This window comes from Danio rerio, chromosome 2 (assembly GCF_049306965.1).
Source record: "Danio rerio strain Tuebingen ecotype United States chromosome 2, GRCz12tu, whole genome shotgun sequence".
Taxonomy (NCBI): Eukaryota; Metazoa; Chordata; class Actinopteri; order Cypriniformes; family Danionidae; genus Danio; species Danio rerio.
The window spans coordinates 51,519,075-51,807,432 of record NC_133177.1 but is presented as its reverse complement, the minus strand read 5'-3'; the positions used below and the strand labels follow the sequence as shown (position 1 = coordinate 51,807,432).

The window sequence follows — 288,358 nt, the reverse complement described above, 5'->3', positions numbered from 1 at the left end:
AACTAGGCAAGTCTTATTGTTCTGTAGACTCGAGAAAAAAAAGGTTAGCTAAAATGGGCTAATAATTTTGTCCTTAAAATTTTTTTAGAAACCTAAAAACGTCTTTTATTCTAGCTGAAATAAAACATATAAGACTTTATCCAGAAGAAAAAATATTATCAGACATACTGTGAAAATTTCCTTGCTCTGTTAAACATCATTTGGGAAATATTTAAAAAAAAAAAAAAAAAAAAATTAAAGGGGGGCTAATAATTCTGACTTCAACTGTTTACTGTATTGTGATCAGATCGAATAAAACACATCTCAACAAGGTCCTCATTCATAAAACGGCGTAGAAATCCAAATAGCAGAAAATGGCATATGCAAACAAAAATTGAGATTTATAAAACCTTGCATATGCACATCTGCACACATTTTCAGCTTTATAAATCAGTCTACCTGAGAAAGCCTTAAATAGAATATCTCCCTTTACAATTTTTTACTCCAATTTTAGCCATGTTTAGTCAGTGCAAATCATCTCATAACCTGCCATGCACATTAAACTAAGCCACAGATTCTTCTGTGATATTGAGAAAACAAAATCGAGGCCTAAAATGAGGTGCAGATTCAGTTTAAAAATTCAGATAATGGGTTTTTTAATCAGCAAATAATATAAATATTGCCAATGTAAATTTAAAGTAGCAGAATGCATTATAACCCTGAGTCCTATTACTGTCTGCACCAGACGCAGCAGATGAGTAGCATTTAAATACAGTCATTCAAAAGCACAGAATGATCCCTATACTATATCTATATGCAATATTTTGTGTGTCAGAGAGAGTTCTGCATTCTTCGAAGTGAATTATTCTGCAGTTTAACTGGAATTTATAAGATTTTGAAGAGATGAATTAATGCTTTTATTTCTTAACAGAAGACTCTACATACTACATGATGCAAAGTGCTCATGCTTGGACAGAGTCTCAGAGTTACTGCAGACAGTGTTACACAGACCTGCCCACCATCCCTCTGGGAGCCTTAGGAGTGGTCTGATCAGTGGGATCTCCAATTCAGATACTGGGCATTAAGCCAACCTAACCAGAGAGTAGGACCTGACTGTGTCAGCATGTCAACAACTTCTGGGAAATGGAGTCGGGAAAGCTGTGATTACCTGCATCCATTATGTGCTATGCAGGTAAGTTTAACCAGTTAACAAAATCAAATGATCACTCTTGAAACGGACTCTGTTTATTGGATTACTGTTACGGATTACCCTCTACGATACTGTTTTGCTTCTGTTTTGACCCTTGCCTGTTGAAGCTCCATTATAATAACACTGCATTTGGAGCATAACCTCTGTTGCCATCACCATTACACCCATCTAGCAGCACTCATATCATCACCTTCACCTCTGCAGTGCTGCTTTTGCCCTCATTCTGGGCTAAAAATAAAGCCTGTATTTTAAATTGGTCTTTTTCTGCTTGTTTTCCAGTTCACTGACAAATTAAAAAGCATGGGACTGGAAAGTGACAGCAAAACCAACTGGAGAAATGGGGACGGTGGAGAGGTATTTCATCTGGAGAATAATAGAGAGTTCAGATGAATGTCAAAAGTATCCTTAACGCTCCGTAAAAATTTCAATGATATGAAGTAATAATACCTTATTGCTTTGAGGAACAGGAAAATATTATTAGTCCTAGTACTTTGTAAAATATGTACTACATTAAGTACATGACGCAAACGCATTAAGGTTGTGTTTCAATCCACTTTTACTCTTTTAAGAATGGAATAGTATGGTCTGTGGTTTTTAAAATACAAAGTGTGGCTATGGTTTGTAAAATACATGCTGATGTTTATGGGGATGACATGCTAATCCTTTTACACCTAATTTGATCATGTCTGTTATTCACTACAAATACACTAAGAAACTATAAAGAATTAAAATCTAGTTGAGAAACTAGAGTGTTTACTTCATTTTTCAAGTGAAACAGCCACTCTTACACAAGTCTATGAGTTTGCATGTTGTAAATCCAGCTCTCTCCCTGCAGTGCAGATTAACTTGGTGACACATTCGTTGTAGTTGAAAAAAAAGGAATCTCTCCCTTTTCATTTGGAACTTTGTATGCTTTTATAACCAACCACGCAACTATACACACTGAGCACAATTTTAAAAAGGGAAAACACATAATAGGCATCCCTGACAAAACTTCCATTTCTCACAGGAGTCTTACGAATTTCAGACATATCTCCCGGTTTGTCAGTTCTCCCGTAAAACTATAGAATTTCAACCCCTTGCTCTGTTCCTCAGCTTTTTGGTACAATCCCGGATCGCTGACCATTTCGATGGCAATGGCTGTTACCCATTGCATAGGACAGGTCAGGCACCCCTTCAGACCGCTTCCTACAGTTGGCAGGTATGATAATAGGACCCTTTTAACAATACCCTGTAATTGTAGTACCTCAATGCAATAAAATAAATGATAAATCAACTAGTTCAAGAAATTTTGCAATGTTTAGTAAAAAAAAAAAAAACATTTCTAAGCATGCGTATAGTACAGTGTTAATGTGCATTTACCACTCAATACATCAATTGGTTTAAGTTCTGCTTAGTTTCCAACATACACTCCATCAGCCATTCACTTGGACTACAACTCCCAACATCTATTGCCACTAATCACTCCACAGCTGTTGCACATTTTTCTGATTCTGTTACACATGTTTGTGTTCATCTGGACTATTTAAGCACAACTTTAATGCACATTTTCTGCTCAGTCTTGTTTCATGTTCAACATCTGTTCACATTAACATCTGACTTTTTAAAAAATGGTTATGTGCCTTTTTATTCAGTGTATGTAAACTTCTGGTTTCATCTGTACTTATTGAAATGCTTGCAAATATGAATGGTGGATTATATGTAGATGGTAGTGATAAGGATAAAGGACTGAAGGCCTGAAGGTAGGTTGGTTCTTAACAGATTGAATATAGTGTATGGTTCCTATTTGATTATTTAATTTGTAACCAATTCCTAATGCATTCACTTATATGACTTACAGTATTACTTTAGTTGGTCATGATAATAGGAAAGACTATATGTGATTTACTGATAGTGCTCTCTGCTGGTAAAAATCATCACTACATGACTGCACTAGTAACCACCATGTTTTTGTGGTTAATTTGTGAGGTAAATGTGTTGCAAATCAATAAGATATTTGGGAAGAGGCCAGTCAGTAACTGGTAACCAAAAACCATGATAAGTTAAGATTTACAAATTGCCAGCGTTTAACCAGTTAACATTAATATGATTCAAATGAATGAATTCCAGTTATTTGCATTTTGCCTCTCAGAGCAAGCTGACAAAACAGTAAACATGGTCATGTGACTCAGGAAGGTAATTAAAGATAATTATTTTGATGACAGACTTTTTAATCAACTTTTAAGGTTTTGGGTGATGAGACTGGTTGCTGTAGTGCTTTTATTTAGTTACTTTTGTTGAATTGTCCATGCATTTTTTAGATAGATTAGATTCAACTTTATTGTCATTACACATGTACAACTACAATGCAATGAAATGCAGTTTAGGTCTAACCAGCAGTGGAAAAGCAGCAAGTGCAGGATACAGGTATCAGTTATAAAGTGCAGTTATAGAAAAACTATGGTGATATTTACAGATGGATGTACTATGAACATTATATACAGGTTGAATTAGCTATGAAAAGAGGTTTACAATGAATATATGTACATATTGACTATTAATAATCAGAAGTGTGCAGATAAATAAACATGATTACAAATGTACATGTACAGTGGGTGTGTACATAATTACAAAAGACCTTGTGCAAAGAGTAAATAAGTGAATTAGTGCAATTTAGTACAATGAATATGTGCAAATTTTAAATGCGCAAATGTTAAACAGTGAAGTGGTTGCCTCATACCAAACATTTTGATAACATACTGCTGCACAAAACATATGCAATGACACTGAACACAAGCAAATGTCCACACACATATTAAATATTAAATTAGCACTCATGCAGCAACTTCCAAATGTATAAGTGATATTTTCCAGAAAGTTCCTTGTTTGCTCTTTTTTTTTTTATTGAAATCACCTGGTGGAAACATGCCTATTTGGGAATGCATTACACGCTTTATTATAATTTGCAATGGTTGATTTACCTGAAGAATGATTTTTAAATGGATTCATAGTTTATTGTTTGTATATTAAGCTGTAGATGTTTTATACAATATATTATAATAGTGTTTTGAGAGTTAAAGCATCTTCCACATGATCCATTAGATTAGATGTTCTGACCAGCAACAACATGCAAACGTCTTTAATGAAAATGAGGGCTTTGAATGTCAAAATGTCTCATGCCTTGTTATTTAAAAAAAGAACATTTATTTTACATTTTTGTTACTTTTGATCTCAGATAATGTAACGTTATGGTGCAGACTGAACGTCCTTGCCTCATTCTGAAACATATCTCGGTGTTTAAAAATGAATCAAAGTGTAATTGTTGTGGGGCAAAGTGTATGGGTTTAAATTTAAATGTAGTAAAATGGCTTAAAGGGTGTACATTCTACATTCTACATTCTGATTGGTAGCTTTAAGCGATAATATATTTGTCAAAGACCTCGTAAGCAAATAGATGAGAGCCAGGGGATTTATTAGATTAAGCTCTGGTCCACATTGCAGCTTATAGTGTTTGACCATTTAAAGGGTGTATTTATGTGGAATATAGTGGGTAAAATATAACATCGTCAGTTTACATCAGTCTGTTACACGTCCATTATCCTCGTCAGGTGACAGGAGAAACTGTACAGTAAGTCTCACTGTACAAATAAAAAGGATTTACTGGACAAACTATTTTGAGGTAAGAAACTACAATTTCACTTCTGGCCACAATGGATTTACTGTTCATGATTGTTTATATGACAGATCTATAAGCATCTAAATTCAGCAGGTTCTCCAGCTCTGAGCGTAGGTAAAGCACCTATTTTAACCCTTGTGTTGTCCTAGAATTCTGTATACATCTTTCGCCCCTAGGGTCAAAAATGACAAAATCACAATAGTGAGTCAATATTTTAATGATATGCCTTTTGGTGCTGGTGTTGATGGTGTGTCAGTCATAATAATTAATAATCTTGTTTGGTTTGACCTAATTGAACTCAAGTGTGTCTCCATTTAGTTTGGAACATTTGAGCTGCTACAGCAATCCCACACTGGTGTGCATCAAAAAAATAAATCAAGACCCAGCTGGAGATGTTGTCTCATTCCATTTCAAAGCAAAATCTGGTATTGTTTGTTTAAGGTGTTGATATGATCCAACTACAATCAGACACATTTGCTGAAAAGCCCTGCACCTTTTGAGTTAACAGGAGCTGTGCACCTGAGGTGTCTAGTGTTTGTAAGCAACCACCAGCTGTGATCTCTAATGCAGTGGTTCGCAAACTTTTTAGCCCAAACTTTTTACCCCCAAAATAGCAATGCCAGTGACTTGCGACCCCCACAATCCTCTGAAGTGGTTATAAACATACAAATATTTTGTGTTGTTTTTTTAAACATGCAACTATTGCATACTTTTATCTTCTGTGGGTTATACAGTAAATAAAATATGGCAATTCTAATAGTTTCATAGGGCCATGCTTACATGAATACATTTTAGTTTTAAAATGCAAATTTTTTGGTATGTTTATCCCTTCCATCCACACTACCTCAGAGTATTCAAGTCCAGAAAATAGAGCATTTTTGGAATTGCTAAAGAAGCCATATTCATTTTTAAACGCTGCTGCTCCATGTTAGCGTGGATGGGGCAAAAGAAGACATCTGAAACGGAGGCATATTTGCAGAAAATCGCTCATCTGATTGGAGCTTTTACTCAATATAAAGTACACAAAGTTCAGTCTTGCATACTTTTCTTGTTAGTGCAGACTTTGCAGGTTTAAAACGACCTCAGTTAGACGTAAGGACACATTGGGTTAATCTTCAAATGTAATGGCAGTGTACTTGTATAACGTCAGTCACCCTGGCTATGTCTAACGATAAAATGAATATATGACATAAAGCAATGACTCTTTTAGTTTTTATATCAACAACTTAAACATAACAGACATCAAAAATGTTAAGGCACTATGTACATATTTATATGACCGTCATTTTCACTCTATGCAAATTTAAAACAAAATGGAGCCTAATAACTGCCTCATTTTATTTCCATTGAAAAAACATAAAACATTAGGCTTACCGTGTGGTTTTGGCTATATGTGCTTAATGTCAGTCTATATGCACAAAATAAAGATTATCAGAGGAATTGCATACAAAATAGCCATCAGCAAATTTCTATTGAACCCACTATTAGAATGGCTAACTTATTAACAGAAAAAAAAGGTGTTTACAGCCTGGTCCAAAAAACGATTTTGGTTCATATAGCTAATATTACCGTCATGACAACTGAGATGGGGGTGAATTTCTTTGAAACTCATCTGTTTCATTTATATTAAGTTATATTTAGTCTGCATAACTAAGGGTGTGGCCATTTGAGTGACAGCTAGGTCTTGCTGGTCACCGTCTCATCAACTGAATCCGGCTGATTAGCCGCTGAACGTATAAACGTGGAAATTGTTCATTTTGTCATGTATCGTGTGCAGTTATGGTGGAGTTTTAAGTATGTTGTTTTTAGCCTATTTTAAAAAAAAAAGTAATGGCTTTTTTATTATTAATTATAAGGACTGATAATAATCATTTAAAGTGGTTAAACACTAGAAACGTACAGTTTTTCGCCAACATACTGATAACTTTTTAGTCATTCGGCAAAACTTTTGTTTGAACCGCTGTAGTTAAAAAACATTATTACATATGTGAATATTTAAGTTAAATGTTATCTTTCTTTTATCTGCTGTCAGTCCGTCAGCTCACCACTGGTGCTGCCAAAAAGTTTTTGTTAATAAATCCCATCTATGCCCAAAAATAGCATATTTCAGAGCCTGTTTTGGGAATGCTTAAGGTTAATGAGTCCCCAGGTGCAAACAGGGCCCTAAATCAAATAAATTCAATACAACATGCTCTACTTGGTACAATGGTACTGTAAACAGATTTTTTTTTTTATCTCTTATTAGGAGCCAACAGAAAACATCTGTCTGAGCAGTCATGGAGAGTCTGTTTTTACTTCTGCTGTCAGGTTGGTTGGCTGTAATCTGTATTTTTGAAGACGTGTGCAGATATAGATGATTTAACATGTTGGTTTTTACAGGGCTCCTCTGCAGCAGTTCTGCTGTTTCCCGTCAGTATCACTATATTAACCTGCAAATGTCGTGGCCAAATGCTCAGAGTTTCTGCAGAGAGAAATTCACTGATCTGGCTACTGTAGACACCATGGATGATGTGAACGTGCTGATGCATTCAGTGGATGATGGATACAGTGGATCAGTGTGGATTGGACTGAAAAGTGGAACAGAGAAACGATGGGGTTGGTCGAATGGAGAAAACTCTTCTCAGTACTTTAACTGGGCTTCAGGAATGCCAAATGATGATGGATATTGTGTAGCTACTTTTTCCGGCTCTTGGAGTAATATGCCATGCAATTATGGGCGATATTTTGTGTGTTATAGTGAGTTCTGCATTCTTTGAAGTGTTTTATTCTGCAGTTTAACTTAAGAGATTATGAAGAGATGAGGAACTAATACTTAATTTTTTTCTAACAGAAAACACTACATACTACATGATACAAAATGCTGGTACTTTACACTGGACAGAGGCTCAGAGTTACTGCAGACAGCATTACACAGACCTGCCCACAATCCACAGCTCTGTGGAGAACGACAAGCTAACTGCAGTAGCTTTAAAAGGATGGTACATCTGGATTGGTCTGTTCCGGGACACTTGGGAATGGTCTGATCAGTGGGATCTCCGATTCAGATACTGGGCAAAAGGTCAACCAAACCTGAGAGTACGGCCTGACTGTGCCAGCATGTCAACAACTGATTCTGGGAAATGGAGTCAAGAAAGTTGTAATGTCCTGCATCCTTTTATCTGCTATGCAGGTGAGTTTAATCAGTTAATAGAAACATGATCACTCTTGAAACATTCAGATTGTGATGTATCAGTAATGTCTCTTCCTTGTTGAAAATGACTACATGTGTGTATTTCACTAGAGGAAAAGAGAAAACAAATTGTCAAACTGAAATTATCCTGTGTTGGAAATTGCAAACTGAATGATCCTTCAGTACAGACTGCCATTCTGAATCAGGTTTGTGTCTGCCTTCTACGCTCTCAATTTGTAGTTCAACAACACTGCTTTTAGGTATACACTTAATGAAATGGTTAAAATTCATTCATTTATTTTCCTTCGGCTTAGTCTCTTATTTATCGGAGGTCGCCTCGGCGGAATGAACCACCAACTATTTTGGCATATATTTTATGATGCCCTTCCAACCACAACCTAGCACTGGGGAAACAACCAAGCACTCTTGCATTCACACACACTAAGGCTAGTTTAGTTTATTCAGTTCACCTATAGCCAGGGCTCTGAACCTATTCAAGGAATGGAAACACAAAACGAAAACAAATGATTTTTTGCAAGAGCAAAAACAAAAATACGGAAACAAAATCAATTTTAATCATTCTGAACAGAAACTTTTATTTGAAATTACAGTGAACCAGTTGATAAGGTTATTTTATCGTTCTATTTATTTTATGAATTTGGGAGACAAAAAGCATTCATTTAAATCGTGTGTACAAGCGCGACGGTGATGCGTGCAACGTGAAATGTCGATTTGTAATATTGAACGCTAAGGGGCAGATCATAAACATGATAAAGTTTTGAATGATATATTATCAAAACACCCAAGCATTTTCCATTTGGAGAATTACAGGAATTAATAGCTTTGTCCTTATAAACAATCCATTAATAAAACACATTATTTACAAGGCTACTGAAGAAATAACCGAATATGATCCGCATAGTGATCACAGTGAAATAAGGTAAGCGCTCTTTTTATATATGAACTATAAATGTCTTGCCGTGACACGTATTTATGCCTGTCTATAATAAGATAAAACTGCTTAAAGTACTTTAATATTTTAGAGAAAGTAGGTAAAGTTTGCACAAACAATGTTTGGTCTTATTCACATGCGACCCATAATTGACCCTTCGCTAAGCCACGCCCTCCTAAGTTACTGTTGCTCGACTGTCAAGCTTTCGTGCCTGCAACGTCTATTACAATGTTTATGCGCCAGTGTCATACATTGCCAGGGATATAACTATTCATTTTTGGCAAACAGGTGAGATATCGGAGAAAGCCGGAAAAAAAGGACTGCAGTGTGCATTACAGGTGTATATTTACTACATAATAGGCAACGATTAGAAAATAATCGAATCAAAATTTAAGCTAGCTTAGCCTAGCCGCCTAATAGGCTGACCATTCAGCAGCTTAGTTCATGCACAATGAAATGTAGGGTTACTAACCGACGAGGAAACACACATGGACAGTGCTTCTACATAATTCATTCAAAGAAAGAACAGCCAGAAAGGGGAAAGTGGTGGATTTGTGTCGAATATTAGCATCATTTACCCATAATGATGTACACCTATCACTGTCTGTACGTACAGTATGTTTGTGCGCTCTTTATACTGTTTCTATTCTAATTTGCAGTTTAGTGGAAGGAATAAATGAATTGAAATGCAAATTAAAGTAGCAGAAGTGAACAAATAGATTCTCTCTACCAGCAAAGATTAATCCGACACCAAATATAAAAGCAGACACTAACCCGCTATAACATCATCACCAATAACTAAATCTCCAAAAGACTGAAGAAAACATCAGTGAATTGTAGCTCTGACATGGACATGAGGGTTATAAATGACTGAAAAACAGCTGCGGGTGAAGTATATTGATCTCAAGTGCTCAGATTGAGATCACATCTCGGTTTCGTTCTGTTGATGTGTAATTTCAAATATTCGTAGTTTTAAACAGATGGAAATATGATTGCTATTAGTATGACTACTATGGTGAAGGCTTAAATAGAGCAGTGCTCATAATATCGAGCAAAAAAAAAAAAAGAAAGAAAGCAACCGCTGGGAAACATAACCTGCTTTGTATTTTTGTATGAAACAGTTTAGATTTGTTTAAAGTAAACGCTTTGTGAGTTATTGCCGTCAGTTTCCCTCGCTCGAAAGCTTGACAGAGCTCCTGCCCATAGCTACGGTTGCTAAGTCACTAGGTGGTGGTTTTTGGGTTTGGCTTAGCGAAGGGTCAATTAAACATCATGTAGCCTACTTCGTGTAGTGTGTAGCGCCCTTAAGCAGTGTGTGTCAATCAACTGCTGCTGGTGAGCAAGAGCATGCGTAAGAGTGCAAAGCCACTATTGATATAACCAAAAGCAAGATCATATTATAAATATTCCATTATTAATTAAAGATAAAGCCTGTATTTTTATTTATTGTTTTCTTGCTTGTTTTCCAGATCACTGAAAAATTAGAAAGCATGGGACTGGAAAGTGACAGAAAAATAAACTGGACAAATGGGGGCATTAAAGAGGTGTTTCGTCTGGAAAACAGCAGTGTGAAGAGTCCAGATAATAAATGTGAAAGGTATCCTTAATGTACTGTAAATAAATTAATGATTTGAAGTAACGTTACAATATTGCTTTGAGGAACAGGAAAATGTTACAAGCAGTAGTACTTTATAACATATGTACTACAAAAACTACTCAATCTAGTCCAGCTGTAGATAGAAATATTTGCTTTTTACAAGACAAGTAAGAGATTTATTAATTTAGTTAAATTTAGTTAATTTAATTCCACTTTAACATGTTTATCGATTTTTTTTTCTTGTCAAATAATTTATAATCTTAATGGTTGCCAATCTGTGTTGGCGCTTTGGCTGTTGAAATGTTGGGTTTTGGGTGAACTGTCACTTTAATAGTTCTCTGTGATAACAGGACAGTCTCATACATTACTGTCTCCATCTAGTGGTTAACCATAGGCTCTTTGACATCAATAGATAAATATATAGTTTGCACATGGCTATGATATTTTACATTTTATCAATCCTAGTGATCCACAGCCCATTTCAAAATAAAAAAAACTAAAGGTGTGTCATAAGAAATGTAATGTATCTTGATGTGACTTAATGTTGATAATCTTTACTGATTAACTATGAAAGCATGGACATTACTCATACACACTTTTCAGATGTGTTTAATCTCCTCTATTAGGTGATCTATCTTGTGAAGGTGTACACACTACAGAATAAATTGTATTGTCTGTTTCAGTGTGAAATTTCTGTTTTGTGTTAGGGTTGTTTTGCTGTTGGTGGTGCTGTGATGAATTTTTTGTGTGTGTGTGTGTTTGTTGTTGTTTTTTTTTTTGGATGGTATATATATATAATTAATCTTAAAGTGTATAAAAATATATATACACATATATATATATATATATATATATATATATATATATATATATATATATATATATATATATATATATATATATATATATGTGTATATATGTGTGTGTGTGTGTGTGTGTGTGTGTGTGTGTGTGTGTATATACTTGTTTTTATATCCCGGTGGGAACCTGAATGCACAAAGACTCATGGGGACTTGTATTGGAACAAAAATTGCGGGCCCCATGGGTTTTGATAGCAAATACATCATTAGTTGTTCTATTTTAACAACATAAATGTGATGTCTAAAGCATTGAGAGCATGAGAACCATGAGCATGAGAACCACTTATGATGTATGTGCTATCAAAACTGTATATTCTATCCCACCTAATCCAAGCCAACTCCTAAACTCAACCCTCACAGGAAACATTATGCATTTTTTCATTTTCTAGATTCTACATTCTGTCTTATCTCGTTCTGACTTATACGCATTTTTACCCATGGGGCCCGCAATTTTTGTCCCAATATCAATGCAATGTCACTTTGAGCGTGTGCTGCGCTGCAAAAATAGACCCAGCACCGAAACTATCGCAGCACTGTTGCTTCAGCAACACTCACGCCTCGCTCTGACGCGCTGCTGCTGCGTGCAGTATGAAAACTCTAATCCGTTAACGTGGACGCTAAAAAAACACACTGCTCACATTCCGCTCATGCGCTGCTTACACTTGTGGTGTAAAAAAGGCTTAAGAAAATGAGCCAATGAATGCCAATAAGTTGGCAGAGCTTGGCCCTGCAGGTGCCAGTGATTAATCATTAGTAAATCATTAACTGGCTTTTTGCATCAGAGCCTCACACCAGAGACCGAAGAGTAATTCTGCCAACGTGATTTCACAGAGAAACCAGTGCGGGCAACGACATGACATCGGCAGTCGAACTGGGCTCCTTTCCCATCCCCTGGACGTCTTGCTGGTAGCTTCCGTATAAGAGCAGATCCCATAAAAGAGCAACACGGTTGAGCAGCACATCTTTTTAAAGATGATGTTCTGACCGTGCGTTTGTGGGGGGATGAGAGCACACTCAACAAGAAGTGTATCTTGGATGTTAGCATGCTATGCCTCTCTCACAGATATTTGGAGAGCTGCGGACTGGGCGACACCTAATGCTTTTACAAAATTTTATACACTTAAATTGGAGCGAGTTTCCTCCCGAGTGAGTAACCCTTGTCAATAGGGAGAAAACTAATCTCGGAGTCAAAAACGCTTGCTGCCCCATGTTCCCTAACCCAGAAATAAATGCACTTATTCTGCTTTGCTAAAGCGAGTTTCCCATTTAGCAATCTATAGAGAGATCCTCCAAGGCCCCCAGCACCCTACTCAATGGAGGAGCCTGGTGCCTGGCCCAGTACGATGTCTAATCTTGGTCTAACCATGTGCTGGGGTTCTGTGCTGTGCTATGTGCGATCACCGGTGGCAAACCCATATGTGTTATTCAGCCACGGTGAGTTTTTCCTTACCAGGATACAGTTGTCATAGTTGGAAGGCACTCCAAATATCTGTACACTACATCAGCCATTCACCTGGACTACAACTCCCAACATGCATTGCAACTAGTCACTCCATAACAGCTGATGCACATTTCCTTGGTTCTGTTACACCTGTTTGCAATCATTTGGACCATTTGAGCACCACTTTTACACACATTCTCTGCTCATTCTTGTTTCATGTTGCTTGTTTTCCTTCTGATTTTGTTTGTTCCCTGCCCTGACCTTTTGCCTGTTGTTTTACGGATTACTCTTGTGAATTACCCCCTTTATATTGTAGTTTGCTGGTGTTTTGACCCCTGACCCCTGACCCCTTTATCTGACCATTTTAAATAAAAAGCTGCACTTGCAACTCCACCTTCGTTTTCCCCCATTACTATGACAGTAATAACACAGAATCACTGCGCTTCGAGCTTACGAGACCCTCCAGCCTGGGGCTCCCTCCTGTTTGCAGGGAGAGAGGGGAATTTGAGCTTAAGGAGATCTCGATGAACTCCCCCGACTTATTTCTAGCTAATGACAGATATAGGCTAAGAAGAGATGTACGCTTGCTACACTTGGCTATGGTATCAATTTGGTATGTTCAATTTACTTGCATGTTTTTGGACTGTGGAAGGAAACTGGAGGACCTGAGGAAAACTCAGGAGGAGAACGTGCAAACTCCACACAGAAATGTCAACTGGTTAAGTAGGGACTTTAACCAGAGACATACTTGCTGTGAGGCAACAGTGCTAATCACTGAGCTGCCGTGTCGCCCATCTGAAAAGGAGAGTGAGTAGGGGTGGGTAGGATTCTTTAAGACGAAGATACTGAGATAAGAAAAATATGGTGATTTAAAGAGAGTTAGGAATCATCTGATTGGTGAATTAATCATGAGCTGTTGCCGGACCATCTGTGGTAAATCATAAGCACATGATCCTGTCATTGCCATTGCTATTGCCATTCTGTCATTTAACACTGAGTATATACTTGTTGAAATGCTTGCAATCTGTTTATGAATGATGAAAATATGCAAACGGTAGCAATATGGATAAGACTGAAGGGCTGTGTTGCATAGGTTGGTTCTTATAAGATGGAATTGTCACGTTATGCGTGATCAAAACAGGAAACAAAAAGGTGCGGATCCAAGTGCAGATTTATTTACAGTGCATCAACATAAAACAAGGTGTTCAAAGTACAAAGTAACAAACAAACGACAAAACTAAACAACAAACTAAATCAGAGACGAGGCTCAGGAAACAAACTCAAACAACTGAACTTAACTAGAAAACAGACAAGACAAATAACACACGAACTAGACTAAGGCAAAATACAAGAACAAGATCAGAATAATAAACTCGGAATACTAGACTTACTGGATTAACTGGAACAAGAAAGACAAGGAAGACAACAACGCGATCACAAACAGTGGTGGAATGATGGAATATATAGTCCAGATAATCAACGGTAACACAGAACAGATGTGATGACAGATCAGTGTATGTGTTCCGGTGTATGCGCGTGGTATGTATGGAATTGTAGTCTTTCTGGGACGCTGTAGTGCCTTCTTAGTCCTAATGCACTACAGCGCCCTCAGGTGGTCACTGACAGATGTGACAGGAATATAGTGTATGATTCCTATTTGTTTATTTAATTGGGAACTAAATCCTAAGGCTTTTACATCATTGCATTTTGTTAGTTTGTATGTATTGAACAAGCTTTTACACAGTACATAATGTTGTCTAGTTATTTAAGTGTCTAAATGTGCTGAATAGGTTGGCGGTTCATTCCGCTGTGGTGACCCCAGATTAATAAAGGGACTAAGCTGACAAGAAAATGAATGAATGAATAAATAATTACAGTATTATTATAATATAATAATAGTATGTGATTTTACTGCTCTCTGCTGGTAGAAATAATCACTACATGACTGCACTAGTAACCACCATGTTTTTGTAGTACATTTGTGAGGTAAATGTGTTGCAAATCAATGAGATTTTTGGGAAGAGGCCAGTCAGTAACCAAAAACCATGATAAGTTGACATTTGCAAATTGCCAGATTTTAACCAGTTAACATTAATATGATTCAAATAAACAAATTCTAGTTATTTGCATTTTGCCTCTCAGAGCAAGCAGACACAACAATAAACATTGTCATGTGACTCAGGAAGGTAATTGTTTTGAAGACAGACTATGGCATAGGAATTTTAATAATTGATTGAGACAACTTGTGAGGTTTTGGGTAATGAGATTGATCGCTGTAGTGCTTTTATTCAGTTACATCCGTTGAATTTTACATGCATACCACATGTTTAGACAAGCTGCTGCTGCGCAAAATATATGTAATGACACTGAACACAAGCAAATGTCCACACACATTATATACTAAATTAGCACTCATGCAGCAACTTCCAAATTTATTAATGATATTTTCCAGGAAGTGCATGATCTGTTCTTTTTATTTAAAACACCTGGTGGAAACATTTGTCCATTATATTACAATCTGTAGTGATTGAGAGAATGGAGGATGAATTTTAAACAGATTAAAAATATAGTTTTTTAAGCTGCAGATGTTTCATAAAACATACAACAGTGTTTTGAGAGTTAAAACACCTTTCACGCCCATTAGATCAAGATGTTCAAGATCAAACAACAACATGCAAATGGATTTAATGAAAATGAGTATTTTGAATACCAAAATATCCCATGCCTTGCTGTTTAAGAAAACAAACAAACAACAACAACAATTACAGCAAACATTAAATTTAAAGTTTTTCTTTGTTACTTTTGATCTTAGATAATGTAATGTTACAGCGCAGACTAAACCTCCTCGCCTTATTCTGAAGCACATCGAGGTGTTTAAAAATGAATCCAAGTGTAGTTGTTGTCGGGGAACGTGTATGAACTCATGGATTTAAATGTAGTAAAATGGGTTAAAGGGTGTAAATTCTACATTCTGATTGGTAGCTTTCAGCAATAATACATTTGTCAAACACCTTGTGAGCAAATGGATGAGAGCCAAGGGGGTTTTATTAGATTAAGCTCTGGTCCACATTGCAGCTTATACTGTTTGACCATTTAAAGGATGTATTTTTGTGGAATATAGTGGGTAAAATATAACATCATTAGTTTACATCAGTCTGTTACACGTCCATTATCCTCGTCAGGTGACAGGAGAAACTGTACAGTAAGTCTCATTGTACAAATAAAAAGGATTTACTGGACAAACTATTTTGAGGTAAGAAACTACAATTTCAATTCTGGCCACAATTGATTTACAGTTTATGATTGTTTATGTGACAGATCTATGAGCATCTAATTTCAGCAGGTTCTCCTGCTCTGTGTATGAGTGTTGGGAAAGCACCTACTTTAACCCTTTTGTTGTCAAAAATTACAACAGTGAGTCAATATTAGTGATATTAGTGATGGACCTTTCGTTACTGGTGTTGATGGTGTGTCAGTGATAATAATTATTTTTTAATTATTAGTTTTAATTATTGAACACCATTAAAACTAAAAGATAAACAAACCAAACGCAAACACAATCAAAACTACATCAAAATAAACAAATAATATACAAACAATGCTTTGTTTACTGTGTTGGCCTGATAACCAGCAGTAGAATAATCAGAAGCATTTGATATGTGTCTGCATTGACATCTCACTATGCTGTCCATGCCAACTCTCACAGGATAAACCAATCAAGAAGGATCACGTGACCTCAACTACAAAAGTCGTTCAGAAGCACAGAATAGTGCACTTACTGCACTCCAACAAAATGGTAAGGTTTAAACTCTAATACATTAAACCTCTTTAACATTATTAAAAGTACATGATGAGTGACTGATATGTGTTTGTTTGCAAAGTCAGAGATCTCATTTTCAAGTATGCTTTCTTTCTCAAGATGTAAACCATCTGCTGCTTCGTTATGGCAGTAAATGCCACGTAAAAAATTATATTCAAAATTATTTTGGTAGCATTTAACACTGACAAAAGCACATAATCAGTACCTGAGGTGATCAATTATAAAAGTTTATACTGTTGTTCAGCACAAGAAATAGAAACCATTTCACATTTCAAGCTTGGATATAAACTCCTTTAACATGGAAAAGATTCCTTTTGTCACGTATCGTCGTATAATATGTAGTTATACATATGGTGTACGATATCATTTTTCATGCTGGTATGCACATCGTTCCATCAAGTTTTGTTATTAAATCCCATTTTTAATAATAATAATTATAATATTAATAATAATAATAATTCCTTACATTTATATAGTGCTTTTCTGGGCACTCGAAGCGCTTTACACATAGGAGGGATCTCCTCATACACCACCAGTGTGCAGCATCCACCTGGATGATGTGACGGCAGCCATTTTGTGCCAGACCATAAAATGGTTAGGAAACCATGATGGACAGAGGCCAGTGGGCATATTCGTCCAGGATGCCGGGGTGAAACCCCTACTCTCTCTTTTTTTTTTTCAAAGGACATCCTGGGATTTTTAATGACCAGAGAGTCAGGACCTCGGTTTAATGTCTCATCCGAAAGATACTGCGCTTACTGAGCAGTATAGAGTCCCATCACTATACTGGGTCTTCTATGTTGCAAATGACGACATGTGTGTATTTCACTAGAGGAAAAGGGAAAACAAATTATCAGACTGAAATTGTCCTGTGCTGGAAAATGCCAACTGAATGATCCTTCACTTCAGACTGCCTTTCAGGTTTGTTTCTGCATTATATGCTCTCAAATTATACCTCAACAACACTGTTTTGAAGCATAAACCCAATGAAATTATTCAAATCAAATGTACTAAACTATTTAAAATTAATTGTCACGATTATTAGCTGGAGTATGTACCAGACTCACTAGAGGGCACTCCATTTGTGTGTACGCTCCACCAGTCATTTACATGAACTACAACCCCTCTGGAAACAAATTACAAACTACAGCTAAGTCCATTGAGTATTGTATTGAGTTGTGGATGTTTCTTGTTTTCTTGCCTGTTTTGATTTGTGGACTGTTTCTTGTTTTATGATTTTTTGCCTCCTGCCCAGACTCTGTTTATTGGAATATTCTTGTGGACTAGGGTACTGTTTTGCTCCTGTTTGACCCTTGCCTGTTAACCCTCCAATATAATAAAGCTGCAATTGTAGCATCATCTATGTTGCTATCACCATCACATCCATCAAGCACCACTCATATCATCAAGCTGCTTGTGTTGTAATTTAGAGCTGAAGATAAATCCTGTATTTTAATTTAATCTTTTCCTGCTTGTTTTCCAGATCACTGAAATATTAAAAAGCATGGGACTGGAAAGTGACAGCAAATAAACTGGAGAAATGGGCGCGGTGGAGAGGTGTTTCATCTGGAGAACAATGGTTTGAAATGATCCTAATTAACGCACTGTAAAAATCTAAATGATAACGAGATGGACAGGAAAATATTACTAGTAATAGTACTTTATAAAATATGTACTACATTAAATACTTTACTCCATTTAGCCCAGCTGTAGATAAAAATATTTGCATTTTTACAAGACAATAAAGAGAATATGAATTTAGTTCAATTAAGTTAATTTAATTCCAAAATTAAAAACTAAAGGTGTGTCATAAGAAATGTAATAAAACCCCACATATCTCTGATGTGACCTACTGTAGATAATCATTACTAAGTAACTATATGAAAGCATGGACATCACTGATATGAATAATCACAGATGTGCTCAACTTCCTCTATTAGGCGTCTATCATGTGAAGATTTTGAATTTTGAAATTTGAAATTTCTGTTTTGTTTTAGGGTTATTTGGGTGTTATCCTCTTGTACTGTTGGTGCTGAGGTGATTTGTTTTGTTTTTTTTTGGTGCCAAAATTCTGTGTGTGTGTATACTTTGGTTAGTTGAGGCACTGGTTATCAAGCTGATACTGGCACAGATGTTTGTTTTTTGTAAAGAATATGTTTTTAGCCACTAACTTAATGCTTTAAAAATGTGTCGTTGTAATTGACAGCTTACCTTAGACCGTCTGGGATGAATGAATGAATATATATATATATATATATATATATATATATATATATATATATATATATATATATATATATATATATATATATATATATTAACAGGGATGGCATGCATCGGTAATTTTTTGTCTCATCCTTTGTACAAGCATAAATTAAAGAGCTGTTAATTTGCTGCCCTGACATTGATGAAGTGGAGAAAGTAACACTTACTTGTTTGCTGATACACACCTAACATTAGCTATGACGAGGGGGAAAAAAAACAGGTGACCATTATCTAGCAGTTACAAATTATTTCATAAAATCCTGAGCCTTGAGCCCTCCTGTTTGCACGGTGAGGGGGAGTTTGAGCTCAGGTGGATCTCGAGAACTCCCCTGCTGTAGTAGCTAAATGGTTTGACATACAAGCGTTTGGTTGGAAGTTGGATTCCGTCACTGCACCTCTGGCTCCATCCAGTATTCCTTCTGCGCATGCCCAGGCTCCTTTTTCAGCAGTGTTTTGCGATTGTTTGTACCCTTTTTCTGGCATTTTGCATTCAATGGAAGAAGACGCTATCACTTTGTTTATATTTTTTTACAGCCAATGGTGAAAACTAGCCTTTTTTGGGAAACCTTTGTACATTATATTAAATTTTGTAGCGATTGACCTGCCTGAAAAATGTTTTTCAAATGGGTTATAAATAATTTATAATGTATTCATACAGTTTTTTTTATTTAGAATAGTGCTTTGAGTCAAAATATCTTCCACATGATCCATTAGATTACATATTCTGACCAGCAACAATATGCAAATGTTTTTAATAATAATAAATGCTTTGAATATCAAAATGTCTTGTGTCTTGTTAAAAACAAATAACATTTCATTTTACATTTTTATGTGTTACTTTTGATATTAGACTACAATGTTACGGTGCAGACTGAACCTCTTTGTCAAATTCTGTAGCACATTGAGGTGTTTAAAAATAAAGCAAGGTGTAATTGTTGTGGGGGAAAGTGTTTGAACTCATTGATTCATATTTAAATGTAGTAAAATGGCTCTATGGGATACTACTTTCTGATTGGTAGCTTCAAGCATTTGTCAAACACCTCCTAAACAAATCAATGAGAGCCAGGGGATTTATTAAACTAAGCTCTGGTCCACATTGCACGTTATTCTGTTTGACCATTTAAAGGATGTATTTAGGTGAAATGTAGAGTATAGAATATAACGTCATACCTTTACATCTTTTACTTTTATAGTCTATTTTGTCAGGTGACAGGCAGTGAATCTTACTGTACAAATAAAAAGGATTTACTGGACGAAAACTATTTTGAGGTAAGAAACTACAATTTCACTTCTGGCCACAATTGATTTACTGTTCATGATTGTTTAAAAGACAGATCTGCGCATCTAAATTTAGCAGTTTCTCCTGCTCTCTGTGTTGTCCTAGAATTTTGTATACTTGTTCGCCATTCGAGTCAAAAATGACCCCCTTCAAAAAACCTTTAAAAAAGCAGAAAAATAACGATGTCTATCCTTAAATCTATTTTGTATGGAGAAACAACTACATATGTACATAACTACAAAATCTTCAAATTCAAACTCTGTAAATGTTTTGGTTTTCTCTCATCTGTGTGCAATACTTCATCCAAGTATATTCAGTGGGCACAACATTTGACTAAAGCGAAGGGCATATTTTTCTAATGCTAAAAGTATTTGCATAAGTGTAAATGGATTTTAGCAAGTCAGTATTCATAAAATGTAACCTTAAATTGGGACCTCTGATTAAGAGGGTGTCACAGGCTGTATGTTTATATTAAAATTTATTTCCTTTGTTTTTTTTTTTTTTTTATTAAAGCATGTAGACTAACTTTTATATGTAGGAATGAGGTTGATTTTGGCCAGAAAATCTAAAAGATATGATGAATACTTGCATTTATAAAACCTTGCATATGGGCATCTGCATGCATTTTCAACATTATAAGTTGCAGTCTACCCGAGAAACTGCTTCTGGAAAAGTCTTAAATATCACCCTAAAATCTTAAATATGCACCCAATTTTAGCCATATTTGGTAATTTGGTTTCCATACGAGACACAGATTTTGAGTTTAAAAAGTACACATGAGCTGGTTTTTAATTGGCAAATAATATAAATATTACAAGAGTAAATATTAGCAGCTAACATTGCAACCCCGTGTCCTAACAACGTGACAAGATTTCAGACAAGAAATTTGACTGTCTGTACCAGACACTGTATGAGAGACACATTTAAATACAGTCATTCAGAAGCACAGAATAGTGCATTCACTGCACTCCAACAAAATGGAAAGGTTTAAAAAATTAACTAATACATATTAAACCTCTTAAACATTATTAAAAAGCTAAACATTTTTCTTGTATGTAATTGCAAAAAAAGTTTAAAAACTATTAAGACTGATAATGATTTCAAGCACTTTGTATATTTATAGGGAAGTAAATCTGTGAACAACAAGTTCAATTATGTGAATATTTACGTTAAATATGTTATATTTAATGTTATATTTATTTAATCTATAGGGTCAAATACATTAAATTCAACATGTTCTACTTACAGCATTGTTACAGATTTTTTTTAATGCTCATTATTAGCCAGCAGAAAACATCCAGGTGAGCAGTCATGGAGAGTCTGTTTGTGCTGCTTCTGCTGTCAGGTTAGTTTGATCATCTGTATTCTGTATTTATGATGATGTGCAGATATAGAGGATTCAACATGTTGGTTTTTACAGGGCTCTTCTGCAGCAGTTCTGCTGTTTCTCGTCAGTATCACTATATAAACGTGAGAATGACATGGCCAGATGCTCAGAGTTACTGCAGAGAGAGATTCACTGATCTGGCTACTGTAGACACCATGGATGATGTGAACAGGCTGTTAAATTTAGTGGATGACGATTCCTTGGGTCCGTGTGGATTGGACTGAAGAGTGGGACAGAGAAACGCTGGGATTGGTTGAATGGAGAAAACTCTTCTCAGTACTTAAACTGGGGTTCAGGAATGCCAAGTGATGATGGATATTGTGTTGCTACTTTAGATGGCAGTTGGGGTGATATGCCATGCGATTATGAGCGATATTTTGCATGTCAGAGTGAGTTCTACATTATTTGAGGTATTTTATTCTGCAGTTATGTGGAAATGAAGAAATGAAGAATTACTTTCTTTAATTTTCTTAACAGAAGACTCCACATACTACATGATTGAAAGTGCAGGACTTCTAACTTGGGCAAATGCTCAGAGTTACTGCAGACAGCATTACACAGACCTGCCCATAATTCACAGCTCTGTGGAGAACGACCAGCTAACTGCAGCTATTATAAAAGGATATTACGTCTGGATTGGTCTTTACCGGGACCCTTGGGAATGGTCTGATCAGTGGGATCTCCGATTCAGATACTGGGCATCCGGTCAACCAAACCTGAGAGTAGGACCTGACTGCGCCAGCATGGCAACATTTGATTATGGAAAATGGAGCCAAGAAAGCTGTGATTACTTGCATCCTTTTATGTGCCATGCAGGTGAGTTTAATCAGTTAACAGAATCAATTGGTCACTCTTGAAACATTGAGATTGTGATGCATGAGCGATGTGTCTTCCATGTTGAAAATGACTACATGTGTGTATTTCACTAGAGGAAAAGAGAAAACAAGTTGTCAGACTGAAATTATCCTGTACTGGAAAATGCCAACTGAATGATCCTTCACTGCAGACTGCCATTCTGAATCAGGTTTGTATCTGCCTTATACGCTTTCAAATTCTTGTTCAACAACACTGTTTTGAAGCATAAACCCAATGAAATGGTTCAAATTAAATGTGCAAAACTTTTTCAAATCCATTGTCATCAATATTAGAAGGAGTATGCACTAGACTCACTAGAGGTCACTCCAGCTACAGTATATGCACGCTCCACCTGCTATTGACCTGAACTACAATCCCCATCATGATTTGTGCCAATTCGGACATTAGGTACACACTACAGCTAATACCAATCAGGATTCTGTTAACAACACACTCAGGCCCCATTTACATGAATACGTTTGAGTTCTTAAACTGCGTTTTAGAATGAAAATGATCTGCGTCCATACTACACCCCTGAAACGCACATCCTGTAACCACACACACACACACACACACTGACATGCACTGCAGCGATGAGAACTATGCATGTTAAACTGTTCATCAAGGACCTAATCTTACTATATTTGTTGAATGTGATATTTAATATATCTTGTTGTCTCTATCTAACAACACATTCCCTAAGTTCATATAAATGTTGCTACACAACGCCTCAACATCTGCTGTCTGCAAGTTAATATCAAAATGAAAACAGGCTGTTCCTCATATCATGCTTCCATTTTTTTTTTTTTTATAAGAAAGTGAAATAACATATCTTGGGTGATGTGAATGAGGTTATAAAGTATACTGTTCTCTTTAAAGTTTTTTCTGGTGTGTCCTCACACTGTTATCCCTAAAGTTGTATTAATTCAAAATACTTAGATTCAATAAACATAAATGCTAACAGTTTTTCTCAATTACACTATTTGTTTAGTTTGTTGGACGATTTGCATATTTTTATTCTACTGGAATGTTTAAATTAATTGTACTTAAGAAAGCTTGTCAAAGGAATGATGTGCAAGGGACAATGTGATTGGCTCTTTGTATTTGGACTGACGTCACTGGTGGAAATGCAACACCTCAAGGCCTCTGATCTCACTGACATGCCATGTGCTGCAATTCAGGGGCTTCCAGTAGTTCTTGTCGATGACCCAACTGAGTTCTGCAAAGCATGTTTTGTAAGTGTCATTAATACTTTTTTTTTGTATATTAATATAAGTTTTTTGCAAAATGTTTCTTAATGTGCATTTATGCTAGCAATAACAATAAACATATCATGCAAACAATGTCTTATTGTAGTTCATTAACGAAATAAAGATCAACAAGAAATTTGAATTCATGTTATGACACCGTTGAAACTCAATCTAATCTATTTGTTGTTGTCAGGCTTCTGATGATGGAGACACATACCAACATGTGCCTGTTGAAATCCTTAACCAGAAAAATGAAAATGTGGCTCTGCGACCCCTGTACTTCCGCCTCCAGCCATCCTCAGTGGGAAACATCCTGGAGGGGAATGCTGTAATGGACAATATAGACAACATACCCTGGGCCATGTGTCTTTTTGGTTTAACCTATGCACTGCACCTCGACTACCCAAAGTGCATGGGCAATACCATTCTTTTCATTCAACATGTTCTGCTAGATTTGGGTAAGAAGAAGCTAAAGGGTAAAAGATTCTGGCTGTTAAAAATCTACTTGCCATGTAAACAGGTACAGAAAAGGCCTGTTCTTTCACACTTGCTGTCCTGACTGTGAGATAAAAATTTCAAAACTATGGCCCCGTTTACACTGCCAGTTAAATGTGACCCGATTCCAATTTTTTGCTCATATGTGACACAAATCGGATATGTTTTATGACTGTGTAAACACGAAGAAAAAAAAAAAACGCTTGCATTTGGATATTCAGAGATCAGTTTCAGGCCTCCTTCATATGTGGAAATAAATCAGATATAGTTCGGATATGTGACAATGCGACTGTCATGTTAACAGGCAGATTGAATTTATTGAGGCATTCGGTTCTGTACATTAGTAAACTTGCGACGATGTGGTGCTTTTCCGCGGTTTAATGACAGAAAAAAAAGCATGTGTGGAGATGCCGACGCGGTAAACGACATCAGAGGAAACACAGAGGAGGAAAGGGGTCAATCGCCACAATTTGCTCCAACCAGACCTGAGATCTCCCTCATACCCACAAATTTCTCTGAATGGTGGAGGACATCATAAAGCATATAAACCATGAGCACAAGCTACAATGATGATGAAGTCATTTTAAAGTTGGGCGAACTTCGTGTTGTAACTTTTGCTTTTTGTCGCTATTAATAAACGCACTGCGGGCTATACATAGAAGAACTTTATTCTCTCCGACACTAGTGCACACACAGGCAAAGGCTACATCTTCAACTAGACACACACATCAGGGCCATACCATTACATAAACTGCGTGAGGGTAAATCTGGACTAAACCATTCACTGCTTATACTACACTTCGCATATTTCGCAGAGCTTAAAACAAGACAATTTCTTTCATCGTGGCTAGTGTGGCACAGATGCTAGAACCCGCCTTTATGCATGTGCGACATCGTAAATTGTATGGCAAGTGTAAACACATGAATTCGATATGGGTCACAATTAAAACAACATGTAAACGGACAGGCAAACAAATCAGATATAGACAACAATTCAGAATTTGACAGTGTAAACGGGGCCTATGTCTTAAGCTGCAGTCACACTAGAGTTTGTGTGCGAGAAATTCTGTCGTACGGCGCTGCGAAAAGGGGCGAGATTAAACAAGAATATTAGACATTAAAAAAAGGAGTGATTGCTCCATGTTTTAAATGTATGTCCAGAAAGGTCTTGTTTTGATTCTTGATTGGTCTCACGCAATCAAGTGATCCGATTTCGCAGGTCAGAGTTCACCAAGCTTGAACGCTGCACCGCAACTTAACGCATGACCCTGCGTTTTCAGTCTGACACATTCGTGTGCGTATGAATAGAAGTCTATGGGAGCCCAGTGTGACCGCAGCTTTAGTGTTTGGCAAGTGTTAATATTCCATAATGATACATTGTAATAGCATAATGTGGTTGTTTAATATTTAAATATGTTTGTAAAAAACTGTTCAAAAGATCTTAATTAACTGTTTTAATGCAATTTATAATAATAAATAATAAGTAATTGTTATACAAGGCATTTTCTTGTTTTGTCTCTTGTTTCAAAAAGTGATATTTCTAAGGGGTTTCAAATAAAGTAAATCTTTATTTATTGTCCTTGTTTGTAATGTACAGAAGGTTTATTTTCATTAAATCTTTTATAGTGAATAGCTAAGTTTCAAATTATTTCTGTCACAACATTCAGGTCAGGATTTTAAGCCTATACAGGTTGATTGAACTTACAGTGCAGGAGTTTTTTGTTTTTGTTTTTCATGTCAAACTTGCACAGTCTAATATTGAGGGTAAATCCCCAATCAGACAAGCGAATGTCTGCAGCTCCGCCTTTGTTTTCAGATTTCAGATTGTTTTCCACCATCCACACTTAAACAGAGCAGCAGCATTTTAAAATGAAAATAGCCTCTTCGGTGCTTTCAAAACGCTTCGTTGTTGGTGCTCGAAAACTCCAAAGTAGTGTGGACAGATGGTGTAACTGTAGCATAACGTATGCGTTTTAAAACTAAACCATATTAGTGTAAACTGAGACTTACACACCTTCATTGTTGGGTATTTTATTAAGTCGTGGATGTTTCTTGTTTTCTTGCTTGTTTTCCAGATCACTGAAAAATTAAAAAGCATGGGACTAGAAAGTGAAAGCAAAATAAAATGGACAAATGGTGACGGTGGAGAGGTGTTTCATCTGGAAAACAACAGAGTGAAGAGTCCAGATGAATGTATAAATCATCCTTAACCCACTGTAAAAATGTAAATGATATAAAGTAAGGTTACAAAATAGGAACAGGAAAACATTACTAGTAGTAATTTATACAATAAATACATTACTCAATCTAGCCCAGCTGTAGAATATTTGCATTTTTACAAAACAAGTAAGAGATGAATGAATTTAGTTCAATGAAGTTAATTTAATTCCACTTTAAGATGTTTATAGATTATATAAATAATTTAGAATTGTATAGGTTGCTATTATGTGTTAATGCTTTAGGTGTTGAAATGTTGGGCTTGGGGTGAGCTGTCACTTTAGTTCTCTGTAATAACAAGCCAATCTCTGATACATTATTGTCTCCATCTAGTAGCCATGGGCGCTTTGACATCAATATATAAATTCTGGTGATTGTAAACTTTATTAATCCTAGTGATCCACAGTCTATTTCAAAATAAAAAAAAAACTAAAGGTGTGTCATAGGTAATGTAATAAAGCCCTAAGTATTCTTTACATATATCTTGATGTAGACCTAATGTTGATATTCATTACAGAGTAACTTTGTGAAAGCATGGACATTAGCCTTACATTCTTTTCAGATGTTTTAAACTCCTCTTTTAGGTGGTCTATCATGTGAAGATGTAAACACTACAGAATAAATTGTATTGTCTGTTTCAGTGTGAAACTTCTGTGTTGTTTCAGGGTTATTTTGGTGTTGTGTGTGTGTGTGTGTGTGTGTGTGTGTGTGTGTGTGTGTGTGTGTGTGTGTGTGTGTGTGTGTGTGTGTGTGTGTGTGTGTGTGTGTGTGTGTTTTTTTTTTTTGTCCTTGTGGACACTTAAACCCGAATGCACACAGACTCATGGGGACTTGTGTCACCACTTGAGGTCTCCATGGGTAAACAATTAATATAAAAGAAATTAATATATGGTTTGTACAGTATAGTAGCAACATCATTACATCTATGAGACTTCCAACTGGGATAAAGGCACAAGTCTGTGTGTGTGCAGTGTAAACAGACTCAATATGGCATTAAAACTCAATATGGCCCATGTCTCCATGATGAGTCTATTAGAGCTGATGAGGGCAATATTGTGGTGGTTGAGTATTGGATTTTCCTTCTGTATGTATGTAAGCATTAGATTTTCCTATGCAAGGTTCTAATCTGAAGGTGCAGTATTTATGCCACTATTAATCAAACTAAAACAGCACACACATACGCACAGAAGACAGATAGATAGATAGAAAGACAGACAGACAGACAGACAGACCGACGAGGCAACTTTTTTTCCAATCTTCTGTTCTCCAATTTTGGTGAGACTGTGTAGATTATAGCCTCAGTTTCCTGTTCTTAGCTGACAGGAGTGGCACCTGGTGTGGTCTTCTGCAGCTGTAGCCCATCCACCTCAAGGTTGAACATGTTGTGTGTTCAAAGATGCTCTTCTGCATACTTCAGTTGTAACGAGTGGTTATTTGAGTTACTGTTGCCTTTCTATCGGCTAAAATCAGTCTGAGCATACTCCTCTGACTTCTGGCATTTACAAGGAATTTGTGTCCACAGAACTGCCGCTCACTGGATAATTTCTCCTTTTCAACCAATTCACTATAAACCCTGTGGTCCCTCTGTGTCTTGCTGCTTTTTTTCTAAATGTTTTAAAGCCGTTTTGATATGATATGTAGGTTAGTATATGCTCCATTCAGCCAGTTTTGTTTCTGTCAGCTTTGCGTTTTCGACAGTTTGGTGCCATCTTGTGATTGCATAACGTGTCGGTTAGTGTACTGTAGGCTCCATCAGCTTCTTTCATTCTTTCAACTTTGCATTTGATTAAAGTTTTAATGAACTATTACAACTAATAATTAATGTTTTGTGTCTAATTTCTGTTTTGTGGCAAGTAGCCATGTAATAAGCAGGATTACGTACATCCAAGACAGTTGTTTATACAGAATAAAGCCCTCCAGTAGTCCTTCATTGGACCTCGATAAGCCTTTCGACCATTAATAACAACATTTGAATGTACCTTACTTAATACAAAGTAAGTTATTACATTATATTACACATTTATTGGTTATTTTACATTTCTGCCAATGGTTCATTCAAAAAATAACCATTGTAACAGAGAACTAAAAGTATTAAACTGAACACTACTGCAGAGTTTCAGCAGTTAGAAGAATGCCGGCTATGTTTAATTTAGCTTTTTTTTCGTTTAGTTTTCTTTTGAGAGAGAGAGAGAGAAAGAGAGAGCTCTGTTATGATATTTAATTTCTATGAGTTTCACACTTTTAGTTGACAATTAAACATTTGGTCAACTCACAGAGCAATGTTTTCTTTTCTGAACTAAGCTGAAAAATGGTCAATGGTGCACATATTTTAAACAATTAGTGCCATTTCATTCCTCTGGTGTGTGACATCCTACAACATGTAGGCGCACTGGCAGGAAAAAAGGATGCAAAATTAGTGTGCTGTATTGGTTTTGCTGCATTACGTTGTGACCAGTAATGTGATGCAATTGAGAAAACTTCTTCAATAAAATTTAGCTACAGTGTTTGAATATGCAAACTGATGTCTTTGCCAGAGCAAATAAAGTATTTTCTGCTGCCCCAAACACAAATCATACATCAGAATCATGATCTACTTTTATAGTATTTATTTTATGAATTTTTATCCAATTGTTTTCCACAGTCTATTCTTTTCATTAATAGATTTCCTCTTGGTTGTGCTGCTGCCAGTAGTGTACTTTTGTAATAACACTTTTCACCAATCATATCTCAGTGATCAGGCGTCTGTAGCATCTAATACACAGCACTGAACCTATTGCTTTAATAGCATTTCTCATCTTTTAATTGGGTGGTCAGACCTTTCAATCAGCATTGCTATAAATAATTATTTTTTTCACTATTTTATTACATTTTGGGGGGAAAAAAATTCACCAATTTTTAACGTAAAAACAGTAAATTATTAAAATAAGGCAAACACTTTGGCAGTGGTGCAATGAAAGGCTCATTATGATGATGAAACAGCACCAGAGTATGGTTTTACTTTTTTAAACACCTCCACCTGCACTGTATTTTGATGAGATTTGCATGAACCAATTTCCATAGTATTTGTTCTTGCTACTTTGGAAGTCAATGGTTACAAGTTTTCATCTTTCTTCAAAATGTCTTTGTGAATAAAGAAAGACATGAAGTTTTGGAATCACTTGAAAGCACGATAATAGTGAGTAAATGTTTTGGGGAATTGTCCCTTTCATAAAACAAATCTCATAGCCAGATGAAAAGCTTCTTTTCAGGCAGCTATTGCTACAGTATGTGCATACTACATATTTGATATTGATTTCGATATTGCTTTTTAGTCAAAGCAAGAAATATCCAACCCAGGCTCATTCTGAAAATGTACTTCTATATACATTTCGGAGAGCAAAAAAGACATCCTAGGATGTACTTTTTTTTTTTTTTTTGCGGTTTTCACAAATCCACCAGAGGCCCCTGTGTATGCTTTTTCAGATCTCAAAATTCTCTTGCAAGTGCCATTCGTGCCTCCTCTTCTCACATAAATTCACTAGAGGCCGCTGTTGACTGACTGACCAACCAACCGATAATCCCAACCACTCCCTCAACTAAACCCAACTGATAGTGTTTTAGGAATCACATATTGACTAGCATGCACCCAGTTCCCTAAACCCAACCGACAGTGTTTTAAAAAAGCAATCAAGAAAAAGAAAATTTTTACCTATTTTTTTTTTATTTTTTACCAAAATATTAGACTATTAGTAACAATATAAGTCAGATGTTGAAAGAGCAGCGTGTAACTCCTTTTGTTTTCTATTCATATTTTTAATTCTTTGGCAGAAAAACTAACATGTTGACTTTGTCCAATTTAAGCCTAGTTGGGGTTATAATGTTTCCAGCAGCACTGAATACATGTTTTGATGGTGTGCTTGTAGCACAAAGGCAGATTCTTTTTTGCAACCGTGGCCAAGAGTGGGAATTTTGCTTCAACGCTCCACTGCCTGCATTTCTCGGAAAGCTGGTTTCTCCTCACTGCAAAGCGACAGGTTCTGAACTACTAAATATGTTGCTCCATTTCTCATCAACGTCTTCAATTTATCACTGTCTTTTTTTATCAGGCCATTTTGAAAAAGCCTCTGCGATACCTGGCTGACTAGCTGGGCATTTGTGTTCAGAAGATGTCATGGCTGGGTGACATGATCGCAGATGGTTCTGGAGATTCAACATGTTTGTCCATTTAACACTTTTTTTAAACAAGCCCTACAAAGAACTTCATCCAAATAATTGGTTCGCCTTTCTCATTCGCCACAAATCCAAAATGTTCCCAGATTGGGGATGTAACACTTGGTTTTCCAGCGAGGTTCATGGCTGAACTTGAACATGCTGAATCGCGCCTAATGTTATATTGTAACATAAATGTAATACTTGGCAGCAAAACAGAAATTTGTGTGTGACGGGGTGGCATGGACAACTGTGGTGGTCAGTTGATGATTTCTTTAAAAATCAACCGATTTCCACTGCCTGATTGGTATACAATATATAGTGGGTCTCAGACTGTACAAGAAGCATTTAATTCCTTTTTTTTTTTTTTATGTGCTATGTCTTTAAAATAAAAAAATATATATTTTTACTCCAGTATTTTAAATGGAGTTTCTCAGCTACAGTAGCCTGCTGAGACTGACAGCGGGTTCATGAAAACAGCTTTTTAACTCGTTTTACACTTAAAAAACTAAATTAATGCTTAAGTCTTTTTAACTGATATTTTAATTACAACAATTACAATTTTTAATTATAACATCAATGCTGATACCATATATAAAATTGAGTCACATTAACCGTTCACCTGAAGTTTATGTAGAAGAAAAAACTTTTATGCACTCTAGCTGTGCATTGTAATGCTCTATTTGCTGGCTGCCCAGCATCCTCTATTAACAAACTTCAATTAGTACAAAATGCAGCAGCCAGAGTTCTGACCAGGTCTAGAAAATATGATCATATAACCCCAATTTTATCCTCCCTACACTGGCTGCCTGTTAAGTTTCGTATTGAATTTAAAATATTACTTCTCACCTATAAAGCTCTAAATAATCTAGCTCCTGTTTATCTAACCAACCTTCTGTCTCACTACAAACCAACTCGCTCTTTAAGATCTCAAAATTCAGGGCTTCTGGTAGTACCTAGAATAGCAAAATCAAGTAAAAGAGGTCGAGCCTTCTCTTTCATGGCTTCTACACTCTGGAATAGCCTTCCTGATAACGTCCGAGGCTCAGACACACTCTCCCAGTTCAAAACTAGATTAAAGACCTATCTGTTTAGTAAAGCACACACTCAATGCATCACCTAGCGGGTTCCACACTGGCTTCTGCATCTTGCTTATATACACTATGAACAGCAGCTACGCTAATTATTCTCTTTATTCTCTATTTTCACCTGGGGATACTCATCCCGAGGTCCTCAGATTATGCGGAGTCACTGATTGGATCCAAGACCAGCGACGTGATGATCCCAAGGATTCCATATCCGGGACCAGGCCATATCCTGAGCTGCTGCTGCGCTGATGGTCGTGGGGAGTGGAGAACATGAGTCTGATTCCAGCGACGCTCCAGGGACAGACGAGTCTTCGCTGAGGCCATCTTCCAGCATAAAAGTTCTGCACAAGACTTTTGGCCAGCGGAGAAATTAAAATGGTCGTGCCCAACTGAGTCTGGTTCTCTCAAGGTTTTTTTTCTTCACTCCCATCAGGTGAAGTTTTTTTTCCCTCTCCGCTGTCGCCACTGCCTCACATGGTTCAGGATTGGTAGAGCTACGCATCGATGAATTGGCTCTTCAGTGTTTGAACTCTCAGTAATGATTAAATCACACTGAACTGAGCTAAACTGAACTGAACTGAACTTAAACACTAAAACCTGAACCACACTGTTCCAGTTACTGAACCACACTGTTCCAGTTACTATGACCATTTATGTGAAGCTGCTTTGACACAATCTACATTGTAAAAGCGCTATACAAATAAAGCTGAATTGAAAAAAGCTGAATTGAATTACACCCAATTGTTTAAAGGAAAAGGAAAGTAGCGGTAAAGTAGCTTTAACAATACTTGGAACTTCAAACAGTAGAATTCCTAGAAGCTTATGCCTCTCTTATTAAACCTTTTGCAACATGCAAATTTATGAAAATGTAGAAAAATCAACATTAGGTAAAATTAAGCTTAAAATGTGGTTTAAAAGGCCATTTAAATAAATGTTGAGTTTGATCATAGCTTTTGAACTACCTACTCAGAAAACAGAAACAATTTCGATCCTCTCTTGCAATTAAATAATCAAACCGACCCTCTGATGTTTCATATGATTGGTTGTTTGTCACACATTCAGGTGCATGCAGTTGAGTTAATCCCATACTCTGAATGAGCACTTAATTTAACAGAGAATGCTTATTTCAAGCATTGTGAAACCCTTTAACCTGGTCTTAATCTGGTTGGATTTGTTTGACTTAAAACCTTCTCTGAAACCCATTTTTTTCCCAACTTGTTTTGCGCAACAGGCCTCTGGTCCAGATCGCAGCTTAATCTCTTTGGGTCAACAACATGTAAAGTGACAAGATAGTTTGTTTGTTTTACTTGACTGGAGGCAGGGTTATCCAAAATAACCAGATTGTAAAATCAGTCTTGCACATTTTCATCTCTCCTAAGTTGTCAAACGCAGAAAAACCAAGGTAAGAAATGTATGTCTTACTAATATTTACTTCAAGATACTGAAATCAAAAACAAATAAATGAGCACTATGACATCTTAAATATGATCACTCAGTTGATTTATTGATCTACACTAATATAATATTTTTCAGTTTGTTCTGATTTTAAGATGTATTTATTGGCATTTTTGCCTTAACATGAATCAGCAGTGTATTATTCCGAAAGCAAAGTAGGAGAGAGAGAGGGGGGGATGAGATCAGGAAAGATCTGCAACTTGACTTTTGGCTCACTGGCAAGTGGGCTATCTGTGGCGATGATGCTATTCTGATTTCAAAAGTAGTTTTGTCTTTTAAATGTATCAAAAATATAATCTATTCATGTGATAGCAATTTTTCAGCATGATTACTCAGTCTTCAGTGTTATGATTTATCATTTATTTTCAAGCTTTTTCAGTGATAAACATAAGGAGAAAGGAGATGGTGATTGGGGAAGCAAATTAGGTGTTTATAGTACACTCAACTCCATGATCTGTTGCATTATGCTATAGTGCCAAGACATCCATTTTGTCCAGTGATGAGAAATGTAGAAAACTGTTCAGTGAAAATAAGCTATTTGATTATGAAAATTACTTGCTTATTGCCGCCGCAAAACTCTGCCAGGGCCAAAAGCCATAACGGTGCAGACTAAACCTTCTTTTTGAAGATTCAGTATTAAGTGTAATTTAGTGTTTTAGGTGGGTTTGACTCAGTGTCAAGGATTTCTTTGATCGTTCACAGACTAAGAATGTCCTGAGTTTTCTGTTGTATTTTGTGAAATTTATTTATAAACTAATTTTGAAAGGATGATGTGCATATGACTGCTTGCGGCTGGTCCTGCATTATTCAATCTTGACCAATCAAACGATTCCTAAGCCACTATAAATACCTTAAGTTCCATATAACAGCCATCTTCGTTTTGAAGAATTCCCCCTTCCACCCCTACTCCTCCTTTTCTAGATGGGTGGCATTGTGACCCAGTGGTTAGCCCTGTTGCCTCACAGCTAGAACGTCACTGGTTCTAGTCCTTACCAAGCCAGCAAACGTTTCTGTGTGGAGTTTACATGTTCTCCCCATGCTCATGTGGGTTTCCCTCTGGTTCCCTGATTTCCTCCCACCACTCAAAAACATGCAACTTAAGTTAATTGACTAATCCAAATCGGCATCATAGACATGCTCCTAGTAAGTAGTTATCTCCTAAGAGCAATCACTGTCTGTTCATTAGCTACTACAGCAGGGGAGTTCTCGAGATCTACCTGAGCTCAAACTCCCCTCTCCCCTTGCCAACGAAAGGAAGCCCTGGTCTCGAGGATCTTATGAGCTCAGGGCTCTCTCCCGCGACAGCATGCCAAACAAGCTCTATAATCAATCATCAGCTAAGTGTAAACTCTTCAATGAAAGGTTTGCATACAGATTTAGAAAAAAGCTAATATAATTTTTAACACTTTATAACTCTGCACTGTATAACAATGCATATGCACACAGTGAATGTGTGTTCAAATGAAATTTAAACTTATACATTGAAATCAATTTAAATAAAAGTATCTGGCTTTTTTCCAGCATGTTTCAGCAGATTTGATACTATTTGATGCAGGTCCTCATGGTACATCAGTGAACAGACTAATTGTATCATGTTTGAGCATGTCAAAATCTATGAATGAAGACAATAACATTTAACAGACCATACTGTGTAGTCTTTTAACATAAGAGGTGTTATTTTCTTGAATGGTTTTAGATTTAAGTAAACAAACCTACAGTAGGTTTATTTGACTAAGATCTAATGAGTTTAGTAATTGTTGTAATGCATCAATTTGTAATGCAAGCGTAATGCATTTATCAAAACATTCCAAATTGGTCATATAATCTTGACACACATCTATTTTTTCATATGATGCTCAGTACTGGTAAGCTGAGGGAGTGTTCAGGTTTGGTTAAATGAAAACAAACTGTGGTGTGACTGATCTGTTTGTGTTGTTTATTTGAATAGATGTGAACATTGCCATCCAAACCTTAAGCCCAGCTTGTATGATTATAAATGGGATTTATACTTTGCCAACTATAATTGTAATTCAGGTTTAAAGGTAATTAAGTAATAATCAAATGTTCAGTTACATTAGATCAGCTCTCCATATTGTTTTCAGTTATTTAGCTTCTGTCATCATTTACTTGCATTTGATTAGCTGCAAACCAGTTTGAATTTTTTGTTCTGTTTTATTTTTTTTTATATTTTATGTTGAAGAATGTTGGAAACATTGACTTCCATTGTATTTGTTTTTCTATGGGCAGTGCTTAATTTGAGCTGGATATTGCCGGATCCTGTTCCAGAAAATTACAGATATGTGTTTTACAATACGGTACTTAATTTGAATTTGATTGTTCGCCAGCTGATACTCAGTGTTTCATTGTCAGTTCGTTACGCGTGCTTTGTAGGTAAATATCTACGTGTGTGTGTGTGTGTGTGTGTGTGTGTGTGTGTGTGTGTGTGTGTGTGTGTGTGTGTGTGTGTGTGTGTGTGTGTGTGTGTGTGTGTGTGTGTGTGTGTGTGTATGTGTGCGCGCGTGTGTGACAGACAGAGAAAGAGAAAGAGAGAGAAAGATAGAGAGAGAGAGATTGTGAATGAGTGCAAGCGAAGGTTGTGTGGATTGTGCGTGCACACACACTCATGACGGTAGTCACCAAGTTAAAGCAAGTCATGTTTAACTATTTGCCCTCAACAATAACTTTCTTATTTCTTTTGGCTTTCTTATGTTTAAAATCACTCTCAATTGGTTGTTGACTACTTTACGTGCAATAACGGCATAGTGGCCTAAATACTAAATACCTAAATACTATTTGTACTTTCAAAAGGGCAAAGAGGCAGTCAAGCATATTTTCATTTTTTTTTAAACCACAAGTAAATCTGATAATGAGCCTGATCAAAAGAGATCTCAAGAAGATGAAACTGCTCGAATGGATCAGGATAGCGGGAGGCAGAAGCAAAACCATCTCAAGTCAGCCAGAAAACATAACAGAAGAGGTAACTGTAGACTGAGCGAGTCATTTCATTATTATTTTTTCACTTGGCACATAACTGGCACATAACTTGGCACATGAAGTGAACTGAATAGTGATCGTTCGTACGATTTATTTTTGAGTTTTTATTATCCATGACTGACCTATGATATCTATAACAAAAAGTGATGCACTTTTCTTACGCTGTCACCATTTAATGATGTCATGTTTCGGAAAAGGGGCGTCACAGTGGCGCAGTGGGTAGCACAATTGACAAGGTTGCTTGTTCGAGCCCCGGCTGAGACAGTTTACATTTCTGTTTGGAGTTTGCATGTTCTCCTCGTGTAGGTGTGGGTTTCCTCCAGGTGCTCAGGTTTCCCCCAAAGTCAAAAGACATGCGGTATAGGTGAGTTCAATAAACTAAATTGGCCATAGTGTATGTGTGTGAATGCTAGAGTGTTTATAGGTGTTGGGTTGTGGCTGGAAGGGCACCCACTGCATAAAAACATATGCTGGATGAGTTGGCGGTTCATTCCGCTGTGCGAGCCCCTGATTAAAAAAGGGAGTAAGCCGAAAAGAAAATGAATGAATGAATGTTCCAGGAAAACTGATATTTCTTGGTGGACGTTGATCATGGTAATTTCTCTTTCCTGGTTTCATTCCAGAAAGTATTAATTTACAAATTAAGCACTGTTTGTGGGTGTCATTATTTACAGGTTTCCAACATTCTTCATAATATATTTTTTATGTTAAACGGTAAAAAACTCAAACTGGTTTAGAAGAAGTCAAGGGTGGGTAAATAGCGACAGGACTTTCATTTCTGCGTAAACTGTACCTTTAATCATTTATTTTATGCAAAGCAACTGTATAGTGATACAATTTTGATCAGTGAAACGTCACGTGATTCTTTTTTAAAAATACAGATTTTATTCATAAAGACACTCAATCCTTTAGTTGTATAGTATTGTTTGTTAATTAAATTAACAAACATCCTCAATGGCATCACTGAAACCCCACTCTGCTGGTTGGAGTCTAATTTCACTGGCAGATCATTCCGGGTAGCCTAGAGAGGACAGGTATTCAAATCTCATTAGCTGGTGACAGGGTTACCTCTGGTATCTGTTATCTTCGTTTTTGCCCCAACGGTAGCAGCAAGGATCTCGCACTGCCAACAGGATATCTCAGCTTAGATGAAAGCCCATCTGCTACAGCTCAAAACTTTCCTTTAGGTTAAAATATTTTTGCTAAATATTATAATAGTCTGTCAAAATATTTTAGTGATGGGCCTTTGGTACTGGTGTTGATGGTGTATTAGTGATAATAGTTTGAAAAAAAACTATAGCACAAAAAATTAATCACACTCCTTTTACAACATTCTGATGTAGAAGCACTTGTCTTTTTCATTTCTCGGTAGGAACCAGCAGAAAAGATCTGTTTGAGCAGTCATGGATGAGGGTCTGCTTGTGCTGCTTCTGCTGTCAGGTATCTCTGGTCATTTTTAATTGTGTGATATGATTTTTGATTGCGGATGATTAAAATGTCTCCACAATTTACTTTTGAAGATATTTTGCAGCATCTTAATACAGCGCACATTGTATGCCTTGGTAACTCATTCTCATTATACTGTAAAACACAACATGCGGTCACATCATATATTAAATCACTTATAGGGGAAAATCATATGATTTAAAGGCTTGCCAGTTAAAGTGCTGCTCAAACAGATGTCCATGTCTATGTTGTTAACAAAAAGTAACACTTTAGTATCAGTAACAAATTCTCTATTAACTGCCTGATTATCTGATTCTGACTGTTTTTTAGAACTTAAAAAGTACATATCTTTGTCACGGTTGCAGGTTTGTGCGCTCGTCCGGAGTGTCTGTTTGATCATGTGGGTTTGTTTTGTTTTTGTGGCCCACGTGTATTTGTTTTGGTCACGTGTCATGACGGCACTCAGCAGGATTGATTGTTCGCCAGCTGATACTCATTATCGTGCCTATATATGTGCTACTTGTTAAGTGTTTCATTGTCAGTTCGTTACACGTGCTTATGGTGCTATCTTGTCTGTGCTCAGGACCTGAGGAGTTTTTACTGGACCCTGTTTCCTGCCTGATTCCTGCCCTGTTTCTCCTAGTTCTAGCACCGCACTCATTCCTTGCTTTTGTTTTGACTGTGTTAATGAATTATTATTTTGATCACTCGCACTTGGATTCACCAGAACATTATTTACGTGTGACAATCTTATTCTACATCCATAATCCTTAATAACCACTATAATAACTATTAATAAGCAGCAAACTGGAAGCTTACAGAGCTAAACTTTATTTATTTATTTTTTTAATTAAACAGCCCTAATTGTAATCTGTATTTGTAACAATATGTGGATATAGCTGGTTTAACATGTTGGTTTTTACAGGGCTCTTCTGGAGCAGTTCTGCTATGTCTCGTCGCTATTACTATATAAACCTGCAGATGTCATGGCCAGATGCTAAGAGTTACTGCAGAGAGAATTTCACTGATCTGGCTACTGTAGACACCATGGATGATGTGAACAGGCTGATACATTCAGTGGATCCTGGATACAGTGGATCAGTGTGGATCGGACTGAAGAGTGGGACAGAGAAACGCTGGGCTTGGTCAAATGGAGAAAACACTTCTCAGTACTTCAACTGGGCTTCAGGAATGCCAAATGATGATGGATACTGTGTAACTACTTATTCTGGCAAATGGAAGGATTTGACATGCTCTTATAAGAAATATTTTGTGTGTTATAGTGAGTTCAACATTCCTTTTATTGTATTATTTTGCAGTTTAACTGGGGGAAAAAAAAGCCAAGAATGAAGTTTCTTTAACTTAATTTCTTGAATTTTCTTAACAGAAGACTCTACATACTACATGATGGATGGTGCTGGTCCTAAAAGCTGGATAGATGCTCAGAGTTACTGCAGAAAGTATTACACAGACCTGCCCACCATCCACAGCTATGCAGAGAACAACAAGCTAACTGCAGCTATTTTAGCGGATGGTACATCTGGTTTGGTCTTTACCGAGACCCTTGGGAATGGTCTGATCAGTGGGATCTCAGATTCAGATACTGGGCATCAGGTCAACCAAACCAGAGAGTAGGAACTGACTGTGTCAGCATGTCAACAACTGATTCTGGGAAATGGAGTCGTGAAAGCTGTGATGTACTGCATCCTTTTATCTGCTATGAAGGTGGGTTTAACCATTTATCAGAATCAAATGATCACTCTTGAAATGGCCACTTCAAAAACATTAGGATTGTGGTGTATCTGTGATTAATCTTACATGTTGGAAATGACTACATTTGTTTATTTTATTAGAGGAAAAGAGAAAACAGATTGTCCGGCTGAAAGTATCCTGTGCTGGACAATGCACTCTGAATGATCTTTCACAACAGACTGCCATTCTGAATCAGGTTTGTGTCTCCCATTAAAGTAAATTTTATTTATATTTATTTCACATTTATCACAGCAAAGCTGACCAAAGTGCTGAAGAAACTTACGTTTGGAGTGAAGGTAATGAGATTAAAACAAATAAAAAAACAAACTGATACAAAAATATGAAAATACAAATAAGGCAATCTATTCCAAAGACGAGGAGCAGCAAATGAGAACGCCCTATAACCATTAGTTTTTAAACTAAACAGAGGAATGGTTAACAAAGCCCTGTCTGAGGATCTTAAAAATATAGAGGACAAAAAAGGAGACAACCGATCTGCCAGAATAAAGAGGCTTGATTATTAAGAGTTTTAAAAACAAACAAGAAAATGTGAAGTTTGAAATAAGGGACTAAGCCGAAATGAAAATGAATAAATTCTAAAATGGACAAGGAGGCTAAAATTGGAGTGATGTGATCAGCTTTCTTTGCCTTGATCAGCAGTCATGCAGCATAATTTTGGAACTGTGGGAGACCCAAATTCAATGAGTTACACAAGTCAAAGTGAGTAGTAATAAAAGCAGGAATGACTTTCTTAAAGTCATTAAATGATAAGAATGATTACACTCTTAAGATGATCCACAATTGATTTTTTTTTTTTTTTACCATTCTTCAACCAGGAAGTCTCATTGAAATTTAAAATCTTGTTTACAAGAGAGCCAATGTATCAGCCATACAGTAAAACAATTTTAAAATACAGAAACACTAAATAACAATCCTTTCAACAAAACTAATTACATGCTTCCAATGCCACTCTCTTTAAAATATAATTAGTATAAAAACAATTTTGTCTAGTTTAAATCTTATTGCAAATTATTCCATGTGCAAGGTGCACAATAAGAAAAGGAGTTTTTTTTTCCCAGCTTGCAAATACTTGGAAGAGCGTAGCTGGTAAAATCCATAACTAAGAAGAGTACAAAGATAAGCTGTAAGTTTACCTGACACACCTTTATAGATCAAAAAAAAATTATCTGTCCTGTTTTCTATGTATAGCTAGTGATGTCCAAACAAGGGATGCAACAATTAACCGATTTCACTTATATAACCACACTTTAATTCAACACAGTTAATTAATCGTAAAGGCTTGTCAACACCGCATTTCTGCACAGAACAAAACAGCAACAACTAAACAAAGTTACGCCAACTGTGCGCTAGTTTAAAGTTCTAAGCTTGTACACTGAGACTAATACACACGCACACTGGAATAACTATGGCTGAGGCCATTAAGTAAGGGTTGTTTACATGTTACATGTTGCGAGTTCATTATTTCTTTTCTTACGCACATATTGGAAGTGACGTGCCATAGTGTGCACACGGAGTGTTCATGCTGTCCAGGCACTCCTAGTTGAAAGAATGGTGCGAGCACACCACGAGTCATGTGACAAAAACTGACCAACCAGTTTCATATTTTGTATGGATTGTACACATTTCTACTATAAGAAGAAAAAACTACTCGGGCTCATTTTGAAAATGTAGTCCCGCGGATGTTTCTGGAGACTGTGAATTATGTAGCCGGAGGTATGTATGGCTGCATTTAATTTTTTTAAAGCGAACGCTACCGGGCCGTATTTCGCCATTCCTTTTGCCACTTACCAGCTGACCGCTTACCTCCGTGTGGAGGGCCCGCTGCAACATGTTTGTCCAGTTAGCTTGTCGTGTACATCGGTGGACTTGAGACACAGAGAGGAGTTGACAACATTAACGACGACCAGGTTACAGTCCGGGAAAGAGCGGTTCCAGAAATCAGTTAAGACAAAAACAGAATCCAAAAACATTACAAACAAGTAAACAACAGGGTGAGAATGTGGTAAAATCCAAAAACATGGTAAAAATCGGGCGAGGGCTTTTCTTTTTCTGGACAGCTTTGTAAACCGTCAGTTGGGTTTAGGGAAGTAAGTGGGCAGGCGGGTCATTCGGTAAAACTGGTTGGGTTTAGGGAAGGAGGAGGGTGTGTCAGTCGATTGGCCAGTTGCCCAGTCAATCATTCAGTCAAACACCGACCTCTGGTGGGTTTAGCGAGAACAGCGCGGGCGTGAACTGCACTCGTAAGTACTCGTAACTTTTGAGATGCGAAAAATCGAACACACCATCCTCTTGTGGATTTGCGAAAACAAAAACTGCAAAAATACATACCTCCTGGGATATATTTCACGGTCTCCAGAAACGTCTACTGGACAAGCCTAGGTTGGAAAAAAAATACAAAATGAAAATACTAAATGAAAATACCAAACAAATTCTTAATATGATCAAACGTGCCTTTTAAACAGAGTTTCAGCCTTTACTGCATTTGTTCTCTTTAAAAAGGAAATAATTAGCTAATATTTTGCTTAAATTTACATTAGACTACTCATTTTTTTATTCCTATTTATTTATTGTTCTGTCATTTATTTTCAGTGTAAAAAATGTATAAAAATGTGTAAAAAAATTATTAAAAAATGTATTTATTTATTATTATTATTATTATCATTATGTGATGTATTATTGAGTTACTGAGCAGCAATAAATAGTGCTTAAAATATAAGGAGTTTTCATGAGATTTTCTTATCTAGTGGGGTTTTGAAACTAATGAATGCATAAAAATTGTGATAACTGTGAAACCTTTGCTGTCTTTGCCCACTTTTGCCTAATTAAGTATCTACTGTTCTTTCTTTTTTGTTATTTTGTTAAAATGTAAGACTTATTTTGATAAATCTATTGAAAGTGTTTGGCTGTACCGCTCGGACTACTTACAGAAAATGTAAAGAAACATCACAAAAAATTGTGATAAAATATTGTGCTGTTGCAATAAGTCACAATTTTAAGTATACACTCAATGAAATGGTTAAAGTCATATAATCACCATTACCAACAATATGTACTGCTGTTTTTGTTGTCATTCAGAGTAAGGAAAGAAGGCCCAATCTCAATTCTACCCACTTATACTTTCCTCTTACCCCTAGCCCTTGTTTTGTACATTCATGTGAGAGCTAAAAGGAAAGGGCTAGATAGCTCTTGATTTTCCAGAACTACACTCGAAACCAAGGGGTGCAAAGTGGAGTTTATTTAAAAACTAATTTCGAGATGATCACCTGCTTATGATTGCTTGCAGCCGCCCTCGCATTATTCAATTTATGATTCACCAATCAGACGATTCCTAAGCCACTATAAATACCCCAAGTTCCATATAACAGCCACCTTCGTTTTGAAGAATCCCCCCTTCCACCCCTTCTCAGTGGTTAGGCCCAGTGGTTAGCACAGTTGCCTCACAGCAAGAACGTCATTGGTTCTAGTCCTTACCAAGCCAGCCAACGTTTCTGTATGGGGTTTACACATTCTCCCCATGCTTATGTGAGTTTTCCTCCCACCGTCCAAAAACATGCAACTTAAGTTGATAGACTAATCCAAATCGGCTCCGTAGACATGCACCTAAGTAGTTGTCTTTTAAAAGCAATCCCTATCTGTTTATTAGCTACTACAGCAGGGAAGTTCTCTAGATCTACCTGACCTCAAACTCCCCTCTCGCCTTGCAAACGGGAGGGAGCCCCATGCTCGGATCTTATAAGCTCTGGGCTCTCACAGAAATCAGTCAAGTTTGATGTAGGAAAAATCATGGTTTAGGGTTACATCCGGTATGGGGGCATGCAAGAGATCTGCAGAATGGAAGGCAACATCAACTTCCTGAGATATCAAGACATTTGTGCTGCCTATTACTTTACAAACCATAAGAGATGGCAAATTCTTCAGGATGATAGATCTCCTTCTCATACTTCAGCCTCCACATCAAAGTTCCTGAAAGCAAAAAAGGTCAAGGTGCTCTAGGATTGACCAGTCCAGTCACCAGACATAAACATTATTGAGCATGTCTGGGGTAAGATGGAGGAGGCATTGAAGAAAAATCCAAAGAATCTTGATGAAGTCTGGGAGTCCTGCAAGAACGCTTTTTTAGCCATTCCAGATGACTTTACTGATAAGTTATTTGAGTCATTGCAGAGATGTATGGATGCAGTCGTGTAAGCTCATGGCAGTCAAACACAATATTACTTCTTTTTCTGCGGTACCATGACTTTATATTCAAAACTTCACATTATTCCAGTTAAGTGACAAGACTTAAGACTTTTGTCTAAGCAAAGTCAGACATAACTGCCCTAATTAAATAATTAAAAATCAAGGCATCATCATATTTTATTTAGGTAAAATGAGGGTAATCTAGAGGCCTTTGCCTTTCATATAAGCCATTCTGGTACCAAATGATCGAATAGAAGTCAATTTATCATTTGTTGTTCCTAGAACATTCAAGTTGACAAGTCTTTGTCAGGAAGTGTTGTGGTGTCCCATTTCTCAGGGGTACATTTGAAGCCCTTCCCCTTCACAAGAGCCAAGGCCAATGGGTAGGGGTACAGAAAAATAGAATCGGTCTATGAGTTTTTCTTGATCTATTCTTGTTTGTTTTCCAGATCACTGAAAAGTTTAAAAGCATGGGGCTGGAAACCAACAGCAAAATAAACTGGAGAAATGAGAAGGGTGAACAGGTGTTTGAACTGGAGAACAACGTTCTGAGGAGTTCAGATAATACATGTAAAGTGCATCCTTAATGCACTGTAAAAATTAAAACAATATAAAATAATGTTACAATATTGCTTTGAGGAAAAGGAAAATATTACTAGTAGCAGTACTTTATAAAATATGTACTACATTAACTATATAATATATTACATTAATAATATTAGCATTTTTACAATACATGTGAAAGATACATTTAATTAAATAAAGTAAATTTCATTCCACTTCCTCTGCTTTTATGGAATTTATTTTAGTCAAATCAGATTCTAAGTTGTTCTCTGTGCTGGCACTTTCAAAATTTCGAAATTTAATTAAAACATTTTGGGTTTTGGGTGAACTGTCAATTTAATAGAGCTGTAAGTAGTAACACACCCATTTTGTTTCTGATACATTATTGTCTCCATCTTGTGGCACTTTGCCATGAATATATACAGTACAGTACTCGCACCTAATCTTGACTATGATATATTAAACTTTAACAGTCGCAGAGATCCATAACCCACAAATCTTCCATAAAAATGCTAATAGTGTGTCATTACAATTAAAATAAAACACCAAATATCCTTTTCATAGAGCTTCATATACCTAATGTTGATATGCATTGTTCAGTAATGAGATGTGCTTCAGCTCCTCGATTAATGAACAGGTGCTCTGTCACTTGAAGATGTACATCCTATAATCAAATGTATGCCCTTTTTCAGACTGAAATTCATGTCTTTTTGGTGTTGTCTTTTTGTACAGTAGGTGGTGCTGGGGTGATTTATTTACAGCTCTGTGTGTGTGGGAGAGAAAGAGAGCATTGATAACATACGCATAACAACATGTGCTGCAGTGTGCGAACGTCCTCAAATAATGCATTGTCCATTTAAACTTGTATATGTGTGAAAGCATTTAAAGCTTCAGTCTAAGCAAATGTGTTGTTGTATTTATTTACCAAAAATCTTTGCAAGTACACTAATAATAATAACATTTGAAGTCTCTAAAAGACCTGATTTAAGAATCTTGGCTTTGAAGCACGACTTGATTAATTTTCATGTCTTAAAGATGTGACACGTGAGTCAATGGCGAAAATTATCTTAAATGAAAATCACCAATCTAAACATGAAATATACTTAACACAAATCCTCATTAAAAACTGGCTAATCTGAAATAAACTGGATAGTTATTGAAATGTGGATGAATTATAATGAGACAATATATTCAACACTTATAATAATATTTGAGTGTGTTTTTTACAAGAAACTTTCATCTCATTTATTGATTTCATAATGAAATTAATGGATGTTAAATGACAGATCTATAAGTTATCTTGCTTAATTTGATCTATTCCAAGGTCTGTTTCACGAGTTCACACTTGCATTCGTTTAAGTATAAAGCATATTTGGCGTGCTGTCCGGGGGGAGGGCTCTGAGCTCGAGGAGACACCCCAACTCGAGTTATTCCCCTTATCGGGAAACAAAGAGGAGTTGGGATTCGAGCGAAGTATCTAGCCCGGCCCCAGAACGCTCCCCCCGGGAATGCAATGCAAGTGGTGAGGTGACGGGGTGGTGGAGGGATGCTAAAGTCGAGAGATGCTGCAGTTAAGACAGCTTTGGTATATATAGGGGTTGCTCAGAAACTGATTTGATGATGGGATAATTGTCAATGACGTATTCAATACTAAAACTTCTGCGCATGCTCCTCCCGAAATTTGTTTACAAACATCACTTAATTTCCAGAATCTGATTGGCTGTATGGTGTGCATCAATATTATAGAAATGCAATGGTAGTAACCCTTACAAAAAATTACTGGAGTTTTTTTTTCTTTTCTTTTTTCAAACTACGGTTGTTTTAATTAACTTTTGAGAAATGCAGTTTGTTTGGAAATAAAAAAAAAAACTGCATTATTTAAGTATATTGTATATTGCAGCATTCTAGATGTATTTCTGTAGTTAGTTATACTTCTAGAAAAGTGCAATACAATATATTGTGGTAATGCTTTAGCAATACAATTTAAGTGCTGAAACCTCACTTGGAAACCATTGTCCACCGAGCAGGAAGGTAGCTGTACTGCAGTTGTATTGTAAAAGTACTTCAGTTGTACTGCAATAACCGTATGGCACCGTATTCTACTGTAGACTGTAGTGGTAGTTTAGTCTAAAAGCAGTTCGCAGAGACAGAAAAGAGAAAATGTCTACACTGTTTAAATATCCTTATTTTGCAAAAGCACACGCGTTTGTTGTCATTGTAAGTGTACACTATAAAAAGTAGACACTTAACAGATTTAATTGAGGTACTGATCTTATCTGAACGATCTAAACTGAAAGTGTAATTTAAGTTCAGTTCAGCATCATGAGAAGACACATTGAAACTCGTATACTCGACCCCTAAGAGTTAATAATGAAAAATATATTACATGACCTTGCGTTGATTACATGTCACTTCTCGCGTTTGCTTGGTTGTGGAACATAGTTTGGACAAAGTTGTCTTTGATTCTTCCTATTTTAAAGTAGTGTGAACTCTCCAGTCGCCGATCCATCATAAACACAGCATCAACAGTACGCTAACCCAGATAGTCATGCAATGTAAAAACATCCATGACTTGACTTCTTTGAAAATCATGCAGTCTGAACTTTAGTTGTTTGCTGATACACACCAAAAATTAGCTATGACGGGGAAAAAATTATTTTTATGCATATAATAATTAGGAATGCAAAACTAATGTTAGCCTATGTCCACATTAATTACTGTAACGTCAATTGAACTTGACTTAAAGGACGTCTGATCTTTTGAGTTTCAGTTCTATTGAATTTGCTGTTGGAAAAATATTAATGTTACATAAAATATTACAAATGCAACTGTTATTGTTATATGCTATTTAAATACACCATTTACTATTGGCATTTATTTGAAGACATAAAAAAAACATTCAAATAAATGTAATCCTTTTTGCCAGATATAATTAGGTCATCAAATGAACCAAATAAAAACAAAGAAAAACATCATAACATGCGATGTTGCCGCTGCTGAAAGACACAGGTTGATGTATTAGTAGTTATTTTTTAAATATTTTATTAATATTAATTATTGTACAAAGCATGGCTTTACCAACATGAATTGCTGCCAAGACTCAAATGACGGTATATGAAGTTCCCATGACAAGAATCGAAGTATTGGAGAAAGATCAACAAGCACTTCCGGAGGTGGCTGGGAATACCTCCAAGCTTCAGTTCAGTAAGCCTTTAATTAAGATCAGGGCAGCTCTAACTTCCTGTCATCCGTGATGGAGGAATATAAGGTAGCAAAGTGCAGGGTCATAATGACATACAGAGACTCCCAGGATGAACAAGTCAGGCAGGCAGGTATCCTTACAAGATCAGGACACAAGTGGGGAGCTGACTTATCTATTGCACAGGCTGAACTTATGTTGAAACTACGTGACATCATACCAGTGAGCGTTGAATACCACCTGATGACATCATCTCTTCCTGGCTAAGGCTACATTTACCAGAAGTGAATGAACAAGAAGCATCTTTGGATGCAATTGTAATTAATTACAAATTAATAAGGATTATTTCATATAGTGCAGGGATGAGATGGATAAATATGCTACTGATACTTAGAAATCTTGCCGTATTTATCTTAGCTAATATAAAAACACAATTTTTCAATGTGTATATTTCGGATCCTGTTGATTGTTAATTAATAATAAAAACTTTTCTAAGAAATGTGTGTTGTCTATGTTATTTGGTATATCATATTTTACAAAAGGTATTTTTACCCCTATGAAAATACCAAATACCAACAACCTATTACAAAAGAAATTGTTTTTGTGCCCACCATAGCTTAGTCTAACTTAGGCCAGACCATATGAAAGATTTGCAGTCCAACATATATTGTGATAAATAAATTATGAAACAGCTGACATCACACTGTTTTTCAATAAATCGGATATATTCTTGAATGTTTTTAAATGTAAGTGCTTCAGTTTATTTTCAAGAGTTCACACTTAGCTGATAATTGATTATAAAGCTTGTTCGGCGTGCTGTCCTGGGAGAGAGCCCTGAGCAAATAGCATCCTCGAGCCCGGGGGTCCTTTCCACTTGCAAGGCGAGAAACTAGTTTGCGCTCAGGTAGATCTCGAGAACTCCCCTGCTGTAGTAGCTTATGAACAGATAGTGATTGCTCTTAAGTGATAACTACTTACTAGGAGCATGTCTATAATGCCGATTTGGATTAGTCAATTAACTTAAGTTGCATGCTTTTGGCCGGTGGGAGGAAACTGGGGAACCCGGGGGGAAAACCCACATGAGCATAGGGAAAACGCATAAACTCTGCACAGAAACCTCAGCTGGCTTGGTAAGGACTAGAACCAGAGACGATTTTGCCGTGAGGCAACAGTGCTAACCACTGAGCCACCGTGCCACCCATCTACAAAGGGAGGAGTAGGGGTGAAAGGGAGGACATCTTCTATAAAGATGGCTGTTAAATGGAACTTAGGGTATTTATAGTGGCTTAGGAATTATCTGATTGGTGAATCATAAATTGAATAATGTGGGACTGGCTAAACTTCGCTTAGTGAGCTTTTGTTGCAGTACAGATACAGTACAATACAGTGCCGTTAAATGAAAAGTTCAGGGGGCGTGGTTGGTTTGATGTACGAGCATTTGGTTGGGAGTTTGGTTCCATCACTGCACCTCTGGCTCCATCCAGTATTCCATCTGCGCATGCCCAGGCTCCTTTTTCAGCAGTGTTTTGCGATAGTTTGTACCCTTCATCTGGCATTTTGCATTCAAAGCATTCAATGTAAGAACTTCGTCCAGATTTGTTTTACAACCTATGGTGAAAACATGGCTTATTCGGGAAGGCTGTGTACATTATACAAGTCTAAATATCTTCCCATGATCCACTCTATGAGATATTCTGACCAGCAACAATGTGCAAATGTCTTTAATGAAAATGAGTACTTTGAATATCAAAATGTCTCATGCCTTGTCATTAAAAAAAGAATATTTAACTTTACATTTTTATGTTACTTTTGATCTTAGAGAATGTAATTTTACTGTACAGACTGAACCTCTATGTCAAATTCTGAAGCACATTGTGGTGTTTAAACTGACGTACAGTTTTTCAAGGTTACTCTTGTCCTTTTTGGAGTAATCTATTCATAGATGATGTTGAATCTATTCATGAGGTTGAAAATGAAGCAAGGTGTAATTGTTCTGTGGGAAGGTGTATGAACTCATTGATTTAAATTTAAATGTAGTAAAATGGGTTAAGGGGTGTAGGGAATTCTTGATTCTGATTGGTAGCTTCAAGCATTAAAGCATTTGTCAAACACCTCATAAACAAATCAATGAGAGCCAGGGGATTTATTAGACTAAGCTCTGGTCCACATTGCACGTTATTCTGTTTGACCATTTAAAGGATGTATTTAGGTGAAATGTAGTGTATAGAATATAATGTCATACGTTTACATCTTTTACTTTTATAGTCTATTTCGTCAGGTGACAAGAGAAACTGTGCAGTAAGTCTCACTGTACAAATAAAAAGCATTTACTGGACGAAAACTATTTTGAAGGTAAGAAACTACAATTTCACTTCTGGCCTCAATTGATTTACTGTTTATAAGACAGATTTATAAGCATCTAATATCAGCAGTTTCTCCTGCTCTGTGTGTAAGTCTATGGAAAACACGTTTGTATTGTGACCTAATCTAAAGTGAGGATTATTTATGTTTTATAAATCCCTTAAGTGACAATTAAAGGCTTAGTATTAAATGAACAATAATTTTTGCAATCGTATCTAAAAAGTAAAATTACTGTAAAGTTAAAATATTGCTGAATAACAGGAGTGTCAAAATACAACATCAAATTGGATAAAGCAACAACAATATAATCATTTAACAATATGAAAGGATGCAACATTTAAACTGCACAGTAATTTTATTTTAGATAAGGTTGCAAAGATTTATTTTTCATTTGAAGTAGTTTCATTTCTGCATCAGAATAAATGTTTTTTTTTTTTTCCTGTTTAGAATTTAACTAAACCTTTAATTTGTCATTTATAAGGGTATTATAAAGCATAAATAGTCCTCACTTCAGATTAGGTCACAAAACTGCATTACGATGAGTTAATAAAGCATTTATTAACATACAAAATAACTATTAGTATATACCTGAATATTAAGAATTATAAATGTTAATTTAAATAGATTATTAAAAATTTACTAACTCATTCTGAATGATATTAAAAACAACCAACTACTCCTGAATAACTGGTTTGTAATTAATGCAATACTTAATTTAGTAATGAAAAATAAATCATTAACAAAGTACCATAGTACAAGTATTAAGCACATTATAAATGTGTTTATAAGTCAAGAATACAGCATTTGTAACTAGTTAAAAACTACTTACTAACGTTTATTAATGTAAAGTTAAAAGATAAATATCACCCTTAAATCTTAAATGCACACCAAATTTCAACTATATTTGGTAATTTTCTTAATACTCCATACGAGACACTGATTCTGAGTTAAAAACAAATATACACATAGGGTGGTTTTTAATTAGCAAATAATATAAGTATTACAAAAAGTGTAACATTGTAACCCTGTGTCCTAACAACATGCAACGTGACAAGATTCCAGACAAGAAATTTGACTGTCTGTACCAGACACTGAATGAGTGAAACATTTAAATACAGTCATTCAGAAGCACAGAATAGTGCTCCAACAATGCACAGAATGCACTCCAACAAAATGGGAATGTTTAAAAAAAAAGAATTAAAACATTAAAAAAAAAAAAAAGAATTAATACATATGGGTGACAGTAGGTAGTGCTGTCGAATCACAGCAAGAAGGTCGCTGGTTCGAGCATCGGCTGGGTCAGTTAGCATTTCTTTGTGGAGTTTGAATGTTCTCCTTGCGTTCGCGTGGGTTTCCTCCGGGTGCTCTGGTTTCCCCCACTGTCCAAAGTGAGGTACAGGTGAATTGGGTAGGCTAAATTGTCAGTAGTGTATGAGTGTAAATGAGTGTTTTTTTGTGGCTGTAATGGGGCCCGAACCTGACAGAATTTGGCCCGAGCCTGACAGGTACATTTTGATTGACAGCTCCATAAAGCCCGAACCATTATAGCTCTACATTATTCAAATGTGCACAGGCACACAGCTCTTTTGCCTTTTTTTCAACGAGTCATTTATATGTTTTAACATAATTTATTCATAACAAATGTAGGCTATATGCCACTTGGAAGAAAGAAATAAAATAAGTCCTCTGTAACATCGTAACATTTCAGCACTCTAAATAGGCCTAGGTACATACACTTAAGCCGCCCTCTCACTGCACATGACATTTGGACACGACTGTCGGAATACGCCCCCTTGCAGCAGTCGCACAGTATTTTCAGTGTCATTGTGCACTATGGGAGAAAAGCTGATTCTCACAGTGTGCGAAATAAAAGAGTGCAAAAAAAAGTATTTTATCAAAAAGTATTTAAAAAGTTATTAAAAAATGTATATTTTTAACTTTCTTTATTACATTAATGAACAGAAATGTTTTTTTAATAAAGTATTTTTATAATAAAAAAAAATAATAATAAACTCCTATTTCTCATCTCACCCGCACGGACCTGCTTGTACAAAACAGGAAAACATCACATATGGTCGGCCGGTCGCATACGGTCTAGTCGCAGGAGTTCAAATATTTTAACGGATCCGCAGCTCAATTCGAATCCGAATTTTCCACATACGGAGATGATCAAAACTCCACGCAGCTCCCGGACTGCTCTCCATTGGAAATGAATGACTTCCGGTCCGTCACTTGTCATTTGTCGTGTGCAGTGGAAAGGAGGTTTTAGCCTTTAAATTGGCCAACACACCAGTGAAGTCTTTCTTATCAAGTTAAATTAATATAAATTCAAAATTATGAAGGGTATTTGGCAATAACGAAATGATTATAAAGGCTTTGCAAGATTTGTTTCGCCACTTCTCTTCACAATCTGTCTTTAAGGCAACGGTGAAGCTGAATATTAAAAGAATAGCCTAATGCCACCATTAGCCCGTATACTCTGTCTACATTATGATTTTATGGTTTAATCAATTAATTATAACTTAAAAACTCTTTACTCACCTAGATTAGGCTACGTGTTTTTGTGGAGGAACATTATTGAATCGACTGTAAATGGCTTTATCGCAGTCCTGCGCTCAGGATGGTGCATCCAGCAGCACCAAACACCCTTTCACTGCTGCTGCAGGCCGAGATGCAGAGTTCTGATCTGGCTAATTTTGCATGTTTTGAAACATGAAACATGTGCTGGATACGTTGCCGGTTCATTCCGCTTTGGCAACCCCGGATTAATAAAAGGACTAAGCCAAAAAGAAAATGAATGAATTAATACATATTAAACCTCTTTAACATATTAAAAAGCAAAACAAATTGCACGTAATTGCAAAAACAATTGTTTACTAATTGCTGGGACTAGTAATGAATTCAAGTGGTTTGTATATTATTAAGCAAGTAAATCAATGAACAACAGGTTCAATTATGTGAATATTTACGTTAAATATGTTATATTTAATGTTATATTTATTTATCTATAGGGTAAAATGGGGTTAAATACATAAATTACTTACAGCATTGTTATACAGATTTTTTTTTATTGCTCATTATTAGTCAACAGAAAACATCCCGGTGAGCAGTCATGGAGAGTCTGTTTGTGCCGCTTCTGCTGTCAGGTTGGTTTGATCATCTGTATTCTGTATTTATGATGATGTGCAGATATAGAGGATTCAACATGTTGGTTTTTACAGGGCTCTTCTGCAGCAGTTCTGCTGTTTCTCGTCAGTATCACTATATAAACGTGAGAATGACATGGCCTGATGCTCAGAGTTACTGCAGAGAGAGATTCACTGATCTGGCTACTGTAGACACCATGGATGATGTGAACAGGCTGTTAAATTTAGTGAATGATGGATTCCTTGGGTCCGTGTGGATTGGACTGAAGAGTGGGACAGAGAAACGCTGGGATTGGTTGAATGGAGAAAACGCTTCTCAGTACTTAAACTGGGGTTCAGGAATGCCAAGTGATGATGGATATTGTGTAGCTACTTTAGATGGCAGTTGGGGTGATATGCCATGCGATTATGAGCGATATTTTGCATGTCAGAGTGAGTTCTGCATTATTTGAAGTGTTTTATTCTGCAGTTTAGATGGAAATTAAGAGATTAAGAATTACTTTCTTTAATTTTCTTAACAGAAGACTCCAAATACTACATGATCGAAAGTGCTGGACTTCTAACTTGGGCAAATGCTCAGAGTTACTGCAGACAGCATTACACAGACCTGCCCATAATTCACAGCTCTGTGGAGAACGACCAGCTAACTGCAGCTATTATAAAAGGATTTTACGTCTGGATTGGTCTTTACCGGGACCCTTGGGAATGGTCTGATCAGTGGGATCTCCGATTCAGATACTGGGCATCCGGTCAACCAAACCTGAGAGTAGGACCTGACTGTGCCAGCATGGCAACATTTGATTCTGGAAAATGGAATCAAGAAGGCTGTAATGCACTGCATCCTTTTATGGGCCATGCAGGTGAGTTTAACCAGTTAACAGATTCAAATGGTCACTCTTGAAACATTGAGATTGTGACATATGAGCAATGTATCTTCCATGTTGAAAATGACTACATGTGTGTATTTCACTAGAGGAAAAGAGAAAACAAATCGTCAGACTGAAATTATCCTGTACTGGAAAATGCCAACTGAATGATCCTTCACTGCAGACTGCCATTCTAAATCAGGTTTGTATCTGCCTTATACGCTCTCAAATTCTAGTTCAACAACACTGTTCTAAAGCATAAACTTAATGAAATGGTTCAAATTAAATGTACTAAATTATTTTAAATCCATTGTCACTATTATTAACTGGAGTTTGCACTAGACTCACTAGAGGTCACTCCAGCTGCGTATGCTCCACTGGTTATTGACATGAACTACAATCCCCATCATGCTTTGTGCCAATCCGGACATTGATTACACAGTACAGCTAATACCAATCAGGATTCTGTCAACAACACACTCAGGCCTCATTTACACAAATACGTTTTAGTTTTAAAACTGTGTTTTAGAATGAAAACGATCTGCGTCCAAACTTACGTTTCACTACCCTGCTGAAAAAGCACATCACATGACCACAAACACACTCTGGCATGTGCTGCTGTGCATGTCGGACTGTTCATCAAGGATCTATCGCTGGATCAGACCTATATTCAGTTTGACGGCAGTCTCCATGAGGAGCTGCCATCCGTTTGTTTTGGTTTAGACGGCAGTCTACATGAGGAGCTGCCTTTCATTTTATAAGTAAATATTTTAAAACTGAAAGCAAAAGTGAAATATGTCCGGGCCCGGTCCTCTCTCAGCTTTCTCTGCCATCGTTCCTCCTTTTATAGTCCAGAGCTCCTTCCGTGGGATTCGAGGCAGGTGCGCACCACAGGTGTAGCCACGCCCCCTCGCCACAATATTAGTGTAAACTGAGCCTCACACACCTTCATTGTTGGGTATTTTATTGAGTCGTGGATGTTTCTTGTTTTCTTGCTTGTTTTCCAGATCACTGAAAAATTAAAAAGAATGGGACTAGATAGTGAAAGCAAAATAAAATGGACAAATGGTGACGGTGAAAAGGTGTTTCATCTGGAAAACAACAGTGTGAAGAGTTCAGTTGAATGTAAAAATATTCCCTAACGCACTGTGAAAATGTAAATGATATGAAGTAACGTTACAATATTGCTTTGAGGAACAGTGAAATATTACTAGTAGTAGTACTTTATAACATGTGAACTACTTTAACTACATTACTCAATCTAGCCCAGCTGTAGATAGAAATATTTGCTTTTTACAAGACAAGTAAGAGGTTAATAAATTTAGTTGAGTTAAGTTAATTTATTTCTACTTCAGGATGTTTATAGATTCTTTCTTGTAAAATAATTTAGAATATTATAGGTTGTCAATCTGTGTTGGCGCTTTGGGTGTTGAAATGTTGGGTTTTGCGTGAACTGTATCTTTAATAGTTCTCTTTGATAACAGGACCGTCTCTGATACATTATTGTCTCCATCTAGTGGCTAAACACAGGCTCTTTGACATCTACATATAAATTCTGGTGATATTGTAAACTTTATAAGTCCCAGTGATCCACAACCCATTTAAAAAAAGAAAAAGGTGGGTCATAGAAAATGTAAATATCCTTTACATATATCTTGATGTGAAATACTGTTAATAATCTTTACTGAGTAACTATATAAAAGCATGGGCATAACTCATGCATACTTTTCAGATGTGCTGAACTTCCTCTGTTAGGTGGTCGATCATGTGAAGATGTTAACACTACTGAATAAATTGTATTGTCTATTTCAGTGTAAAATTTCTCTGTTGTTTCAGGGTTATTTTGGTGTTGTCTTTTTGAACTGTTGGTGGTGCTGTGGAGATTTTTTATTTTTATTTTTATTTTTTATTTGATGTGTGTGTGTGTGTGTGTGTGTGTGTGTGTGTGTGTGTGTGTGTGTGTGTGTGTGTGTGTGTCTTTGTTTTTATATCCTCAGACACTTAAACCTTAAAGCACACTGACTCATGGGGACTTGTGTCACCACTTGAGGTCCCTATGGGTAAACATGTTTATAAGTCAGACAGAATAAAGAATTTAGAAAAAAAAATAATGCATATTGTTTCCTATGAGGGTTGGTTGTAGGCGTAGGTTTGGAAAATAATATATGGTTTGTATAGTAGAAGCATCATTAGATGAGACTCCCCACTTGGATATGGGAACTACAGAAACTCTGTGTGCTGTGTAAACAGACTCAATAAGGCACCCCAATGTCTCCCCATGATGAGTCTGTTAGAAATGATGTGAGGCACAATAATGTTGGTGGTTGAGTATTTGATTTTCCTTCTGAGGCCCGTAGCCAGCCTGGTGAAATTGTTGGTGTTTTTTTCTCAAAAAGGGGTCCTTTTTGCTGTCATTCGCCCCTTTTTCTATTTAATTATGAGGTTTAAATTCTGCATTTTAGTGACATTTTAAGTACTATCTTTTGCTGGATTAGCTTGACAGTTGGTCATCATAACCTTACTTTTTGATGTACCAAAAGCATTTCCTAAAGAGTTCAAATAAACAAATATGAAAAGAATACTTACTTTTAAAATACAAAGATAACAATCAGTTAAAGTTTTTAATTTATTAACCAAATAACAACCTGGCCAGCACTTTCAACTTTCCTCAGTCAGCCAACTCAGGATTCCGCTTGATCATAAAGGCCACTTTAATTACAGTATGTACAAATTACTAGTACCAGGTTAGACCCACTTTGTCTTCAGAACTGTCTTAATCCTTATAGTCTATATAGTCTTATGTCTATAATCTTATAGATTCAACAAGGTACTGGAAAATTCTGCAGAGATTTTGGTCCATATTGACATGATGGCATCACGCAGTTGCTGCAGATTTGTCACATCAGATCACATCCATATAATGAATCTCCCATTCCACCACATCCCAAAGGTGCTTAATTGTATTGAGTTCTGGTGACTGCGGAGGCCATTTGAGTACAGTGAACTTATTTATATGTTCAAGAAACTAATTTGAGATGATTCATGCTTTATGACATGGTGTGTTATCCTGCAAGAAGTTGCCATCAGAACATGGGTGGATGGACATGGTCAGCAACAATACTCAGGTAGGCTGTGGCGTTGTCACGATGCTCGATTGCTACTGATGGGCCCAAAGAGTGCCAAGAAAATATCCCCCACATCATTACATCACCAGCAGCCTGAGCCGTTGATACAAGGCAGGATAGATCCATGCTGTTATATTGTTGAGGTCAAATTCTGACCCTACCATCTGAATGTCACAACACAAATTAAGACTCATCAGACCAGATAACATTTTTACAATCTTCTGCTCTCCAATTTAGTTTCCTGTTCTAAGCTGAGTGGCACCCGTTGTGGTCTTCTGCTGCTGTATCCCATCCATCTCAAGTTTGGACGTGCGTCCATTCAGAGATGCTCTTTTGCGTACCTCTGTTGTAACGCGAGCTTATTTGAGTTACTGTTGCCTTTCTATCAGCTCAAATCAGTCTGGCCATTCTCCTCTGACCTCTGGCATCAACAAGGCATTTGTGCCCACAGAACTGCCACTCACTGGATAATTTCACTTTTTAGGCCCTGTAAACCTTGCAGTCCCTGTTTGTCACGCTGCTTTTTTGGGGGGACAGTTTGGAGCCGTTTTGTAAATAAATGATATGTAGGTTAGTATATGCTCCATTCAGCCAGTTTAGTTCCTGTCAGCTTTGCGTTTTTGACTGTTTGGTGCCATCTTGTGATTGAAAAACGTGTCGGTTAGTGTACTGTATGCTCCATCAGTTTTTTTTACTCCTTCAACTAGGGGTGTCAAAATTAATCGTTTCTTCGATGCACCGCGATGCAGACGCGGACAATTCGGTATCGGTTCAGTAATAATCATAACCGGTTATTACTGACGTCATTTACCTCATATGCGCTCTGTCGCGAGGGAGGCGATCGCGAGTATTTACAACGCTCTAACTACTTAATACTCATCAACTGTGCACAATTTCACTGTGTGAGTTTGAGAATGAAAGTAGCCTACTCCATTTCTCTCTCTCGATCGCTCTCGCTCTGTCTCTCTCTCTTTCTCACACAAACACAGTGGCCCATTTGACCTGCTGGCGTGGCTTTTCTTCTCCTCTCGGCTGTTTTACAGCGTTACTTTTGGATGCAGAAATGAGCGCGTGTCTGCAGAGTTTTCTCCACCATGTCTATCATACATTAGCTGTGAGATCGCCGCTGCCGCCTGCCGCTTATCATTCATCTGAAGAGCGCAGCGCGCAAGAGCCAATCGCAACCCAATCAATCCCAATCAAAGGGGTGTAAGAGAACTAGACAAGGATCAGATATTGAGCTGGATATTTATATTTGTTTATATTATTTGCTTAATGCTCGTTTTTTTCAAAGTTACAGTTTATATATCTGACTGTTTGTATTAAATGACACAATTGTATTACAAATAATAACCTATATAAATATAAATATATTAATACATTTTAATACAAGAGCTGCTGCTGTGAAAAAAATATAAAAGCATCGTCAATGCACCGTGATGCACCGAAATATCGAATTGAACCGAATCGATGGCATGATAATCGTAACCGAACCGAACCGTGAGACTAGTGTAGGTTCACAGCTCTACCTTCAACTATGCATTTAAAGTATTAATAAACTATTACAACTTAGATCAATGTTTTGTTTCTGATTTCTATGTTTTGTGGCAAGTAGCCATGTACTAAGCGGGATTAAGTACACGCAGGACAGTTGTTTTTACAGAATAAAGTCCTTCAGTAGTCCTTCATTGGGTCTCGATAAGCCTGTCGGCCTTTAAGCTGCAATAACAACCTTTTGGATGTATAGTTAATACAGTTAATATAGTTATTATATTATGCATTTATTGGCTATTTTACATTTTTGCCAATGGTTCATTCAAAGAGTTACCATTGTAATGGTGGAACTGAAAGTATTAACACTGCTGCAGAGTTTCAGCAGTTAGAAAGATGCCAGCTATGTTTAATTTAGCTTTCTTGTTTAGTTTTATTTTGAGAGAGAGGGGGCTCTGTTATGAAATTAGATTTCTATTAATTTCACACTTCTGTTTGTTGACATTTAAACATTTGGTCAACTCACACAGCAATGTTTTCTTTTTAACTGAGCTAAAAAATGGTTTGTAGTGCACATATTTTAAACAACTAGTGCCATTTCATTCCTCTGGTGTGTGACATCCTACAAAATTTAGGCGCAGAGGCAGGAAAAAAGGATGCAAAATTAGTTTGTTGTTTTAGTTTTGCTGCATTACGTTGTGACCAGTAATGTGATACAATTGAGAAAACATCTTCAATAAAATTTAGCTACAGTGTTTGAATATGCAAATTAATGTCCTTGCCAGAGCAAATAAAGTGTTCTCTGCTAACCCAAACACAAATCAGAATCACAATCTACTTTTAAGTATGTTTTCAATTAATGTTTATTCAGTTGTTTTCTACAGTCTATTGTCTACATTTAATAGATTTCCCCTCGGTTGTGCTGCTACCAGTAGAGTATTTTCATAATAAAGCTTTTAACCAATCATACTTCAACAATCAGGCATCTGTAACATCAATACTCAGCATTGAACCTATTGCCTAAATAGCTTTTATCATCCTTTGATTGGGTGGTCAGACCTATCAATCAGCAACACTATAAATAATTATTATTTTCACTATATTTTTATAGCATATTACCAGTACATTTCTGGGGGAAAAAAGACATTCACCAACTTTAAGCCTAAAAACAGAAGTAAATTAGCTAAATGACTGTGAAAGACAACCACAAACACTTTGGCAGTGGTGCAATGAAAGGCTCATTATGATGATGAAACACCACTAGAGTTTGATTTTACTTTTTTAATCACTACCTGCACTGTATTTTTGATGATATTTGCATGAACCGACTTCCAAAAAATATCTACTTTTGAAGTCAATGGTTACAAGTTTTCAGCTTTCTTCAAAATGTCTTCCTATGTGTTCAGCTGAATAGAGAAAGACATGAATGTTTGGAACCACTTGAGGGAGCAGAAATAGTGAGTACATTTTCATTTTTGGGAGAATTGTCCCTTTCATTAAACAAATATCACAGCCTGATGAAAAGCTGTTTTTCAGGCAGCTATTGCTCCAGTATGTGCGTAATGCACATTTGATATTGCTTTTTAGTCAAAGCAAGATAAATCCAAGCTCATTCTGAAAATGTAGCTGTATATATACATTTTTGGTGAGCATTAAATATGTCCCTGAAGGAAGGTTTTTTGTTGTTGTTGTTGTTGCAGTTTTCGTTTTTACAAATCCACCAGAAGGCGCTGTGTTTACTTTTTTAAATCTCAAACTTCTTTCGGAAATGGCATTCATGCCTGCTCTTTTCGTGTAAATCCACCAGAGGTCACTATTGTCTGACTGACCAATCAACCGAAAACCCCACCCACTTCCCTAAACCTGACCAAAAGTGTTTCGAAAAGCAATCAGGGAAAAAGAAAAGCCCCCTGATTTTTACCACATTCCCACTCTTTTATTTACACGTTTATTTAATTTTTTGGTCTGTTTTTGTCTTACCTGCTTTTTGGAACCGTTCTTCACCGGACTCAAACCCCATTGTTACAGTCAACACCTCTCTGCCTCTCAAGTCTACCTATGTACGTGGTGAGCCACTGGACAAACTGGTAACAGCAGGAAAGCCGTCCATATGGAGGCAAGCGGTCAGCTGCTAGCGCAAAAAGAAATGGAGTAAAATCATCCACTTGCGTTTGTTTTAAAGACTAAATGCAGCCATACGTAACTCTGGCTACATAATTCAAGATCTCCAGAAATGTATATAGGGCTGCGTGCTCAGAATGAGCCTGTGTTGGAAAAATCACTCTGAAGATTAAAAGTAAGCTTTGATTTGTTTTAAACTCTTCATCAGATTTTGAGATTACACATAAAACACACATTGGAAACGGTTTAAAAAAATATAGATAGATTGATGTATCTTCTGTTAACGTTTAACAATGTATTTCTTGACAAATTACAAAATCATGTAAAAGCAGACCTTGTCCAGTAAAGATGCATGCACATTGAATGATTGAATGAATTGTGTAGTTGGATTTAATTTCACAAAATTTGTGGTCACAATTGTGACCAGTGGGATTGAATGGGCATTGAAGAGCATGTGGCTGGATTGTGAGGGCAAAAAACCTGGAGAAAGAGTGAAGATGAGTTGTTTCATAAGGAAAGTGATTGTACAGCCAATTACTTAATGAATGGATTCAATTGGAAAGTGATTAAGAGAATATAAATGGAAATCTGAACTAAATAGATTATATGCAGAAGGACTTTTCACTAGCCCAGATAAAGTGCTTCTGGTGAACTGTATACTTTTGCAAAACCGCTTTAAGGTTTGTTTTCTTTAAAAAAAAATCAATAAATTTACAATTCCTGATGGGTATACAATATGGCTCTCACAATGTACAAGAAGCATTAAATTCTTTTCAAACTTTTCAAGATGGGTGTTGACCATGGTGGCCTTTTTGAAGTCGGCCATCTTGGATCCAACTTTTGTTTTTTCAATCCACCTTATTCTCCGCCGACGAGCGGGCGCTGCCATTTGAATCTTTTTAGCTCGAGACTTCTGGTCTCATTCACTTCCATTCATTTTTTGACGTTAAAAACTGCTCGTTACGCTGCTTGATGTTGCAATTTGATATTTTCTAATTATATTATTCTACTAGGTCTGTATAGTCATGCAAACATTTGTTTGTAGAGCAAGCAGTTTGACCATTTTCTGCTGTTTATTATTCCTAGTCATTTCTCCGAAATCGGAAGTTCTAAGACAATCGTGAAAACAGTTGCACTTCCGCATTTTAGAATAAGATCAATAGGAAGAGGGTCATTTGACACATCAAACTTATTGGGAATTTTCACAAGAAAAACAATGGCGTGCTTGGTTTTAATGTAACTTTATTCTTTAATGAGTTATTTACAAGTATCTGACCACTTATAAAATGTGTTCAATGTGCTGCCCATTGTGTTGAATTGTCAATGCAACCCTCTTCTCCCACTCTTCACACACTGATAGCAACACCGCATGAAAAATGCCAGCAGAGGCTTCCAGTATCTGTAGTTTCAGGTGCTGCACATCTTGTATCTTCACACACCATGGTCACCACCCATCTTGAAAAGTTTGCCCCCTCACATATACTAATGTGCCAAAAACAGGACGTTAATATCACCAACCATTCCCATTTTAACAAGGTGTATCCATATAAATGGCCCACCCTGTATATCAGTGAAATAGACTTAAGAGTTAAGTTTGTTGCTTTAAGCTTTTTCTGCATTAGCAGTGTCAATATTTGTCTTACATCTAAACACCCTCAAATTATTATTTCTCATAATAATATTTCTTCAACAGAGAAGTCAATTACTGACTCTCTTGCTAGAAATGAATCAAACAGACCCTCTGATGTTTCATATGATTGGCTGTTTGTCACACATTCAGGTGCATGCAGTCAAGATTTAATCACAACCTCTGGATTAAACCTTAACAGATAAAGTTTAAATCAATCATTGTGAAACCACTTAACCCAATCTTAATCACGTTGGATTTGTTTGGTTTGGTCAACTTGAAAATTATTCTGCAACCCATCGTTTTGCGCAACAGGCCTCTGGTCCAGATTGCAGCTTAATCTGTTTGGGTCAACAACATGTAAAGTGACAAGATGGTTTGTTTGTTTTACTTGACTGGAGGCAGGGTTATCCAAACTAACCAGAGTGTAACATCTTGCACATTTTCAGCTCTCCCTAGTTATCAATAGCAGAAAAACCAAGGTAAGAAATGTATGTCTTATTATTATTTACTTTAAGATACTGAAATCAAAAGCAAATAAATTATCACAATGACATCTTTCATTTAATTCACTACTAGTTGATTATTTTGTGCTGATAAAAATGCTTTTCTATAATTGCCTTAATATTTTCATTCAATTTTTTTTTTTTTTTTTTTTTGTGGAGTAAAAAAAAATTATGTTCAGAGTTTAATTTGCTCACAGAGGCTGCATTTATCGAATAAAAAATCTGATCAAATCAATAAAACTGGGACATATTATTCGGATTTAAGTTTTGCTTTTGGGTGTTTTGCCTTTATTATGATAGGGCAGCATATAATATAGGAATAAGATCGAGAAAGATCTGCAACTTGAATTTTGGCACACTGCCAAGGAGGCTATCGGTGGCGATGATCCAATTCTGATTTTTTAAAGTAGTTTTGTGTCTTAATATACTCATCAAAAATATAATTTATTCATGTGATATTTGGCCTTTTAGAAATCATTTTAATATGCAGCTTATGAGAGTTATGATTTCTCATGTTTATCTTTGAAAAAAGTTTAAAATAAATACAGAGAGAGGAGATGATGATGGGGAAGTAAATAAAGTTTTTAGAGTACTCTCATACCCAAGATCTATTGCATGCTTATGATATCCGTTTTCCAGTCATGAGAAATGTAGAAACATCTTCAGTAAAAATGAGCTATTTGACTATGAAAACCACTCGCATATTGTCACTACAAAACTCTGCTAAGGCGAAAAGCCAATATGGTGCAGGCTAAACCTTCTCATTTCATTCTGAAATTTCAGTGTTTAGTGTAATTTGGGGTTTTTTGGTGGGTTTGACTCATCTACGATCATATACACTGAAAAAAAAATGTGTTTTTGCTCGTTCAAACTACTTATTCAAAACAAGCTGAAACAACACAGTTCTTGATATTTTATTTGGAGAACTTATTTTTTTATGTTCAATCCACATAAATTTGTTAAAAATGTTAAGTTAGCTTAATCTATTTGTGTTGGGACAACGTGAATGAATTGTGTAGATCCAGAAAGTATTCACAGCGTGTCACTTTTCCCTCTTTTTTTATGTTACAGCCTTATTCCAAAAGGGATTAAATTTATTTATTTCCTCTTAATTCTACACACAATTGGCCATAATGACAATGTTAATTATTTTTTTGATATATATATATATATATATATATATATATATATATATATATATATATATATATATATATATATATATATATATATATATATATATATATATATATATTTTGGAATTGTTGCAAATTTATTAAAAAATAGGAGCACCTGTCTTTGGGAATTTGGGGATTTTAAGATCTCTCCAGAGAAGATCAATAGAATTTAGTTCTGGGCTCTGAAGTCAAGAGCACCCTGAAGCAGGTTTTTTATTCAGGATGTCTCTTTACATTGCAGCATTCATCTTTCCCTCTATCCTGACTAGTCTTCCAGTTCCTGCTGCTGAAAAACATCCCCAAAGCATGATGCTGCCACCACCATGCTTCCCTGTAGGGATGGTATTAGCCTGGTGATGAGTGATGCCTGGTTTTCTCCAAATGTAGTTCAATTTTAGTCTCATCAGATCAGAGCATTTTGTTTCTTATGGTCTTAGAGCTCTTCAGATGCCTTTTGGCAAATTCCAGGCGGGGAGTGGCTTCTGTCTGGCCACTCTACTATACAGGCCTAATTGGTGGATTGCTGCACAGATGGTTGTCCTTTTGTAAGCTTCTCCTCTTTCCACAGAAGAACACTGGAGCTCAGACAGAGTTACTATTGGGTTATTGATCATCTCCCTGACTAAGGCCCTTCTCCGATCACTCAGCTTAGATGGCTGGCCAGCTCTAGAAAGAGTCCTAATGGTTCCAAACATCTTCCACTTAGGGATGTTGGAGGCCACTGTGCTCATTGGAACTTTCAGAGCAGAAGAAATGTTTCTGTAACCTTCCCTAGCCTTGTGCCTCGAGACAATCCTGTCTTGGAGGTTTACGGACAAGTGCTTTGTCTTCATGCTTGGTTTGTGCTTTTGCATGCACTGTCAACACTGGGACTTTATATATACAAGTGTTTGCCTTTTCAAATCATGTCCAATCAACTGAATTTACCACAGGTGAACTCCAATTAAGCTGCGAAAACATCTCAATAGGGATCAGTGGAAACAGAATGTACCTGACCTCAATTTAGAGCTTCACGGCAAAGGCTGTGGAGACTTATGTACATGTGATTTTTCAGGTTTTTTATTTGTTATAAATTTACAAAAATTTCAAAATATCTTTTGTCATATTGTCATCATGGGCTATTGTGTGTAAAATTTTGAGAAAATAAATTAATTAAATCCATTGAGGAATAAGGCTGTAACATAAAAAAATGTGGAAAGTGGGAAGCGATATAAATACTTTCCGGATTCACTGTAATCTTGACACGCATGTATTTTTCAAGTGCAATATGATGCTCAGTACTGGTAAGCTGTCTGAGGGAGTGTTCAGGTTTGGTTAAATGAAAACAAACTGTGGTGTGACTGATCTGTTTGTGTTGTTTATTTGAATAGATGTGAACATTGCCATCCAAACCTTAAGCCCAGCTTGAATGATTATACATGGGGTTTAAACTTTGCCAACTGGAATCGTAATTTAGGTTTTAAGGCAATTATGTAAAAAGCTCGTTTTCAGTTACATTAGATCAGCTCTCCATGGTGTTTTCATTTGTTTTCTTTTTTGTTCACACACTTTATAGAATACCAAATAATCTGCTATCTTCCAAAGAATGATTGATATGAAGAAAACTCAAATGCTTAAAAGCAAAGTTAAAATTGAATAAAATGTACAGGGTATATTTGTCTTCAGAGAGCAGCATTTATTTTGTGGATTAGTGGTTCACTTTGGAAGAAGTCAAGGATGGGTAAATAATGACAAATAATTATTTTATTTCTGGGTAAACTATGCCTTTCATCGTTTAATTTAATGCAAAGCAATCTTTGATTTGTCTTTTGACTGGATAGAAACATCTGGGTCTTTTATTACAATTACTCTTATTACTTTTAATAATATTTGTTCATTAAATTAACAAATATCATCAATGGCAGAAACTATGTCTTTATTTTATTTTATTTTATTTTTTTAAATAAGCTGTTTATGTTAAGGGAAATTAAATCAAATATATTCAATTCATCACACTTCTCTTACAACATTGTGATGCCATAATATATATATATATATATATATATATATATATATATATATATATATATATATATATATATATATATATATACATATACATATTGTTTGTTTTATTTCACACCAGGAACCAGCAGAAAAGATCTGTGTGAGCAGTCATGGATGAAAGTCTGTTTGTGTTGTTTCTGCTATCAGGTTGGTTTTGTCATCTGTAATTGTGTGATATGAAAATACTTTTGATTGCAGTAAAAAATTTTTGTCTTGTGCTGAATACTAAAGAAGATACATTGAATAATGTGGGTAACCAAACAATTGATGGCTGTTAATAGCAGAAAAAATACTCTTGAAGCCAGTGACCAGCAGCTGTAGGGTTACCCACATTCTTCAAAATAGCATATGTTTAACAAAACTCGTTCAGGTTTCACAAATTGGTTCAAGTTTCACAACTTGTAGGTAAATGATGACAGAATTGTCATTTTCGGGGCAAGACTGTGTCATTTGTGGTAAAAAAAAAAAACTTGCTGGTTGAATAAAAGTAACTGTAAATAAATAATTTGCCAGTATAAATAATTTAAATGTATAAATTCTGGCAAATTCTGATATTTATAGGGTGACACAGTGACACAGTAGATAGTGCTATCGCCTCACAGCAAGAAGTTCGCTGGTTTGAGCCCCAGCTGGGTCCACTGGTGTTTCTGTGTGGAGTCTGCATGTTCTCCCTGCGATTGCGTGGGTTTCCTCCACGTGCTCCAGTTTCCCCAACAGTCCAAAGACATGCAGTAGAGGTGAATTGGGTAGGCTAAAATTGTCCGTAGTGTATGAGTGTGTGTGTGGATGTTTCCCAGAGATGGATTGTGGCTGGAAGGGCATCCGCTGCGTAAAAACGTGCTGGATAAGTTGGTGGTTCATCCCGCTGTAGCGACCCTGGATTAATGAAGGGACTAAGCCGAAAAGAAAATGAATGAATGAATATAAAGGATAAGGATATGCGTATTCGTATTGAACCGTTCATTACGATACTTTCATTTCGATACGCATTACAAATCGAACGATTCAGAATAATATCTAAAAAGATAAAAGAGAATTTGTGTACAAAATATAATGTTTTCAGTGCTACAACATTCAACGAGGCATCCCAAATTACCTAAATGCACCTAAAAACACCAATCGCAGCCATCAGGGATGTTTTAAACCAGTTGACATGTCAACTTACAGCAGGAAACAAAACCTGCAGTGCTCGCCCTGCCTTCAAGCTCTTCTTATTGGCCCACAGCACTAGAACAGAATGTGAATGGATTGGTAAATATCAGCTGTCAATCTCACAGTTCAAATGACAGGGAGCTACAGCCGAGAAAACGTAAAGGTCTGGATACGAGAAAATTAAAACACTGACAGATTTACTTTTAGAAACCAACTGGTTACAAATAAACAGAAAAGCATGAGTAAACTTATAACAGGGCCAGTAAATTAAAATCAGAGAAATTCACTGGCCTTTCTCTTTTTAGCTGTATCGAAAACATACCCAATCGTGACACCACTGTGTTGTATCGAACCGAACCGTGATTTTTGTGAACCATTACACCCACAATATATATATATATATATATATATATATATATATATATATATATATATATATATATATATATATAGATATATAGATATATATATATATAGATATATACATACACACAGTTGAAGACAGAATTATTAGCCCCCCTTTGATTTTTTTTTTTTTCCCCAAAGGATGTTTAACAGAACAGAGCAAGAAAATCATCACAGTATGTCTGATGATATTTTTTCTTCTGGAGAAAGTCTTATTTGTTTTTATTTCAGCTAGAATAAAAGCAGTTTTTCATTTTTTAAAAAACACTTTTAAAGTCAATAATATTAGCCCCTTTCAGCTGTATATGTTTACAATTGTCTACACTACAGAACAAAATATAATTTTACAATAACTTGCCTAAATACCCTAACCTCCATAGTTAACTTAATTAACCTAGTTAAACCTTTAAATGTCACCTTAAGTTTTGTAGAAGTGTCTTGAAAAATATCTAGTCAAATATTATTCACTTTCATCATGCCAAAGATTAAATAAATCAGTCATTAGAAATTATTAAAACAAGTTATTAAAACTATTATGTTTAGAAATGTGTTGAAAAAAATCTCTCCGTTAAACAAAAATTGGGCGGCTGGGGGGATGGAGGGTAGAGTTATATATAAGTAAAAGTTAACTGTTTATATTTTTCATCAATAAATTACGGATTTTAATATTTGCCCACTTTAATTTATTTTATGTTACTTCATAAGGATTTGTTGTTATAATAAGAAACTTAGTTGGGCTGTGATGTTCAGGAAACTTTAAAATAGTAAAAGAATCATGATAAAATTGTGATTTTTTCCTGACAAAAAAGTAACACTTTAGTATAAGTGACAAATTCTCACTATTAACTAGTGCCTATTATCTAATAATGTTTTTAGCACTTAAAAAGTAGCCTACATGTTATTCTGCATCCATAATTCTTAATAACTACCATTATAACTATTAATAATCTTTTTATTGCACAGCCCTAATTGTAATTGTCATGTTCGTGTCTTATAATAATAACCCCAAGTTAGAACAAGTGTCTTCTTTATTTACTTAAGTTCAGTCTGACTGATACCGTCTTGTTCTAACGCACTCTCTCATCTCACATAACCCCTTACAAACCTCTGGTTCCATCTAGTGGTCACTTACGTCATAACATACGATCACATGTTGGTTTTTACAGGGCTCTCCTGGAGCAGCTCTGCTATTTCTCGTCGCTATCACTATATAAACCTGCAGATGTCATGGTCAGATGCTCAGAGTTACTGCAGAGGGAATTTCACTGATCTGGCTACTGTAGACACCATGGATGATGTGAACAGGCTGATACATTCAGTGGATGCCGGATACAGTGGGTCAGTGTGGATTGGACTGAAGAGTGGGACAGAGAAACGCTGGAGTTGGTCGAATGGAGAAAACTCTTCTCAGTACTTTAACTGGGATTCAGGAATGCCAAATGATGACGGATACTGTGTGGCTACTTCATCTGGCAGATGGACAGATATGGCATGTTCTTATAAGCGATATTTTGTGTGTTATAGTGAGTTCAACATTCTTTTAAGTGTATTATTCTGCAATTCAACTGGAAAAGAAGAGCAGAGACTGAATACTTTCTTTTTTCTTTACAGAAAATACAACATATTACATGATACAAAGTGCTAGAAGCTGGACAGATGCTCAGAGTTACTGCAGACAGAATTACACAGACCTGCCCACCATCCACAGCTCTGCAGAGAATGACCAGCTAAATGCAACAGCTTTAAAAAGATATTACATCTGGTTTGGTCTTTACAGAGACCCTTGGGAATGGTCTGATCAGTGGGATGTCAGATTCAGATACTGGGCATCAGGTCAACCAAACCAGGGAGTAGGATCTGACTGTGTCAGCATGTCAACAACTGATTCTGGGAAATGGAGTCGTGAAAGCTGTGATGTCCTGCATCCTTTTATCTGTTATGCAGGTGAGTTTAACCAGTAAATGGGATAGTTCTCCCAAAACTGAAAACTGTTCCAAACCTGATTGAGTTTCTGTCTGCTGAAATCAAAAGAAGATATTTTGATGAAAGCTGGAAATCTGTAATCATCAACTCCCTCCAGTTCAGAATCAAATGATCACTCTTGAAATGGCCATTTCAAAAACAGTACGATTGTGTTGTGTCTGTGATTAATCTTCCAAGTTGAAAATGACTACATGTGTATATTTCATTAGAGGAAAAGAGAAAACAGATTGTCCGGCTGAAAGTATCCTGTGCTGGACATTGCTCTTTGAATAATCCTTCGCTACAGACTGCTATTCTGAATCAGGTTTGTGTCTGCCATTAGTAAGTACATTTTATTTATATTTATTTCACATTTATCACAGCAATGCTGACCAAAGTGATTAACAGACTTAAGCTTGGAGTGAAGGTAATGAGATGAAAACAAATAAACTGATACAAAAATATGAAAATACAAACATCAACTCAAGAGTTCACAGTTAGATATTGCTTGATGATGATAGCAGGTTTGGCATGCTGTTCCAGGAGAGAACCCTGAGCTCGGAGATAATTGTATGATAATAACATGTTAAAGGGGGACGAGATCAGGGGCCTGTTTCAGAAAGGAGGTTAAGTGAAAACTCAGAGTATTTTAACCCTGAAATGAGAGAAACTCTGGGTTTTCCTATTCAAAATGCCAGGTTTGTCAAATTTGAGAAAGCAGGGTAAGTCAAGCCTGTTTCTGAAAGAGATGTAACTTTAACTCAGTGTCAGTTACCGTGGTAACTTACTCTGTGAACCTAACCTGGTCAGGAGCAGGTTTTATTCTCTAAACTCAGAGTTTCTGTCGGTCTCCTCCCCTTTTTTAAGGACGAAGCGGTATTTCTCACCTTTGCCTTACGTTTCCACCCACCTATTTTAATGCTCATTTTGGAGATGTGCATAAAAATGATTGATGGAAACATCATGATGCACATAACTTTTAAAAATATGCATAAAAACGTATGCGAATAACTGAGCAGGATAAACTTTTATTCGATAGAAAATATGCGCATAAACTATGATGGAAACACTTTTACTGAACAAATTACAATATGTACATTAAAAAGGTCATCATATGATGATGAAAATATGTGTGAATGGACAAACCAGCAGGCTGAGTACACTGTAACACATCTTAAATGTTGTTTTAGTCATTCTAAAATGCTTTAACTGTTTTAGTATTAGTGTATATTATTAATTACCTCCGAGCGTCTGGAGCATGTCAAGAGTCTCTGCGTCTCATGGCTTCAAACGCCCCCACGTGTTCATTGTGTGTCAGCATTGTCTTCTGAGGTGCAAGACTGAGTTTTGTTGTGTTGCCTTTTTCTCCGAACCCCTAGAAAGAAGACAAAATGGAACAATAGCGTTCGTGTTTTACTGTCAAGCTTAAACGCTAAATTTCGCAATCTGATCCCTTTTCAATAAATGAAATTATAGCAGCGATTTAGCAGTGCCTTAATTAGGAAAAGCACCCAGTTAAATGTAAACATGTTGCAGTTTTCTATAAATACAAGACGGGGAAAACAAACTACAGAAATTACAAATGTAACAAATGTCCAGGTTTAACTTTTCATCTACCAGTGCCTTATTTAGAAAAGCTATCTTGTTCAGTTAATGTAAATATTTTGTTGTTGTTTTTTAAATTTATTTTATGAAATATAAAAACTGTGAAAATCATTCTGGCTTTAGTTAGTAGCCAACTAAAAAATAAATAGTAAAATAAACCGTTTTGCATGCCTGTGAAGTATAAGTTATAATGTCTTTACGTTATACAGAATTTAAATTTACATATTTATACGTTAAATGCATGTCTTTAGACTTTAGGCAAAGGGGTCCCCTGCAAAAAATCATAATATTTGGGGCTCCCTGAGATTATAAAGTTTGAAAACCCCTGTACTAGGGGAAAAACTGACTGTGTTCTTCTAGCGGCACAATACATTAAAGTCTGTCACAAAAAGAGAGAGAAGAAAAATTATATATTGAATTATAATGTGATTATATTAATTAATAATATAATCTAATATTTATATTTTTATTTAATTATTATATGTATATATCTTTCCTTTATTTATTTATTTTTTTACCACTACTACTGTTTACTGCGTTTTTTTTTATATACGTATATTATTTTATTGTTTATGTAAACTTTAGAACTGCTTTGGCAATACATGTGTAACATTTGTCATGCCAATAAAGCAATTATTGATTTGAATTGATACATTATATTGTTATGATAACATGAAACTGTTCCTTTCTGTGATTACCAAAAAATAATGCAGCTGGAACAGTTACAGCAGTCTTCATCGTCAATCTCATATGAGCTAGCAATTACATATGATGACGTTTGCAACTGTTGTAAACTACCTGACAAAAGTTGTGTCAGTCTTGCGTCAGTCACAGTTGTAACTTGACTTCTAGTTGATCATTTGGAATAGTGGCAGAAAGTCAATTTTTCTGATTAATCATTTGTTGAGCTGCATCCCAATCATCAGTCAAGTTTGGTGAAGGAAAGATGGTTTGGCATTACATTCAGTATGGGGGCGTGCGAGAGATCTGCAGAGTGGTGGAAAAACATCAACAACAACCGGAGCTATCAAGACCTTTGTGCTGTCCATTACATTACAAACCATAAGATAAAGCAAATTCTTCAGCAGAATAGCACTCCTTCTCATACTTCAGCCTCCACATCAAAGTTCCTGAAAGCAAAGAAGGTCAAGGTGCTCCAGGATTGACCTCCCAAGTCACCAGAGTTAACATTATTGAGCATGTATGGGGTAAAATGAAGGAGGAGGCATTGAAGATAAATCAAAAGAATCTTGATGAACTATGAGTCATGCAAGAATGATTTCTTTGCCAGTCCAGATGACTTTATTAGTAAGTTATTTGAGTCATTGCAGAGATTTGTGGGTGCAGTCCTCCAAGCTCATGGGAGCACAATATTATTTCTTTTTCCACTGCATCATGACCTTATATTCTATACTGTACATTATCCCTGTTAAGTGACAAGACTTAAGACTTTAGTCTAAGCTAAAGTCAGACCTGTCTGTCCTAATTAAATAATTGAAAATCAAGGTATGATCATGTTTTATTTGGGTAAAATAAGCATAATCTAGAGGCCTTTGCCTTTCATATAAGCTTCTAAAACCAAATGATCGACTAGAAGTCAAGTTCTTATTTGTTGTTCCTAGAACTTGGATAGGTGAAATGTCTGTCAGGAAGTGTAGCGGTATCCCATATCATAAGGGTAAATTTGAAGCCCTTCCCCTTCACACTCAAGAGTGGAATGGGTAGGGGTAAAGAAAAATAGAATCAGTCTATGAGTTTTTCTTGATCTATTCTTATTTGTTTTCCAGATCACTGAAAAGTTTAAAAGCATGGGGCTGGAAAGTGACACCAAAATAAAGTGGAGAAAGGAGAAGGGTGAAAAGGTGTTTGAGCTGGAGAACAGCATTGTGAAAAGTTCAGATAATACATGTAAAGTGCATCCTTAATGCACTGTAAAAACTAAAACAATATGAAGTAAAGTTACAATATTGCTTTGAGGAACAGGAAAATATTACTAGTAGCAGTACTTTATAAAACATGTACTACATTAACTATATAATAAATTGCATTAATAATATTAGCATTTTTACAATACATGTGAAAGATACATTTAATTAAATAAAGTAAATTTCTTTCCACTTCCTCTCTTTTTATGGAATGTATTTTAGTCAAATCAGATTCTAAGTTGTTCTCTGTGTTGGCACTTTCAAAGTGACATTTAATTAAAACATGTTGGGTTTTGGGTGAACTGTCACTTTAATAGACCTGTAACATACCCATTTTGTTTCTGATACATTATTGTCTCCATCTTGTGGCCAACTACAGGCACTTCGTGTTAAAAGTGTGTCATTAGAATTACAATAAAAAAGCAAATATGCTTCTCATAAAGCTTCATGTAGACCCAATGTTGATATGCATTGTTAAGTAATGAAATGTGCTTAAGCTCCTCTATTGATGAACAGATGCTCTGTCACTTGAAGATGTGTATCCTATAATAAACGGTATGACCTTTTTCAGACTGAAATTCATGTTTTTTTTAGTGTTGTCTTTTTGTACTGTAGGTGGTGCTGGTGATTTATTTATAGCTCTGTGTGTGTTGGTGTGTGTGTGTGAGAGAGAGAGAGAGAGAAAAGAGAGATGAATTGTCCTTCATTTAAAGAGTTCACACTTAGCTCATGATTTATACATAGCTTGTTTGGCATGCTGTCGTGGGAGAGAGCCCTGAGCTCAAGGGATCCTCGAGCCCAGGGCTCCCCCCTTTTGCAGGGCGAGGGAAAGTTGAGCTCAGGTCGATCTCAAACTCCCCAGCTGGTGAGGCCAAGGTGAACTTCCTGAGAGTAAGACATTATAAAAAAAAGATTCAGGCTTATTTTATTTATAATATAGAGCACATTTGGATGGTGGAAGGAACCCGGGGGAAATCCACGCAGGCACGGGGAGAATATGCAAACTCCGCACAGAAATACCAGATGGCTCAGCGAGGACCCAACGCCATAGGTCAGGGGTCACCTATCTCGGTTCTGGAGGGCCGGTGTCCCTGCAGGGTTTAGCTCCAACTTGCCTCAACACAACTGCCTGGATGTTTGATGCTAAGTATACCTAGCAAGACCTTGATTAGCTTGTTCAGGTGTGTTTAATTAGGGTTGGAGCTAAAATGTGCAGGACACCGGCCATCCAGGAACAAAATTGGTGACCACTGCCATAGGTATTCTTGCTGTGAGGCAACAGTGCTAGTCACTGGGCCACCGTGCCACCCATTCTGAATAAAGGAGGGAGGAGGGGGGTTTCTTCCAGGTGAAGATAGTTGTAGAAACTAAATGGAGAATATATATAGTGACTTGGGATCCTTTGATTGGAGGATCATGATTAGCTAATGTGGACCAGCTGGGTCAATCATGAGCACATGCTCCTCTCGAAATTAGTTTAAAATGAAACTTCACTTAAACTTGTATATGTGTGAAAGCATTTACAGCTACAGTCTAAGCAAATGTGTTGAATTTTTTTTTCCAGCATTCCAGTAAATGATAATTTTGATCATGATTTACAGAATATTCTCAGAAATAAACTTTTTATTTACTAAAAATCTTTGCAAGAACACTAATAACAATAAAATTTGATGTCTCTAAAAGACCCGGTTTAAGAATCTTGACTTTGATGCACGACTTGATTAATTTATCTGTCTAAAAGATGTGACATGTGCATCAATACCGAATAGTTTCATAAATGAAAATGACCAATCTTAAGATTATACATAATGTACACCACTGTACATAATGTGAGTATGCCCTAAACCATTAACATTTGCAATCTGCACCTCAGAGTAAGAAGACAAAACAATAAACATGTTCAAATATCTCAGTGAGGTAAATGAACCTAATCAGTTTGATAACAGACTTTGGCTTTGAAATTAAATGTGTTGAATTTTACATGCATACCACATGTTTAGATTACATACCGCTGCTCAAATATATACAATGAAACTGAATATATGCACACACACATTATATATTAAATTAACACACTTGTGCAGCAACTTCCAAGTTTATTCAAAATGTGTGCTCTTTATTTAAATCACCTGCTGGAAACGTTTTTGGAAATGTTTTATGGAATACATTATGTAAAAAAAATGCAATGTGTTATGTAATACATATGTACAACAATGTCTTTAATGAAAATGAGTGCTTTGAATATTAAAATATCTCACGCCTTGTTATTAAACAAATTTAATTTGACATTTTTTGATACATTTGTTCTCACAGAATGTAATGTAATGGTGCAGACTGAACCTCCTTGTTTCATTCTAAAGCTCATTCAAGTGTTTAAAAGTTATTCAAAGTGTAATTGATGTTGGGGGGGAAGTGCATGAGAGATCATACGTTACATTTAAATGTAGTAAAATCTGCTAGATAGTTTAGAGAGTAGTACACTTTGATTGGTAGCTTTATGCATTAAAATATTTGTCAAACACCTCTTTAATCTGTAGGGCAAGTCTCACTGTACAAATAAAAAGGATTTCGAGAGTTCACACTTAGCTGATGATTGATAATACTGTAAAACTAGTTTGGCGTGCTGTCCTGGGAGAGAGCCCTGAGCTTATAAGATCCTTGAGCCCTGGGCTCTTTTCCGTTGCAAGGCGAGAGGGGAGTTTGAGCTCAGGTAGATCTCGATGACTCCCCCTCTTGCTTGTTGTAGCTAAGTGTCAGATAAGGATGCTGAAAGGTGTACTCAGAGTTTGGCTAAAGTATTTGGATTAATTGTTTAGAGTGCTTATTTTTGAACTGTGGGAGGAAACCGGAGGACCCGGGGAAAACCCAGGCGACCACGGGGAGAACGAGCAAACTCCGCACAGAAATGCTGTCTGGTTTGGAAAGGAATTAAACCAGGGGCATTCTTGCTGTGAGGCAACAGCGCTAATCGCTGGCCACCGTGACGCCCGTTTGAAAGGAGGGAAAGTAGGGTTGGGTGGGGGGGTTTCTTCAAGACGAAGATATTGAGATGAGAAAAGTCTGGTTATTTATAGTGAGTTAAGGATCGTCTGATAGGATAATCAGTCATTAGCTAAAGTTGGAACAGCTGTGAACAACAATAAGCACGTGATCCTCTCGAAATTTGTTTATAAATAAACTTCACTTCACTGGACAAAAACTATCTTGAGGTAAGAAACTACAATTTCACTTCTGACCACAATTGATTTACTGTGTATGATTGTTTAGAAGACAGATATACATAAATTTAAACAGTATATGAGTGTAGCAAAAACAAATGTTTAAAAGGTTGACTGCCATTAAGGTTCTAAACATACTTTAAAATATGCTTCAGAGCATTTTGTATGTGCCTAAACCAGGGATGGGCAAACGATCCTCGAGGGCCGGTGTCCCTGCAGAGTTTTGTTCCAACACTAGTCAAACACACCTGAACAAACTAATCAGTGTCTTCAAGATCACTTGAACTCTATAGGGAGGTCTGTTTGAATAGGGTCGGAGCTAAAATATGCAGAACACTGGCCCTCCAGGATCAAGTTTGCCCACACCTGGCCTAAACCATGTGTAGGTCTGTAGGTAAGTTGTTTTTAAGATTGGAGAACTGAACATTTAATCAAAATAACCCAATACATATGGTTAAATTTAATAACTCAATGCATTGGGTTAAAAATAACCCAGAGTTAGGAAGCTGCTATAATAACCTATAGTTGGGGTATTTTTAACCCAACTATTTTAACAGAGTAGGAAAAGGATTAGTTCAAACTATAGTGCACTGTGCTCCTGAATGCAGTGCGCACACTATACCCACACTAAAAAGGAGAAACTCTTGAATGTAGACGCTATTTATGTTTTATGTGCATAACAAATCATTTTTGTAGCTTTATAATATGCTGATTGAATCACTGAAGAGATGAGGTCTGTTTTGAGGATGCTTATTGGTATTTTTCTTGACTTTTAAGAAGTTGGGAACCTTGCTGTCTGTAGTGGATAAAGGAGCTTTTGGATTTCCCCAAAAATATCTTCAATAGTTCTCAGAAATCAAATATATTTAGTTCAACATGCTCTTTCTGCAACACTGTGATGTAGAAATACATTTCTTTCTCATTTCTCGTTAGGAACCAGCAGAAAAGTTCTATGTGAGCAGTCATGGAGAGTATGTTTGTGCTGCTCCTGCTATCAGGTTGGTTTGGTCATCTGTAATCTCGATTTATGATGATGTTTACACATATAGCTGGTTTAACATGTTGGTTTTTACAGGGCTCTTCTGCAGCAGTTCTGCTGTTTCTCGTCAGTATCAATATATAAACCTGCAAATGTCGTGGCCAGATGCTCAGAGTTACTGCAGAGAGAATTTCACTAATCTGGCTACTGTAGACACCATGGATGATGTGAACAGGCTGATACATTCAGTGAATGCTGGATACAGTGGATCAGTGTGGATTGGACTGAGGAGTGGGACAGAGAAACGCTGGGTTTGGTCGAGTGGAGAAAACTCTTCTCAGTACTTTAACTGGAGTTTGGGAATGCCAAGTGATGGTGGATACTGTGTAGCTACTAATTCTGGCATTTGGAGTGATATGCCATGCAATCAGCGGTGATATTTTGTTTATCAGAGTAAGTTCTGCATTCATCTAAGTGTATTATTCCGCAGTTTAACTGAAAAAGAAGAGCTCAGAACTAATACTTTTTTTTTTTTTTTCATGACAGAAGACACTACATACAAAATGGTACTTATGACTAAAAGCTGGATAGATGCTCAGAGTCACTGCAGACAGTATTACACAGACCTGCCCACCATCCACAGCTCTGCAGAAAACAAATAGGTTTCTGCAGCTGCTGTAAGCAGATTGTACTTCTGGATTGGTCTGTACCGGGATCCTTGGAAATGGTCTGATCAGTGAGATCTCAGAATCAGATACTGGGCATCAGGTGAACCATCCCAGAGAGTAGGATCTGACTGTGTCAGCATGTCAGCAACTGATTCTGGGAAATGGAGGCAAGAAACCTGCAATGAACTGCATCCTTTTATCTGTTATGCAGGTGAGTTTAACAAATTAACTGAATCAAATGATCACTCTGGAGACATTCAGATTGGGATGTATGAGTGATGTGTCTTCCATGTTGAAAATGACTACATGTGTGTATTTCACTAGAGAAAAAGAGAAAACAAATCTTCAGACTGAAATTATCCTGTGCAGGGCAATGCGCATTGAATGATCCTTCACTACAGACCGCCATTCTGAATCAGGTTTGTGTCTGCCTTGGCCATTGTGTGCAATAACACAATGTTATAAAATATATGCTCAAGGTTAAATTTAAATGTACCAAATGATCCCATTAAGTTCCACTCATATCATCAACAACAATCTCTCTCTCTCTCTCTCTCTCTCTCTCTCTCTCTCTCTCTCTCTCTCTCTCTCTCTCTCTCTCTCTCTCTCTCTCTCTCTCTCTCTCTCTCTCTCTCTCTCTCTCTCTCTCTMTATATATATATATATATATATATATATATATATATATATATATATATATATACATATATATATATATATATATACATAAACATATATATATATATATATATATATATATATATATATATACATATATATATACATATATATATATATACATATATATATATATATATATATATATACATATATATATATATATATATATATATATATATATATATACATATATACATATATATATATACATATATATATATATATATATACATATATATATATATAAATATATATATATATATATATATATATATATATATATATATATATATATATATATATATATATATATATATATATATATATATATATATATATATATATATATTAGGGGTGTAACGGTACACAGGGTGGGAGCCAGTACGAGCAGGCAGACACAGAAGTCAGAAAGATTGGTAATGAGAGCATCATGCTTTAATAAAGGGATATTCTGAATTCAAAAGCGATGTTCTACTGTTTAACATGACAGCGAGAAGGCAGCATGTTGTCTGCCACGTCATTTGGGATGCCATGTTGAGCATTGTTGCACTGAAAACATTATATTATGTACTTATTCCCTTTTATCTTTTTAGATATTAGTCTGAATCGAATCCTTTGGTTTGTAATGCGTACCAAACCGAAAGTCGAACATACGAATACGCGTATCGTTACACCCTTAATATATATATATATATATATATATATATATATATATATATATATATATATATATATATATATATATATTTATATTATATATATATATTTATATTATATATATATATATATATATATATATATATATATATATATATATATATATATATATATATATATATATCAGTCTAGTGGCCCACTACAAAAAATATTCTCTCCGTTAAACAGAAATTGAGAAAAAATAAACGGGGGGGGGCTAATAATTCAGACTTCAACTGTATCTAATTGGCACTAGGTAATGATATTTTCAACTTTAAAACTGAAAATACTTTAGCTTTCCTACTTAGTTCATTTTAAATTCTTTAAAAAACTTTAAAACTATTACTAATATATAAAGCTTCAATAGAAACAGCTAAAAGTGTCATTAGAAATGAAAACCCATATATCCTTTACATGAATCTTGATGTTGTCCAAATATTCATATTCATTGAGTAATTAAAGTTAAGCATGGACATTACTCCTAAGATTTTTAGATGTGTTTAACTTCCTCTATTAATAAACAGATTGTCTGTCATGTGAAGATGTACACACTGCAGAATATATTGTATTGTCTGTTTATGTGTGAAATTCAAGTTTGTTTTTTATTTGGTGTTATCTTTTTGTAGGTGGTGCTGGAGTGTTTAAGTCTGTGAATGCACGTGTGTGTGTGTGTGTGTGTGTGTGTGTGTGTGTGTGTGTGTGTGTGTGTGTGTGTGTGTGTGTGTGTGTGTGGATTCTCACTAAAATGTTTAGTTTAACAAAACAATTGACAATCATACTTCAAAAATCAACATTTGATGTCTCTTAAAGCCCTATTTAAGAATCATAGCTTTGATGTACGTTTTGTGTCTTAAAGATGTGACGTGAGGCAATGCTAAACAGTATCCTAAATGATAAGGAACAATCTAAATATGAAATGTACTTAACATAAAACTTCCTAAAAAGTGGTTTATCTGAGATTAGTTAGCTTACAGTTCTTTAAAAAAGCTATCATCACCTTCAAACAGACAGATCAGGACTGCGGGCAGGCCAGTTAAGTACCTTTATCCTCTCCCTCCGCAGCCAGGACAGACCCTGGCTTTAAAAACGGAGACATCTGAAAACAGAGACGATGCTGCAGACATTCACCTCTCTGATTGGGGCTTTTCCTCAATATTAAGTAGGCTACACACAGTTCTGTCCTGCATCCTCTCCTTGTAAGTTCAGACTTCGCAAGTTTGATATGGAAAACAAACTCCTGGGCCCGGTTTTTCAAAAGGTTTAATCCGGATAAAATTGATCCAGATTTAGTAATCCTGTTTTTTCAGGTAATCCAGCTTACTTTTTGAGCCAGTTTTTCAAAGCAACATCTGATTGGATCAATCTGATCCGGATAGGAACTTTTCAGGATCACTAAATCTGGATAACCAGTGCTCAAACAGCATAGGACATCACAATGTAGAACTATAGATATGTATAGAGTAGAATAGCCAGCGTGGGGTCAATATAACATTATTTTTATTTGAAATGAAAACTAAGAAAATTTGATAATTATTAAAATAATAATAATAATAAATAATAAAAACAAGAAAAACAACACCCCATCCTCTTTTAGCAGTCCGCTCATCTGAGACCTACAACACAAACACTGTACATTGAGGATATTTATAATAAGTTTCAAATATAGATGTAAATAAAAAAAAGACTGAATGTCAAAAACTCCACAATAATTTCAGACTTCCTCATCTGATGTGGAGAGAGCAGCTTGTTTCTCTGCCAGATGAAGCTGTGCTTCTGCCCTTTCAGTCTCTTTTTGCAATTGTTGAAAGAGATTTCAAAAATCAGTGATTGCCATTGTTTGCAATTTTTTTTTCTTATTCTGTAATCATTGCATGCATCACTAATAAATATTCTAAAAAGAAAAATATTTTTCATTGTGATGAATATATATATATATCAGTTAGTGAAAGAATAAAATGTATAGTTTTTGGTCAGTTTTGACAGCTGTTTGGGGGATTATTTTATGAGGTCAAACTCGTTCTACTTTGCTGTAGGCCTATACTGAAAGGCTGAATACGTTAAAGCCTATACTCACTATAGCCTGACGGATGAACAAATAAAATGAAAACCTTATGAAGCAATAGTATATCTCGTAAGATACTGTATGATCCAAAAATAGTATTATTTAATACATTTTTAAAGTTTTCATAAAATTTTAGGCATGAAATCCACGCTAAATCCACCCTTCTGATGGGATCAGTTTAATCCAGGTTTTTTGGATCAAAGTGATCAAGATCCTACAAAAAAGATCTGAAAAACCCAAACTAAAGGTTTGATCCGGATCAAAACCAAGATTGGATTACGTGATCTAATCTGATTATGTAATCCGTTTTTTTCTTTTGAAAAACCCATTTTTAAGATTGATCCAATCCCTTATCCAAAATCCCAGTGGATTACTTTTGAAAAACCGGGCCCTGAGGACACAATTAAATCTTCATAGGGAACAGTGTACTTTATAAGCTTATTAACATTACCCTGGCTACGTTGTTTCACTTTCACTATCTTAAAAATAAAATTAAAACATGATTTAAGGAACTGCTATTTCCATTTTGATATTAACAAATGAACAGACCGCAAAAGTTGAGGCGTTGTGCTGCATATATGAGCGTCATCTTCGCTGTATGCGTATTCATACCAAAACGGAGCCTACAACATTACTGCCTCCTTTCATTTTCATTGAAAATACGAAACATACCCTATCTTTTGCTGAATGTCAGTATTAATAATGGCCAGTATATAATTATAACGTACATTAAGTTATAACATTTTAGGAAATAAAGGCAAGCACTCTCTGCGCTCAGCCAAAACCCATGACCTGAGAACAAGTAATAGATTTAAAAGACCAAAGACGAGGAATATGTCGTTAAATATAGACAACACGATGAATTAAAAATCAGGTTTGACAAATATAGTAAGATTAGATAAGATTAGATCCAGTGGTAGATCCTTTATGAGTACCCCGTCGAGCACAGCTCTCTTCTGGCTAGATAGGCTGCAGCGCATGCGTGTGGTCACATGATGTGCATTTTCAGTGGTTTGATGTAGACGGAGAGCTGTTCAGAAACGCTGGGTAAAACGCTAGTGTGGACGTGAAACTATTGCACTAGTGTAAACAGGGCCTTAGGCTTGCACCCTGTTCCTTTACGCATTACAAATTCCTCCAGATTCCTTGAATCATTTATTTATGTAATGCATTGTTGAAGGTGAAATATCAAATGTCTTCCAATCTTTCTCTAAGGAACAATGTTTTTAAAATTCAATAATTTTCTCACATAATTGTTGGCTAACTGGTGATCTTCAGCCCATCTTTGCTTCTAAAGGACTGGACCTTTCTTTTGTACCAAATCATAATTACTATCACCTGTTGACATCACCTGTTTCAAATCACATCATTAGTTAACTAATTTAACTAATTACTAGCTCTAAATTTTTCTTGCCCCATTTTTGAAATGTGTGGCAAGAACCAAAACTAGAATACGCGTTTATCTTGAAAAAAATAAAAAACTATAAAAGTCATGAGGAACAAATTAAATAGTGTTTTTTGTATTGCCTGCAATGAAATACAAGTCAAAGTAATTATTTAGAAATCACTACTTTCTGTTTTTATTTGAGTTTTATTTACTGTCCCAACTTTTTCAGAATTAACACACTAGTGCATCAACGTTCCAATTTAATTGTGTATAGTCAAGTCATATTTTGCAGAGACAGATTTGTTCTCTTTATTTAAATCATGTGTTAGAAACATGCCATTTTTGGAAATGCTATATGTTATACAAATGTTAAACTTACATTTGCTTTTTTGTAGTGATTGACTTGCCTTCAGCATGTTTTTAGATGGGTTGAAAATAAGTTGGTAATACAGTTTATTAAGCTGTAGATGTTTTTTTTTTTTTTAAGTATATATTAGAACAATCTCAATCTAAGTCAAAATATATTTTGCGTGACCCATTAGACCAAGAAAAGCAACAACATGCAAATATCTTTAATGAAAATGAGTGCTTTGAATATCAAAACAAGCCAAGCTTTATCAAAAAAGAGTTTTTAATGTGTATATGTTATTTTAGATTTTAGAGAATATACTGTTATTGTGCAGACTGAACCTCCTCGTCTCATTTTGAAGCTCATTCAGGATTTTAAACATTATTCAAAGTGTAGTTGTGGTACAAAGCGTATGAACTTGTGCATTACATTTAAATGTAGTCAAATGTGTTCTTGAAGGGTCTATGGAGAACTACACTCTGATTGGTAGCTATAAGCTTTAAAATGTTTATCAAAACATTGCATAAACAAATAGATGAGAGCCAGGGATTCATTAGACTAAGCTCTAGTCCGAAAGCCAAGAGCCGAAAGCCTCTGTAAAGATTTACTGGACAAAAACTATTTTGAGGTAAGAAACTACAATTTCACTTCAGGCCACAATTGGTTATAGTTTATAAATGACAGGTTTGGTTAAATATATAAATGTTAGAAAGTCATGCAAAAATACTCATTTAGCTGTCAGGGGTTAGTGAGTGAATAAGTACAGATGCGCTCATCGTCACCTTGGAATTATAAAGTTCTGTCTGCGTTCTGAATAATTTTGAGATATTGAGCTTCAAAGTTTTTGCATTCAATATAGCAAACAAAATGTGTGTAACTCTTTCTTACAATAACATGACAGAGACCCTAAATGTACTCTAAATGTAAATTATCAAAATTCACTTACATTTGCAAATTGTATTTAAAAATAGTAATTGCTGATAGAACCTTCTAATTCTGAAACGTCTTTTTCCACTTGGAATTATAAGGTTCTGTCTGGCAAATCATTCATTGAAGCATTACTTTTTAAGAAATACAATCAAAAATAAATATAATTTGGTGTTGTGACAATATGTTGATGCTCGAGAGAGTTAAATTTTTGTTTTCTATAACATTTATTTCATGTTTTAGGATGAATATTTTTTTCTTGTTCAAATTAATCATACAAGGCTGGGCTAAGTATTTTGTCCAGTGCAGATGTTAATTTTATCTTATTAATACGGTAATATTTAATTAATTTTGTGCTTTATATGAATTATGGATTTCCCAGAGATGGGTTGCGGCTAGAAGGGTATCCGCTGCGTAAAAATGTGCTGGATAAGACGGCGGTTCATTCCGCTGTGGCGACCTCGTATTAATAAAGAGACTAAGCCGAACAGAAAATGAATTATTGAATTATATTTATTGGATTATTTCCCCCATGTATTAAATTATGTATTTGTCCTTCGAGGCTTAATATCAATTTTATAAAGACTTTAAAAGAAAACACACAATGAGCAAATAAGTTTAATAAACACTGAAAAATCTTTCACTGACTATATATCAACACAAGTAAAAATATTTCACATTTCATATATACAATTTTTAAATATTTGTTTCTTTTTCAACAAAGTAAAATTTAATCTTTCATCTTAAAGTAAAAAAAATGCTTCTAAATCATCACATGTACATACATCTTTTCAGTTTCATGTTTCTTCTCCATTTGGTGTGGTGTGGCATTATTTAGCTGACTCTTAATTTTGTGTGATTTTGTCTTTCTGGTCTTTCCCACTGTAAATAGACCAGTCCGGCGAATTAACAAAGAAAGCTGATGCTGATTGGTCCTTGTGCCTGCTTTAAAAAATGCTGATTGGCTCACAAAAATAACCTTATAGAGTCAAGCTAGAGTTTACCTTTTGTTTTAGTTTTTTTTAATAAAAAGTCCTAAAATGTAAACAACTTCTAAAGAAACAACACTTAATGTAAATAAGTTGTCATTTAATAAGATTATGTAAATAACTAAATTTTGACCAAAATGTCAGATAGAACCTTATAATTGTAAGATGACGACATGTGTACTAAACACACAGAATATGATGCAATAATAGCACAATAATTCTGAGTGATACATGTGTTTCAGGGCTAGGCGATAGTAAAAATATTGGTATCGATACAATACAAGGTTATTCCACAGATACTGAATTTTATTTATTGTTTTACTTAATATTTTATTACTGTTTTAGCTAGGGGAACATAAATCAAATATATTAAATTCAACACACCCTACTTACAGCATTGTGATGTAGAAATACATTTTTCCATCTCTCATTGATCCAGCAGAAAAGGTCTGTGTGAGCAGTCATGAAGAGTCTGTTTGTGCTGCTTCTGCTGTCAGGTTGGTTTGATCATCTGCAATCTGTATTTATAATGTATGTAAATATACAGTCAAGCCCAAAATTATTCATACCCCAGGGTTTTTTTTCCCAACAGGGCTCTCCAGGAGCAATGCTGCTGTTTCTCGTCAGTATCACTATATAAAACTGCAGATGTCCTGGTCAAATGCTCAGAGTTACTGCAGAGAGAATTTCACTGATCTGGCTACTGTAGACACCATGGATGATGTGAACAGGCTGATACATTCAGTGGATGCTGGATACAGTGGGTCAGTGTGGATTGGACTGAAGAGTGGGACAGAGAAACGCTGGGGTTGGTCGAATGGAGAAAACTCTTCTCAGTACTTCAACTGGGCTTCAGGAATGCCAAATGATGATGGATACTGTGTAGCTACTTATTCCGGCAGTTGGATTGTTAAGCTATGCAGTGATGGGCGATATTTTGTGTGTTATAGTGAGTTCAACATTCTTTTAAGTGTATTATTCTGCAATTCAACTGGAAAAGAAGAGCAGAGACTGAATACTTTCTTTTTTTCTTCACAGAAAACACTACATATTACATGATACAAAGTGCTAGAAGCTGGACAGATGCTCAGAGTTACTGCAGACAGTATTACACAGACCTGCCCACCATCCACAGCTCTGCAGAGAATGACCAGCTAAATGCAGCTATTATGAAAGGATATTACATCTGGATTGGTCTTTACAGAGACCCTTGGGAATGGTCTGATCAGTGGGATCTCAGATTCAGATACTGGGCATCAGGTCAACCAAACCAGAGAGTAGGAACTGACTGTGTCAGCATGTCAACAACTGATTCTGGGAAATGGAGTCAAGAAAGCTGTAATGTCCTGCATCCTTTTATCTGTTATGAAGGTGAGTTTAACCAGTTAATGGGATAGTTCTCCCAAAACTGAAAACTGTTTCAAACCTGATTGAGTTTCTGTCTGCTGAAATCAAAAGAAGATATTTTGAAGAAAGATGGAAATCTGTACAAATTGATGTTGTACACATCGTAGGACGTTGCATTTTGTTTTTAAAAAAAATTAGGTTGACATTAGAACTCAATGTCAAGCCAACGTCAATGTCCAATGTCTGACAGAAATTGCATTTTGGTCACTTTCCTACACAATCTAAAACAACAAAATATCAATTCTGTGTTTCCTCTAGGATTTTTTTCCAGCTGTGGCGGCAGGCCTTTTTTTACACAGATCTGCCAACTACCTGTAGTGTTATTTCATTGACAAATGTCGTAAAAGTGCTGTACTAGAAGACGAGATCGCATTTATGTAATATCCTACAGCATGCAAATCTCTTTTGTGCTCGTGCACAAAACCTCTTTCACGCCCCGTCAAATTTGGGCCGCTTCAAGAGCGCGCAGATCTTCTTGTGCACTCTCAAATAAATGCTGCTGAAGTGCGATTTAGTGCGTTTATGTCTCCAGCATTTATTAGATTTGCTAGGAATATTTATGAATGTCTTTAATAGAGCTACAGAGCGGTATTAATGTGTTCTGAAATAAAGTGAAACGGCTTTACGTCGTGTTTGCTGGCCTCACGCATGACACACCTGTAAGTCAGTCAGTCAGGACGTAACATTAAAGGGTTAAGCAAATGACACACAGCACTACTCCGGTTACAGAAAAGTTTGCTCTGTTATAATTTACTCATAACTTAAATGTTTTGAATGAGAAGTTGTAATGTAGTCGTGGCGGGATGAATTTTGCCGTGGTGTCCCACCTTGAAAAATGAATGTAGCGGGAACCATGTCTGTGTGGACCCTATCAGTATGACATCTATCAGACATTGGATTTTGGTTACCATACCTGACGAACAAATGTTAGTATGTGACATCAATATGACATTGATTTAAGATGCTCAATGTTGTATTTTGGTAGCTTTCCAACACAAACTAAAACCAACAAAATATCAACATCCTTTCACGTCATTATTGGACATGAAAATAATATTGTCCTTAGATGGTGGCAACCTAAATCTAACCTATTATAAACGTCTTGTGACATTGTGTGTCTCTTGGGCCATAGTATTTTTTTTTTTTTCTTCTATGAAAGTGAACAGTTACAATCCTTCCTTTAAACTATCTTATTTAGTATTCAGCACAGCAAAGAAAGTTATAACGGTTTGAAACCATTTGAGAGTGAGTAAATTTTCTTTTTTTTCCCAGTGAGCTATCCTTTTGTCAGAAACAAACAGTCACACATTTCAAAAACATTAGTCTGCAAGATGTCTTTTCCGTGTTGAAAATGACAACGTGTTTATTTCACTAGATAACAAGAGAAAGCAAACTGTGAGACTGAAATTATCCTGTGATGGAAAATGCACATCAAAAGACCCTTCACTACAGACTGCCATTCTGAATCAGGTTTGTGACTGAAATTAGCAATTTTAAATTCTAGTGCCACAATGCAACACCTGTTAATCAGAGCATTATTAAAGGAATAGGTTATCTTTCACATAGGATCAAACTATAACTATCAAAACCACTCAAGAAATACATATAAGAGCATTTGTTTATCAAAGGTGACAAAGTAAACTGTTAAGACAGAAATGGATGTGTGACAATGTTGCAGGTCTTAAATCGACAGGACACTAACAATCTTTACTTAAAACCACTTGTCATTAAAGGGCCATGACACCCCCTCTTTCTGTTAAAGTCTACTTCAGAATTTTTTCAAAAGATGCATGATTAATGGGCGTGGAGCTCCGCGAGCATCGGGCAGGAGTGGGCGTGGCCAGCAGGGGAGAAGGGGAGCAAATAACTGCTGTTGTCAGTTAGCTCACAAAATGAGACACAAAGAGGAGACGCATGAGTTTATAGTTTACAAAGTTAAAATGCAAAGAAATAAACAGTGATTTAATGCCCTGCTACATTTGTTATTCGTAATTTCATATACAGACAACCACAATTTATATCATTATAAAGATAAGTGTGTTCATGTAAACACTACAAATGAGGACTTCTTCCTCAATCCCCGTATCCAGCAGACTCAGTGCAGCAGGTCTCCTGACCCGTCTATTTTAACCATTAACCCTGCTGGTAATCTGGAGGATTTAGGCAAACACAGCAGCATGGCGAGAATGCCATTCTCTAATTTTCGTGCTGCTCTCGCGACAAAAATGCTAGCAGCACGCACACAGCTTTGCTGTATGATCGGCCCTGACAAGATCGCGGGGAAAAACATGCAACAAACCCCGTGGATGATGGAAACAAACGCATATGAGCCTTCATGAAAGGCTAAATACTGTGCTGTGGTTTTCATGTCTCTCAGCTCGGGCTTGACACAGGCAGGTCTGGCAGGTCTCTTGAATAATTAAGCAGCCGGTTCTACTCATAGGATAAGAAAACTCCGCTATGAATAATAATGAGAAACCGACGCGTCATCATTGCATTTGCAGTTCTGCGCTACGTCGCCGATTTTGATCCCGCCCCAAAAATCATTTTAAAACCGGAAGCTGCAATTAGCTGACAAAAGCTCAAAAATTATCCAGTTTTCCCCACAATTAAAGCTGACAGGTGCTAACATTGTCTTAACTGATGCTCAACACACACACATCTGTTAATATAAAAAAAAAGTTCTCCGGGGTGTCCTGAACCTTTAAAGAGCACCAATTTTACCCCTTTTACAAGATGTAGAAGTCTTTGATGTCACCAAATGTGTCTGTAAAGTTTTATCTCTAAAGACAAATCAGATTATACCTTCCAAAGTATGCCAAAGTTGAGCTCAAAGCAAAGCGTAGCTGTTTTTGTAGCCTATGTCTTTAATGCAAATTAGGTGGTTCTTCCCACGTGCATGTCAGTGTAGGTCCTACGGCAAATCGGTACTGTGTCAAGTCAGATAAACAGCACAGTGACAGAGACATGAACGACTGAAGCAGATTCAGGATAATTTTTTTAGTTTATGAGTCAAATATTGCAAGTAAGTTTACTTGATGTATTTGTGGTGGAGTTAATTCAAGCAAATGACACAACGATGCATGATTTTCTGCAAAGATGTGTCCCACACAAATGCCATTTCAAAGTTCTCAGTACGCACTAGGGTTGTGCCAATTGACAATTCCATCGACCATCGCTGATGGCCAACAAACTTCACCATGCTGAGCGGGCATCGCGATCCATTGCCTTGCCCCACATTTATATTGATATATAACTATTATTTGCATGTCGTTTTAAAAGCAATAACGGTCTTTTCATGAGCTGTGTTAAATGTTACATACAGCTACCGCTTGCATGGCTGACGGCATCGTGAGGATTAAATGAAGGATTATACAGTACCTATCATGCTTAAAATGTGTAGATTCAGTGGCAAACGCTGTTACCTGCAAACCTCGTCCCACAGACTTTACGGTGAATGGCTTTAGTCATTTTCATGACGGACTTGAAGCCACTGGTAGTCTTTTATCCACTCTTGGAAAAGTGTAAATGGTGGATTAACATTCAGCACATGATCACTTATAAGATGTGCCATTATTAGTAATTGTTGGTAAATCTGTCAGTGTTATTTTCATTCTCTCATCTTCAGCGCTTCCAGCCTGATCTCACGAGAAAACGTAAGTATTTTACATTTTGCCAGTTTAGTGGCTAATTCGTACGAATTCGTAAGAATTCAGTCGTACGAAATGGTACGATTTTAAAAAGGAGGCGTGGCACCTGACCCCACCCCTAACCCCAACCGTCATTGGGGGATAAGCAAATCGTACTAAATGGTACGAATTAGATCGTACGAATTCATACGAATTAGCCACTAAATGAAAAAGTTACGAATTGCCGAGAGATTGTGTTGGCGCTTCACATTTTCACGGTTGTAGCTTCTGTCATCTGAAGGCAGAAGGCATTGACTCTGTGATTGACGGCTGAAATTAACCAATCATTCGCGCACCCCACCTCCCCACCCCCACCCGCAAACGATCGTCCATCACGATATTTCACATTAGACATCATATGATGCCAAATTGGTCAACATCCCCCAACCCTGGTAATCACATACACGATTTTTGCATGTCTACTCAGCCTCGTATAGCCTCTATGTCTTTTCTTTATTACAAATATGCACTGTCTTAATAACGTTTTAATCTTGTACAACTCATTGTTGAGGTGCAGTTGATCACAGAGAGTTGGAACAGATCTTTTAATCCCAGTTTCTTCGCAAATGCTGTTCTGTGAACATGTTTATACGCACTACTATGGAGACATGTTAATAATTTGGTGAGCGCCAATAAATTGCACTCCTACGTCACGTTGCAGTGTGCCTCAAGATATCTGGGATTTAGATCCTAATTTAACATCAGGGGGGAAAAAAAAGAAACTTGTTGTGTTTAGATCACTCTAATGTGACAGTGGACACATTATACCTACACTCAGTTTTGTCCAAACAGCTTCCAAAAGTGGACTTTGGCTCCTTTAAGGGATAATTCAATACCCCAAACATTAAATTCTGTCAGTATTTTCCCACTCTCAAATCTGAATTAAATTCTTTCCTTATTGAAGAATGTGTGTGACTAAACAGTTGTTGGCTGTAGTAAAAAAAATACTATGAAAGTGATTGGTGATCCCTCAATTAAATGGTTAAAAATAAATTAAACTATCACCAACAATCTGTACTGCTGTTTTTGTGTCATTCTGAGCTGAATAGACTAAGTCTATATTTTATTTTGATCTTTTCTTGTTTGTTTTCCAGATCACTGAAAAATTAAAAGGCAAGGGACTGGAAAGTGAAAGCACAATAAACTGGAGAAATGGAGACGGTGAAGAGGTGTTTCATCTGGAGAACACCGTTGTAGATAATTCAGATAATAAATGTAAAAACACTCCTTAATGCACTTTATAAAAAAATTAATCATATAAAGCAAAGGTAAAACATTGCTTTAATGAACTGGAAATATTACTTAAACTGTCACTTTAATAGTTCTGTATGTGGTAACATCCATTTTGTTTCTGATATATTATTGTCTCAATCTAGTGGCCAGACACTGTCATCGATATATAAATGGAACTTGATCTTGCCTATTAAATTTTCAACTTTAACACAGTCAATAATTCTTTAATATATAAAGCTAAAGACATGTACACAAACCTTAGTCTCAGCTTCAGACTTCCCTTTATGCTTACTAATAAATGTATAACTTTCTGAGTCATTCTTGAATCAGTGATTTACTGCCTGCACAACCCTCTGTTTATGTGTTATGAGCAGAGAGCAGAGAGTTGTCTCTGTTAATTAGACTAAAATCTCTAATTAATCTCTGTCTGCATCTCTGTCTGCATGTTCTCCCTGTGTTCACGTGGGTTTCCTCTGGGTGCTTCGGTTTCCCCCACAGTCCAAAGACGTGGTATACGTGAATTGAGTAGGCTAAATTGTCTGTAGTGTATGTATGTGAATGAGAGTGCATGGGTGTTTCCCAGAGATGGGTTGCAGCAGGAAGGGCATCTGCTGCGTTAAACATAAGTTAACTTAAGCCAAAAAGAAAACCAATAAATGAATAACTAAACTATTGTTTAATTATAATACAATTAATTTGCTTTAATTGTATAGGGAATAACTGGCTGATTGTAAGCTTTTCTCCCCCATTTACTTCTGGATTTAACATCTACATGGGGCAGCAGCATCACTTTTAGTGATGTAGCATACATCTGCGAGTACTATGATGACACATCAGTTTTTAATAATTATTCAAGAGAGTGACTTTTCATATCCTATGTGAAGCGCTGCTTCAGAATTTCTCCGACTGCAGTTGTTAGGTGTTCATAATACGGTACTGGTAGTGCTGTTAGAAATACCAGACTTCAACAGGAATGTACTTAAATTAATAAATATCTGATGACAACAGTATTTCCCACTTGCATTTGGAGCACTGCTAAGTGGCAGATTGTTATCATGCAACCGACAGATATAACTGGGATTGGCTCCAATAATCGCCAGTTTACAACTGCACTCACATGGACACTGGAGCATTTAAAAGCTGTGTCTATATCAGCTGATTGACACTGCATGCATACTCTTACTGACTTTCAAATGCTCCAGTGCCTGAGAACTTTTTTTTCTTTAAATCAGGTGTGTGTGTGTGTGTGTGTGCATCTAAATTTAAAAATAAGTATTATCAGTCACTATGGGTCACTGACAGATGACGGTTGCTTGCTCTTCTCTTTCTCTTCTGTACATGTACATTTCTCTCATGTACAAAGTTTGTCATCTTTTCTCATATTTATTTTCGTTTTGTTTTTTTTTTTGCTACATGTTTCTTGTCACTTCATGACCACTGGAAGCCTCTGCAGCCAAATCTAATTCCTTGTGTGTAAAGCACATTTGCCAATAAAACCAATTCTGATTCTAAAATATTCCCTAAATAATATAAAAAAAGAGAAGACTTAAACTCCTGATTATTAGGTCTTTATTTGGAGATGCAACAGCATGACCACATAGAGCCCTGTTTCCAGTGCCCTTGTAATGTGCGCTGTTACTGTAACAAGAGACGGGAAAGCCAAATCCAATTGCAAGTAAAAAGTAACTTAGGTTCAGACAGATAACATGACTTGTAGATAGCCGGCAAGACCAGAGGCATAAGCATGCAAAAGTCACTCTCCACAGACCACAGGGTGAGACCTGAAACACAGAATAACAACATGAACGACTGAATGCCTGAAGGTAGACAGCCGGGTCTTATATAGCCAGTAGTAACGGGCTGCAGCTGTGCGCACTGATGAGTCAGCTGATTGATAAGTATGCGGTCAAAGAAAGGGTAAACAAACACACCTATGCAACAGGCACAGCAACAGAAAAGGAGAACACGGATCCATGAACCGTGACAGTTACAGCAATTGGAGGAATTTGGAGAAGTCAGAGGAATCTTTTCCTTTTAGAGAAGTCACTACTAGGGAGTTCAATAGTTACACATTGTTGATTCATGAAGCCCTCAGTCTTCCCCATCACACTGACTTCCCTACCTTCTGCTCATTTAAGTAGCATTTTTTTTTAACTTCTGAAGTAAACTTGAACTGAAAGATCTCGTTCAACAACAATCAAAAAGCAAGTGGGATTGTTGTTTACAAAACACTTTCTCACTTTTTTCTTCACTTTTGTCAATTGGTGAGGTTTGTTCCTTGTCACTTTTGCCACTGGTTTGCTTGGTTTTGAACTTGTAGAACTGCAGGGTTTTCAGTGTTTGTGTAACGGAGGTCAGCTAGTAGGTGCTGTGCAGGTAAACCTCACTTCTCTGACCTCTAAAGGTGCTCTAGCGAGAGACGCTAGAGGCCATGGTCTTTAGCCTCCTTGTTAGAGCAACCGACTCCTATGCGGAAAGATGTCGGTTCGATCCCAGCTTGGAGTGGGTTGGGTGGCGTAGGACCCGCGGGGTTACATTGGTGCTGTGACCCGGATGGGAGTGAGGTTTAGGGGGGTGAGTGTAACGGAGGCCAGCTAGTAAGTGCTGTGTAGGTAAACCTCACTCCTCTGACCTCTAAACGTGCTCTAGCAACAGATGCTAGAGGCCATGATCTTTAGCCTCCTTGTTAAAGTAATCGACTCCCATGCGGAAAGTTGCCATTTCGATCCCAGCTCGGAGCGGGTTGGGTGGCGTAGGACCAGCGGAGTTACATTTGGACTTTCAGCAGTGAAAATTAACCCACACTGAATTGAACCAAACTGAACTTCAACTCTGAAAAATGGACTGACACAGTTTCAATTTACTGGAACTTTTATGTGAAGCTGCTTTGATACAATCTACATTGTAAAAGTGCTGTAGAAATAAAGATGAATTGAACTGAATTTGTGTATTTGCTCCAAATGCTCCTGTTGTCTTCTGTGCCTTTTGTTTATTATATTCAAGTAGTGTGCTTTCTTTGAGCAGGTAAAGTTATAGGTTCAGTTCTTATGGCCTATCTGACTGCTTGTATTAAAATGCAAAACACTATTCTTGTGAAGTAAAATTTGAAACTGAGCATAGGAAGCATCGTCAATGGCCATAATATTAAATTGAACTAAATCAATGACATGATAGTTGAAGGCAGGCCCGGATTGGCTAATCGGGAGGACTGGGAGAATTCCCAGTGGGCCGGTCTGTTTTTTGGCCGCAAGGGCCAGTTTCCCTAGCTCTAGAATCTGTTGCTCTCAGCAGTCACATTTTTTAAATTTATTTATTTATTTACTTGACCACAGCCTTTCTATTCATTATTTTACCGCAGATCTGCTCATTTTATCAATTTTCTTGCAGATTTGCGAGATTATTTTTTATTTTTTTATTTAATTATTTCATGCTATAGATAATATGTACAGTACGTAGCTATATCGTTTGGGGAACAATGCAGTCTATGTTATTTAAAAATCACTAATGATTATATAGTTTCTATGTTATTTGATACAGCTTAACAAAGTCACTCTTCTATATGAGATTTGTCATTATTGTCGTAGTTTTATTTCTGTATGTATTTTTAAATGTATTTTTAAACTTTATCTTAAGTATCTTTAGGAGTTTGCATATAACAAGAATTATTTGTGATAAACCAAATTTGCATTGTAAAACTTAGACTAAAGAATTGGCCTCGAATTAAAAAAGTTTGGGACTACTGTAGCTCTTTCCTATTTGCATTTAGACTAACTATGCAAAAAGATATCCATAATAAGTTACTCCCTAATGGAAATTATTCCCTTCTTGTGTAATCCAAAACAATCAATGCACAATTGTACCTACAGAATTATTCACCTATTACTATTTCTTCATTTTAAAAAGTACCATTGTTGCTGACCTGGAATATTTCATTACTGTTTCCAGAATTCTGCACCTTTCTAGTTTAGACCTAATAATTTAAACTATTATAAGTTTTACTGATGATTTTTCTATTCATAATAATTAATCTCTGCATTTTTCTGTGTATTTAGCTCTGCTTTAATGCTTGTAGTTAGACGCTAAATATAAACATTGCACTTTCTGAATTGCAACTTTCTTAAGATGCAGTTATTTATGCATCCTCCATAATGGTGTATAATATTCCACTTAAAAACACCATAAACAATTAATACAGAATAGACCATATTATGAAACAATAGACTTATTAATTGGTCAATAAGATATTTATTGTCAAATTGGACAGCTCTGTTCTACAACATAAACTGCATGGACTCATACCCCAAACGTTCTCATATTGCTACTTATTAGAAAATATAAACAGCGGCTTCAGAGTAGACCATTTGGTATCTAAACTACACTGATCAGCAAAAGCATAAGTTTTCTGTTTTGCTAATTGTACAGTTTAACAACTGTACTGTAGATGCCATAGATGATGTAAAAAGTCAATATGGTAAATATAGTGGATAAGATACAGTGGATTGGACTAAATAGAAACAGCATAGAACTGAATGATAAAAGAGGAGAGTTGTGAGATTTGTGACACATTAATTACTATGGCACATTAAATATTTGTTCTTTTAAATATTAACTTTAAAAGTACCATTAAGTCCAGTTTGCACATAGCTTATTTCTTTTCATAGGCAATAATGGCTACAAGATAGCATTATACAACTCATTGTTTTTATATTTACCTACTATTTGTATTCATGATAATGTCCACTGTTCACAAAGCCAAAATGGGTAGGACCAATAAAGAAAATAAGCAATTTGAATATCAAAATGGCAAGTCTTGTCATCACAAAAATCTGCAAATGATTAGAACTGCATGTTGGGAAATCCAAGAATTAACATAGTTTTCCAAAACATCTCTTAAACAAATGTCTTTGGTGTACGGGATTTGTTGAACTAAAGGGCTTAAGGTCTGGTCCACATTGCAGATTATTCTGTTTCTGTCAAAACTGCCCACTTTGGTTGTTTAAGGGTGTGTTTAATTGAAATTGACCAAAGAGAACAGGGAGTGTTGTAATATGGGGTGATTTAAAACATCATTAGTTTAACAAATTTTAAAAATTAAGATTTGATGTTCAAATCACTTTTGCATGTCCACCACCTTCCCCGGTAAAGGTACAAGTTGTATATCTCTGTGTAAATAAATAGGAAGTTATAAGTCTTATAAGAAGTCTTACTGAACAAAACAGGTAAGAGTTTAATTTGTGAAATCTGAAAACACTGAAGGTTAACAACAGTAGCTGGTGAATATTAGAAGCTGAGAGACTGGATTGTGAGTGCTGTGCTGTCTGAGAATAGAGGATGCATAGAATTATAAAATAGTCTGTGCAAGTCTAGTTATATGTAGATTTTCCTCATGACCTCACAGGCCAGTTTATGATTATGTAAATGTATGAAAAATGTCTTCGCATAACTGAAGATATTGGTAAATTTAGTGTGAAGACAAATTATGGGTAAATAGTATGAATAATTTGGTTGTTTGTCGAGTTTCAAGTTGTTTATTTTGAACATGGAGTGTATTTCTTGAAATGAAATATATATACCACAGTGAATTTGCACCATGATCTTCCAGCACATTTTTCACTCACAGGAGATCAGTGTGAGCAGTCATGGATGAAAGTCTGTTTGTGCTGCTTCTACTGTCAGGTTGGTTTGGTCATTTATAATCTGTATTTATGATAATGTGCACATATAGATTGTTTAACATTGTTTTTACAGGGCTCTCCTGCAGCAGTTCTGCTGTTTATCTTCAGTATAATTATATGAACCAGCCAATGTCGTGGTCAGATGCTCAGAGTTACTGCAGAGAGAGATTCACTGATCTGGCTACTGTAGACACCATGGATGATGTGAACAGGTTGATAAATACAGTGGATGCTGGATACAGTGGATCAGTGTGGATTGGACTGAAGAGAGAGATATCGAATCACTGGGTTTGGTCAAATGGAGAAGATACAATCGCAAAGTACAGCGACTGGGCTCCAGGAGAACCAGCCAGTGGAAATGATTGTGCTTTGTTCAATGACATTTGGTTGACCACTAAATGTTCTAACCTCTATGGCGCATTATGCTTAGATGGTGAGTTTACAGTTTTTGTAATAAAAGTACAGCATTTACAAAACATATCTGAAAATAATATGTAAGATATTATTGTAAGTTAAAGTACAGTTTCACATTTCTTATTGTTTTTATAAAAAATCTAATAAAAATATTATCATTTAGAGCCTTTATTTATAGAAAATGGTAAGTCGATATGAAACATATGAGTTGATTATTGGGAAAGGGTGTGTGTTTGTGTAAATAGCTCTCACTTGATCAAACTAATTGAGTTCTTCAGGCTTGTTTGAAACCTACACCTAATGCTGCGTTCACACCAGATGCGGCATGCGCGTCAAGTAGGAGTGATTTACATGTTAAGTCAATGCAAACGCGCGAATAGACATCCTGCGGTGCGATACGCGTGAATGGCGCGGCGCGAATGACGCAAATTGTACGGGACGAATTGAGCGTTTTGCGCGTTTGACACGGCATCAAGCTGCAGTCATACTCAAGTTTGTGCATGTGAAATTCCAGCCTAATCTCAAGAGGAAACGTAAGTATTTTACGCTTTTCCAGTTTAGTGGCTAATTCGTACTAGCTCTAATGCTTGATGCGCGTGCCGCGTCTGGTGTGAACGCAGCATTACGAGTTCAGTCGTACGAAATTGTACGATTTTAAAAAGAAGGTGTGGCACCTAACCCCACCCCTAACCCCAACCTTCATTGGGGATGCGCAAATCTTACTAAATTGAACGAATTAGATTGTACGAATTCATACGTGAGAATTGCCGTGAGATTGTGTTGGAAATTCTGTAGTAGAGCTCTGTGAAAAAAAACGGGATTAAATAAGATTATTAGACATTTTAAAAAGTGAGCTATTGGCCCATATTTAAAACTTCTGTACAGAAAAGCCATGTTTTGCTCTTCAATTGATCTTATGCAGTCATGAGCTGCAATTTTGAAGGTAAAAGTTCACCAAACTGGAACTTTGCTCCGCAGCGAACTGCGAAAGCTGTCGCACAAGCTTACATTTCCGGTTTGACGCATTTGCGTGCGTATGAATGGAAGTCTATGGGGAGAAAAGTCCAGGGTAACTGCAGCTTAAGTGTATTAAAGCAGGGTTGGAACTATAATGTGCAAGGCTGCGGCCCTCCAGGAATTAAGTTTGACACCCCTGACTTAGAAGATCTGGTTAAAAAGAACAATTAGTTCGCAATCAGGATCACTAATACAAGTAATAGTAATAGTAGCTGTTATATACAGTTTGTGTCCGGTTCACCTGCTGTATTACGCTTGTGCAGTATTATCAGTTCACCGGTTCCCAAATCTAATCTCTGTATACTGTTCTAATAACTCAATAATTTGGGAAATTGGTTTATTTTGAGTCTGAGGGGGTATCAGACATGTTAAAAAGTAAGTAGTTTGTGGAAAAGTTCTTATTGGAGATGCAAATTGTTTCAAATGATTCAGTTCGATTTGGTGAACTAATTCAACCGATTCACTTAGAACACAGGTGTCAAACTCCAGGTGTGTCCCAAATTGAATACTTATGCACTATTCTACGCCATTTTGTAGTATAAATAGTGTAAGTAGCGCTTTCACACTGAAAAATACCCGGATGATACACTTATTCAACCGTTAAAATTACAAGAGTTCACACTTAGCTGATGATTGATTATAAAGCAAGTTGCCATGCTGTCTCGGGAGAGAGTTCTGAGCTCAAAGGTCCTTGAGCCCTGGGCTCCCTGCCCTTTGCAGGGCGAGAGGGGAGCTCTGAGCTCAGGTAGGTCTGAAAATCTGAAAAGCTGATGTCAGAAAATCATCAGTGTGACGAGATATGCTTTTGACTGTAGTGCTGGATTTAGATTGACCAATTCACTTATGGTGCATGTTTTTGTACTGTGGGAGGAAACCAAAGAACCCAGGGGAAACCCACGCGAGCATGGGAAGAACATGCTAACTTTGCACAGAAACGACAACCTACCTGTTTAAGGACTGGAACCGGTGACGTTCTTGCTGAGGCAACAGTGTTAATTACTGGGCCACCGTGCCGCCCTTATGAAGGGAAAGGTGGAGAAGTAGGTGTGGAAGGGGGGATTCTTCAAATCGAAGATGACTGTAGTGAGAAATCCCTGCTCTATATAGTGGGTTAGGAATCATTTTATTGGTGAATCGTACATTAGTTAATGCGTAACCAGCCGTGTTCAATCATAATCACACAATCTTCTCAAAATTAGTTTATAAATAAACTTCCCTAAGTGTGTAATGTTGGACACTTCGTGCACTCAACGGTCACGGCTTTGCTCACGTAGCGGAAAGGGTAAAGCTTTCAGGCAATGATATTGGATTATTTATTTTTAATTGTGAAAGCAAATTCACATTCATGAGTGATTATACCGCCTCCCAATGGTGAATGCGGTTATACTCCTGGCAGGTATTACTTGGTAGTTTGGTCTTTTGTTTCACTAATTTGGCAAACGTCATCAGGGAAACAGTTTAAATTTCCTCTTTACAAACATTAGTGTTCTATTTGGGACGACATTACACACATATACTATGCTGTAGTGTGTAAGTGTATAAGCGCATAGTGTATAGTAGGCCAATTGGGACGCATCTTCAGTTCCTGGAGGGCCACAGCTCTGCACAGTTTAGCTTTCACCCTAATCATATACACCTCATGAAACTAATTGAGTCCTTCAGGATTGTTTGAAACCTACAGGTAAGTTATGAAGCAGGGTTGAAAATAAACTGCAGGGCTCTGGCCCTCCAGGAACTGACTTTGACACCCCTGCGATACATTAAACATTTTACTCATTGCACAACACACTAATGCAAAACTAAAAAAAAGAATTTAAAACTCTGAAGTGGTCTTTCCACCAGATGTATAGCTGAACACTAACTTTGAATTTCTTTACAGAATTTAATGGATATCGCATGACACTTATTAAGATGAATTGGACAGGCGCTCAGAGTTACTGCAGAAAGCAGTTTACAGATCTGGCTCCCATCTACAGCAAAAAAAAACAAAAGCACTCTACACACTTTAGCAAACTACCTAATGCCTCTATGGATTGGTCTGTACCGAGACTCTTGGAAATGGTCTGACAAATGGAATGGCTCCTTCAGATACTGGGCAGCAGGTCAACCATTTCAGAGTGCAGGATCTGTTGACTGCGTCGGCATGACAACAACTGATTCTGGAAAATGGGCTCCATACAGCTGTGATCTACAGCAGCCTTTTATCTGCTACGGAGGTAAGTATAAACAGTTACAGAAACAAAAGACTCATCAAATGCTTATAAATAACTCTTAAAAGAGGCATTACAAACTGCTGATTTTATATTAAAGATGACTTTGAATTTTTATTTCCCTAGATGATAAGTTCATCAGAAAGCAGACTGTCAGACTGAAACTGTCTTGTAATGGAAACTGTGCACTTAATAATCCTTCACTCCAGACTGTCGTTCTGAATCAGGTTTGTATCTGGCATGCTTGTCAACCCTCCTATTTTTTGGGGATTCCTGGAACACATTTTACCGTTCTATCCTGCAATCATTATGTCAGGCTATTTTTATACTTTCTGAAAATGATGGCAGGAACATCTACCAATCTTTCCTTTACTCTTAACTTTGCCGTACCACCAGGGGCAGGGCCCCGAAATTTTATCTTTGCAACGTCAAAGTATATTTGGGAGCATTTGTGAGCATGCATAACATGTTGTGCGACCAGTTTTCACTCAAAATGTTCACCACATGCACAGATTTAAGAGGCATTCACACATCTTTGAACCTAAAAACATTAAACGCAGCTGCTTAGGAATGGTTTAAAACAGTTGACATGTCAACTTGCTGCAGTAAACAAAGCCCGCAGTTCTCGCCCCACCTTCAAGCTCTTCTTAATGGCCCACTGCGCTAGAACAGAATGCGATTGAATTGGTTAATTTCAGCTGTCAATCACTCCGATGACAGGGAGCTATAGTCGTGAAAACGTAAAGGTCTGGATACGAGAGAATGAAAACAACAATGACAGATTTAGCTGTTGAAACCACCTAAAGTTACAAATAATGGCACATCTGATTAGTGATTAAGATTACGTAAGTAAATAAGTTATATGTCAATATCATGTGTGCAATATCAGACAGCACCTGTGAGAACAGCACAGTTATTAGTAGCTCACAACTTTTGGTAGGTGCACCAGTGTTACCAAGAAAAAAGGGTAATTTTGAGCCCTGAAGGGGCACACTTGCTCTCAAATGGGATATAATTACAAGAGCTGTTGAAGAGAATCTTGCTTTCTTTTTTAATTTGGCTTGAAAGCACATTGAAATGAATATTAAAATAACTGTGTGCTTGTTCGTTGAATTACAGCCATGTGCCATTACCCTTCCTGTGCAACCTCAGAATCAGGCATGATAGTGATAATAATGGTAATATTATTTTAACTAAAGACCTCGTGCCGGGACTCTAACTCGTGTCACAGTGAGCACCTCAGTGCTATGTGTCGATGCATGTAGCAAATATCAGAACTATTCTTAACAAAACTACTGAACTTTTCTCAACTCAAACTTGAAAAAGTCCCTTTCAAGGAAAGTTCGTTCACCCTGTTGTCATATTTGCAACGTCCTTAGGTAGCAAGTCCAAGACAAAAATCCCATCAATGAACTTTTCTCAACTTAAACAAGGGCTTTTGAAAGTCATCTTTACTAAAGTCCCCCCATATTTGCAATGTCCTTAGGTAATAAGTCCAAGACAAAAATCCTAAAAAATCCTCAAATCTAGAAGGCTCGCTAACTCGTAAGTAATTACATAAGTCAACAATAAAATCTCAACTAAACTGTCCTATTATGGTTGTTGTCACATAATTTTCAGTTTGTTCCAGCTACTGCTTATGCAAAAATGTCACAACACCAATCCCCATTGCAGTTGTTTCAAGCAGAAAAAGCAGTTTGAGACACTTAAAGAACAAAGACAAAACCTAAGCAGAGAAAGATGCTAGAAAAACATAGTACAGTATTATATAGGTTAATAACACCACATGTTTTTTTGTAGAGGGAATTTTTTTTTTTTTTTTTTTTGCGAAAAATTCAGGGATTTTTTTTTTTTTTTTAAATAAAAGCCCTATCAGGCCAGGAACAAATTAAAAAAATTGAAAAGGAACTTTGCTAGATCCTCTATAGTTTTGTCAACAAAGCAAACAGTTCTGTGGATGATGCAGTCAACATGAGACTACATTATGTTCGGCAACACCTTGATAGAACTGGGAATTATGCAAGAATCTTGTTTGTGGACTTCCATTTGGCCTTAACTACTGACCTTCTCCCTAATAGCTAAACAAATACGCTTATAATTTATTTGCAAATTATAATTATAATGATAATAATATATTATTTGCAAAAATTTCTAATGACCTAATGCAACACACGATATTACTATAAAATACTATCAAACAACATGCCATGGTTCTATAAAATACCTAAAAAAATGTGCCACCAACAAAAGTTTGTGCATGCTCTGTAATATATATATATATATATATATATATATATATATATATATATATATATATATATATATATATATATATATATATATATATATATATAATAGGTAGGCATAGATTTTTTTATATATATAATTTACAAATAATGACAAAACGTAAGTCTTTGAGAAAAGATTTCTCAAACCAGGTGGCGCATTAGATCTGTCTCCTGTCTGTCTCCAAAATGCATTCCAAACGGCTTGAGAAACTGTTCTACTATGATAATTGGTGATGAAAATAAATGATGTTCAATAAGATGTACTTGTGTTTACTAACTTATTTAGTTAAACATGAATTTTGAACTGTTGAACTCTACATAAGCTCGAAACAGTGATTTTTGATTATCTTAATCTGACTAAAGTCATAACTGAACTAAACAGAAATGGAATTAAGCCAAGTGGAGTATGCAGATATTAGAGGCATTATTGAAGCAAACACCACAATACCATCATGTAGGACTTGTGTAAGACACATATAATACAAACTTCCCACAACATTTCCCTTTACTATACATTACTATAGAGTTTTAAATGTGCAACACAAGATATTGTGATTTTTTTTGTTGTTTGTTTGTTTTTTCTGTCTAGTAAAATTTGTTTATGTTTGGAACAGCATATTAATTAAATAACTGAAATTAACAATTATGCTTTATATGTTTATTGGCAGTTTTATTGCTTACTGAGACAGAAGTTACTCTATTTTAAAAGTGAAAATAAAAGCTTATATGCAGCTAAGCTACTATTGCAAAGTAGCTTTTAGCTTGCTATATTTCTCAGGGGGTATCATTTAGTGTAGTTAAGCTACATTTTAAGCAAAGCATTTAATAGCTTAACTCATTACATTTTCCAAGTAGCTTGCCCAACACTGTTATTATTGATCCTTTTTCTTCCCGGTTTTCCAGATAACTGAAAGACTGAAGGGCATGGGGCTACAAAGTGACAGCAAGATAAGCTGGATAAAGAGTCAAGAGGAAGAGGTATCTGCTCAGGAAAGCAACCGTACGGAAAATTCACAAGAATGTGGAAATATACCATAATCTTCAGTGTATCTCTTTGAAATGAACTCTACTAAACTCATAATCATAAAGTTAAGAATTTTTTTTGTTTGTTGTTTTTGTAGAATTTTGCAGTAGTAATAGCTTTGTCTATTTATTTAAAAGCCTCCATGTTTATATGCTTTCTAGGTTAGTGAATATGTCAATGAACGGAGATTCATTTCTCCTGTAATTTGCATTTAAATGGATGGAAATGAAAATTCTGTCATCCTTTACTCATCCTTTACTTGTATCAAACCTTTGATACAAGTAAAAGTTTTGTTCTTCTGTTAAACACAAAAGAAGACATTTAGAAGAAAGCTGTAAATCTTTAACCATTGACTTTTACAGTATTTGTTTTTCCTACTATGGAAATCAATAGTTACAGGTTTGCAGCTTTCTCCAAAATCTTTCTTTTGTGATCAACAGAAAAAAAGAAACACATAAAGGTTTTAAACAAGGGTAACCAAATGATGACACCATTTGCATGTTTGGGTAATCTATCTCTTTACTATCTAATTACTATCCCTTTGCTTTAGTTTTAAATATATTTATGATCTCTAGAAAATATACTTCAAAAACAGTTTGTAGACTTGATGTACTGTACGTAAGCATTGCAGTTTGATGTATATGATTTACAATAACACACTTTTTGTAAATTTCATCGGAATTATAACATCCTGTGCATATTATTCCAATTTTCCTGTGATGCCTGGATGTGTGTTGTAATCATGTGTATTGTGTTTTGCATGTAACCAAAATTATGTGAAATAAAGCAAATTTGGATTGTAAAATAGTACTAAAAGACTGGCTTCAAATCAATTGACCAATTCAATCCAGAGTTCAGTGTGGGACTACTGTAGCTTTTTTCTTTTTGCATTTAGACCAAGTATGCAAAGATAGCCTGCTTTTTCCTAAATTAGTGCTCTTGGATAGAATTGTATTCCCTTTCTGTGTAATCAAACCAACAAAAACATAATTTTACCCACAGAATAACTCAGCTATTATTATTTTTATAATTTATTCATATTAAAAAGTACTGTTGTTGCCAAAATTTAATATTCCCCTGCTGTTTTCAAAAACGCAGACATGATAATTCAATCTTTTATGAGTTGTACTGATGTTACTGTAATTATGATATTGTGACATTTGTAGTTGTAGATTTGTTATGAGTTGTAGTGTTTTTATATTGTCTCATAATATCTTCAAGATATTCTGATCAGTGAAAAAAAAAATTCTTCTAATTAGTAATTTAGCTACTTGAATATCAAAACGATTTACACTTCATAACAAAAAGTAGAATATAGTTGTAATGCTCCATACATCTGATCTATATACTTTACAGTAATAGCTAGATTAATCATTGTGTTTGAAAACTGTCATTAAGCAGTGAAGATATATTGGTTATATAATGCTTGTATTCTAGTGCTCAGAAGCTTTAGAGCAAAGTTCGTCAAAGGCTGTGACAAATCTATCCCTATGTAAAATTGAAGGTATTGTATTTGAAGTACACACATTTGTTTAAAGACGTCTTCATCAATTTATTTTACTGTAAAAAAGTCTGTTAAGACATGGCATTATACTTTTATTTTAACTGATGCAAATTCAAATTACTTTAAAAAGTCAAATCATGTGCATAAAATTGTTTAAATAAAATCTATTTGGTCTTTTTTGTACAAACAACACTGAAATAAATAAAATCTATTAGGAGTCTCTATTATCCAAATATCACTAAATAATTTACTTTTTGGATTGTTTAATGTCAATGAATCTAGCATGAATTTAAAAAAACAAGCTAAAGTGGATTCTCTAAATGAAAAAAAGTTTAACTAAATTATGAATTAATGCTGTGGATTTAAATGCATTTTTGACATAATTTTTTGAAAGAATAAATAAGTACCAAATGGCTTGTATACTTGATAACATTTTTGTCTAACAGACAGAAGATTGTTTTCAACACACATAAATATAATAGTTTTAATAACTCATTTCTAATAACTGATTTATTTTATCTTTGCCATGATGACAGTAAATAATATTTTACTTAATACTTATTTTTCAAGACATTTCTATACAGCTTAAAGTGGATTTAAAGGCTTAAGTGGGTTAATTAGGTTAACTAGGCAGGTTATGGTAATTTGGCAAGTCATTGTATTAGGGTGGCTTGTAAAGGTGCTAATAATTTTGCCCCAAAAATGTTTTTAAAAAAATTAAAAACTGGTTTTATTATAGCCGAAATAAAACAAATAAGACTTTCTAAAGGAGAAAAAAATATTATCAGACATACTGTGAAAATTTCCTTGCTTTGTTAAACGTCATTTGGTAAATATATTTTTTTAAAATTCAATGGGGTGGGGGGTGGTGGGGGGTTTTGACTTCAACTGTATTGACCTTATTCTAAAATGCGGAAGTGCACCTTTTTTCGCGATTGTCTTAGAACTTCCGTTTCAGTCGCCTATGGGAGAAATGACAAGCAGTTTTTAATGTCTAAAAATGAATGGAAGTGAATGAGACCGGAAGTCTCGTGCCAAAAAGATTCAAATGGCAGCGCCCGCTCGTCTGCGGAGAATAAGGTCAATATAAATAGCCTATTGCATACTGCATTTTTTCCTGTTCACTTTTGATAACTACATCTGTTAAACTTTACATTTTTAAACTTACAATATACAAATGTATACAGAGAGTATTCTTTTGCATTTGCATTGTAAAATTTCCAAATAGTAAAATCGGGATTAAAGAGTTAGCTTCAAATAAATTGACATGCGAGTTCAGTATGGGACCAGCTCCATTCAATTTACATTTAAACTAACTATGCAAAAGTCGCCTTTGTCCAAAATACATTTCTCACTTGTGTAAATGTTCTCCTCTTGTGTAATCTGAAACAATAATAAAGTGATTGTATCTACTGAATCTGTCAACAGTTCAGTCCCTTGTACTCCCCTCACCAACCAGCAAAGGCCCTTATCCCGTGAGTACTAACCCTATCCAAACTCCTTTTTCCAAAACCCTGTGCCTGGAGCTAATTAGATGATTTCATCTCTCTCAAATAAACCAATACTCTCCATGTGTTCAGTGTGAAGTCTTGTTTTGCCCTGTGAATACTACTGATTGCATACTGATCAGCCTAAAAAAAGTATATGGAGGAAGAACTAGACAAGAGATTTATGCAGTCGTCAACGTCACTAGCCGCTGCGGGGTTCTTTTTCGTGGAGAAAAAGGATGGGGAGCTCTGCCCCTGCACAAATTATCGAGGTTTCAATGAAATCACTGTCAAATACAGATATCCATTACTCTTAGTCCCCTCTGCACTTGAACAGTTACCTGTCTGATTTTTTTTTTACCGAGTTGGATCTTCGGCGCACATACAACTTAATCCGCATTAAGGAGGGAGATGAATGGAAGACAGCATTCTCTACCAGCACTGGGCACTATGAATATTGAGTCATGCTGACTGGCCGAAGGGCAGTTGTCTGTTTGTGTTTCAAGTAGTCATTCATAAATGACATCTTATGGGACATGCTCAACCGGTGGCTGAGACTCCTATGATAAAATTGTACATCATGTACAAGCAGTATTACAGCGACTGATTGACCACAGATTATGTGCTAAAATTGAAAAATGTAAGTTTCTACAAACCTCTGTATCCTTTCTGGGGCACATCATTTTATAAGAGAGAGTAGCTATGGAGGAGGGCAAGGTGAGAGCAGTACCAAGGCCCAAACCCAGCATCTTAAAAGAACTACAAAGATTCCTAAGCATCGCTAACTTCTATTGCCGAATTATACGAAACTTCAGCTACATCGTGTCTCCACTCACATCAATGATGAAGGGTAACAAAAATTAAGAGGCAATCTGAAGGATTGAAACAAGCTAATTAAATGACTCAAGTTTATCATCACAAAAAATCACTCTTGTTGGTACTTGGGATTTTCCAAGACATTTTGTAAACAAATTTCTGAGGGCTGGGGGATTTGTTAGACTAAAGAGCTTAAGATCCGGTCCACATTGCAGATTCTGTTCTTGTCAAACCTTCCCACTTTGGCTGTTCATGGGTGTGTTTAATCAAAATTGGCCAAAGAGAGCAGGGAGTCTTATAGTATGGGGGGATTTAAAATGTCATTACTTTAACAAGTTAAACCATCCTTGTTTGACGGAACAAGTTTTTTTCTCTGTGTAAACACCCAAAGAACTGACTGAGGAAAACAGGTAAGAGTTTAATTTGATTTGTGATATCCGAAAACACTTGGAGGTGGTTTACATTAGTATCTGTTAAATTATAAAATATTCTGTGCAAGTCTAGTTACATGTAGATTACCCCCATGACTTCATAGGCCAGTTTATGATCATGCAAACTGGTGTGCATTTCTTGAAATAAAATAATACAGTAAGTTTGCTTCATGTCCCATTTCTCATTTACAGAAGTGGCATACTGTGTGAGCAGTCATGGTTGAGAGTCTGGTTGTGCTACTTCTGCTGTCAGGTTAGTTTGGTAGTTTTTTTAAAATAGGTTAAAAACACCTCTTACGTCTTGTGTTGTGTTCATGATTATGTTTATTTATGTAGCACAGTGTGCCTGCAAGTCATGACATTTTGTTTCATTGTCTGTGCACACTTTTAGCAAACTGACAATAAAGCTCAACTTGACTTGATTTATAATTTATTTTTATGCTGATGTGCAGATATAGATGGTTTAACATGTTGGTTTTTACAGGGCTCTTCTGCAGCAGTTCTGCTGTTTCTCGTCAGTATAATTATATGAACCTGCCAATGTCCTGGCCAGATGCTCAGAGTTACTGCAGAGAGAGATTCACTGATCTGGCTACTGTAGACACCGTGGAGGATGTGAACAGGTTGATAAATACAGTGGATGCAGGATACAATGGATCAGTGTGGATTGGGCTGAAGAGAGCGACACAGAAGCGTTGGGTTTGGTCGGATGGAGATGATACAATCGCACAGTACAAAGACTGGGGTCCAGGAGAACCAGTCAGTGGAAATGATTGTGTTTATCTCAATCGAACTTGGTTAACAGCTAATTGTTCAGATCTGAAGAGCTCCATATGCATCAATGGTGAGTAAAATGTTTTTTGTTATTAAAACACTATTTTAAAACATCTTTAAAAATATAAGTAAGGTACTGTTGTCTCTTATATAATAGCATAGCCATAGGTTATTTATCACTTTCATAAAATGGTTACAAAAATATGTATTATTCCAAAAATATGTTTTATCTTTTTTAAAAAGATTCATTTAATGCTGTTCTTTGGCTGGGAAAATAGTTCCTGACAGCAACAGTTCATTCATAACAATTTGCTTTTGTTTAATGTTATTATTATTAGCAGTATTATTTATTATATCCATATTTATATTTGTTTTATTAAAAACAAGCTTAGATTTGCCCACCTGCCAGGTTTTAGACCATATGGGGCATGGCAGGTGTATTTGGAAATAACTCAGTATTTTGACCACACTTGGTCATTATTGTTCATTCATTCGTTTTAGAATTTAAAAATAGTTTTGAAACAAATCTTTGCGCTTAACAAACGAAATTAATTATTTATAGGCTAATTGATGTCTGTGCGTAAAGGTTTCCCTATCCAAGAGCGAATGTGAAAGTAGTTTCATTATGTCTCATTCTCACGCAGTAAACGCTCTTTTTAACAGTTTTCTGTTAAAAACTGTCAACTGTTTACTGTTTGCTTGTGAAATGCTCATTTTTTCCACTTAGGCTTACTTTGCGTCCTGTAAATAGCGAATGCGCTCTTGGCCCGACGCAGCTGGCTCTTAAAGAGAATGGGAGATAAGACTCTAATTTGTTTATTCACAAAAGACACCTATAACTCATTAAGAAAATAGACTCAACCCTTTTAGACCATGCGCCTTGGCGCAAAGCGCATTTTCCCATTTGTAAATTAGCAAAAATGCGTTCTGACATGCCCTGAAAACGTTTGCACCCTGCGTTTTGCGCTCTGCGCATGGACCGTCAAAATAGAGTCCTACATCAGTAATTTGTGCAACAGATGTTAAATTAACATTTAACTCAATAAAAATGTTATGGAAAATCCAAAAAAGAGGTAATACCTTTTAGTTGGTCTCTAATATATGCATAGCTAAAATGTGTTGTTTTGAATTTCTTCATAGCGGGAGGTTACTATGCCATAATATTACTTGATAAAAACTGGTCAGAGGCACAGACTTATTGCAGACAGAATTTCGCGGATATGGTCACCATAAGGAACTCTGTTGAAGAAACCACTGTAATCAACATAGTGATCAAGTATACCCCCTTTTGGATTGGTCTGTTCCGGGACTCTTGGGAATGGTCTGACAAATGGAATCGCTCCTTCAGATACTGGGCAGCAGGTCAACCAACCCAGAGTGCAGGATCTGTTGACTGTGTCGGCATGACAAGAAATGATTCTGGGCAATGGGCTCCATACAGCTGTGATCTACAGCAGCCTTTTATCTGCTATGGAGGTGAGATTAGCCAGTTACAGAAACAAATATCACATGTCAAACTTGCTGTTGTTCGGAAGTTATGTTGATGATAATGAAGATGACCTTATATCTGCATTTTCTAGATGATAAATTAATCAGGAAGCAGACTGTCAGACTGAAATTGTCCTGTAATGGAAACTGCAAACTGCATGACTCTTCCCTCCAGACTGCCATTCTGAATCAGGTTTGTATCTGCTTTAAAGGAGCCGTGATCAATTATCTGAGAATATTTAAAATCAACACTCAAACAAACACAACCCTCATTTCTTTGCTCCACATTTACAAAAATGCATGAAAGCATGTCATGGTTTTGTGTAACATGGCAGAAAAATTCAGCTTTCAGAATATGTGGAAATCTATATTACCAAATATCCACACTAATCACTAATCCAGGGTCACATATGACAAATTAAATGTATAACGGAAAAAGGCATTTCATTTAATTTTTAAAAAGATTTTTTTTTCTACTTAAAGGGCGCCTATTTCACCTCTTTTTTTAAGATTTAATATTAATATTATGGCTTTTTCTGAGTGTGCCAGTTTAGGTTCAGTTCAAAACACAATTCAGATTTTTTATCATAATGTGCTAAAAAGTGTCATTTTGGGAGCGTGTACACAGGTCGTTGTTCAGGGGTGTGTTGCTACACATGAAAATTAGTTTCGACTTCCCGCCCAACTTAACCAGGGGGCGGAGCCAAGAGCTCCCCCACTTTGTATTTGGCAACAGACAGGCAGACAGAGAGAAGCAACACGAGTGAGATGATCGGCATTTATCCGTCGACTCGGACACAGACCTAGCAGAGGCTACTGTTGATGAATCAATTTTCCTAATGTTTCAGAATGTATCAGAGCGGTAGTTACAAAATCTTTTGTGTCTTTGTATAGTTTTACAGCCAATATGTAACGATGCATGCATCATCCGTATAGGGATGTAACGATTAACTGGTTTCACTATTAACAGCGCTTTTGATGAGTCTTCGCTGGGGCCAGCTTCCAGCCTCTGCCACTGAGACTGCAGCTCTGCACAAGACGTTTGGCCAGCGGAGAAATTAAAATGGTCGTGCCCAACTGAGTCTGGTTTCTCTCAAGATTTTTTTTCTTCACTTTCACCAATCGGTGAAGTTTTTTTCCCCTCTCTGCTGTCATATCTAGCTTGCATGGTTTGAGATTGGTAGAGCTACGCATCGATGAATTTTCTCTTCAGTGATTGGACTCTCAGTAATGATTTTAAACCACACTGAACTGAGCTAAACCAAACTGAACTTAAACACTAAAAAACTGAACTACACTGTTCCAATTTACTATGACCATTTATGTGAAGCTGCTTTGACACAATCTACATTGTAAAAGCGCTATACAAATAAAGGTGAATTGAATTGAATTAAATTAATTCGTCACGGTTAATAAATCGTTAAGGCTTCTCAAGACCGTGTTTCTGCACGGAACAAAACCGCAGCAACTAAACAAAGTTATCCCAACTGTGTGCTAGTTTAAAGTTCTGAGCTTGTACACCGAGACTCATAACCACGCACACTAAATTAACTTAGACTGAGGCTATTAATTAAGGCAAATTCGTTATTTCCAATAGAGCAACGCGCACATGAGGCAACAGACTCACACTTTCCAGCTGCACCTAGTTGAGAAAACAGGGAGCTTCTGTAACCGTAGGAAATGCAAACAGCTGACGATTAAGGAAGACGCAATGAAAAGTACACAGGTTTGCAAACCCACCTCAAGCTACAAACAATGGCACCGATGAGAGCGATCATGTGGTGAATTTTGATCCGCCAGCCGAGATCAAACGAGGGTTTTCGTAGAGAGAGTGCTGAGAGACTCCTTCAGTTGTTTTTAATGGCCCAAATCTCGATACACTGCATTCACTGTGCGTTCAGCTCAGATGGCCGCTAAATGTAAAATCTCTGTTGCTCATTCATAGGAAGACGATAAAGGCTCTTGTGTTGAGCCCAATGAGCCTTGCGTATAAAAACTGAACAGGGGTGTTCCTTTGGTGACATCGCTTTGACTTACACACTGAAAAAGGCAGATGTAAAACAACAAACTGAGAATATAGAATGCGCGCCTGTCAATCAATCCGGTGGCATGGGGGACCGCACTCCTATGTCAAGTTGCGGTCAGTCTCAAAACCGATTCAATTGGTTCACCGTTTTTATGTTGTTAAATTGAAAAAAAAAAAAAGCACTGGGTGTGTTTATATCACCTCAATATAATGGTCTATACCAGGGGTCACCAACCTTTTTGAAACTGAGAGCTACTTCTTGGGTACCAATTATTGTGAAGGGCTACCAGTTTTTATACACACTTCTTAAATAACAATTTTTCTCAATTTACTTTTAATTATTACCTTAATGTCATTAACAAATTTTACACCGATGCAGGTGTGATTTAAAAAGAATAGTTTCAAAAAATACTAGATTCAGCTTACTGGTATGTGGTGCAATGGTGAGCTATTTTTAGAACAGGCCTGTGGGCAACTCATTTAATCCTTGTGGGCTACCATGTTGGTGACCCCTGGTCTATACACTATAGTCTACAAACATGTCTGTCCAAACAGATTGAAAAATATAGATTTTTCACCACAGGTGCCCTTTAAAATAAGCCTTTTGTGTCTCCAGAATGTGTTTGTAAAGTGTCAGCTCAAAATACTCATCACATTATTTATTATATCATTGTGAATATGCAAATGTTCCGCTCTGTGCACATAGTAGCTGTTTTTGATGCCTGTGCCTTTAATGCAAATGAGCTAGTTCTCCCTGCCTACCATTCCTATGTGCGTGTCAGAGCCATAGAGATCTCGTGATGCATGTCTCTATCTCCTGCAGTGTCTCATTTCAGATAAAAAAGCACAGATTAGAAGGAAACTGATCTACAATTGATGAGAAATACTATAGTAAGAACGTTACCAATAGTAGTTACTGGATGTATTTGTTGTGAAGTTATTCAAACCTTTCTGCAACGAGTCACACACAACATTACAAAGTTTTCGCACACACACACACAGACCTGTCACAATAATTAATATACCAACTTATCACACAACACATGGACAAGACCTCAAACATTTTTGGTGATGCAATATAGATCACCCATACATAAAAACCAATTCTAACAACATTTTAGCTGATTGTGCAACCTCTCTATCTCTATTGGAGGTGTCATTATGGTTAAAAAACACTGTAGCATGTATTATAAATTACTAAAGTATATTTTTATGTGGGTGTCTGACAACTGAAAATAGATCTGGTAGCAGATATTGCAGGCTGTTACTTTTTATCTTGCACTTTTTTGTTAACATTTACAGGGTTCAACACCAAAGTTAACTGCAGATCAATGCTAAATTAGCTGCAGATTATATTGCTGCTATGCATATGTTTATAATCTTTCACTAAGTTAACTTAATTCTCAAATATATGAAAGTTCTGTCTCTGTTAAATTGTTTTATTGAGGAAATAATTCCTTTATACTGTAAACAATTATAGGCCAATCTCTGAAAGAACATGGGAGCAGAATGTTTTTTCAATGTTTACACGCAGACATAGCTCTTGGCTAATTGCAATTTTATTGTTGTCCAGTGATATTCCTCAGACCTGCTGCATTAAAGGCAACTAACCTCACTAATATCATAAACATTGCTCTAGTTTTAGTTTATTCATTCATTTATTCATTTTCCTTTCAGCTTAGTCCCTTTATTAATCAGTGGTTGCCACAGCAGAGTGAACCACCAACTTATTCAGCCCATGTTTTACGCTCCGGATGCCCTTTTAGCCACACCCATCTCTGGGAAACATCCATACACACTCATACACTAGGGACAATTTAGCCAACCCAATTCACCTGTACCACATGTATTTGGACTGTGGGGGAAACCGGAGCACACGGAAGAAATCCAAGCGAATGCAGGGAGAACATGCAAACTCCAAACAGAATGCCAACTGACCCAGCCGAGGCTCGAACCAGCGACCTTCTTGCTGTGAAGCGACAGCACTACCTATGTCGCTGTTTTGGTTTAGAGCCATAGATAAAATTTAATCTCTCATATGAATTTTGTTTCTAATTATCATTATTATTCTTTCTTGATGGTTTTCCAGGTCACCAAAAGGCTGAAGAGCATGGAGTTGGAAAGTAACAGCAAAATAAGCTGGATTAAGGGTAACAATGGAGAGGTGTTTCATCAGGAAATCAACCATATGGAAAACCGTTCAGAAGAAGAATGTAAAAACACACCTTAATCTTCAGTTGAGTGTGCGCAGACTCAAAGAGATAATGTTTATGTTCAATTTCATAAGAATTAGGCATTAGCAGAATTTATTATTTAAAAATGAATGATGATATACTCTCTAGTTTAGTAATTCCTAGTTTAGTTAATACATCAGTGAGTCTAATTTCTTAAATAATGAACTCAGGTGACCATACATCACAGGATTTCAAGATTAGACTTTTTTTTCCTATTTTCTTACCTTCAATGATTGAAAAGTTGTTCTAAAGTAGGGTGGGCAAACTCGGTCCTGGAAGGCCGGTGTCCTGCACAGTTTAGCTCCAACTCTAATCACACACACCTGCTTATAGATTTCCAGTGATCTTGAAGACACTGATTAGCACATTCAGGTGTGTTTAATTAGTGTTGTAACTAAACTATGCAGAACACCGGCCCTCCAGGACCGAGTTTGCCCACCCGTGTTTTAAAGACAGACGTTAACAGTGATGAAAACAATTGTATACTGTATATTACATGTTTGTTTATTGATGTCCCTGCACAGACCAATCACTGTATGCATTCTGACATCAAAGAACCACGAGAAGCCATCTGCTCTTTACATCTCTTACAGATGTCATGCCTGCTCAGTGTTTGGAACTCATTACAACATAACCTGAGTTGTTGAGAATTCTACTATCAATAAACACTTTCAGATTCCTGATAGTGTTTGTGTGCTTTTCTTCTGACATGTAGTGCTGTATCTTGGTCAAGTTACTTCTGTAAAAAAAAAAAAACATTTCTATCCTCAGAAAGTTCAACTTTCATCATGAAAAATCCTTCATTATTAGATTTTACCTCCACTAAACTGTAATTATTTTGTGGCTTTAAATGTTTTTATTATAAATAAAGTGGACTGGCTACATTTGTTCCACTCTATTTGAAAGAAAAAGTGAGCATTCTTAAATTTTAAATGACTTCTGATTACATTTTGATATATTTGTTTTGTACTCTACATATAATGATTTACTTTTAAGTGAAGTTTATTCATAAACAAATTTCGAGAGGATCACATGCTTATGATTGTTCACAGCTGTTCCAACTTTAGCTAATGACTGATTATCCTATCAGACGATCCTTAACTCACAATAAATAACCAGACTTTTCTCATCTCAATATCTTTATCTTGAAGAAACCCCCCCACCCAACCCTACTTTCCCTCCTTTCAAACGGGCGTCACGGTGGCCAGCGATTAGCGCTGTTGTCTCGCAGCAAGAATGCCCCTGGTTTAATTCCTTTCCAAACCAGACGGCATTTCTGTGCGGAGTTTGCTCGTTCTCCCCGTGGTCGCGTGGGTTTTCCCCGGGTCCTCCGGTTTCCTCCCACAGTTCAAAAACAAGCATTCTAAACATTAATCAAAATACATTAGCTAAACTCCGAGTACATATTTTAAGCATACATATCCGACACTTAGCAACAAGCAAGAAGGGGAGTCATCGAGATCTACCTGAGCTCAAACTCCCCTCTCAATTTGCAACGGGAGGGAGCCCAGGGCTCGAGGATCTTATAAGCTCAGGGCTCTCTCCCGGGACAGCACGCCAAACTAGCTTTACTATCAATCATCAGCTAAGTGTGAACTCTTGAATCCACTTAAAACGTAATGTCTTGCGCCCATTGTTTTCTCTTTTTGCATTTTGAGGCCTAGAAATTTCAACATGTTTACCAATTTGCAATTGATGATGCAATGATGTGTACAGCATGCACATCAATGTTTTGGCATATTACCAGAAGTATTAGTTGACAAGTAACTATTCAAATAACTTTCCAATTGTATGCAGAGATGTTGAGTTAAGAGGTTTTGTAATAAATTTACAATATATAAAATTATGTTCTATTCATTCATACTCCTTCAGCTTAGTCCACTTATTCATCAGGAATCACAACAGTAGAATAAACCAACTTATGCAGCATGTTTTATACAGCAAATGCCCTTCCAGCTGCAACCCAGTACTGGGAAACATCCATACACACTCATTCACACCCATTCACTATGGCCTATTTTGTTTACCTGATTCTCCTAGAGTGCAGAGTGGGTTGCTTTAATTCTGTTTCTAAAGCTATTTGATTATCAAAATAACTCTTAACTTTTTATTGTGTTAAACCTTCATGTTGAAAGAAAAACATTAATTGCAAAAAAAAAAGTCTGATATCTATGAATTCATTTCAAAAGAGTAGTGCCTTTAATATTTAGACTGGGTATTTTGCAAACACTTGAAAAACCCCTGACTTCCAATATATATATATATATATATATATATATATATATATATATATATATATATATATATATATATATATATATATATATATATATATATATATATATATATAAAACCTCACTTCCATATTAGAGGGTTGGAGGGGGTTGTGGGCAATGAGCTGTGGGTTCTTACAATGAAACCAAGCAGCATTGGCATATCAATTGCCTCAAGCTGGTGCAGTGTTTCCCATTGTCCTTTGATTCCCGTCAATGCTGGAGGGAAGAAAGCATTTGCTGATATGGGAACTTTTCAAAGCAGTCCAGGTTAGCCTGTTGCTTCTCTCGAATCTGCCCATTGCCAGTTTCATTGGTTCACAGCTGACTCTGGGGCTTTAAGCTAAGATGCGTTTTTTTCCCCAGTGAGCCTACTCGCACAGACTCTGTGCAAGGTCAAGGAGAACAAGAAGCAGGTCTTGCTTGTCGCGGTTGGCCATATGCTTGCTGCTCAGCTACTAGACAACAGGACTTGAGTTTCTAAACTTACACTCCTTGCAACAGCCCCTACCTGGCACATTTACTTGAGAAATGACTCCTTTCTTAGGGACAGGTACCCAAAAGGTCATTGGTTGGTTAAGTCATATTGCATAGTGAGTGGCCCTTGACTATACAAAGCTGCCAGTTACCAGACTTTTAGCTATTGGTTTTGTTAGGGAAGACTAGTTAGAGGCTAACCTGCAGTTTTTTGAACTGCAAGATCAATAGCTACTGTAGATATATAGTAAAGACATAGTAAATATAGTGGATGAAGACATAGTGGATTGGACAAAAGTGGGATACACAGAAACAAAAGAATTGTAGATTTTGTTTACTATTATCGTTCAATTTTTAAAAAATGTATTTAAATATTTACAAAACAAGTGCCAGTTTGTGCATAGATTTCTTATCATTTTCAATAATGGGTACACAGACAGCATTGTACTCATTTTTATTAGTTTAATGTTTAATAATAATTTGTAATTAGTATCACTTCCTCCACCGACCACTCATCTATCACACTCATCTCCTCAGAAGTACACATCAATCGTATCAATGTGCGTATCAATGTGCGTAAAGCTGCTGGACCAGATGGTATTCCTGGGCGTGTCCTCAAAGTATGTGCAGAACAGCTCGCTGGGGTATTCACAAACATTTTCAACCTGTCGCTCAACCTAGCAGCTGTGCCAACATGCGTTAAAACCACCTCTATTGTTCCAATGCCCAAACACTCCAGCCCAACATGCCTGAATGACTACCGCCCTGTAGCACTCACACCCATCATCATGAAGTGCTTCGAGCGGTTGGTCCTGGCACATCTAAAAGACTCTCTGCCATCCACACTGGACCCACATCAGTTTGCCTACCGTGGCAACAGGAGCACAGATGATGCAGTCTCTATAGCACTGTACTCTGTACTCACACACCTGGACAATAAAAACACTTATGCACGAATGCTGTTTGTGGACTTCAGCTCAGCATTCAACACTGTCATACCCTCCAAGTTACTGATCAAACTAAGGAACCTGGATATCGACACATCACTCTGCAACTGGATTATGGACTTTCTGACTAACAGACCTCAGAATGTTAGATCAGGCCACATCTGCTCCACCACCGTCACACTCAACACTGGTGTACCACAGGGCTGTGTGCTGAGCCCCTTCCTCTACTCCCTTTTTACCGTTGACTGTAGGCCTGTTAATAGATCCAACACCATCATCAAATTTGCAGATGACACCACAGTGATTGGTCTAATCAGCAACAATGATGAGACGGCCTACAGGGAGGAGATACAGCATCTGGCCACTTGGTGCACCGACAATAATCTGCTCCTTAACACCAACAAGACCAAGGAGCTCATTGTGGACTTCAGAAAGGGACGAACAGGCTCACATGATCCCATCCACATCAATGGGATGGCCGTTGAGCCTGTCTCATCCTTTAAGTTCCTGGGGACCCACATCTCAAAGGACCTTTCCTGGACCACCAACACCTCCAGCCTGATCAAGAAGGCTCACCAGCGCCTATTCTTCTTAAGGCAACTAAAGAAGAACCAGCTTTCATCAGCCGTCTTGGTGAACTTCTACCGCTGCACAATAGAGAGCATCCTGACCAGCTGTGTCACAGTCTGGTATGGAAGCTGCTCTGTTGCTGAGCGTAAGGCACTGCAGCGGGTGGTGAAAACTGCCCAACGCATCACAGGGACCACACTGCCAGCCATAGAGGACATCCAGAAGAAACACTGTTTGCGCCGAGCACGCTGTATTCTGAAGGACACCTTTCACCCCGCTCACAGACTGTTTTCTGTCCTGCCCTCCGGCAGGCACTTCAGGCTCCCCTGGACAAAAACCAGCAGACTGAGGAGCAGCTTTTTCCCCAGAGCTTTCTCCCTCCTGAACTCTGCCCTCCACTGACTCTTTTGCCCCCCAATACACCCCCCACTCTCCTCTAACTTAAACTCCTCGCAATAACTGCACTGTTTAACATTTGCACATTTAAAAACTTGCACATTCACTGCACCACATTGAACTGTTTACTTATTGAACTGTACGTACCCACTGCATATGGGCATTTGTAATTATGTACACACCCACTATAAATATACACTTGTAATCATGCTTATTTATCTGCATACTACTGATTATTAATAGCAACCTGTACATATATTCATATATTGTTACATATACACTTGTAATCATGTTCATCTATCCCTGTACATATATTCATATATTGTAACATATACACTTGTAATCATGTTTATTTATCTACACACTACTGATTATTAATAGCAACCTGCACATATATTCATTAATTGTAAATCTGTTCATAGCTTATCCAACCTGTATATAATGTTCATAGTACATCCATCTGTAAATATCACCATAGTTTTTCTATAACTGCACTTTATAACTTATTCCTGTATCCTGCACTTGCTGCTATTGCACTGCTGGTTAGACCTAAACTGCATTTCCTTGCATTGTACTTGTACATGTGTAATGACAATAAAGTTGAATCTAATCTAATCTAATCTAATTATTTGTATTAATGATAATGTCTGTTCACAAAAATGAGTAGATCAAAAAAATACTCTATTTGAATATCAAAATGATTCAAGATGTCATCACAAAACCCTACATGGTAAATCTTGTTGGTACCTGGGATTATTAACATACTTTCCAAAACACCTCATAAACAAATTTCTGAGATAGGAGATTTGTCAGATTAAAGTGCTTAAGGTCTGGTCCACATTGCAGATTATTCTGTTCTGGTCAAAACTGCCCACTTTGGTTTTTTCTGGGTGTGTTTAATCAAAATTGACCAAAGAGAACGGGGAGTGTTTTAGTATAGGGGATTTAAATCATCATTACTTAAACAAATTTAAAAAATAAGATTTGGTGTTCAAATCACTTTTGCATGTCCACAACCTTCCTCAGGTGATGGAACAATTTGTAAAACACTATGTAAATGCAAAAGGAGTTGACTGAACAAAACAGGTAAGAGTTTAATTTGATTTGTGATATCAAGGATAGGTTTATTTTGATAGCTGGTGGACATCAGAAGCGGAGAGACCCGATTTGTGAGTGCTTTGCTGTCTGAGAATAGAGGATGTGTAGAATTGTAAAATAGTCTGTGCAAATCTAGTCACTGTATATGTAGATTTCCCTCATGACTTCATAGGCCAGTTTATAATCATTAAGTCTCATTTAAGTCTCTTCAGAAAAATCTAATGTAGTTGTAATATTAAAAGATGAAGGCAAAAAGATTTCGTATTAAACTTAAATGCAAAAAATAGATGTAAAAACATGTCTGTTGATTTTGAAAGTGGCGTATATTTCTTAAAACAAAATAATACCACAGTAAGTTGACTCCATGTCCTATTTCTCACTTACAGAAGTGGCATACTGTGTGAGCAGTCATGGATGAGAGTTTGGTTGTGCTCCTTCTGCTCTCAGGTTGGTTTGATCATTAGTAATCTGTTTTTATGATGATGTGTGCACATATAAATGGTTTAACATGTTGTTATTACAGGGCTCTTTTGCAGCAGTTCTGCTGTTTCTCGTCAGTATAACTATATAAACATGCGTATGTCGTGGTCAGATGCTCAGAGTTACTGCAGAGAGAGATTCACTGATCTGGCGACTGTAGACACCATGGACGATGTGAACAGGTTAATAAATACAGTGGATGCTGGATACAGTGGATCAGTGTGGATTGGACTGAAGAGAGTGATACCGAAACGCTGGGTTTGGTCGAATGGAGATGATACAATTGCACAGTACAGCAACTGGGGTCCAGGAGAACCAGGCAGTGGAAATGATTGTGTTATTCTCAACCTAACTTGGTCAACGGCAAAATGTTCAGATTTGAATCTCGCCTTATGCCTAAATCGTGAGTTAAATGTTTTTGATATTAAAACACTATATTAAAGCAGCTGTAAAAAGGTGGGTAAGCAACTGTTGTATCTTATATTGTACATGGGTACTTTGTCATTTCCATAAAATGGCAACTACAAAAACAATTATTAAATCCAAAAAATATGTATAAAATGCAAACAAATGCATTTTTTAAAGATTTATTAAATGCAGTTCTTTGGCTAAAAAAAATAGTTCCTAACATCAACACTAAATGGAAATACAATGTGCTTACAGGACAGCATTGTGTCCTAGGATGGAGCTCAAATGTAAACAGAAACTAGAAAATGTACTTAATGTGTTATTTTCAATAAATTAACATTAGGAGACCATTTTAAAATTATTATTTCTTTGGATTATATTTATATGTACTGATTTTAAGTAAAAAGCTTGAATATTTTGAAGACATGACATCAGTAATTTATAAAGTATATGTCAAATTACCATTTTACTCAAAATATTATTATAGAAAATCCAAATAAGAATAATAAATTTTAGGTCTCTTGATATATATATATATATATATATATATATATATATATATATATATATATATATATATATATATATATATATATATATATATATATATATATATATATATATATATATAGAAATAAAGCTAAATATGTTGTTTTGATTTTTTTTTTAACAGCCAAAGGTTTCTATGCCGTATCAATATATGAGATGAACTGGCTGGATGCTCAGACTTATTGCAGACAGAAATTCAGAGATCTGGTCACCATTAGCAACTCTAATAATGACAAGTTTGCAAACAGCATGGTGATCATGTCGAAATCACCTGCTTGGATCGGTCTGTTCCGGGACTCTTGGGAATGGTCTGACAAATGGAATCGCTCCTTCAGATACTGGGCAGCAGGTCAACCAACCCAGAGTGCAGGATCTGTTGACTGTGTCGGCATGACAAGAAAGAATTCTGGGCAATGGGCTTCATACAGTTGTGATCTACAACAGCCAGGTATCAAATCTGCCATGGAGGTGAGTTCAACCAGTTACAGAAACCTAAATCTCCTCCTGTAAAACTTGCTGTTGTTCTGAAGTTATGCTGATGATAATGAAGTTTTTTGATGCATTTTTTAGATGATAAGTTCATCAGGAAGCAGACTGTCAGACTGAGATTGTCCTGTAATGGAAACTGCAAACTGAATGATTCTTCACTCCAGACTGCCGTTCTGAATCAGGTTTGTATCTGTGTTAAATAAGCGGTGATTAATTATCTGAGAATATTAGAATTCAACACTCAAACAAACTATTTTTTGTACTATTTTTTACAAACTTTCATTTCTTTGCCTCCTCTACAAATTCACAAATATGCATAACAGGTCAAGGTTCTGTTAAACCATTCTGATTTATTCACTGAGGTCAGTCCTGTGTAAAACTCTTTATCAATTTCTCCAGGGCTTTCAATATTGTTGATTTCAGTTTAGTACAAGCACTTTGAAATGTGCATATTTTATTCACTGTTTGACCCAATCTCAATTATGAGATTGAGACCGTGAGAGTGGTTGAGCTCAAGCAAATGAAAATAAAAAGCAAACAAGAAGCGTCGTGAAAGGGGGCGGGGCATGTCAGATACTAGAGAGCATTTGATTGGTCAGAAGATCTGATGAGAAAGGTTATGTCAACAAAAGTAGTTGATCTATTTGGCAAAAGTGACAAATGGACACTTATATCTTCTAAATCCTAAAGATCAACAAATATAGCAAAATGTAAATATATCCTATATCCTAAAGACTTACATGCTGATACAAAAAAATGTCAAATGTCAAGTCTAAAAAAAATGTCATTTAACTTCACAGGACCCTGAACAAGAACTAAAACAACTTACATAAAAGCTTGTAATGGTACTGTGAAGCATGGCAGAACTGTTCTCACATTTTGAGCAGAAAGAAACCATCCTCGGTGTCCATTTTCAGACCTTCCTATTCTCTAACATTTCTCCAGCGCAGGAACAGAAATATTTTCCTGTTATCACAGTCCCTACTGTAGCTCTTGGATGATTTCATTGTTTTTCAGTGATTATATAATATGCATTAAAGGGAACCAACACCACTCATATCATGAACATTGGTCTAGATTTGGTTTAGGGCTATTGATAAAATCTAGCCTCTCATGCATTTTATTTTTAATTATTATTATTTTTTCTCCAGGTAACCGAAAGGCTGAAGAGCATGGAGTTGAAAAGTAACAGCAAAATAAGCTGGATAAAGAGTAATGATGGAGAGGTGTTTCATCAGGAAATCAACCGTACAGAAAACCGTTCAGAAGAAGAATGTGAAAAAATACCTTAATCAACAGTTTATCTCTTTAAAATACTTTACACAAACTCAAAGAAAACAGAGTTTAAAAGTTTGAGTGTAATTTATTGGGAATTGGACATTAGTAGAAGTATCTACACTGCAAAAAAAAAAAGTTTCTTGTTTGTAGTCTAAATATCATAGTGCATTGTCATGCGTTATTTAAAAATGAATGATTATATACTCTAGATTAGTTAACATCCAGGAATCTAATTTCCTAAATAATAAACTAAAGTGACCATACATGAAATCTAGCGATCTAGCGACTAGCAATCTAGTGATTTTGCTTTCCTGCTTTCTTACCTTCAGAGTGATTGAAAGTTTTTTGTCCAATAATGTGTAGGCATTGAGATTTAAAGAGAAAGGTATATATAACATACTCTATATTAGATATGTTTGTTTATTGAAATGTCCACTCAAGTTTTATATGAGATAACTTCATTGTTTTATGTTCAAACAATTATGTTCTTAGAAATGTTTAAAAATGATTACGTTAGCTTAATTGATTTGTGTTGGGACAATAAGAAGAAATTTAGTGAAACCCAGCATTCATATATCCTAGTCAGGACATTAAAATGGCACATATGGTCACTTTAATCTGTACGTGTTGAACTTGGAAAACATGCTTTTTCAACGTAATCTCACGGCAATTCGTTACTTTTTTGATTTAGTGGCTAATTCATATGAATTTGTACGATCTAATAAATACAATTTAGTACGATTTGCTCATCACCCAGTGACGGTTGGGGTTAGGGGTAGGGTTGGGTGCCACTCCTTTTTAAAATTGTACATTTTCGTATGACTGAACTTGTATGAATTTGTACGAATTAGCCACTAAACTGACAAAATGTAAAATACGTAGATTTCCTAGTGAGATTAGGCTGGCTTTTCAGTGTGCAACACCTAATGACTGGAACTCTTTACGACATAACCTGAAGTTGCTGAGCTTTCTACCATCAATGAACATTTTTAGATTACTGCTAACAAGTAGTTTGGAAGAGAATTAATGTAGTCTTTTTTTTATGGTTTTATTAGTGTTTGTGTGCTTTTCTTCTGAAATGTAGTGCTGCGTCTTGGCCAGATCACTTCTGTAAAAAAGGTTTTAGCCTCAAAAAGTTTAATTTCCATCATAAAATCATTTAAAAAAAATATTTCATTATTAGATTTCACCTTCATTGATCTGTAATTAATGCTGTAGTTTTAAAAGGGTTGTTTAATTAGAAAGTATACTTAACTTAACTGCCTAACTTTATTTTACTCTATCAATAAGAGTGTGAGCATTTTTAAATGTATAAATGCCATACCTTATGTACCAAAAATGGCTACCACACAATACAAACACTGAAACTAAAAAATAGGTATGAATTGTTTTGTTTTGCAGAACTATTTATTTTCACATCAATACAAATAGTGGCAAATCTAAAGTAATAAAACTTTTAAAATGGTCTTATACTACGCGTGTGTGTGTGTGTGTGTGTGTGTGTGTGTGTGTGTGTGTGTGTGTGTGTGTGTGTGTGTGTGTGTGTGTGTGTGTGTGTGTGTGTGTGTGTGTGTGTGTTCATGTTCAATTGATGTCTAAAACTTTTGTTTTGTAAAAAAGTTTGTAAAATCAATTTCCAGGAGATTAAACCTTGTATTAAAAGGAAGGTTTGGTGTTTATATTTCCAGAATACAATTATTTGCTCAATGAAAACATTTGATATGTTGTTAATTAAATAAAAATGAAAGATAATAAGCAAATAGCACGATCTTACACGATTGTATTGCATTTTTAAAATGCGGGAATTAGGGTTGTATAATATATTGCTTTAATTCTGTCTCAAATATAGTCAAGATGTTCTGGCTAGTGAAAACATGCAAAGCACCGGCAATGGAAAAAAGCTATTTGAATATCAAAATAACTCTTAACTTCTCTTAATCAACATCATTTTATTATGTTAAACTTTCGTTTTGAAAACAAGAACATTTAATGCAAAAAAAGCCTGATATCTTTGAATTCATTATAAGGGAGTAGTCCCTTTTACATTTAGACTAGGTATTATGCAAACACTTGAAAAAAAGTCTCACTTTCATGGAAATTACTCTCTCACTCTTCTGAACTAATAAAACAAATGTATGCTTAATGTAATGGCTACAAGTAAGTTAACAGAGCTGGAATGCACATGCATTTTCTTAATGTTACATAGTCAAACACATCAGATCTGCCATCAGCAGACACAACACTGGAGATAGATGACAACGTTGTCAATTAGCATAACTAGCTTATGGCAACTTATTGTAATTTTGAACTACTATTTGTCCTCTGTAGCTGCTGGTAAAAAGGTGATAATGCCCAAAATATCTGTGATGAACCTCTTGGTATAATTAAGCAACAACATGCTGCAGCATCTTCAATAAAAACAATGAATATCAAAATGACTTAAAGTCTTGCCATCACAAATATGTGGTGTGTTAGTCTTGTGTTAGACCTGCATGCCTATGAAATGCCCTCTGCAATCCTAATTGTCGCTGGAAGTACTGCCATATTTTCCAAAACATCTCATAAACGGAAAATTTTTAAATATAGGGGACTTAATGGTCTAAAAGGCTTAAGGTTTGGTTCACTTTGTAGTTTGCTAAGTTCTGGTGAGATCTGCCTATTTTGGCCCATTTTAAAGTTGTGTTTATAAGAAATTAACACAGAGAATAAGTGTTGAACAAAACAGATACAAATTAAATTTGACTTGTGATATATGAAAACACAGCAAACAGAAAACAAATCAAATAATTAGAGGTAAAGTTAACATTGACTCTTTAGTCTTTACTGCAGGTGTTTATAAATATCAGATGACTCCGTCTCTCTCTGTGTATACCTGGGCTGTACCACTACACTCAATTTCGGAGTATGTATCCCCTTCCTTCTTTTTTGCAATAGTTTGCATCTAGTCTGCCCTTTAATGTCATTAGCTTGTGTTCCCTTAAGTACTGTGGCTAAAGGCCATGCCCACACGTACACCTGTGGTTGTATTAAATGAGTTTTCCCTGCCTTCATTTAAAAAAACACACATGAAAACACAGAACACTCTGTGATGCATGTTAAGGGCATGTTGAACCAACAGGTGACAATAGAAGCCTTTTATGCAAGGTTCAAACTCTACGTTGAATGAAGTATTTGTATACATTGCATACAAGTCAATGCAAATGTGAGAATTACTGTCCTGTGGTGCAAACGATGCAGAATATGTGAACATGTGGAATTTGCCTAATTCACATCTTCCATGTTTGGTGTAAACTCTGCCATGTTGGTTAATCATAAAGGAGAAAACAGCGCCCACTCTGGCGTGTGGCAAACACTCTGGTTGTAGTTTCCACACGACCACACTGTAACCACAGTGTTCAGAAAATTTTCACCCTTGCTAGAGTTCTCAGGAAAGTTTTGGTTTCAGTTAGGGATGCACAATATATCAGCAGCCATATTGTTATCGGCCGATAAATGCTATTTTTAAGACTATGGTTCCATCGATCAGATGTCGATATCTTTAAGCCGATAAATTACATATAATTACGATAAACTGCCTGCCTCGCGCATGCGTGGATGGAACTTGTTCAGACTTGTCCATTGCACAATAATTGCACAAAACTGCAGCGATGCAAACGTGCTAAACAACTTGATGAGTTGTTTGTAATCTAATATGATTATTTGTTATTATCAACGCATTGCTTGCCATGTGTTGTTGATGTAAGATTGTATTCAGTTTGATCGGAATATTCATATTGATTATAACGAGTGTGCTGAGGGGCTGATCGTTGATCATTTTTCTGGCAATTGACAGCAAGAACGAACATGGAAGCGTTGTCTGATTGACAAGCAGAAGCTACATGTGTTCAAAAGAATCTAAAACGCCAAATAGGATGAATCTATGTCGCATTTTCTAAAGTAATACAATCTGTATCTAGCTTTTTGCTTGTACGGTGGCTCCGAACTGTCAAAACACCTCTAAAAAATGTTTTTTTGGACATTACATATTTGAACATATGTACATCACTGTAACACGTTTTATTCCGGAACATTTGAGCTGGTTACAGTCCTTAGCTCTTTCGTTTTCATTTTATTTAAAATATTTTTAACTTGCTTGTTGATTAAATCTCATTTTGTTATTTAACCTATTATTTTTATGCAACAATCAAGTTGCATGTTAATCTGCTATAAAGGCAAGGAAATAATTTATTTTTTGCATGCTGATTGACATGAAATCGTGTATATAGGTCTAGATAATCACCTTGCAATTTTAAAATTATAGTTTTTTTCTGAGTATAGACTACTCTGTTAATTAGAACAGTTCAATCTTTTATAAAGTTTGCTGTATAAAAGAGTAACATTGTGAAATATTTATAATTATCGGTCTATATATATATCGGCTATCGGCCTTCAAGTCTGAAGTGTTATCGATTATCGATATCAGCCAAAAAAACCATATAGGTGCATCCCTAGTTTCAGTCAACTAATACTGTGTTTTCCTGTGGACAAACAATCAAACCTAGTGGCCAATACAAACAGCCTTGAAAATATTGTGTAGACAGAGCTAAAAATTGGCTCTCCCCGATGTGAGTTGACTCTTCTCGTTCGCTACAAAGAATCAGCTCTCAGAGCCATTTTTTATAATGCTACACAATTGTAGTTTGTCAAACTACACAAGTTACACTATAAAATTTTAGTTGTCAGACTGAACTACAATTAAGATGCGACAAATACACACAACAAATCCCATTGAGCTTGACTTTATGCACACATGACATATTCATTAACTTGCATCTGTAGCATTAATTTTGCTCACAACTTGTCTTAATTCTAAAACAAAAAAAAGATGCTTTCCCGTTTCTCGCAGTGATTTGAAGTTGTCGTACTGACAACTTGGTCTGATGCTCATCGTAGCTAAAGTCACACTGAAGGAAAGTGTCTGAAATCAGACACTGCCAGAACTTCATTGAAAGGAAATTTTGATCTCAATGGCATTTAAATCATTAAGCGGCTGTCAGTGAACATGACAAACCAACAAAGCAACCAAAAACAATTTTTAAGGATTTCCCAAAATTTGTTTCATGAGGACTAAATCATAGCTAAAAGAGACAGCTTATTTATGTACAGAACATTTCCACGTCAATAGTGTTCACAAGTCTCCAGGGAAGAAATGAGGGGAGTGCTGTCATTACACAACCTGCCATTGCTCTAACTATCATTTGATCAGAATATCCACATGCTGCAATAAACTTTTATAAGTGAAATTTTAAAAGGATCACATGCTTATGATTTTCCACGGCTGGCCCCGCATTATAGCTAACACATGATTCACCAATAAGATGATTCCTAACTTAGAAAGAAATAACCATACCTTAAGCTGCGGTCACGTTAGAGTTTGAGCTTGCGATATTCTATCGTGTGGCGCTGCAAAAAGGGGCAGGATTAAACAAGCTTATTAGACATTTTTAAAAGCGAGCGATTGCTCCATGTTTTCAATTTCTGTCCAAAGAGGTCATGTTTTGATCCTCGATTGGTCTCACGCAATCAAGTGATGTGATTTCACAGGTCAGAGTTCACCAAGCTTGAACTTGCACCGCAGCAACCTGCGAAACTTGAAGCATGACCCTGCGTTTCCGGTTCGACGCATTCGCGTGCGTATGAATGGAAGTCTATGGAAGGAAAAGCCCAGTGTGACCGCAGCTTTAATATCTTCATCTTAAAAAATCCCCACTCCCACCCTTAATCCTCCCTCCTTTTTCTAGATTAGGTGACATGGCAACCCAGTGATTAGCACTGTTGCCTTACAGCAAGAATGTCACTGGTTAAAGATCCTTACTAGACCAGTCACCATTTCTGTGCAGAGTTTGCATGTTCACCCCGTGTTCTCGTGGGTTTCCCCCGGGTTCTTCTGTTTCCTCCAACAGTCCAAAAACAAGCTATTTAAGTAATTTGACCATACCAAATTGGCACTATAGATGAGCTCTTAGTCATTAGCCATTAACAAGTTGGGGGAGTTTATGGAAATCTACCCACATCGCCCTGCTAGCAGGAGGGAGCCCAGGGCTCGAGGATCTTATAAGCTCAGGGCTCTCTCCTGGGACAGCATGCTAAACAAGTTTCATCCGCTTGTTAAGTGTGACGTCACGCGAAGTGGCTTCCAGGTCCAAGCGCTCTATCAAACTGTATGTAGAGACTCATCAAATGCTAATAATAAACATTTACAAAGAAATTTAATACTTTCAAAAATAACAATATATATCCGATGGCCAGAAAGTGATTAATTTGTTATAAATTGTTAAAATGTTGATGTCTATGATGCAGCAAGTTCAGAAACTGATGTGTACACCATGATTTTTTAAAAAATTCCCTTTAATGTGTGGTATGACTAAAAAAGTGGTCATAAATAAATATTTTCTCAATTCAATTGAGTAGCGGCTTGGACCCGGAAACAGTATTCTATACGTCACCGGTGCGTCATGACTTAACAAGTGTATTATCAATCATCAGCTAAGTGTGAACTTTTGAAACTGCCTCTTGTGTTTGATCTGCATATGCTTTTTAGTTTTATGCTTGCGGTCTATGGATGATCAAGCCAACAACTGTTTTGTTGCCAGCTCAACACTTGAGAAGACCACACAGTTTGATGTTTAATTAAGAAAATTTAGAATGCAGTGTCCTGTGTGCAGTAACCACCCCTCTTATCAATGCTTTGTTTAATCATCTTTCCAACTCCTTTTCCAGTCTAGATTATGAGCACCAGCAAGCAGTCATGGATGAAAGTCTGTTTGTGCTGCTTCTGCTGTCAGGTTGGTTTTGTCATCTTAAATCTGTATTATTGATGATGTGAACAGATATAGATGGTTTAACAAGTTGTTTTTTTACAGGGCTCTCCTGCAGCAGTTCTGCTGTTTCTCGTCAGTATAACTATATAAACCTGCGTATGTCGTGGTCAGATGCTCAGAGTTACTGCAGAGAGAGATTCACTGATCTGGCTACTGTAGACACCATGGATGATGTGAAGAGGCTGATAAATACTGTAGATGCTGGATACAATGGATCAGTGTGGATTGGACTGAAGAGAGGGACACAGAAATGCTGGGGTTGGTCTAATAGAGAAGATAAACTCCAACAGCACACCAACTGGAAGTACAGACATCTAAAAGATGAAGATGAATGTGGCGATTTTGCTCTTGGAGTCTGGCAGAGTTATCCATGCTCATCGAATTTACCCTTTGTTTGCTATAGTGGTAAGTTATATCTGTGTTGGTATCTGTGTCAATATTCGGTTTAGCTTAAGCCAAGTCTGATACAAATTTTCCATTTTTCAATAGAAAGTATTGGATTGATCAGCATGCAGAAATTGAAGAACTGGACTGAAGCTCAGAGCTTCTGCAGAAAGCGTTACACAGACCTGGTCAACATCCGCAACTCTAAGGAACACAAGCAGCTCAAAAGTGTAACTCCATTAGGATCATGGATCTGGACTGGTCTCTATCGGAATTCTTGGGAATGGTCTGACAAATTGAGTCGCTTCTTCAGATACTGGGCAGCAGGTCAACCTTCCCAGAGTGCAGGATCTGGAGACTGCGTCAGCATGTCACAAAACAATTCTGGGAAATGGTTTGTTGATAATTGTTATCAACAGCGTCCGTTTATCTGCTATGACTGTGAGTTTCACATTAATAAAAACACTTTTTGCATATTTTGTTGATCACTCTTCAAAAAGACACAAGTAAATCATTATTTTGCATTTATATATAGATGGATGTTGAGAATAACTGTTCCTTTGTCTCTAGACAAGGTAATTAAAAAGCAGATTGTCAGCCTGAATTTTTCCTGTAAGGAAAAATGTGCATTGAACAATCCTTCAGCACAGACTGCCATACTGAACAAGGTTTGTATCTGTCTTAAAATACAATTTTTTAGTTTCAGTCAAATTCTGATGCATTAAAACCACTTACCAATGGTGTAACAGTTTTACAGAAAACAAGAATGCTTTAAAGAACAGAATACCCTATTATAATTGTTGTTGATTTGGTGTGTGGTCAAAAGTCATACACTGTAAAACCCAAAAACTTAAGATAACTCAAACCATGTGAAGAAACTGATTGCAGCAATCCATTTAAGTTCAAAAAGTAATCCTAATGAGTACAGTGAACTTAATCCATTTGAGTAAACAAAGCAATCTGAGCACAGTAAAACCCAATAAATGGAGAACTCAAACCAACTGAGTACTGTAAAACCCAATAAGTCAAGTCAACTCAAACTGTTTAGGGAAACCAATTGCAACAAACCATTTGAGTTAAAAAAAAAAAAAAACTGTGTAACGAGGAGTCTGACACAGAGGGATCCATTTGCAGTATATTTATTAAACACAAGCTATGTCCCAAATGGCACACTATACACTCATGCACTATGTACTTGTGCACTTACACACTCAACAGGATAGTATATGTATGTAGTGGCGTCCCAAATGGCACACTAATGTTTTTTTACTAAGCGGAAATTCAAACCGTTTCCCTGATGACGTTTGACGGTCGCCAAATCAGTGAAATAAACGACTGAATTATCAAATAATACCTGCCGTGAGTATTGCCGCATTTACCATCGGGAGGCGCTATAAATCACTCTTGTAGGAGAATTTTGCTTTCACCATCCAAAATAAATAAAGTTATCCAACATGTGCGCCCGATAGCTCCGCCCCTTCCGCTACGTAAGCAAACGTGCGATCGTTAAGTGCGTGAAGTGTCCATCATTCCACACTTCATTTTAGCGGCTGAATGAGTGCATCATCCGGGTAATTAAAGTGCACTTGTTATTTTTAGAATTTTCAGTGTGAACACACTACTTACACTATTTATACTACAAAATTGCATGAAATAGTGCATAAGTAAGTGATTTGGGACGCAGCTACAGTTTAATAACAAGCACACAGTATGCACTAGTGTGCGAACTAACATCAAATGTAGTAATACTGGGTTGATAGGCTGGCGGCTGGCTGTCAAGGATCGTGATAGCAGGCATGGGTCAGAGGCAGGCGGCGTGGATCAAAGGCGATATGCAAAGCAGGGTTCGAGGCAGGCGGCGTGGATCAAAGTCGATATACAAGGCAGGGTTCAAGGCAGGCAAGGTTAAGGGACAGTACAGGTAATAACGGGGAGATCAGGCAAGGCTATGGACCACTCAGAAATGTCAGCAAGGCAGAACAAGACTTCGCACTGGAGTGAGTGTTTGGGCTGCTTATATGTGTGTGCGTGGGTGATCAGTGTGATGTGCTGCAGGTGTGTTGCAATCAGTGTTTGAGGATGACGTAATGTTAATAGCCTGGTGATGATGACCTCTGCTGGCCAGCGAGGGGAATGACCGGGACCGAGTCGGTGACAATATGAGTACTTGCTCCATTTAAATTGAAGTAATGAGGTATTTAATTAACTCATTGCCTTCAACACTGAGGTCAAAACTCTTTTTTGAATAGAATTAACTCTCAGTCAATTTTGAGTTAACTACACTCATTTCAATTGATAAAGTTGACTGTTTGGTTTTACAGTGTATGTATGAGTAGAGTGAGTCTATAAGTATTAGTGGCATAATTAAATGCTTTATTTTGATTCTTGCTTTCTGGTTATCCAGATAAGTGAAAAGCTGAAAAGCCTTGGGATGGAAAATAACAGCAACATACAATGGAGAAAGCAAGAATTGGAGGACGTGTTTCACGAGAACAAAGTAAAATAATTCAATGATAATTACTATAACAAAGTGTACATTTTATGCTCAGCACCTCAATTTGTGTCAAGAAATAATTTGCAACTGCTGCTTTTCTGACCAAGCACTTTTTTTATAAATAGTCCTTCTTTCTTTTTTGCTGTTTCGTGCAGGTGGAGAATAAAAAACCTGGATGCACACAGACTCATGGGGACTTGTGTCATCTTGGAGACTAACATTGAGGTCAACATGGTTAAACAGACTTTTAAATCACACAGGAGTTTTTGGAACATGTCAAAATGTAGATCATTTCCTGTGGGGTGGAGCATATATGGTTTGTAGTAGAAACATCACTACGTCTAAGTCCCTAATGGGATGGTAACAAGCCTGTGAGACGTGAGTGTGTTTATTTAGGAATTGAGGACTTAATGACCACTTTTTTATATAATATTACAAATTTACAATGTTCATGAAGAATGATTCAGGTGTGACTCTATCAACATCCGTGTTCATTAATTCTAGACATTACAAAAGTAAGAAAAATGTATCAGATGCTGGTTAATTTTGTCCTTTGACCACCAGAGGATGACAAAGTATTTCAAGTGATGCATAATGTATTTAGATGCAATGCAGTTGAAAGGAAAATGTTACTATTAAATATGTATGAAGATAATTTTATATAGGAGAAAAATATATTTTAACATAATCAAGATCAAATTTAATCAGCACTTACTTCAATTTGACCTGAATGAATGTCTGAAGGAATGTGTAGACTGCTATTTATAATTTAAAAATCAAGAATTCAATTGCGTTTCTACATATATTGGAATCAAACGTAAAATAATAGAAGCTGAGTTTGAGTAATGACATTAAAGAATAGGTTAACAATCTAAAAATAGCTATTTAGTTCATAAGAGTTTAAAAGTATATAAAAACAATTGAGATTAGTGTGTTGGAAAAAAGTTAATTTAATGATACATCTTTGAGAAATATGAGCTAATCTAAAGTGTTACCATATTATTAACCCTCTACCGCACGCATTATGAAAAATCTGTAAAAATATATATATATACATTTGATACATTTGTTTTTCTTTTCTTAAAATGACTTAACTTGAAGTGCTGTAAAAAAAATATATAATAATTGGAAAAAAAATATTTTTAAGGTACTTTATGATATGTTGCCATAAGGCAACAACATCCAACAGTGGACCTAATTAAGAAATTTCAAATGTAAAACTTTCCTCATAATTAATAATTTTTTTGTTTGAAATAATTTAATTGGGCGAGGCAGTGGCGCAGTAGGTAGTGCTGTTGCCTCACAGCAATAAGGTCGCTGGGTCGCTGGTTTGAACCTTGGCTCAGTTGGCGTTTCTGTGTGGAGTTTCCCAGAGATGGGTTGCGGCGGGAAGGGCATCCGCTGCGTAAAAAACTTGCTGGATAAGTTGGTGGTTCATTCCCCGGATTAATAAAGGGACTAAGCCAACAAGAAAATAAATGAATGAATAATTTAATTAGTGTTTCAGTATTATAAGCTTTAACACAGAACTTATAAATAACACGTTATACACACTTCACCACAACTCATATTCCAACAGCTTTCATTTATTCCATTCTTTTTTGCTGAATATTGAAAACAATTATAATATTGTATTATCATGTAAACAGCATACAGTAAATATAAATATTTTTTCCAGTAAATATTATAACAAATAAATAACAAGTCTAGTATATCCAGATGCATCAGAATAATGTAGCTACTAGCTAATAATGTGTCTGTATTGATATCTATTCAAAAGTAGTACTGCCATTAAAAATAGATTTTATCCATAATGCAAATGCCATTAACACATGACTAATCAACATTATATAACTAGCTTTCATGTTGTTTTTGTTACAAATTAAAAGTTCACAGCTGACCTTGCTAGCTAGCTAACTCATTGCAATATCGCATGTTCCACTATTGCACTGCGTAGCCATTTGGTAACACACACATTTGATCGATTTACAAAAAAATAATTTGATTTTAAAAATATTAGCTGTGATTATGTCATCATAACTTACTTGAGTTGATGTTTCAGATTTTTTTGTTGATCTGACATCATTTAATCCTTTGTTTTTATTGACGTTTACATTTGCATTTAGCAACTACTCACAACAACACTACAGAAAAAACACTGGATGTCATGTGACTTAACCAAAGCACATCATTGGCTACTCTAAGGTCTTCTCTTTCCAACAAAAAAAAAAGATATTAGTCTTAAAGTAACAGTGGCAGGGAAATGAACATATGTTGCCATATGGTTACGCTGTGCAGTAGAGGGTTAAATATTATTTTTATATTATTGTATACATTATTTATACAATGATGACCATGTTATTTTTCTTCTGATCTTTTAATTTATATACTTGAATACTGTTATTGTTAGACTCTCCAGAAAACCATAAAGCACTGTTTATTTAACCTTTTAGGCTAATAATTTATATTTTAAGCAGATGCACTGCAGTGAAAAAGACTTGATTTGCCCAGTCCTACTAAATTGATGAAATCTTTCCAAATAGAGCTATTCAATTCATCTGATAATATATATCAGACTAGGACAAACGGCTAACAAGGCTAAGGTCTAAACACAGGAAAACAAGACAAGGATAACGCGTTGTAATGTCACTTTACAGCTAACAAGACTCGGCAATGGTGTATGTGTTTGAGCAGTATTTATGGTCCATGAATTAGTCTTTGAGCAGCTTCAGCTGTGCGAGTGTACTCAGTGGAGACCAATGACTGTAAAAAACTGCACAAAAAGCAGTTGTGTGTGTGTGTGTGTGTGTGTGTGTGTGTGTGTGTGTGTGTGTGTGTGGCATGACTGAATATGTAGTCCATTTTTAAGCAGATTTGTAGTTCTATGAGTGTGAATGTTTTCCAGCGATCTCTGGTGGTTAGAGGTCGCTGGTGATTGTGACAATTGTAATATATATCGCAGCAAAACCAAAAATATCAATGTTAGATTTTTCCAATATCGTGCGTCCCTAGCACAAATATAATATTGTAAAGCATATATAAAAAACATTAATTGAGTTTTGTGAGGGATGTCTCATATATTCTGAGCACTATGTTTAGTAGATTAAGGTTAGTAGTTTTAGTGGAAAATGATGAGTGGCTCAAAGTCACAAAACAAAAAATATATACTGAAAGACAAACACACAGAGTGAAGCAAGTGCATCAACTCAGTTCTATAACTGGTCTTTATAGGACAGCCAAATGAGGATGGAAATTAGAATCTAATTCTTGTGTTTTGCATGATGTGCCACATTTTGTGCTACAATGTTGAGTTCACTGTTCCATTACTTTAATTTACTTGAGAAAGAAGAGCTTAGAGGTAATACTTACTTTGCATCTCTCAACAGAAAATGCAGAACCTTTTATGATCAAGATTTGAGTGAAATATTGGAGACAAGATATACCACATAGACAGATACCACATAGACCTGGCCATCATTCTGAACTCTAAGGAAAAGAACCAGATACACAGTTCATTCTCTATACAAGTGGTGTCTTGAAGCTGTAATTATCCCCCCCAAAAAAATCTTTTATACAAAAGATTTCATATATAGACTATTTTAAGGTGTCGATGTCACTGGCATATGAACATTTTCTGCTTGTAACCAACTATTTAATAACTAACAAGAGGCAATTTGATCATATCTTAATAGTAAAATGGCCACCATAACATTATTTAGCCATTTTGAATTCTTGGAAGCTATGGAAATTCAAAATGTAAAACAGAAAATACATTAAGACCATTGTTATTGTTTACATCCCTCAAAATGGTCCATAGTACTTCACTTTGTGTCATTCTACTATTACTACACATAACTAATTTTTGTTTTGTTAATGTTTGTAAATTAGCAGCTTTCTGTATTTTGTGATTCATGTTTTTGTTTTTTTACTTGTCCTCATTTATTTATGCTTTTGTATTACCTTATTGTCACATAACCAGTGATCGCTCTCCAGAGATCGCTGGTTCCCACACAATAATATGGACTACACTTCCGCCTTCCCCTGGACTACATATTCATTCATGCTCTCTGGTCACACTCACACAAGCTCACTCATCTAGACTGATTACACTCGCAACACCTGAGGACTATCAGAGACTGATTACACACCCTACATAAGCCACTCATTTACCCATCCAGTTTGCCGAGTCTTGTTTATCCTCTGATAACACTACAATGCCGTTTCGCTGTCTTGGTTTCCTGTGTTTATACCTTAGCCTTGTATTCCTGTTCTCCCTGTTTGCCGCCTGCCTTTTGACCTATTGCCTGTTATAGGACTGCGATTCTGGACTGCCTGTTTATACCCGTTTGCACCTGATTTGACCATTGCTTGCCTGACACGAATAAACCTGCATTGTGGATCTTACCTTCTGTTGTGAGTGTCATCCCCCGGGTGTTACACTTACTGTATGACTTTTATTGACATTTTTAAAAGTTTAAATTGATATATTGTCTGGAGTGGTGTTGTAAGTTTATGGTACAAAAAACATTTTCTGTTATTATACAGACATCTTCTGATGGTGGATGAGGAGATTTCCCCCAAAAAGTGCTATATAAATGAAAGGAATTATTATTATTCATTCATTCATTCATTTTCTTCATTTTATTATTCATTCATTTTTTTCAGCTTAGTCCCTTCATTAGTCTTAGCCTATGTTGTACGTATAATAATCAAATGCATATCCTGCAAGGGCAAAAGTAAAGGCAGATTTGCTATTGAACTGATGCACTGCAACGTTTGACTTGTGAAAAAAAGCAACTGCTAACATTTTGTTTACAAAACATCCGTGAAGGACTTTGTGACCTATTCAAAACCATCCTGCCACTCCCTGAGTCACCCAAGTTCCACAAAAATCATACTATTTCATGTATTGCAGTACTTAGCACATTGAGAGATTTTAATAAAACTCTATGGTTAAAGTTTTTGTTAATAAATTAAATAAATACACCTTATTAATGATAAAATAAGTAGATTGTCATTAAAGTGCATAGTTTTTAAGCACACCTGGCTTATGTTAAAAACGTACAGCAGATACAAAAAACAAAAAAGATTATGCAAGCATGCATAAGTTTCTTAAAAACTCTGTGCTAGTGAAACTGGACAGGGCATCATTCCATATTTGTGATGTATTACATTTCATTTCCATGAGGTACTTAAAGATTGATGATGTGGGCTAATAACTAAATGACATAATGTTTTGTTGGGATAGCCTTTAAATGGCATTCATGAGTAAAAAAAAAAAATTCCCAGATTTTCAATGTTTCACACACATTTGGGAAAAAAAATTTTTGATTTGATTTGAAAATGATTTGCTCATATGGACATGTTTTATATCACTTGTTACATTTACATTACATTACAAATGGTTCCGTTTTATTATATTCATTCATTCATTCATTTTCATGTCGGCTTGGTCCCTTTATTAATCTGGGGTCACCACAGCGGATTGAACCGCCAACTTATCCAGCAAGTTTTTACGCAGCCTTCCAGCCGCAACCCATCTCTGGAAAACATCCACACATACACACAAACACACTCATACACTACGGACAATTTAGCTTACCCAATTCACCTGTACCACATGTCTTTGGACTGTGGGGGAAACCGGAGTACCCGAAGGAAACTCACGCGTAAGAAGGGAGAACATGCAAACTACACACAGAAACGCCAACTGAGCCGAGGATCGAACCAGCGACCCAGCGACCTTTTTGCTGTGAGGTGAATGTGGTACCTTCTGCGCCACTGTGTCGCCTGTTTTATTATATTATTGAATATTTTTACAATACTTGCCTTTTATTTACAGTGAAAACATGTTCGCATCATTCGCACATCTACATGACAATGTCCCACTTAAGTTGATACATCTTGCATTAATAAGGTTAATTATTGATAGATTGTCAATTTAAATGGTATTGGAATTTGTGCAAACTGACATTTTAAATTTACATTTTTGTAGTTCAAGGAACAAGGCATCTAATAATACTTTTGATATACAAAAACATTGCATGAAATAACATCAAACTCAGATCGTCCATAATGCACACACATTTCTGTCACATAAGTAAGGTCATACTATATTCTCGAAATAGAAAACAACATACATTTAAATACACGTCAGCATCCTCAAACGATAATTTTAAAAGAAAAAACAAATGTTTTGTTTGTTTGCATGATGACTGTGAAGGACACTGTGTCCTATTCAAAACAACATGGTGGTGACATAGGTCTACCAATCGCTGCAACATAGCAACATGTATATAATCATCACACACACACATGCTCGGTTCAGATGCATTTCACTCCAAACAGAAGAAAGCTTTGACACACTCCAAACATGAATGTGAAAACTGCTCTGCTTTTTCTTCTCTCAGGTAACACAATTTTTAGTTTTGGTCTGTATATTTGCGTTTATAATTGAATTGTTCACATGTCTTTTCACTGTTTGACTAATTCCATAAAAGAGATTCAAAGAAGACTTTGCAAGAACGTGATTCAAATTATAACATTCCCTCTGGGTCCTCCTGGAGTTTTTCAGTCTGTGTTTTTCCTTCTCTCTTACAGCTCTTTCTGGGAGTTATTCTCTTCTCCCTAGGAAATTCTATTATGAACCTAAAACAACATTGTCATGGACGCTAGCTCAGACTGAATGCAGACAGAAATACACAGATCTGGCTTTTGTGAACAGTAAGGCGGATCTAGACAAAATGTCTGCAATCTATGTGAATAATTATATCTCATCCTCTAGCTGGATAGGGGGTTCTAATTTGAATTCGGATTCACAAAACACTACGCAAATTGACAGTTCCCCACAGGACAGAATAAAATGCCCTGCAATCGACACTCACTCCTGGAAAGAAACAGACGAGAAGTGCTTGAACACACTACCATTTTACTGTAGCCAAGGTAAGAATATCTTTGCATTTTAACGCAAGTAAAGTGAAAAGACTGAAAGTCTGAACATATTTGTTTTGTTTTCAACATGTTTTTATCTGCATATGTATCGTAGATGAAGGCAAACGGGTGTTTATACGACTGAAAATCAAGCCTGATAGACAAGTGGACCTTAGAGACCCTGAAATAAGGGGAAACATATTAGATGAGGTAAAAGTGATCTCTTCTATTTGATGTAAAGTGCTTCAAGTTAAATGTTTGAATGTTAACAGTGCATTTAAAAACAGTATGCTGAAATATCAAAATGGAAATCATTTAATTATTGAAATTTACTCATTTTTGTCCTTCAGATCAATGGGAAATTCAACAAAACTAGTCTTGGTGATGTTGTCAAAATACAGTGGACCACAAGTCTAGAAAGACCAGTAAAAGGCAATGTCAACATAACGTCTGCCATTGAACAAAATGATGTCTGCAGCTGAATTACTCAATCATTTTGGTTTATTTTGAATATCTCTGCGATATACAACTGCAGTTGTTTCACTTAATTAGAAAACTAGGTCCCACTTTATATTGTGGCCTTAACTAATATGTACTTACACAGGAATTAATAGTTTGTTACAATGTTCTTATTGTGTAAATACATGTATTTACTGTGTTTATCCTTGATTAAATACATGTATGTAATTACATCTGTAGTTAACTTTTGTAATTACATTTGTAAATACACTGTTGACCATCCATTACACCTTAACCCACCCTTAAACCTACCCATACCACCAAACCTGTTCATAACCCAACCTCTATCCCAACTCAAAAGCACCACAAGTGTTCTAAAATACATTATAAACACAGTAAGTACATTGTATTTATTTTATGTAAGCACATAGTAGTTAAGGACACTTAATATAAAGTGGGACCGAAAACTATCACAGTAATGCATTTATGTGTACTTTATATTTTATCTGTATTTTATAATAACAGAATGGTCTTTTTGGTCTTTATCCAGACCTGAGCTCTGTAAAAGCGGAGGGAAAGTATCATGAGAAGTCACCTAAAATTATGTTGTTCAATTACTTTTAAGCAAAAAAGATTTAATATTTATATATTTTTTACTTTATTGAAATGACAAAATCTGGTAAGTCTATAAAAGTGTTGGTGCTTTTCACATGAAAACACCCATGTAAATAAAATTAATCATTGTCATTCTTTGAAAAGGATAAATAAAAATAGGACCTGAAAAAATAAAAATCACACTTGCGTTGTTTGCAGACTGCACTACAAGCATAGATTAGATAATCCTCCACTAGTGGTGTAACAGATCACAAATCTTACAGTTTGTATCACATTATGGCTTTTTAGTCACAGATCTGACCATTTTTCGGATCAGCCAAAAAGGGGAAGAGACAAATGTAATTTGCTTTCCATTAATTACAAAAACAGCACTGCAAAAAACTTACAGGTTTAACAAACAGAACTTAGAACCTGTCATTTTATTAAAAATAAAATGAAGGAATAACCAGCTAAATAAAAACTATCTGTAAAATCTTCAGAACTGTGAAAAAATCACTGTTACTACTGTTGCTGATAACGCTAAATCTAATCTAATGTATAAATCTAACATTATAATCAGTACAACCCATATTTATTTTTAGTGTAATTATTAATAAATGATTTAGTTATTCACTTAAAACTTTGTTTCATTGCTAGATGTATTATTTTCGAAGAATTATTCAGTGGCATATTTTTGATGGCTTGATGACCACCTATTGGTTAAAAAATGTAATTGCTGCCTACAACTTTCAGTTTTGAGCATCTTTAAATACACATGACAGTGAATGTAATCTTTACTATAAACATCAGTGGTTTTATCTTAACTATAAGCTTTTATCCAAATACTGTGTTAATTGTCTGTTTATAATGTTGTAACTAACTCAAAAGACTCTATTAGGATTAATTAACATATGTAAATCACCATCGTATATAATTTATGTTGCGTGAGTGTTGAAATTCCGATATTTTAACAATTAATCGTGCAGCTTACATTGAATGCATTAATGCAGGCTAAACAAGTAGTGACAGAAAACACTTTTAATAACCTAAGAAACCCACCACATCCCGAATAACCTACCACAAGTTCTTCCTTTATCACTATATTTTACAGAAAAGCCTAAATGCTTTCTTACATGTGATTTGAATGATGTGAGTTTTGAGTTTTAAATGGACGAATTATTTTCTATAAAGCTGCTTCTGGCCATGACACGTTCATACTTGGTTATAAGAGACGTGTTTAAAGAGTTATATGCAGCATCCTTCATTAATTCTCAAAGGTCAGGCAAGACCTTCTCTTAAGGTTCATTTTTAGAGGGAAAATGTGCTTAATGCATAATAAAGCTTGAAGCATTAGAATCGGTACTCGATATCGGCTGATCACCATGACAAGGAATTAGTACTCTGTATCGGCTCCAAAAATCCTGATCGGAGCATCCTTATCTTTGACTCAACTTGGCTGTCAGAGTGACAATACTCCCCCTGGCTGTACAAGACTGATCTTAGTAATTAAGTCAGCTATAACACCTTTAGGAAAAGGGATACTTAAGTAAAGGTCAAGTATAAAAGTATACTTTATTTAGTAAGTATACTTATATTAATATACATCTCTCCAGAAGCCGAGAAAAATACACGGCAGGGACAAAAGCTGCACAGTTTGTGGATAAAAAAGATATAAAAATAAATGTTAATTTTTAGCTTAACGGTTGTACAATTCAAATAATTGTTTAGTCATTTACTGCTGTCATTAAAAGAAACAAAATAACACCATGATGACTCGTTGTGTCAGTCTGAATAGTCACGCCGCTCCACAAAATAACAAGTGTAACTCCATCCTGTTATACACGAGATTGTTTTACTGTAATAAGTTTATAACAAAATGTAAAAAAAAAAATGCTTTATCAGTTATAGTTAATATAAAGCAACTTTTTTGTTATTATTTAAATATTATGAAATAAATTAGGAAATTACCCATGATGACTATATTGACCTTCAGCCCACTAGCTTTTATCAAGTTTGGTTTTTGTCCCTTTATAAGAAAAGGGCACCCCTGGTTTGAACTGAAAATGTCAACAAGTTATGATTTAGTTATGTTGTTTGTAGTTTAAGTCAGCAGATGGCACTATCAGACAGATTTTAAGAACTCACAGTCATTCTTTCTATTCAGTAAAATTCCAGTGAGTTTATACAGGCTGTCATATATAGAGACGCTATTACAAACAAACTCATTTAAATTAAATAAAATGGAATAATTAAAAATGAAAAGATTACATGTGAATTTATTGTAATTCAATCACCACCTCAAGAGCTACATTTTGTAAATATTTAGTAGTGCCTCATTACTACCTCTAGAGGGCAGCCGAGCCCAAGAGTCTGTTTCATAAACAGCTTCAATCAAACCTAGATCCAGATATTCTGTGTTGGAATTCTGGGCATAAAACAAGATTTACAATATGGATAAACGTAATACTCACATCTGAATAAAAGCAAAGTGGATCAAATACGTTTTATAATTCATTTGTGCCACCAAAGCATCACTGATTTGGCTGTTCCCCTGCCAAACAGATTCATCTTTCTCTAGTCTCAATTTTTCAAAATATCTTTGTGTGCAGTCCAGATATAGATTTTCTTTCAAACTTTATAATTGCAAATAACTAATTATAGTTGATGTTTTACATCTACCCACTCTTAGTTAATTTCACACAAAAAAAGAGAAAGCCACTTTATATATTCCAGCTTCCTACTTCAAAATGTCAACACTGTCAAAAAATATTGGGTTCCACACAATTCCTTTAAATCATTTTCATTGTTTTAAGTGGATTGCATATAAAACAATTACTTTGTCCCCAAAACAAACTTAAGAACTGTTTTGTTTTTAACTCCTTTAAGATAAGTAGTTTAAATAAGAAGAGCAAAGTTTATTTTTTGAGTGCACTTAAAGTGAAAGTTCACCAAAAATGCAAAATTGCTCATTATTTACATACGCTCAACTGGTTCAAAACCTTTACAAGCTTCTTCGTTTTGTTAAATGCAAAGGAAAATTGTTTGAAGAAAGCTGAAACCCTGTAATCATTGCAGGACTCAATAATAAGGACTGCCCGATGGCCCGGGTCCAGCGCGAGAGACGCTTGCGACAGTAGACAGGATCATTACTGGCAGGATCGGGACAGTGCTCCCTTGTCACTAAAGTTTCATTTGCCTGCAACTATTTGTCAAGTTTATGTATTTTAAGTTTGTTCTTTTAAGTCTTTAAATGCACCTTCTCTGTGATGTCGTAAACACCATATTGCTTTACGGTTTCTCCTATCGGATGTGATGTTTTGAGCATGCTATTTTTTTCCCGTAACTTGGTAACAACCAGTACCGTGAAGTGACAGCAACATCAAATTATAAAGGTAAACAAAATTGTCTGTTACTAACATCTTAGAAGCAGACATTTACATGCGAACAACACAAGGAAAAAAAATTATTGATGTTTTGCACAATTTGCTGTCAGTTTGGTTAGCCAGCCACCTTTTGTTAAATCATTTCGAAATACCTGAACATTTTCCTTACCACCTCTTTTTGTTTGCATAAGACTTGGAATTTGGATTATATTTATTGACATTTTTTAAATATTTCAATTCTAGATTTACTGGCATTATTTTTTAAAACATTATTTAATATATGTGACTAAAAATAGCTATTAACTTCTCCTTTTTTTTTTTTTTTTTTTTTTTTTTTGGTAGTGAAAATTTTGCCAGGGCAAGTAAAAATCTGAATCATTGGCCTGATCAGACCAGTAGAAAAAATCTTTAGTGTTGATCCCTGCATTGACATCCATAGTAAGAAAAACAAACACTGTGGAAATCAATTGTTACAGATTTCAACTTCTTCTTCTAAATATCTTCTTTGCTTTTCAATAGAAGAAAGAAATTCAAACAGGTTTGGAACAAGTAAAGTGTAAATAATAATGACAACATTTTCAGTTTTGGGTGAACTATCCCCTAAATAAATGATCAAACATCTATTGATTTTGTCGACAACATAACTTTACCACTTGTTGGGATAGTAAATATGTTTACTGACCTTCAAGAACTCTCATTTGTAAGTTGCTTTGGAATTTAAAAAAATAATAAATATAATTTAACCCAGCAATCATAAGTTCTTCCCTAAATTGGCTGACCAAAAAGTGAGCCCTAACAAGGCTCAAGTGAGCAAAACATTATCTAGAAAACCATCCCAGCTGGACCTGCCAATGACCACAGTCAAAATATCGTATTAGTGCTCTCTCTATCAACAACAAAAGCTCATGCCAAAAAGCTTAAGGGTGTTGTACTAGATAAATAAAGTCATAGCATGTTTGTAAGACTTTGTCATGTGTATATTCTGAAAGCAATTCCCTGCCATTTAAAACCATATCAGGTGTGGGTCTAATCGAAAATATATGTGCTTGTGACGCACATAATACGACATCCTGAGAGGGAAAAAACAAACCCTGCCCACCATCTGCGTCAAGTCACACCGTGTGTGGTTTCCAATCTTTTTTTTTCCACAAATGTGGGAATTTGAAGCTCCCACCTCCTCCATGATAGCGCAGTTTATTGCTTTCTACAACGCTGACATCCGATTGATGCTTTTACTTCATTTAATTTGTATTTGTTGTTGCCTAAGTTTCCTTAACTTCCAGGCCACGTTGTGTTTTTTATTCAATTTAACATGCAAATAAACAACGTTTTAGGATTTGCAAAAATGTTCAAACAAATTAAAGGTATTGACGTCAATGTCAAACGAACACTCCGTCAGCGCCAGCTTGGGTGCATTCTTTGATGAAGGAAAAATGGGGACAAGGACCAAATGATGATAAAATGTTATACAATTATTTATTTTTTATTTTAACTTTGCAATAATTGTAAAGCTGATTCTATGAGTCTGAATACAAAAATATATGTTAAATTTCAACTATTTTTGATCCAAAAGAACTTGCTAATCTAATCATTTTGCTTACTATTTAAAATTCTTAAATTGATATGCTGGAAATACACTTAATATTGATACAAAATGCATTATCAATATTAATTGCATTAATAAAAACCACTGTTAGTTGTTATGTCATTATCATATGCATATATGAAAAATATATAGACATGCACCTAATATTATTCATGTATGTGTTTGTAGGTGAGGTAGACCGATACATTAGGAAATAAAATGCAAAAAATATATAATATTACATTAATTAAAAGCATTGTCACTAGTAATGTCAGATTTGGTCACTCTGTTGTATATGTTTTGCATATATACAGTTGAAGTCAGAATTATTAGCCCCCCTTGGATTTTTTTTTCTTTTTTAAATATTTCCCAAATTATGTTTAACAGAGCAAGGAAATTTTCACAGTATGTCTGATAATATTTTTTCTTCTGGAGAAAGTCTTATTTGTTTTATATTGGCTCAAATAAAAGCAGTTTTCAATTTTTTAAACAACATTTTAAGGACAAAATGATTAGCCCCTTTAAGCTAACCTTTCTTCGATAGTCTACAGAACAAACCATTATTATACAATAACTTGCCTAATTACCCTAACCTGCCTAGTTAACCTAATTAACCAAGTACAGCCTTTAAATGTCACTTTAAGCTGTATAGAAGTGTCTTGAAAAATATGTAGTCAGATATTATTTACTGTCATCATGGCAAAGATAAAATAAATCAGTTATTATAAATAAGTTATTAAAACTATTATGTTTAGAAATGTGTTGAAAAAATCTGCTCTACGTTAAACAGAAATTGGGGACAACAATAAACAGGTAAATAATTAAGGGGGCTATTAATTCTAACTTCAACTGTATGTTATTATTGAATTTGAAAAACATATGCATACATGTAATAATGAATAATGCATATATGAAAATACTAATGATTATTAATGTGTATATTTATATATCTATAGCACCCAACATAATTTAAGAAGTTCAGTGTTGCGATGAAATAAGAATATATATATACACACATATATATATATATATATATATATATATATATATATATATATATATATATATATATATATATATATAAAACATTATTATAATGTTTATATTATAATAATATTATATAATATTATTAAAATATTATATAATAATATTATAATGTTAATATTATAATAATAATATTATTATTAATCTATATTTTTGCAATATTTATAAATATAATTATTTCACCAGATGAATTAAATACCTCAATTTACAAAGAATTAATCATTTTATATTGATTGGGATGATTTCATATTGAAGACCAGATAATCTGCATAAATGATTTTTTTGTTTTTTTGAGAATAAGTTGAATAATCAAATGTAAGTAAATAAAACTGCACAGTCTTCATTGTATAAAAGGTGAATCCAATACATTTTCATTGTTATAATGTCTTGAACACAGATTAGTTAAATGCACTTGAAATCTTGCAGTCAATGGCCTTAAAAACAAAACAAGCACTCTTTCACTCTATTAAGGTTAAACTTCACAACCACTCAACAATATGGTCAGCTGTAATTCCACTCAAATTTCCTGAGGGATGAATAAACTGAAGATGACCTTGACATTGCAGATCCTTCGATGTGACTATTGTGTTCACATTGCGATATCGATGCTAAAACGATATATTGTGCAGGACTTTAATACATTTTTGGTGTCTTCATCAGCCCTAATAAAATTTTAGATTTAGATTGGATGATATCGACTGCATCGACTGACATGACAACTACAAAACGTGCAATGATTCAGTGGGTGAAGGAAGGTTGCCAGATTTGTGGGTGTGTGTTAGTAGGAGTGTGGTGCCGCGTGATCTTTCGTGTCTGTGCGCAGGGGAGGTGAGAAGCTATGCATTTGCAAGTGGGTGAACTGTGATGCACTTCCGCCGGCTCATCAGGTGTGGGAGGCAGAAACTCTCTCTGTGTTTGGACACTCATGAATTTTTTTTTAGAAGGGGAAATCTCCTTCTGCATCAGTTCAGACCCATCATGCGTCCCACTGACATCATTCATCACTGGAGAGGACTGCATTTGCTCTGGACAGTTTAGTCATGGATTGTTTTCACACTCAAGCTTGTTTTAAGTATTAAAGTCGGAAACGGAAGTAGCAAAAGATTTTTTTTTCTCCACATCTTGATGTACACTCAAGTGTGATGTTTTTAAAATGTAGGACAGGAACTTGATGGTTGATAATCAGATTTTGTGACTTGGGGCAAAAGGGGAAGCAGGTGAACCTCAGATTGCAATGTTGGTGTAAGGAGACAGTTCAGTTATACGTTGCAGAAAATGGACTCACCCTCTGGCCATCTGAGATGTAGATGTAGTTTCATCATTGTTGCTGATTTGAAGAACTTTAGCTCAGCGATGTGTCCTCTATAATGAAAGATAAAAACAGCTGATAAAATAATCCACAAGACACCATTTCATTTACATTTTGCAAAGTAAAAAGCTTATTTATTGGGTTTAACTTTTATTATCATCCTTAAAAACAATCTATGCCAGTGTTTCTCAACTGTTTCCCAAAAGTGGGTCGCGGGAACATTTTCAGTGGGTCGCGGAGTGTGTGGTCAAAAAAACCAACAAAAGTAAAAATTTGTAGGCCTACTTATTTTGCTTAAACCGGACTTTATTTTGTAATGCGTGCGCGACAACCCTACCGTTTGACATGTGAAATTTCATTTAATTGTTGCAACAAATTTGCCGAATCGCAAGTATGACCCTGAATATGTAAAGTATGAATATATATATATTGACGACAAAAAAAACTTAAAGCCTCAGTGTGATATGTAGTGAAGTGCTCTCATAAGAGAGCATGAAACCTTTTAAATTAAACATTTAGAAACCAGAAACATGTTTTATTGACAGTTTATTATTACCTGTATTTGTCGTGTTTACTTTGTAATATTTCAATAATTTGATCCATTTTGTTAAAAGACAGCAATAAAATATTGTTTATTTGTAAGTCTTGGTGAATTTCTCATGATGTATCTGTCACTACTTGTTTGTTAACAAATAAATACAAATGAATTATAATTCCTAAAATTGTATTATAGTTTCTAAAAATTTGGGTCGCGGCTTGATGACCATGTAAAAATGTGGGCCCCATGGCTAAACCAGTTGAGAACCCCTGCTCTATGCTATATCCTTAGAATAACATAGTGCATATTTTGTTATAATAAATTGCTTCAAATGACAACATTTTTATTTTATATTTGGAAAAACCAGCCTGATCTCACGAGAAAACGTAAGTATTTTACGTTTTGCCAGTTTAGTGGCTAATTCGTATGAAATTGTACGAGTTCAGTCGTATGAAATGGTACGATTTTAAAAAGGAGGTGTGGCACCTAACCCCACCCCTAACCCCAACCATTATTTGGGATAAGCAAATCGTACTAAATTGTACGAATTAGATCGTACGAATTCATACGAATTAGCCACTAAATAAAAAAGTTACGAATTGCCGTGAGATTGAGTTGAAAAAAACAGGAGTACCAAAGGTCTCTTGATTTTTTCCATAACGGTACATGGTACAGGCTAGGGCTGCAAAATTTATTGTTTCAGCATCAATATCACAAAGTGTTTGTCCGCAAGATATGCAAGTTGACCAGAAACCATAGGTCAAAACACGAGATCTGTGGAGTCGCTGCTGGATTAAACTACAATAGAGTAAAAGTTTATAATTTGTAAGCGAGTTTCAGACACACAGAATTGTGACATTTGTAACTAATAAAGATTCATTTTATTGGATTACGTAAATGATGAAGACTACGCAGTGCTATTTTTACCTTTAATCATTTCAATAGTTTACCTAAATGCTGCTAGACTCTCTAAAAACTCACAAAGCACTGTTTATTTCACTTAATATTTGCTCTATTGTTTATGAATATAATTTGCTTATCATACATAATAAATTATCTAAAAATATATTCATATAAAATAATTTACTGACCTATATATGATTTACTCGGCTACCAAATCATCCAGACCAATCTCAATTAATGACTTCCCAAATAATAGTAGGTCATCTGGTGGAACTGAATTCATACGGCAATAAATTTATTGCAGAGGGAAAAAATATCGCAATGTCAAATTTTTCCAATATCATGCAGACCTATAATAAGCTGTTTCTTCATTTTATCTTCTAATATCTTGTTTTTTTCTTGTTATTATGTCATTTAGAGAGTTATGTTACATCCTTCATTGATAATTGCTATATAATTAGTATTGTTACCATGTTATGTCGTTAGGCATATGATTTAGTAAATAATATGAATATTACTGTTTTTATGTGTATGACAATGTAACGTTAAGCCTACCTTCTAGCCTACCAGGCACGTGCATACATAGGGCTCAACCTGTGCAGTGCATATGCCCTTTGTAGTCTTGGATAGAAAGTGCCCTTCCAAAATGATCTGAAGTGCCCCAGCGACAACACACCCCCACCCACTCAACCCAAGTATTAAGGTTCCATTATTATCAGATTCAAAACTTTGTAGTGCTAAAAACCGAGGTTGTGCCTAGCTAAAGACAAGGAAAAGAGACAGAGCTAATTAATCATCAAACAAAACAACTGCATTTGGACAGTGAACTACACCTGTACGGCAGGGTATGTGAACTTACACTTTCTTGTTTCATTCTAAGTATTCAGTATCCGCAGTTTAATTAACCATATTTAACTGTTTTTTCTGAAATCATTGCTGCAATTAAAAATGGGTAATGTGTATGATTCTGCATAGCGTGAACTTACCTGATAAAACATGAGGACTGCAGAGTCCAGCATTTCTAATAGGGTTTATGCCGAGCTAATGTTTTTCCCATACTGATAAACTTTCGGTGACCTGTTATTGTGATTTATTTTCCAATTTATACGGTTCCATTTACAGCATCGATGTTGTACTGTAATTAAAATACATTCAGTTAAATAAATTTTGGCATTCATTTAGTTTCTTAAGCGTAAAACGAGACAAAAGCCTTTTACTCGCACTCGCCCGTCAGAATCGGCAGGATAGCGAAGAAGCTTTATTGAATATACCGGGGTAAAATAAATGCTCATATTACAAAGACAAGGCAGGGAAAATCTAATTTAATGCAGTGCTTCTTGTACAATCTGAGACCAACTTTATATCGGATATCACTCAGCCAGTGGAGATTTTTAAAGAAAAACAGACATTAAATGTGCAGATTTTTGCATTGGCATACAGGTGACCGGAAGCGATTAACCCAGGTTACTGGTAAATTCAAAGTCCTATTAGCATGATTCAGCATATACCCAATTAAGTCCTCACTCCATTCAGCTCCCTTTTAGCACCCTACCACACAACACGACATGTTTGCTATTGCAACAGGTCTTTATTATTATTATTATTATTATTATTTTTATTTTTATTTTTATTTTTATTTTTATTTTATTTTTTATTATACCTTTGAAACATTACATAAAGTATTAAATTTAGATATGTGCTATTAACATTACAATAATTACAACAACAACAACCAAAAAGGATAATGAAGCAAAAACATAACGGGAGAAAAAAAATAAGTATTACAAAATACTTTTATACATATAAACAAAAATGATAACTTAGGATACAATCATCATAATTCCTTCATGAAATCTAACATTGAATCACTCTTTTTGTTTTTAATTTGCCTTAGAGACTTTTTCAAATTTTCCATTTCTAATAAAAAAAAATATTGCATTTTGGTAAACATTTTGCCAATTTCTGTTTATGTATAAAATATTTACCTTGTAAAATCTAGAAGTTAAAAACATACTCAAATGTTCTTTTTGTGTGTGAAAAAGTGCAAAATGACATCTTTTAAAGATGGCCTGTAATTAACATTTCTTTGCCCAAATAACACTATCACTAACATCATTACAAAACTTAAGAAAGACATCACAGTTACAGAAAAGATGAGATAAGTCTTCCTCATGTATTTTACAAAATGTGCAAGTATATCATTGCAACTGGGTTTTTTTTGCACCCGGGAACCCGTGTGACATCATGTGGGACGTAGTTTGGAAATTCCTCTACAGGACTGAATCTTTTACCATCTTTTCTTTTCTGCATAGACCTACATGCATCTATTTTAATTTATCTTACATGTGCAAATCTGTAGGCAGGGCTAATCATGCAGCAGTGTAAAAGCATGCGCTGATCATCTATTTTATTATATTTAATGACTTTTTATAAAACTCAGTATTACATATAAAAATTGGTGCATTCCACAACATGTTATTTTGCAGATCAGCAGCAGTATACGCTGTTTGTAGACTACCAAGAATGTTGTAAAAATTACAGGATGTTTTTGTACAGTGACCTCGATTTCAGAAGATCAACCGAATTGTGATTCATCTGTTCATGACCTCTTTAAAATATGTAAAGTTGTTATTTTTCACCTCCTGCTTGATTTCTGTACAGCATAGCCTTTTTCAATGACTCATAATGGCGGTCTCTAAGCAACATCAGCAGGAGTCATTCAGCAAGAAGTCAGCAAGACATAAATGAGATGCTTCTTTAAGGTCAGAAGTTATTTGTCGTAAGTAATGTTTTCATTTTGTCCAAAGAGATTCCAGTTACAGGCTAGGTCAGTGTGTAGGAACAAGCAGTACTGTTAAATACCAACAATAAGTGCATTCAAGAACTTTTTGTAATGATTCAGAAACTCAAGAGTGAAAACAGATCCATTAAAGCTGTAAGAGCTGTAAGAGCGCAGCAAACACTCAAAGTTCAGAATAGCATTAACCAATCATGTTTAATTAGTTCAAAACAAGCTAAAGTACACAGCAACATCTTAAGCTAATTAGTGATCTAGTTGTCATGACAACACGAACACTACTCTGCCATTAACTACCCTAAAAGTACCAGAATCCAATTAGAGCTATTTTTTCAGCAATGATTCAATAAAGCAGTATTAAGATCCTTTTTTAGCTCTACGGCAAATTAATTTGTTGGACAGCTCTGTGACAAGGCTTTGTAAGGAAAGTTATTATTTTAACACATTACATAAGAAGAGAAGATGCTTTTGTTGAATTAGAAAATTGTGGTGGTTGTGTGATTGTCAGTATTTATTTTAATCTTTAAACGTGTCCTCTCCCCAAGGTACTTTGCAAACCTCCGCACCTTCTCTTGATAAGCCTTGATCAAACCCACGCTTCTATCCTTAAGGATTTACGTCATGGAGAGAGGTGGGCATTTAGTTAACTCTTGTTTATGTTTCTCCACTGTCCTTCATTAACACCTTCAACAATGGAATCGTTTTTCTATATCTGAAGCTGAATGATGTCATTTTCTGATGCTGTGACATTACTTTAATGTGTCGTCAAATCTTTGTAAGACTCTTGTGACTTCAATTATTCCAATTCATAACTTGAAATTAAAAAATATTTACAATATTCCTGACTTATTTGTTAAATAATTTTTATTTATTAATTTCTTTTTTCAATGTTTTGAGTCATATTTTGACCTACAATTAATCCCATATGTATAGTCACACTTTATTTACAATACTTATTTTGATTTATTAACAATGATTTATTTAATTATTTAAGACTTATGACTCTTATGCTCAATAAAATACTATTTTGTTGCTTATTAATGTTTAGTAATAGTGGATGTATGTGTATGTGGGTGTATACAGTTGAAGTCAGAATTATTAGCCCCTCTAAATTATTAGCCCCCCTGTTTATTTTTTTCCTTCATTTCTGTTCAACAGTGAGAAGGTATTTTCAACACATTTCTAAACATAATAGTTTTAATAACTCATTTCTAATAACTGATTTATTTTATCTTTGCTATGATGACAGTAAATAATATTTTACTAGATATTTTTCAAGACACTGCTATAAAAGTGCTTAAAGAGACATTTAAATGCTTAACTAGGTTGTTAACTAGGCATGTTAGAGAAATTAGGCAAGTTATTGGATAAAAATGGTTTGTTCTATCTAGGCTATCAAAAAATAAATAGCTTAAAGGGGAAAATAATTTTGACCTTAAAATGGTTCATGAAAAATTAAAAACTGCTTTCATTCTAGCCGAAATAAAACAAATAAGGCTGTCTCCAGAAGAAACAAATTTTATCAGACATACTGTGAAAATTTCCTTGCTCTGTTAAACATCATTTGAGAAATATATATATTTTTTTAATTTAATTTAAAGGGGGGCTAATGATTCTGACAATTGTGTATGTATGTATGTATTAATATAGGTAGGTAGGTCGGTCGATCGATTGATTGATTGGTACTAATGGGCCCAAAGTGTGCCAGGAAAATATCCCCCACAACATTACACCCCCATGTCTTGACGATGTCTACATACCTAAATGCATTCAGTTGTTGCCATATGATTGGCTGAAATTTTGCATTAACAAGCAGTTGGACAGGTACCTAATAAAGTGGCCAATGGGTATATTTTTGACTTATAATCATTCGTTCCAGGCCTGTAAAGATGTTAGTCTTGTTTAGACTGTTATGTTATTCAGTTATTTATGATCTTTAAATAGAAATTTCTATATCATTTCTATTGCATTCTATCAGAATTTCTTTTTTTAATCCTGGCAGAATAAAAGTATCCTTTATTATGTTACTTAGATGACATTAAATGCTCTGCTGAACTCATTATACCTTTTCCCTTATGATGCAACTGGCTCAGGTAGCAGGATTGGCACTGCTGTCCACTTAACTAAAATCCACTGTAAGGGAAAAGAGAGAGGGGGGGTGAAACTCCAGGAAGTTTGAGGGTAGAGATTGTATTTGGAGACTGCACGCTTTTACTGGGCATTTGGCCAAAACCTTTTCTGTCCTGCTCATGTCTGTTGCTGGGTTATGTATACCTTGGTGTGGTGACGTAATGCCCAGGACAGGATCCAAAAGACAACCCGCCCTTCCCTCATTCCAGACTGATGTACAATAGCAGGCAGTGGAAAATCCGGTTGATGCTGCCAGGCCTAAAAAATGCAGGAGAATGTGCTGAATGTGTCATATGGAAATAGGTAAAGAGCTTTTTAAAATGCTCTGTTACAATACAGGAGAGTAAATCAAGAAACTGAGATGTGATTTTGCTTTTCCCAATTTAACTGCATCCTTAATGTGCACTTTTAATTAAAGCTTTTTATTTCCTTGCAAATAAATTGTAAGCTCAATAGATAAAGCAGGTACGATTAGCTTAAATAAACTTTCAAATGTTTTATTTTAGCTCAAAAACATGCCTTTAATCTGATTTCTCATCTATTAAAAATTAGCGTTACATCTATATCTGTGTATATATAAGAATATATTTTAAATCTAGGTCAAAAGCCGATAGATCCAGATCCCTGTTTAGCAGTTCTTGGCATTACTGATTTCGAGATACCTAAAAACAGTACTGAACAAAATATAGTTTAATTTGTCTGTCTACTAGCATGAAGATTAATATTATTACACTAGAAACAGAAAGCCGCTCCTACATATATACATCTTATAGATGTATACATCTTAACTAGAGAAAATCAGATTCTCCCTAAAAAAGAAAGATGACAAATTCTATAAAATCTGGCAATCTTTCATAGCTTACTTTAAAGACATAAATCCAACAGGAAATAGTCAAATTGAAGAGGATTAGACCAATTTAGTTTAAAAACAGAATAGTATTATTATTTTATTTTAACTTTTCTTTACTCTTATTTATTATTTAAGATTGTATTTATTATTTGTTAACTTTTTGTAACTACAATTTAATTCAAATTTATTTTATTTTTTTTTATTTTTTTTTATTATTATTATTTTTTGTATTAATCTATCATTACTACATTTATATATGGATTGTTTGTATATTACATGCTTTATTGTCAATTGTGGTGTGAATGTTTGTAAGACCAAAGATGTAAGTTGTTGTGTTATAATATCAAAAAAACAATAAAGAAAGTTATTTAAAAAAATAATATATTTTAAATCTATATAACAATATTTTATATATATTTTAGGATGACATTTAAGAACTCTTCAATATACTATTATAAATATTAGTATAAATTAATATTAAATATAAATGTTTAAATATAAAATATAAAACTGAACTGATATTTTTCAAGGCTATAATTAAGTTTTACAGGTCAACCATAAAATACTAAATTGTCATTTTAAATCTTCATATCTTACCACCATCCTTCACACTACTCCCAGCAGTCTTGCTTGTATTAAAATCCCAAAAATGACAAAAATAAAATTACAGAAATCAGTATATCAGCCACACTAAAATAAAACAGCTGAGTACTAAATGTTTCAGTGCTATTTTTAATGCATTACATTTTTAAATGCTGGATTTAATTGTTATGAGAAAGAGTGATGAAAAAGTCAAACTGCTGTGTTCATATCAGGAAAATAAAACAGTAGCAGTATATGTTAGTTTTTAATTGACCAAATTGGGGCAAACAGATGACTTTACCAATATAGCAGCTAAACTTTTCATTTAGTTATGAGCGAGAGAGAGTTCAGCACAAAGTAGGACATCTAGCTTGAATAATTAACAGACGGTGTATATATACAATTTTAAAACATATGACTCACAGACACTAATAGAGCCACAGAGTACTTTTACATCCACTTAGGCACCTGACTAAACTGTCAGGATTAAGCAAGTACTTCTATTTGGGTTTTGGATTATTTAGCTAACAATTCATTGCTCTAAAATACTTGCATATTTGTGAAAATAGCATGGTTATCTGGAATAAATGATTTTCCCGCACAACCATCTCTAGGGTTTACAAAGAAAAGGGGTGTAATGGTGTGGGGAATATTTTCTTGTCACACTGTGGGCCCATTAGTATCAATTGAGTATCGTGTCAACGCCACAGCCTACTTGAGTGTTGGTGCTGACCATGTCCATCCCTTTATGACCACAGTGTACTCATCTTCTGATGGCTACTTCCAGCAGCATAACACAACATAAAGTGCAAATCATCTGGCTTCTTGAACATGACAATGGGTTCACTCTACTCAAATGGCCTCCACAGTCACCAGACCTCAATCTAATAGAGCACATTCAGAATGTGGTGGAATGGGAAATTCGCACCATGGATGCTATATGGACCAAAATCTCTGAGGAATTTTCCAGTACCTTGTTTAATCTATGCCACAAAGGATTAAGGCAGTTCTAAAGGCAACCTTTTGGCAACCATTTGGGTCCAACTTGGTACTAGTAAGGTGTACCTAATAAAGTGACCGGTGAGTGTATCTATAGTATACTTATTTTATTATGACATATTTACATTGAATTATGACATATGTGTGTTGAATATGGGTCATGCCAAAATTGGTTGTGTAGTCCAAACCTGACATTATAATTTCTGCATCAATTATAACATTTTATTGTCTATAACAATAAAGCAATGTGGGCACTTTTTGCTGAAACAAAACCCCTCCAGTAATACGTCATTTAAGAGACGTACAACAGCCCTTGGTTGTTGTTGTTATTTTAATACGTGCGTCACTTTCACAGCATTTCACAAATCCCAGAAGTACCAATGACAAACAATAATAAAACAGCCTTGAACTGATGAGCATCTGATAAAAGTGGAGCTATTAAATATAGTCTCACTTAGTTTACTGACTCACAGCTTTTTATTTATTTTTTTATGGTTATGAAGCACTTCAGTTATAAAGTGCTTCCGCTGGGACTGTACACACAAAACATCCACATGCCCTTACTATATTGATTGAACATTAGAGGGCTGTTTTAAATGAGGACTTCCCTTTTTAGGATTTTATGCAATTTTTTAGTCATTAAGAGGCCTCAGTTTGAAAATTTTCACTTGTTAGATTTATTCTGCATATTCTTCCAGAAGCACGGCGTGGGGGCTCAGTGGTTACCGCTGTGTAAAACGTATGCTGGATAAGTTGGCGGTTCATTCTGCTGTGGCAACCCCTGATAAATAACGAAACTTAGCCAAAGGAAAATAAAGTGAAATATTAAACTCATAGATTTATTCTGTGTAACGTTTCGGTCTCCTGACCTTCACCAGACATACAGTCAAGCCCAATATTATCTATACCCCTGTCAAATTCAAATGCAAATATAAACTAGTGTAACGGAGGCCAGCTAGCAAGTGCTGTGTAGGTAAACCTCACTCCTCTGACGTCTAAAGGTGCTCTAGCGACAGACACTAGAGGCCATGGTCTTTAGCCTCCTTGGTAGAGCAACCGACTCCCATGCGGAGGGTTGCCGATTCTATACCAGCTCGGAGCGGGTTGGGTGGCATAGGACTGGCAGGGTTACATTGGTGCCGTGACCCGGATGCGAGTGAGGTTTAGGGGAGTGAGTGTAACGGAGGCCAGCAAGTAAGTGCTTTGCAGATAAACCTCACTCCTCTGACCTCTAAAGGTGCTCGAGCGACAGACACTAGAGGGCATGGTCTTTAGCCTTCTTGGTAGAGCAACCAACTCCCATGTGGAATGTCTCCGGTTTGATACCAGCTTGGAGTGGGTTGGGTGGTGTAGGCACAGTGGGGTAACAATAAAAAATATATTTTTCCACAATATTACCTCTTGTACATGGTCTTATTATCTTTTGGAAGAAGTCTGTGTCATTTCCGGACCAAAATAAAAAAATACTGCTTTATTAAATGTAATTTTAAGTCAGAATTTGCAAGGGTTAAGAATAATTTCAGGCTTGACTATTTATAGTCAGAAACAGCAAAATAAAGAAAATAATAACCAATAAATATCACTAATGCAAACCAATCACCATGCATACTATAGCAAGCAATCATGGCTCAACATACAACAACGCAAAACAGAATAAAACAATAATAAATAATTATAAATTAATTAATTACATTTTTAAATACCTTTATAATTTCCCAGTGCTTAGTGGCAGATGTCAAGGCGTCCACTGTGTAAAACATATGCTGGATAAGTTGGCAGTTCATTCTGCTGTGGTGATCACTGATGAATAAAGGTACTAAAGCTAAAGGAAAATGAATGAATGAAATTCCTTTATAATGTTTCATTAAATAATGCTGCATCATTTAATCCCCTACAAAATAATCATATGAGTGCATCCATACTGTTCAAGATTTGGATCAAATCCTTTAAAATATTAATGCTCATATCTTAAGGCTTTTAAAGTCCATTAGTTCTCAGAAGCTGTGGGCTGTATGTAGACAACACACTAACGATCAGCAGTTAATAATTCATAAAAATGTACCTGCTTATTACCATGCATAGCAGAAACTTCTGAGGCTGATATTTGCTTTTCATCCTTCTTCTTATTATCCTCAGGAATGGCAGACGGAAAGAAATTGTTGGCTCTGCGTGTTCTTAGAAATTGTCTGGTGTGATTGTCTGATGTCCAATTCATACTGGAAGCGACAAAGCCATCTGGTGTTTTTGAAGAGCTCCGCGTGTATATGTGAAAAGAGATGTCTCATCCGTTTCTTTGAGAAATTTGTTTTCAGTTTGCTATTAGGTCTCATCGTGGCATTCACCATGGCACAGCAGCATTCTCACTCATGTGATATTCCTCTAATGACACTGTTGAACTGATATAAGCAATGCAATCTATCCAAACATGAGTGACCAGAATTATCCCTGCAATCACAATCAGCACAATTCACTAGAAAATAAAGCATGTGTTTTACCATCACACAAACAGCACATTGCCTTTGTTATTTCTTGAAATAAATAAAGGAAGAAGAAAAAAACACAGCTTTACTACTGGCAAAAGGAGAGACGACTACTATCTGTGGCAGATGGAGATGGAGACAGTCCAGAGACTGCAACCCACTCATATTGGTTTATTATCATGTGCAATAATAAACTGTCACATACAAAGTGCTCTCTAAAACTATATGATATACAGTCTAGCTGTGGCTTTGTTGTACTGTATATGATGTGCAAAGTGACTAAATGTACTAAAATATGCTATTTGATATAAAAAAATAAGGTTATGGAATACTTTATGCAATAGTATGAAGACATTATGCAATAGTGCCTGTGTCAGATGTAATGTGTTATGAAATGTTAACTTAAAAGTGATCATATACATTACATTATATGCATTGTAATGTAATGTAAATACATTTTATATTATAATACACTTAATATTGACGAGCTGCTTATTATTATGTTATGCGAAGTTGTTTAAACCAACGATTTACTACCTTACACCTGTACACGTGTACATATTGGATATATTACTCTAACACAAAGCAATTTTAATAGGATAAAATAGCCACTTGTGTATCAATAAAACCTATTGGATCACTTCGAGGCATAACGCACGTCCATGCAAGCTATTGTAAAAGCATCACATGCCGTATTTCGCGCAAACAGGGCGAGACCACATTGACTGTACACACACTTGTATAACCGTTTGTATAACACTACAGCGTACTCGGCTTCCCCGGACCAACCACACTCTTTTCCCTCGTCAGCGTCCCATTCACCAGCATTCTCTTACTACTGATTTGTCCATACGCAGCGCACTCCGTCACTGGCCATGGGTGTCCACGTGAGTTGTATGACACACTTATGTAAAAAGACTGACGGGCATTTCGACCAATCACAGCGCGACTCTCACATTTCCGTATTTTACGCATACAAATCCGCAGGATTTACCCAATAGGAGCCCTCGGAGGGCGGAGTTTGAATTCAGGTCATGCTGCGAGTTCTGGAGATCCAGGGCAGCGGTGTTAGAGAGCAGTCAACGGCGAAGTGTGTCAAACTGAAGCTGTGACTGGACTGGATTTTCAAGGAATATTATTTTATTTATTTGGACTTTTACACTGAGACCTGTTTTGAAGCAAGCCTCCTATGCGAAAAAGAAGATTTGCTGAAGTTGTCAGGTAGGAAATGTTTAGGTTGCTTTACATAAACACCGCCGTTGAGGGGTTGTATAACACTTTCCATTGACTAACTTACAATGTAAGCAGTGCTTTTAAACATTGTTTTGTCTTAAACGGAAAGTTATGTTCGTTGAGAGACGCTGAGGTGTATTTAATACACCTTGGTTCAGTTATATATACGTTATATATATGTGTTTTCTTTGTGTTAAAGTTGGCCGTTGCATAACTGTGTCAGTGATTAGGTCATCCTCGGTCAGTGCTCCAGAGCACAGCCCTATATATCGCTACAGTTTATCCCCCTTTGTTTGCCTTGACAGAAAAAAGTCATAAAACAGCTTAATTTAATACTCAGTTTACTGAGATTGAGACTGTAGTGTATTTTGTTTAAAGGGTTGAGTCAACAAGTGTTCGTTATGAAACAGCCTACTAGCCTCATTTGTCGTGGCAAGCTGTTTTAACATTTATTCGTCTGTACTTTGACATTGTTATATAAAAAATAGTTTTTATTTACAAAGACAACTTGGCTGCTAAGATCTTAAACATTTCTTATGCAACTATTCATTTATAATTCTTTCAATACTGAGTGTTAATTAATAACTTCATTAAAAGTATTTGCAACAAATGAAGTAGCTGACAATTAATAAATGTATGAATTCTGTGTAATATATTGTATTACTTATTGTAGCAACTTAACTAAGATCAGTTTTTAACCTATGAATAATAATTGTTAATGTATGTAGTTGTTAATAATGAACAATGAATAATGAATGAATGTTAAACTAGCCTGCCACAAATTCCCCTCTTAAAATGAATGAATGTCAACCTTTCTCTGGGTCTGGATTTGTCCATTATACGTCATTGCAGCTGCATATATAATTGTCACGGGTAGAGTCATGTATGTTAGATAATGTCTTGCTGAAACACATGCCAATGATGCACAATTTAGGCTTGAGATCAGGGGGCAGCCACAGAATATGGCCACTTACATTAGCCCATAAACTTAAAATAAAATGTATTATGCCAGTATGTTAACTAATAATGTTGGAAATGTGTTTATTATTTAAGTAGAATTCAAAAAGAGATGCTAGACATAATGATAGACTTAGTCTTAGTATTTACTTCCATTGCATCTGTTTGCAAAACATTAAACGTGTATGGTGGCTGAGGCTGTATAATTCTACTTGAAAGTCTTTAAAAGCAAAATGCCATGCAAGTTTGTCACAACAATATGCACAACCTTAGCTTTGCTTTTAAATGGATTTTTAAAGGGTAAATATAGCCTGAGGTTGGCAGTCGTTCACTTATGTTCCAGTGCATGGTGGGCAGTAAAGCTTGAACTCTGATACTTACTCCTACAAGATGCCTAAAATGTTTCAAACACAAACTCTTCATGTGCATTGCAATACAACAAACTTCTTAGTCAAAAAGTTATTTTATAGCACTTTTTGCGAGGCACATTGTTTCAAAGTAGCATTACAGAAAGTCATAATGTTCATGTTGAAAATGTCTAAATAGTTGTATGCATTGTAGCTGTACTAAGAGAGATATAAGATATGCATGTGGTATTTATCACCCTCTGTCAAAATCACTATTATTATTTGTGGATTAAGTTGGACATACTTTTATAATCGGCTTAATATTAAAGATTTATGTGATAATACGGTTTATTTATGTTACAATATAAGCAACCGTGCAGGTGAGGTTTGCAGTATTTATTCCCCTACACAAGTATTACTGCAAAATGCAGAAAAAGTAGGACATACTTGTTTATTCAGCCTTATATAAAGAGCTGGCCAATAGCATTATGTCTCTGTGATGATGCAGGCAATGCAGCAGTTGAGAGAATACTGTATATGAGGATAAAGTTTCAGCATTATATAAAGAGCTAGCTGTGATGTTGTTACTCTATTTTGATGACTCAAGCAATTAAGTTTTTTTTTATTATTGCTCTACATGAGTATTACTGTATATGTAACCCTAGACCTCAAGTCTTTAGTTGCATGGATATATTCGTCAAAAAGCAGTAAGCAAAAAATCCTGTTCCATAAATATATCAAAACTTAATTTATGATTGGTAATATGCATTGCTTAGAACTTTAATTTGAGCAACATTTAGGGTGAATTTAATAGATTATAGACTTCAAATAGTATAAATATCTCAACCAAATATTGTCCTATAACAAACCATATTTTATTCGAAAGCTACACCTTTAAAATACCCTTATGATTGGTGTTGTGGTTCATGGGCACATATGCAGACTAATTTGGACACATTTATGTATCCAACCCTATTTAAACCCATGCCTTTTTGCTAAAAGGTGAAACCCACTCAATATTTGTGCTGCACAACTCTCCTTACTTCAAAACACATTTTACTGGACTGTCCTGCTTTTAATAATTCCAGAATAATTCATTTTGATAAAATGAACTCTCTTGTAGAAATTGTAGAAATTTTTATTTCTATTTAATTCTTATTTAATTTATGTATTCACTTGTTTGTTGTTGTTGTTTTTTAATTATATATTTTTGATTGAAATGTTCCTGCAATAAAAATAGCTTTGGTTCCTGACATGGCATTAAATAAAAAATACAGTACATTTGCATTGCAACCCTATTTATGTTTTGTGTTCTGTTTTTTAAAACTTATTTCTAATTATACTCGCCACAATTTGTTCAATTTGACTCTTCATATGTCTTTTTCACATTCTGCCATTTTATTTTGCATATGATGTGATTCATTCCATTTAAAGCAGTATTATTGTAGTCTTTCACTTTGGAAGATTCTTTAAATGTCTGCTTTGATTTGCCTGAGGCTGCATTGATTAAATGGAATGTGGAGGTACAATTTTAATTGCCATTGAGTATATATTTGCAGCCAGATAGTGAATGTTGCAGAGCTTGATCTAAATGAGAACCTAGTAGAGACATGTAATTGTTAGGTCTATTTTGGTGGATGCTGTATAGAGTTGCTAGAATAACAGTTGTGCAAGGAGCACTGTCGTAAACAGAAATTGACCACCATCTCCTAACAGAAGCTGGGCACATTGTTTAGATTTCTAAGATTAAGATTCTCATTTCAGCACCTACTGTGAAGGGTAAATGCATCCGTAAATTGCAGATGATTCAAAAGGTTTGCTTTGTCGTGATCTGAGTGGAAGTAATTTTTTCTTTAAATAAATCTGTTTTTCGAATGCATGTTGTTTAGACACATGGATCATCACTGAACTTTTTGCTCTGCCTAAAAAAGAGAAAGTGTGGGCGATTAGTTTGTGGAGATGTCTGAGATCAGGCACTCGCTCAACAAGATAGACTGAAAGCGTTGGCGATTCAGATGGGATTGGCTGTTGGGACAGAGTAGGCAGTAGGAGGGTAGGAAGTGATGACGCACGTAGAGTGTCCTCGGGTGCATTTTTATGTATTTGGAGAGCATTACTGGCTTAGAGCCACACGAACAGTCCATCAGCAAAGCATTCATTGATGCTATCATTCCAAGTTGCATTTTTATTTTGTTGAGTGGTGAGACGGGCAGTTAAATTAGAAACAGGGCACACAATAGAAATAGGTTTTGGAGAGGATGCTGTGACAACGGCAGTTTTGTTTTGAAACTACACTGTGAAAATTCTGGGTTTCAACCAATTCCTTCATGTTGTCCCAACACAAATATATTAACTGAATTGCTTTTTGTGAAGTTGAGTGGATTGAACATAAAATTCAACCCCCCCCCATAAAAGTTGATCCCCCCCCCCAAAAAAAAATCTATCATTGTCTGGATTCAGCTCATTTTCTTTCATCAAGTAGTTTGAACAAGCAGCAAAAAAAATTTTTTTTGAGTGCATATATATATATATATATATATATATATATATATATATATATATATATATATATATATATATATATATATATATATATATATATATATATATATATATATATTTTTTTTTTTTTTTTTTGTCCTTTGGGGACCTTTCTTTTTTATGGGCATTAAATGTACACTGTAAAAAAAAATGCATGGTTCCACACAGTTCATTTATGTTGTCCCTACACAAATCCATTAAGTTAACGTAACTAATTTAAGCAGATTGAACATGATTGAAACGATGAAACGATTCCCTTTTCAAAAGAAATCTCCAGAATTGTGTTGTTTCAGCTCATTTTTTATAAGTAGTTCGAATGAGCAGCTAAAATCATTTTTGAGTGGATGTTTGTACATTGAAGAATCTGATAAATGTGTGCATTCACAAAATATGATAAATGCTTTAACATTAGTTGAATATGTAGTTAATATAGGTGTAAACGGTTAAACATGCAGAGATTATAATGATAAATGTGTCAAAGAGATTTTGCATCATATGTGATCTGTGCATCAAATTATATTTACAGAAATTATATTATTTATATTAAAAAATAGGGTTTATTCATATGGTCATGGAAAACCTGGAAAAGTTATGGAGTTTTGACATGGCATATTCCAGGCCTGGAAACTTGTGGAAAATCAGAAAACCCCACAAAGTTTTGGAGAAGTCATGAAACAGATATCTGTATACTTGATTATGGGTTAGTTTTCTTCACTTCATTTTTGTCCTTGGCCAATCACATGCTCTCTAAATAGATTGTTGCATGTTTTACGAGTTGCTGTAATAAATTTGAACATGCATAGTTTTTTTACCACACATTTGTAGACATTGCATAAAACATTAGGTCAAGAAAATTTACTGGAGAGTCTTAGAAAAATCATAGAAAAGTCAGGAAATTTTAGTAGTTAAAACGTGTATGAATGAACCCTGTAAAAAGCATATAAATTGTTTTTTTTAATTGTTAAAAAATGTCTTGGTAACAAAATTCCAGTGGTCTGAAGTATAGCAACAAACGATATATATATTTTAAATCCAATTACTTTGGGATTGCACTGTGATTCCCAAATAGTGTTTAAAATTAAATTAATCTGTTTCTAAATGGGTTTGATACGATTTTATTGGTATAAAAACTATTGTTACACATGATTCCATTTTAGTTAGCATCTTTTATAAATCTTGTTGAAAATTTATCCCAATGTCATATACTATATAAAAAATTGAAAGCTGTATTGAAGTTCTTATTAACTTTTTTTTTTGTCTTTGACCCAAATAGTCCCTTTGGTAAATAAAAACAGATTGGTGTGTGATCCACCTTTAGGTTAATTGTACAATTGCGGCTCAGTTTGAGGAACATAATTGCAGTCAAACCAAACACTGTTTCATCTGTGGCAAACTTTCAACTATTGCAAGCCTTCGGAGTGCAGATTTAGTTTGCCTTATGTAATTGACTAGTGCAAACATAGCCTCATATATGGACATAGATGTCATACACTTCACTGTAAGAATATTATCCTCTGTCACGTTAAACTGATTTTATTAGCATCATTACATTGATTTTATTAGTATGTAATGTGACAAAAGTGTTCTTTAGAGTTGAGTCTGACCCACACAACACAACTGGTAAAACAACTGCGTATGAGCTTCAAGATTACACTGTTTTGATTTCCCTAGAGGGTTTTTCCTACTCATGACCTGCTCCAGCCGCTTCCACTTTCTCTAGTGTCCATCCATACACATGTAGGTAGAAAAACAGAAGTGTAGATAAGGAATTGATTGATTGTTTTTATGTGGTGAAAGAAAGGAAGATATCGGTCACCGTAATTACAAAGGGTTGCTGGAACCAGTTATAGCTGGCTAACATTTGTTGCAATCTGTACTAAAATAAATAGTTTAAAAATATTACCAGTGTTTGTTTTGCATGCAAGCTTTTGTTTTGGACATTTGAGAAAGAATTCACTAAATCTCATTAGCTTGAAATTTGACATTTCTTTTCAAATGGGGAGCTAGAAACGTCTCAAATGCTCAGCTATGCATTGCTATTTTCTAAATGAAACATATATGTATTTAGGTTTAGGATGAGAGACACTTACACAATCTAATCTAGAGTTCTCCACACCTGGCCTTGTGTAACCACAATCACACGTGTCTTCTTGGAGAGATTTGGTTAGCCTGCTCCGCTGCGTTATTACCAAACAGCTGTTTAAGGGCACTTTGGAATATGACTACTAGAAAGACTTTAATGTTATGTAAGGGCAGGAGACACTCGAGCAACTACATCATCACAGCAATTAGTGAGTCACACATGGTAGCAAAAGCTTTGTTGAGTGTTATTCAGTCACTGTGCTTTTTTAATGACAAGTGTGTTTGCAGCTTTTCCAAACCAGCACAAGTTTTAGTTTTGGGGAGGGGACAATTTAATTGTTATGTTAAGTCCACTTAAATTGGTAAAGACATTTAAGTTCGCTTAATCAATTTGTGTTGGGACAGCATGAGGGAATTGTGTGGAACCCAGTATTTTTTACTGTGTAAGCAAATCGACATTTGTTAAATTTTCCTCACAATTCAATTCATCTTTATTTATATATTACTTTTTTATGTAGATGTCAAAACCATATCAGGACTCAACAATTAAGGCTTCTCTACTCTCCCAGTTTGTGCCTTCAGGAGCACTTTTAGAATATTTATCTTTAATCAAACTAAAGGATTGTATATGACTCTTTTCAGTGTTGTTGCTACTTGTATACTTTTTTTTTTTTTTTTTACAATGTATGTTTGTTAAGAAATTAATAATTTATTAGTATATGTTTTGCCACTGCTGCTAATAAGACATTAAAACCTAAATGAATAAATTTTAAATAACTCCCAGTTTGTTCAGATGGTTTAGATTTGTTTCTTGACAATATTATTGAATTGACAATAATGCAACTCATTTATTTATTTCATTATAAATTTAGTATACTTAAAGGTTGAATTTTTTTAGGTGTAGTTTCATATGTATGTTAATATGTAAATATATTTTGTACAATATTTATTCATTGGTTTATATCTTTAAGAAGGCTGTTTTACTATCAGTCCAAGGACTATTGTGGTAATAATGTGCATTGTCCCTGTCAAATGAACCTAACATTTTTTATTAAATTTAAATAAATGAATGTACAAAAAAAATGTAAAAAAGAAAGAAATTGTCAGAATATTTTTATAATCATAAAAAAAGTTGTATTTATAAAATGTGGTGAACTTGATCTGTGTTTTATTTTTGCCATGACATAGCCATAGAAGCAGAAATAACAATAGAATTAAAAATCTCTCTATGTAGAAAAAGGCATTGTTTTTGACCGATATGATTTAATTCTAATAAATAAGGCTGTTTCAACAACAAAGATTTAGACCAAATGAGTTTATACCTTGGTGATGCAATTCCACCCATGTGATCACAGGTGGAGGATGCTTTTAACGAGCTTGTCCATTTTAATTACTCCTAAAGTTAGTCAAAACTTATTTGACTGGGTTGCTTATAAAGTGTAAATATTTATGTGGTAGAACCACAAAGGACCACAAGCTTACCAAAGCATTTAAAGACTTGTATAATAATACATTTTCCAATTTTCCATTTATTTTCACATCATTTACTCTTTTGCTTTTACCCAAGTCCTATTTTAAGGCTCTTGATATGGTTTAATTGTCTTCTTCAACCTTTTTAACTTTCAAACTTCAACTGCATGATTTTTAAAAAACAATTTCTTTGGTTAAAGTGTTCCTGACCCCACCCTAAGCAAATGTTGTGTTTTTTGTTTTAATGATAAGCTATGAACCAAAGTTTAGTCAGATATTTATGATGCCTGTTAAAAGGTATTCTTAATTGTAGATCTCTACTGTCACACAAACTACTCTGTAAAAAATGCTGGGTTCCACACAATCAATTTGTGTTGGTATTGAACATTTAAACATTTAAATTGTCCCCAAAAAGCCTCAGGAATTGTAATATTTCAGCTCATTTTAAAAAAGTAGTTTAATCAAACAGCAAACATCATTTTTTTATTTGTGTAAAAGCATGCAAACTATGCTCTGTATTGTTCTATTGCATTGCAAGATAAGGTCCTGAATAAACAGTTGGATCTCAGAACTCTCTAATCTGTGTCAATAGTTTGTTTAGTACGGTCTAAAAACAGTTTTCCAGTCACATTACTTCCGAGAGTGTGTACTTAGCTGTGGCCTGATGACCCAGGAGTCGCATTATGACATCACGGAAAGCAGGCATCAATCACTGCGTCTAATCTGTTCCGGGACTCTAGAACTCAAATATCAAAAGTGAGGTTTTATTTAGAGACCCGAATTGAAGAATTTATTTTTTTGAGTTTGAATCACATTTTTAAATGCATGAGTTAATGCTTTATTGTTTTACTTTCCTGGCATATTTCATGACAAATCAGATTGTTATGCGTTCTTGAAACATTATATTTATTTTAATTTAAAATGTAAATTTAATTACATTATTTTTATTTGTTCATGATATTTACAATGAATAGATTAAATTTTGACCTTAAACTTAATCTTTGCTCTGTAAGGTTGGTTGAATATATATATATATATATATTTGAATCTATATTTACATTCAGTTATGCATTATATGAGATGCCAAATGCAAATACTGAAGTGCATTATAGAATTTTAGTGAGTGCTGTATTTCATGAAGTATTTGCGTTACAAAAATGCTTTTAATTTTATCCCATGCTTGACTTTTGAATAAATTGTTTAATTAAAAATGTAAGCTATAAAGAAATATGAACTATTGTATTTAAAGCCATCTGTAAACTTATGTAAGTCCTTACATAAATCAAGTAGTAGCCCGTGTGTCATTGTTACACATTCAATTACATAAATGTCTCAAACTTGAGACTGAGTTATAAAACTGTCTGTGAGGAGGTTCGGTGGGTTTAGGGTATCATTATCTGATCTTTATTTGGCTAATATTACAATAGATATTGGTTCTGGTGTTGAGAGAAGATTTAGTTTACATTTTAAATGCAAATGATCAAAGTCATGGTCAGTTTTTGGAAGTCAATGAGTGATGCTAAGCAGTGAATTACTTTTGATTTGATTATTTATTACAGGGTAAGAGGTCACGGATTAATTTTGTAATCATGGTAATTAAATTTGCTGTAAAATTGATGACTGTGTATATATTTTTCAAAGTAATATTTGGTTCAGTAGTTATAGCTGAATGAACTTAAATAAAAGTGCTGAATCAGCAATGATATGGACTTGATAAATGATGTTGGACTAAAGTTAAATTGACTTAACAGGCCCAAAATGCATGAGTTTGGATTTTTAAATTGAGTTTTAATATTATTTGCTTGATTGCTTTGAAGTGCATTAATATGACCTTGTTTTTTTAACATAATTTGAATTTCAACATTTGTTCAAATCTATGTTATAGATCAAATATATATAAGATAATATATAATATATAAGAGTTTAATAACTCATTTCTAATAACTGATTTATTTTATCTTTGCCATGGTGACAGTAAATAATATTTTACTATATATTTAGCTTAAAGTTACATTTACAGGGTTAACTAGGTTAATTAGGTGAACTAGGCAGGTTAGGGTAATTGGGAAAGTTATTGCATAACGATGGTTTGTTCTGTAGACTATTGAAAAAAATAGCTTAAATGGGTAATAATTTTTTTGCTTAAAATGGTGTTTAAAAAATTTACAACTGCTTTTATTTTAACCAAAATAAAACAAATAAGACTTTCTGCTGAAGAAAAAATATTATCTGACATACTGTGAAAATTTCCTTGCTCTGTTAAACATCATTTGGGAAATATATATAAAAAAAAAAATTCAAAGGGGGGCTAATAATTCTGATTTCAACTGTATATGCCATGCCACTTTTTAGCCATGCTTTGATATTATGAAATTACAGGGTCTTAGTTTAGTTAGCTATATTATAATTAAAGGGCATCTTGGTCAAGGTGTAAAATGCTGATTTTCTTTCAGAATTGGTTTAAAATAGATTTTTTTCTGTGTATTTTAAGACTTCAGCTCAAATCTCATTTGTTAGCCAATGTTCTTTTCAGATTAACAGCTTGATTGTATTTTTCTAAAACAATCTCAGTATAAGTTTGTCAGCTGTAATTATATTAAAATGCACTGTTCTTCTCCATTTCCCTCGAGCAACTATTACACGAAAAACCTATTAAGGGTTGAATAAAGTCCATATCAATGGCTAATAATGTGTCTTTTGAAGCTCAAGTCTTCAAAGCTCTTGATTAACTGAAGGATTAAAGAGACTTGTTAAAACAGAGATGCCCAAACTAGGGCCTGCTGGAAAAGTTGGCCCATGATAACCTTTGATTTGACCTGCCCTCTAATCTGAGAAGAGAGGGAGATTGATAGGGAAAGTTGGGGCAAGTGCCTTTAACAGAGGTCGTCATTTACAATTTAGCAAAACATTTAATTTTAATTGCATTTAATTGCTGAGCTACAAAAAGCAAACGTGAAAAGCAAAATAAAATGTGAATTGTTAAGATTTTTAAAAATGTAAATTGTCACTCGATAGAGGGCAATGCACACGACATTGGCCTGCAAATAAAGACAAAGAAAGGTGCAGCTTGACTATATTCAGCATTGAACTCCAATGTGTTGTAAATGTGATTATTTACAGTTTTGAGTAAGAAGTACATTATAAAATGTAAAAAAAGAATAATTATTAAACAATTAAAGTATTTTATTACTATTCATTTTGAAATATTAATAATAAATTAGAAAAATGCCATTGTGAGTTTGGATTTTGGCCCTTCATAAGAACCCCTGTGCACCCCTGTATTAAAAGCTTATAGTTAAAGTTTGACACTTAAAGAGCGAAAGCCACGTTTTCACGTGCTGAGATTTATGCAAGCTTATTAGACGTGCGTCAGATATGTGGTATAATGACTGATACTGTCAATGTTTACATAATTTTCTGTCTTGATTAGCAGTGTTTAAGTGCATGGCCAGTGTGTTACTGTGCAACTTGCAATCCAAAGGTTGTAGCCCTGTTGTGTCATCGGCCTGTAGGTTACTGGGTTACAGCAGGCACTTGGCCAGACATATTAACTTCTCATCAGTGCTAATAAGCCAGACAGGTTTGATCTGGGTAGGGCACTAAGTGATATGATTCAAAAAGTCATTGACGTCACGTATGCCAGGTAGGGCTGGCATTGTAGTAGCGTGTGATTACATAAAGGCTGGAATTTAGCTGAAATGTTGTTTTTTTTGCATTGGTAAGGACTGTTTGATTCACATATGAGAATAATATATAAAAAATGTCTTAAACATAATGATGAAAGCTTTCTGACATTTAAACTTGGCCAGCATGCCTGCAATTACCCATGTTTCAATTGATTGCATATTTTTAAAGCTATGCAATTGTTTTTATTAATTTAATTAAAATATGCCAAAAAAAAACAACAAAAAACCTATATATATATATATATATAGCCACATATATAGTTTTTAAAAATTGAATAAAAGAAAAATAAAATATTATATGAATTAATCAAATGTATAAAAGGTGATTTATTTATTTATTTTTTATCTTTGAAAATTTTATTATTCCTTTTTATTCATTCACCAAAAGGGTTTGAACACTAAATTCTCAATTGAAATCACATTTTAATTGTATGTATCGTATATTAAGTAGCATTTTCTAACAAAATAAATCTAAAATGCTGTATGGTTTAGGGCAATATTTAATAAAGCTTTAATTCACTGAATTGACCATTAGTGATTTCATTTTAATTATTTGCCTGTCTCTGCTGGATATTTTTATTGCGTAGTGTGCCAATGGATTCACACTTTCCTGATGTTTACTCCAAATTATGATCATCTGAAGTGCCACAATTAATATGTTACAGCAGAAATCAGAATTCGTCAAATCAGACAATCTATTTCCAAAAGTCTGTTTTCCAGCTTTGGTTTGCCTGTGTCATGCAGAAAAATTCCATATCATTCATTCATTCATTCAGCCTAGTCCCTTATTTATCTGGGGTCACCACAGTAAAATGAACCGCCAACTATTCCAGCATATGTTTTACACAGGAAATGCCATTCATTTTCTTTCTTTCTTTCTTTCATTCTTTCTTTCTTTCTTTCCTTTTCTTTTCTTTCCTTTTTTATTTCATTCTTTCTTTTCTTTCTTTCTTTCTTTCTTTCCTTCTTTCTTTTTTCTTCTCGTTTTTTTCTTTTCTTTCCTTTTTTCTTTCTTTTTCTTTCATTCTTTCTTTTCTCTTTCTTTCTTTCTTTCTTTCTTTCTTGATTTTTTTTCTTGCTTTTTCTTTTTCTTTCTTTTCTTTCTTTCTTTTCTTCATTTCTATCTAAAATACACTTAATTGACTAAGTACACTTCATTCATCAAGGATGAATAAACTTTTAAAATCAAAAGTTATTTCTATTGTGGCCCTTGTTGTGAAGTGTAGATTATACTACCGATAACAGGTACACTGTAACACTACATTATAAAAATAAATACAACTACAACCACAAAAAAAAAAACATTAAAACATTCTGTAAAATCCATCAACATCCTATACTGCTTAAGAGGCAGCTTTTAGAACTAAAACTAACCGCATTTGTAATACGTTTAATATAATATTATACCTGATATCATTTATATAACTTAATATTACTTCCTATAATGTTTTTTTTCTTATGGAGAAGTCTTATTTTTTCATGTCTGGTTGTAAAAAAAAAAGCAGCTGTAATTAAAAAACAAAACAATTTTAGGGTCAAAATTATTAGCTTTTATTTGTCTTTTATCCAATAAGTTGAAGACTGTAACCAATAATTTTGACTGTAAACACACATTATATTTTACAATGCATGTAAAGTTCTACTTGACACAGTATAGCACTCAAGCATGTTAAATCTAGCCAGGTCGTGCTCACACAGGTAATCCACTAACGTACTCTACTATCTGTCAATCCTCCGGCTGTATTTTTAGCTCTCAGGTAAAAGAGTGGTGACTCACAATTCAGTCCTGAAGGTGTCCTTGCTTAATATGGCCCTTCTCAAGTCCTCACCAGGAAACTTGGCTCAATTTTTTTGCTCTGGACAGACGAGTCTATTTATTTCTTTAAGGAATGAGAGGTTATTTTTCCCCCTGCCATTTCCAGATAGATGCCTAACAGCTTTTTATGTGCACTTGCAGGGATTAATCCTTTGAAGGAGGCAATGTTTACAAGTCCAAATGCCACATCTGTTGGTTTAAAGGACACGATACAGACACAATGAGGGGACAGCATGGTCGTCCACCTTTTGAACATTCAGTTTAGGCAGACTGAGTCCAGACAGAGGGGAGTCTGTCTATAGATTGCACCAGACAGGGTTTTAAATGCTTCGCTTTGATGTGAGCTTGACTTTTTCCACCTTTGATGGAGAGTGAAGTTAAAGTTAGGAGAAGAGCGTGCAGCTGAAGATCTGATTGTGTTTTATGATAACATGGAGATTACCTCTGTTAAAGCTTGCTGTGGTTTCTTTTGACTTGCTTAAGTGTACCAGCCACTGGTTTAAGGACAAGACTTTTTTTTAAAGAATTATTTATCAGATTTTTATGACAGTTAAACAAGGGTAAAAGAGAAAGTAACTGTACAAATAGAAAAAAAAAAATTAAATGTATAACCGAGCAGGGGCGTCACGGTGGCTCAGTGGGTAGTACTGTGGCCTTACAGCAAGAAGGTCACTGGTTTGAGTCCTGGCTGGGTCAGTTGGCATTCCTGTGTAAAGTTTGCATGTTCTCCCCATGTTTGTGTGGGTTTCCTCCAGGTGATCTGCTTTACCCACACTCCAAAGATGTGCTAAAGGTGAATTGAATAAACTAAATTGGCCTTATTGTGTGTATGAATGAGAGTGTGTGGTATTTCCCAGTACTGTGTGGTGGCTGGAAGGGCATCCGCTGCATAAAACATATTCCAGAATACTTGGCGGTTCATACCGCTGTGGCGACCTTTGATAAATAAGGGACTTAACCTAAGGAAAATTAATGATTAAACGGTACAAAAAAAAAAAAAAAAACAACAAATACACCACACTATATCACATATATTGTACAGCAAACAATATATGATGTGCGTATAACCATGACAAATTAAGCGTATAAAAGGGTCAGTACTGAAATTTTGACAGCATGGAGTATTCAGTAAAATAGATAATTACAATAAAATAAAAAAGACAAATTTAAAAGAGAGAGAGAAAATTATTTTGAAGTGAGTAGGCTGGCCAGTGCCTGTTCATCAAATTTATAGTTTTATTGAAGTAAGGTTTTGTGCTTTATCAGCACTAGTTCTGATCTGGAAGGTACAGACTAAAAGTGCAAGATGGGCAACCATTCACACTACAGTACCTGCTTCCAGTCTCAGAGATTTAACATGCTCCAAAAATGGCAACCAAATGTTAGAAAATGTAACCACTAAACCAAGACTATTTTTTTTTTCTAGTTTAACCAAATATAAGGTGCCTTTAATCCATTGAGTATAGGATGGGGGTTGAGGAGACTTAAAGTGCAACAAAATACACTGCCAGGCTAATAATGAGAGAAAAGCTGTTAATTCAGTCAAATAAAATGGTAACTCGGGACAAGACTTTTAAAATGAATTTTCATTTTGAATTTGGAATCTGTGCTCGCAGAAAACCACAGGATATGCAGCCCATAATTGAATCCATTTATGTAAATGTATATTTGTTTTTTATATTAATTTTAGTTATATTATTGAGTAATATACAAATGTTATAGCATATGATATGCAAACAGTTATAGGAAAGTAATATTTCCTGCCTTTTAGAAGATATTTGAACCCTTTTATTATGACGCATTTAACGATCAGCCGCATCTTAATTTTTTGAATGACTTTAATATTAAATTTTTTCAAAAACGTTTGAACATTTATATGTATTTATGTATGTATTATATAATTTTTGCATCAAATAACAAAAAACGAGTTACCGCTTGTGCAAGGTGTTTTTTACACAGCGTCTATGGGGGAAGGCAGTAAATGGACAGTTGATGTTGTTCCCTCTTCTGGCTGCTGTTATAACACAATGTTTTTCCTTTTTCTGAAAGTCCTAATAACACAATCATTGAGTTTTTCTTTCATTATTTCAGCAAATAAGATTGTAAAAAATGTTTTTGTTGTATTCTCCCATTCACTGCGCTCCACAATTACCCTACTGTGGTAATTTCGACTACTGAGAAACCCAGAAATGGGGTCCATTGTATGAGAGGCTTTCATTTTTTACCAAAAATATAAATAAAAAATAGTAATTGTATTAGCATGGTCAACCTTATAACATTTATTTCATATGGTAAAGGCATAGTTCAGCCAAAAATTTAAATTCTGCAATCATCTACTCTCCCTTGTTAAGGTGTTTAATGTGTTTTTTGTTTTGTTGAACAGTAAAGAAGATTTTTTAAAGAATGTTGGAAACCATCGACTTTCAGAGTTGGAAAAACAAATGTTATGGAAGCCAATAATTGAATATATTCAACATTTTTCTAAATTTCTTCTTTTGTGTTCAACAGAACAATAAAAAAATGCCAAACTGGTTTGAAACGAGTCAATGGAGAGTAGATAATGGCAGATTATTCATTTTAGGAGTTCTCCCTTTAAGTTTTTAGTATCTAAACTCTCACAATCATTCCTCAAAATCCACAGACATTAATAAAAACATTCTGTGCAGAAATAGCAAAAAATGTCTGAACTTTTTGTGGACCATTCTCATGCTCTTTCTATTTTTATTCCCACAGAAATCCGAGTGTCCGTCTGCATTCTCTCAGTGGACCCACCATGAGGATGGGGTGATTTGTTCGTGTTTTACTTCACAACATTAAACCCAAGTCCGATGTCTGAAGACCTGGATTCCAAACCGTACTTGTTCTCCTCCTTGGAGGGGCAAGACGGAGCAATCGGCTGCAGCTCAATGGCGACGCTTCATCGTATGGCCAGTTTCGCAGAAGGCACTGAACTGGGCCTGGCATCTGAAGGCAGCGACAGCAGCCAGGACCGTCCAACCTCGGGCCACAACACCCGGAAGATGAGTCATTCCCTACATGAGGATGTGGAGATGAAGAGTAGCAGCGGGTCCAGCGGGAGCGGAACAGAGTCTCATGGCAATGAGTCTCATGGTAATGAATCCCACGGAAATGAATCTCATGGCAATGAGTCTTCTGGGAGTTCCAATAGCCGAAGCAAGGACTCAGCACTACTGGTGTCATCGGGAAGCAACAAGAGGTAATTTGTGATTTTCAGTAAGACTAAATAGAATTTGAACACGGTCATCAAGGCAGAGTAAGCATAAGGATGCTCTCTGTTTTGCATAGTATGGTATCTTTTGGTTTAATATGCATAACTAACAAACTTCTTTAAAAAAAAGTCAGCTTGTGTCGCCTGATTTTGTAGTTCAATGGCAAACAGTTGAGACCCGATGGCTTATTTTGTTTCATTTTATTTTATTTTTTTATTGTAATTTATTTAATTTTAATGTAGCAATAGTATATATTTAGTTTTGTTAGTAAGCCATATCCTTTCCTTTTTATGTCAGTGTTATTTTTTAGTATTAATTATGAATTGTATTAATTGTTAACGTTTTTTATTTTATTTAAATTTAAATTTTAATTAATCATTTTATTTTATTTAATTTTTATGTGGCCTTTTTATTAAATTTATTTTATGTTAATTTTATTTAATTTTTATATGGCCATTTCAATATATTTTATTTTAATAGAGCAATGCAGTTTTGTTATCAAGCCATATTTTTCTTTTTTTATACCACTGTTATTTATTAGTTTTATCTATGCTTTTAATTAATAGTTTACATTTAGGTGTGTTTTTTTATTTTTATTTAATATTATTCTTAAACTAATATTCAAAAACTCTTATTTCTTGAGCTGCATTTAACCAAGAATATAATAGACTGTTTTCATGCAATTTTACAGCATGTTAGACTGTGTAACTATGACTAAACCATTAGTTATTTCCTTTTCTTGCCAATGACAGTCAAGCCAATTAGTTGACGTCAAAACCCAAGAGAATAATAGACTCAGTAAAGTTTTTAACAGTGTTCTTTTTTAAACATGTCTACAATTTGAGATGCTTTTCTCTACAACATCAATTAGTCACACTCCGAGTGAAACCACTTTATTATACTCATTATAATCTTATAGGTAATCCTTGAAGGACTCACTGGTTGATTAGTCCTCCGGGTTTTAATATCATTCCACTATTGAAAACACATTGTGCAACTTAATATTGTTGATGGAATTGTGATGCTTTAAGTTCTTAAATACATGGGAAGTTTGATATAATAGCATTAGTTTGTCATTTAATTAATTTAGATCAAAACATTTTAGCTAACTATGCACAATATTGGAAAAACTGACATTAAATTTCTCAAGATGACCTAAAAGCTTTATAAGTAAATAATAAATTATAATTGTACATTCAGGAGTTCACACTTAGATATTGCTTAATTATATAGCAGGTTTGGCATGGTGTCCCAGGAGAGGATTCTGAGCTAGGAGATAATTGAGCCCAGGGCTCCTGCCTGGACAATGAGTATCTTAGGTGGTACAAGATCAGGTAGTTCTCGAGAGCTCGAGGGGGTGATGGGGTGGATGGGGGATTCTTCAAAAAATGAAGATGAGGGAGTAATGCTAAACTGGCTATTCATAGTGAGTTTGGAACAATCCGATTGACTCACTAATGATTGCAGATGAGAGACCATCTGCGATCAATCATATCACATGCTCCTCTCGAAATTAGTTTGAGAAACGTCACTCATTTGGGATGATTTTGAAGCGGAGTCCATCTGCATAAAATATAGAAAAATATGCACTGAATTAACAAATTAAAGCACAGACAAAAATAATTGAACAAGGATAAAAATTAAATAAATCAATAGTGCTTCATGTTTTTTAGTGGAGTCTACTAATGTTGAGATACAGATATTAAATGTAAAATATGTAAATATTGTCATTGCAGAGTCCCATATTGTGTTATCAATGCAAAAACGATATATTGTGTGCCCTATTATTAACTCAGACAGAAAAAACCCTAGCAACAACCAAACTACAAGTGCAAACACAAACTTAAGCTTTCCCTTATTAAGTTCATATTAATTATAATCCCAAAGAAATCTAAAGAAAAGTATATTGCTTATTTAGGTAGTAAACTAAATATTTATTGCACAATTCTGGACGTCAACACTGAGTATTTTTGTTTTTCAGTTTTAAACAGTATTGGCTGTTGTACTCACATGCAGGCAGATTGACGTCAGGAGGTTGCATGCAGACACTTTTTGTTCAACAATTAGTTTAACGATTAAAGCACTCCGGGATTGTTTTGGTTTGCTGGTTGATGGTAAACTATGTTGTTTGAATGTGCATTCATCCACTTTGGTGTGTCTTTGTGTCTGACGTCATTTCAAGCCTCGCTTCTCACCTACTGCTTTCCGGGGTAAGCGTAAGGTCACTGGAAACTATTGTGCCATAAAGGCATGTATTGAAATGTGGATGCACGCACATGCCAGGATAATTGCTGGATTTAGAGCTTAGTTTTTTTTCTCTGTAAAGTCTGTATCTATTTAATTTATTCAGTTGCCAGGCTGGACCAGATCTGCAGGGTTTGTTCATATTTTCTACCTCTGATTTTATTAAGAGGGGGATGGATTTAAGTTGTAAAAATCTGTTTAATGAAGTTACAACTACAACTGATGAATGTAAACATTTTCAAAATGGCTGATAGATAGATAGATAGATAGATAGATAGATAGATAGATAGATAGATAGATAGATAGATAGATAGATAGATAGATAGATAGATAGATAGATAGATAGATAGATAGATAGATAGATAGATAGATAGATAGATAGATAGATAGATAGATAGATAGATAGATAGATAGATAGATTGATTGATTGATTGATTGATTTAAAATGACTGATACAATGATGACCACATTCTTCTGTTTGTTCAATTTCTATACTTTCAATTCAGTACTGCTGGACTCTCCTTAACTGCATAGAAAAAAACATTATCCTCCCGGTCGATGTAAATTAATAATAAATCTTTCCAAATTGAGCTATTCAAATCTTCAGGTGAAACTATAGTCATATCGTAGCAAAACAAAATATGTTAATGTCGGATTTTACCAGTATCTTGCAGCCTTAATAGATGGATGGTCGAACGGATGGATGGAATGAAGGAGATGGATGGATGGATAGATAGTAGTCACATCACATGATTCGATTATTTATTAAAGATTAAAAGATAAAGATTATTATTTAAATGATTTATTTAAAGATATTATTAAATCTTATTTAAAAAAATGACTGATACAATGATGACCATGTTATTTTATGTTTGTTCAATTTCTATACTTTTAATTCAGTACTGCTGGACTCTCCTTAACTGCATAGAAAAACACATTATCCTCCCGGTAGATGTAAATTAATAATCAATCTTTCCAAATTGAGCTATTCAAATCTTCAGGTGAAATTATAGTCATATCGTAGCAAAACAAAATATGTTAATGTCGGATTTTACCAGTATCTTGCAGCCTTAATAGATGGATGGATGGATGGAATGAAGGAGATGCATGGATGGATGAATGGATGGATGGATGGATAGATGGATAGATAGAACGTTCAATAGATAGATAGATGGATAAATAGAATGTTTAATAGATAGATGCATGGATGGATGGATCAAGGGATAGATGGAGGGATAGAAGGAGGGATAGAAGAATAAGCTGGATAAGTTGGTGGTTTATACCTCTGTGGCGAACCTTGATGAATAAAGGGAGTAAAACTGCGAGCAGAACTAATGTATTCCTGGGACATTGGTCTCTTTGTATTTAATAGAGATTCGGTCACCTGTTTCTCCACATGCTGCAGGTGAAGTGTGTTTATGATTCATTCAAAACCAGTGTGTGCAACATTTTGTTCATTTTCCTCCATCTGTGCTCCTCCATTAATGGGATTCTTCCATCAGGAGGTTTTCAAGAGGTTTAAAAATAGTGCCATGATGATGGTAGTTGCCATAGCAGACCTTCAAGAAACTGGCAGTGGGAGCATTAATACTTCATGTTTCCACAGTGAAGAGTTGTTGAGATATCTCAACAACATCATTGTGTTCCTTTTTTCGGAATTGATTTTGTCATTCAAACGTGAAGTTAACCAGAGTTATATTCAGTGTTTCAGTGTTATATTCAGTTTATATATATATATATATATATATATATATATATATATATATATATATATATATATATATATATAGGAATATGTTTATCTGCAGGACCAGAAATGGCTGTTTTATTTTATCTTATTTTTTATTTTATGTTTTTTTTTTTAATCTAATTTTTTTATTTTATTATTTATTATTTTATTATTAAATTTTATTTAATTTTATCTTATTTTATTATGTATTGTTTTATTTTATACTTTTATCTAATATTTTTATTTTATTATGTGTTTTTATTATTTTATCTTATTTTATTTTATTATTTTTATTTCATTTTATTATTTTATCTTAATTTAATTAATTTATTTTATTTTATTTTATTTTAATATTTTATATATTTTTTATTATTTTATCTGTATTTTATATTATTTTTCATATTTTATTTTATTATTTTGTTTTATTTTTAGATTTTTTTATTTTATTTTATTATTTAATTTTTATTTTATTATTTTATCCTATTTTTTTTCTTATTTTAACTTCTTATTTTATTATTCTTTATTTGATTTTATTATTTTATCTTTTATTTTTTCTTTAATTTATTACCTTTTTTACATTATTTTGTTATATTATTTTTTATTCTCTTATTTTATTTTTATTAACATGTGATTTTTTTTTCTTTTTTTTATATCAGTGATATTTATTGATATTTAATATTGCGATTTTTTTTTTTTTTTTTTTTTTTTTTTTTTTTTTTAAGAAAAAAGATTTTAATTTCATTTATTTTAGTTAATAAAAATTTTATTTTAAAATAATCAAATGCTCTTCTTCTTGAGCATCATTTAAACAAGGATAAGACAGCATAGTCCTCCAAATTTTCCATTGTGTTTCATAGTGTAACCCTGGCTGAACCAGTTATTTCCTTTCCTAATGAGCCAGATTGCCATAATAATATTTTCTTTTAGGGAGCCGTGTGCTTTAGAATGATCTAAGGGATTATGCTATTATGATAAAATACCGTAGATACCTCAAGTATGAAGTCTGTTTAACAGGGCTCATATAGTAGTTTAAAACATTTGATAGAAATCCTTTTCTTTTAATTAATTTAAAGTTAGTTAATAAAATGGAATCGAAATTATTTTAGTTAATCTAAATGAGTTCTTATAATAATTATAATAATAATAATTTGGATCATTTGTAAGTCACTTTGGATAAAATGCCTGCTAAACTATTATAATTAGAAAATGTATATTACCTAATAATATTATAAATCAATTAATCAACAAATAATATTATATTAATCAATATTATTCCTAAGGTTATTAAACATATACAGTAAATCTAGAAGCAAAAGTAGAATCTAGATTTGGGCTGCACAATATTGCAAATATATGACATTGCGATATTTTGTTTTGCTGCGATATACAGTTAGGTCCATAAATATTTCGACATTGACACGATTCTAACATTTTTGGTGTTTTATCATCGATTTGAAATGAAAAGAACAAGTTGTGCTTTCAACTTTAAGACTGTCGGCTTTAATGTTAGGGTATTTACATCTAAAACAGGTCAACCCTGTAGGAATTAGTTTGCATATGTGCCTCCCATTTGTTAAGGGTCCAAAAGTAATTAAACAGAATAATAATCATAAATTAAACTTTATGATAATCTGATCTTGCTTTGTGGCTTTCTGGGGAATATACATTAATAAAGTACAGAAAGCCAACAATCAAGCATATAATAACATGGTCATCATTTCATAAACAGTTATATTATTTAATAACATCTATGTTGTTTATAGATGTTATGTTTAATAAATAATCAAATCCTGCCATGTGACTATTGCGGATACACACATGTTTTTTGCCTGTTTGATAATTTTAGTAGAGCGTTTAAAGAGAAATTCTTGGCCAGCTTTGAGCTGCACTGGGTGTCACTGCAAGGATTTCCAGACATTTTCTCAGTAACTGTTTGTATTGACGGCAGATTGTGTGTGCTGGACGGGGTGCGGCATAGGAAAATCAGAGCCTTTCTGTCATGATATTGTCCTCTCCAACTGATTTCTTTGGGTAGCAATTAAATTTGACTTCATCAAGAATGAAAACACAGATTGCGTTCATTGTAATGTTGCGTGTAAAGCTGTCCATTATTATGTCATTCAGAGCAGCTGATGTTCTCCTCCTCGGGAATGATCTGAAGCAGTTGATCTTAATAGCTCAGTGATTCATGCTTTTCCTGTGACAGCCTGTGCTTTGTGTCTGTACAGTGTGTACACTGGACGGGTGAGGCTAAACTACAGGCCCTCAGCTTTTTTTTGTGTGTTTTGTTATTTATTTATTTATTATTGCTCACATCATATCAGTGCCTCAAAACCGTCTCGTTTTCTATTCTTTAACCTTCAATCTGTGCCACATTTTTGTCTTTCCGATTGTGGTTAGACAACAGAGAGTGACCTCAGTGTGTTGTAAAAAATGGTCATCTATCTAGAGAAGTGGGTCATGAAACGTTTTCAACAATGTGTTGTTTTATATAATCTAGTATTGATAATTACCAAATTGCCTTGTTTTAGTCAATTCCTTTTAGGTGGTCATGGTGTTCTCTAAACATTAGCCCCTTCTACATAATAATGTAGCAGTGAATATCCGCAAAATTTCCAGAACAATGTTACCGTTAAATTAAAATGTGTGCTATTCACACCTTGTGGGAAAAATTTCTCTACATCGATTCCAAAATACTGGTAAATCTCAAATCATTAATATCATCATTAACCGGAAATGACCTCTGAATGACCACACTTGGATTTGTAAACATGAAGGAAGTTTTTTTTCTTTAAATAATTAAATTCATAACTTTCTCATTCATGTATTGTTTTGGCTTTTTGCCTTTATTTGACTGCAGCGTAGAATGCAGGAACTGGAAGAGAGAGGATTTGGAAAGGTCCACTAACCCAGATTTGAACACTTGACACTTGTAGCGATGTATAGTGGTGCATAAACCACTGGACAAGATCTGTTCATGGGAATTTACCGCTTATTTTCTCTAAAAGTCTATGGACCCCATTATACACCCAGTGCAATAAAGCACAAGAGGTGTTTGGCGTGATTTGTTGCTATTTTCAGACCAGCGCAACCCTAATTCTCACATTTTGTGCCACGTTGGATAAATAGCAAATCCATTTGCGCCATTTTGTGGATTTTTTGTGTTAAGGCGCATTGTTGGTGCTTTGCTATTTTGAGGAACTAAAATAGACTGTGCCGTTGACCAGCTGAAAGTTGTGCACATTAAACGCTTACACATTGATTAATACACACAGGTTGTACAGCAATACACAAACATCTTTACAAATGAAAAAACAAATTAAAGGATTAAAATATTACAAAAAAATTATTATTTTCTACATAAATAAAAAACTTTCATGCCTTCTTCATCTCGGGGGCTTTTTCAGTTTATTTGCGACAACTTGCTTTTGTATAATGTTATCATTATTAGTAGCAGTATTATTTATTATATGCATATTTATATTTCTTTTAATGAAAACAACCTTAGGTTCGTCCACCTGTCGGATTTTGGACCATATGAGACATAGCATGTGTATTTGGATGTAACTAATTTTTTTGACGACACTGCATTATTATTTTTAATTTATTAATTTGTTGGAAATTACAACTGAATTCAGAAAACGTTTTGAAACAAATCTTTGTGCTTAACAAACAAAATTCATTATGTAGGCTAATGGATCTCTTCAGTGGAGAGCATACAACACCGTTTCCTTATTCACGAAAGTAAAGGAGTAAAGAGTAAAGAGGTCAAATGAGGAGGCTCATTCTTTATCCTTGTGCTGCAGATGGTCTGTTTAACTGTTTTATTGAGAGTGAAGTGTTCAGATTTTCCACTTACAAAGTCCGCCATGTAAATGGCAAGTGCGCCATGGAGCGATGCTATTGACTCCTTAAGGGAATGGGAAATGAGGTTCTGATCGGTTCATTCTCAAAACACACCCTTAACTCATTAAAAGCACAACCCTGTTAGGCCATGCTCCAGGGCGCAAAGCGTATTTTTCCAATCTTAAAATAACAAAAGTGGATTCGAACACGCCCTTAATGCTTTGGCGCCATGAGCTTTAGACTTTGCGCCTAGATCATTAAAGTAGAGTCCTGTATGTTTAAAAGGGCCTTTTGAAAACAGTTGATATGCAGTACAGTCAGCATCAGGGTACGAGTTATAGGGGGTTTTGAGGGTGGATTGACCCACACAATTATCCGTTGATCTCCCCTGAAGGACATTAAAACAATATGTGTGGGGGTCAGCCCTTTAATAGTGAGAAATCTTTTTCGTAAATAAAAATATTAATGATTAAAATAATAGATAATCTAAATATACATTTGACCACCCCTATAACGGTTCATACCATTGTAAGGGTTAATGCATAATCTCGTCAATAATCATTCAACAATCTGAAAACCGGCAGATCTAGAGCACAGATGGACATTGTAAGTGTTCGCAAGACACTTTTTTTGTAAACAAAGATAATAAGATCTCGTAAAGTAAAATTAGAGGTATACCTTGTACAGTTGAGGATTAGCAGTTTAGATATTAAAACTATTATGTTTAGAAGTGTGTTGAAAAATAATTCTCTTCATTAAACAGATTGAATTCAAATTGAACAGGAGGGCTAATAATTCTGATATAGCTAATTAGAGGATACTGTAGGGCAGAACACACTAGATTATCCCTCAAATCACTAAACTAAATACATTTTCTTAATAAATTTAATGTAATTTAAATAAATACATAAATCTGAAATCACTGAAGCATGTATTAAGCAAACTAATATTACCGAAAAAGTTAACCCCTCTAATGGTCAGTGTATAATTCGCACCCTAGTCAGCATAAATCACATCCACACACACTCCTCTCCATGTGTGTAGTTGTATAAATAATCCTCCAGATTCCCCGATCTCATTAGCCTCCTGAAAGACTGACCGTATCAATAGCACGGAAACACATTGCCCTGCTAGACTAACACAGATGTGCTTTATATAATTAGCTCACCTACAGCTAAGCACTCCAACATGTGAAGCCGGTTTCTATTCTAAGCCACTTAAACTGTTATTAATAGTCCCTCGTGGTGTATTTCTGTCACTCAGCATGTCACCTGCAGCTGGACTGGGACTCTCAGAGCGCTAACTTGAGCACTTTAATCCATCTGGGTTTGTCTTAAGGCTGTTATCTACTGTACTACTAGTCTGCAGTGCAAGCCATTCTTAGCTGGGCTATCTATTGGTGCTGTGGCTGGAAATGGCACATGGCGTCGTATTTTGGAGCACAGGGGAAGTTTATGTAACTGAAATAAAGGGTAATGTCCGAGTGACCTCTATTTGGGATGAGAAAAACACAGAAATGTGTTGTCCTGACTGAAATACTGAATCATTTCTCAATAATGGGGTGATGTTTGTTATATGAGGATACAGTAGTGGACATTTGAAGTGGATCAACACCTTTTTTTCAATGTTGTCCAAAATATGTTGAGCAACACTTGTTTTCTTTTTTTCTTAGAAGAATTTTAAGAAAGTTTTGTTGATCCACTTTAAATGTTGACTACTATATTTGGTTTTCGAGTGCTGGAAGAGTCGTGTGGAATCTGTTTATTTTTGTACAAGCTACATTTGTTATGTTGACTATTTTCTGGATTCATTTTTTTCTCTTTAAGTAAAAATCTAAGTATTTTAATGGTTAATAAATATACATTTCACAAAGCAAATCAAGTTAATTATAATAACGAAGCATGTCCAGTTCATTTTTTTTAGTAAATTATATAAATTATATAAATAGATTTTCAGAACCATTAAAATATGATAAAAATAACTTTAACCTTTTACTAAAATGTATTTTATTTATAAATTATACTTTATTATATTGTCTCTGAAAATTATTCAGAACATTATGAAAACATTATGAATTCTTCAAATTATTAATTTCCATTTTAAATTTGTTTATTTGTTTAAAAAATTCTGGATTTTTTTCTCTTAAAAGTATGATTAATATATATAAATATAAATAACTTTTACCTCAAATAATTTTTTTTATGATTTACATTATATTATTTTAATTTCTATTATCCCTTAAAACTATTATTACTAATTATTTGTTATGTTTAAATTCTTTTTTTCTAATAAAATATTTTAATGGTTAAGAAACATAACTTATCCCTAAAATGGATTTTATTTATAATTTATATTATCCCAGAAAAGTATTAATTATTTATTAAAAAATTATTTAAAAAGTGTTTTAATGGTTAATAAACATAACTTTTCTCTAAAATTTAGAATAATTTATCATTTATTTATGTTATGTTACTTTATATTATTCCTGAAAATCATTATTATTGTTGTTATTTATTAATAGTGATACTATATTACTTAAATAATAAGTACATTCTTCTTAAGAATATTAAAATTATTTTGTCTAAATTACTTGCTTTTTATGTCTACATTTTCTGTATAAAAAAATCTTAACGCTCTACAACAGAAATGATTACCAATTTGCAATCAATCCAGTATAGATTTAGTATGATATCTCGTTGCTTTTATTTTAGAGGGATGATATTCAATTCACATTATCACTCTATCATGATCGCTCTTCATGAAGTGTGTGTAATGTTCATGGCCTGTTTTATAATGGCTGCTGCTTGTGTTTGGTGTTTTTCCAGCTCCAACTCTCACAGTCCATCTCCACCCAGCAGCACAAATGCTTTCAGTCTTCTGAGCGCCAGTTCAGAACAGGACAACCCGTCCACCAGCGGCTGCAGGTCAGACACCAGCACACTTCAAAACACTTCATGTAGTTTATTTCAGTGATTTAAAGTTATTATATATACACACACACACACACACACACACACACACACACACACACACACACACACACACACACACATATATATATATATATATATATATATGTGTGTGTGTGTATATATATATATATATATATATATATATATATATATATATATATATATATATATATATATATACATTTTTTTAAGTTTCTTTACATGTATTAAATTTTTTATTACATATTTTATTAGGCTTATTTAATGTAATCTTTTAACTTTATTACATGTAAAAGTTTTATAAAATGTATTTAGATTTAATTTAAATATGTTTCTTTTTATCTCTTGTGTTAAATTAGATAATAAATATTATATTGTAAAATTAATAAAATATAATTTATAAATTTTACATTTTTATAAATTTAAATTATGGAATATTTCATTGATTAATTTTCATCTGACCCATCCAAATATTTTTTTTAAAATGCATTTTTAGATTTTTTTTATGCAATTTTGTTTTATTTTAAATTATTTTTGCATAATATTAAATGTTTTCTTTTATAAATGTTTATTACATATGTTACATTTTTACTATTATTTAATGTAAAATAAATGTCTATTGATTCATTTTCATTCATTTATCCTATGCAAAAAGTGTTTTAGACAAGCATTTTTAGATTTATTATGCATATTTTTGTTCTCTTAAATGTTTAGAAAAGGCATGCAGTTGTTTGTAAAATGGATTTGCTTGCTGAAGTGCTTGTGCACGTGTGTGTTTTTGTGCATCTGCAGTAGTGAAGAATCTGCAAAAGCCAAGACGCAGAAAGAGTTGATCAAAACTCTGAAAGAGCTGAAGCTTCATCTGCCTGCAGAGAAGAGAAACAAAGGCAGCAAATCCACCACACTCAACACTCTTAAATACGCCCTGCGCTGCGTCAGACAGGTGGAGGGTGAGCAGAAACACTTTAATATATCATTACAGCATGCAGAAACACTTGCATGATCACAGGGACATCATGGTCCTATTTTTCGAGAAATTATTGTTTTATAAAGACAAGATGCTAAGACAAAAACTTTTCAACCAAACAAATGCATTGAGAATGTGATAATCATTATTACAGCCAATCCGATTTAACGAGGGCAATGTCATGTTTAATATTTTAGCTATTAATATATTATATTATGGATATGATTTAAAATGAGCATATTGATTCCATTGCATTTCTGATATATTAATTATATGTGGTTTATAGACTTATCTTGTATTTTTCTGCCTTGTTATTCCAGCAAATGAAGAGTATTATCAGCTGCTCATGATTAATGACAGTCAGCCGTCAGGCCTTGATGTCTCATCATATACTATAGAGGAGATCGACAGCATAACCTCTGAATACACCCTCAAAAACACTGTAAGTACATCTGCAGACATATTTTTATACACTATTTGAAGTATTTTTGTTTGTAATTTTTAAGGTATTTATTATACCTAATATTTTGCTAGATTTTCTGTTGAACTTAATTTTCCAAATTTTGCGTTTTTTACCACCATTTCTTTGTTTGCTTTTTTTTTTATTTTATGCATTTAATTTGTTTAGCAATTTTTTAGACTATTTTTTATTTACTTTTACTTTTTTTACTTTGTGCATTATTTTTGCTGTTTATTTATTTACTTTTCATAATTATTAATCTTTTTTTTTCTTGTTATATTATGACAATTTAGTTCCTAGTTCAGACTATTTTTTGTGTATTTATAATTTATATTTTAGTTATTCTTCTTATTATATATTTATTATTTTGTTATTATTATTATTATTATCATCATTATCATCATTATTTGTGGTTTATTACTATTGTTTATTTTATTAATTTATCTTTTCAGAAACACTTCACTGATTGCATACAGTGAATTTCAGTAGTTCTCATCAGTAATCACTCATCATGCGATGTTTGTTTGTCTGTGCAGGATATCTTCGCAGTGGCCGTGTCTCTCATCACTGGGAAGATCGTCTATATTTCAGACCAGGCCGCCTCCATTCTCAACTGCAAGCGGGACGTCTTCAAGAATGCCAAGTTTGTGGAGTTTCTTACACCACAGGACGTCAGTGTGTTCTACAGCTTCACCACACCATACAGGCTGCCCTCCTGGAGCATGTGCACTGGCGCAGGTAGAACACACACACACTGACAAATACACACTTACTCTATCACACACACTGACACCATCAGTCTTACCATATGTAGAGTAATATAGGACAATATTTAGCCAAATTATTTTTGAAAATCTGTAATGTGAGAGTTTAAACAAATCTAAATATTGAGGGAAAACTCCTTTAAATGTGTCCAAATTGTGGTTATAGCCATGCATATTACTAACAAGTATATTTTGATATATGTACAATAGCTCGGGTTTCCCCCACAGTCCAAAGACATGCGGTACAGGTGAATTGGGTAAGCTAAAATTGTCCTTAGTGTATGTGTGTGGATGAGGGTGTATGGGGGTTTCCCAGTGATGGGTTGCAGCTGGAAGGACATCCGCTTTGTAAAAAGTATGCCGGATAAGTTGGCGGTTCATTCCACTGTGGTGCCCCAGAATAATAACGGAACTGAGCGAATGAATGAATATTTACAATAGGAAATCTACTAAATATCTCCCTGGATCATCTTCACTTCATTTTCTAATGATTTTTGTCATAAAGTAAAAATGTTTATTCATGTAACACGAGGGTCACCCTGACTAAACATTATAAGGGAGCAAATAAACTCCACAAGCCTAATCTGTTCAGTTTTCCACACTCACAATACATTTACATCACATCCAGCAGCCAAGGCAATTTTCAAGAATTACTCCAGCTTTTCAAGGAGCAGCTAATCTCAACTGATTATTTAAACATTGTTTTTTAACTCTGCCTTTCTATCAAAGGTGAGAACAAATCATAGAAATAGACCAAACAAACACGCAGGCAAATAATGAGGCATTTATTATGGATGAAACACAATCTCTTGTCAGCTCTGAGAGGCAAGAAGCTGTTGAATTAAAGCTGAACTGTTGTTTTTTTTTTCATCCTCAGACTCGTCCCCGTCAGACTGCATGCAGGAGAAATCCTTCTTCTGTCGTATTAGGTGAGATTGTGCATCCTGCATGAGCACCATCTGCTCACCATGATTTTATTCATTGATTTTCCTTTTTGGATCAATCCAGGGAAATCTATTCTGCTGAACGTTTGTCCTTGTGAATAGGCAGATTTGATTACTAATGCATGTCTAATGAGCATAGTAAACCTTGTGCAGTGACTAATGAAACATTGAGCACTTTACATGTACAACAGGATTTATTCTTTACCCTTATATTTAGGGGACATTTCCTTTAAGCTTTAAGGTACTGATATGCACCATTAAGGCGTAAATTAGGTGTAAAGCTGTACTTTTTGTTGATTTTATTAATTTTTTTAGACCAGCTTAATATATATTTGTTTTGAGGGACCTCCATCTTAAAATGTTAAAGGCATTTATGCAGTTTCTAGTGTTAATACTGAGTTTACACTGTGAAATAATATATAAACAAAGCAATCAAACATAAAATATTATTTAAAAATGTGAAAATTATTTGGTCGCTATTACTTTTTAATGTTTTTTCTTCTCAAAGTCGTACTTATCGTACTTTAATTTTTTTATTATTTATTTTAATCTCATTTGTTTTATGTCTTTGATTTATTCTAATTTGTGTTCATTTTAAACATACTTTAGGTTTTTTAAATGAGGAATTAATCTTCTATAATTCATAATTTAGTTTAATAACATTTGTGATACTAACTTATAATTAAATTACTTTTGTTTTAGATAGTTTGTTTTATTTTTTATCTATTTGCATATAGATAATATAAACTTTTATACTAACTGTGTCTTTAATTATTTTAATTCAATATTTATTAATAAAATAATAATAATAAATAATAAAGTGAAAGGGCATCTGCTGTGCAAAACATATGGTGGAATAGTTGGCGGTTCATTCCGCTGTGCCTATCTCTAAAATAGAGACTAAGCCGAAGGAAAATTAATGATTGAATACTAATAGTATACCAATAATTTTTTTAATGTATGAAGTGTTTCATTATTTTAATGCAATATTAATTGATTCTTCTTTTATTAATTCAATTATTCTTTAATAAATAATTATCAAATAAATAAATATAGTTTTTATGCTTTTCCCCCTAAACATCCCTACATTTAATCCTAGTTTTTACCTTTTTTTTTTTCAAATTGTTCTAAATATGAGTTTCTTTATGAATCACGATCATTTGTGAGTTATGTTTCGGACTGAGCCAGTGTTTATCACTAAGTTGTTGCATTTGTGTGTGTTTTTCAGCGGCGGTAAGGAGTGTGAGGCAGATCTGCAGTATTATCCCTTCAGAATGACTCCGTATCTGATGAAGGTTCAGGATATGGAGCATTCAGAGGATCAGTTCTGCTGCCTCCTGCTGGCCGAGAGAGTGCACTCCGGCTACGAAGGTCAGCTCTTTCACACATTACCCTACATGGAGAACAGATTTCTTTTCATACAAGTAGTGGTTGAAGTGCATTGAGAAGAATATTCACAATTTGATCATTTGAATTTTGATGCAAAAAATAAATGATTTACTTACTGATGTATTTTTATATAAGTATAATTAAAGACTAATATAAAAAACATGATATTTTTTTGTTGTAGCCAAATAAATGTTTGGAAACACTTTATTTTGAGTATTATTAAACTGTCTGCTTAATATCTGTTGATACTGCTCCCTCAACAGACATTTAACTGACTATAAGAAACTTTGCAAGTACATGTCAACTTACACTAACCCTAACCCAGGGGTGTCTAAACTCGATCCCGGAGTGCCGGTGTCCTGCATAGTTTAGCTCCAACTTCCTTTAACACAACTCCCTGGAAGTTTCTTGATAGCTTGATTAGCTGGTTCAGGTGTGTTTAATTTGGGTTGGAACTAACATATGCTGGACATCGGCCCTCTAGGACCGAGATTGGACACCCCTGCCCCAACCTAACAGTCTACTTATAATCTTATGAGAATTAGTTGGCATGTAGATGCAATGTAACTTAACCCCGTTTACATTAATGCGTTTTAGTTTGAAAATGCATAAGTTTTGCTACGGTTACGCCATCCATTCACACTACACCGCAGTTTTCGAGCGCCGAAAACGGAGCGTTTTGGAAACGCTGGAGAGGCCGTTTTCATTGTGAAACGCTGCTGCTCTGTCTCAGTGTGGATGGGGGAAAACGGAGACATCTGAAAACGGAGGCGGGGCTGCTGAGATTCGCTACCTGATTGGGGCTTTGTGTCATTGCGTATCCTTCCCTTATTCGTCAAGCCCCTATCACATGACTATAACACATGGCTTTAACGCTACCGGAAGACAGCAAAACAGCCTTTACTGTAAACAACAACATGGACACAGAAATGGGAGCGTTGTTTGCACTATTGTCAGTTTTAGGCGCCATTGTGCAGTTATTCAATTGTTACTTTCAGTAACAACTCAACCTCGTCGTCTGTCCACAGAAATACCTCTCTTGCTTTCTTTGCCATCGCGTTCATTATTCAACCGGAGTTTGTTGACTTACAATAACCAAATGCAGAACGAGACACATGCTTCCTGTTTATACTAGAATGTGCATGCCCAGAGTGAGCGAATGGTCACGTGATATACGTTTTTGGTGGCGTAGTGTGGATGCAGATATGTTCAGAAACGCTAGGTGAAACACTAGTGTGGACGCGGATCGTTTTTGAACTAAAACGCAGTTTTAAAACTAAACGCACTAGTGTAAACGGGGCCTTAAATTCAACAAATGCACCCTCAAAGTCCAGTGTGACCAAATGTTTTCATTTTTTTGTTTTGTTTCTCAGTTGTATTTATTGTACATGTTATGATTGGTGCTGTCAAAAAAATGCAAACTACAAAACATTTACAAAATGCTTTAGACAATTCAGTCACAAATAGATTAGAGTAGATTCAACTTTGTTTTCATTACACATGTTCAAAAACAAAGCAACGAAATTCAGTTTAGGTCTAACAAGGAGTGCAATAGCAGCAAGTGCAGGATATAGATATAAGTTATAAAGTGCAGTTATAGAAAACTATGGGTAATATAATATACAGTAAGCAAAGTAATACTGTAAAATAAACGTCAACTTGCCGCTCTAAAAACATTCATTGTTATTAATTATTATCAATATGAAACAAGTGATGTTTTATGTTTTTGTGAAACCGAAATTAAGGCCCAGTCCCAATTCTATTTTTCTACCCCTACCCCTTCCCCTCAGCCCTTGCAACCGAGGGTTAAGGGGAAGGGCTTCAAAATTTACCCCTAAGAATTGGGACAGGATTACAGCACCTGCACACGTCATCATATGTCCTCGCGATCTCTTGCTTCATATGAGTTCAGATGATGGCGACTACTGTAGTGATTCCAGTTGTGTTATTTTGGGGTATTTATCTTCAGGAAATTACTGAAGGCATGTATTATGTTATCATAACAATCTAATGTGGCAATAAGATCGTAACTGTACTGTGCATTTACAGTGGCCATATTTATTAATGTAAACACACCAGAAACAGCATGAACATTATAACAGACACTGTAAAATGTCCAGTCCCAGCCACTAGACTTTTCTGACAGGGTATTCCAGTGTCATCGAGTGTCAGAATGTTGTGGGACTTCTGTACAGAAGTTATTATCGGGGGTTTTAGAACGGGAATAGATTGCGAAATTTAGCTGTTTTTATTTTAGCTAAATTTTTTAAAAGCATGACGGTAAAACACAAAAGCGGTTATGAATATATTAAAACGTGTTTGTTTGTTGTAAAAAAATCGTAATAATGACAAAAATAATCTCCTTACTTCTGGGTGCAGCTGGAGCTAGTGTATTCTGGGAAATTTTCCCTACCCCTTGGTTTCGAGTGTGGTCCTGAAAGATCTTCGTTTGAAGGGGTGTATACCTCTTGCCCTTAGCCCTACGCCTTCAAACTAAAGAGAATTGGGACACCACTACCCCTTCACGGGCACGCGCAAATTGAGGGGAAGGGCTAAAGGGTAGAATTGGGATTGGGCCTAACTGTTAGATTGAAAAAAACAGCATTTGTTTGAACTAGAAATCGTATATATCTTGATGAATCTTCATGCACTCGTTTTAAAAAAAATAAGTGAATACATCATTGATGAATAAAAGTGTTATTTTAAAAAAAAAAAGCAAGCAATCATAAATGCTACAGACCCAAAACATCTGATATATATAATCAAACACTGTGCAAATAGACGCAATCATGCCTGCTATTTTTGTTAACAAACATGATGGCAAATAAAGAAACTGACAAATGATTATTTTTAAGCAGTTTCAAATACTAAAATGTTGTAATATTAAAATCTTTTTCTGTTAATTCCTCAGCTCCCAGAATCCCCACAGACAAGCGAATCTTCACCACCACACACACTCCCAGCTGTGTGTTTCAGGATGTGGATGAGCGGTAAGATTTTAATGCTTCTGTTGATGAACATTAATAATGAAGATCAGCTGCTTGTTTAAACATTAAATGAGTGTTTCACACCACATCGCTCTGCCTCCACACCTGCTTTTTTCCATTTCTCATATTGATGCATATTAAAGGTAATAACAGTTGTTGTTCCCATTCCAGTCTAATCAGAAGGGTTTTTTCCTCTGTAGGGCTGTTCCGTTACTAGGATATTTACCACAGGATTTAATCGGCACACCTGTCCTTCTCCATCTGCATCCGAATGATCGGCCAACCATGCTCGGCATCCACAGGAAGAGTGAGTTTATTTCACTGATTTTCTTCACAATAAAATATAGTTAAGGTTTAAAGTTTAATTATTTCCTGCATAACAATACCATGATTGAGTTATTGCAGAAATTGCAGCTATATTTCAGTACAAAATACCCCCAAAAAAGCTAAATAAAAATAAATATATGAAATAAAACATTTAAAAATCTGTTCCACAAAAACCAATCTAATAAACATAAGCTGCACTAATAACCACTGAAAAACTTAAGTGTACTACATACTTCATACTCAACCTGCATCCCAACATCAAAATGGGTTAAAAGTTGTCAAATAGGAATGATTGAGAGATTTTGCAATAACAGATAGACTTTGAAGTAATTTATAATAAATTTTTTTTAATTATTAAACTTTTTATGCTCCTCTATTGAAATGCTACTAAATTAAAATAATAACGAATTTATATATATTTCTTAGCATTTTTACTAATAACATGTTTGATGCATCTCTAAATGCTTCTTTAAATGCTACTAAATGAAAATAATAATTTATTTGTTTATTTTTTTATGTTTAATTATTACATTTTTATGCTTTTCTAATTAAATGCTACTAAATATAAATAATAATAAAATATATCTTTAAATTAATTCGTAATAACAGTTTTGAAGCTACTCTCAAATTAATTGCTACTATATAAAATAATTAATTTGTATAACTTTTATTTTTATCATTTTTAATAATTAAATTTGTATTTAATTAAATTTGTCTCTAATTAAATGCTACTAAATTAAATTAATAATAAAATATTTTTATTATTTTTTTATAATTACATTTTTATGCTTCTTTAATTCAATGCTACTAAATTTAAATAATAATTTTTTTATCGTTTTTTAAAAATATTTTAAATAATTAGATTTGTTTAAATTGTTTAATTTGTTTATTTTTTTATCATTTTTATAATTATGTTTCAGTTTAAATCGTTTAATTTTTTTATTTAAATGTGTTTATTTGTTTATTTTTTATAATTACATTTTTAATGCTTCTAACTTAAGAACCTTTTCAGCACTGCATGAAAATCAATACCAAATCCAAAACTGCAGCTAATCTAATGTATACACAAACATCTTACTTTATAGCATCCTGTAGAAAATATTCATTTAAAAGAGAGATCTGTAGGGGTATACTAAACATATACTTTTGGAATTTTTAATGTTATCTGAGATAGCATTAACATGGTATAGAATATTATTAATGTATATAATATATATTATAATGATTTTTATCTAGAGAGACTTTAAAGGAAATATTTTTCAATGTGAATCCTTCTAAAATGGTACAATTTTTATCAAAAGTAAACCTTAAAGAAGTGTTTTAGATTTTTATTTTGTGTGTTATTTATTGCTGTTGATATCATTACTATAGAAAAGAGACATTTATATGTGTGATAATGTAAATCTGATCTGGTTTTGCATGAAATATCCAGAGATGCTGATATGACAATACATTCGAAACTCTCTCTCAAAAGGCTATATTAAAGTAATGGTGAATCTTTTAGTTTATAGTGAAAGGAGTTTAAGTATCCTGTTTGAGAATGAAATGTTTGTGTCTCCTCAGTCCTGCAGTGCGCCGGTCAGCCTTTTGACCATTCGATCCGCTTTTGTGCTCGTAACGGAGAGTACATCACCATCGACACCAGCTGGTCCAGCTTCGTCAATCCCTGGAGCCGCAAAGTTTCCTTCGTCATCGGCAGACATAAAGTTCGCATGTAAGTTACATTCAGCTGTGTAGCGCTTTTCACTATGGTTACTGTTCCAAAAGCAGCTTCAACAAGCACACATTATTGCATTATGGTCATTTTGACACTATGTTATAGCTTTTAATGTTCATACTTTTGGAGCTTTGGTGTTGTATACATTTACGTTGCTTGTTTTTTTTTAGTTGTGCATTTTTTTTTACATATAAAAAAATCACACCAACACTAAACCTTAAAAACAATGGTTCCCAAGACCCCCTTTTCCGCTGGAAAATATTGTAAGCCCCCCCTCAACATTTATTGATAATATTGCTCATAATACTTTGCAGTAAGAATGACAAAAAAAAAAAATTTCAAACAAACGGTAAGTTTATTATTATATCTAGAAATGTTCATGCACAAATAGTCTGTGTAAAATGTAAAATATAAAAGCAAAACATCCGTAAGCCATCTGTAAATAAAAAAAACATGATCCTTTGGCCTTTAAATTGGCCATATATTAGTTGCAAATCAGTTGACAAATTTTCTTTTCAGTAGCTATGATGTCCCTCATCTCATTTTGGGTGGATGTCAATTCTTTTGCCTTGCGCTCAAAAAGTCCTTGTCGTGGTATTGGGGATAAGTCGTCTGCAAATGTCTGATTAATTTGGACGCCTCATGCATTCGTTAGCAAGAACTTTAACTTTGCACTGATTTGACACATTTTATGCTACAAAAAAGTCACAGCTATCTTAACTTTTTAATGACTGTTAACTCATTTTGACATTTTTATTTTTAAATTCATTTTTTATGAATACATTTTCAAACTTTTGGTGTTGCTTACATTTATATTAGATTTTTTTTTTTTTTTTAAATGTGCACCTTTTTGAAATTTTGTCCATTCTTCCAGGGGTCCGGTGAATGAAGACGTGTTTGCAGCTCCGGCTACTGCTGAAGGCAAATGCGTGGATTCTGACATCCAGGACATCACCGAGCAGATTCACAGACTCCTGCTGCAGGTGCCCAAACTCATTCACAGTAGAAAGATCCACATTAATGCTTCTAAATATAGACTGACCATGAGAGACATCAAAAGCATTGGTTAAAAAATACGTGTGTGATTTGCAGCCGGTGCACAATAATGGTTCAAGTGGCTATGGCAGTCTGGGCAGTAATGATCACCTGCTGAGTGTGGCGTCATCCAGTGAAAGCAATGGTAACGGGACACGACAGAGACATGAAGAAGAGGACATCAGGAAAGCCAAACCGGTGAGTCACATCATCAATTCTAGCCATTTTTTACAAGTCAAATGTGTCACTTTTATTCATGCCTTGAGAACTTTCCATCATAATACATTGTGTTACAAGCTACTCTGTAGGAAAAGTAGTTAAAGCTCCTGTCAAACTACACTAGAAAGAATGTTTTTTGCTGTTTGTTCAAACTATTTATTTAAAATGAGCTAAATCAACACAATTATTAAGTTTCTTTGGGGACATTTTAATTGATTTTATGTTTAATCCACTTAAATTAGCAAAAACGATGTTGTATACGCACACAGACTTTTAGATTTCAGCCAGCCAGCCCAAGCGCTTCCAGTGAACTGCTGCACTATTATAAAATTGCCATGTTTAAGATCTGATTTTAAATGTAGCATTGCAAGAACTTAGATTAAGCACACAGTAACACTTTGTTTAAATAAAAGTGACAAATGGCTTCATTTTGGTAGGAGATTTTTGTGAAGTCTTTTCTTTTAAAGGCTTTTAGATAACTACAGTTACTGAAAGAGTTGATATGCTGATAAGTGGTCATTGATTCAGTGTAAGCGGACAGTTAAATACATTTATTTTTATACAACAAGTAGTCTAAGCGCCCCTGGATTTCACATTTAGCCCATCAAGTGCAGCCGTTGTCCGAAATTAATGTTTGTTTTTTAAATACCACAAGTCTTTCATGGGGTTTCCACTACTCATATCAATATGATACATCATTTTTGTTATATTTAGCTACTCAAGTCTTAATACTTATCTTTTTTAAAGCAAGTCTGGTGGATTGATTAGTCTTTTTGTGTGTGTGATTTCTCAGAGGAGCTTTCAGGAGATCTGCAAAGGCGTTCACATGCAGAAAAACCAGGAGCTGCAGTCCAAGAAAAGCCCTACTAGTATGTACCCATATCCGCTACCATCTGTGCACCTCGTCTGTCATCAAAGTCTGTGGTTTTTTTTATGCAATCTGTGCTCAAATATTTCCAAGATTTGGTATCAAATAATCACTATTAGTTTACATGAACAAAAATTGGATTGTAAATTCAACTGTGATATTGAAACCTCAGCAGATGGGATAGAGGAACAAAGGAGAATAGAAAAGAAAAGAATAGAATAGAATATAATAGAATAGAATACGATACAATACATTACAATACAATGACAGAGTATAATGGAAAAGAATGGAATACAATAAAATGGAATAGAAAAGAATAAGTTAGAATGGAATAGAACAGAGTAGAATGGAATAGATAAGAATTGAACTGAATAGAACACAACAGACTAGAGTAAAATAGAATAGTATAGAATGGAATAGGATAGAATAGAACAGATGGGAGTGGTACTGAATAGATCACAATAGAATAGAATGGAATGGAATAGAATGGAACAGAACAGAGTCGAACTGAACAGAATAAAAGATTCAATGTATAATTAGTTTGTATGCATTACTGTTCGAGGGACATTAAAGGGATAGTTCACCCAAAATTAAATTTACTCACTATTTATTGGTCCTCAAGTGGTTACAGAGTTTATTGTTTCTTTCTTCTGTTGAACTCTAAAGAAGCTGTTTTGAAGAAAGCTAAAATTGGTATCCATAGTAGGAAAAGCAGATAGTTACAGGTTTCCAACATTCTTCAAAATATCTTCTCTTGTGTTCATCAGAAGAAAGAAACTCATGAAGGTTTGAAACATGTAAAGGGTGAGCAAATGTAACAGAATATTCATTTTTGGGTGCATTATCCCTTTAAGAGGTCATTTTCATCATGATTTTAGTTATATATGGTAATAAATGAATAGTTTTATTCTGTAAGATTTCAATAATTTGTTCAAAAATAACAAAAACATTTACCGTCATTTTTTCATTTTATTTTTATTTTTTTAATATTTTATTAAATTCTTCTTTATGGGACATCCTGTAAAAAAACTTCCAGTAAGTTAGCACATTTTCTGTTATTTAACAGACTTGATTCTTTCTATATTATTTTTTCTCATGCAATATATTGTTTCAAACCACTAAACTGTCATTAAAAGGCACTTGGTTGTACTGAAGAGTTGAAATTTCATCAACAGAACTCTACAGATCACAAGTGAAGTCAAATTATGCAATTCATAACTGTAAATAAACACAAAAAAGTCCTTTGAATCACAAAATACAGAACGCAGTTTTTACAGAAGTTTAGAATTTATTTTGAGTAATTGTGTAGCCTTCTCAAGCCTGTTTCTTCCTCCCCTGCAGAGTTTGTTCAGAAAAGTCCAGTGGTTCGACCGAAAGACTCTGCATATCCAGTGAACTGGAGAGAGTCTCAGGAGGAGCAGCGAGCGGCGGTGCAGGAGGAGCTGGCCTTCAAAGACCAGACCGTCTACTCCTATCAGCAGATCAGCTGCCTGGACAGCGTCATCCGGTACAAACACACACACACACACACACACAGTCACGTCACAACGGAAACTGCTGGAGACTGTCTCCGCTTGCAGACTAATGTAATGCACTTATCGACCGTGTTATGCTAAGCGACTGAATGAAGTGTGCCAGGAGGAACAATGATTCAGCAGAGAACATTAGATTTAGCAGGAGCTGGAATTACACTTCTGGATGTCTAGCCTAAAGCCATGGAAAATGACGCAGCATTGAGACCTGCTCAGGTTTAAAGAGATGGATCACCCAGAAAGAACCATTTATTATCAGTTTACCCGCCCTCGAGGGGTTTTAAACCTTTGAGTTTCTTTATTCTGTTGAACACAAGAGAAGAATTGCTGAGTAAATTATGACAAAATTTTTGTTTTATAGTGAACTATTTTTTAATCCACTTTACCCTGGATATGGCTATGTTTTGTGTGTGTGTGTGTGTCTATATATATTTAAAGTTTAAGTTAAAATTATTAGCCTTCCTCTAAAATTTTTATTCTTTAGAGTCTTTAAAATTCTGTTTAATAAAACATTTAGTTATTACAAAATAATTAAAACTATTTCATTTAAAATTAAAAAACATTAAGCAACACTTTTATGAAGGAAATAAATGTTTACAAGAAGGCTAATAATTTGGACTTTAACTGTATAACATATATATATATATATATATATATATATATATATATATATATATATATATATATATATATATATATATAATATCCACTGCGCAAAACATGCCAGAGTAGTTGGCGGCTTGTTCCACTGTAGTGACCCCTGATAAATCAGAGACTAAGCCGAAGGAAAATGAGTGAATGACTGTATATATCGTTTTTAAATATTTTAAATTCACGAAGATGACACATTTTTGCTGCGAACACACTGATATTTTTATTGTGTTTCTCTTGGGTTTCAAAGAGTTAAAACTACAGAGTTAGCGCACGTGTGTTGTGCACGTAAACCACGGGAAATAATGATTATAGGGTCTTAATGGTACAAAACAAAGTCATAAAGCTGAAACTAACCAGATCAAAGATGCTTTTAGTTTACATTTTCTCCTGCTTCAGTCGTTTGCTAACCTGATGTGTGTGTCTCTTGATCAGCTATCTGGAGAGCTGTAACGTGCCCATTACAGTGAAGAGAAAGTGCCAATCCTCCTCCAACACCACGTCCTCAAACTCAGACGAGGACAAGCAGAGGAACGCTGACAGCTCCATGCAAGTCTCTGAAGGTACTGCAAACATCCACTTTGCATGTGTTTGTGTTTACATATATAAAGGTTTTCTTTTTCATAGTTGAGCAGGTTTGAGCAGGTCAGATTCATTTTCTTCACAACTTTAACACAAATCTTTTAAAGCTTTATGATAAGATAATCATAGTTTGCCTAGAAGTTTTTCACATATTGTATCCGCCGCTGAGACTGCAACTCTGCACAAGACGTTTGGTCAGCGGAGAAATTAAAATGGTTGTGCCCAACTGAATCTGGTTCTCTCAAGGATTTTTTTCTTCACTTTCGCCAATTGGTGAAGGTTTTTTTCCCTCTCCGCTGTCGCCTCTAGCTTGCATGGTTTGGGATCGGTAGAGCTACGCATCAATGAATTTGCTCTTCAGTGTTTAGGCCCTCAGTAGTGATTATTAAACCACACTGAACTGAACTGAACTGAACTGAACTTAAACACTAAATACTTAACTACACTGTTCCAATTTACTATGATCTTTTATGTGTTCTGCTTTGGCGTTATCCGCTTGTTAAGTGATGACGTGTTGGTGACGTATGTAATACTGTTTCCTGGTCCAAGGCGCCATTCATTTGAGTTGAGAAATCATTCGTTTATGATCTTTTTATTCATATCACACATTAAAGTAAATTTTATATAAAATCATAGTGTACACAACAATCTCTGGGCTTGCTGCATAACAAATACCAAAATTTTAACAATTTATTAAACAATGAATTACTTTCTGGCCATCGGATATTAGGCATGGACATATATACTGCGATCGTGACTTTCGAAAGTATTAAATCGCTTTGTAAACGTTTATTATTACCATTTCATAAATCTCCCCATTCAGTTGAATAGAGCGCTTGGACCCGGAAGCCGCTCCGCGTGACGTCACACTTAACAAGCGGATACAAATAAAGGTGAATTGAATTGAATATATTTCATATTCCAGTAAAGGGGACTATATTTTTATACAATACTACACTATATTTATGTTTAATGTACAGGCCAGTGGCTTTTATTATTTTAATAAATCCACCATAACCTAAAGCAGGGCCGGAGTGGGACTCATTTTCAGCCCTGAAGTTTCAAGCCTTAGACCAGCCCACCTCAGTTCACGACTGATTATATCAAAGTAACGTCATTTCCAATTCAGTTTCTAATGACACCATCACGTCTTTTTCAGGGAAACAGCTGCTTTAGAACTTCTAATAATTAAAAAAATATGAGAAGAATAAAGGGCAGCTAAAACTCCAAGCACTATTCTTTTAAACATCACAATGTCCTTTCCTGCAATATCTGAATATATATTCTGTGCAGAATTCTTTATAGATATTTAGTCCTTTGTAACAGTGGTCACACAAAAAAATAAAAATAAAATATGTTCACCTATTAACCCAAACAGTATAACATGTCTTAACACTAAAAATAAAAAAACTTGGGTGAGGTTTGAACCCAGGTCAGCGCGTTATTGCGCAACGTGCTGACCACTGGACCACAATGGCGCTGTTATGAAGGTGCGTTTGGAGTAAAGATTAAAACAAGTATTGCAGTGTTGTCCGCAAGACTCTTAACCACAGTATTACTTTCTATTGATAGCTTAATCTTTTTCTCCGCTTTTTAGATATCTGATCAAGTCATGTCAGATTTATTAATATAGTAAATTATCTGGTTTTTATTAAGCAAGTGTAATATTCATTAATTCACGTCTTCATTTGTGCTGGAACAGGCCGGATCTGGATCCAATGCCTTCACTTTCTTTTCTGCGAATCCCCAACCCTCTTCACTTTCGTCCGCGACAACCAATATATATGCTCATGGGGCTGCGAGAAAATCAATAAAAAGAGCGGAGCTGCGGTACAATAATGAATAAAAAGAATGAGGCTATTGTCAAATAAATAAATAAATGAAAAAATTACGACTGCTGAGAGTGCAAGCAGCTAGGGCCCTCGCGGCCAAAAAACGGACCGGCCCATTGGGAATTCTTCCGCTCCTACCGATTAGCCAATCCGGGCCTGACCTGAAGGTCATTTTTAGTTCTATCAATCACAAGAAGAAAAAAATATTCAACTAAATGAAACCACCCCATACACCACACACCCAATAATTCTGTCTACTTGGGGGAACTGCTAAAAACACTTATGGGAGCAGGCATAAGATCTCAGTTATCATCAATACCCCTTCAACCCACTTTGTTCAGCCTCCCTCTCCATTTGAATGAGTTTTGAGTGAGCTCTAACACTGCTTTGGTTTTGTGTGTGTTCAGAGCCGGCTCATCTGAAGGAGCAGTCAGGTCTGTCAACATTAGAGGTGTCGAAAAAGCCTCCAGGCTCAGGTGTAGTGAGTCCGTCTCTGACTCCTCTGGCTCTGCCCAGTAAGCCTGAAAGCGTGGTCTCCATCACCAGCCAGTGCAGCTACAGCAGCACCATTGTACACGTGGGAGACAAGAAAGGTAAATTCAGTTCCTTCTTTATCAGTGTTTCTTCTGACTGTCTTTCTGTTTCTTTCTCTCCTGTCTGTCTCTTCTTATGAACACTGTTTCTGTTACAAAACCTAGTGAGCTGCCTTGGTTTATTTTACATCGAGATAATAATATGATATAAAACATATTTCCTATTATTATTATTATTATCATCATTATCATTATTATTATTATTATTATCATTAATATTATTATTGTGGTTATTATAGTTTTTATTATTATTGTTGTTGTTATTGTCATTATTGTTATTGTCATTATCATTATTACTATTATCATTATTATTATTACTAATATTATTATTGTAATTATTATCGTAATCATCATTATTATTATTATCATCATTATTTTATTGTTATTATCATTATTATTATTATTATTATTTTCATTGTTTTTATTATTATAAGTATTATTATTGTTATTATTACTGTTTTATTATTATTTTCATTATTTTATTGTTATTATTATTATTATTATCATTATTATTATCATCATTATCATTAATATTATTATTGTTGTTATTATTGTTTTTATTATTACTGTCATTATTTTTATTGTTATTATTATTATTATTATTATTACTAATATTATTATCATCATCATCATCATCATCATCATCATTATTATTGTCATCATTATCATTAATATAATTATTGTTGTTGTTTTTGTTTTTATTATTATTATTATTAACATTATTTTATTGTTATTGTCATTATTATTATTATCATCATTATTATTATTACTCATATTATTATTGTTATTAATATTATCATCATCATCATCATTATTATTATTATTATCATTATTTTTATTGTTATTATCATTATAAGTATCATCATTATTATAATTATTATTATTATTATCATCATCATCATTAATATTATTATTTTATTATTATTTTTTTACTTCTATTTTTGCATGATTATAAAGGATTTATATATTTTTTCTTGTTATCATCTGTACTCTTCAATATTTAAGAAATTCTATCTTCAAACTAAATATATATTGAATAGAAAATAAGTCGTATATTGTCAAATAAATTATTGTGTCATAAGAATGTTTGTAATGTAATGCATCATTAATAAATAATAAATATGTTGTATAGCTAATGTAAAAATAATTTACATTATTAAATAGTTTGTAAGAGTTTTAATATATAATAATGTCACATTTTTGTTCAATTGTTGTTAATCTTGTTAGTGTAATTAATGAGCAATAATGTTAAAATAATAATATAAATGACAATAATATATTCATATCATGATACTGATGAGCTGTTTTTTCATATTGAAAACGATATGATTTAAAATCTGTACTATTTTTTTAATAACTGAAACTATTTTAAATCAGTTTAAATTAATAAATCTTTCAATAAAAATCTTAAAATACAAATTAAACCTATTAAAACAGTATAAATTACTGTTGCATTTCATGATATAAATGAAATTACGATTTTAAATCTGTAATATATTATTTAAATCACTTATTTAAAACAATACAAATTTATTTAAATTTTAGTGTATTTGCTGTTAAGTAATCGTTTTTTTTTTTTTAATTTTGAACTAAATGTAAAATCAGCACACACAACTACACAACTAAAACAAATCTATATTGAACAATTTATTCATACATTAATTTTCCTTGGGGTTATTCATTTGGGGTTGCCAAAGTGGAATGAACCACCATATTAAATGATACAGAGATTAAAAAAAATAATAAAATGAAACTCTACCTATGAAGCTCACATGGTTTTGAATACATTTATCTGTATTAGAGCTATAAGTGTTATGTCTGTTCCCTGGTAAAACACCTTTTTTGTTTTAGTCGTGTCGTCAACAAGACACATCTCTACAAAGCAAGAATACTCTTCCAAACTCCAAAGTTAGTAAACCCTTATGACATAGGGACAAAAAAAAAGATTGATCGTGAAGCCCTGGAGTTGATGACTAAAATAAAGACGCACATCACTCTGGCGGGGCTTCAAAAAAATTGCATCTTATCAAATTCTGCATTTTCCCATGGCTCCCATCCCAACATGCATGACATAAAGGCCTTGATGCAGCCCATACAAATCAACTGCTGGTCGTTTCTCCTGTGTTTTGGCGGGACGTTAGCTCACCGTTTTGTTTTTTCCTGCAGAGATCATTGAAGATGTTCCCAGCGCTGAAGGCACAGATGTTCAAGGTCTCGCCGTCCCTCCGGCCGCAGTTTCGCCTCAGAATCAGGAGCGAGAGGCGTATAAGAAACTGGGTTTGACCAAGCAGGTTCTGGCGGCTCACACGCAGAAGGAGGAGCAGGCATTTCTCAGCCGCTTCAGAGAGCTGAGAGGGGTCCACGCTTTTAAAGCAGACTGTTCCCTCTATCTGGAGAGGCAGAAAGGACAGGTCACGTCTGAAGGTAAGCACACCTTTGAGTCTGACGCTCATTTAAATAACAAGAAAGTAGCAAAAACTGATGTTTTCAATTTGCTGCTGGTGGGATTTAAAGGAGGGATAAAACCGCTCAACAGGCTCATCAGCAGCCCAACACAAAGCCAAGAGCTCTTATAGTTGACTGAGGAAACAATCGAAAACAACCATCTAGATGTACATTATCCCACTTATTACACCTCTAACAGAAGTAGACAATTATTCCTACAGTTAAAGTCAGAATTATAAGACCCCCTGTTTATTTTTTTAATTTCTGTTTATTGCAGAGCAGATTTTTTTCTACGCATTTCTACACATAAGTTTTAATAACTCATTTCTAATAACTGATTTATTTTATCTTTGTCATGATGACAGTAAATAATATTTGACTACTATTTTTCAAGACACTTCTATACAGCTTAAAGTGACATTTAAAGGCTTAACTAGGTTAGTTAAGTTAACTAGGCAGTAATTAGGCAAGATACTTTATAACAATGGTTTGTTCTGTAGACTAAACTTATTAGTGGCTAATAATATTGATCTTAAAATGGCTTTAAAAAAAAATAAAAACTGCTTTATTCAAGTCGAAATAAAACCAATAAGACTTTCTCCTGAAGAAAAAATATTTCAAAGGGGGCTAATAATTCTGTTTGCAACTCTACAACATCTCTTTGTTCTGTAATAATACTTTCATTAAATGTAAAGCCTGCAGTCACAATTATTTTGTCACAAGATGGCGCCAAACATTTAAGAACAGCTGCATGACTGATAAGCTTAGATCTATTGACCTTATTCTAAAATGCGGAAGTGCGCCTGTTTTCGCGATTGTCTTAGAACTTCCGATTCAGTCGCCTATGGGAAAAATGACTAGGAATAATAAACGGCAGAAAATGGCCAAACTACTTGCTGAACAAACAAATGTTTGCATGACTACACAGACCAAGTAGCATAATATAATAAGAAAATATTAAATTGCAACATCAAGCAGCGTAACGAGCAGTTGTTAACGTCAAAAAATGAATGGAAGTGAATGTGACCGGAAGTCGCGAGACAAAAATATTCAAATGGCAGCGCCCGCTCGTCAGCTGAGAATAAGGTGAATAACTTATATCTATCTATCGTCCAAACAATTAAATATTTTCTGTAGTAACAAGTCTTATGTTATTGTTTATTAATTTATTTTAGTCAGTAAAAGTTATTATTATAATTCTTATTAAATTAAAAGTTTAATATTATTGGTATTAAATAGCTGTTATTAAACAATTCATTTTTTAAGTATAATACTTTTCACTTTTCTTAATATTCACTAATTTTGATAGTAATTAAATGGCATATTAATAATAATATATATTTTGCCCAATATTTATTGTTTTAAAGTTTTATTTATTACATATATTTTAGTGTTATTATTATTATCATTAAATTTCTAAATATGGTCCATGTTGTGCATCTCTAAAAATGAGCTGCAAGTCTGGATTGTAAATTGAAAGTCATGTTGTTCATGACTGCCAAAATGATGTTCGAAATTGCAATTATTTTTTCCCAATATATTTTATGCCAGTTATATATATATGAACTTTGAATTTTTTTCTCTTTTTTTATATTTCCCAAATGATGTTTAACAGAGCGAGGAAATTTTCACAGTATGTCTGAAGATATTTTTTCTTCTGGAGAAAGTCTTATTCGTTTTATTTCGGCTAGAATAAAAGCAGTTTTTATTTATTAAACACCATTTTAATGACAAAATGATAAGCCTCTTTCGTTTCGTATCATTATAAAATAACTTGGCTAATTACCCTAACCTGTCTAGTTAACTTAATTAACCTAGTTAAGCCTTAAATTGTCACTTTAAGCTGTATAGAAGTGTCTTGAAAATTATCTAGTCAAATATTATTTACTGTCATCATGGCAAAGATTAAATAAAACAGTTATTAGAAATGAGTTTTTATTACAAATATGTTGAAAAATCTTCTATAATTCTGACTTAAATAATTAATATTTTAATTAAGACTTTAATAATTCTGACTTCAACTGTGTATGTATATATATATATATATATATATATATATATATATATATATATATATATATATATACCATCTAGTTTTATAATAATAAGTATCCATAAATTTATTCTATAACCTCTTTCTGTCTCTCCAGCAGTCCCTGCTGCTCGCTCATGCAAGGCTGGAGGTGGCGGCGCACAGGAGACCACCACAACCCGCAGGGGGCGCAACAAAAAGACCAAATCCAAGCGAGTAAAGCCGAATGAGTCGTCAGACAGCACTCCATCAGGCCGTAGACCTGCACACAGACCTCAGCTCCAGGGCCTTAACCAGACGTCCTGGTCTCCCTCAGACACGTCCCAATCCACATTCCCTATCGCCTATCCTGCCGTGATGCCTGCGTACCCGCTACAGATGTACCCAGGAGCTGGTGGTATGCAGCCCAGAGTGGACGCTCCAATGCCAGGCTTTGGGGAAGGTCAATGCACACCAGATCCACGCATCCCAATGCAGCCCATCCAGACGCCATATTCTGCTCCACTAGTCACGCCGATGGTGGCGCTGGTGCTGCCCAACTACATGTTTCCACAGGTGGGCAGCGCTCCACGCCAGGCTTTCTACCCCCCAAAACAGGGACCATTCCCCACCCAGCCCACCTTTCAGACTCAGCCTGGTTTCACACCGCAGGCTTCATTCCCCCCGCAGACGACGTTTACAATACAAACACAGTTCACCTCCCAAAACCCCTTCAGCTCACAGCCTACATTCCAGCCTCAGCCATTTCCATTCGCATGTCCAGAAGACCCACCCAAAGCACCTGAGCCGGAGCTGAGGGAGGAGCAATCCCGAAGCCCCACCCCTCAGTCAATGGGTGGAGGCGGACCTCCATCTCCACCTCTGTTCCAGTCACGGTGCAGCTCGCCCCTGCAACTCAACCTGCTCCAGCTGGAAGAAACGCAGCGCTCGGCTGACAGACAGGAGAACACAGCGCCATCTGCTGTACCACTGAACAACTGCAGTGCAGGGGTGGAGAAAGCGGGCAGCGTGACTGGGCAAAGCAAACCTGTTAAGGATGTGGTGCAGGTTTGTAATCTGATTATGGCTTTCTTTGACTTGTTGTAATGTTAAAGGGATTGTTCACACAACATTAAATCCTTGTTTACTCATTCTCAAATGTAGATCAGGGGTGCCTTTCCCAAACAACGGCATAACTCGCAGCTAAACAATCATAGTACGCTGCATCGTTTTGGAAAGGAACTATGTAGTGACGAGTGTTTCCCAAAACTTGTAGTTGTTCTGTCGCAGATCCGACATGTGAACCACATTAGTTATAACGTAAAACACCCATAATGACGCTCTTAACTGGGTGGAATAACTACTTCTTTAGAGAAGAACCCCATCATTTCTTTGTGCAAATTATATTTTTTTCACGCACACGCATTTAAAATAAAATCCAATATTAGTTTGGGTAAAAACATGCACTCGCTTTCATATTAACTGAAATATAACGGCACATATAGGCCCGATGTTTCCTTTACAAATATTATTGAGAACATTACATATTGTATTCTAAAACATAAAATCCCTTACAACAGCTAACACTATTCTAATATCATATATAAATCATATAAATAAATAAATAAATAATGAGGCGATTTGTTATAAAATGAAATTCAATATTTATTATTTATTAGGAAATAAAAAAAATCCTTCTTTAATAATAATAATATTAATGATGATGATGATTTTTTTTGTAGGAATTTTTCTATTATATATATATATATATATATATATATATATATTTTTTTTTTTTTAATATATATATATTTATATATATATATATATATATATATATATATATATATATATATATATATATATATATATATATATATATATATATATATATATGTTTTTTTTTTTTTTTTTTTTTAGAAAAGTCTACTTTTATAATTTGACACTTGTAAACCACTGCAGAAATGTTCTAACCAACAGGTCCATGTCCTTTATAGTACAGATACTTAATAAATAACCTACTATAAATTAAAAGCATTAACGTATGCTATATATTTTGTTTTCACAAGCTTTGGAGACGTAACAGAAATTCTGATTTTGAATAAAAGGTCACCTATAGCCTTCATCATGAGTCACGGCTGTGTTCAAAATGGCAACAATGTTTTCAAAGTGCACTGCGAAGGGAACGCAATTATAAACATGAAGATCGCTAAAACTGAACTTTAAAATGCTTTGAAAGAAAATTAAACCTAATAGAGTGATGACTTTAATGCTTTTTTATCATTTAAAGTTTGAATGTTAGAATGTTCTAAATGAATAGGGCATAGGGGGGATAACTAGGAATAAAACACAGCCAGGAACTATGTTTCTAACTACAGCTCCAGAGGTGTAGTTGCAAGCATACAAGTTTGCGAACGGTGGATTTGGGAAATGCCAAATCAACAAACTATGTTTGTAGTAATGCAACTTGCGACTTAAATTGTCTAACCATGGTTGTCGGAAACGCACCCCTGGGCATTATGACAAAAAATACCATAAGACATATCATATCCTGATTATGATATACAGTTGAAGTCAAAATTATTATTTTTTTCTTTTACAAAAATTTCCTAAATGATGTTTAACAGAGCAAGGAATTTTTCACAGTATTTCCTATAATATTTTCTCTGAAGAAAGTCTTATTTGTTTTATTTCGCCTAGAAAAAAAGCAGTTTTAATTTTTTTTTTTTTAATTTTAAGGTCAATATTATTAGCCCCCGTAAGCAATACATTTTTTTCAATAATCTACAGAACAAACCATCGTTATACAATAACTTGCCTAATTACCCTAACCTGCCTAGTTAACCTAATTAAGCCTTTAAATGTCACTTTAAGCTGTACAGAAGTGTCTTAAAAAATATCTAGTTAAATATTATTTACTGTCATCATGGCAAAGATAAAATAAATCAGTTATTAGAGATGAGTTATTAAAACTCTTATGTTTAGAAATGTGTTGAAAAAAAATCTGCTTTCTGTTAAACAGAAATTGGGGGGGAAATGTACAGGTAGGCTAATAATTCAGGAGGGCTAATAATTCTGCCTGTATCACAATATTTCTGTAAATCCAGTGAATAATTTATATATTGGCCACGTGTTAAGGACTGTTTCTTTTTTACATTTGAAAGTTTTCACTCAGATGTGAACTCATTCATATGTGATCATATTGCTTTATTTCGATTTTCAGGGATAATGTTTAATTTAGATTGTCGAAATATAAAATATAAACAACTTTTTAAAACAAAAAAACTAATGATTAGAGGATCATCAAAAGAATTCAAAATGCAAAATACTGCTAAATAATATGCAAATATAAACAGTGTAGTTTCAAGATGACACTCTTTTCACTTTGCTGTTATTCATTTTTTGGTCTGCATCCCCATGATGGCTTGTGATACTGCACTCATGTAAATTATTCAAAGTATTACAGGAAACAATATCACATGACAATATAAACGATAGAGCATGACATGAATTGATAGGCTTTTTATTTTGTCCATATGATTGAGATATATATATATATATATATATATATATATATATATATATATATATATATATATATATATATATATATATATATATATATATATTGTTATATTGCACAGCCCTTTCTCAGGTGGTTACAAGTTGGTTTGAGTTTCTTTTTGGTGTTGAACACAATTAGATTTGTTTGATGAATGTAAATTTTTAGCTTTTAGCATGTGTGTAGTAAGTCAGTGACTGCCTTTTTTCAGCATTCTTTACACTTGTTTTGTTAAACAGAGGAATAAATATGTGAAGGGTGCGTAACTAATGACAGAATTTTAATATTGGAGTGAATTTTTCCTTTAAAGTGTGATTTTGTTTATTAATTCCATGTTTAAAACAGTATTGTTCTATATGTTTTATGAACAGCAAGGCAATAAAAGGCAAATAAATTCACATGTAATACTTGTACATTACCAAAAGATGGCAGTGTTTGCATCCTTAGCATCTTGCTGTAAAAGCATGCAGTTATTGCGTTAATAATAATAATAATAAGATTATTGCAAAGTTTATTTTAAGAAAAGTAAGCAACTGCTAATTAATTAGTCAAAAAATTCTAGGTATAAAAATGTCCTTTCACATTTATCGATGTGTTGTGATATTAATACAATTTCCCCAGTTGACTTTGATCAGCTGTACTTAGAGAGGGTTTTCTTTCCTTTAGAATGACCGGGGTTCATTTGTAGGGGATAATTCAAAATATTTAGATGGATTTTGTTTTGTACCATTTCACTCTTAAATATGTTGAATTCATGCATTTCCTACTTTTCTCTGTTTTTCTAGGATGAAGGATCACCTGTGGATGGTCAACACAGCGATGCGCTCTCTTCATCAAGTGACCTGCTGGACATCCTGCCGGAGGACTCGCGCTCGGGCACCGGCTCTGCCACATCTGGCTCCATGGGTTCAGGATCAAACCGCTGTGGGACGTCTGCCAGCGGAGGATCTGCCAGCAGAACTGGTGAGCATTGAAGATTTTATTGCTGGTCTGAAGGGTCTATAGTTTACACAACATCCAAAGTTATAAATCAGAAATGCTTGTTGCGCATCAAATCAGCATTTCAGAATCATTTCTGAAGCATCGTGTGACATTAAGCATGGGTCTCAAACTCAATTTCTGGAGGGCTGCAGCTGTTTTGCTGCAATCCTAATCAAACTAAAAAACACAGCTGATCCAAATAATTGAGGTGTTTAAAAGTGTCTTGAACACCTTGATTAGTTGCATGAGCTGTGTTTGATTAGGATTAGATCAAAACTGTGCAGAGCTGCGGCCCTCTAGAAATTGAGTTTGAGACCTATGCTCTAGAGTAGTGATGCTAAAAAAAGCTGATTTATTTCACAGAAAGTATTGATATTAAAGCGATCACACAGAAAAAGAACTATTCACTTGAGTTGATCCAAGCCTTTGGGAGTCCTTTATTTGTTCTAACATAAAAGAAGATATTTTGAAGAATGCTAAAACCCTGTGACCATTAACATCCATAGTAAGTAAAACGAATCCTATGGAAGTCAATAGTTACAGGTTTCCAACATCTTTCAAAATATATTATAGTATGTTCAACAGATTGAAGAAACCCATAAATGTTTGAACTTGTAAAGGGTGAGTAAATTAGGACATGGATGATGTCAAATGTGTAGAGTCTTGGACCAATAAACAATATTTAATAAGTGACGTATAGGCCAAAAAACCCAAAATTTTACATTTGACCGATGCATGAAAAACTGCAGTGTTTAACCTTCAAACATGAATGACTGCAAGCCTTAAATGTAAACACATGTAATTAAAGGAATGCCATACTGCCATTTATTATAGCTTCTTCTAGTTTTCTAGTTTTATTTTAAATGTTTATGTTTTTTATTGTTCTAATAATGTCTGCCAGTCAAATCAGTACTGCACATACTGTAAAAACACTGTCGTTGTTATATTCGTAACATCTTTATAAACAAACGTGTGAAAGCAACAGCAAAACAGGAAGAAACGCATTATCTAAACACAGAATAATTAATCAACACAAATACTCAAACGTATATTTTCCACTTCCCTTAAATTATTTTGTAGTTTCTTTGTTTTGTGTTACAGTACAGACTGGCTCTGCTTTCAACTTTTAATGGGGCACTCATTTAAACACTCACTAGAGTTTAACTGGGGGTTATTACAAGCCTTTAGAACTAAAAATATATTTAGTAATCAATAGCTAGGTTTCCATCCACCTAGTTTTATGCATATTTTTAACTGTTCCATAAAAACTGCTTGATGGAAACACCAAGATGTTCATACATTTTTAAATGCGGATTAAAAAAAATGTATGTGCACAGCTTAGTAGAGTTAACTTTACCTTATTAGAGAAAAAAAGTGCATAAACTATGAAGGAAACCCATTTGATGGATAGATTTCATTCATTCATTTTTCTTTGGCTTAGTTTATTATTTATCAGGAGTCACCCCAGCGGAATGAACCATCAACAATTCCAGCATAAGTTTTACACAGTGCTTCCAGCCACAACTCAGTACTGAAAAACACCCATACACACACTTATTTACACATACACTACAGCCAATTTAGTTCATCCAATTCACCTATAGTGTAAATCTTTGGACTGTGGGGGAAACCGGAGCACCCGGAAAAAACCCGCACCAACATGGGAAGAACATGCAAACTCCACACAGAAACGCCAACTTGCCGAGACTCAAATCAGTGACCTTCTTGCTGTGAGGCGTCAGTGCTAACCACTGAGCCACCGTGCCACCAGGATAAATTTCAGTATACTCTTCAACAGATGATGTGATGGAAAAAAATGGGTGTGATTGTACAATATTTAATAAACAAACCAGCAGAATGACAACATTATAAAAGATTTGAAGTGTTGTGTTGGTCATCCTAAAATCCCTCAGCCAAAGTCTGTCATCAAAGCGGTTCAGTATCATTACGTCCAGCTCTCTTTTGAGCATCTGCACTCCCGAAGATCATCTCACGCCTCCAAAAGACACTGTGCATTTCATCTTCTAAGCTGATTGTCATTTATTATATAAGAAAAGGCCCTCAGTGACTTCTACCACAGCACATTACATTTTTCTTTTTGATATTTTGAGCCGGTTTATCACAACTCTGTTCCCTTTGACTCATTGAACATAAACTGTACATTATTCGCAAATGCTTTATGCAATATATTAGATTTGTGCGTACATTTAATTCACATCTTTAGAGGGAAACAAAGCTTGTGTTACTGAAATACCATATAAGCTTCTGTGCTTGATTGTAAAGTGTTAAAAGTCCATTTCTCTCTCCTCTTTTCATCGCAGAAAGCAGCAACAAGAGCAACAACAGCAGTAACTACTTTGGCAGTGTGGATTCATCCCAGAAATCCCACAAGGCCAAGGCTCAGGGCTCTGGTGTGCTGGCTCTGGACGGCAGTGAGAATCTGATCAAGTATGTACTGCAGGACCCGCTCTGGCTGCTCATGGCCAACGTGGACGAAGATGTAATGATGTCATACCAGTTGCCTTCTCGGTGAGTGCGCAGACTGGAGAAACAGACACCACCCTCCCTCACCCCTGCTACTAGTGATTCATTCAGTAATTTTCCTTAAGCGCAGTCCCTTTATTTATCAGGGGTCACCACAGCGAAATGAACCACCAACCCAGTACAGGGAAACACACATACACTCTCGCATTCATAAATATAAACTACCGCTAATTTAGTTTATTCAATTCACCTACAGTGCATGTCTTTGGACTGTGGGGGAAACCCACGCCAACACGGGGAGAACATGCAAACTCCACACAGAAACGCCAACTCACCCAGCCGGTACTCAAACCAGCGACCTTCTTGCTGTGAGGTGCTAACCACGGAGCCACCTTGCAGCCCTACTAGTGATTCCCGCCTTAAAATAACCAGGCCAAGCCATCCCTCACCTTCCTGCACTACATCAGGCAGCATTTAGTAGTTTATCTTTTCAACACACCTCCATACCTCAACTATTCCGACACAGTGCATCAATGTCAGAACATGTCAGAAGCTAAAAGTCGGTCTAGTAAAAAGCTGCAGCCTATTATCAGTTATCAAATAAAGCATAAATTATGATGGCATTCATTATAAATTGTGTCGAGAGAGAAAATCTTGAAATGTTAGCTGTACTCAGAACAGAATATGATCAAATTTAGAATATCAACATTGTACAAAATGATGTATAAAAACGTTAAATCACAAATAATAATAGTCTTCATTTTAAAATTTCAATTCAAGTGTATATATATCTCGCCCTTTTCACAATAATCAATGTTTCAAAGCAGCTTTACAAAAGGTGCTCATTATTGCATTATAATCAAATTCAGAAAACTTAAGGTTATTAGTTACTATAACTTTATTAGTTACTAATAACATTAGCTTATAGCTTTTAGCAGTTAAAGTTATTATAAATAAACATAGTCAAAATGCAGGTATATAGTTTATAGGAGATGTCTACAGTTGAAGTCAGAATTATTAGCCCCCCTGAATTATTAGTGCCCCTGTTTATTTTTTTCCCCAATTTCTGTTTAATGGATGGAAGATTGTTTCAGCACATTTCTAAGCATAAGAGTTTTAAGAACCTATTTCTAATAACTGATTTATTTTATCTTTGCCATGATGACAGTAAATATTATTTGACTAGATATTTTTATTTTTTTCAAGACACTTCTATACATCTTAAAGTGACAATTAAAGGCTGAACTAGGTTAATTAGCTTAACTAGGCAGGTTAGGTTAATTAGGCAATTTATTCTATAATGATGGTTTGTTATGTACACTATCGAAAAAAATTAGCTTAAAGGGGCTAATAATTTTGTCGCAAAAATAGTTTTTAAAAAATTCAAAATTGCTTTTATTCTAGCCGCAATAAAACAAATAAGACTTTTAACAGAAGAAAAAATATTATCAGACATACTGTGAAAATTTCCTTGCTCTGTCAAACATTATTTGGGAAATATTTAAAAAAGAAAAAAAAATCAAAAGAGGGCTAATAATTCCGACTTCAACTGTATGTGCACATGTTCAATGAAGTGTGTTGTCCTTGAAGGACAAGTGAGCTCGATAAACAATGGATGTCTAGGTTTTGAACTGAGAGAAATTTATTTAAGTTTAAATTTGGAAATCTGTATATACAGTTAATAAATCAAACATGCATTATTCATCATGAAGGCATTTGGTATTAACCATGTGGGCCAAGTATGTATACTAGGCATAAAAATGTCTAGCTAAAGCTAAAGCAGGGATTCTGCAGGTTTCACCAAGATAAATTTAAGACTAAGATGTTTTTAAGACCATTATGAATGAATTTTTAGACTTATACAGGGCTAAATGCTAAGGATTCTTTTCGAATATCCTAGTTAGAAAAGATTTTCACTTGCCCTATCAAAAAAATATTAAAATTTAATACATTTAATAATGAAATAATAACAATTTTGTTTTCATTTTTTGTATTCATTTTTTTTAAATATCCATTTACAAACCCTTATCAAGAATAGAACAAAACATAGCTGTCAAGTACTTCAGTCTACAATAATAATAATAAATGAATAATAAAATATATAGGTCAGGTCATTATCATCGCAGCAGTAAATAAATGCAGAACTTTTAAGCAAATGTTACTGTAAGTAATTAAATGCTCTTTTTAAATAAAAAGTAACATTTTTTACTGAGATTGGAATTGTTGGTGATTCTATGGGTGTTAACGGCCAGTATTTCAGTAAATTTAAGACTTTTTAAGACCCTTGGGAAACACTGTAAAGCTAAACAAACAGCTCTTATTCAAAATAGATACAATGGTTTTCATAGTTAGAAGTTTAGTTTTTTTTCTGTGCAGATCAATTCCCCCAGTAAATTAGTTTTATTAAAGTGATTCAAATCATTTAGTGAAACGTCGTTGTCAGATTTGTCCATTAGAGGGCGCTGCATATATTTCTGTGTGCACTTCACCACAGTTATCACACTGAAATATATTTTTCTTTCAGCTTTTTTAGAATTTTAAAACAATTAGCATAAGTTCCAGCACATTCCAAAAAAATACACTATACATTATATAACTGCAGGTTAACTGTGTATATACAGTAGTGCAGTGTTTCCCAACCCTGTTCCTGAAGGCACAACAACATTCCACATTTTCAACCTCTTCCTTATCAAACACTCCTGGATCAACTCCTCAGAACATTACAAGAGACTCCAAAACCTGAAATGAATGGGTTACATAAGGGAGACATCCAGAATATGTACTGTTGGGGTGCCTCCAGGAACAGGCTTGGGAAACACTGTATCAGTACACGTTTGAAGTGGATCGAAAATGTTTTTTACATGTGTCCTAACACAACAATGGATGTTGTTGAACTGTTTTAGAACAACTTTTGTGAAAGGTTTTGATTCTCTTGAAATGTTGACAGCTGTATACATTGTCCACCTTATGTATCACTATTTCTCAACCACGTTCTAGGGGGACCACTAGCACTGCATGTTTTGGATGTCTCCTTTGTCTGTCACACCCATTACAGGTCTTTCAGTCTCTGCTAATGAGCTGATGATCTGAATCAGGTGTGTTTAGTTTCGGAGACATGAGCTGCGTTCAAAACCGCATACTTCCATACTATATAGTACGCTAAAATGCAAGCCGAGTAGTATGTCCGAATTCCTAGAATTCGAAAATCAGTATGCGAGAAATACCCGGATGACTTACTACTTCCGGCGAGATTCTGGAGTGTGCATCCCATGCACTCTGCTCTATCCCATAATTCCCTGCAAGATAATTCATGAATGGAAGTGAAGCAATGCAACTGATGCAGGTAGGTCACGTGACCATGACAAAACGGCAGATGTAGTACGTCCGAATTCCATTCATACTGCTCACATTTATACTGTATAGAACGTACTTTTCTAACGGCCGAGTGCATTTAAACTCAAATGCAGTATCTACTGAGTAGTAGGCGGTTTCGGACGCAGCCATGAAAAATGTGCAGAGCTGGTGGTCCTCCAGAAACGTGGTTGGGAAACACTGCTATACACAATTGATTTAGATTGTAATGTAATAACAGCGCTTTACAAAATAAACTTGAATTGAATGAATTTGTTTGAGTCATAATCTTTAATTGACCTGTTCATCCTCATGAAACCAACCAGTGGAGGCAGGCATGGCATTAAAGCAAATCTATTCTTCCATTCTCAGAGACATCCAGAAGGTGCTGCGGGAGGACCGAGAGAAGCTGCGTCAGATGCAGAAGAGTCAGCCGCGCTTCACAGACGAGCAGAAGAGAGAGCTGGCCGACGTGCATCCCTGGATGAGGAGAGGAGGACTGCCTAAAGCCATCGACATCAAGGTCAGCACACACAACAACACATACAGTTGAAGTCAGAATTATTAGCCCCCTAAATTATTTAGTTTTTTTTCCCCAATTTGTGTTTCACTGAGAGCAGATTTTTTCAACACATTTCTAAACATAATAGTTTTAATAACTCACTTCTAATAACTGATTTATTTTATCTTTGCCATGATGACAGTTAATAATATTTGACTAGAGTTTTTCCAAGACACTTCTATACAGCTTAAAGTGACATTTAAAGGCTTAATTAGGTTAACTAGGCAGGTTAGGGTAATTAGGCAAGTTATTGTATAATGATGGTTTGTTCTGTAGACTATCGATAAATAATATAGCTTAAAGGGGCTAATAATGTTGACCTTAAAATGGCTCTTAAAAAATGTTAAAACTGCTTTTTTTCTAGCCGAAATAAAACAAATAAGACTTTTACCAGAAGAAAAAATATTATCAGACATACTGTGAAAATTTCCTTGCTCTGTTAAACACCATTTAGGAAATATTTTAAAAAGAAATTAAAAGAGGGGCTAATAATTCTGACTGTATGTTTACTCAGCATTTTGTCATGATATATTTTTTCAGAAGCCTTTGTTTTTATGTATGCAGATTTAATTATTTTCCCAAGTGTTGATTTATGGAGAGAAGACATTTTTAAACATGATCGTTTTAATTATTAATTTCTAATAACTCTTTAATTTTGTCTTTGACAAGATGACAGTTCAGTGATACCTCTAGGAGTTTTTCCCTCCGTGGCGGCAGGCCTTTTTTTACAAAGATCTACCAACTACCTGTGCCGTTATTTCAATGACAAATGTCGTGAGCTCAGTTTTACAAGTCGAGATCGCATTTATGTAATAGCCTACGAGCATGCGAATCTCTTTGCTTGCGCACCGATTTCCTCTGCTCCTGCGCAAAACTTCTTGCACGCCCCCTCAAATATAAGCTGCTTCAAGAGTGTGCAGATCTTCTTGTGCGCTCTCAAATAAACGCTGCTGAAGTGCGATTTAGTGCGTTTATGTAAGGAGTATGTCTCCAGCATTTATTAGATTCACTAGGAATATTTATGTCTCTAATAGAGCTACAGAGCGATATTAATGCGTTCTGAAGTAAAGTGAAACGGCTACACATCATATTTGCTGGCCTCACGCATCACGCAACTGTCAGTCAGTCAGTCAGAACGTAACATTAAAGGGTTAAATAAATGATGCACAGCACTACTGCGGTTACAGAAAAGTTTTTATAATTCCCTTACCTTTTAATACATTCTGGTGCGATTATTACTCGCTATTAAAAAAATTAAATGTTTTGAATGAGAAGCTGTAATGTAGCCATAGCGATCAATTTTGGCGTGGCGCCCCGCCATGGAAGAATGAATATAGCGGAAACCATGTAGCACATAATATTTGACTAGACATTTTGCAAGATACTAGAATCCAACTTAATGTGTAAATTAAAGGCTTAACTGGGTGAATTTGGCATTTAGGTTAATTAGGGAAGCTACTGGATAACACAGTTCTGTAGACTATAAAAAACATGAAGGAGGCTAATGATATTGCCTGATTCAAGAATAAATGAAAACACTTCACTGCAATCTAGAAACATTTACATTGTCAGTATAGACATTTTTCATGGCTGCTGCATGGAGGGTGCCATAGCGACCAGCGTTTTCCGGTAGAATGCTAAAAATTTCCGTTTACAGCGTGTACAACTGGTAATTTGCTCTCCGAAAATGGGTTTAAATAACGTTTTTAATGGATAACAGTGTTTTTGTGACACACAACTTAGAAATGTGTCTGTTAAACATTTGTTTGGGCTGATTATATATTTGAAATAAAGAGAAACTGTTGACTTTAGCGATGACAAGGCTTCATGTAAACTGCAGAAGATGCCGTCTGACAACGAGGGGAAAACGCCTCACAGCAGCTGTTTTCCATCCTATTAGAGCGTATTTCTTTAAATGATCAGTCCAGGAGATGGTGCTGATGGACAACAGTATTAGCTCTAAGAGGATAAAAGCAGGTAAAATAGATTAAAACTATCGTTTCAAAGCTGTCCAAATGTGACCGTTTACACGCATCAGCTGCCGACCGGAAGTTCTTCGCATTCTCCTTGCGCATACACACAAAGCATCATGGGTAATTTTGCGTTCCAAGAAAAAGGTCTATAAGTACGCCACTTCATCTACCCAATTGACAGCTATAGTAAATGAACACTGACATGCTCATGATCATCTCCTCTGTTATAGTATGATAAGCTGAAGAGTGATTAATAGAGCGTGTTGTTCACCTGCAGGCGTGCATGGGCTGTGAGGAGCTCAGTGAAGCTCTGAATGAAGACGATCCTCCAGATCTGCACATGGGAGAAGCAGAAAACAGCGACGTCACTGCTGCTCCAAACTCACAAGAACTTCAAGAACCTCCAAACTCGCCAACGCACAGCTGTCCCGGTCCAGACACCTGAACTGAAGCTCAGCCATGAGGGACCTTCAGCACCACAGACCTCCAGGAAGACTCTCGCTCGCTCCGCTCCTGTACAGAGACAGTGTAAGTACTGCAGTGAGAGAGAGAGAGAGCGATCGGGTGTCTCCAAAGCCAGACTCTGTGCTGTTCGATGACCATTACTGTTAGAGTGAGCGGATCACTTTCTTCAGTGTTTTTCCTGTTGTCCTGTACATGTACAGACTAACTCATTTCCTTCTTCACAGAACTTTGTTTTGTACTATTTTGTATAAATGTGTGCTGTTTTCTCCTCTGAAAAGCACTCGTAATGGAACTGCTGGTGTTTGCTAGTTGTGTTGTTGAATAGGTTTCTGAATTCCTTTCACATTCACAATTCTTCGCTGAGGACTTGTGAGTTATTTATTGAATTAGGGCAGTGGAATTGTGTCCTAACACAACATCTGATCTCTTCGCTTGAGCAGTTGTAGCTCATTTAAGATGTTTAGTGAATGCATTAGGTGAATTGATCTGAAAAGTGTTTCAGATGAGAGTTCTGGTGCTATGTTCTCGATCAGACCGTCTGTCTGATCATCTGTTGCGATATTGAACCTCAGTGTTAGATTTCTCTTTTATAAAGCGAGGTGTAAGTGATGGTGGTTTAACTGATCTCACAGACTGTCCATGTGTCAACCTGCTGTGAAGCCACAGTTACCAAAATACAGCCGAAACAGAGAGGCACCTTATTCGGGAGATTACAATATGCCATTGGAGGGTCTCCATTTGAATAATAATTCAAATACCAGTGGTGAAGTCAACTTGATATGAAGCTTTAAAGGTTTAGAAATCTATTTAACAATGTTAAGCACACGTTTAAAAGAAATATGCTTGCATTCTGTCACTTTGGAAGCTGTGCAGCCATCTGTGATGTGTCTTACGCTGCCTGTTTGTTTAATAAAGTGAATTTAAAATAAAATCTATTTTTTAGAAATGTACAACTTGTGCTCGTCTCTTTGTTCATGTTAGAGTTCAAATGCAATATATGAAGTAAATATAGCGAAGTTCGAACAAATAAGTATGTGTATGTATTTATATATACATACATGTATATTAAAGGACTACACAGTGTTGGCATAATGGACCCTTTTCACAACACTGTTATGATGCATTTAACGGTCATCAGCATTTTTTTTTATCGTATGAACATTTATGTGTATGTATGCATGTATTATATCATGTTTGCTTCAAATTACAAAAAATCTAACTACCGCTTGGTACCGAGAGGTTTCAAACAGATGAGACAGGACAGTAAATTTGCCTTTCTTCTCTCTTCATGGCTGCCGATATCAGTCTCACACGTTTTTTTCCTTTTTCTGTAAAAGAATGATTTGTTGTACTCTACCGTTTGCTGCGCTCTAAGTTTAGCCAGCTATGACAACTTCTGCTACTGAGTAACCCGGAACTGAAAAGGGTCTATTGAGTACAGCCCATTTTGAAAATGAAAATTGTTATCCATTTCTCAGTGAATATACTGTAGGCAGTGTATTTTGGTGCATTTAAACAAAACAGATTTATTAAACAGATATATTTATTAAAATCATATTTTAGTCACCAAACATTGAGAAATTGAAAGATGATACAATTAAATTCAAGCAAAATATTGCAAAATAATTAACAATTTACACATTTTTTTGCTTCTTTTAAATTTTCTTCTTTTTAAAATTTGTATTTAATATTTTTCTATAACAGAAATGTGGCTGTACTATTTTTGGATGTTATCTTGAGTTATTTTGTTAGATAAGCTCCAGATTTGACTTGAGTACTGACTAATCTAATGTACATGCACAAATATAATATTGTATAGCTTCCTATTAAAAATATGAATTTAAAAGATAGATTTGTCAGGGGTGTTTACTTATATATGCTGAACACTGTAACTTGTGTATATATGCTGAACACTGTGACAAGTGTAACTTAAATGTATATATTAAAAAGATGTGTGTGTATAATATATATATATATATATATATATATATATATATATATATATATATATATATATATATATATATATATATATATATATTTATTCATTTTCTTTTCGGCTTAGTCCCTTTATTAATCTGGGGTTGACATAGTGGAATGAACCGCCAACTTATCCAGCACATGTTTTACGCAGTAGATGCCCTTCCTGCTGCAACCCATCACTTGGTATGTAGTCAGAATTATTAAACTGCCTGAATTATTAGCCCCTCTGTTTATTTTTTTCCCCAATTTCTGTTTTACGGAGAGAAAGTTTTTTTCAACATATTTCTAACTATTTCTAAACATATGGTTAATGATGGTTTGTTCTGTAGGCTATCAGAAAAATATATAGCTTAAAGGGGCTAATAATCTTGACCATAAAATGATTTTAAAAAATTTAAAACTGCTTTTATTCTAGCCGAAATAAAACAAAGACTTTCTCCAGAAGAAAAAATATTATCAGACATACTGTGAAAATTTCCTTGCTCTGTTAAACATCATTTGGGAAATATTTAATAACATTTAATGTATATATGGGGTCAGTATGATTTTTAATGTTGTAAAATAAGCTTCTCCTGCTCACCAAAGTTGCATTAATTTCATCAAAAATACAGCACAATTTGTAAACTTGTGAAATGTTATTGTACTATAAAATAACTATTCAAAAGTAGTTTATCGTTTAATTTAATCATTTATTCCATTCATTTTAAAGATGCATTTTCAGCTTCACTACTCCAGTCTTCAGAGTCACATGATCCTTGATCCTTCAGAAATCACTCTAATATTCTTTTCGGCTTAGTCCCTTTATTAACCTGGGATCGCCACAGTGAAATGAACCGCCAACCTAACCAGCATATGTTTTAGGTGGCAGATGCCCTTCCAGCTGCAACTCATCTCTGGGAAACACCCATACACACATACACTGCAGACAATTTAGCTTGCTCAATTCACCTGTACCACATGTCTTAGAACTGTGGGGGAAACTGGAGCACCCGGAGGAAACCCACGCCAACACAGGGAGAACATGCAAACTCCACACAGAAATGCCAACTGACCCAGCCGAGGCTCGAACCAGCGACCTTCATGCTGTGAGGCGATTGTGCTGCCCACTGCGCCACCATGACACCCACTCTAATATTAATTATTATTATCAATATATTTATTATTAAAGGTAATAGTAAAAAAAAAGCAATGATGACGAGTAATAATTTCATTTGAAACTACATACAATAAAAATGTGTTATTTAAGATTGTAATAAATATTTGACAATTAATCTTTTACATATAATAAGTTTATATTAATTTTCTGACCTTCAAAAATAAACTGACCCCAAACGTTTGACCAGTAGTATATATTTATATATATATATATATATATATATATATATATATATATATATATATATATAATTGAAAAATGTATATGCTTTGTCACTATGAAAACCCGTCCTTCAACAAAACTGTTTATTCGTTTAGAAAATAGTTAAATGTAGTTTGTCAATGAAATGTCCATTTCTATCATTGATTTTTGGATGACCATAATAACCCCCCGCTGATGTCAGTGGTGCGCAAACGGACCGTTGGGCCAGAGGGGCCTTTCTCTGCGCCATATGTTCAGAGTTCAGCCGACCGTTAAAGCGGTTTTTATTATTATACAGCCAGCGCACATCCGCCGCCGCGCAGCGCCCCTTCATGTGCTCTGACTGCGGGTCCGGCTACGGGTTGAGCCTCCGCACATGAAAGGCGCTGTAGTTCCTCTCCTTCACACCTGCGCCAATTTCAGGACAAGGTGTGAATGGTTCCTCCAGGCCTCCTACCAAGACAACAACCTTCAGACGCCGAGAATCCGGCCCTTAGCGGTAATACAACCTGTCAACAGTCTGCGAACACTGGATGTGGATTTAAAACAGTTAATACGTATTTACATCAAACGTGCTCGGACATTCGTCCCGGAAAACCGCAGCTAATGACGGATCTTCTAGCTGATTTGTTAATCCGTTTGGATTAGCTAGGCTTAAATAAATGTAATGTATATCAGACTTTCGTGACTTTTTATATTATTCAGGCAGTTTAATAGAGATAAAACTCGCGCGCTTTTGTAGTTTGCTAATCCTCACGTGAGCTAAATCTAGTTATTTTGAATGAGCTCGGAATGGTTTGGCTTTAGTCTGTATTTGTGATTATGGCTAAATCTTGAAGTAACACGACTACGGTGTTGTTCCTGTTTTGTCACCGTCGGATCCAAACAGACGAATAAAGAAACGTAACCGGGTTATACAACAACTAAAATCCCAAACAAAAAGTAACTGTTAAATAAACCATAGATAAACTGTCAAACGTGTAGATAAACCATTTAGTAACCAAAATACATTCGTGGACAGTAACGTTAGGTTTACATAACTAGTTTTCGTTAGAAGTGAAAGCAACTGGTGGTTTATTTACAAACTCGAATTAGCCTAACTAGTAAAGGCTAGGCTATTGGCTAATTTAGACAAGGTAATCATGGTTTATTAACCATTTATATATATATATATATATATATATATATATATATATATATATATATATATATATATATATATATATATATATATACACACACACACACACACACAAACACAAACACACACATTATTACAGACATTATTAGCCCAATTTCTGTTTAACGGAGAGATCATTTTGTCAACACATTACTAAACATGATAGTTTTAATAACTCATTTCTAATAACTTATTTATTTTATCTTTGCCATGATGACAGTTAATAATATTTGACTAGATATTTTTCAAGACACTTCTATACAGCTTGAAGTGACGTTTAAAGGCTTAATTAGGTTAACTAGGCAGGTTAGGGTAATTAGGCAAGTTATTGTATAATGATGGTTTGTTCTGTAGACTATCGAAAAACATTATAGCTTTAAGAGGCTAATGTTGACCTTAAAACAGCTTTTAAAAAAAATAAAAAATGCTTTTATTCTAGCCCAAAAAAAGAAAAGAAATATATATATATATATATATATATATATATATATATATATATATATATATATATATATATATATATAAACTGAGCTTTAGGAAATGTTTGTGTGTTTTAAAGGGATGAACACTTGAATTGTAAGCATCATGCTCTATCTATCTATTTATCTGTATGTCTTTCTATGCAGATAGATAGATGGATGTTTGTTTATAAAGTTGTTTTCATCAAATAAATGCAGTATTGGTGAGAATATTCCTAAACTATTAACAAATCTATGACCGGTAATGAATGTTTTTTTAAACACAAGTTTGTCAGACAAATCTTCAAAGGTGTATTTTGATGACAGACTTGACCAGAAACACGTACATCAGTCATGACCTGCAGCGCGGCGCATTGTAGCGCCAGTCATCGAGTCTGCAGCAGTGGCGTTGCTCGGCTGCGAGGTGTTCAGTTTAACACGCCTGGGGGTCACCCAAAACCCAAAGCGGACATTCACACTTTTAGACATAGAGAAGGTGTGATCTATAGCTTACATTATTTGATCAAAGCGGTTACAGCTGCTAGATAACTGTAACATATTCTCAGAGTTCTGGGAAAAGTTCAACAAATCTATTAATTAAGCAGTCATCACTGAGTGAATGGACACCACTCTAATATCATTTATATAGAATGAAACATGACACTCTTTGCAGTAGCAAATCAGAAAGATGCTTTAATGAAGGGTAAAATCACATATAAAACACATTATTCCCGACATTTACACTTATTTTTTTTTCTTCCCGTCACAAAAATCACAATAACTGTCATAGATCTATCTACAGCAACGACATTGAAATATTTACATCCTATCCTACAATAATTAAGAGATGGGAACACACTCCCTAGACATATTATTTATCCTTACAGTGTATTTTCTTTAACTTAGCTTATACAAAAAACACACAATTAAATAAAATACTAATTCTGTGTAACTGAAGTGGACTGAAATGCACATTATTGTTGCACCTAGAAGAGCTTACTGAGGGGTATATCCACAGGTCGATGACAAAAAAGTCGCCCTATTACTAAAGTAGAACTGGTTCACAAAGGTGCTCAATCCTGGACTATTTTCTAAACTAGAAAATATACTTGAATGTTCATGAATCGGCGGAGGTGAGCATCTGTCTACCAGGGTCTCCAAATGGACTTGTTGGTGTATAATGTTGGCACGACTGGCGCCTGATCTCCGGCATCTACCGAGATGCGGCTGTGCTCCGTGTCTGTGTCGTCCAGGTCAGAACAAATGTCGTCGCTGGAGGTGGTGGACGGGGCCGGGGACAAGGCGGAGGAGCCACCGTTGGCCACGCTCGTCCCTCCGGGCGACAACGTAGCGTACGCCGCCTCGCCAGGCCAAGTGCCAGAGTTGTAGTCCGAAATGAGGTCTGACAGAATGTCCTGAAAGCGCTCCTCGTCGTTCAGAGGCATACATTCGAGGAGGTGGTTCAGCAGATCTGCGGCGATGGTGGCGTCGATGCCCGGGCAGCTGGACACGAATGTGTGCACTTCATGCATGCACTGGATGTAGCCCGCGGCGAAGCGCTCGTTGGCCTCGCGGTTCACACTGTCAGCCTCTGCGGAGGAGAAAAGCAACGTGACGTCACGACCCAAATAAACGGGATATTTTGAAATGCAGAGAAATATCGGCGAGGTGGCCTTTCAAATACGAGTCTTAACAGCAGCTCTTACCCTTCGCTTTGTTTTGCAGTATACTTTCCACGCGCTTCACGGTCATTTCCAACACCTCGGCGTTCTCCATTTTTACCTGCGCCTACAAATGACGCAAAGCGCGATGTGAAATGTGCGTACAGTGGATATACAGTGAGAGTGGATATGCATAAGTCTGAAGAAGTGATAGTCTGGATAAACTTACATCCGGGTCGGCTAGCAGTAGCCGAAGCTCCTGTAAACTTTCATTTATCCGGGCGCGTCTCTTTTTCTCCACCAGCGGTTTCCTCGTCTGAGGAGAGAAAAATAGTTGTGGGAAACGTCGACAAACTTTTCTGTGGGTGATTAAAAGACGTGTTTGCGTACCTTTCTGTCTTTTATTCCGTAATAATCCTCGTCGTGAGTGTTGCTGCGGGACGCAGGGGCCATATTGCTGCAGTTCAGGACGCTTGAATGGGGGGCAGATGGTCGGCGGGTTCAGTTCGAGACAAAAGTCTGTGCTAACAAGCACTACATATACTGTGGATAGTGGCCGATAGAAGGGGGACATTTATGAGGTCTGATTTACATGTGAATGGACTGACTGGCAACCAATCAACAGCTATGTCTTTGTGCATTGTAAACCAGCCCACCATCTGAACCTGTGTGGACCAGGGGACAGTGAATAGAATTGAATACAACTATCCTGAGGATAGATAGATAGATAGATAGATAGATAGATAGATAGATAGATAGATAGATAGATAGATAGATAGATAGATAGATAGATAGATAGATAGATAGATAGATAGATAGATAGATAGATAGATAGATAGATAGATATTGTCCGTTGAAAAACTCAAATCAGTATGTTAAAGTTATTTTAAAGCAAAAAATATTTTTGGGAACTTCAGACTAAATTGAATATTTTGTTCAAACTGAGTTAAAATGGCCAGGAAAACATGACATCTCAGTGCAGATTTGACATTTGGGACCATTTTAATGTAAAAAATTCAACAATCATGTTTAGAGCAAAAAAAAAACTGATGCTGTTTAAAAAATGACAGACTATAGACTAATTGACATCAAACTGCAAAGAAAGGTATAAAGTGAAAGACCTCAAACCAGAAACAATCCTCTCAGAAATTGAGTCTATTATTATCAAAGCTTTTTTATAAGCAGATCTCTTAAACAACTTTACACTTCCACTTTATTGAGGCTGACATGTTTATGAGCACTATAAACTCTAATCGTGTTTCTGGCCTAGACATCATTGTATGCACATAAACCCCCTCTCAATGTGACAACAACTGTTCAGAATCACAGAGGGAGAGTTCCGCGTAGTGGAAAGTGCGCCCTCTACTGTGATTGAGCTCAGACACACGGCATCATCATTGCCAGGTCCTGCATCACCAGTGCGCGTATGTGTGTGGGCCATCAGGATTGAGGACATCTAGGAAAGTATTAATACATGCAATGCAAAGTGTATGAATAGAAAAGGAGAATGTTAACGTCTAAGGAATAGTAGCTACTGAAAAATAACATGAAAACCACATTTTCGCAAATATTTAGCCTATATATTTGCCCCATATACATATCTACTCATTGCTTTAGTGAATTAAAAAGCAAAGCGAGTTATCTTTTTGCATACTTTTTATTACGTTCAAAACATCATTTAATTTCTGTAAATGTCTTGGTTTAATGGCACTAAATTATTTTTTTAATAAACCACAAAGCCAAAATGCTAAGATCAATCATGACATCTTAAAGGATTTTGTGTTTCATTGCGTGAAAATGCTCGATTTTGTTCACACCGTTTGTAGATCTTAATTCATGTTCTACATCCGAGCCATAAAAAGCATTAATCGGTGTCAGGTTATTTATTGACTTCCGGCAGTCTGATGCAAATCACAACGCGTAGTAGAACACCGTAAACGGCCAAAATAGAACCGGAATGCACATCCATTTGTGGAAAAACTCCACAATAAAAGTCCAAGCAGGCGGAGACGAAGGACTGATTTAAATGATAGATTGGAGCTCTCTCTCTCTCTCTCTCTCTCTCTCTCTCTCTCTCTCTCTCTCTCTGTTGCTATTCCAAGTATTACTTTCAATCTGTGTCAATTATCAAACTACAGTTCAATTTATGGCTAGATAATTGTATTGATATATCATTATTAACAAGGTTAGTTATTTTAAATAAACATGTCATATTAAGAATGAGCACTATCACTGTTTATAATGCAAATTACAGTTATCTTAATGCATAATTAAAGTAATTTATCTTTACATATATTATATAGTACAAAATAGTAATTGTTTAAACATGAAAATATGGAATCGAAGAGTTGCATCATTATTACTTAGATTATTCTAAGTATTACTGTCCTGTAATGTCTGTACAAATTAAATATATTTTTATTTTTCTGAGTACAGTCAAATTAGACTATTCATTCATTTTCCTTGAGCTTAGTCCTTTTATTCATCAGGGGTCGCCACATTTGAATGAACTGTCAACTTACCCAGCATGTTTTACACATCGGATGCTCTTCCAGCTGCAGCCCAGTACTTGGAAACATTCATGCACACACATACACTACAGCAGATTTAGTTTATTCAATTCACCTATAGCGCATGTTTTGGACTGTGGGGGAAACCGAAGCCCACGCCAACACGGGGAGAACATGCAAACTCCACACAGAAATGCCAAATGACCCAGCATGGGCTCGAACCAGCGACCTTCTTGCTGTGAGGCGACAGTGCTACCCACTGAGCCACCCCAAATTAGATAATGTATTTGATATTTTATACATGGTTGTTAATTTGTATTAATCAACCCTTAATATCTGCAAATTACAGATTATTTTCATATATGCAACATTAATATAATACAATATCATAACATCATAATTATGCAGTTAATCACAACTATTTAAAACGAATCAGTAATTTAACACTGAGTTCTGTTTCTCACACAGGTTTTAATTATTTAATATGAATATTTTTGATAAAGCACACATTTCTTATGTCTACAGTGAAAACAGATTGCTGTATTACTGATCAATCTAGTGATGGATATTTCTTTACAGAATAACACTAAATGTCTTTCCATGTTGGTGACCAAAGGCAGCAGGATCAAACCCAGTAGTTCATACAGCCTGGATGTTTAACCAATGTTAAAGGAGAAAAGCAAAATTAGTTTAATATCTACTAATAGTTTAATGCGAAAAATCCAATCTTTTATGCCCCTTGGAACATATTTCAGATCTGAATGGGTTAACAGGCCTTAAATCCTGCAATGTCTGTATAAATTTTATAAATATATATATATATATATATATATATATATATATATATATATATATATATATATATATATATATATATATATATATATATACACAAACACACACACACATATATATATACATATATATATATATATATATATATTTTTTTTTTTCTTTTTTTTTCTTTTCTAAGTTTAGTCAAACCAGATAGTGTATTTGGTATTTTATACATGGCTAATAATTTGCCAAATAAGCCTATAATATTAAGAAATTGTCCATGCAAATTACAGATTATTTTCATATCATAATGCAACAATAATATAATAAAATATTACATCCGTGCATATTTATGCCATTAATCACAACTATTTAACCTGAATCAGTAGTTTAACACTGAGTTATGTCTCTTACACAGGTTTTAAAGATTATTTAATGTTAATAGTTCTAATAGTTCCTAGGTCTACAGTGAACACAGATTGGTGTTTTACTGATCAATATAGTGAAAGGAAAACACTAAAAGTCTTTCTATGTTGGTGAATAAACTCAGCAGGATTAAACCCAGTAGTTTATACAGTCTGCATGTTTAATCAATGTTAGACATTAGAAATAATGTGTGTTCAAATGAAAAGTTACTATACAAATTATAAATAACTATACAATTAACTAACTACTAATAGTTTAATAAAAAAACAAATCCAATCTTTTATGCAGCTTAGAACATATTTCAGATCTGAATTGGTTAACAGAAATCCTGTAATGTCTGTGTAAATTATATTTATTTGTATTTTTCTTAATACAATCAAATCATATAATATATTTGATGTTTTATATACGGCTATTAATTTACCCAAATAAACCTATAATATTAAGGAATTACTGTATGCCATGCAAACTACAGTTTACTATCTCAATGCAGCGTTAATATAATAAAATCACTGCATATTTATGCAATTAATCACAACTATTTAATCTGAATCAGTAATTAAACACTGAGTTATGTCTCTTACACAGATTTAAAAATTATTTAATTTTAATAGTTGTTAGTTAGTTCTTATGTCTACAGTGAACACAGATTGCCGTATCACTGGTCAATAGTGATACAGATTAGTTTACAGAAAAGCACAAATGTGTTTCTGTGATGGTGACCAAAGGCTGCAGGAATAAACCCAGTAGTTGATACAGTCTGGATGTTTAACCAATGTTAGATATCATACTAATAACTATAGAATTATGAACAACTACTAATACTTTAATAAGAGCAACCCAATCTTTCATGTCTCTTGTAACATATTTCGGATGTGAACGGGTTAACAGACTAGACCCCTTTTTCTTTTTTCTTTTTTTTCTTTTTTTTTTTCTTTTTTTGTAAAAATTGTGAGTGACACTAAATTTAGAGAGCAGTCGCTGATTGGTGGACTCTTAATTTGAAGTGTGCCGGAAGCGAGGGAATCCTCTTTAAGTTCGCCCTCTGCCGAGCGATTCATTCACAGCTCAGAAGCGTCCTTGGTGGTACAATCAACACTGGACGTCCTGACCGCAGCAGACTAGCAGGAGTCGACAAAATGGTGAAGATTTCCTTCCAGCAAGTGACTGTGCAGAAGCCAGAAAAGGAGAACGATGGAGACAAAGAGGAAATCCAAATGCCGTACTCTCACGTGAGTTTACTTTGATTTCAATACAATCTCTTTTGCTTTGTGCGTGTAAAACTCCATTATGTTCCTTCTAGTAAAATGAAAACTGCTAAAATAATTTTGAGTGTTTTAATAGTTATATACAAAATAATAATGCATTTTAATTGATATTATAAAGATGCTATAATTTGGTATGATGTCTAAATCAAATAAGACAGTAGTAGACTAACTATAATGTATGAAATTAGAATAATAACTGCAGTTTTAATATTATTTGTGGAGTTTTGCATGTTTAAAAATAGGAAATTACATAGGATTACAACATTTATATGCACATATAGAGATTCTATTTTAAATGTATTTAAGTTTAAAAAACAACACAGGATTAAATGATGGTGACAGTATGACTTAGTTTTTTAATTAGTAAAAAATGCATCTGCCTTTATTTTGTTAGACAAGTTCAAGTTTCATTTAGTATAGTAATGCCAAAGCATTTTAAATATGTATAAGATATGTAATATATTAACATCATCATAATAATAAACTGTAATATTTTATGTCTATGCTGAACTGCTCAGACATTTATGAATGCATTAAATATTAAAGTATTATACGCTAGACTTTGTGGTCTGCATTAGTTGATAGCTGCTGGACGTGAGCCAGTAATGAGATGCACAACAGGATAACATTACATCATCATCCCTCAGTGTGGAGCCGCCACTGCAGATTAGTGCTGGACAAATCAGCCTTGCGTGCGTGTCTCTGTATGTATGTATGTGTGTGTGTTTTCTACATTGACAGTTGCTGTTAGTCTCCTGATAATCGTTATTCTGCTGCAAAACCTTTTATCACCATTTGACTTGAGCTGTACCAGTGAGAATGACTGCAGTCTTTTGTATTCATGTGCCTGGAACACTCAGTCCTCCTTTCCAAATAAAAACAGTGCGCGCTTGATCCAGTTAGCTAGGATTAAATCGGCTCTTTGCTTTCACCAAATGGATGCCCGACATCAGTGTTAATGCAAAAACTTTCTGAGAATGCATTTGTTTGAAGTCTGTTAATATGCAGCAAATCTCCAGCTGTCGTTTTTTCAGAACGAACACTGACGTTTGTGGGCGACGCAGAACATCTCCAGTGCGTCACCGTTTCTAATTTGACCTCATGTGCCTGCATTGATTTTTTTCTCCAGTGGAGTGAAAATGACGTGGATCCATCTGATCTGATACTAGAGCTGTTATTTTGAGCCTGGTACCCACACACGGTCTCCTACCCGCTGCTGCTGTGTGTCCTCCCTACGTAGGAAAGGAACTCCTGTACAAATAAGGAGCGTGGAAGTACAGTACGTGCCTAAAAATATGGCAGTGCCAGGCGGAGATAGTAGCTCTGTCAGCAAGTCTGTTTGATTTGCGATGCTCCAGAGCCTGCGTGGGCTGATGGAGCTGGTGTCCTCGGCGCTGAGAGACTGGAGGCGGATGCATTGCTCACACCACCTGACGTCTTGAGACGCTGCCGTGACTCACTAATGTCTTGGCGCAGTTCTTGGGTGCTGAAAGTGAGGCACTGCACAAGATTAGTTTCTTGCTTGGAGTTTTTTTTTTAGTGTGTTACTAATGTATAAAAGCTGTGAAGTCAAGCTAAATTTATTTGAGAAGGATGATGATTAAGTGAGTTTATGCTCTAAAAAAAGTCAGCATTGTATAATTTTCAGGAAGAACTAAAAATGAACTAATTAAGATGCATTTACTCAAGGTGAAAAATGACTTCAGACATTGTTTCGGGAAAAATAAAAAAATTAGTGACTTAAGAGTATTCTTAGCTATTGTATTTTTTATTAGTTACAAATATTTAAAACTAATCTTAAATCAAGACCTATTTACTGTCATGCTCAGTCAACAGCAGACACCAACTGATTCAATTCTAGGCCATACTTTGTTTACACTACACTAAAGCCAAGCTACATAAAATCTTTTGTCTCGCCAATGTGCGACAAATGCAAGATAGCAGAGGGCACAGTTGCTCACACCTTTTGGCTCTGTCCCCTACTGAATAGATTCTGGACAAACATATTTGACTGGTACTCCAAGGCTTATAGCAGACCTATTCTACCAAATGTCAAACTTGCTATCTTTGGCTTCTCAAATTACATCTTCCCTCTCTTAACCAATGCAAGAGTCTTTAATGCAAGGCATGGTGGGGGCTAAAAGACTAGTGCTTAACATTTGGAAATCTCCTTTACCCCCTTTATTCCGGAACTGGATTTCTCACATGATCTCTGTTATTTAAATAAAGAGACTCTTAGATTTTTAGGGACTAGCTGTATAAGAAGATTTTTGGGGTCAGTTTCTTGATTTTTTTGACAAGAGCAATCCAGCGATCCCTCTGAGATTTAAGTTATATACCCTCTCTAGATTTGATTGCATAATTTATGATGCAAAATAAACTAACAAAAAAGGAAACATTTACTCAAGAAGGACAATTACTTGTAGATTTCTGGAAAATGCATCAAATAGCATGTATAATATTTCTTATGCAAATGTATCTTAATTAATGTTTAAATATTTTTACAGAAAAGCAAGGCAGAAATAAAAGAGGGCAGAGTAAAAGAAAAATTGTATTGATCATTTCTAAATCTTATCAATGCCAATAATTAAAAATTTTAAAGCGACAATGCACCCAAAAATCAATGTTCATGTCAGTCCTTTTATGATGCACAAAAGAAAATATTTCAAAGAATGTGCACAATCAAACCATTTCAGGTCCCATTAACCCCCATTGTCTTTTTGGGCTCATACTACTAAAGTTAGTAGGATCTGAAATCATTTGGTTGCCAACTTTTATTAAAATATATTTATATTGCATATATATATATATATATATATATATATATATATTGCGTTCCACAGACAGGCCTGTAGTCAGCCTGGTGAAAGGGGTGGTTCTTTTTTTCCCCAAAATTGGACATTTTTGCAGCTATTCGCCTCATTTTCTGTTTAATAGTGAGATTTAAATACTGCGTTTTAATGACATTTTAAGCACTATTTTTAGCTGGATTAACTTATCTTGTGGTCCTCATAACCATACTTTTTAATGTACAAACATAGTTACTAAAGATTTGGAATAAAGAAATAAGAATAAATACTTATTTAAAAAAGAAAATACAAATTCGTTACAAAATTTATCATTTAAAATAAATAGGAATCTGTTGAAGATTTTTAAATAAAAAACTGTGGACTATTGTGTCATTTATTAGGCAAATACCATTTAATAATAATAATATTAATAATAATATAAGGCTACATGATTTTTGTAGCCTCTCTTGTAAAACAGTACATTTAAAAAATAATGGATAACAACTATAGCCAAATTAGTTTTCAAAGTAACTTTAATATGGGCTGGTTTTGATGCTTCACGCCTTTTTATCGATCACTTTTTGTTTCAATGAATAAAGTCCAATATTCAAAATAAAAGTCTTTTGTAAAATGTTTTCTCTATTTACTATTTAGTTAAAACAATCTTTTTCTATGGGTTATTTTTACAATTTATGATGGCATAGCAGTGAAAATAAGACAAATGAGATTATGTATGGGACAAATCCTGGAATGTTGTCAGTTAGGGGTGACCACCCAAACCCTCCCCCCTGGCTACGGGCCTGACAGAAGAAAAGTAAATGTAACTGGATTGGAGTTAGAAAAAAAAAGTATAAAATATAAATTTTTCGCTGAACTATTCCTTTTTAACTATTCCTCAGTCCAGACTTCAAAAGCTCCTGAAACTAAGTGAACCTGTTTTGTGTTTCTCCAGAAGGATGAGTTGGTGCTCCCGGTGAGATCTAAGAAGTCTCCCTTCAGTGGCCTTTGGTGTGTGGTGCTCGGCCTGGTGATCTTCCTGTCAGGCTTGATCATGGCCTCAGTGTGCCTCTACAGATATTACTTCAACCCTCAGGTGAGATTCTAGACGTCACCGGATCCGTTTATCATCTCTTATTCATGAGCAAGTCTATCAAAGTTCAGTTTCTCAGCGATCACCATAGCAACACCTTGCCGGATCTTTCATTCACTAGACTAGTTCAAGTGGCCTCTATTTAGAAGCTTGTGCTCTACTTCTGGAACAGTGAGAAAATGGACGAGAACCAAATCTTTTAATCTTCACTGACGCAAAATGCTGACAAAAGTCTGATAAGCCATGCTATAAATTGAAAGATTTTAGCCAAAACAGAATGTTTACTCAAAAAAGAAAACTTCAGTAAAATCTTCTGCTGGCATTCAAGATATATACAGTATAGATATCTTGACAGAGTATATACAGGAATCAGAGAGTGAATTTCAATACCTTTTAAGACCTTTTTAAGGCTCATTCCATACATTTTAAGATCTTAAAACCACTTTAGGTTTCAACTGGAAACACTGGTGAGATTTTAACTTGCAGTATATTTACTAAATAATAATGTAAGAAACTAATCCAAAACTAAAACATTATTCATATACTGGATACAAATCTATTAAATCTAGCTAATTCAGCAGGTTGGCACCTATAGAACTGCAGAAATAATAGTGTTGCCTTGGTTACTGTAGTAAAGACAGCAGCATGATGTGAAATCTAGCAGGATTTTACTGATTTCATAAACTACACAGCATCCTGATATTCACAGATTTAATTCAGGCAAACTTTAGCATACGACCATACACTGCATAATCAAAAATGCTATCAAATGTAATACCTTACAAAATAGCATTTAAGACATTTTAATGCTTTTTAAAGGCATTAAATTTCTCTACATTGATTTATCAACTTTTAATGCTTTTTAAGACCCAGCGGACACCCTGAAAAATAATGATAAGTTATATAAAATAAATATGAGCATAAGATTTTTTTTCACATTTAAATGAGCTACTGAATATTAGACTTGCACATGGATGTTTATTAATAGCGGAATAATCATAATTATGCATTAATCCTCCAATATAGCCAATATTTACTAAACTGTATTACTAAACAGTATATAGGCAGTTTAATTGTTTATATATTTAAAGTATTGTTCGATAAATTTATTTGTCTTCATTTCCATATATTCTATTTATGTTATTCCCATATATGTATGCTTTTAAAGATGTATACTTTTAAAGAAACCCAAAGGTAATGTTATAAATGTATGTGCTTCTTGATATATTTACATGCTCAACTGTGGTTTTCAGTCAGTTGAATGGTTGGAATGTGCCAGTTGCAGGATTATTGTGCTGACAATGATTTGATTATATAATCAGTAGGATTCTACAAAACAAACTGTTTAGACCAAGGATTAAAGACAATGCTTCATCATCTGTTTGTATGCCTCTATATAAACTGACCTCGAAAGACTGCCCTTGGAGCAACCAGAATGGAACCTCTTGTGTGTTCCCTTGCTGCAAGAACATTACATCTTTTAAAATGAATCTTCCTGACTCTAATTGAGAATAACTGGGAATAATTTTTGATCCTGACAACCAAAGATATCAGTGCTATTACTACTTTACGATTTTTATATACTTTACGATACTATATTTTAGGTCATACTAGACTTCCACATGGCCATTTAATAATAGATGCAAAATTATAATTATTCCAGTGAGTGATAATATAATCAAGTATATTTTACTGAACTGTATTACTTCCACAGTATATAGTCAGTTTTATTCAGAGGTGTGTTTAAAAATATATACTTTTACAAACTAAGAACTCAATGAATGGGAGAATTTATGTCTAGCTTTAAACTTAAATTATTTTTATAACTTATTACCAGGGCCAGATGGAATCTGCGGACATTTTTTGCTATTTCTGCAGAGAATTTTGGTAAAAATCTGCGGATTTCTGCGGAATTATTTTGGGAGTATCCAGCAGAGTATCATAACTAAAACCTTAATATATTAAATAAAAAGTAATGAATTACTGAATAAAAACTGAATAAATTCAGACTTACACATTTACTCAAGTAAATAAACAGAATTAATAATGGGCTAAAATGTGCAGAAATCTGTGGAATTCTGCGGAAAATCTGCGGAATTCTGCGCGCGCAGATTCCGTGTGGGCCTACTTATTACTTAAATGTATTCTGTGAACACCATTAAGATTAATGACGGCACATTAAAAAGTAAATAAAGAAATAATAACAAGTATGCTATATTAAATGCTCTAATTTTCCTCCAGATTCCAGAGGACAGTTTCTTCCACTGTCGGATGATGTATGAAGACCCCGTGTTCGCCCCTTTACTCGGCCGACAGGAGTTAGAAGAGAAAGTGGGCATCTACCTGGACGATAACTATGAGCAGATCAGCGTTCCCGTGCCAGATTTCGGAAGCGGCGACCCGGCAGACATCATTCATGACTTTCACAGGGTGAGCAGCTTTCAGAGAAGCTCTGCACAATGAGCTCTTGTACAGTTTCTACTCGTTCTTTGGCTGCACAAAGCTGGCGTTAGTCATCACGGCTCCCCCAGATGGACTGTGAACCATCTCTGAGGAAGCCTTTTGTCTGCTTGAAATCATTGTTTAATATGCAGCGTGAAGTGCCAGGCGCAGAACAAGCAAATGTTTCTGTGAAAGCCACAGTTTCAGCCAAACCAGAGAAGTTCTGAAGCTGCGAGAATGTCAGTCAGAACGTTTCGTTCTCCTAGTTGCATGGATTAGCTAGGAAATATAGTTAAAAACTGCAATGTTGTGGAATATGGTTGCATTTTTATGAACTAGCATTTTGCATTTGAATGTGATTTTATTTTTGTGATGCAAGGTTGAATTTTCAGCATCATTGCATTCTGCAGAAATTCATTATTTTTAAATTATTGTATTTGTTTTATATAAATAAATTATTATAAAATAATTATTTATAGAAAACTAATATACTTAAATAATAATTATTATTATTTATAATATTAATTGTGTAATAATAATTAATTAAAAATAATTATTTAAATACATTATTATGAACATTTTTGTGGAAATATAATACAAGCACTACATTTTATTTTTGAAATTGGAATACATAATGATCTTTTAAATGTCTTTACTGTCACTTTTCAGTATAATGAAAAAAAAACAACAACAAGAATTCGATTTTGAGTCGTTATTAACGGAGGTGTTCTGCTTTGTCATCCACACAGGGACTCACAGCTTACTACGACATTGCGTTGGATAAGTGCTACGTGATCGAGCTCAACACCACAATTGTCATGCCGCCCAGAAACCTGTGGGAACTGCTTGTCAATGTCAAGGTAACAGCTTGCATACAGCTTTATGTAACTGTTGAACAAAAGGTCTCGGCTCCTGAGTCACATGTTTTGATGTGCAGGTTTATTTCCAAAATATATGAAACGAGAAACATATTACGAATCATCTCTGAAGGTGGAACTGCACCTCCAGAAATGACAAAAAAGCTTGACTGCAAAGGCGGTTATGAAACAAAATATCTTTTAGGATGAAACTTCATGATAAAATTTCATCGTCTCTAAGCAATAACAATGCAGTCATATATACTATTACATAAGTAATGCAAATGTAATCTATACAATAGTAAATGTAACCTAATATTAAAATTATACTCAATTGATAAGTGATTTTGTAAAATATTTATTATAAAAATGTAGTATATTCATGTATAATATAATTTACTCTTAATGTGTTTATGTAAATAATGCTCGATTATCAAAAATTTCCTCCAGTAAAGTTAATTCTATCATTATTACAGTAATTCAAATGGAAATGACTGCACTTGCAAAATATGACAAAACAAAAACATGAGCAAAAGTCACTTCCCTTGCAGAGCTGACAAGCATTTTTGATCTGTTTGATTCGTCATGTGCAGTGTGTCAGTGTTGATGGAGCCCAATGTGACCATTTGCATGTGTTTGTGTTTTGGCAGCGGGGAACGTATTTGCCCCAGACCTACATGATTCAGGAGGAAATGGTGGTAACTGGACGCGTCAGAAACTTGCGTCAGCTAGGACCCTTCATCCACCGGCTCTGCTACGCAAAAGAGACCTACAGACTGAGACGCCGTAGCGGACAAAGACGTGAGTTTCATTACTACTATTATAAGATTATTAACACCAATGGTATTAGTTTTGTACTTTATATTAGTGATTTGAAAGACTATTTAACGTTTAAAAGAAGTCTCTTATGCACATTAGTGTTTGAATACTCCCCCCACATTTTTTGTGTAGCATTTTTAATAAACAGCTTTTTTTTTTTTTAAATAAGTATTTTCTAATATGTATAATTATACTTTTATAATATACTTTTTATTTAAGGCATCCTTACAGATCAAGTCTTTACAAGTCGCGCTTTGTCATTCTGCTACATACAGAGAAACGAAATGTGGTGTCTTGCAGGACAACAGTGCTACATAAATGAATCATAAATACAAACAGAACACTGGACATAAGGGCAATTTTAAAACCCATGTATAACTAACATATACTGTAAAATACATAACTATACACATAAGATACTTAACTACGCACCTAAGATACTTAACTATGCACATAAGACAGGCTATACAAGTACTTTTACATGACACTGAACAGTGTTGTGCAGGATATCGTGCAACCTAGGTATTTAAGAGGTATTTAAGGATGGATCTTGTGCGAAAGAGTTATTCACGGCTGAAGCAAGCAGTGCTATATGATTATGGTAAATTAATAATCAACATAATTTCTGTATTGAATCCTTGTAAGATGGAGTTTAAATAAAGTGTCAGGTGCATAAGAGAGGAGTGTTTCTACAGGTGGTTTGTCAAGCCCACTCACCTGTATGAAGCACAATTTAAAATGCACAGTGTTTCCATTTAAATAATAGTATCATTGATTTGTTTAATTATTAAATAATTTAAATTATTAATACAAATAATAATAATAATAATAATAATAATAAAAATAAATGTTTCTTTTAGCTTTTTTTCTGCTTATTAAAATGATTTTTGGAAGATCAAATGACATTGAAGACTGCAGAAGTCATGCTAAATTCAGTATTGCATCACAAGAACAATTTTTACAAATATTTAATGTATTCATTTCTGCAATTTATAAATTTATTCAAGTAGAGAAATATAAAATTTTAAATTGCTGTAATATTTCACAAATTAACAATTTTACTGCATTTTTTTGATCAAATAAATGTACACTTGTTGTACATAAGTCTTTGTGTCCTTCAAAATCATAAAAATATTATTTCCGATTTTACACCCTTAGTTTATTGGCTAACATGGCCACAAAAAAAATAAATAAATCCAGCAGACTTTCTTTAAAGCAGCGTTTCTCAACCACATTCCTGGAGGACCACCAGCACTGCATGTTTTGGATTTCTCCTTTGTCACGCCCATTACAGCTCCTTCAGTCTCTGCTAGTGAGCTGATGATCTGAGTCAGGTGTGTTTGATAGAAGAGACATGGGCTGTTTTTCAGTGTGCATTCTTCAGCGATCTTGTGTTCTTGTGCAACGTCATCATCAACCGCCAAAGTTCGTGTGAAGGGCATGTGACCATCAGAAAGAAGGCAGCATCTCTTTTCCTCAGAGGACGCATTTATTTGTTCTCGTGGTCTCCTGAGTTTGTTCTTTTAAGGTAACTTGGCAAAAAACGTCTCCACAAGAACACGAGTCCATTCTTGGAATTGAGAAACAGTCATGGAAAATGTGCAGAGTTGGTGTTCATCCAGGAACATGGTTGAGAAACACTGCTTTAAAGGCATTCATGTGCAATACATAAGGATTATTACATATAACAACCAGCATCATGTTGACTTTACATGCTTAAGCACTACAGAACAGGTAAACAAGACTAAATAAAGATCTAACACACCATAATTGTGGCTTTTGGACTTTCAAAAAGTGTTTTTGTGTGCATTTAGAAAAGCGAGTGTCAGTCTACAACATAATCTTATATAATTATTAAAATGGCAATTCGGATCTTATCGAATAGATGAACTTTCTCTATCTGAGCATGTTACTGGCACCTGTGATCGCAGATGTAGCTGTGGTTTCTGTTGTGTTTAGTTCCTGTTCAGTTTTTGCTATCTACCCTGATATCTTCTGAAAAATCTGCCACATTAACTGTTGCTTTTAACGTGTTAGAAACGCCTTCCTCTTTTTATGAGTCAGATGCACATTGGTATGAAAGGAAGTACTGCATTAGCATTGATATGGGCATGCCAGGTTCTGTAGTACTGCTGCGTGCAGCACGATGACACTGATCCTCATCATGATTAATGCGTGTGATTTTTAAGATTGTGGGTGTTTGAGCGTGACTCACGAGCGTAGAGCAGGCAGAACACCTCCAGTTAGAGCACGCAGAGGGGGATGTGATGCACGTCAGCCGCTAATGCATTGTGGGAGCTGTTGTCTGGTCAGAGGGGTCTCTCTCTTTCTCGGCTGAACTGTAGTTTGGCGCGTTCAGGACTTCCTCTCACTCATCCAAGTGTAGATAGTCGTCTGGAAAACCACAGGAAATAGAAATGTGGTGACTTGTGAAATTCGTGCCACACCAAGGAAGTGTCCCCTGAGTTTAACCTCATAGAAACCCTACATTTCTCAACGCTTGTACGATTTAAACGACCCGCCCAAAGATTGCAACGTTGTTTGTCTGAAGCAAAGTCTTTTTTTGTAAATAAGAAAGAGCATTTGAAAGACATTTGAAATGTCAATTGATATAAATCCTCTAAAATAGCAGCATCTACTAATGTTAGGTGTTAGAAATGTGTTAGGAATCTAGCTTACAGAAACATTTCTTTTTTGGAAATACCTTTCATTTTTTGTGTTTTTATATATTCATTTATTAATTTTCTTGTCGGCTTAGTCCCTTTATTAATCCGGGGTCGCCACAGCGCAATGAACCGGCAACTTATCCAGCAAGTTTTTACACAGCGGGTGCCCTTCCATCTCTGGGAAAGTTTATATATATACTGTGTATATATATATATATATATATATATATATATATATATATATATATATATATATATATATATATATATATATATATATATATATATATATATATATAAACTTATAAAAAAATATATATATTTTTTTAATTTAAAGGAGAAAATAAGAGAAAAAGTAGAGAAACAGAAAGAAGGAAATAAAACATCAATAACATCAACTTTAATGAACGGCTGACTGGTCACGTCATGCTGACAGAGACATATCTGATATAAAGGTCAGGTCACACAATATAAATTGTCTTATGTCCACTTCTTAACACATTGCAAGTATTTGTACATTTGTCGTTAGGCCTGTCACAATAATCAATATATCTAGTTATCGTGCAATACTTGGAGATGACCTTAGTAATTTTTGCCATTGCAATATATACATTTACAAACTCACAAATGACGTTAAAGCCATTTTACAATGACATTTACATTCTAGCTCAACGGTGTCAAAGTTTATAGTTGGACATATACCTAATAGGGCTTTTAATAGTATATAAAATTGGAGATTTACCTTTTTAACATCAAATTAGAATCTAAATAACCTTAAGAATGCCACATATTTTAAAGTGTTTATGGCTGTTTGCATTATAATTCTGCTGTATAATAATTATATAATCAGTTGCATAAAATGATCTAAAAATGACAATAAAAACGCTTATCGCAACAATTCTGTGACAACAAAAATTCCTTATTGTGACAGGCCTGTTTGTAGTTTTAGTGGAAAAAGTGATCTCCATATTTCTATACTTCTTTTATCCAACCTTTCAGAATTTTCTGTTATTACCTATAACATCAGATTTGTTATTTTTTAGGAATAACTACATTAGTTAACATGCGCACACACTATGATAAATATTATTAAAGAGTTCTAATCTTTATGGATGTTAATCCTTAACATTTACTAATACATTTCATACCTAAAGGGGTCTTTAATCCACTATAAATACATAACACATTTGAGCAATTGGCATTAATAAATGTTTCAAAATATATTTTTCAATTATTCATGTTTTCAATTATTAAAAAAATGATGTTCATATTATATGGTTCACATAAGCTGTTCTTTCATCAGCTTTTAAAGGTGCTCTATGTTAGTTTTTGACTCTTCTAAAGCATAACAATACCGTAATATGTTTGCAGATATTTAAGAAAAATGCCAAGTGAACATTCTTGTTTATCTGAAAAACAATACTGACGTCAGATATTCTGCTTTGAAAGTGTGCGTTAGGTGCCGGAACGGCTGCCTTTGTTTAGTCATTTAACCCGCCCACTGCCACTATAGCCAATTATATTTCAGCACTCCAGGTTGCCTTGGTGGAAAACAGTGTATTTGATTCTTTCAGTCAGAAAGGCTCTCAAGTACACATCTGTGACCGAAATTTGACCTCCGGTGGATAGTAGCAGACTCCGAAATGAGACTCCGATTCAGAGTTCCACATGAGCTGGTTAATAATTAGCAGATAATATAAATATTACAAACATAAACATTAGATGAGGAAGTTGCATTGTAACCTCATGTCCTAACAACACCCTACATGACCAGATTTTCAGTGATAAGCAACTAGGCTGTTTGCACAAGACGAAACAGCACAGCAATTTAAATGCAGCCATTCAGAAGCACAGAATAGTGCACTTACTGCACTCCAACAAAATGGTCAGGTTTACAGTCTTGATACATATTAAACCTTTTTAACATTATTAAATGTACATGCTGAATCACTGATATCTGTTGGCTTGCTCTGAAGTTCAATATCAAATGGTTTGTTTTATTTTCAAGATCTGAGGTGAACTACCTGCTGCTGCTTTCAGTATATGGCAATAAATGTCATGTAAAATGGCATTCAAACTCGTATTGTTAGCATTTAACATTGAATAAAGCACATGAGGTGTATCTGAGGTGATCATTGCCCGCTTTCTGTTGTTCAGCTGTTTCTAAAATATAAATTTCAGGTGTTGGTTAGGACAAAAACTCTTTTTAATATGGAAAATATTCCTTCTATCGTGTGCCGTTTGCTTTTATTTAGAACACAACTTGTATCAGCCTTAAATAATAAATAACATTTTAAGATGTTTTCAAATGAAAAGGATTTATTTTAAATTGCACAACCCAAAAAAGTATCAATATTAGGTTTTGATCAAATGAATGCAGTATTTGTGAGCATAAGAGACTTTTAAAAACGTTAAAGCTCTTGGGATCTCCAAACTTTAAAGTAATTCCTATCAAATTGGACTGCACCAAATTTTGTCAAACTATGTTGAGCAGACGTTTATAGTTTGTCTGAACTCAACATCCACACAGTATTTGAGTTTTGTTTTAGAAGAAAGCGCCTGTTTAACTCAAAATCTGACTCATTTGTTCTGCAGGCATCGATAAGAGGGAGACGAAAAACTGCCACACCATCCGGCACTTCGAGAACACATTTGCTGTGGAGACGAAGATCTGTGAACGACTCCTGCTGTAGTTTCCCTCTCCTATCTCCTCCAATCTACTGAGCAAAACCCAAACCATCTGTCCAGCTTAACAGCACTTTATCAGCTTGATAAACCTGTAAATAATGTTAGATAAAGCCATGTCTGTTCTCTGTTTGTCTTTTTTTTCTAAGGATAAACTGTTACTTTTTTCATTCTATATATTTTTGTCTTTGTTAGTTTTTGATTTGCACATTGTCTGTAGTATAACGTTTTATTTCACTCTCAGGTTATGTGTGTGTTCTTGTTTTTCTTCTTGTGGGGAAAGAAGTTGAGATTAGCTTCAGACATTTTTAGTCTGGCAATCGCTGATGAATGATTTGCATTATTTCTGTTTGTTTGTTTTTGTGTCAAGCCTCGGTTTGTGTAGACTGACGGCTGGTTAAGTGGTTTCTTTATCTGTTTGTTTCCTCTTGTGTTAGCAAAGAAATCCAGTATTAGAAAATCATCTTCAATGCCAAAAGATGTATACCTCATATTTTAGAAATGACTTCAAGTCATAGCGTAGGTTTGAACGTGATCTAAGCAATATACGTTTTCTTATCTTGGATTTCCTATCTTGAATTTCATCGGTTTGTCGTCTTGTTTGTCAACTGATGCTCCAAGCATTGCTCTTTAATACTTGTGAATAAAGTTTGTAGAAAAATTTTAAAAACTGAAATGGTTCCTTATCTTTAAATGCAGTGTGTGTGTGCGCATACTGATCAGAATGGCTGATTTGAATTGTCTTTTGGCACAGATGTGCGTAAATGTAGTCCTTTCTCTTTTTTTATGTTCATGCCCAAGGCAGATCCACTAGATTCACTTCATATTGCTTGCACTTTTTTTCTAGTCGTACCATTTATGTGTGTTTGTTCCTCTTCCACATAATGGTGTAGCAAAGAACTGGTTTTGTCTGAAATAAATGAGGCGTTTGATTTGATGCACTCTATTCTGCTGCTCTCTCTAATCGCTTGTAAGAAAAATCTGTCAATAAACTGCTGAAACCCTATTCGCTTTCAGTTGAGATTCTTACATCTAATTTAAGGACCTGCGTGCAAGAACTTTCAGAACACACAAACCACAAAATACAGCGTTGGCTGGTGTGAAAACGAGGAGAGGGTGTGCACTTTAATGCTGTTGACTTGAATGTTTCACTTCCTTTTGGTAACCTGTGAGATTTGCACCCACGTGAAACCTCCATTGCATGTTTTCTACATCAAAATTTAATAATAAAAAAAAAGATTGAATTAAAATAATTCAAAAATAAGCATTTTTATTTCAATATAACGTATGACACAAGTAAATGGCAATAAATGCTGCTATTCTGAACGTCATTGCAATCTTGTCTGATATGAAACGAGTAAAATGCACACCTCAATAATACAATTATAAAAAAGACAAACATGATAATGCTAGTAGAAGATACAAAGCAGCAAATAGCTTCACAAAAGGTCAAGTAGTCAAAGTGATAAGCGACAACAATGGGCAATAATCATCGCTACACTATTGGCTCTTAGTGATAAGCGGTTATACAGCATCGAAATAACCTGCTACAGTCTGATCACATTGAAGATTTCATGTCACATTAGCAGGTATTGATCCCTCTATGGGTCAATCAATGTTTCTCACATTTTTATCTTCAGCTTTCATATGATAAACATGAGCTCTCCTTCTCTCTCGCATGAGTCAGCTTTTGTTTTTTACTTTGGTTTGGTTCTTCTTGCGTAACCATTTCCTCTAACACAATGAGCTTGTTTACCTCAACCACTCAACATGATCATTTGGTTCTTTATTGTCCAGTCCAACTCGTGCTCTGAACCAAGCCGAGGCCGACAGTTTTGGACGCAGAGCCGCATCTGCTCCGACTTTGTATATTCTTTGCGCTGAAGTAGTAGATCAAGGGGTCTAAACAGCTGTTAGTGCTGGCCAAGCATAGGGTAATGTTGTGCAGGTTAAAGTAAACCTCAAGGTGACTACCATTATGCAACATTCTAAGCTTGACCAGAGAGAAGAGGATGTAAATAACATGGAAGGGTATGAAGCATATGGTGTAGATGAGCAGATTAGAGAGAAAGAGCTTGACAATCTTGCTTTTGCTCAGCTCGGCGTTGAAGGAGGAAGTTGCCATGCTGTATCCTCTCAACTGCCGCACCACTGCAACCGTACAACCCAGAATGATGGAGAAAGGCACTAACATACCGAAGACAGTGGCAAGGCAGATGATTATGAAACCGTTGTTCCAACTATCAGCTGAGTACTTCTCAAAGCAGCGTGTGATGTTACAGGCGGTGTCGTTGATTTCAGGGTGATTTTGAGCGATTGGCACGGCGAGTCCAGCGATGAGCAACCACACCAAAGCACAAAACATCCAGGCCACTGGTGCTGTCCGCAAAGAGCGAGATCTTAGTGGATACACCACGGCCAACATGCGGTCCACGCTTATGAGCATGATGAAGAAGGAGCTGGAGTAGATGTTGACGGCGAATAAAGTCCCCGGAATCATGCACAGGGTATTTCCCAGCGTCCATTTACCTGTTGCGAAGTAAATGATCCGAAAGGGCAGCGATAGCGTGAAAAGTAGGTCCGACAAGGCCAGGTTAGCCATGTAGATCACTGGAACGGATTTCTTCAAGCCATTCCGACAAACAAGTATCCAGAGAGACACACAGTTCAGCGGCAGCGCAAACAGCAGCACAACGGTGTAGGTAGAAGTAAAAAGTGGATATCTAAAATGTGATGTACCGCAGTCTGTGACTGTAGTGTTGTTTGAAGTCATTTTCCAAAGAGACTGGTGTGTTTAAGAGAAGTGCTGTGTTGAAATATGCAGCGGCTCTGTAACGTTTCTTTTCTGCTCTGCTACCTCTTTCTTTTTTTAAGTTCCACTTGTTCGCGGCAGGAAACAGTGGGAGGTGTTAGTTTGTGAACTACATTACATGCAAAAAGAAAAATTAAGAGAAGCAGAGTTTGCTTGGGGGGTTGAAAGTTTATTGACACGTTGTCAAACCCAATGAAGTTATACCTCATTAAATTCTGACTAAAAAACAGACTTTAGCATTCATGTTCTTGTACTTGTTCTTGAGTTTTTAGAAACAATACAATTTTCAAAATAGTAAATGTTGCCTGTTAGACAAGTCTAAATGCAAAAATTAAGTGGTTTAAAATTAGCATTTACCTTGGCCAGGTTATTTCCAGATCATTAAAATGAAAATGCTTATAAAATGTACTTTTTAAGTGCTGCAACTAAAAAAAACTATATAGCCTATTATATAATATCATGTGGTTAGAGATAGTGGTGCAGATGGTGGTGCAGATGGTGTTGCAGCTAATGTTTTTTTTAATCTAACAAGTAAGCTCAAAAGAACGATTATTTTTTCAACAAGTGAAATGCAAAGTCATTTCATGCCTCTTAAAAATGTATTTTTATACTTCAAAATCCTTTTTACAGTTATAAATATTTTGTATTATTGTTTTTTATTTTCATCCAAAAAGTAAAAATATACAATCGCAGTACATTATAAAGAAAATGGAAAGTCAAAATGAAATCATTTTTAAAAAAGAAAAAAAAAAACAGAAGAGGTATTTACATCACACATTAAAGAAAAAGATTATTTACAATTATTACATTAATTTACAAATTTCAGTTGTTTTTAAAGCCTTTTTTTTGTAAAAGATTTAAATAGTTTCAAAGTTAAACTGCATTTCAGTAGGCAATATATATATATATATATATATATATATATATATATATATATATATATATATATATATATATATATATATATATATATATATATATATATAAAGGTTTTTGGATATAAATAAAAAATAAGGTTTCATTAGTTTGTTAACATGAATTAATAATGAATAATAATAGTTCAACATTTATTAATGCATTATTAAAATCCAAATTCATTCTGGTGAACATTAGTTATGCACAGTGACAAAAGCTAATAATAAACAACTTTATTTCCATTAACTAACTTTAACCACAATGAATTAATACTGTAATAAATGTATTGTTCATTGTTTGTTCATAACTAACATCAACTACTACAACCATATTGTAAAGTGTTACAAATGAAATATATACAGTTGAAGTCTGAATTATTAGCCACCCTTTATTATTATTTTTTTAAAATATTTCCCAAATGATGTTTAACAGAGCAAGAAAATTTTCACAGTATGTCTGATAATATTTTTTTCTTCTGGAGAAAGTCTTATTTGTTTTATTTTGGCTATAATAAAAGCAGTTTTAATTTTTTTAAAAACATTTTTGGGACAATATTATTAGCTCCTTTAAGTTCGCATAGTCTACAGAACAAACTCATGTTATACAATAACTTGCCTAATTACACCAACCTGCCTAGTTAACCTAAATACCTAATTAGTCACTTTAAGCTGTATAGAAGTGTCTTGAAAAATATCTAGTCAAATATTATTTACTGTCATCATAGCAAAGAAAAAATAAATCAGTTATTAGAAATGAGCTATTAAAACTATTATGATAAGAAATGTGTTGAAAGAAATCTTCACTTCGTTAAACAGAAATTGGGGGGGAAAAATACAGGGGGTCTAATAATTCAGGGGGGTTAATAATTCTGACTTCAACTGTGTGTTCCAGGCATGAGCAGTGATGTTACTAGAATTTTAGAAGAACATGTGAATCAGTTAATAAGACAAAAAATACATGTGATGGCATTAAACATTTATATTCGAAGATTATCTGATAAAAACTGAATTTTCATTACACATTGTAATTGTAAAATAATTGTATTTTTATTCAATTAATGAAGCGTGTGCACACACACACTCACATACATCTTCTATTTTATTTAATAATGCTATTAATGTGTTGCATTAAAAATAAAGGCAACTAGGGATCACCATGTGGATAATAATAAAAATAATAATATCCACTAGATGCATAGATCTATATAGCCATATCAAAAATATTTTACTTTGTTTATAGAATAAAATTTTTAAAATGTTGATCTATGCTTGAATTTGCAGTTAAACATATATTACATGTGATGAAGACCACCATACATGCTCAAATAGCATATAAAATGCTTATATTTAGACTGGAACAGTATGTACACAGTATATGTGTCTCAAGACTGTCTGTTTCTATGGCAACTAGAGCCTCTGTAGTGCTGCAATGGCTCTAGCAGCTGGCCATTGGCTATAATAAAAAGTTGCAAACATACTGTTGAAGTCAGAATTATTACCCCTCCTGTTTATTTTTATTTTTCCCCAATTTCTGTTTAACAGAGAGAAGATTTCTTCAACACATTTCTAAACATAATAGTTTTAATAACTCATTTCTAATAACTGCTTTATTTTATCTTTGCCATGATGACAGTTAATAATATTTGACTAGATATTTTCCAAGACACTTCTATACAGCTTAAAGTGACATTTAAAGGCTTAACTATGGTAATAAGTTTAACTAGGCAGGTTAGGGTAATTAGGCAAGATATTGTATAATGATGGCTTGTTCTGTAGACTATCGGAAAAAAATAGCTTAAAGGGGCTAATAATTTTGACCTTAAAATGGCCTTTTTTTTTTTTTAATAGAAACTGCCTTTATTCTAGCCGAAATAAAACAAATAAAACTTTATCCAGAAGAAAAAAATATTACCAGACATACTGTGAAAATGTCCTTGCTCTGTTAAACATCATTTGGGAAATATTTAAAAAAAGGGGGTTATTAATTCTGACCACCTGTATATATCAGTGTAAATGATATCAACAGTGGATGATAAAAGTCTTGAGCTGCTTTAAAAATATTAATAATATTATATTTTTGTTGAGTCAAGTCTGAAATCATTTTATGTCAAGTCTGAAGTTCAATAAACTTCATTTCGAGTGACCTTTCAACTCACAAGTTGTTTTTTGCTGGTTTGCAAACAAACTGCTCTCAGAACAGATGTAAACAACAAGCTTGTATGCCTAACCACAGCGCTGCTAGTTTTGTCACAAAGAAAAGGTCAGTTCTGCAGCACACAGGCACTATGAGAGCATTATGAAAGTCTTGTGGGTGGAGGGGTTGGGGAGACTCTCTGTGCTGCAAACAGGATGAGCTTAATGTTTACAACACATTTACTTGAGCTTACCAATCGAATTTCACTTCCTCTTCATCAACATTTTTAGATGAAGTGTCATCTGTATAATAGTTTATAATCACTACACTACCTGACAAAAGTCTTGTCATTGATCTCAGTTGTGAGAAATCAGCAAGAAGTCCTATTTGGGAAAGTGGCAGAAGGTAGAATTTTCTGATGAATCATCTGTTGAACTGCATTTCAATCATCACAAATGCTGCAGAAGACATATTGGAACCCGCATGGACCCAAGATTCTGACTGAAATCAGTCAAGTTTGGTGAAGGAAAAGTCATGGTTTGGGGTTACATTCAGTATGGGGGCGTGCAAGAGATCTGCAGAGTGGATGGCAACAACAACAGCCTGAGGTATCAAGACATTTGTACATTACAAACCACAGGAAAGGGCAAATTCCAGGCGGGAATTGGCCAGCCCAGTCACCAGAAATGAACATTATTGAGCATGTCTGGGGTAAGATGAAGGAGGAGGCATTGAAGATGAATTCAAAGAATCTTGATGAACTGGGAGTCCTGCAAGAATGATTTCTTTGCCATTCCAGATGACTTTATCAATAAGTTATTGGAGTCATTGCAGAGATGTATGGATGCAGTCCTTCAAGCTCATAGGAGTCATACACAATATTAATTCTTTTTCCACTGCACCATGACTTTATATTCTATACTGTACATTATTTCTGTTAAGTGACAAGACTTTAGTCTAAGAAAAAACAGACAACACTCTCCTAATTAAATATTTAAAAATCAAGTATGACCATTTTTTGGTAAAATAAGCGTAATCTAGAGGCATTTGCCTTTCATTTAAGCCACTTCTGATACTAAATGATCAACTAGAAGACATGTTATTATTTGTTGTTTCTAACACTTGGATATGCGACAAGACTTTTGTCAAGTAGTGTAGAAGCTTTAACGCACATTAATTATGGCAAGGCACTGCTGGTGAGTAGGGTTTAAAATTTTTTAAATAAAATTATAATATTTATCACCAGACTTCACGAGTTCATTGATTAGATTAGGATCTGTATTTATTTTGTATTGCCAGTTTTCTAAAATATTGTTTAAATATGTAAATAAGGCAGTTTTTTGTAAAATTTGTGCTAATTTGCATACATTTTTAGGATAACAATTTGAATTTCGGAGTCAGGTTCAAAAGCTTGTTTCATTTTTTGGACATATTAAAAGGTTTTTGCAGAGGCGATTTTGATTGAGTATCTCTTTTTATCACTTCATAACAGAAAAAACAGTGAACAGATGCATTTTTGTCATAGATTTTTGCAGTCTGAAGTGTTGTATATTGCCGGAAAAATTATGTATTAACATATTAAGGCTGCACAATATAGAGCAAAATTATTGTTATTGCAATATCACAGAAATGTGTGATAAATTACATTTATTTCATGCACTGGATGTTTATCTAAATTTGACCAACCATAGTTTTGACTTATTCATGAAGCTCTATTTTAATGATTTTAATGAAGCTCAAAGTCTAAAGCAGATGGCACAAAAGTACTAAGAGTGTGCCTTAATCCACTATTGCCATTTTAAGTATAGAAAAAAAAAGTGTGCCAGCACATGGTCTAATATTATTGTTCTTATTCCCGACAGGTGGATAAATACAAACAAAAACATTATAAAAACAAATATAAATATGCATATAATAAATACTATACTAATAATAGCCTAATAATAGTAACACTAAACAACTGCAAATTGTCCTGAATAAACTGACCACAACAGAGCCTGAAGAAGAGCATGAAAAAGGCATGGAAGGAGGTTTTTATATTTATGGAAAAAATAATGATTTTAATATAATAAGGATATTTCGATCCTTTAATTTTTTTCATATGTAAAGGTGTTTGTGTATTGTCGTACATCCAGTGTGTATTACGCAATGTGTATGTGTGTTTTAGACCTGCTGCTAACATGCTCTTTACATAATAAAAACTGCACCATTGACTTTAGACCAGCTTTTTGTTGGTCAGTGGTGCGTTCTATTAGTTGCCTCAACATAGAAAAGTGCCAAAAATGTACCTTAACACATCTTCATTTCAGACCAGCACGCCCATGAGTCCACAAAATGGCATAAATGCATTTGCTATTTAAAAAATGTGCGCAAAACTTGAACTTGACACCTGCGGCTCTCTGAAAATAGCAATACAAAACAAAAACAAAAAAACACTTGCTCTGCGCATCCCGCTGTATTGCACCAAGTTTATGATATGGCTCACTGTGTAAAGATTAAATATTTTGCATTTGAAAACTATATCTTACCTGTTTATTTTAATATCATTACATAAATAAATGATTTAATAACATAGCTAATAAAAATCAAATTTTCTATGGAAATGCAGCAGTTAGCTCTATGCAACTCTCACATGGTCGCCAGCTGAGGCTAAGCTGGGCTGCACCTGATCAGTACCTGGATGGAAGCCCACGTGGGAAAGCTTGGTGGCTGCCAGAAGTGGTTTTAGTGAGACCAGCCGGGAGTGCTCAACCTGAAGTCTGTGTGGGCCCTAATGCCCCAGTATATTGATGGGGACTCTATACAGCTCAGTGAACGCTGTCTTTTGGATATGTTAAACTGAGGTCCTGACTCTCTGTGGTCATTAAAAATCCTAGTTTTTCCTTAAAAAATAAATAAATAAAAGAGTAGGGGCTTAACTCCGATATCCTGGCCAAATTTGCCGCCTCTGTCCATTAAGGCCTTCTAACCATCCCCATATTATAATTAGCATTGTCATTTTGTCTCCTCTCCACCAATCAGCTGGTGTGTGGTGTGCAGTCTGGCACAGATGCTGTTGCATCATTCAGGTGGATGCTACACACTGGTGGTGGATGAGAAGATTACCACCCCCTTCTAAAAATGTGTAAAGTGCTTTGAGTGTCCAGAAAAATGCTATATAAATGTAAGGAATTATTACTATTATTAAAAGTTATATCATAAAAAAAATGCAAAGACTCAACCACCATTTCACAAATCTTTCCAGCATTATGGAGCCCCAGAAAATATCAGCTCGGAACAAACTTCAGAAATAAGATATGAATAAAGTTTGTACTGTTTATGTTAAAGTGGAGATAGAGAAAACTAATTTTGAGAAAGTGCTTTAAAAATTATATTGAAATCTACTTCTGCAAACGCACATTGAAAGTCAAAAGGCCCCAAATCTCAAAATTTGCAGAGACATGACAAGTTTTATTTTTGCTTGCAGTGTCTTGCTATAAATAGTCCTGTGTTGAGAAACTGTTTACTCCAACAACTTACTCACCCTCAGGACATCCAATGTGTAATGTAACGTTAGGTGACCTTGCTGTTGTTCTTCAGTAGATCAATACAGAGAATTTTTAGTTGAAGCCATGATTCCCCATAGAAACCTAATACAAGGAAATATATACCAATCAAATAATGACATTCAAGTTCATATGTTTGCCATATAGGCATATATGTCTATATTTTGTCATATATATATATATATATATATATATATATATATATATATATATATATATATATATATATATATATATATATATATATATATATATATAAATATATATATATATATATATATGGCCATATACGAACATATGAATATTAATAAGTTACAACTTACGTTACGTGAGCATTTACAACGTTAACTTAACGTTACCTTTCATCCACAACGGTCAAACGGTCCAGAGATCTTTCACTATTTCTTTTCGCAAGTTTTCTCTCTAAGATTAAATGCTAGATTTTAAAAGCTGCATGTGGACTGTATATAGGCTGATAATTTATTGCATTTATTCAAGAATAATTTCGAATTATGTTAGGAAACGTTTTTATTAACCGTTACTCAAGTTTTTTCAAACTTGATGACGCTCTGTCGTGTAATGTTTTGATGTCGTGGCGCCGTCTTGTGGTTGAACTGCGGCGTGTACAACAATACAACGTCACTCGGGCATGCGCACTGTTTGGATTGGAGCGGTTTCACTCTGGTAAAACAAGATATTTAGTTTAGATGGAAGATGGAGAACTAAAATATATTGATGAACTCAATATTTCCCAATTATTCATTCATACACTGACTGCAGCAAATCTTCTATCGTTTGTCAGCGATAAAGTATTTAAGCTCAACGCATGCAGCTTGTCACTCAGGTAAAGATGCTTTACGACTAACAGACTATTAAACACTAACGTTAACAGTAATACACAAACACACTAAAGTACCAAAATAAGCACGATGTTGGAATTTTGTCGAGCCTGTTTCAAGTTACATAACATATGGGCATCTTTAAACTATTGTGTATTAGGCTACAAAACATTATGGTCATTTAGAAATGCGCTGTCTGGTAACGTTACATCATGGTAATATTCCAGCCAGGTTTACTGTCAGAGAACAGAGTTGTATGTTGTATAATCTGTTTGTGTGTCATGTTCCTGGAGTTTAACACCTGTTTGGTCTCCATTAAATATCATATTGCTGTTCTAAACTGATTAAATTGATATAAACAATTTTTTTACTTTTAGCATACACCGTTTTAATCCACTATTTGCCTTAAGCTCCCATTTGTATATATATATATATATATATATATATATATATATATATATATATATATATATATATATATATATATATATATATATACATATCTAGTGTTAAAGTAATGTACACTTACTGGCCTTGAAAGTCATCAAAATGTAATGACAGAATGTAAAATAGATGATATAGTCACATCCTAGGAGAGTAAACATTTATATTTCCAGGTTTTTTTTTTCGATATTGCAATAATTTCATGAAGTCTGCATAAAAATTGTAATTTTGTGTTAGTATACCAGTATTGGTTTCAGTTATTTATTACTCAAATAAAAATATATAATTTCTCTATCAGGTTGGATTTTTTGTATTTTCCTCACAATTACTTATTTTTAATTGTTTTTGCATTTACGTGTTGTCATACTGAATACCAAGAGGGGCATATATATATATATATATATATATATATATATATATATATATATATATATATATATATATATATATATATATATATATCAGTTAAAGTCAGAATTATTAGCCGCCCTGAATTATTGGACCCCCTGTTTATTTTTTCTCCAATTTCTGTTTAACAGAGAAGGTATTTTTAACACATTTCTAAACATAATTGTTTTAATAACTCATCTAATAACTGATTTATTTAATCTTTGTCATTATGACCGTACATAATATTTTACTGGATATTTATTAAGACACTTCTATACAGCTTAAAGTGACATTTAAAGGCTTAACTAGGCTAATTAGTGTAATTAGGCAGGTTAGAGTAATTAGGCAAGTTATTGTATAATGATGGTTTGTTCTGTAGACTATCGAAAAAATAAAGCTTAAAGGGTCTAATAATTTAATCCTTAAAATGGTGTTAAAAAAAAAACATTTTTATTGGTGCTGAATTAAAAACAACTAAGACTTTCCCCAGAAGAAAAAATATTATTTGACAAACCGAAAAGTTCCTTGCTCTGCTAAACATCGTTTGAGAAATATTTAAAAAAAAAAAAAAAAAAAAGGTGAGCTAATAATTCTGACTTCAGCAATATATATATATATATATATATATATATATATATATATATATATATATATATATATATATATATATATATATATTATGTAGAAAAAGTTTGGTTTAACATTAGATTATAACACACATAAACCTAAAAAAAAAATATTTGTGCTTTTATTGTTTTAATATATATTGTTTGGCATTTACAGTTCATTATGATAGTTTTATCCTCCAACCTATCACTACCATTTTGTCATTTTGTTCAAGCACTGGTCTCAGATGGAATGCTTTGGCGCTATCTGCTGGTCATAAATGAGATATTACGCTCAATCTCCAAAAGTAAGGAAGGAAATTGCATAGCCTAAAACGGGTTAAGCCATCATGAGAATGAATGACTGGTATACACTGTACTAAATTCTGATAAAATATAGCGTAAAATCTACATTAACATACAACCACATAAACCGACTACAAGTGGAAAGTTGTTGTTCATTTTTAGCGTTTCATTGACTAGATACTAACTTAACCACATACATAAACCAAGTCCAGAAAACAAGGTAAAAGTGTGTCAGGGGCCATGTGATCGAGCATGAACTTATTGAAGAGTAAGAGTAACAGTTAAAAAAAAAGAAACAGGAAATAGCCAAACACAGAACAACCAAACATATCTCACTGGTTTAAGAGAAAAGTCCTTCAAGTGTACATGGACAAAAATATTGAGACTTCTATACAGGCATTTAAATACTAAAATTTTAGAGACTTTTAGTTGCAAGCACTAGAATTAAAAAACAATTACATGTATCGCAACGTGCGCTGGTTTAACCTTTTCTGTTGTTTTAAATGGCGCCTATTTTACCCCATTTACAAAACGTAAAATAAGCCTTTGGTGTGTCCAAAATGTGTCTGTAAAGTTTCAGCTCAAAATACCCTTCAGATAATTTAGTATAGCTTCCAGAATCTGCCCGTTTGGTGCCTAAGTACATTGTCACTGTTTTTATAAACTAGCTTTAAATGCAAATGAGCTGCTTCTCATCGTCCACCACTCCCACGTGTGTTTCTGCTTCTCATCATGTATTACGGCAAATAAACAGCACAGTGACAGAGACAGACTCAGATCAAGCTGAAATACATGTATGCATTAAATACAGCATGCATTAAAATTATCCCCTACAGTGACTCCTATAGGATTTTTTCCAGTGTTGGCTGCAAGCCTTTTTTTTTTACACAGATCTACCAACTACCTGTTGCGTTATTTCAAATGACGTAAGTGCAGTATCAAGATCGCAATTATGTAATTGCCTACGAGCATGCGGATCTTTTTGCTTGCGCGCTGATTTCCTCTGCTCCTGCACAAAACTTCTTGCACGCCCCCTCAAGCGCAGATCTTCTTTTGCGCTCTCAAATAAACGCTGCTGAAGTGCGATTTAGTTCGTTTATGTAACGAGTATGTCTCCAACATTTATTAGATTTGCTAGGAATATTTATGAATGTCTCCAATACTCACAGAGCGGTATTAATGCATCCTGAAGTAAAGTGAAACGACTACACGTCGTGTTTGCTGGCCTCACGCATCTGTCAGACAGTCAGTCAGCCAGTCAGCACGTAACCTTAAAGGGTTAAACAAACATTGCACAGCACTACTACGATTACAGAAAGGTTTGCGCTGTTATAAGTCACTTACCCTTTAATACGTTTTGGTGCGATTATTACCTGCTATTAAAAAATATAATGTTATGAATGAGAAACTGTAGCTGTGGCGGGATGAATTTTGGCGTGGCGCCCCGCCATGAAAGAATGAATGTTGCGGAAACCATGACCTATTATGCAAAATCAACTTTTGTAAGCTGTTTGGACAGACCTGTGTAGGTATAGTGTGTCCACAGTCATTTTGGAGTAATATAAACAGAACAAGTGTCTTTTTTTAATTTCCTGTTGTTAAAATTAGATCCAAATCCCAAATTTGAGACCCACTGCAATGTGACAGCAGTGCATTTTTTTGCCAGCCGAATTGATTGACAGCTGCGTATTAACATGTCTCCATAATAACACATATAAACATGTCCACAGAACAGGATTTGCAAAGAAACTTAAAATTAAAAGATCTGTTCCAGCTCTCTGTGATCAGCTGCACCTCAAGAATGAGATTTACAAGTTTGAAACGTTTTTAAAACAATGCATATTTGTAATAAAGAAAAGACAGTACAATTGTGATACGACACAGTCTGCTTGTTAAGTCGTGACATGTGAAATACGGTGTCCGTGTCCAAACCACTACTCATTTGAACTTTTTAGTCCTATCACACATTAAAGTGAATTTTATATACAATCATGGTGTACACAACAGTCTCTAAAATTGCTGCATCACACACACCAATATTTTAACAATTTATAAAAAAGGAATCACTTTCTAGCCATGGGATATTATGCATTAATATTTGAAGTCAGAATTATTAGTCACCCCTAAATTATTTGCCCCCCTGTTTATTTTTTTCCCCAATTTCAGTTTAACGGAGAGATTTCTTATCGATATCGATAATTGTCGATATCTTCTATTATCGAATATTAACGATATTAGAAGATTTCTTTCTCATAAATTTTTTAATAACTCATTTCTAATAACGGATTTGTTTTATTTTTGCCATGATGACAGTAAAAAATATTTTACAAGTTATTTTTCAAGATACTTACTATACAGCTTAAAGTGAGATTTAAAAGCTTAACTAGGTTGATTAGGTTAACTAGACACGTTAGGGTAATTAAGCAAGTTATTGTTTAATGGTTTGTTCTGTAGAAAAAATATTATCAGACATACTGTGAAAATTTTCTTGTTCTGTTAAACATCATTTGGGAAATAATTTTTTTTTTTAATTGAAAGGGGGGCTAAAAATTCTGACTTCAACTGTATATATTGTGATCGTTATTTTCATATTATAGTGCTTTGTAAACATTTATTATTATCATTTGTTGATCGAGTGCTTGGAGCCGGAAGGTGCTTGGTGTGACTTTACACTTAATAAGCGGGTTAAGGCAGAAGAACTGGGTGAAGAGAACCAGCTTGTTTAAATTTAATGCACAGATACAAAAACAGCAACAATTTCCTTTGACCCACATTTTTTTTGCAGGATAAAATAAATGATCTGGAGTGCGTTTCCCAAACAATGACGTTAACTCGTGACGAGGGCCACACGGAATCTGCACCTGCAGAAATCCACAGATTTCTGCTGATTTTTAGCCCACCATTGAGTCTATTTATTTCCTTGTGCAAATAATTGTAAATTTATATTTTTTTCAGTTTTTAAACTTATTTCAGTAATATTATTGACTAATATGAAGATGTTCATATGATTTATTTACAATACAGTCTGTGCCTTTTAGTAGATATATCATATATGAGAATTGCTTTGTTTACCAATTAAGTGAATCTAAATGGATTTGCATTGTAAAGATTAAATCAAAGTTAAAAAGGTATTATGTTTTGCTTCATATATTAAGTTTTTATTTATGATACTACTAAAATTGATCCACATTAATCCACAGATTTAAAAAAATTTTTTATGAAGAAATAGCAAAAAAGTCAGCAGATTCTGTCTGGCCCTAGTGACTAAGCTGTATAGTACAATGCATCTTTTGGGAAAAGGAACAATGTAGTGACGAGTGGTTCCCAAAAAACGGAAATGGAGTAACAAGTTCTTTAGAGAAAATCCCCGTAATTTTTTGTTGTTGTGCAAATTGTTTTACACGCACACACACATAAAAAAAAACATTATTCTATTCTAAAACATAAACTACTAACAAAAAGCAAACACGTATTCTAATCTCACATATAAATCACATTAGGGATTTTAATTTATAGTATGCTTTTTTTTAGGGAATAAACAAACAATATCCTACTTAATAATAACAAAAATAATCATATATATATATATTTTTTTCTTCTTTTTAAAATATTTTCCAAATGATGTTTAACAGAGGAAGGAAATTTTCACTGTATGTCTGATAATATTTTTTCGTCTGGATAAAGTCTTATTTGTTTTATTTCGACTAGAATAACAGCAGTTTTTAATTTTTTAAACACAATTTTAGGGACAAAATTATTAGCCCCTTTAAGCTATTTTTTTTTCTCAATATTCTACAGAACAAAACACTGTTATACAATACCTTGCCTAATTACCCTAACCTGCCTAGTTAACCTAATTAACCTAGTTAAGCCTTTAAATATCACTTTAGGCTGTATAGAAGTGTCTTGAAAAATATCTACTCATTTATTATTTGCAGTCATCATGGCAAAGTTAAAATAAATCAGCTATTAGAGATGAGTTATTAAAACTGTTATGTTTAGAAATTAGTTGAAAAAAATTGCTCTCCGTTAAACAGAAATTGGGAAAAAAATCATATAAAAATTCAGGTGGGCTAAAAACTCTGACTTCAATTGTGTATATATATCATTTTTAAGTATCGTATTGTTTTTTTATGTAAACTTTTGGAGCTTTGACGCATTCAAACCACTGCAGAAATGTTTTAGCATACAGGCCCAATACAGTATATACACATTTCTTAATAAATAACCTAGGCTAATTAAAAACATAAACGTAAACCTATATCAGGGTGTTGGCGGGGTCTTAAAAAGTCTTAAAATGTCTTAAATCTCAAAATTAAAATTTTGGGCCTTAAAAAGTGTTCCATTCCCAGTTATCCCCCCTATGCCCTATTCGTTTAGAATATTCTGACATTTCAGCTTGGAATAATTTTTTTAATTAATAAAGTAATCAGTTTTAGGTATTAATAAATAAAAATAAATACTAAATCGCCTCAAATTTTTACAAAACGCCTCCTTATTTATTTATTTATTTATATGATTTATAGATGGTGTATATATATTTATAGGTGTTAGCTATTGTAAGGGATTTTATGTTTTAGAATACAATATGTAATGTTCTCAATAATATTTGTAAAGGAAACACAGGCTCTATATGAGTCATTTACTTATTAATTAAAATATATGGAAAACTAGTGCATGTTTTTACCAAAACTAATATTGGATTTCTTTTATTGTGTGTGTGTGTAAAACAATTTGCACAAAGAAATGATGGGGTTCTTCTCTAAAGAAGTATTTACTCCACCCTGTTTAGAGCATCATTATGGGTGTTTTACATTATAACTAACGTGGCTCAAATGACGGATCTGCGACAGAGAAACTACGAGTTTTGGGAAACATTTGTTACTACATCGTTCTTTTCCCAAACAATGCATCGTACAATGATAGTTTTGCCACGAGTTATGTTGTTGTTTAGGAAACGCACCCCTGGACAGATTGTTGTGCATAGATTCAGTTTATTATAGTCTTTTTTTTTTACTTTCAAAACATTTGTTCATTGGTTTTTAATTATTTTAAAGAAAGTTTATGTTGAAAAAAATGTATGGATACAAATAGAGCTCGCTTGTTTTTTTACACAATTTAAAAAATATTTTGCTAAGAAAAATCTAAAATATTTTATTTTTTGTTATTAAATGATTATTGTATTATGAAATGTATTAAGTTATAATATTTTTGATAGGGGAAATAAAAGTCTTTTCCCTCTGGGCCATTTGAAAAATTCCTTAGCGTTTAGCCCTTAATGAGTCTAAAATTTCATTCATAATGGTCTTGAAAATTACTTAAAAAGTCTTAAATTTAACTTTGTGAAACCTGCAGAAACCCTGTATATTTATGAATGTTTGTTGAAACAATGGGTCACACTTTACAATAAGGTTCATTAGTTAATGTTAATTAATGCATTTACTAACATGAGCAAACAATGAACAATACATTTACTACAGTATTTGTTCATGTTAGTTAACGTTAGTTAATGAAAATACAGTAGATCATTATTAGTTCATGTTAACTCATGGTGCATTAACTAATGTTAACAAGCATATGGACTTGGATGTTAATAATGCATTAGTAAATGTTTAATTATGATTAATAAATGCTGTACATGTGTTGTTCATGATAAGTTCATGTTAGTAAATGCATTAACTAATGAACCTTATTGTAAAGTGTTACAAAACGATGAATATTGGAAACACCAAATTAACGAATTATGTTTGTAATGGCAAAACTTGAGCTGAAGTATTCTGAGCTGAAACTTTACAGTTATATTTTGCATGGAGACACCAAAAACGTATCCTACATCTTTTTAAAAGGGTAAAATAGGGGCCCTCACTTCTGTTACAGAAAAAAAAACTCATGCAAATTATGAAGTTACCTCCACAATGGCTAAATGTTGCAATTAATTAAAAAATAATAATAAATACATTTTAAATTGTGGTGCCTGGTCACATTGTAGATCCTGCGACGTGGCTATTGCAGATGTGCACATTGCAATACTGATGCTAAATATTGTGCAACTCTACAGAATTTTCAATCATTTTTTCTGATTAGCTTAAAAGAGTAAAACGTGTGCGTGCCTAAAATACTATGTATATCTAAAGAATGTTGAGGATGTTGGCATGCTTCTCAAGTGTCATATAAACACACCGCTGAATGATAAGATATTCTCCATATGACTATAAGTGAAACCAGTGGCACATGGCTCTGTACCCACACACGCCTACACACATTAATGGCATCCTCATACCTAAAGCAAACATTTGTCACACTTTAAGACGCCTTTATTAGATACAACTAATTAAAGGATTGAAACATGTCAGACCTCATACCACACAAAGCACACAAATACTGGTAAAGGTGTCAGATACAGATTAAAAAAGGTCATTGTGAAATATGCCATCGCCAATGTTGCATCAGAAAGATTACTTTATGAGTCATTCTGAACTTTTCAGGTTGTTTGCCAGACGACCATCGCGTGCGAGCATGAACACCTCAAGATTTTCATGTTGACAAGTGTGAGCCGAGATAAAGAAGAATGAAGAATCAGAAGAAATTACGGGATTGTAAGTACAAGTTACAATTAAAATGCACAGGACAACTGATGCGATGGCGTATTTTTGTAGGCCACTCTAGAAGTTAGCATCACTCACGTTTCCTTAAATAAAAACTTCTATTTATTTAACTTTGGATGTTCTCCCCGTGTTCGCGTGGGGTTTCCTCTGAGCGCTCTGGTTTTCCCCACAAGTCCAAAGACATGAGGTATAGGTGAATTGGGTAAGCTAAATTGTCCGTAGTGAATAAGTGTGAATAAGAGTGTATGGATGTTTCCCTGTGAAGGGTTGCAGCTAGAAGGGCATCCGCTGTGTGAAACATATGCTGGATAAGTTGGTGGTTCATTTCACTGTGGGGACCCTGGATTAGTAAAGGGACTATGCCATTTTTTAAAATGAATTATTATTATTATTGTTATTATTATCATTATTATTATTATTATTACTATTATTATTATTATCATTATTATTATTATTATTATTATTATTATTATTATTATTATTATCATTATTATTATCATTATTATCATCATTATTATTATTATTATTATTATTATTATTATTATTATTATTATTGGCTTTTGAGGTTATTGCAGAAAATACAGTTCTGACCACCAAATGTTTATGATTCCTGCCTGATGTGAAAGTTTTATGAACGTTGAAGCCTGCATACAAGATGTAAAATGCTAATTATAGACGCCACCATTTGGCTTCTTCTCACTTTTCCAGTCTTTACAAAATCCCTTAATTTAAATAGTTTTTGTGAATAAATGCAGAAGACAGGAAATAGACGAGTTTACCAGATAATTCCTGATAGTCTCTTTAGCCTCATTTAGCCTACTTTGTGCTAATTTCAATAACAAATGCACTTTTTTAACTGTGCCATTTGCAGAATTATTTTAATATGAATTATTTGTCCCATGTACAATTGAAGTCTGAATTATTAGCCCCCCTGTTTATGTTTTCCTCCAATTTCTGTTTAACGGAGAGAACGTTTTTTTAACACATTTCTAAACATAATAGTTTTACTAACTCATTTCTAATAACTAATTTATTTTATCTTTGCCATGATGACAGCACATATTATTTTACTGGATCTTTTTCAAGACACTGCTATACAGCTTAAAGTGACATTTAGAGGCTTAACTAGGTTAACTAGGCAGGAGTTAGGCAAGTTATTGTATAACGATGATTTGTTCGGTAGGCTATTAAAAAATATAGCTTAAAGGGGCTAATAATTTTGTTCTTAAAAAGGCTTTTAAAAAATTAAAAACTGCTTTTATTCTAGCTGAAATTTAACAAAAAAGACTTTCAAAATGTTATCAGACATAGTACCGTGAAAATGTCTAAACATCATTTTGAAAATATAAAAAAAAGAAAAGAAAAAGAAAAATAATTCTGACTTCAACTGTAGATGTTCTTTCGGATGAGATGTTAAACTGAGGTCCTGACTCTCTCTGTGGTCATTAAAAATCCCATGGGACTTCTCGTAAAAGAGTAGGGTGTAACCCCGGTGTCCTGGCCAAATTCCCTCTATCAGCCCTCACGATCATGGCGGCCCAATCATCCCCATCCACCGAATTGGCTCTATCACTGTCTCTCCACTCCCCCAATAGCTGCTGTGTGGTGAGTGCACTGGCGCCGTTGTCCTGTGGCTGCCGTCGCATCATCCAAGTGGATGCTGCACACTGGTGGTGGTGTGGAGAGACCCCCTCCTCATCATTGTGAAGCGCTTTGGGTGTATGACCATACACGATAAATGCGCTATAAAAATACACATTACATTACATGTTAAAAAGTCTTATTGAATGTTATAAGCCATGAACCAAACAACCAGCTACAAAAAAGATAACAGCATTACCAGCTTTGATTTTTAAGCAAAAAAGTATATAAAAGAAAACAAAAGTACAAAACTGTGTACTTAAGAATTTATTGATGGTAAGAAATACTTTAAAAGGATTTATTATCCCAAACCCAAGTGACACACTTCATACTCACTTGGTCCTGCAGACTTTAAAGGTTTGTCTCTCACTTGCAAAGATCCATAGTCCTATTTCTCATTTTAGGCTCTAGAAGAGTGCCTGCAAGTGTCCCATTTGCAGCCATTACGTGCAAAACCATGCCCGCGCTGCAACCAGTGAACTTCTTTCAAATCAAATCACTTTTGTTGTCACATCAGCAGCAGCACGTGTGCTATGATGAGTGAAAAACTTCTTCCTGACAGTCAACGCTGAATTACTTTAGAAAACAGTGATTGAGTTAGCTCCTATGGCGTATGATGGCAGAGTTTCCGATGAGTGTTGTCTTAGTGGGAGTTAGATTTACATTTTACAAATAGATTTTTAAGGTTGTGATTTTGAAATACCACACAGCCTAAATGCCAGATCTGCAAGGCTATGTAATGCTGAAAATCTTGTAATGTTTATGTTCTGTTCATGCTTCTTCTTCAATTGTACATGCTTTTTAAAGTAAATGAACAGTACAATTAAGAAATGAATACTGTCATAATTTACTCATGCACAAACCTGCATTGTTTCTGTGGGACAAGTGGGAACCAAACATCTCTGATGCCCAGCTTGTGGGCACTGATTGGCCAAAAAAAAAGCAATTCTCAAAATATATTCTTAAATATTTAAAAAGAAACAAAGCCATATAGTTTTGTAACAGCCTTTGAGGATAAATTATCACAGCATTTTACATTTTTGAACTATCACTTCAACTAGACGAACAAATAATTTTCCATTTGTGTCCAAAAACTATTCGCCAAACCTCAATAACCTAGGATATCGGTCCTGAATCATTTCCTAAGTCTTGCCCACATTTACACTTATGTGGCAATTTTGTAAAATCCTGTAACTTCAGTAGAAATCCACATGATCTGAAGGTTAGTGCAAAGGCAAAAGATTCGCTTCAAGAATTTCTCCCAGGATTCAGGTGAGTCTGGTAAAATCCCTGAGGTGACCCTGCAGGATTTTTCATAGAAATGCAATTCCTTTGCGCTGTGTGCTTCAAGCCTTCAATGACTTTTTTTATATACAAGATTTTGTGGCCGTGGCTCTACTTCCACTGGAAGTCCATCAACACACATTGTGAAAGTATAGTATAATGAATTTGGCTCGTCAGACATCTGAGCTGCTGGTGGTTCTGCCTCTGCTAATGGACAGTTTGAGTGTATCTTTGGTGGATCGAACTTCCTTGGCGATGAAATAGTAACACAGTGCGTCCAAGCAGCAGGTCACATTTGCAATGTTGATAGAGACCTGTATGAAGAGAGCGATGTCCTGCTTCTTTTTGCAGTCTAAAATGTGGTCATTTCGGACTAGATACTGGAGGAATATGGCAATGTGACAAGGAGTGAAGGGCACTAGGAAGGCAGCGAGGCTGCTGTAGATGATTCTCACACCAGCTTGCTTCTTACGGTTGCTGTTTTTTGTAGCTTTGAGTGTACGGATGCTCTGAATCGAACACACCACCAGTACCGCGGCAGGCAACAGGAAACCAAAGACCTCCAGGCACACAATTAGTGCAGTGCTCCAACCTTTATCCGAAAAACCATGAAAACACGTAAAATTACCAGTCTTTTCTCTGCGGAAGGTGTAAATCGGTGAAGTGGCTCCCATCACAAACAGCCAGATGAACACACAAACAATCAAGGCGTTTCTTTTCGAGCGCAACTGCTTGGCACGAAACGGGTGGTTTATTGCGAAGTATCGGTCTAGGGCTATGCATGCAATTGTGTAGATACTACCATACATAGCCACAAAATAAAGACTTTCCAGGAAGGAGCAGAGCAGCTTCTTGTCCTCTGCCCACTCGTGGTGCGCGGCGTGCATTTTGAAGGGCAACTGAAGCAGCAGCAGCAGGTCCATCAGTGCCAGATTAGTCATGTAGATTGAAGACTCTGTCCATTTTCGGAGCAGCCTGCAGAACACCACCAACGCCATAATGTTTAACGCCAAGCCGAACACCAGGATGGGCACGTAAATCACCAAATCCAGCTTCTTTGTTAAAGTATCCACACCTTCAGTTGAGCAGTTCGTCATATTGAAACTGGCAGAAGAGAGGTATGAAGAATGTCACTTTCAGGAGTGAAATCATCAGTGTTATGTTATCCTTTTTTTTTTTTTTTTTTTTTTGCATGCCAATGCTAGCCTTTTTAATGTATTTATGGTTTGTTTAAATGTCAGAATGTGTAAGTGAATAAAATGAGTAACTCTAAAATTGTTTGATTAGTGGATTTTGTGAATGAAGTCTTTTTGTGTACGTTAATTGTCTCGCTCTAACTTTTACATTTAGCAGATTTTAACTTTTATCCAAAACAACTTACCAAGTGAAGATAAAAGAAGCAGTTCAAATCATCAGAGAGTTGCAGTGTATAAATGCTATGGTAAGTCTGAGTTACTAAATATACAACACGTCTAATTTTTTAGCTCACTCACATGCAGAGCACACCAACTCTAATGACATAGAAATTATACTTTTCTTTCTAAAATAATTTAAAAAGGTAAAAAAAATGCCAGATTTTGAGTTATTTTCAGGTGCACGTCTGGGAAAATAGGTTTGTTAAAATATCTTTTTGACTAGACAGGAAGCAGAATTTTAGAAAGCACCCGTTGATTTGAAACTCATTTCTCACTCTAATTGTTTCACAACACTGTAAGGACATTAAAGCCTTCACGAGGCTTTAAGTTTCAATTCTTTTTTTCACTTTGAACAAGTTTCCACATGTCAAAAATATGTATCATTTTATTTGTAGACTATTTGTTATGGGAACGGCTCACTCGAAACAAAGCGGAAAGGAAAATTCTTGAAAACAAAGCTGATTTAACTTGATCTAAAGTCAGATATTAGCTCAATTATTACAAATAACTTGCTGCAATTTGTTGCATCAAACTCTTCTTAAACAAAATTAAAACTTTATAATATTAGCTATATCATAACTCCAATTTCTGAATTATTTTATTTAAATAAATGATGAAAATGTTCTCCAATATATTAATATGAATGTGCATTTTTTTTAAATATGTATATTTAAAAAAAAAAATCATGAGCAACAGACAAATGATTGACAGTTTAGTGGCGTTCATTGAATAGTTTGACGGCGTATTGTAATAATCTTACCCTTGCTGATGACAACTTCAAAATAGCATTTCTCCTAGCGTGAAACTGGATGTAGTTTTCCGTGGTTTAGTCACACATGAAGGAAATCTTTGGTAAGAAACATAGCCGTTAATAAACTAAAAAAAAACATGAATGTGTAACAACGAAATTACAAAATATCCCTCCATTTTGCACACACAAAACACACACACACAATCTGCTTTCATCTCTTAGCACCCGCACAAATTAGGATTGTCTTAAAACCCGTACCTCAGAGTCAAGTGCAAGAACCACAAGAGCGAAGTCCGTTAAATGTGACCTAAGCAGGACAAACTGACGGATGTCTCTCTCTTTTTTTTTTCTTCTTCGTGCATTATCTTTTATAAACAGCCATAAGCTTTCCCCTCACGCCTGCATTGTCTCTGAAACGTTAAACCTTTCAGACTTTTCTATCATCTTCACTTCATCTTAGCCCAAGAATCATGTCAATAAAACCGCACTCTTTCCCTCTTTCAGACATGTGGGCTGCATCTCTCTCGAAACCATGTCTGCTGCTCTAAATCTCCAGTTCTAACGCTCTCATGAATGAAATGAAGAAGGGTTTTATCCCACCTTTGAACTAAAGCAAACCTGTGGTCTTTAGGTACTAGTTATATATGACTAGATATGGATCAGACAGCCAGACAGCATTTCTGTAAGCATGCAAGCAGTTTTCAAACATCGAAACTTACTTCCAGACTACATTTACTGTAAGCAACTTCATCAAAAAAAAACAGCTGAAGCGTATGAAGCTATTAAATTAAATATGGAGTGAATATCCTTACCAGTTTTCTCATTGGAGATACTTTCCCTTAAATGCTATCAAGAAAAATTTTGTTAGTAGCACTTCTGTTTTCAGAGGCTTTGCCTGTGACCACATCCTTGCTAACAGACACAAGCCTTTGGTACTGATCTTCCTGTTAGCCTGTGTGTATAGGCTACTTTAGGTTCTCACAGTCAGTGTATTCGCTGATCATATATGGTTTTACAGAGATCAAATGCATTTGGGAAGTTAACACACCCTGTAGGGTGACAGTTTACTTCATTTACATACATGATGCATGTGGCTTTTGTGAGTTCGTATCAACACAGAGACTACAGTGTAAAAAATCCTGGGTTCCACACAATTGATTTCTGTGTTGGGACTTAACATGTGATGTGAATACAAATTGTGCAAAACTTAAATCTAAATGACGGCCTGTTGTGAGACTTATATATGAAATATAGTTAAAGTCAGAATTATTAGCCACCCTTTGATTTTTTTTTTCTTTTTTAAATGTTACCAAAATGATGTTTAACAAGGAAATTTTCACAGTATGTCTGATAATATTTTTTCTTCTGGAGAAAGTCGTATTTGTTTTATTTCGGCTAGAATAAAAGCAGTCTTTAATTTTTTAAATACCATTTTAGGGACAAATTATTAGCCCCTTATTAAGCTATATTTTTTTCGATAGTCTACAGAACAAATCATCATTATACAATAACTTGCCTAATTACCCTACCCTACTAGTTAACCTAGTTAAGCATTTTAATGTAACTTTAAGCTGTTTAGAAGTGTCTTGAAAAATATCTAGTCAAATATTATTTACTGTCATCATGGCAAAGATAAAATAAATCAGTTATTAGAAATGAGTTACTAAAACTATTATGTTTAGAATTGTGTTGAAAAAGTCTCTCTGTTAAACAGAAACTGGGGAAACAATAAACAGGGGAGCAGATAATTAAGGGGGGCTAATAATTCTGACTTCAACTGTATATTTATTTTAAGGAATATGTAAATTCATTGTAAGTTTTATTTATATTTTTTATTTGTTAGTTTATTTAACAGGGACAATACACTTGGCATTGTTATGCAAAGACAACCAATGTTGCGTACATAGGGCATTTCACAAGTTCACACTCACAGATGTTTGACTAAATAGAATATACGTATTTGGCGTGCTGTCCGGGGAGAGGGCTCTGAGCTCGGGACACCCTAACTCAGAGGTTCCCAAACTTTTCAGGCCGCGACCCCCAAAATGACAATGCCAGTGACTCGTGACCCCCAGTATCCTCTGAGGTGGTTATGAATACAGAAACCTTGCATGCAATGGCACACACACACCAATGGACCCAAGTCTATTCTTCTTTTAATTTTTTTCTATGTATGAGAGCTGTAAATGGGCCACAAAGTTTAACCAGGTGTTATGAAATCTGCTGCATCTGACGCTATTGCTGTGTCTTTAATACAATGCAATTACCCCAGGGGTTGTAATCCAATAGAACTAGTAACTAAAAGCTACTATAGTAACTATATATGGTATAAACGACTATTTTTTTCTCTTCAGAAGGTTATGGACAAAATATGGTAATTCTTATGGTTTAATAAAAATAAATAGATTTTTGGAAACCACCAGGCGACCCCCCTTCATTGTCCCGTGACCCCTCGGGGGGTCCCGACCCCCACTTTGAGAACCATTGCCCTAACTCATGTTATTCCCCTTATCAGGATAGAGAAAGATATGGTCCGAGCGCACTGTCTAGCCCGGCTCCAGAACCCTCCCCCCTCAAATTTAAATAGGTATCGGGTTTAATAGTGTGGAGTTGGGGTGGTGGAGGGATGCTGAAGTCAAGGGAAAACAGAGGTATGGTGTGTTTGACTATTTAGATTGGATAATAAAATGTTTGTCTGTGATGAATTAGCCTCATCAAAGACTAATCGTGCTCCTCCTGAAATTTGTTTATAAAACATCACATAGCATCAGGGCCGGCGCGTCCATAGAGGCGACCTAGGCGACCGCCTAGGGCGGCAGAATAGAGAGGGTGGCGTCCCTCAACACCCTCAACACCAGTCACCTCCCTCAACACCCGCGTCCTCATGTTCGCGACCTATTTTCATTTCACTTTTGGGTTGAGGGTGGCGTGATCGTCCTTTGCCTAGAGCGGCAGTTCAGCTTGCTCCGGCCCTGCATAGCATAAAGCTAATTAGCAGCCCTTCTCCCTGGTTAGGTTTTAATTAAACAAATAAAAAATAAACAACCAAACAACAACAAAAATACAATACAACAAACGTGTTCAGTATATACAGAGCCACAAACATAAAATGTAAGTCAGATTACAAAAGAGAAATGTAAACCTGACCAACCTGAAAGAATAATAGGAAGAGACCGGGTTTGGTTTAAACAAAGGGAGAGTTGAAACACTACCAGTTTCACGAATCGGGCATAAGATAGGGGTCATGTAACATTTTCCTTAGGTATCCTTAACAATCACACATTGACATTTTCCAGTCAGTCTTGCAATCTCTCCAGAAGCTACAACAGAAAATCTAATTCTGAGGTAAGAAAGTTCAAATAAATAGCAAGATAATATTTTGTTTATAACCTCCACCATTGTAGATGATGTTATATGAGTTATATCAGGTCAAACTGTAGTTTCTCTAGTAAAGAGTGGTGTATCAACCTCCTACTAATTTCCAAGCACCATGCTAATACAGCTAGCTAAACTATAGATGACAGTGACGGGGTTGGTTGAAACAAGTTTTGAAAGTATACAAACACTTACACATACATATGAATGTGCACGTACAGACATGCACACACAAACGCACATGTGCATGCTTAAACACACACCATATCCACATACACTTGCAATATTCACATTTATTGTTTTGTTGCAGTCATTTATTTACAATAAAACTGTTGTGGCATATCACGTGTAGTACGCTTAGTTTTTGTGCATTTTGTCTACCTGTTACAACTTACCCCATGTGTTACAACCTACCCACTAGTGGGAAAGCTTGTAACAAATGACCACTTTGTATCATCTCACAAAGTCTGTGATATAGTTTAAGAAATTTAAATAGTTGAAATTTGTAGTAGACAAATGTGGGTACTTTGCCCAAAATTTCAGTCATGTAGCTGAAAAAAAAGGTAGTTTTAGGTGCTAAAGAAAAATTGTGTTACAATCATCCTCGGTCTCCCCCTTAAAGTTTACATTGCTGAAGATTTCAACAATTGTTTCAGCTTTACAGAAAAAACTGGTAGTTCTGACTGTAATTATAAATCAACAGGTATGGCATTCCATGGATGTGAACTTTTCACTGAAAAGGATGACTGACCCATAGTGGTCCTGCATATGCTACAATTCCCACTTACTGCACCTCTCGTCTTTGCCCCATCACTGCTGAATTTATGTATCAACTCATTGACTTTAGAGGCAAGACCATGTATACACTTTAACATGTTTTTTTTTTTTTTTTAAATGAACATTTTTCCCATTCAGTGTTATTGACGTTTTATCCCAGAAATTTTTACATTCTACTATGGATAAGGAAGTTAACCCTATATTGGAACACACAGCAGTTCTGGAAAAAATAAGATATTTAATTTGTCCCATTTTAAACTAGTCTATTCTTCATTATGGAATAACCCTGCTATTAAGATAGGAAAGAAAACAGTTTATTGAAAGGATCGGTGTAAAAAAAGGCCTGACAACAGTTGATGATTTATATTGACAGGGGCACTGTATTCATTTCAGGAGTTGAAAGACAAATCTGATAAAGGGGATTTCTGGAAACATATACAGCTGCATAGTAGTATAAGATCTGTGGGATATAAGGTAGGAGCAGAAGAAAGTGTTTTATTAGGGTTTCTAAATATGTCAAAGTCGGTGCAAACTACATCTTTTGTTTATAGGATTGCTGCAAACAACATGGCAAAAGTGATCATTTAAGAATTATTTGGGAGAAAGACCTGGAGGTGGAATTTGAATAGGGTAAATGGCAGGCAGTAGTTTCTGGTATGGGGGTACTGTAAGAGAGGAGTAAACTCATACATTACAAGATAATTACTCTGTATTACTGGACCCTAGTAAGACTGGATGGATTAATGAAAAAAAAAACACTGGTGGAAATGTGGTCAGTCTGTGGGCACCTTTTTACATTTAATGTGGAACTGTCATTTGGTGGCTTCATTCTGGACGTGTTATTCAAAACATGGAGAAATGGCTGGGACAGCCTTTACCTTATTCCCCTAGAGTCTGTCTTCTTGGTGATACATCCACTCTACAGAACTGAATATCTAAAGCACAGGCTAGGCTAGTCATCGCAGGATGTATTATTGCTTTGAGACTGGTGCTGTGAAATTGGAGGAACTCAGATACTCCCTCTTTTAAGGATTGGATTGAGCTGATGACTTCTACCTCATCTGTTGGCAAGACTTCAGGACTCCACCAATACTTTTAGTCAGAAATGGGGTAGCTTTTTACAGTATTTAGAGAGCATATAAAAGGACAATTGAAGGGTTGTCAATTTGACTGTCTGTTGTATTGTTTTATTAAATATTTTATATTTGTTATATATTTTTTGCTATTATTTTTATTATAATTTGTTTACATTCTTTTCCTGAATGTTCATTTTATATTGTGAATTTCATGTTGTGTGGGGTATAAAAGTTCAAAATAAAATAAAAAAGTTCAATGACAAAAAAAATTACAATTAAAATAAAAAAAATACGTTATATATATATTTTTTAAGAATTTGACTATTTTACTGCTATTTTATTGTTTTCTGATCCATTGCTTTTAAATTTTGTTTGTAAAGTGACATTACAGGCTTATAAACTGACTGATTGTTATATGGTCTTATCATACGAAAGCAGTTTCGAGAGTTCACACTTAGCTGATGATTAATTATAAAGCTTGTTTGGCATGCTGTCCCGGGAGAGTTGTTGAAATGTAATTCATAAAAATGTAATTGATTTAAATTAAGTATTCATTCGCAGTTAAACTGGTAAAGGACACAAATTGGATCACAGTTCAATTTAGAGGAAATACAGATTGTTTCCTTTTTTAGTTTTGACGCTTTCTAGGGCACTGCTCTACCCGCACGCATGATAAACTCTTTAAAGTGCTATATTATATGTACCCATTCTCAGAATGACACCTTTTTTTGCGTGACACAACAAGATGTCTCTTTTGCTTAGTTTCAGATCTTGGTGATAAGGAGTAGGCTAAGGGTTTGGGGGCTAGAGGTGTGTAACTCTTTTGATGTTTGACTCTTTTCACTTCTTCTAATAAACACCAACATGTTGATGCTTTTAATGATCATTCGTTTATATATTCATTTAAATAATGTAATTATTATGTCTGTAACAGATTAAAATATTAGAAATATCAGAACATGTGCTGTAAAAACAGTCCTAAATAACAACTTGAATTTCTTCAGATATGACACAATACAATTTTCTGATAATTTAAACCTTTTTGATATTAGAAAAATGATGTATAAATATATAAGTGATTAAGCTTATTTTGTTTGTGATTTTTCAAAGTTTTTGAGTGTCCTGGAATACAAATTATTATCTAATTCTAATGAACTTTGCCGAATTAATTACCATTACATTGTAAAACTACGTTCCATAAACCATTCAAGCTCTTTTAAAATCTTTAAAATAGCATTTATTTGAAGTGTCTGTGTGCACTGTAGTAAATATGCACTACGGAACTGCTGCTGTCAGCACGTTCGCTCACATCCGGGCCCTTTTCAGCCTACGTGTTGTCATGTGACCCACGTTCAGCCATCTTGTGGATACGAAACGAGAGACGCCACTCGCACACAAACTCAGCACTGTCAGTAAAAGCAGAGGTAAGACAGCGGCTCCGGCGTACATGGTTTTGCTCTAAAATAAAACGTAACTATTCCTACGCTATCTCTAAGTCTCATAGGCCTGCCACGACCTAGCGTAGCGTCGCTAATCTAGCCCGCATGGTTGTTAGGCCTCGAGGCGCCAGACTCGATTTGAGCGGCCTGCCGGTGATGATGCTATCAGCCTTAGGAAGGCGGCTGTAGCGCAGCGTGGTGTGGCTAAAAACTAAGCACAGGCCGCAAGGATTAAAACTCGTGTCAACTCACTCATACATTTACTTCGCTCACCGTTCAATGTGTATTCGTGATTGTGCTAGTATTTATTTCTGGAATATTTGACAGTTCGCCCACTTCGTGGTGTTGCGTGGGCTAATTTTTAAAGTTAGTAGGAGTTGGGAGTCAGAAAGTTAAATGCATGGCGATAGCCAGGCGAGTATGTCTCATCCCTATCGCCGGTTACATGGCATTTATAACGTTAGTTAACGATTCAGTCGTGCTTTATACATCTAAACATGCTTAAAACCGATTTGTTTGTGTGTCTTGATCTAAACGTTTGATTGTGGACTGCAGTGCTTGCAGGGTGTATGTATGAAGGCATGGACCGACAGTGATCTTTGGCATATTAAAGTGACATTTATCTGTGTTTGCTTTAGAGGTTTGTGTAAATAAATACACGATAAATTCACATTCAGATCAGTTACACATGATCGTATATACTAGCCTTCTTTATTGATCAAGTCTCGTCTGATATTGACAGTTTTCCTTATTAGTTTGACCTGTGAAGTCTCTCAAAGCTAAAATTAATCATTAAGATTTTTGTTATGTGTAAAAACGCGAATTTTATGCATTTTCAATCCTCAAAATGCCAAACCGTGGTGATTTATGTTCACTGCTCAGCAAGATGCAATCTGTTGACCATCTGTTTTGAAGCTAAACTAGCTTTATTGACTTTTTGTTCCGTGTTAAGCTGTTGAATTTTCCGCCCTGACTGGTTTTAAACAAATACTTGTGCTAAACATGCCTTTTGGGGACCTAGTGTGATCTAGTAGATTATATATGAAGATCCACATTTTTAATATAAAACATGATTGGTCGGTTTTTGTTGTAGGAAGCAAGCGTAATCTAGATCGTATTGCTTCATTGAGTTGTACACGTGGTTTAAATCCCAGCAAGTCAGCAAGTCACTCCTGTTTGTTTTGCATAGAGCTTATGTCATCATCTCATTGTGGCTGTGCACACTAAATTTAGAATATATTAGACCTAAAATAAAATGGCAAGCTTTCTTGTTTTCCCCCTTGGGTTAAACGGGTCTGGTTTGACAGGTCTCCTGAGATGACAGTATTTGACTATTATGAACATGTGATCAGTTCAAATCAAGTTCAGAAGAAGCTAGTTGTAGTACTGCATGGTGGGCAAGGGAAGCCGCGGGTTGCACAGATGTCTGAGAACGCCCTTCCTATTTGGGAGAGTTCTTAAAATAGCTCGTCACAGGAGGGGTGTATAGTGAGGTACCAGACAAATGGGGGTCACCTCTAAAATATGCTGAAAATATGCTGGTTTACTTGTTTCTCTATGTGTTTATTATTGAACCTGATAGAGCTTCACAGTATATGGTTTCAGGATTGATATTGCAATGTGCACATTTGCACTAGTCTCATCGCAGGATATGCAGTGTCAAGTCAGGATTAGAGTAGGATTTAAAATCACACTTGATCTTGGAATAATTGCAAAGTTTAAGCATAAAGTTACAAAACGTATGTGTTATTGCATGTGTTTTAAGCTCTCTGTATCCATTTCAATCCATTCATGCTCAAGAAGTGAACATTTTAGTAATTCGAATGACTAATTGTATTTATGTATAGTATATATGCAATAAATATTATATAGTGTTTTTTTTTGTTTTACGTTTAATTATGCAATTTGTCTGCCTGAATTAGGGCTGGGCGATACGGCAAAAATGCAATCTCTATAAATATTTTCCATATTGAATGATAACGATTTATATTCCGATATAAGTTATAATTGCTTTCAGATTTAAAAGAGTCCACCAACTATGACTGAGGCCACTAAAATTAGAAGGTCAATTAAACATATTTTCATAATAAAATATTAACATAATAAATATTAACATATTTTCGGCCAATAAATTTAGTAGCTGAAAATTCGGTACATTTCTAATGTCAACACACTTTTAGATTCCCATTGTTGCACTTTTCTGCTGTGTAATTGGCTCTTAGATCAATATAGAGTCAAAAAATCCAGAGCTTATCATTGTTGTTTTAAAAGAGTTTATCGCAATTCTATATAATATTGTTTATAGGTCCAGCCCTAGCCTGAATACTGTTAGACTTCCAGAAAAAAACAGGGTGTCCACGGGTTATTGAAGTCTTAATGTGTTAACTTTCAAAAATACAATTTTAGGGCTAAAACCTCTCAAGTTTCCTCAAATATTGTGTTTTAGATCTGAAAAAGTCTTAATTTTTCTGTGTTCATGTAAAACTAACCAATCGAGCAGATACTTTACACAGATCACCAAAATCCTTCTCAAAGTTTAATCAATTATTAACTCGGAGTATGATTTAATTACAATAAACATTTGTTAAAAGGTGTGTTTATAGCTACTTGGTGAGGACTGTTGTGAATATTTTTTATTATAGTTTTTAAAACTTATTTTTAATAAAGAAGTTTATGTTGGGAAACAAAGTGCATGTAAACTTGAGTTTGCTTTGTTTTATTACATTATAGTTAAGATTTTTTTTTCTTTTCTTTTTCGATTGGTCAAGTAAAAATATTTTCCAGTAGAACAAAGGCCTTGACTTGGTGTTTAGCTCCATATGTGTCTGGTATTTTTTATTTATGATAGTTTGAAAAGGTTTTAAAATATCTTAATTTACTTAATGAAACCTGCAGAAACCCTGAAGAATTTATTTCATTTGTACTTTGCTTTACTGCATTATCATTACTTGTGATGTGGTCTATTACATTTAAGGCAGATGTGCTCAACTACGAAATCATCCTATTATTACCCAAAACTATCTTAAAATTATTAATTCTTTCCTAGTAGAGCTATTCATTTAATCTTTTAAAGTTATGCTCAAATCAAAATATTTATCGCAGAGCAATACAATATTGCAATATTATTTTTTTCCTATATAGTCTAGGCCTAATAGCTGAGATTGTAATAGGGATGCAGTAATTAACCAATTTCACTATTAACTGTTTAATTCATTCATTGCTTTTTTTTTTGACTTAGTCCCTTTATTAATCAGGGTTTGCCACAGCGGAATAAACCGCCACCTTATCCAGCATGTTTTACGCAGTGGATGCCCTGCCAGTTGCAACCCAACACTGGGAAACACCCACACGCTCTTGCCATGCTTTAATTCATCATAGTTAAATAATTGTAAAGGCTTCTCCACACGCATTTCTGCACGGAACTAAACTGTTGCAACTAAACAAATTTACGCTAACTGTGCGTTAGTTTGAAGTTCCGAGCTTGTACACTGAGGCTAATAAGCACACACTGAGGCTAATAAGCACACACACTGGATTAACTATGGCTGATGCTGTAAACATATTACATCTTTAGCATCCGCAAGTTCGTTATTTCTAATGTAGCCGTATGGCTTGTTCACGTATGTTAGGAGCGACGCGCATGAAGCCTGCGAGCTGCACACATTCTCATGCATTTCAGGCACACTTGGATGAAAGAATGCCATGACAAGAACTGACCTGTCAGCTTTATGCTTTGTATAGAATATACACATTTCTACTCCATAAAGAAAAAAATACCAAATAGAAAAAAAATACCAAACAATTTTGTAATATGTTAATAGAGGTTAAGCAGCCTTTGACTACATTTGTTCTCTTAAAAATGGAAATACTTGGCTAATATGTTGCATTGGACATATTTTATTTATTTTTATCTTTATTTTGTTCTGTCAATTAATTTTCAGTGTAAAATGTTTACATATGTTTAAAACCCTTTTTTAAACTTATTTTTAAGTCCAAATAGAGAATTGTACAATTGTTTTTTTATTATTATTTTGTGCTGTATTAATTGGTTACTGAGCTTCAATAAATATCACTTTAATATAAGGAGTTTTCATGTGATTTTCTAAATTAGTTCATATTATTGAATGCAAAATAATCATGACAACTATGAAATCGTGACTATACCTCAGACTATAATCGTACAACCAAAAACTATAATTATTGCATCCTTTGATTTTAAAGCTGAATAAAATGTTGTGCATGCCTGTTGAGGGGTTAACTTTATCATTTGTGGTTCTTGGTTTAATTTATAAAAGCAGAGGCTGTCACTTAAGCAATTTGATCCATTGCTCTGTGCTGTTTACAAGTGAGAGTTTGATTTGACTGTCTGCAGTTGAAATCTAGGGGGATGTCTAGAAAAGTAAAAAAAAATCATACAGTTTAAGATGCTGTGAGATGCAGCAGTGCAGTTCATTTTGCAAGTTAGATGTTTATCTCAAATCCTGCTCTTCACTGTGGAAGCGTAACTGTAGTTTTAATGTCATGAACTTTCATACTCTATAACACGATGCATTGTGTTGTTTGTAAATAATATTGCAGCAGATAAAGATTTTTAGTTAAAATAAACTTATTTGTTTTTTTATTTAATTGCAACAAGGCATACAGTTGAAGTCAGAATTATTAACCCCCTTTTGATTCTTTTTTTTTTCTTTTTTAAACATTTCCTAAGGATGTTTAAAAGAGCAAGGAAATTTTCACATTTTCACATTTCACATAATAATTGTGACTTCAACTGTATGTTATTACAATATATAGTCATGGATTGGCAAAAAGAAAAAATAATTGCTGAATTGTTTGCAGTTCACTTAGAATGAGGGAGCATATTAAGAAAATGCATTGATGTGTTAGCAGTACTCGAAATTAATCTTTTTGCTTGTTAGCACTGGTGCTCCCAACTTTAAAAAGTCAGGAGCACCAGCCAAAATGTTGTCGCACCCACCTATTATAAGTGCCGTTACTTCAGAGTTTTAAGGTTATATTAATTAATTTACTGCATTTGAAATCAACACTAAACAATCTAACAAACAAAACGACATCTGAATGCGCCCACCGGCCCTGCACGCACTGCTTGACATGAAACTTGGTTAACAATAATAACTTTGTTGTTCTCACTGGTTCTGTGTAATATTGCACAGATAATACTGACATAATAGCTTATTATTTGCATACGCCATCTTAATAGCAATACCGTTTTATTATTTTTTTTCATGAGCTGCAATATTAGTTTTATCCTAATGAATGCAAGCCCTTTTGTGATGGTGTACGTGGTGTTACATTTTACATATAGCTGCCACCTGCACAGCTGACAGCATTCTGACGAGTAAATGAAAGATTAAAAAGAATCTCTCAGGCTTAAAATGTGTAGAATTGGCGAACACTATTATGCAAACTCCGTCACACTGGCTTTATGGTGAATGCTTTAGTCATTTTCATAGCGGACTTTAAACACTGGAAGTCTTTTATCCACTCTTCGAAAAGAGTAAACGGTGGATTACATTCACCACATGATCAATAATCAGATCTGTCATTATTTGTAACTTTAGGTGTTTTCTAAAACTAAACCTGTCAGTGTTGTTTTCATTCCCTCATCTTCAGTGCTTTACGTGTTCGTGGTTGTAGCTCTCCCTATCATCCAAAGAAAGGCATCGACTGAGAGATTGACACGTGATATTAACCAATCCGTTTGCATTTAGCTCTAGAGCAGTGGATCAATCAGAAGAGCTTGAAGGCGGGGCAAGCATTGCGCGCTTTGTTTACTGCAGCAAGTTGACATGACAACTGTTTTTAACTATTCACGAGCGCTGCGTTTGGCATTTCAGGTGCTAAGATGCGTTCTGCGTGAATGTCTCCTAAATCTGCGTGTGCGGTGAACATTTTGAAGTGAAAACCGGTTACACGGCACCAATTTTATGCACTCGCACAAATGCTCCCAAATATATTTTGCGGTGGCATAGATAAAATGTTGGGCACATTTGCGGCCAAAACTGTCACAATTTCGAGCCCTGGTTAGTATGCAGGACTCTAAGCTATGATCTGTTTTGGAGTTGTAGTGCGCAGACAATTTTGTTTTAAAATAATAGGGTATATGCCGAGCTAGTGTTTTTCCCATACTGATAAACTTCCGGTGACCAGTTATTGTGAACTTTTTTTCCATTTTATACGGTTCCTTTTACAGCATCGATGTTGTAATGTCATTAAAATACATTCAGTTAAATAAACTCTGGCATTCATTTAGTTGCTTAAGCGTAAAATGAGACAAAAAGCCGTTTAATCGCACGCGCTCGTCAGTATCGGCAGGCTAGCGCAGAAGCTCAAAGAAAACAGATCTTAAACACGCCGGTTTTTGCATTGGCATTCAGTTCGCCGGAAGCGCTTAACCCAGGCTACTGGCAAATTAAAAGTCCTATCAGCGTGCTTCGGCATATACCCTATTGTGTACTTTATACATTATTTTCAAACATTTTTTCTCAATAGTACAACTAAATAAATTAAATAGAATAATAAATAAACACACAGTTATGTACATTTATTATAGATCTTTTTGCCCAGACGGACAGGGACTTTTACACATACAATTTGCATCACATCTCAAATTGTATCATATCTCTATCTAGGCGTGATGAAAGATTAGTACGAATGTGTCAGACTGCCATACCGCTTCTGGCATCATGCATTTTTTTTATGTGGTTCATTAAGCAAAACACAGAAATAAGCTCTTTATGGCTTTAAATCAAGTGGTTTTTATTGCCTGTTGTGGTTTGAAGCATGTAATCCCATGTTCTGTAAAACCTGAGACACTCCCTAAATTCATGAATACCGACTGTTCAAATGTATTCCAGTTGATTGATCTTTAACATAATCAGAATAGCAAAAATCTCCAAAAGAGAGGATGTGGCACAGAACTGACAATACCTGTAATCAGGGTTTTTCCTGGCTTGAAATAGACGTGGGGGTGTTCCGATCATGAAATTTTAGCTACTTGAAACAAACACATTTTGCATTGATTTGAAAATTTACAATTTCATCTCATTTTGAGATGAGATCTTCTGGGAGTTTCCATCTTAGGGTAAAAGTGCAATTAGTAACAAGAAGTCAAAAAGGCAAGATAACCGGTTGTATTATTGTGAACTGAAAATGTAACACGAGTGTAACATCATGCAATCGGTATATAAGAGGGAATTCTGATAGTTATTTAAATCATCTTATAAAATTACATTCTCACAATATGCATTGCAGAAAAACCAAATATTACAGTGTAATTTTTTTTATTTTTCAATGTCATGCAGCCCTGCTACATACATGCAAACAAATAACTTTGTTAAAACGTGAATGTATGAGGTAGCAACTTAACATCTCCTCCTGAAACATACACACTATGTTTGTAGAATAATAAATAAACACACAGTTATGTGCATTTATTATAGAACATTTTGCCCACTATGTTTCCATCCAAAAATGCGAATTAACTCAATGCGCAAAACTGTGTTATTGCATAAAACATGTGTGAATAAAGCAGCGTTTGCATCCAACAAGTCAGAGAACAAAATCATCACTTCCTGATTAACTGGTGCCAAATTTCAACAGTAAATAATGGAATTAGTTGCGATAGGAGAAGCTGCATCAATCTTTTCTTTATTTAATAAATGACTTGCACCTCAGAAAAGCAATCCTGACACGTAGTGAATGTGTGGTGGTATTTGAAGGCGTGAGACGCGGAGCACAGACACTCTTGATTCTGGAGGTCATTAATAATATAATAACACTAATACTGAAAAGCTTAAGGCATTTTAAAATGCCCAAAACAACATTTTCGATGTTTCAGACTGCTGGTTTGTCCATTCACACACACCTTTATCATTACTTGAGCTGTTTGACAAAATCACATGACCTTTTTTAATGCGCATACTCAAATTTGTTCGGTAAAAGTGTTTACATTGTAGTTTATGTGCATCTCTTCTTATCGAATAAAGTTTGTCTTATTTGGTTATTTGTCTGTTTTTTTTATGCGCATTTTTAAAATTTATGTCCATCTTGGAGTTTCTATCAACCTTTTCTTTATGTGCATATCCACAATGCACATAAAGCTAGATGGAAACATAGCTATTTATACAGACTGCTGAGCTTGTGCTGATTGCTACTACACATTATCTGTTTTTTATATATAAAATATTTATATATATATATATATATATATATATATATATATATATATATATATATATATATATATATATATATATATATATATATATATAAAATCAGAGCATTTTGCTGTCATAATTACACAGGCCACACATCATGATAGCAACATTAATATTTTTAAATGGTTGCACTGTAGAGCACTGGTAACTAGATGATTTGTGGCCACAATAAATGTTTTTTCCATGTGTGAGACACTATACATTGAACTGTACAGCTTTCTCTTCTGATATGTCTTTCTTATTACTATGCATCTTTGCACATTTATGTACTATTGCATTTCAAAATATTACACGGATAAAACATGCGTGCCATTTTTCAGATTTTATACGTTGCTGACTTCTCTGAAAGCTTTCCCTAGATTACTATTTTATTAAAGTCACTGTATGTTTTTAGGTTGATTTGATAATTGTATTGTTTTTCTTTATTTAGACTTTCAAGGAAAATGGCGGAAACCCAGACACTCAACTTTGGGCCAGAATGGTGAGTGTTGTTGCTGAATTATTATTAGTCTAATTCAGCTTTTATTTATGCTTTTTAATGACACGTCATGAATCTACACTGTCCTGGGTGATTATAGTTTCAACAAGCCTGTTTTATTAGTTATTGAAAGTTGAGGGATTCATGAAAATGAAACATAAACCTGTCATGTGCCATGCTGTCATGCAGAGAAGCATGACACAAGGCATTACAGCTGATTTTTCGATTAGATTGAAGTTAATCATTTATCTTGGTCAGCTAGGTGTTGGACATTACATGTTGAAAGTTGTACCTTCATGTCCTGTGTAAATATTTCATAAGATTGAAGCGGTGAAATTTGTATTATTGTTTCACATATTAGGCATGCGTGTCAGATAATTATGACATGCATAAAATGTAGTTTACTATAATAATAGATAGAGCTGGGAATAAAATCATTATCGGTATTTAAGGATGTTGTCAGAGAGGCTTTTTGGTTTCTTTTCTTGTGCGTCTCAGCCACTAGCTCCCCATTCAAAAGAGTTTTAGCCTAGGTGGTAATATAGTCATTCAACTTCATAATTTGTAATGTTTAGCATCTATTTGTATATGATCGTTTGTTCCTTTACTTGAAAGCTCAGATTTAATTATCATATTTTGTTTTAATTAGCATAATTTTTGTTCACAGTATCAATATTGTTATGGTGTCAATGTTGATCTACCTTTACCATTACACACACATTTTATCAAGTTTAAGAGTGTCAAGTTATGTTTCTTTTTTTCTAAAGAGATCATATGTTTTTGTTTAATATTTTTGATTAGTTTGTTAAACTATAAACGATTTGCATTAGTAAATGTTGATAAATTAAAATAAATTGGTTTAAAAAATCTAATATTCCTAAATGTATTGATGAAAATATTCAATAATTATCGATATCGAATGATATGAAACTTGATATCGTGATAATTTTTTTGCGATATCCCCCAGCTTTAATAATAAACTATATAGCACAAAAAAATCTAAATATTTTGATTAAGAATCATTTAATATATTTAATGTCTCTATTTCAGGATCTCAATGCAGCCCTAGTCATTTTAAACCTTTATACTTTGCCACTACATTTTACCCATTTATCAGGATGCTGTTTAAAAATATATATATTAAATAAACACTGGTGTAAATATTATTTTTTTTTAATTGTGTGTGTGGTTTAATTAATATTGTGATATGTTGAATGGCAATGAAATATAAAAGCCCACAACTTGCATTTAATAAGCCTTAAATCACTTCTGTTAATTTATTTTAATCTGGATGGCTTAAATGTGACATCTTCTTTTCGAGTCTGTTATGTAAATACATTAGCTTTTGTTTCATTGTATTTTTGATTTACTGATCTGTACATAGAATGCATCACCACACTTTTATTCACTAAACCATTCATTCATTTAGCAGGCGTAAAAGCTTTAACAAAAATTTTAAAACTTCTTAATTTGAATTCATATAACATTTTTAATGAATAGTTTATAATTTTATTTATTTAAATACTATTTATATTATTTTATTTTTTAAAAGAAAAGTATTCGTTTTAATGTCTACTTGTATGATTTGGTGACGTAGCATGTTCTCTCTTCTCTGTGTGTCAGGCTCCGTGCTCTGGCTGGTGGGGTGGGCAGCAGCATTGTGGCCTCCCCTCCGCTCTCGCCTGCATTGCCAAA

The 288,358-nt window shown here is 34.9% G+C and overlaps 16 protein-coding genes and 1 long non-coding RNA gene across 64 annotated transcripts in view; 13 read left to right on the top strand and 4 right to left on the bottom strand.

Moving 5' to 3' along the window:
* The window catches only part of si:dkeyp-94g1.1, a 219,541-nt gene extending 215,183 nt beyond the window's left edge, over positions 1-4,358 (top strand). For 17 of the 24 annotated variants that reach the window (XR_012389596.1, XR_012389542.1, XR_012389604.1 and 14 more), the window contains 2 exons: positions 911-1,171; positions 1,469-4,358. The gene's annotated coding sequence lies outside the window, so the exon portion shown is untranslated. The remainder of the gene's footprint in view (positions 1-910; positions 1,172-1,468) is intronic. The other 7 variants (XR_012389608.1, XR_012389613.1, XR_012389609.1 and 4 more) reach the window with 1 other exon arrangement.
* Positions 1-17,518, top strand: part of LOC141378914 (C-type mannose receptor 2-like) — a 66,100-nt gene extending 48,582 nt beyond the window's left edge. Inside the window, exons 3-8 of the mRNA XM_073930789.1 lie at positions 6,737-7,151; positions 7,224-7,580; positions 7,675-8,013; positions 8,125-8,219; positions 10,435-10,562; positions 17,160-17,518. Coding sequence (XP_073786890.1) covers positions 7,121-7,151; positions 7,224-7,580; positions 7,675-8,013; positions 8,125-8,219; positions 10,435-10,562; positions 17,160-17,241 — 1,032 coding nt within the window. The 5' untranslated portion in view covers positions 6,737-7,120 and the 3' untranslated portion in view covers positions 17,242-17,518. The remainder of the gene's footprint in view (positions 1-6,736; positions 7,152-7,223; positions 7,581-7,674; positions 8,014-8,124; positions 8,220-10,434; positions 10,563-17,159) is intronic.
* On the top strand, positions 17,318-30,081 carry LOC141378920 (C-type lectin 1-like). Of its 5 annotated transcripts, XM_073930878.1 has the most exons (8): positions 20,142-20,217; positions 21,511-21,572; positions 21,648-22,003; positions 22,092-22,430; positions 22,544-22,638; positions 23,651-23,704; positions 23,913-24,177; positions 26,290-27,076. In XM_073930878.1, exons 3-8 carry the CDS (start codon positions 21,913-21,915, stop codon positions 26,295-26,297), a joined length of 852 nt encoding a protein of 283 aa, XP_073786979.1. In that variant the 5' UTR covers positions 20,142-20,217; positions 21,511-21,572; positions 21,648-21,912; the 3' UTR covers positions 26,298-27,076. The 5 variants fall into 5 exon arrangements, with proteins under 5 accessions (XP_073786989.1, XP_073786972.1, XP_073786969.1 ...); XM_073930888.1 differs by lacking the exons at positions 23,651-23,704; positions 23,913-24,177 and adding an exon at positions 17,318-18,262 and having other exon boundaries at positions 26,290-30,081; XM_073930871.1 differs by having other exon boundaries at positions 19,647-21,572.
* A 7,447-nt stretch (positions 30,082-37,528) lies between these two features.
* On the top strand, positions 37,529-55,505 carry LOC141378918 (hepatic lectin-like). 2 transcript variants are annotated; one of them, XM_073930835.1, is made up of 8 exons: positions 39,229-39,327; positions 39,456-39,550; positions 49,583-49,669; positions 52,763-52,824; positions 52,900-53,256; positions 53,346-53,684; positions 53,798-53,892; positions 54,698-55,505. In XM_073930835.1, exons 4-8 carry the CDS (start codon positions 52,791-52,793, stop codon positions 54,830-54,832), a joined length of 960 nt encoding a protein of 319 aa, XP_073786936.1. In that variant the 5' UTR covers positions 39,229-39,327; positions 39,456-39,550; positions 49,583-49,669; positions 52,763-52,790; the 3' UTR covers positions 54,833-55,505. The 2 variants fall into 2 exon arrangements, with proteins under 2 accessions (XP_073786940.1, XP_073786936.1); XM_073930839.1 differs by lacking the exons at positions 52,763-52,824; positions 52,900-53,256; positions 53,346-53,684; positions 53,798-53,892; positions 54,698-55,505 and adding exons at positions 37,529-37,596; positions 38,528-38,884 and having other exon boundaries at positions 38,990-39,327.
* Positions 55,506-62,491: 6,986 nt separating this feature from the next.
* On the top strand, positions 62,492-73,411 carry LOC137487486 (C-type mannose receptor 2-like). 2 transcript variants are annotated; one of them, XM_073930822.1, is made up of 6 exons: positions 62,492-62,536; positions 65,864-65,931; positions 68,508-68,864; positions 68,953-69,285; positions 69,534-69,628; positions 72,696-73,411. In XM_073930822.1, exons 2-6 carry the CDS (start codon positions 65,895-65,897, stop codon positions 72,831-72,833), a joined length of 960 nt encoding a protein of 319 aa, XP_073786923.1. In that variant the 5' UTR covers positions 62,492-62,536; positions 65,864-65,894; the 3' UTR covers positions 72,834-73,411. The 2 variants fall into 2 exon arrangements, with proteins under 2 accessions (XP_073786923.1, XP_073786927.1); XM_073930826.1 differs by having other exon boundaries at positions 62,492-62,545.
* A 3,715-nt stretch (positions 73,412-77,126) lies between these two features.
* Positions 77,127-91,429, top strand: LOC141378919 (L-selectin-like). Of its 3 annotated transcripts, none has more exons than XM_073930848.1 (8): positions 77,127-77,483; positions 77,577-77,909; positions 78,023-78,117; positions 85,232-85,286; positions 85,382-85,738; positions 85,828-86,160; positions 87,572-87,666; positions 90,980-91,429. In XM_073930848.1, the coding sequence occupies exons 4-8, from the start codon at positions 85,253-85,255 to the stop codon at positions 91,115-91,117; spliced, it is 957 nt and encodes a 318-aa protein (XP_073786949.1). In that variant the 5' UTR covers positions 77,127-77,483; positions 77,577-77,909; positions 78,023-78,117; positions 85,232-85,252; the 3' UTR covers positions 91,118-91,429. The 3 variants fall into 3 exon arrangements, with proteins under 3 accessions (XP_073786949.1, XP_073786960.1, XP_073786956.1); XM_073930855.1 differs by lacking the exon at positions 77,127-77,483 and adding an exon at positions 89,825-89,852 and having other exon boundaries at positions 77,818-77,909; XM_073930859.1 differs by lacking the exon at positions 87,572-87,666 and having other exon boundaries at positions 77,354-77,483.
* Positions 91,430-106,097: 14,668 nt separating this feature from the next.
* On the top strand, positions 106,098-115,190 carry LOC141378917 (macrophage mannose receptor 1-like). 2 transcript variants are annotated; one of them, XR_012394573.1, is made up of 7 exons: positions 107,677-107,963; positions 108,177-108,237; positions 108,469-108,828; positions 109,899-110,234; positions 110,339-110,439; positions 114,362-114,645; positions 114,930-115,189. XR_012394573.1 is itself a non-coding variant. In XM_073930814.1 (6 exons), the coding sequence occupies exons 2-6, from the start codon at positions 108,201-108,203 to the stop codon at positions 114,500-114,502; spliced, it is 975 nt and encodes a 324-aa protein (XP_073786915.1). In that variant the 5' UTR covers positions 106,098-106,140; positions 106,331-108,200; the 3' UTR covers positions 114,503-115,190. The 2 variants fall into 2 exon arrangements, 1 of the variants encoding a protein (XP_073786915.1); XM_073930814.1 differs by adding an exon at positions 106,098-106,140 and having other exon boundaries at positions 106,331-108,237; positions 114,362-115,190.
* A 5,463-nt stretch (positions 115,191-120,653) lies between these two features.
* LOC100536834 (C-type mannose receptor 2-like) lies at positions 120,654-123,623 on the top strand. The gene is made up of 5 exons (XM_073930932.1): positions 120,654-120,714; positions 120,791-121,150; positions 121,829-122,172; positions 122,275-122,375; positions 123,345-123,623. The coding sequence occupies exons 1-4, from the start codon at positions 120,678-120,680 to the stop codon at positions 122,308-122,310; spliced, it is 777 nt and encodes a 258-aa protein (XP_073787033.1). The 5' UTR covers positions 120,654-120,677; the 3' UTR covers positions 122,311-122,375; positions 123,345-123,623.
* A 6,611-nt stretch (positions 123,624-130,234) lies between these two features.
* LOC141378916 (putative C-type lectin domain family 20 member A) lies at positions 130,235-134,316 on the top strand. The gene is made up of 6 exons (XM_073930812.1): positions 130,235-130,295; positions 130,374-130,736; positions 130,821-131,156; positions 131,286-131,383; positions 133,120-133,212; positions 133,365-134,316. Exons 1-6 carry the CDS (start codon positions 130,259-130,261, stop codon positions 133,425-133,427), a joined length of 990 nt encoding a protein of 329 aa, XP_073786913.1. The 5' UTR covers positions 130,235-130,258; the 3' UTR covers positions 133,428-134,316.
* Positions 134,317-139,533: 5,217 nt separating this feature from the next.
* On the top strand, positions 139,534-141,378 carry LOC110437927 (uncharacterized). Its single transcript, XM_021466502.3, has 4 exons — positions 139,534-139,619; positions 139,810-140,151; positions 140,255-140,349; positions 140,490-141,378. Exons 1-4 carry the CDS (start codon positions 139,583-139,585, stop codon positions 140,619-140,621), a joined length of 606 nt encoding a protein of 201 aa, XP_021322177.2. The 5' UTR covers positions 139,534-139,582; the 3' UTR covers positions 140,622-141,378.
* A 19,475-nt stretch (positions 141,379-160,853) lies between these two features.
* On the top strand, positions 160,854-223,575 carry per2 (period circadian clock 2). 5 transcript variants are annotated; one of them, XM_021478637.3, is made up of 24 exons: positions 160,854-161,013; positions 176,658-177,141; positions 187,799-187,897; positions 188,717-188,874; positions 189,212-189,333; positions 189,888-190,089; positions 190,993-191,044; positions 192,288-192,430; positions 195,360-195,438; positions 195,636-195,742; positions 197,326-197,476; positions 198,354-198,462; positions 198,572-198,712; positions 199,527-199,602; positions 200,943-201,108; positions 202,220-202,347; positions 204,606-204,791; positions 206,643-206,699; positions 206,958-207,215; positions 209,390-210,315; positions 213,595-213,772; positions 216,112-216,319; positions 219,998-220,148; positions 222,438-223,575. In XM_021478637.3, exons 2-24 carry the CDS (start codon positions 176,753-176,755, stop codon positions 222,603-222,605), a joined length of 4,254 nt encoding a protein of 1,417 aa, XP_021334312.2. In that variant the 5' UTR covers positions 160,854-161,013; positions 176,658-176,752; the 3' UTR covers positions 222,606-223,575.
* Positions 223,576-226,322: 2,747 nt separating this feature from the next.
* Positions 226,323-248,599, top strand: itm2cb (integral membrane protein 2Cb). Of its 3 annotated transcripts, none has more exons than XM_021479096.2 (7): positions 226,323-226,464; positions 233,985-234,209; positions 237,987-238,127; positions 240,366-240,554; positions 241,316-241,426; positions 242,074-242,224; positions 247,504-248,599. In XM_021479096.2, exons 1-7 carry the CDS (start codon positions 226,342-226,344, stop codon positions 247,599-247,601), a joined length of 1,038 nt encoding a protein of 345 aa, XP_021334771.2. In that variant the 5' UTR covers positions 226,323-226,341; the 3' UTR covers positions 247,602-248,599.
* Positions 228,270-229,799, bottom strand: hes6 (hes family bHLH transcription factor 6). The gene is given in 4 exon segments (NM_194400.2): positions 228,270-229,194; positions 229,310-229,391; positions 229,494-229,580; positions 229,655-229,799. Coding segments are annotated over 4 exon segments (678 nt in total). The 5' UTR covers positions 229,718-229,799; the 3' UTR covers positions 228,270-228,748.
* LOC137488208 (uncharacterized) lies at positions 234,206-257,625 on the bottom strand. Of its 2 annotated transcripts, none has more exons than XR_011007150.2 (4): positions 257,358-257,625; positions 256,977-257,082; positions 244,458-244,636; positions 234,206-235,731 (listed from the first exon to the last, which is right to left on the bottom strand). It is a non-coding gene; the product is annotated as an uncharacterized lncRNA (long non-coding RNA). The 2 variants fall into 2 exon arrangements; XR_012394447.1 differs by lacking the exon at positions 234,206-235,731 and adding an exon at positions 243,195-243,479 and having other exon boundaries at positions 243,869-244,636.
* lpar5a (lysophosphatidic acid receptor 5a) lies at positions 248,842-250,415 on the bottom strand. The gene is given in 1 exon segment (NM_199606.1): positions 248,842-250,415. A coding segment is annotated over 1 exon segment (987 nt). The 5' UTR covers positions 250,367-250,415; the 3' UTR covers positions 248,842-249,379.
* Positions 257,626-266,760: 9,135 nt separating the features above from the next.
* LOC793909 (G-protein coupled receptor 55) lies at positions 266,761-272,307 on the bottom strand. 3 transcript variants are annotated; one of them, XR_012394442.1, is made up of 4 exons: positions 272,091-272,215; positions 271,288-271,374; positions 268,165-270,216; positions 266,761-267,930 (listed from the first exon to the last, which is right to left on the bottom strand). XR_012394442.1 is itself a non-coding variant. In XM_005163567.5 (3 exons), the coding sequence occupies exon 3, from the start codon at positions 270,207-270,209 to the stop codon at positions 269,286-269,288; it is 924 nt and encodes a 307-aa protein (XP_005163624.2). In that variant the 5' UTR covers positions 270,210-270,216; positions 271,288-271,374; positions 272,091-272,307; the 3' UTR covers positions 267,959-269,285. The 3 variants fall into 3 exon arrangements, 2 of the variants coding, with proteins under 2 accessions (XP_005163624.2, XP_073786487.1); XM_005163567.5 differs by lacking the exon at positions 266,761-267,930 and having other exon boundaries at positions 267,959-270,216; positions 272,091-272,307; XM_073930386.1 differs by lacking the exon at positions 266,761-267,930 and having other exon boundaries at positions 267,959-270,216; positions 271,537-272,177.
* Positions 272,308-277,860: 5,553 nt separating this feature from the next.
* Positions 277,861-288,358, top strand: part of gigyf2 (GRB10 interacting GYF protein 2) — a 51,959-nt gene continuing 41,461 nt past the window's right edge. For 6 of the 7 annotated variants that reach the window (XR_012388190.1, XR_012388179.1, XR_012388174.1 and 3 more), the window contains exons 1-3: positions 277,861-277,930; positions 286,616-286,666; positions 288,287-288,358. The exon at positions 288,287-288,358 is cut by the window's right edge and continues 67 nt beyond it. Coding sequence is in view for 4 of the 7 variants with exons in the window: in XM_073918887.1 (XP_073774988.1) it covers positions 286,629-286,666; positions 288,287-288,358 (110 nt within the window). In the remaining 3 variants the exon portion in view is untranslated. 7 annotated transcript variants of the gene reach the window in all.

Coding starts and splice junctions, on each gene's coding strand:
- LOC141378919 (XM_073930848.1), top strand. CDS start 85,253: ATGAAGAGTCTGTTTGTGCTGCTTCTGCTGTCAG. Junction 85,287..85,381: donor TGTGCTGCTTCTGCTGTCAG/GTTGGTTTGATC, acceptor TTTTCCCAACAG/GGCTCTCCAGGAGCAATGCT. Junction 85,739..85,827: donor GCGATATTTTGTGTGTTATA/GTGAGTTCAACA, acceptor TTTTCTTCACAG/AAAACACTACATATTACATG.
- LOC141378916 (XM_073930812.1), top strand. CDS start 130,259: ATGGATGAAAGTCTGTTTGTGCTGCTTCTGCTGTCAG. Junction 131,384..133,119: donor AGACTGCCATACTGAACAAG/GTTTGTATCTGT, acceptor CTGGTTATCCAG/ATAAGTGAAAAGCTGAAAAG. Junction 133,213..133,364: donor ACGTGTTTCACGAGAACAAA/GTAAAATAATTC, acceptor TGTTTCGTGCAG/GTGGAGAATAAAAAACCTGG.
- itm2cb (XM_073912776.1), top strand. CDS start 226,342: ATGAAAGGCGCTGTAGTTCCTCTCCTTCACACCTGCGCCAATTTCAGG. Junction 234,210..237,986: donor TCCAAATGCCGTACTCTCAC/GTGAGTTTACTT, acceptor GTGTTTCTCCAG/AAGGATGAGTTGGTGCTCCC. Junction 241,427..242,073: donor AACTGCTTGTCAATGTCAAG/GTAACAGCTTGC, acceptor GTGTTTTGGCAG/CGGGGAACGTATTTGCCCCA.
- per2 (XM_021478636.3), top strand. CDS start 176,753: ATGTCTGAAGACCTGGATTCCAAACCGTACTTGTTCTCCTCCTTGGAG. Junction 191,045..192,287: donor TCCTTCTTCTGTCGTATTAG/GTGAGATTGTGC, acceptor TGTGTTTTTCAG/CGGCGGTAAGGAGTGTGAGG. Junction 210,316..213,594: donor CTGTTAAGGATGTGGTGCAG/GTTTGTAATCTG, acceptor CTGTTTTTCTAG/GATGAAGGATCACCTGTGGA.
- LOC100536834 (XM_073930932.1), top strand. CDS start 120,678: ATGGATGAGAGTTTGGTTGTGCTCCTTCTGCTCTCAG. Junction 121,151..121,828: donor TCTCGCCTTATGCCTAAATC/GTGAGTTAAATG, acceptor TTTTTTTAACAG/CCAAAGGTTTCTATGCCGTA. Junction 122,173..122,274: donor GTATCAAATCTGCCATGGAG/GTGAGTTCAACC, acceptor TGCATTTTTTAG/ATGATAAGTTCATCAGGAAG.
- LOC141378920 (XM_073930868.1), top strand. CDS start 21,913: ATGCCAAGTGATGATGGATATTGTGTTGCTACTTTAGATGGCAGTTGG. Junction 22,004..22,091: donor GCGATATTTTGCATGTCAGA/GTGAGTTCTACA, acceptor TTTTCTTAACAG/AAGACTCCACATACTACATG. Junction 22,639..23,650: donor AGACTGCCATTCTGAATCAG/GTTTGTATCTGC, acceptor GCTGCAATTCAG/GGGCTTCCAGTAGTTCTTGT.
- LOC137487486 (XM_073930822.1), top strand. CDS start 65,895: ATGGATGAAAGTCTGTTTGTGTTGTTTCTGCTATCAG. Junction 68,865..68,952: donor GCGATATTTTGTGTGTTATA/GTGAGTTCAACA, acceptor TTTTCTTTACAG/AAAATACAACATATTACATG. Junction 69,629..72,695: donor AGACTGCTATTCTGAATCAG/GTTTGTGTCTGC, acceptor TTTGTTTTCCAG/ATCACTGAAAAGTTTAAAAG.
- LOC141378917 (XM_073930814.1), top strand. CDS start 108,201: ATGGTTGAGAGTCTGGTTGTGCTACTTCTGCTGTCAG. Junction 108,238..108,468: donor TGTGCTACTTCTGCTGTCAG/GTTAGTTTGGTA, acceptor TGGTTTTTACAG/GGCTCTTCTGCAGCAGTTCT. Junction 110,440..114,361: donor AGACTGCCATTCTGAATCAG/GTTTGTATCTGC, acceptor ATGGTTTTCCAG/GTCACCAAAAGGCTGAAGAG.
- LOC141378918 (XM_073930835.1), top strand. CDS start 52,791: ATGGAGAGTCTGTTTGTGCCGCTTCTGCTGTCAG. Junction 53,257..53,345: donor GCGATATTTTGCATGTCAGA/GTGAGTTCTGCA, acceptor TTTTCTTAACAG/AAGACTCCAAATACTACATG. Junction 53,685..53,797: donor TCCTTTTATGGGCCATGCAG/GTGAGTTTAACC, acceptor GTATTTCACTAG/AGGAAAAGAGAAAACAAATC.
- LOC793909 (XM_005163567.5), bottom strand. CDS start 270,209: ATGACGAACTGCTCAACTGAAGGTGTGGATACTTTAACAAAGAAGCTG.
- LOC110437927 (XM_021466502.3), top strand. CDS start 139,583: ATGAATGTGAAAACTGCTCTGCTTTTTCTTCTCTCAG. Junction 139,620..139,809: donor TCTGCTTTTTCTTCTCTCAG/GTAACACAATTT, acceptor TCTCTCTTACAG/CTCTTTCTGGGAGTTATTCT. Junction 140,152..140,254: donor ACCATTTTACTGTAGCCAAG/GTAAGAATATCT, acceptor TATGTATCGTAG/ATGAAGGCAAACGGGTGTTT.